The sequence below is a fragment of the Symphodus melops genome (genome assembly GCF_947650265.1).
Source record: "Symphodus melops genome assembly, chromosome: 23".
NCBI lineage: Eukaryota > Metazoa > Chordata > Actinopteri > Labriformes > Labridae > Symphodus > Symphodus melops.
In genome coordinates, this window is record NC_136713.1 from 4,371,013 (window position 1) to 4,608,512 (window position 237,500).

At 42.5% G+C, this 237,500-nt stretch overlaps 14 protein-coding genes and 5 long non-coding RNA genes across 31 annotated transcripts; 8 read left to right on the forward strand and 11 right to left on the reverse strand.

The window, feature by feature from the left end:
- Positions 1-13,990: 13,990 nt before the first annotated feature.
- Positions 13,991-14,260, reverse strand: LOC306818835. The gene is made up of 2 exons (XR_013778365.1): positions 14,160-14,260; positions 13,991-14,121 (listed from the first exon to the last, which is right to left on the reverse strand). It is a non-coding gene; the product is annotated as an uncharacterized lncRNA (long non-coding RNA).
- Positions 14,261-14,655: 395 nt separating this feature from the next.
- LOC306818393 lies at positions 14,656-19,020 on the forward strand. Of its 2 annotated transcripts, none has more exons than XR_013778187.1 (6): positions 14,656-14,972; positions 15,576-15,617; positions 15,979-16,127; positions 16,313-16,450; positions 16,609-16,648; positions 18,787-19,020. It is a non-coding gene; the product is annotated as an uncharacterized lncRNA (long non-coding RNA). The 2 variants fall into 2 exon arrangements; XR_013778188.1 differs by lacking the exon at positions 18,787-19,020 and adding an exon at positions 18,042-18,133.
- Positions 19,021-20,854: 1,834 nt separating this feature from the next.
- On the reverse strand, positions 20,855-25,420 carry LOC306818668 (grancalcin-like). Its single transcript, XM_079336353.1, has 8 exons — positions 25,272-25,420; positions 24,116-24,343; positions 23,395-23,464; positions 23,161-23,204; positions 22,844-22,991; positions 22,639-22,752; positions 22,425-22,483; positions 20,855-21,706 (listed from the first exon to the last, which is right to left on the reverse strand). Exons 1-8 carry the CDS (start codon positions 25,293-25,295, stop codon positions 21,680-21,682), a joined length of 714 nt encoding a protein of 237 aa, XP_079192479.1. The 5' UTR covers positions 25,296-25,420; the 3' UTR covers positions 20,855-21,679.
- A 2,080-nt stretch (positions 25,421-27,500) lies between these two features.
- LOC306818395 lies at positions 27,501-29,719 on the reverse strand. Its single transcript, XR_013778189.1, has 3 exons — positions 29,555-29,719; positions 28,089-28,141; positions 27,501-28,000 (listed from the first exon to the last, which is right to left on the reverse strand). It is a non-coding gene; the product is annotated as an uncharacterized lncRNA (long non-coding RNA).
- On the forward strand, positions 29,358-36,732 carry LOC306818372 (dipeptidyl peptidase 4-like). Its single transcript, XM_079335930.1, has 26 exons — positions 29,358-29,528; positions 29,628-29,715; positions 30,150-30,242; positions 30,724-30,815; positions 30,976-31,050; positions 31,124-31,176; positions 31,268-31,340; positions 31,524-31,644; positions 32,028-32,182; positions 32,270-32,367; positions 32,443-32,572; positions 33,151-33,189; positions 33,341-33,439; positions 33,532-33,602; positions 34,097-34,150; positions 34,256-34,365; positions 34,487-34,528; positions 34,620-34,718; positions 34,823-34,892; positions 34,982-35,176; positions 35,370-35,424; positions 35,586-35,685; positions 35,762-35,820; positions 35,903-35,975; positions 36,127-36,200; positions 36,308-36,732. The coding sequence occupies exons 1-26, from the start codon at positions 29,526-29,528 to the stop codon at positions 36,398-36,400; spliced, it is 2,214 nt and encodes a 737-aa protein (XP_079192056.1). The 5' UTR covers positions 29,358-29,525; the 3' UTR covers positions 36,401-36,732.
- Positions 36,733-37,241: 509 nt separating this feature from the next.
- LOC306818385 (glucagon-1-like) lies at positions 37,242-39,765 on the forward strand. Its single transcript, XM_079335948.1, has 6 exons — positions 37,242-37,733; positions 37,859-37,970; positions 38,334-38,489; positions 38,616-38,732; positions 39,150-39,293; positions 39,374-39,765. Exons 2-6 carry the CDS (start codon positions 37,867-37,869, stop codon positions 39,396-39,398), a joined length of 546 nt encoding a protein of 181 aa, XP_079192074.1. The 5' UTR covers positions 37,242-37,733; positions 37,859-37,866; the 3' UTR covers positions 39,399-39,765.
- Positions 39,766-40,672: 907 nt separating this feature from the next.
- Positions 40,673-74,045, reverse strand: LOC306818369 (sodium-driven chloride bicarbonate exchanger-like). The gene is given in 29 exon segments (XM_079335927.1): positions 40,673-42,403; positions 42,865-42,902; positions 43,183-43,296; positions 43,578-43,642; positions 43,765-43,887; positions 43,982-44,223; positions 44,226-44,307; positions 44,434-44,685; positions 44,797-44,958; positions 45,117-45,230; positions 45,953-46,114; positions 46,722-46,827; positions 48,784-49,029; positions 49,200-49,333; positions 49,450-49,624; positions 50,819-50,919; positions 51,475-51,621; positions 52,990-53,077; positions 53,193-53,350; positions 53,668-53,756; positions 55,185-55,373; positions 56,072-56,232; positions 56,464-56,605; positions 56,764-56,907; positions 60,095-60,176; positions 70,626-70,655; positions 72,637-72,747; positions 73,377-73,546; positions 73,913-74,045. Coding segments are annotated over 26 exon segments (3,369 nt in total). The 5' UTR covers positions 72,685-72,747; positions 73,377-73,546; positions 73,913-74,045; the 3' UTR covers positions 40,673-42,403; positions 42,865-42,889.
- Positions 74,046-74,587: 542 nt separating this feature from the next.
- On the forward strand, positions 74,588-84,088 carry stk24b (serine/threonine kinase 24b). The gene is made up of 11 exons (XM_079335942.1): positions 74,588-74,728; positions 77,168-77,398; positions 77,749-77,805; positions 78,772-78,880; positions 79,175-79,332; positions 80,643-80,828; positions 80,913-81,061; positions 81,270-81,393; positions 81,590-81,658; positions 81,971-82,107; positions 82,205-84,088. Exons 1-11 carry the CDS (start codon positions 74,687-74,689, stop codon positions 82,239-82,241), a joined length of 1,299 nt encoding a protein of 432 aa, XP_079192068.1. The 5' UTR covers positions 74,588-74,686; the 3' UTR covers positions 82,242-84,088.
- On the reverse strand, positions 79,339-82,019 carry LOC306818391. 2 transcript variants are annotated; one of them, XR_013778184.1, is made up of 5 exons: positions 81,934-82,019; positions 81,560-81,676; positions 81,222-81,354; positions 80,979-81,097; positions 79,339-79,915 (listed from the first exon to the last, which is right to left on the reverse strand). It is a non-coding gene; the product is annotated as an uncharacterized lncRNA (long non-coding RNA). The 2 variants fall into 2 exon arrangements; XR_013778185.1 differs by lacking the exon at positions 81,934-82,019 and having other exon boundaries at positions 81,222-81,432; positions 81,560-81,572.
- Positions 84,089-84,674: 586 nt separating the features above from the next.
- On the reverse strand, positions 84,675-93,967 carry LOC306818813 (solute carrier family 15 member 1-like). The gene is made up of 24 exons (XM_079336532.1): positions 93,472-93,967; positions 91,579-91,623; positions 91,270-91,304; positions 91,004-91,088; positions 90,748-90,889; positions 90,523-90,642; positions 90,320-90,419; positions 89,812-89,902; positions 89,616-89,699; positions 89,047-89,129; positions 88,842-88,928; positions 88,657-88,746; positions 88,529-88,573; positions 88,419-88,451; positions 88,229-88,317; positions 87,856-87,937; positions 87,662-87,778; positions 87,427-87,558; positions 87,117-87,163; positions 86,671-86,778; positions 86,470-86,584; positions 86,235-86,372; positions 85,972-86,079; positions 84,675-85,543 (listed from the first exon to the last, which is right to left on the reverse strand). The coding sequence occupies exons 1-24, from the start codon at positions 93,473-93,475 to the stop codon at positions 85,292-85,294; spliced, it is 2,232 nt and encodes a 743-aa protein (XP_079192658.1). The 5' UTR covers positions 93,476-93,967; the 3' UTR covers positions 84,675-85,291.
- Positions 93,968-94,097: 130 nt separating this feature from the next.
- On the reverse strand, positions 94,098-149,465 carry LOC306818364 (dedicator of cytokinesis protein 9-like). Of its 4 annotated transcripts, XM_079335919.1 has the most exons (53): positions 149,389-149,465; positions 125,016-125,126; positions 122,917-123,033; positions 119,774-119,863; positions 118,585-118,667; positions 117,271-117,340; positions 116,600-116,695; positions 116,102-116,236; positions 115,810-115,984; positions 115,413-115,468; positions 114,547-114,621; positions 114,321-114,461; positions 113,378-113,722; positions 113,204-113,286; positions 112,434-112,556; positions 112,256-112,335; positions 111,984-112,171; positions 111,415-111,480; positions 110,805-110,897; positions 110,389-110,500; positions 110,039-110,157; positions 109,300-109,386; positions 109,084-109,173; positions 108,792-108,907; positions 108,349-108,418; positions 108,118-108,243; positions 107,959-108,030; positions 107,717-107,863; positions 107,520-107,603; positions 107,316-107,427; positions 107,029-107,207; positions 106,777-106,884; positions 106,484-106,595; positions 106,021-106,151; positions 104,676-104,790; positions 104,512-104,578; positions 104,087-104,134; positions 103,507-103,643; positions 103,004-103,119; positions 102,782-102,919; positions 102,498-102,680; positions 102,295-102,408; positions 101,776-101,991; positions 101,627-101,684; positions 100,070-100,176; positions 99,254-99,376; positions 98,696-98,809; positions 97,640-97,786; positions 97,054-97,264; positions 96,477-96,667; positions 96,277-96,377; positions 95,654-95,792; positions 94,098-95,137 (listed from the first exon to the last, which is right to left on the reverse strand). In XM_079335919.1, exons 1-53 carry the CDS (start codon positions 149,398-149,400, stop codon positions 95,021-95,023), a joined length of 6,246 nt encoding a protein of 2,081 aa, XP_079192045.1. In that variant the 5' UTR covers positions 149,401-149,465; the 3' UTR covers positions 94,098-95,020. The 4 variants fall into 4 exon arrangements, with proteins under 4 accessions (XP_079192045.1, XP_079192047.1, XP_079192046.1 ...); XM_079335921.1 differs by lacking the exons at positions 125,016-125,126; positions 149,389-149,465 and adding an exon at positions 137,805-138,894 and having other exon boundaries at positions 103,507-103,574; XM_079335920.1 differs by lacking the exons at positions 125,016-125,126; positions 149,389-149,465 and adding an exon at positions 137,805-138,894.
- On the forward strand, positions 138,908-164,435 carry bmpr2b (bone morphogenetic protein receptor, type II b (serine/threonine kinase)). The gene is made up of 13 exons (XM_079335928.1): positions 138,908-140,164; positions 148,440-148,625; positions 149,375-149,554; positions 152,969-153,076; positions 153,411-153,502; positions 155,032-155,262; positions 156,921-157,035; positions 158,183-158,343; positions 159,021-159,168; positions 159,430-159,566; positions 160,211-160,383; positions 160,906-162,245; positions 162,576-164,435. The coding sequence occupies exons 1-13, from the start codon at positions 140,074-140,076 to the stop codon at positions 162,827-162,829; spliced, it is 3,216 nt and encodes a 1,071-aa protein (XP_079192054.1). The 5' UTR covers positions 138,908-140,073; the 3' UTR covers positions 162,830-164,435.
- LOC306818390 lies at positions 161,488-165,534 on the reverse strand. 2 transcript variants are annotated; one of them, XR_013778182.1, is made up of 3 exons: positions 165,448-165,534; positions 165,045-165,096; positions 161,488-161,581 (listed from the first exon to the last, which is right to left on the reverse strand). It is a non-coding gene; the product is annotated as an uncharacterized lncRNA (long non-coding RNA). The 2 variants fall into 2 exon arrangements; XR_013778183.1 differs by having other exon boundaries at positions 165,436-165,509.
- Positions 165,535-166,252: 718 nt separating this feature from the next.
- fam117ba (family with sequence similarity 117 member Ba) lies at positions 166,253-174,465 on the forward strand. Its single transcript, XM_079335944.1, has 9 exons — positions 166,253-166,594; positions 166,696-166,761; positions 168,889-169,117; positions 169,914-169,997; positions 170,121-170,231; positions 170,706-170,849; positions 171,231-171,438; positions 171,545-171,665; positions 171,781-174,465. The coding sequence occupies exons 3-9, from the start codon at positions 169,097-169,099 to the stop codon at positions 172,004-172,006; spliced, it is 915 nt and encodes a 304-aa protein (XP_079192070.1). The 5' UTR covers positions 166,253-166,594; positions 166,696-166,761; positions 168,889-169,096; the 3' UTR covers positions 172,007-174,465.
- Positions 174,466-175,028: 563 nt separating this feature from the next.
- On the reverse strand, positions 175,029-182,182 carry LOC306818374 (islet cell autoantigen 1-like protein; the record flags this gene model as incomplete). Of its 3 annotated transcripts, XM_079335932.1 has the most annotated exons (15): positions 182,056-182,182; positions 181,360-181,388; positions 181,076-181,250; positions 179,661-179,733; positions 179,444-179,567; positions 179,165-179,363; positions 178,963-179,088; positions 178,753-178,851; positions 178,552-178,634; positions 178,011-178,060; positions 177,776-177,820; positions 177,448-177,663; positions 176,647-176,931; positions 176,457-176,552; positions 175,029-176,222 (listed from the first exon to the last, which is right to left on the reverse strand). In XM_079335932.1, exons 2-15 carry the CDS (start codon positions 181,368-181,370, stop codon positions 176,107-176,109), a joined length of 1,698 nt encoding a protein of 565 aa, XP_079192058.1. In that variant the 5' UTR covers positions 181,371-181,388; positions 182,056-182,182. The 3 variants fall into 3 exon arrangements, with proteins under 3 accessions (XP_079192058.1, XP_079192059.1, XP_079192060.1); XM_079335933.1 differs by lacking the exon at positions 177,448-177,663 and having other exon boundaries at positions 182,056-182,181; XM_079335934.1 differs by lacking the exons at positions 175,029-176,222; positions 176,457-176,552; positions 176,647-176,931; ... (4 more) ...; positions 178,753-178,851; positions 178,963-179,088 and having other exon boundaries at positions 179,159-179,363; positions 182,056-182,181.
- A 462-nt stretch (positions 182,183-182,644) lies between these two features.
- Positions 182,645-186,170, reverse strand: wdr12 (WD repeat domain 12). Of its 2 annotated transcripts, none has more exons than XM_079336634.1 (13): positions 185,933-186,170; positions 185,646-185,740; positions 185,382-185,476; positions 185,188-185,294; positions 184,979-185,094; positions 184,737-184,891; positions 184,600-184,645; positions 184,432-184,517; positions 184,221-184,361; positions 183,844-183,949; positions 183,634-183,766; positions 183,281-183,353; positions 182,645-183,127 (listed from the first exon to the last, which is right to left on the reverse strand). In XM_079336634.1, the coding sequence occupies exons 1-13, from the start codon at positions 185,971-185,973 to the stop codon at positions 183,050-183,052; spliced, it is 1,272 nt and encodes a 423-aa protein (XP_079192760.1). In that variant the 5' UTR covers positions 185,974-186,170; the 3' UTR covers positions 182,645-183,049. The 2 variants fall into 2 exon arrangements, with proteins under 2 accessions (XP_079192760.1, XP_079192759.1); XM_079336633.1 differs by having other exon boundaries at positions 185,382-185,479.
- Positions 186,171-186,942: 772 nt separating this feature from the next.
- Positions 186,943-191,336, reverse strand: nop58 (NOP58 ribonucleoprotein homolog (yeast)). Of its 2 annotated transcripts, none has more exons than XM_079335936.1 (15): positions 191,176-191,336; positions 190,659-190,735; positions 190,522-190,574; positions 190,195-190,319; positions 189,970-190,106; positions 189,702-189,766; positions 189,420-189,554; positions 189,100-189,245; positions 188,770-188,896; positions 188,422-188,585; positions 188,190-188,324; positions 187,932-187,993; positions 187,676-187,839; positions 187,470-187,576; positions 186,943-187,350 (listed from the first exon to the last, which is right to left on the reverse strand). In XM_079335936.1, exons 1-15 carry the CDS (start codon positions 191,218-191,220, stop codon positions 187,291-187,293), a joined length of 1,602 nt encoding a protein of 533 aa, XP_079192062.1. In that variant the 5' UTR covers positions 191,221-191,336; the 3' UTR covers positions 186,943-187,290. The 2 variants fall into 2 exon arrangements, with proteins under 2 accessions (XP_079192062.1, XP_079192061.1); XM_079335935.1 differs by having other exon boundaries at positions 187,470-187,579.
- A 326-nt stretch (positions 191,337-191,662) lies between these two features.
- nufip1 (nuclear FMR1 interacting protein 1) lies at positions 191,663-195,948 on the forward strand. 2 transcript variants are annotated; one of them, XM_079336767.1, is made up of 10 exons: positions 191,663-192,169; positions 192,581-192,669; positions 192,754-192,858; positions 192,955-193,017; positions 193,100-193,176; positions 193,304-193,396; positions 193,514-193,695; positions 194,300-194,440; positions 194,636-194,895; positions 194,989-195,948. In XM_079336767.1, the coding sequence occupies exons 1-10, from the start codon at positions 191,935-191,937 to the stop codon at positions 195,442-195,444; spliced, it is 1,701 nt and encodes a 566-aa protein (XP_079192893.1). In that variant the 5' UTR covers positions 191,663-191,934; the 3' UTR covers positions 195,445-195,948. The 2 variants fall into 2 exon arrangements, with proteins under 2 accessions (XP_079192893.1, XP_079192894.1); XM_079336768.1 differs by having other exon boundaries at positions 192,757-192,858.
- A 158-nt stretch (positions 195,949-196,106) lies between these two features.
- LOC306818362 (cilia and flagella-associated protein 47-like) lies at positions 196,107-233,764 on the forward strand. Of its 2 annotated transcripts, none has more exons than XM_079335915.1 (67): positions 196,107-196,444; positions 196,605-196,762; positions 196,891-197,006; positions 197,204-197,342; positions 198,100-198,184; positions 198,338-198,478; positions 198,854-199,023; positions 199,188-199,294; positions 199,423-199,649; positions 199,741-199,948; positions 200,308-200,539; positions 200,783-200,935; positions 201,022-201,220; positions 201,306-201,402; positions 201,585-201,801; positions 201,875-202,119; positions 202,241-202,371; positions 203,631-203,753; positions 203,858-203,989; positions 204,081-204,158; positions 205,529-205,676; positions 205,787-205,869; positions 206,426-206,615; positions 206,805-206,881; positions 207,118-207,340; positions 208,506-208,731; positions 209,628-209,745; positions 210,308-210,441; positions 210,888-210,988; positions 211,080-211,202; positions 211,319-211,544; positions 211,628-211,699; positions 212,139-212,276; positions 212,846-212,927; positions 213,120-213,215; positions 213,589-213,775; positions 214,520-214,617; positions 215,098-215,214; positions 215,789-215,923; positions 216,457-216,569; positions 217,388-217,538; positions 217,710-217,798; positions 218,000-218,086; positions 218,640-218,704; positions 218,823-218,959; positions 219,085-219,190; positions 219,448-219,674; positions 219,773-219,914; positions 220,305-220,432; positions 220,537-220,602; positions 220,881-221,024; positions 222,926-223,099; positions 223,892-224,003; positions 224,349-224,402; positions 224,564-224,661; positions 225,747-225,922; positions 226,274-226,381; positions 227,279-227,390; positions 227,922-228,026; positions 228,472-228,628; positions 228,706-228,789; positions 228,886-229,027; positions 229,431-229,615; positions 229,966-230,140; positions 232,147-232,308; positions 232,891-233,056; positions 233,256-233,764. In XM_079335915.1, the coding sequence occupies exons 1-67, from the start codon at positions 196,301-196,303 to the stop codon at positions 233,472-233,474; spliced, it is 9,360 nt and encodes a 3,119-aa protein (XP_079192041.1). In that variant the 5' UTR covers positions 196,107-196,300; the 3' UTR covers positions 233,475-233,764. The 2 variants fall into 2 exon arrangements, with proteins under 2 accessions (XP_079192041.1, XP_079192042.1); XM_079335916.1 differs by having other exon boundaries at positions 205,790-205,869.
- Positions 233,765-237,500: the final 3,736 nt, after the last annotated feature.

Consider the following 237,500-nt stretch of genomic DNA (forward strand, 5'->3'; position numbering starts at 1 on the left):
ATAGTAAAAGGTTGTGAGGCAGGGGAGGGTGCAGAGGGGGGGTGTGAGTGTGAGTGTCCGTGCACGGTGAGCGTGCACGTTACAGCTCTGCCACCAGCGCACAGCGGCTAATAAATATCCTCTTTTGTGCTTATAAATTATCCAGTTTAATTAACAACATGGATTATGATTGGACTATGATTTAATTAAACCTTTCCTGCATGCAGGCCCCGCTCTGCCATCATCCATTAGGGGGGGGGGGGGGGGGGGTTATGGGGGTGGAGGGCTCTAAATGAAGCTTCCTCTAATAGGAGCTGCTTACCTGCAAAGATCATCAACAAGCTGTGATAATAGGCCTCCAAATGGCTGCAGAGCGTTTACTGAAATAAACCGGGACGCCACCAACTGCCCCCCCCACCCATTCCCCCCCCCCCCCACCCACCCATTCCCCCCCCCCCTTCCATTTGTTTAAATCTAAAGCTAAATGGCACAATCGGAGAGTTTGCTGATATTACCTCCTCGTGTTTCAGAGTGGAGGGGAAGTGGTGGGAAAAGTAATTATGAAACACTGCAGCTGGGGGGGGGGGGGGGGTACCAACACACGGATAGAGGGTGGGGGTGGGGGGGGGGGGGGGGTGGAGGGGAAGTCGCCCCGGGCAACAACGCCGCTCGAAACAGTTCAGTCAGAGCGGAGCAGCATGGAGGTATCAACCTTTTCATCAGCCTCTAAATGCCAGGCCAAATACACACACACACACACACACACACACACTGTAACACACACACACACTGTAACACACACACACACTGTAACACAAACACTAACGCACACACACTAACACACACACACAGACATTCACACACACACACACACACACTAACACACACACACAGACATTCACACACTGTAACACACACACACACACACTGTAACACACACACACTAACTAACACACACACTGTAACACACACACACAGACATTCTCACACACACACTGTAACACACACACACAGTAACACACACACACAGTAACACACACACACACACACACACACACTAACACACACATACACACAGACATTCACACACACACACACACTGTAACACACACTGTAACGCACGCACACACTAACACACACACAGACATTCACACACACACACACACACACTGTAACACACACACACGCACACACACACACTGTAACACACACACAGACATTCACACACACTGTAACACACACACACATACTCTGTAACACACACACTCACTCACTCACACACGCACACTGTAACACACACACTAACACACACACACACAGACATTCTCACACACACACACACACACACACACACACTGTAACACACACACACACTGTAACGCACGCACACACTAACACACACACAGACATTCACACACACACACACACACACACACACACACACACTGTAACACACACAGACATTCACACACACACACACACACACAGTAACACACTCACTCACGCACACACACACACACACTCTCACACACACGCACACATACACACACACTGTAACACACACAGACACACACATGCACGCACACACAGTAACACATACACACACTAACACACACACTCACTCACTCACACACGCACACATACACACACACTGTAACACACACACTAACGCACACACTAACATACACACACACACACACACACACACTGTAACACACACACACAGACATTCACACACACAGTAACACACTCACTCACGCACACACACACACTCTCACACACACGCACACATACACACACTGTAACACACAGACACACACATGCACGCACACACAGTAACACACACACACATACTCTGTAACACACACTGTAACACACACAGACACACACATGCACGCACACACAGTAACACACACACACACTAACACACACATGCACGCACACACAGTAACACACACACACTAACACACACATGCACGCACACACAGTAACACACACACTGTAACACACACTGTAACACACACTGTAACACACACTGTAACACACACTCTCACACACGGTAACACACTCACTCACGCACACACACACACATGCACGCACACACAGTAACACACACACACTGTAACACACACTGTAACACACACTCTCACACACTGTAACACACACATACACACACTAACACACACACTCACTCACTCACACACGCACACATACACACACACTCTCACACACATACACTGTAACACAGACACACACATGCATGCACACAGAAAGGATTATGGGAGATGTTGTTTATTTTGAATGGTGTTTTCTCTTCTTGTTTTTATTCCAGAGAAGAAGAAGAAGAAGAAGAAGAAGAAGAAGAAGAGCGCTCCTCTCCTGGTGTGTCCAGCAGCTGTGCACGAGGACGTTTGGTGAGTTAAAGTGGATTAGTGTGTTCTGGTGTCAGAGGAGGGCGCCCCCTGCTGGCGGGGTCAGACATGACAGCATATTTAAAGAGTCATTTAAGAAGAGTTCCCTCAGAGCCGCTCGAGTCCCTGAGCACAGATCAATTAACATTCACAGCACTGATTGGATTTTTGATCATCAGAGCTGAAAGCCACTCCATTGATTGGCCGCTGAGGTGGCCCCGGCTCTGACGGAGGGCGGTCCAATGAGGGAGGAGGCTGATGGGCATCGAGTTTGTTAAGTATGTTCTGGCAGCGAGCAGGGGGGGTATTGATTGTTACACTGCAGAGAACAAGTCGTTTAATCTTTGCACACATCACGTTTACTGAACGCCAGAGACCGCAGGAAGTGGCGCCTTGCTACGCTGAATGTACTTAGACGACATGTTTGTGATCATCAGAAGTATTGACCCCTCACAGTCAGTGAACGCAGCGGGAAGCGGGATCATGACTGAGGAAGAGAATAAAATGGACGCTCAGGTGTTCATCGGAATGATGTGCCCTCAGGAGGCCCCGCCCCCTCCTGTCTCCTGCAGGTGTCAGGAGGATCCCAGGATGTGTGCGGCGGTGAGCCGGATGCTTGACCTGTGACTGCACTCCCCCGTCACATGAGGACCAATAAAAGAAGAGTCAAACTCCTGAGCATGAATCTGTCTGCTTGTTGGAGTTTAACGAGCATCTCCGCGTGTGTCGGACTTCCACACTCGTTAAAGTCACTCGACTGTAAATCCAGCAGAATAAAAGAAGGACAACACGGAGACAGAGAGCGTTTAAAGATGGATTTAATGTGAAGCACCGGCCCTGCTCTATTTATCATCCAGTAAAAAGTGAATCTGCTCACAGTCCTCAGCGTGCTCCGAAATCAGGTTAAGGCACAGCGCCCCCTGTGGGCCGAGTCAAGCTGTGCAGTGTTTGCTGGAGGTTCAAAGTGATATCAGCTCTGAGAGGAGGCGAGGAGACGAGGAGGCGAGGAGGCGAGGAGGCGAGGAGCAGTCCAGCCTGCAGGTCTGATCCACTCGGCGCCTTCACGAGAACCTCTTAGAGGACCAGGTGGCAAACACCACATGTTACGAGCAGGAACGCTCAAACACACAGCGCTGGAATAATGAAACGCTGAGAAACACGACACGCCGCCAGACGTGAAAACGTGCAGCGAGGAAGAATGAAGGAGGGAGGAGTCAAACAGACTGAAAGAATCTCTCAGCTCTCAGAATCCCATATCGAGCCATCGGCCGCCGTGCTGTTGAAGGAGCTAACTCTAAATGTTGATGAATGCATCGAAGTGAACACGTGGATTTCCCAGCATGCTTTGCACACACAGAGCAGAGTGAAAGCTGGCAGCTGGTGCGGGGAGTTAGAGATGTTTAAAAACAGAAAGGTGTGTCAGCGTTCAGACATCCATCACAGAGCAGCTGTTCCTGCCGCCGCTAATCACCGCTGTTACCCTCCCTCCCTCCTCCTTAGAGCTGACCTTTGACCTCTGCACATGACAACATGATGCTGCCTGCTCAGGCCCTTCTTCGCTCATTAACAGGAAGATAAGATGAAATGAAGTTAGACGGCAGTCGTGGTCGTCCCGCCGGCTTCCTCCCGATGTTCTCCGTCTACTTCACTAACGACATCACAGACTGGTCACATGATCAAACGTTCAAAGGTTTTCTCACACCAAACATCCAAAGAGACCAATGATTGAGTTAGTGTCGCTCATCAGACGTGTTTCCTGACCAGACGGAGCGCCTGGCAGACGACGCTCAGGGTCTCTGCAGCCATGTGGGAAACATGCAGAAGACTGTATCTGCTCCTCCTCATTTCAATCAGTCGCCGTGGGAATCCAGTCAGTCTGAGATGATTAGCCTGTTAGCTCACTGTTAGCCTCATCAGCTGATCAGCAACAAACTGCAGACATCCCTCTCTCTCTCTCTCTATCTGTCTACCTCTCTCTCTCTCCCTCTCTCTCCCTGTCTCTCTATCTCTACCTCTCTCTCCCTTTCTCTCTCTCTCTTTACCTCTCTCTCTCTCTCTCTCTACCTCTCTCTCCCTGTCTCTCTATCTCTACCTCTCTCTCCCTGTCTCTCTACCTCTCTCTCTTTACCTCTCTCTCTCTGTCTCTCTCTATCTCTACCTCTCTCTCCCTGTCTCTCTCTCCGTCTCTCTCTCTCCCTGTCTCCCTCTCTGTCCCCCCCTCCTCTCTCTGTCTCCCCCCCTCTCTCTCTCTGTCTCTCTCTCTCTTTACCTCTCTCTCTCTCTCCCTGTCTCTCTCTCTCTCTCTCCCTGTCCCCCCCCCCCTCTCCCTGTCTCCCTCTCTGTCCCCCCCTCCTCTCTCTGTCTCCCCCCCCTCTCTCTCTCTGTCTCTCTCTCTCTTTACCTCTCTCTCTCTGTCTCTCTCTCTCTCTACCTCTCTCTCCCTGTCTCTCTCTCTCCCTGTCTCCCTCTCTGTCCCCCCCTCCTCTCTCTGTCTCCCCCCTCTCTCTCTCTCTGTCTCTCTCTCTCTTTACCTCTCTCTCTCTGTCTCTCTCTACCCCTCTCTCCCTGTCTCTCTCTCTCTCTCTCTCTCTCTCTCTCCCTGTCTCCCTCTCTGTCTCTCCCCCCCCCCTCTCCCTGTCTCCCTCTCTGTCTCCCCCCCCCTCTCTCTGTCTCCCCCCTCTCTCTCTCTCTTTGGAGTCGCCCCCTGCTGGAGCACTTTGAGTGAGATTTAGTTGTTTTGAAATAAACGTTGAGGTGTCGGTGCGATGAGTCGTGTCTGTAGCGAGCGGTTCTGATTGGATGTTAACGAGGCCGCTCTGGTTCAGAGACGGACAGAGTCAACAGCCACGTTAACCTCCGAACACTCGCACGTTTGATGAAGCGGCGAGCAGCAGAGGATCCAACATCATTATCCAGGAGAGAGACAGTATGTTTCAGCTCGCACCGCCGCTAATGAGCCCTCGCCCGTCATCCCTCATGGCATAATTAGCGGCGGGCCCGCCACTCGGGCCCCCTGCTCGCCGCTAATGGAGTGAACAAGGCAGAAAACGAGCGCCATTAAGGCTGGACATGAATTCCAGCTCGCCGTGTGAAACCCTCCAAACATAATGGTGTTCATCATTCAGCGCTCAGACTGCGGCCTCCTCTGGGCCGCCGCCACGTCTCACGGATCAAAGCAGGACGGATGGACGACCTGATGACATCACACCTGACTGTGTGAGGAAAGATTGAAAATGTGAACAGGAAGCAGGAACATCAACATGTGATCAGTGAAGAGGTCAAAGGTCAAAGCCGAGACATGAATGTGTGTGTGTTTGATGACGCCTGTGTGTGGGGAGTGATAGGGGGCGGGGCCATGGTCTGGGTGCGAGGTCAGGGAGGTGATTGGTCGTATGATCAGAAGGCGGTGACGGTGGGCGGGGTCAAGGCCGAGCAGATGATTGATGGTCCTGTTAAACAGCGTCGTCTTCTTCTTCTATGGTTTGAAACAGTGATGTGGGCGCTCGCTCTGTCGATGCAACAATGATTCATGTGTGTGTGTGTGTGTGTGTGTGTGTGTGTGCGCGTGTGGGTTTCTTGTTTGGGGTTGTTGCTGCAATTTTGTCCCTGTGAGCCACCGTATCTGAGACGCAGTCAAACTGGATCAATGTGTCAACACACACACACTGTGACACACACACACACACACACAGTGACACACACACACACACTGTAACACACACACACACTCATTGTAACACACAGTGACACACACACACACACACACAGTCAGTCAGTCAGAGCTGATTGGAGGATGAGTGAGCGTGCGGCGGCGGCGATCACAGAGCGATTAGCCAGCTGTGTGTTAATCAGTGTGATTCTATAACGACTCTTTAACATCTGGACCACATGTGGCTCACACTGATGACATCACTCACTCTGATGGCCTCCACCTCCCTCATATTCACCAATCACTGAAGTGTATCCACTCCTGGACTCACCTGTTGTGCCCTCATTGGCTGGAGGAAGCTCCACCCACAAACGTCCAGAGTCAACCAGTAAACAGTAAAGTCCAGTCAGAAGTTTGTACTGTAACACACACACAGACACACACACACACACACACACACACACACACACACACACACACACACAGTGACATACACACAGACACACACAGTGACATACACACAGACAGACACACACACACACACACACACACAGTGGCACACACACACACAGTGACATACACACCCTCACACACACACACAGTGACACACACACCCTCACACACACACACACACACACACACACACACAGACTAAGGTCCTGTATTGTGAAGTGCATGGACACTGTGGACTCTGTGGACACTGTGGACACTATGGACACTGTGGACACTATGGACACTGTGGACACTATGGACACTGTGGACGCTATGGACTCTGTGGACGCTGTGGACTCTGTGGACGCTGTGGACTCTGGAGACTTTGTGGACTCTGTGGACACTATGGACACTGTGGACACTATGGACTCTGTGGACGCTGTGGACACTGTGGACTCTGTGGACGCTGTGGACTCTGTGGACGCTGTGGACACTATGGACTCTGTGGACGCTGTGGACACTGTGGACGCTGTGGACACTGTGGACTCTGTGGACGCTGTGGACGCTGTGGACACTGTGGACACTATGGACTCTGTGGACGCTGTGGACTCTGTGGACGCTGTGGACTCTGTGGACGCTGTGGACTCTGTGGACGCTGTGGACGCTGGAGACTTTGTGTTCCCGTGAGCGACGGTCCGTCTTGAAATCGCAGCGTGAAGCGTCTTGAAGGTGAAATAGTTGAGATGAGTGAGTCCTGCAGAAACAGGTGAAGGCCTCATTAAAAATCAGCTGTTGTCCCGTGCTGTGATTGGCTGTGGGCCACTGAAGGTCAGGGCTGCGGCGGGGCAGCGAGGGGTTAATCACAGAGTGGAGAGAGAGAGGGAGGCTGTGAAAACAGAAGGAGGGCTCGTTACTCACGCCAAACGTGACATTAAGTCTGCTTGTCACAGTGTTTGGACTGAACATTTGACCTTTGACCTTTGTTGGTCCTGAGCTGCAGTGTTTGTATGAGAGGAACGAGAGGTGTTGGTGGTTAAACTGGGTCGTCCCTGAAGTGAAGGCTGCGGCGTGCGTCCATCTCTCAGCCTGTGCTGCGCTCACACAGAGCAGATTTACTGCAGGCTCCTCCTCCCAGCTGAGAATATGTAATCACAGAGGCTCCTCCGAGGACTGTCACTCCCCGACCCCCGGGAACCTAAATGAGCCTGTGAGACGAAGCTGAGGGCAGCAGCATAAACACGAGTCACCCCCACAGGCCACGGAGATAATGAGTGTGAGACAGGAGCTGCCCGAGGACGACACAGGGAATCTATAATCCTCCCATTTTAAAATTCATACCTTTAACCTCCCGGTGTTGAAGAGCGGCGTCCCCGAGGAGGACGCGTGCGTGGGATGTGATGCTTGATGAGGTCACACTGAGAGAACAGGAGCGACGGTTCGTCCAGGTCGCATGAAAAGTTTTCAGCGTGGACAGACTAAAGAGAAAATGGGTGGATTAAAGGCACAGGGTGTAAATCCCTCCTCCACCAGGGGGCGCTCAATGAAAAGACAAAGGAAAGGTTTGTTTTCCTCTCCCAGCTCTTCACTCCCTGACATGACAGTGAAAGATCCAAACAGGCCTGCAGGCTGCCATCATGAATACAGTAAATATATAGAAGTACAGTAGAGAGAAGACGTGAGGCCCGGGGCAGAGACACACTCATTATCACTTTGTGTGTGTGTGTGTGTGTGTGTGTGTGTGTGTGTGTGTGTGTGTGTGTGTGTGTGTGTGTGTGTGTGTGTGTGTCCCCGGAGAGAACAACTGGATGAAGCCAGAAGTGAGCGTCTTGTTAGCATACCTTTGAATCAGGTTGCGTCTTGGAGGGAGGCGGTGGCGCGGACACTTTCAGAATAATTCGATTAACAGCAGAGAGCAGAAAAAGGTGACTGGCTGGCTGAGCCCACCTGGAGCACACACACACACACACACACACACACACACACACACACACACACACAGGAGGTGATGGATGTAGGAGAGTTGAGTACTTTGATGGTTTGTTAAAAGTGACACAAAGCTTGCAGTGTGTTTAGCAGCGAGCTCCCACACGCCGTGGTCAGGTGACGTCCTGAAAAACAGTGTGTGCGTGCGTGTGTGTGTGTGTGTGTGTGTGTGTGTGTGTGTGTGTGTGGGAGGGTCCTCAGGGACTTCCTTTGGGAAGTGGGTCAACCGCTTGGCAAGGCAGGCCAGCTCGTTAGCGTTGAACACACACACACACACACACACACACACACACACACACACAGCTGTAGCTGTATTTACACACAGACTAATTAGCAGCTCCTTGGCACAGAGGTGTGTGTGTGTGTGTGTGTGTGTGTCATTGTCTTGGTGCACTCATGTTCATGTAATATTGAAAGTGGGACATCTTCAGACACAAACAGGTGACACAGCGCCACCGTGAGGTCACCCTTTGAAGTGTGTGACATCACACAGACGTTACCTGACTGTGTCATGTCGGCTGGTAAATATTGTGGCGTATCCAAAGGAGGAGCGTGCACCGACGGTCACCACGTGGTGAGGTGAGACGAACAATGACTCCATGTGAAAGAGCGTGTTGGACAGTGATGACACGCAGGCCGTGGTCGTAGAGAGGACACGGTCCAGGCTGGCTGTCAGGGACGTCAGGTGGTCGCCGTGCCTGATGATGTCGTGTGGTTAATGAGCTCAGGTCCGCTGTACTGAAGGATGTGTGCACTGTGCACATCTGGACTGAGAAACATATGCACGGTCAGAGCGCCCTCTGGTGGAGAGAGAAAGCAGCTGCATACAAACACGCTCTTGAGCAGATGATGCACTGACACAGAAACACCAACACACCTGTATACAAATATATTTATTATGATGTTTGATGTGAGCCAGCTCCTGTTTAAGTTCACATTATGTAAGGAATGCAAATGAACCACAGTGATGAAATATGTGTTATATTCTACCCCAGTGCCCTGTGACAGACGTATGTCAGCGTTCACATTTATAACTTTAGATCTGTTCAACACTTTCATACTTTAATGTGTGTTTACTGTGAGAGGGCCGTTAAACAGGAGCTCCCTTTACTGTGTCAAATCATGTCTCAGAATACAAGTGCTAAAAGTATCATCACATTGAGCTGGTGCTACACCTGAGCACCAGTATACACCTGAGCACCAGTCTACACCTGAGCACCAGTATACACCTGAGCACCAGTCTATACCTGAGCACCAGTCTACACCTGAGCACCAGTCTACACCTGAGCACCAGTCTACACTTGAGCACCAGTCTACTCCTGAGTACCAGTCCACACCTGAGCACCAGTATACACCTGAGCACCAGTCTACTCCTGAGTACCAGTCCACACCTGAGCACCAGTCCACACCTGAGCACCAGTATACACCTGAGCACCAGTCCACACCTGAGCACCAGTCTACACCTGAACATCAGTCCACACCTGAGCACCAGTCTACTCCTGAGCACCAGTCTACACCTGAGCACCAGTCTACACCTGAGCACCAGTCTACACCTGAACATCAGTCCACACCTGAGCACCAGTCTACACCTGAGCACCAGTCTACACCTGAGCACCAGTCTACACCTGAACATCAGTCCACACCTGAGCACCAGTCCACACCTGAGCACCAGTATACACCTGAGCACCAGTATACACCTGAGCACCAGTCTACACCTGAGCACCAGTATACACCTGAGCACCAGTCCACACCTGAGCACCAGTATACACCTGAGCACCAGTCCACACCTGAGCACCAGTCCACACCTGAGCACCAGTATACACCTGAGCACCAGTATACACCTGAGCACCAGTCTACACCTGAGCACCAGTCCACACCTGAGCACCAGTATACACCTGAGCACCAGTCCACACCTGAGCACCAGTATACACCTGAGCACCAGTCTACACCTGAGCACCAGTACGAAGCAGGTCTGACACTGGACCTGGTCAGCGTCTGAGGTGAGGCGTGTCCATGGTTTTTAATGAGTTTGAGAACATAGAATCAGAATATGTAGACACTGTTGAATATTGACAGCGTAAAGTCGAAAGGGATATTTTGTTGAGTTGTACATGATGAACGTGATGCTTTTCTTGTTGGTGGACAGCAGAGGGCGCTGGTGACGTGATCACTGTATCCATGGTAACCGTGACAGCGACGGCGACACATCGAGAAGCAAAGTTCAGGTAAATGAATTACTTATAACATAAAACGTGTTTGTCAGTATGAATTCACGATTTTATCCTTGGTAAAATAAATACATGTATTGATTTGTGTCGATGAGCCGTTTACCTGAGAATGACACGCAAGCGGAAGTACGTCAGAGCGTCACTTCTCATGCCAACGCAGGTGTTTGGAAGAGGAAAAAAATGGAGATGCGAACACGTTGTTTTTGTTGTCGTTGTTTTTGTTGTCGTCGTCGTCGAGTAAAGGTGTTAAACATCTGGAAATATGAGAAAAGAAGACGTGGGATTGTGTTGCGATACAGGTGTGACGTGTGCACAGGTGTCTGCAGGTGCACAGGTGTCTGCAGGTGCACGGACTGCGAGCGGACTGTGGAGGATCTCTGAGGTTAGTCCACCCGGCGTTTGTGTCTTTGATTTATTCCGGTAAACCTGTAAAGATGTAAAAAATGGTATGTTGTAAAGATCGTACGTTAAAATGAAGCTGCTCGTTTGTAAGGATGACGTTGAAAAGATGACGTTGTCCCAAAGTGCACATGTGAAATGTTTGACGGCTTCTGTCAATCAAAACACCTTCTGATCTTTAATGGTGATCAGCTGGAGGGTTTGTTTATGTGCACAGGCTCTAAAGATCAGTGAATGCATTTAGTGAAGAGTTAATTGCAGCCTGATTAATGACAATGATGCATGACAACATTTTATCAACATGATAAAGAGTGAACAGTTTGAGTAGCTGTGGACTTCAGTTCTGCTGGTCAACCTGCTGCAACACACACACACACACACCTGGATTTGTTGATGAAGTTTGCAGTTTTGGAGTTTCACTGTGTGTGTGTGTGTGTGTGTGTGTGTTGGGACGGTTGCAGTGTGTCGTTCGATGTGTTGGAGCTGAAGGAGGACGTCTTGTTCATCAGGGAGGTGAGACACACTCAGCTCGGTCCTCCTCCTGCTGTGCATCAACACGTCACACAGGTGAGGAGTTAGGGGCTGTGATACGCAGCAGGTACGTGTGTGTGTTTCTTTGTGTGTCTGCTGCAGAGGCCTGAGACGGAGCAGATGAGCTTTGAGATGCTGAGGAGATGATTGTGAAGTGATGCAGGAACATGTGAGGTGTGTAATGACAACAATAGACAGACAGTAGAGTTGTCGGGGGCCACAGTGGCTGCTCAGAGTCCTGCCGTGTGTTTATGTAGTGGAGGAATGTTTCCTGCACCTTGGTGAACGGATGCCTTGAAGGATGAAGTGCTGAAGTGAAAGTATGAGTGATGACATGGCCGAGTGTAAACACACGTGTCTGTTTTTATGTTTTTCAGACACGCTGAACGTGCGGGGCTCCATGGAGACGCTGAGCTGCAGCTGGAAGTGTGGAGAGTGAAGGGTGAGTGCAGACTCTGAATGTGTTAACAGTGAGAGAAAAGTTGGGCATGATTGAGTGTTTACTGGTGGAAGGATGGTGGTTTGTGCTGCTTTGAATGAGCTGTGGACATCATACAAGTTAAAGGTATCCTGTGTTACCTGCCTGTTTAGCTACTGAGGTTGAGCTTGGTTTTATCGACAGAGGTATGTATGTTGTTTTATTCGACATGGGTATGTTTGTTGTTTTTATCGACAGAGGTATGTTTGTTGTTTTTATCGACATGGCTCTTGCGAAGGTTTTATACTGAAGAGGATCGCCGTCAAATGCTGGGATGTCTCCAGAAGGCAAAGACATTAGGTGCTCTTGACGAACCAGAGCCGCTGTGATTTCATTTTGTTGGTGCATTATGGTGCACAGGTCTCCTTGTACTGGTACAGAATATAGATGCTGTTGTTCCACTGGTGCGGGCTGCATAGTGACTAGTGTTGAATATCGCCATACTGCATTGTGTTGCAAGCTGCTCTCTTTTTCTTCTCAGCTCCTCTTCCTGGGCCTCAAGAGCGCATGCTTTCCCTTTACAGCTCGAGTGAGAAGTGCTTTCTGCTTCCACTTTAAGGCGGGATAAAGCTGTGGTTTTACTGCTTCTTAGTGCTTTTACCACTACATGTGCTTTTTCAGTGAGAATGTCTCCTGGCATTTGATGTGCTGTCATCGGGGTGAACGTCATCACCTTCTCCACCATGATCATGTACCATCCATTTTTCTATCTCTGAAATGAAACGATTCACAACAGTCAATGAAGAAGATGCAGTTTTCTTCACCAGCTCCAATATTCCCACATGTATGATGTGAGAGAACAGCAGTACCCACAGTTCATTCATTTGTGAACATTCAAGGTTGTTCTCTTTCTGCCCTTGGTTCACTGTGAAGTATTTCAGGATGGTTTTTCTTGAACACATCAAACATCAGTGGAGTCTTGCAGTCCTAGGTCATGTGTCCTGTTTTCAAACACTCAAAACAGATTCTCTTTCCCTTTTAGAAGTCTATTTTTTCTCTGTGCATTTTCTTCATCTGTAGAGACTGTGCCAATGTGTGACCACTCCTATTACAAAACAAAACATTGGTTCTTTTCAAAAGGTTCTTTGAGAAGATATTTTGGTCCTTGATAGTCTTGTGCTGGAGGCAGATGTTGGCACCTGTGGACTAAGCGTTTTTTATTCCCTCTTGTTTATTGCCCAAGGAAATGTAAGCAGTCACTGTGGTCTTCAGTCTTTTGTTCCACTCCAATGTCATACATAACTGTCGAAAAAATTTAAAAAAGACAATGTCATTGCACTGGTGGATGGAGGATTTTCCTCCCTGTGAAAAGAAGTACAGGCCATGAAATAAATAGATAATTAGACTATGTTGATTAGCTTTAAAGAGTGTGTGAGGCTTAAAGATTAGGACAGATTGGTGTTGATTCGTAAGTGTCAACATTTGTGACTTATCTGTGGTCTTAAATGAATAAGGTGTGACATGTTGTCCCTCCTGTTGACGGGCTACCTGGAGTTTCTGATCCGCCATCACTCCAGCCAAGACCCGGCGTACGCATCATCACGCCCTCTGACCCCGAGCAGAGAGGACGCCAGTTGTCGCTGTGCTTCTCCGTCCCCGTCAGGAAGGTTTTTGGAGAGCTGGAGAGGAGGGGCGTCGCTTTTTGAAATGAAGCAAAATTGCAGTAATAAAGTTTCCTGAGATTGTTGTCATGTTTTGTTTGGAGCGGATCAGGTGTGAGTTTGGTTGAGTGAGTGCTAATCTACTGGGAGTATATGCAGGAAGTGTTTGATGATGTTTGATGTGAATCTAAATCAAATATTAGATTAGTAGGTTGTTTTTTTGCCCGTGTAAATGTTGTAGGAAATGATCTAAAAATAAACATTATTATCCTGCGTGACATTGTGTTTGGTGTGTTTCAGTGTGACATGAGGGAGCCGAGCGTGCTGCGAGTGGCCCCTGTACAACACGTTCATGTACGTGCATCGTTTTGTGGAGACGCTTGGTGCTGCTCTCGAGGAGGAAAAGAAGAGTTAGCGGACGCGTCCCACCCTGGGTGAATTTGTTTTACTGGAAATTGTCTATTTAACAACGACTGAGAATAAAAAGAAATGTACAAGTCAGAGTGAAGAACGGCCCCCTGTCCTCACTGTGACTGTCCCACTCAGGCTCTTGTTTTTTCTTCCTCTTTTGTCTTGACGATGTTGAACTTCATTCACAAACATTCAGAGATAACTCAGCCGAGAAGTGATTTAGAAACAATCTCAGAGCGGGGAAAAGACAAACTTTTATCTTTGCTGAGGGGGCGTGGTCATCCCGGTTGCTAGGTAACGAAGAATCATAACATCTACTCTGCTTCAAGGTCTATTAAAACCTGGGAAATGTGCAAATCTATCAATCATAGAAAAGATCCCTGCATTTGATTATTAATATGCACAAATACAACAGTGTGTACTTAAATAACAAAATAAATGGACTTAATGTGTTTTATTCAAAATTGATAAATAAATATACATAAATATTTTTTCTGCATTTGCTTGAAGAGTTAACGTGTTTCAGGTTGAATGAATAAACGCTTACATTAGGACAAACACATCTTTAGTGTCAGTGAGTACAAAGATGATTCTAGAAAGTGATTACAGATTATTGTTTGCACTTCCTGTGACTTCCTCTCCTTCTGCAGGCAGCCAGAGGAAAATTTCATCTGCTGGATAACATCCATTTAATATTCATTCAACTGCTCGTCACCCATTGGTTGTTTCAGAAATCAATCAGCGCACTTTCGACAGTCCCGGATGTGACGTAGAAGTGTCGCGACGAAGCGGAAGTAAAAGCAGTGGAGCAGAGAGACTCTGTAAACAGAGTTGAACACGTGTGAAACGTCTCGTCCAGGACACGGAGGGGTGAGTTCATTATTCTTTGTAGTTTGTTTTTGAATTTGAAGGGAGAAAGTGAAACTTTTGAATCTAGACGGAAGTGTGTCGGTGAATTTACGGTCATTTGTGAGCAGCTGTGATTTATTTGTCAAGCGGAAAGAACACGTGACTCTTAAACAATTACAAAAAAAAAGAAAAAACCCCAAAGTACAAATCAGGTTTATGTTTCATCCAATCAGATGTAAATGTGTTTAGTGTCACTTTAATGAACTAAACAATGGACTGAGCTTGTTGGTCCTGTTTGTGTGGACAATCCTTAAGACCACATCATCTACACAAATACAAACATGTGTTTCTTATAGGTACATTGATCAGTTCAACACATTTCTAAATGTTGTCTGCTCATGTTCATCAGACATGAACAGATTTGATCTGTTGTGTTGGATGAAGTTAATTCTTCCTCTAAACTGCTGATTCAGAGATGATTTTGTGAGTCTGACAAGAAAAGAAGTGATTGTTATGAGAACATGTTTTCTACATGTACAGGTCTATAAGGCCTGGATAAATTCCAACAAGCTGTCCATGTATGAGGAAGGACTAATCCAACCTGTGATGTCTTCTTTGTTTCAGTATGGGGGTCGCCTCCTCACCGGATGCCTGGAGGGTCAACAGGTAAGTGCTTAACACAACAGTCAAATATATAATGCAGTCTGTGCTAGTTTAAACCAGCTCATACATTTATGTTTTTTATTATCCAATCACCTGCACAGCTGTGGAAGAGTCATCATACCTTAGTATAACATGCAGAATATCAATCATGAATTATTCTTCAGTAAACATCACTTTTCCTTTCAAATACATCTTTAATTATGAACGTGTCCATCATCTCCACTAACTCACACATACAGATAAACTGTCAACATTAGCTGCTTGTGTGTATGAGACTGTACCATTGTGTTCTATTTATTAGATTTCATTGAGTCACTTCAGTTGTTTTATGAACGACCCCCCCCCCCTCTTTGTCTCTTCACAGGTCTGTGGGTTCCTTTTTACCAGCACACTGATGGACATGAAATGTTCTGCTGAGAGTCACACAGGACGGTGAGGAGCCTGATCCAGTCTGGGCTCACTACTTCCTCCCATGATTGATTTTCAAAAGACTCAGTCAAGTGTTGGATGCATGTAAGCTGCATTCATATCAATTCTGAAAGTTGACATCTCACATGCTCTGTTATTGTTAGCAGAACAACTTTGACATGTTAAACGTAGACACAAGCACACAGTATGTGAACACACTTTTATTAAGTTCATCTGTAGGGTCACATGACAACATGTTATACACAAGCTGTCTGCCTCCTTTCTTCCAGAAATCCTTCTCAGCAGGAGGAAGAGGCATCTGGGCCCTGACAATAGATCAACTGTTCTCATTGAGAAGTGTGATATGCTGTTAAAGGCAGCTCATTTCCTCCATAAACCAATCAAGCCTTTAATGTTGGGTCAGCAGAGTAAGTGAAGCTGACTGTGTTTGACAGAACACTCGTCTGCTACCAAGAGGTCTTTTATTTTTCTTACATATTCTGTGATTTTCCTCTGAGCTGTTTAAACAAAGTTTGACACTTTACTGCTGAATAATTAACATTTCCTGCTGTCAATGTGTCTTCAGCTTTTTAAAGTGACTGCTGTGCTGACTCTGTCCTGTTGATGTAAGTATGCTGTTTATCTAATTAAGTGTATGTTTACTTAAACATTAGCAGTGTGATGCTAAAGTGTTTTTCACTTTAAAAATACAGATTAGTGTGCTGAATATTTCCTGCTGTGAATGTCTTCAGCTTATTAAAGTGACTCTGTGTGTCTGTTTACTTAAACATTAGCAGTGTGATGCTAAAGCTAAACTGTCAGGTGTTTTTCACTTTGAAAAATTCTACACAAGAGGTTGAAAATTTTTTAATGTGCACATGTCCTCAGTTTCCAAAGCAGCACACAGACCTGTAAAAGAAACAAGCAAATGGGTAAAGCACATGTTAGCTAGCAGTGATAGCCACATAGCATAAAGAAAAATTGACCAAGTGTTTTCAAAAATACTCACGGTGGTTCTGGGGTGAATCGGGCAGCATAACTGGCCGGCTACGTGTGCGCGGCACAAGTGGCGCAGGACAAGTGGCCTTTCCCCTGCTTTTGCCCTGCCGCGTGCCGCTGCCGCGCCAAGACACGACTGACTCTTTGTACTCTGCTCCCGCAGGTGCTCAGCTCGGACTCGGACAGGTGAACTCCATCGTCCTGATTGCTGCTCGTCCGAGCAGCCAATCAGAGAGGCTCTACAGCGCGAGGGCTAGCGCGCATGCGTCGGCTCAATCAGGATGATGTCGGTCAGCTGCGTGAAGTCGGATGGTGTGTGGGGGCGTGCATCAATCGGGACTTCTTCCTCTGTGATTGGCTGCTGGGCTTGGAGTAATCAGGGACGATGGAGTTCACCTGTCCGAGTCCGAGCTGAGCACCTGCGGGAGCAGAGTACAAAGAGTCAGTCGTGTCTTGGCGCGGCAGCGGCACGCGGCAGGGCAAAAGCAGGGGAAAGGCCACTTGTCCTGCGCCACTTTGCCGCGCACACGTAGCCGGCCAGTTATGCTGCCCGATTCACCCCAGAACCACCGTGAGTACTTTTCAAAACACTTAATTTTTTTTTTTTTTTTTTTTTCTTTAAGCTAATGCTAGCTAACGTGTGCTTTATCTATTTAATCTGAACTGTGTTTCTTTTACAGGTCTGTGTGCTGCTTTGCAAACTGAGGACATGTGCACATTAAAAATCTTTAAACTTCTTGTGTAGAATTTTTCAAAGTGAAAAACACCTGACAGTTTAGCTTTAGCATCACACTGCTAATGTTTAAGTAAACAGACACTCATACTTACATTGACATGAGAGACTTCTTATACAGAGTCAGAACAACAGTCACTTTTAAAACCTGAAGACATTCACAGCAGAAAATGTTAAATCATCACAAGTAACACTGCTAATGTTTAAGTAAACATACTCAAGAGTTCACCATACTTACATTGACAGGAGAGACTTTAAGTATTAAACCTTTGTTTTTCTTTTTACAGGTCTGCATGCTGCTTTGGAAACAGAGGACATCGGCTACTTCACCAATCAAACTGCAGTCATTTCTCAAAGCACAAACTAACATTTACTTCTGACAATAAAACATCTTAAAAACTTTTGATGTCTTATTCTTCAATAACATTGAGGGTATTAACTATAACAGCTCCTCCCAGGACATAAGGGAAGGAAGTCTGATAACTACCTGGTCTATATAAACTTGCCCTACACATTAATCAAGGAAAGCTTTAAACAGTAGTTGAGAAATAACTGCACATGTTGGCTTAGATAAGCAGCACACAGACCTGTAAAAGAAAGAAGAGCAGTGTGGTTAGAGTGAGCATGCTTTCAATAAACACTCAACATGCAGTTTACCTCTGCTGAAGAACAAACTGATAACATGTGGTGTAAATTATCTGCATTGATACCTTTATTTACATGTTGCCCTGCAGGCTATCATTGAATATGTAATGAGTAGAGTCAGAACACATTTATATATTTAATGTAAACATGACTTTATTCTAATTCAACACTTTCTAACAGAGACAAATCATCTTACCACAGAGGTTCAGCAGCTCACCTGAAACACACAAAACAAACACAGGTCAACATCAAGTCTATTTGAAGAGTCAACTGCACATTTAAAGACATTGTTCTCTACTTCATGCTTTTAAAACTCAAGTCCACAGCTGCACAAACTCTTCACAGTCTTTATTATGTTGATAAAATGTTCTTATCTTAAATCTTCAGCAGAGACTCCATCATCACTTCAACGATCCTTCTTCTCAACGCATCGTCCAATCAGGCTGCAGATCTACGATGACGTTGCTGGAGTTCCTGCAGAGGAAGAGAAACACATTTTAGTTCCTGACGTCAAAGAATATGTTTAATAAATACTGAGGATTAACAAGAAGACTACAGAGAGCAACCTGTTTTAATAAAGGACATAAGATCATTCAAAACTGTGATTTAAGTTTTATGATTCACTCATTTATATATTTAGAGTTTGATACAGTATTATCATCTATCATTAAAGATTAAGTGTATATACTTAAGGTGAAGAAGTGTTCATTCAAAAACTTGTCGCTGGAATAAAATGTTTAAATTGTAAATGTTTCCATTAAATCTAAACTTTAAGACGTACTCTTGCATCAAATGTTTAAATCATAGACAGGCAGGACTGATTTTAAATGTTATTTTATTATTCACTAGATTAATAAATATTGTATTAATGACCAGCACTAATAAAGTGTGTCTTGATTAAAAATGTCAAAGACACCAAAAGAAACTTTAAACAAATTGGAGTATTAAAAAAAAAAAAAAAAAACCAAGCAAGACTCAAATAAATAAATCTAAATACTGTATAACTTGATTTATATGAATAATTTATGATACAGGCGTATAAACTCCAATATATAATTACTTTTGAGATTTACACATATGAACTGCTTATACATCACTATTTGTCGTCTCGAAGGACATGCTGTATTCAGAAGTGCATTTTATGGCGGATATTTCATTTTCCATACAAAGAGCGCCATCTGGTGGATATTTGTCAATTCTACAATGAAATTCATACCAGCGACCACCAGATGGCGCTCTTTGTATGGAAAATGAAATATCCGCCATAAAACGTACTTCAGAGAATTAATCTAGATATCAACTTAAACTAAATACACCCATCTGTGTTTATTTAAATCAGCGAAATACATTTAATGTGAGCGAAGGACAGCAACGATTAAATATTAATCTCATATAAAAAAAAGTTTCGTTTAATTCTTTAAGCCGGTGTTTAGTGGAGAAATGTTACCATGGCAACACATCTCGATGGGTAGCACTCCGGAAGTGTTAGCTAAATGCTAATCCACAGTAGCGTGTCAAACAGAAATGAACTAGTTTACAGTATGACGAAAACAAAGCTTTAACTTTATAATATTGTTCACCTTTATCATTTCATTTTTAACGATGTATCCGCTTAGCAAACATTTGTAGTGATAACGTTAGCATGACCTTTAGCCCGCGTGTTAGCAGAAAGGTGCAGCCTCAGCTTTTCTATTTCATCGCTTTTCACACAAAACTACATTTTAATGACTCACTGAGTATCTACACTTCTTCCTGTTTCTTCCGGCTCTTCTTCCACAGTTTTGATCAACAACGATGCTGCCCGTGGTCCTCGCTGCTCACCCTGTTGATCCTGAATCCTGTTTGACACACCTGTGACAATCAGAGGCGCTGCTAATCAGAATGCAAGGCTGGCAGGTGTGAGGGACCCCGGACCAGCTGAGGCCCCCTGAGGCCTTACAAAGTTTAAACCAAAGCAGTGACAGGAGGAAACCTTCCTAAAAAATAGTGCACCCTCTGACAGCACTCACTCAGTGTTCCTGCTGAACATTATTATTATTGCTGTGAAAACAAAAGTTTGTGAATGAAAGTCAACAACTAAATATTAAGAGGGAATGTGCATCCATAGGGGATGAAAATAAATGAATAAAATAAATAAAAGAGGGGAAGAGGAGAAACACAGGTAATGATGAATGTATGAAGGTCCACCTATTCATTCATCTGCTGCAGGTGAGACTGTTGTACAATACTCATTAATGATCTTATTGTGTCTCGATCAGCTGCAGCTCAAAATCAAATCCATTCAATAAAAATGAAAGATTAACCAAACTATTATATTGTGATTTGAAACTTTTCTTGGAATTGTATTTTATACATCCGTAAACGGGTCATTTGAATGTTCGTGTTCTGAACTATATTGTTTCTAAAGACTCGGGTGAAAATGCCCAGTTGACTACATGAATAAACACAAAGCGTATTGATTAAAAAGTCTTTATTGTGAATAACAAAATATGATCTCCATGACAACATTGTGTATGAGCAGGTCGACTCGGCTGTGTTTAAATGGAAAAGCGATGAGTGGCTTTGAAAACTGAAACACAGACCAGGGTGATGAGCTCACAGTCACTTTGGCGTGTTATCATGTTAAACACTAAGCTCACATGTATCCATTATATAATCTACTTAGGCTCAATACAAGTTTTTATAAAACACGAGTGCACATAATATGCTGTAAAAAAATCACCATTACGAACAATGACAGAATGTACTGGCATGAACTGAACTCCTCACTGGATGAAGTTCAGTTTAAAATAAAAGAGAAAATATAAACTCATAAATGGATCTGTTATGACTACACAGTTATATATTCTAATATATTAGACAATGCATTCAGAGATTATAATGGCACATAGTTGTCTCACAGGTCTGTTGATACCGAGTGTTAAATTCATTGTTCCACCGACACTCCCCTCTCAAATGTACTTTGAAGTTGTTAATCGCACAACAATTATACCCTCTATTTATCTGTAATTATATTATCCTACACATAGGGCCTTCAAAGGCAACGAAAGGTACAATATTTCTTTCAAATTTGGATACATAATATGTATGTGTGTACACCTGTTACATCTTCAGCAAGACTAAAGCATTACAGCAAGCATTACAAGCGATTGGTTCTTTCCTATAGCGGCTCAGCTCACTTCCAGATACTGGCCTCTCTTTGTGTTCCTGTGAGGCAGCGGCCCAGAATCCACCACTGGCTGGCTCCTCTTCATGGCGGTGTGGGACACACTGCAGATCTTTATATTGCCATCGTGCACTGGATGAACTGTCGTTTGAAATGATGTGGAAAATGTCAGAAGAACATGAAGTGACGATGGTCGACATGCTGAGACTGTAACGTCTTCAAACCTTCTTCTAATGTTTATCAAATCAGCGTCCACGACAAATAACCCCGACTAGAACAAGCTTTTTTATAAGGGATTGTAACTAAATGATTTTAGAACTTCTTTTAACGCTTATTGTTGGTTTTTTAGTCAAAATGGAAGCAGCAGCTTAAGTTTGTTCAAGAAAAAAAGAATACATGTGCAGCTGATACATTGTTTTAACCGAGCACAAGTTTCCTTTCTTTATTCAGAACAGAGCAGCTGAGGCGGAGCGGAGCGTCATCATTTAGCATGCAGACCATCGTTTACAATCAGTGCATGAGAAGAAACAAGAAACTCTTTACCTGTGCTCTGTTTCTGGTCTATAAGAGAACTACTCACACTGCTTTACTCTGACAGCACAGAGTACACTTCCTCATACTCTTCACTCACATCTTTGTGAATGAAACAGGAAACTATATAAAAAAATAAACCTTACCATTAAATTAGAGATGTTTGAAAAAAAGGGGGTTTGTAAAGCTTAATCTTTCCAATTAAAATCCAACTGTCACTCTTGTTACACCCAAACAACTGTCTGACAGTCCAATAATTTTAATAAGACTAAATAAACGGCACACTGTCAGAAGGAATGAGAGCTTTAAAAAAAAAATCCACACTTACGTCATCATAGCGGAAGGTGACGGCTCCCTGCTGCATGGTGTCTCTCCTCCTGAAGTTATCTGCAAAATGAACAGAAAAAAAAGCTCACAGCACTGAAGGCTAAACATTGACAACAAAAATAAAAATAACATTTATAACATGGTGAAATTAAAGTTCCAGCAGGGTGACTGTTTGCTGAATAATGAAGGTCTCATTATACTTCTGCTGTTCGTACCTGTGAGAGCTCGCAGTTTGACACAACAGGCCACGTAGTCGTCAAAGAAGATCCTTCCTCCTTTGCTGTAGCGCTTGACGATGGCATTAAGAGATTGAGGACTGACATGATAGCCTGGAGGGCAGAAAGGTGACACAAACACGTCACAGTTTGAGGACTTCCTGTGTCTCTGCTTTTCATTCAACATTCATGTCAGGCGTCTCACCCATAGCGCTGATAGCCTGGTTCATCTCGTGAGGTTCAACAGTCCCGCTGCGGTCCCGGTCGAACATCATGAAGTTCTGCTTCCAGCCGTTCAGAGCCTGGAAAAGCTCCTTGAACTCATTGAAACCCATCTTCCCCGTAAAGTCCCTCTGATGGAGGCAAGGTTAAGAGTTCATAACTGCTGACCGACGTCAACGAGGACTTCAAAACTGTGAATGCATGCTGGTTTAGCTGGTTCAGAGAGGAGCCACGCCCACTATACACATATTTCCCCAGTGAGTGAGGAGATGTTAGAGGAGGATGATACAGAAAGGATACATCCAGCATTGCGATCATGATCTTGCACGTCTCCAGGCTGAATGCTGTGTGGATAATAAAACATGTTAACAAGGAGTCATTCTGTGTTTTGATTTGACGTGATCTCAGAGAGATGTGCCAGCAGCTGGAAATCGAGCTTAATAATTAGATTTAACTCAAATGCCTGCTCTGAAACAATCCCAACACTTAGCTGAGTCTTTTGAAATCAATCATGGGAGGAAGCAGTGAACTTACGAGTGTAGCTGCCGGTGAACCCAGACTGGGTCAGACACCTCTGAAGCTCCTCAGCATCGACCTCACCGTCCTGCACAGAACAGAGAAACACAGTCCTGGAACATTTAATGTCCATCAGTGTGCTGGTTAAAAGGAAGAGAAAGCCACAGAGCTGTGGAGGCTACACCTAACAGTAAGGGGGGGGGGGGGGGGGGGGGGGGTCATGCATAATGTGCATCGAAGAATGCAACACTACACTGTCTCATACAAGCTGCACAAACAAACCTCTACAAGGTGATGTTGACAGTGCATCTGTGTTTGTTAGCTTACAAAAAAGACTGGTTAAGTGCACAGGATATGCTAATGTGAACAAACGTCACCAAAGCAGAGATCTAGAGCCGTCCAAAGAGCTCAACGTGAGACGACGTGTTGGGATAAGACACACTCTCAAAGAGACGCATGTTATTTCCTGTTTTAGATGTATTTGTAGTGTCGGCGACTGGATAATGAAAAGCATAAATGTATAAAAAGGTTCAAACAGACTACATTATATATTTGACTTTAAAAGTGGTGTGCCAACTTTAAACCTGACACTGTACAAAGCAGTTTATGATCAAGTGAAGACAGAGCAGAGAGATCGCTCAACCATTAAATATCAAAGATCACCGTCTTATCCTGTAGTGTGAAAGTGAAAGAAACTCTGCCCTGTAAAAACGTGGCTGTGTGTGTAATATGAACTCACCTGGCCTGCTATGGCTGTAAAGTAACCCCACATTGGATCATTGGCAGCTGGAGATGGAGCACCATATGTTCCTGGAAAGCCTCCTCCATACGGGGAATATCCTCCCTGAGGTGGTGCGCCTCCCATCGGCCCTCCCATGTGCCCGGGCATCGGGCCTCCCATGGGTCCTCCAGGCATCCCGTGAGGAGGCATCCCCTGCGCTGGCATACCTGGCATGGGACCCCCATACTGAAACAAAGAAGACATCACAGGTTGGATTAGTCCTTCATCACACAGCTCTGCCTCCTCATACATGGACAGTTGTTGGGAAATATCCAGGCCTTATAGAAAACATGTTCTCATAACAATTACTTTTTGTCAGTCTCTGAATCAGCAGTTTAGTGGACGAGATGGAAGAATTAACTTCATACAACACAACAGATAAACATCAGCTAATAAAATCTATTCATGTCTGTCAACATATCGTCTGATGAATATGAGCAGACAACATTCAGGGATCACTCTGTAACTTTATAAATGTAGTTATCAATGTACCTATGAGAAACACACGTAGGGCCATTATGTTTGTATTTCTGTAGCTGATGTGGTCTAAAGGAATTTACAGGACTCTCCACACAAAAGGATAAAAAATAGAATAAGGTGCGTCCATTGTCAAGGTCATTAATTAACATGACCCAGCTGTGACACTTCACACAATACTGTATTTACATAATGTCTAATTGTATGAAACATAAGCCTGTTTTCTACACATTTTAATACACTTATTCAATGTCAATAGACTGTAATAGAAGTTATTTAAAACATATAAACAGGTAAAGCCTTGTTCTGTGTATTAGCAGACTAATGGAGAGTCCTGTTTCACACTTTCTTTTTTTCTTTTTTTTACAATCCCGGAAGAGTGTTTACAGAGTTGTTATAAGGTGTTTTCGTGATTTTTTTTTGGCTCCTACGTTTCAGAAAACATGCAGAAAAAGTGACATTTACCGGTGAGACAGTTTAGGCTATAAATAGTAAGAACCTGTCAGAGAACAGCTGGTCACAAATTATCGGAAATTAACCGCAACACAACCCTCAGGCTAGACTTCTTCTGCGATCAAGAGTTTCACTTTATCACTTCAAAATCAACACAAATAACACGAACTAATCATTCACTCACCCCGCCGTATCCTGGATAAGCCATTTGTTGAAAAATTCAGTAAACTTTCACAAGTCTTCAATGTTTCTAAAGCGATTCGCGCTACTTCCAGCTTTACTCCGCTCGACTGTTTTCACTTCCGATAAGTCAGAACATTTTCTACGTCATATCCGGGACAAGCAACACATGCCGGAAGTGCGTTGAGTGATTTCTAAGACAGCCAATAAGTGACGAGCAGCAGTGAAAGAAACGCCCACTAGTTTATGTGCTGCTTTCAGGAACTCCTCGGAGAATACAGCTACAATAAAGAGCCGAGTTAAATGTTTATTACTCGATGAAAAGTACAATAAATATTTAGCTACTTTTTATAACGATGTTTTATTTTTGAATAATCAAAGCTGTTGGCATGTCGTTTTACATGTTTGATGGTTGGATGGGTTTTTAACAAGTAAACGTAACCAGTTGTAAAAAGTTTAAGAAGCTCCACTTTCCCGTATTTTTCAACACATCACTGAAGTATTTCCAGTGTTATTTCCTTATCTTATATTTTAAGTCTATGGTTGTTATACATGTTTTACACATTATCCTTTATTAATGGCTTTTATTTATAAAGATCTATAAATCACAATGTTGATATAATTCGTGCTTTTACATGTTGAAGGATCAAATGACCTGCTATCAGAGTTGTCCTGCATTAATTCTTTTTTGCCACTAGATGGTGCTTTTGAGACTTGTTCCTGTGTCACGTCAACGAAACACAAAATAGATTTTTTTATTGAATTTTGGTAGAGAAAGGAGAGTTAATGTGGACATATTCTTTTAGTATTCAATTGGAAACTCAAAGTGCCCTACTTCTGACAAATCATGTCCTCAATGCTTTGGATGAGTAGGAAATGTACTGCACTTTCATGGTAATATCATACTCTGTGTTTCTATTTTAGTTGTCTCCTCAAATAACTGTGAAAACATGATGTGAACATGTGAAATTGTTGTCCAATACAATCATCTTTGTTTGACATGTATCCAAAGATACAAGGTGAGAATCCACAGACCTGAGAGAGATCAGACAAAACCACATCTGCACTGAATTTTTACTCTTCAGTGAAAGTCACAGGAAATATGAACTTAACAGTAAAGCTGCACATTGGGTTGAGAATAGCGTGGGTGGGAATGTGCAAAAGATGCCAAGGCTTCCTGTTGATCTGTGTGTAGTCAAATGGCTCTCGCAAGAGTGAATACATGGAAACTTTTAATGTCCCTCTGGGAATTTGGCTTGCACAGTGACATTAATACAACACAACACAGGTGCTACCTTTTTAACAACTTAGTTTGCTCTTATTGTTAATGTTCACAGACAAACCATCAGGAGGTTTCAGTCCCTTGAATGTTCGAGGAAGTGAGAGGTACGATTGTCCACTACATCTGACAAAACATAGGTCGCAGATGGGCTAGCGGTTCGGTCCAAGCGGACGGTCTTGTCCAAATAAAGGCAGAAAATCTGCCAAAAACATAAATAAACAGGATCCTTTTTAACTGAACTGATTTTACATGGATGCATCAGTGTGCTGAATATTTATCATACATGCATTTGTCTTTTCTATTGGTATATTAATGTTTAAACGGAATCACATGTAAAATATGTTCAAAACTAACAGTGTTAGAGTTGTGCATTAAAATGTCCTTGTGCAGAGAAAGGGACATTGTGAAGCTCAGCTGCTGGACATTAAGGAGACGTCCACTCAGAGAAGCTTCACTGACCCATTTCTAACACCAGCGATTTCCTCACACTTCTCCAAACACAATCCGCCGAACTCCAGCGCTGTTCAACCTCGAGCCAAGAACGCACTAATACCGAAGAGACTTAAACACATCTGTTGGCATGTTTATCATGAAATTAAACACTGGACATTTGCCCATGAAGTACTGGTTGGGGTTAGGGTGGAGAGATTATTAAGGACAAATAACATCTACATTTGATCCAATTTGAATATTTGCTGTCATTGGGTATTTAATATAATGTCAGGTCATATTTTGAATGTTGCTCTGACAGAAATAAAACATTTGAAAGCATCAGATCGGGCCCTGATAGATTTATAAGACATTGTATTTTTAAAATAATGATTAACTCACTTATATAATTTTAAACAAAAAACAACAAAATTACAGGAAACATTTCTATTAACATGATAATTTTACTCTCCCCTCTCTCTCTTTCTCTCAACTCAACAGAACATCCAATCCAATGAGACCAAATGTGTCCACTGCGACACCGATCTACGTTTTTCGGTTGCCCTTAGTGTCAGCTAAATGGAGGCATCCATGAAGTGACGCTCTTCAAACAAACCGTGCTGCATTAGAGGAGACGTCCACTGTCTATTTGTTTGCTGAGGATGTCCGGTGTTAGGGGAACAAGTGAACAATATGATGTCTTTTTCTCATAAAGGCACAGCTTTATATTTGTGAAGCTTTTAACAGGCTTTTAGCATTAAGCATGACTGCTGGGCGTTTACTGTATGTACAGAGAGGAAAACTTCCAAAGTCTGTCACAACATGGGCTAAAAATAGACTCTTATTAAATAGACTCTTATTAAATAGACTCTTATTAAATAGACTCCTGCTACCAAGAACTTCCTTTAAAACACCTGCAGTAAAGTATTTGTATCATTCTACCAGAATAGGAATATTAATGATTTCACCTGTTAAATGTCCATCCTGGAGTGCCACTTTGGCCGCCTTCATTCCCATGCTGCCTGCAGGACATAAACACAGGAAGCATATTAATCAGTAGGTCAATACACTGAACAGCATTTATGACACTTTATTAGCCTTCCTCCTCACCGCACAGCTGCTGATGTCCTCAGACGTCTGACATGTGAAACCATTTGAGGTATCTGTAGACTGTCAGACGTATTATTTCAACGAGACATGAGAAGGAAAATAGACCAATAGGTTATGAATATGAATAAAGAAGTTAATATCTGAAGTTCAAAGACAGCGCTATAGAGTATGTTATTTGCATTAGCATTCACACAGTTATACTTCTTATCCAGCGAAAGCTTAGTTCACTGACATTAACCAAATCTAACCACTGTTCAAACAAGATCATCAAAACCATATTCAAACGAGAGTCGAGAATTGACTTAATGTGAGTTTTATTGTGAAGGGTTGAACTAAGTCATGGTTTGAAAAAAGGCTATAGGTCAGTTTTGATGCCTGGCAGCCTCTGTGGCTATAAGATCATGGTAATGACTAAATGATAGTGCAGCAGTAGTTCCTGCATCATAAGCACAGGTTATAAAAGCTGTAGCAGCTAAACTCTCGTCTGTTTATGATGAGGGTGGGAGGGAGTTATGTTTTATACAATCATCATTTTCACATGTAAAGATGAAGCATACTTAAAATCTTCCATGAGTTACAGGTGTGCTTAAAGTTTTTAAAAGCAGATTACTGTGAATGAGAAATGGAGTCCATCTCAAACATCACCTCCTGCAAACAATCTTTCAAACATTTACAATATTAATTATGTAAAATGAAGTGCTATTGTAATGTTTTGACATTTTTAACACACTTATTTTTTTTCTAATTATTTTTTACATCTCGCTGCAAAGCTTCACTGCATGAGGAAGAAACCCTGCTTTGATAAATTTCCCATTTTTCACATTTTCACAAATGAATTTCTTTTGATTTTATCAACCAAAAAAAAATCCAACATAGGTGCTTCAAACATCATAGAGTGTTAAAATGTGCACACTGACTCTGATAGAGGACCAGAAAAGTATACAGCATTTAGTCAATTATTATCCAATTAATATTTTACTTTAAATTATAATCCAAACAAGTGCTTCAATACTTCAAAACATGTCCCTGTTAAACCATTGTAAAGCTGCAGAGTGTGAAAAAGACTATTTGATATTTCTTTGTGTTTCCAAGTAGAATAAAAATGATCATATTGATAAGAACAGTGTGTATAAAGGTCTTGGAGATTTCCTTTCTATGAATAAATAAATGAGTGTAAACGTCTTGAACAGCGGACAATTTGAGGAAGAGCTGACAAGCAGGAGCAACACTTCCTGAAAACACTGCAACAGCTTCAAACCTCACGAACTTTACTCCGCTGCAGATTTACAGTCCCACCTTTGATACTTCACTGGAGATAATATTTAACAGCAAAGGAAGCGTCTCGCATAACTTTTGTGTCTTCGGCGCGTTGGGATCGATGGAGTTGTGATTTGGGCGGATATTGGTGATTTCACGCTTTAACAACACACAGAAACAATGGTTGGTGTTTGTTTGCTAATACTCACATATCGATATAAAGTTGGGGTTTGCTCCTTATGTAGCTGGGTGTCTGATGTATGTCCATTCATCTGTGAACAGGTTTCTATCGCCAAGGTGCTCCTCGGAGTCTTTGGATTGACAGTCGTCGTGGTCTTGATAGCGGTACCCACAGCTATATTTCTAAAAGGTGAGAATCTGCCGTTGATTGATGATTCATATATGGGCATGAAAGCGGGCATGAAAGCATTTCCCGTGGTTCGACGCACCGTTATCTGAAAGAAAGTTACGCACGCGTCATTACGCACGATCCGTTTGGAACACTTTTACGAGACAACTTCTAAAAATTATTATTACTAATAATAATTACAATTATTTTACTAAGTTTCATTATTGTTACGTCACAGAGGGATCATTACAGTGCCGTTTTCGCCGCCACCACACGTGCATGTCTTTGAATAGTTTCTCACTCACTCGGTTAAACACCATGTCCATTCCCATAATTACCCCCTAACACACTGACGTAAGCATTATTGCACTTGTCATTATCAGCCTTTACAGCACTTACCTTCGTTTATAATGATTATTATCTCTCTAACCTGTGACGTGTAACATGTGTTTCAGAGGACAAGGAGAACAACCAGAAATATTTCACCCTGGAGGATGTCTTCAACAACACACTGAAACCAAAATCCTTCAGCATGAGATGGATCTCAGGTGGGAGACAACTTCTCATCAGATATCAAGTATTAAAAGGGGAGTGATAGGGATTAAGTAGATTACAACAGGGTGTGCACCAGCTCCAAAGCAGGTGCACACCCTTTATAATCTACCATAATCTACCTCTTACAATAACCCCCCCCACACATACGTACACACACACGCACACACACGCCCAGTTCTCTAATTGAAGTGTTTGTGACTTCATGCATGTATGTGTGAGAAGTTCTCCGTTTATCTTCTTTGAAAGTAACACGTGTGTGTTGTCATTTATGTGTGAGGAGTCAGTGGATATCTAATTGGTCATATTTAATTGTAAGAGTTAAAAAAAACAACTTGTGATGACTTCAAACATGAAGGAATTATCTAATCTGACTGTCGACCAGCTCGCACCTTTGGGACAGACTGCACAGGTCATTTAAATGTGTTGCAGACATTCATTGTCCCCACATGAAGTCTTTGTAATCTGTCTTCACAGATAGCGAGTTTCTGTTTAAGACCGACGGCACAGTTTTCATCCAAAACGCCCAAAAAGGAGGAGTGACAGAGTTCTTGAATCAAAACTTGTTTGTAAGTAATATCTACTTATATATTTATGTATCTGTGTGACTTTTGTTTAAGAAACAAAAAGCATGTTATCAGCATTCGGACGAGGTGACCGGCATAACAAATGCAGCCTTGTCTATAAGGTCGGAGAAAAGTCACAACATGTTTTCTGTTTCCTGCACAGAGCAAAGTCAACGCTCATGATTACCAGCTTTCTGCTGACCGCAGATACGTGGCCTTCATGAGCAACTACAGCAAGGTATGATAAGCTTTTATTCATCTGCAGCCTTTTTAAAGTGATCACATGTTAATAGTCTTTTTTGTCCCATTAGCTGTGGAGGCATTCGTTTACTGCTTCGTATTCATTCTATGACCGAGATACAAAGTAAGTGACTTAACAATGCACACTGCTTTTTGTTCACTTGTGGGATTCGATTTGAAAACACGTCTGTTGACGTTTTGTCACTTCATTTCAGCAAATTTCTCACAACCTCTCCTATTCCTGATGAAGTCCAGTACTTCGCCTGGGCTCCAGAAGGACACAAACTGGTAAGCTTGAAGAGGCAGATTATTGGTTACTTGGCTTTGAAGACGGTGATGGACGAGGCCCATTAAGCCCAACCGTTTCCAAACACTTAAGCACAGCAACAAAAAGAAAAAAGGCAGAACATGGGTTTGTGAAGTGTTCTCTTTTCGGACTGATGTGTTTGCATTTTGATTGTTTTTTCTCAGGCCTATGTTTGGAGAAATAACGTGTATGTAAAGACCAGCCCGGAGTCTCCACCAGAGCAGGTCACTTTCAACGGCAAGGAGAATCTGATATTTAACGGGCATCCAGACTGGGTGTATGAGGGTAAGCTAAACACGAGACAGATGTCACTTTTATGGTCCCATTTACAACGGGCAGTTACATGTAGTCTGTATACAGATCCGCCATCTTGATATGGATGTGTACGTGCGCTGTATAACGACATCTGAACAACAAATCTCAATATAAACAAGCTTAATCATCTGAATTCATGCTCTGCAACCATTTATGTGTTTCGACTGCAGTTTAGAGAAGCAGCAACATTTCCTTGCTGGTCTCTGATGACGATAATAAAACCATGCAAACCTTTGTTGTGACCACATAAGTTATACTATCTTACAGGGTTTAAAGGTTGTTTGATTACCTGCAATCTGATTCATACCTTAACGCGACCTTTTTGACCAGATTTAAAATGTCCCTCCCTACAGAGGAGATGTTCTCATCCAATCAGGGCCTCTGGTGGTCGCCTGGAGGGAAGTACGTGGCTTATATTGAGTCCAACGACACAGAGGTCCACACGATAGAGTACACCTGGTACGGGGAGAACCAGTACCCCAGCACTGTTTCGATTCCATATCCAAAGGTATGAAATGTTCCAGGACTTGTTTGACTCTGCTGTGATCCTTCTCCAACGACACACCGCATCACCGTACATTCTTGTCTTGTGCAGCCTGGTACTCCCAACCCCATCGTAAAACTCTTTGTTGTGGACACTGACAACACAACAATCATCACTGAGGTTGTTGTTCCAGCCTCGTTCAGATCAAGGTAATTACACTTCTGTTATAATGCTGCTTACTTTTGGATACATGGGTTAACTGACTCTGTCTTTCTTACCCTCAGCGAGCACTACTTAGCCACTGTCAACTGGGTGACCGATCAACGTATCGCTGTCCAGTGGTTGAAGAGAGTCCAAAACCATCTCATCCTCCAGATCTACAACTTGAGTGGATCCAGTTGGGCACCTTCAGAGGTGAAACATGACGTAATTAATAACTTGCATTATTTAACTGGCGTCAGTCTAAGACGACCCTGAACCCTACAAACCACCAACAGCAGCGCAGGTCACATGAAGAGAGGAAAACCATTATTTCATTTATTCTGCCTCCACGTCAGCGAGCATTAAGCCAATTTTAAAAATGTTTTCATTCACACTTCCAAATTAAGAGTCATTGGTAACTTTTTGAAAGTAATTGTGACACATTACTCAGATATATCAATAGCACATATTCAGAAGGCTTTCTCAGTTTAAGCGAGGGTCAAAGCTCTTCATTTTATTTGATGTGATAATTAAATTATTGCCAGAAAGAAAAGAGGATTTTTTGTCTTTGTCTTCAAACAGAGTGAGAGAAAAGTTTATCTTTCAGCCAAAGCTAAACCTGTTAACATGTAAGTGCAGCTTCATCATATGGAAGTTAGCACCTTAAAATAAGGCTGACTCACTTTAGCTCAGTGTTGCGACATTTATATCTGTTTAAGATGATTCATTGTCTTGTTGTGCAATGTTGCTTAAAAGAGAAGCCATGAAAACTATTTGGAATCTTTTTACAGCAACTGGAGTGTAAAAGTGTCAGCGGATGGATTGGACGGGTAAGTTCAGCACATTTTAAAGGATTTGTTTTTATTTCTATCAGCCAATTACAAGAAAGAAAAAAACTACTGCAATGACCAGATGTTCCACTTTTTCATTATTTGACCCAAACTGTGAGAGAGCGTATCATTCAGACCTTGTTCTTCCTAGTTTTCCCCTCCAGAGCCGGTTTTTGCTGCAGACAAGAACAGCTACTACCTGCTGATGAGCGCCAAAAATGGCTACAAGCACATCCATCATGTGACAAATGTATGTTACAAACTTGTCTTTACAAGCGGTTTTGTGGAAATCTTGCTCTATTTTAAAACCACACATAGAAATGTTTTGTCTCGTTGTTGTAGGGAGTAGCTTCAGCAATCACCACGGGATCATGGGAAGTCCTCAGCATCCTGAAAGTCACGGCAGATAGTGTGTAAGTTCTGCTATCAGCATGACACACCGTGTGTACAGGATGTTACAGCACATTCAGAATATTATCAAGGCTTCTCACTCACCTTTTGTTTGCACATTTCCAAAATGGAGTCTGGCACATTTTGTTTCTCTGGAAAAGTTGTTTTCTCTCCCACGAGCTGGATACTTTTATTTATTACTGTCATGATTTACTTTGAATTTCTGACTTTTGATTTCTTGTTTTAGTTGTGATTTTCCCCTCGTGTTTTCTGATTTACATCATCGTTCTAGCCTTCAGTGTTTCCTGTGTTACTCGTGTTTTTAGCTTCCTAGTTTGGTGTTTTCTTCCCCTCTCTGTCAGTTCGTTGTGCCAGTCTGTTGTCAGATGTTTCCTTGCGTTCCCTGCTCCTGTGCTTTTGTTTGTTTTGGATTAATTTTTGAAGTGTAAGTTTTGTTTTTCCTTTCGTCTTTTTAGTTTAAAATCATTTTTTTGTTGTTCCTGCAATTATTGCACAGATATTATTCAAGTAATGAAGATGGCGGCCAACCCGGAGGAAGGAATGTGTACAGGTGAGGGTCTGTGTTTAAAGTTGAACTCATTTGGTTTGTTATATTTAGACTATAGATAAAAAAGCATTTGTCCTGACTAATAAAATATTTCTTTTTTTATGTTAGGAAAAACTCACAAGGGACCACGTGTCTGACTTGTGCGGTGAATGGTGAATGTCAGTATAACTCGGCGTACTTCAGCCATGATGCCTCCTTCTACCGGATGAGCTGCAGTGGTTAGTTTTGTTTTTGTCTTTCTCCCTCTGAGTTCACAATTATCTTTCACCAAAGTCTTTAAAGGTCATTTATTTTGTGTATAGTGTGGAATTTTTATTTATTTTTTATTTTTTTGCAAAGGTCCAAGAATTCCTTACCATGCTCTCTGGGATAGCACGAAAGGTAATGCACAACAGTATTATACAATCTGAGACGATAAAGAGGGTGGGTCATTATTCTGAAGAGCTTTCTGTATTTCTTTTTCTACTTTCAGAGCTTATGGTTTTGGAGAGCAATGATTATATTACTGATCGGTTCTCTGAAATCCAAATGCCCACCATGCGCCGAGGCACCATCGAACTCGGTGGAAAAAGTAAGTGACTGTAACAATTATAAATGTAAGCACTCATGGAGAGTATTAAAGCACCAATACTCCAGCACTGTAGTTATTTCATACTTCTGTGATATTTTTCACAGAGCTCTGGTACCAGATGTATTTGCCTCCAGGATTTGATGAATCCAAGAAGTACCCATTACTCATAGATGTGTAAGAGGATACACACAAAATATTTTGTATTTTAGTGGAGTTTGTTTTTTCGAAGAATAGAAGTTAACGCTTTCTGTGAACTCTTCCAGATATGCTGGTCCCTGCAGTCAGAAAGTAGACTTTGCCTACAGGGTGGGCTGGTCCACCTACCTGGCCAGTACTGAGAAAATCATCGTCGCCAGCTTTGACGGAAGAGGAAGCGGCTACCAAGGCGACGAGTTAATGCACGCCATCTACAAACGTCTGGGAACCTATGAGGTGGAAGATCAGATAACAGCAGCCAGGTAAGGAAAGAGGGAGTCAGTTCAGACTGGTCAATGAATCTTCAAAACAAACAGCCTCATCTTCTGGTTCAAGCTCCATAAAACTGGATTTGACTTGTTTCTGAAACGCCACAGACGGGAAACAGAACTAGTGTCTCCGATCATCACTTGACCTTTCACCTGTTTACATTAAGTTTCCTTTTTTGTATTTCAGAGAATTCATTAAAATGGGCTTCATTGACAAAGACAGAGTTGCTATTTGGGGCTGGGTAAGTGAACAAAGTGTTTTTTTTGTTCTTAAAGCCATATGCAGTAATTTACAGTTTCACCAGCCTTGAAAACGAGTTAATGTTTGACCTCACAGTCACAGCCATGGTCTTTACTTAAGGTTTAGTGTGAGGATGAGCTGCAGTAATGACATGTTTTTCAGTCTTATGGCGGATATGTGACATCAATGGCCTTAGGAGCTGGAAGTGGAGTTTTCAAATGTGGCATGGCAGTCGCTCCGGTCTCCAAATGGAAATATTACGGTATTTTAACTACAAGTTGTTCAGTGTTCACACTAATAAAGACCCGATGAGCTCACTTTACTATTCTCTATTCCAGACTCAATCTACACGGAGCGCTACATGATGGAGCCTCTGCAGAATTCTCATAACTACGATGTAAGGGACATAAGCTCTCATGTCTTGCACTTGATCATTATTAATCATTTTGCAATAACCCAAAAAACATGTTTGTGTGCAGAACTCTACAGTAACAGAAAGGGCCAAAAATTTCCATTCAGTGAAATATCTTCTGGTACATGGGACAGCTGATGGTAAGTCATTTTTATTTTGAACAGTTCCCCTTTTATCTATTTCAAATTGTGTCTCTACAATTCCTCATTTCGCCAACAAAACATCTTTTTGACCTTTAATCTAGTCCCGAGTGAGTTTTGTTGCTGATGACTGATTTTACTTGTTTTGTAGACAACGTGCATTTCCAGCAGGCAGCCGAGATCTCTGAGGCCTTGGTGGAGGAGCAGGTTGACTTTGAGGCGATGGTGAGTAGTCTGCAGAACAGAAGTCTATTACTAGAGTAAAAGTGATGATGTTAGAATGTGAATGTGGCTTTGACTCAGTAATTCATGTTTTAACCTTTTCCTTACAGTGGTACACGGACAAGGATCACGGCCTCGCTGGCTCTGCCTACCAGCACGTCTATACCCACATGACTCACTTCCTCCTGAGGTGCTTTGAATGAAGTCCTCCAGGATCTGTTTCTATGTAAATAAAGAGAAATTATTTTTGGGGGGAAAGATTGAAATTGTAAATGCTGATTATTTGGGTATTAACATCATAAATGTCTTCAGTCAGTAAATGATAACTTGTTCTAAATGATACATTTAGTCTATGAACATAATCGACTTAAGCAGGCGTTACCTAAGTGATGCCTGGGGGAGATAATGGTGTATTAAATGATAACTATGCTTCGCCATGAAGAGTTTTTGTTTGCTAATAAATTATTCACTGAAACGTGTAAAGTAATTTCATTATGTTGACTTGTAACATTAAAATGTGTAACTGTCTGGAAAATCCTTTTTACTGATCTTTAGTTAACAAACACAACTTACACTGGAAGTGTTTCAACAAAGTTAGGCGCGTTAGCACGCTAACATTTACTCAGAACCAGACAAAAGAACAAAAAGATGATGTTCCTCGACTGTCCACGTGACGCTGGCTTAAAAAAATCCTGGAAGTCGCACACATTAAAAAAACTCAGTTTACTCTGCTTCAAAGCAACACATTTGGTCCGGATAGGATCAGGTCTTGATTGGTCTTGTAGCTGTTAGTCAGGAGGCCTGAGGCCCGCATCAGCTGTCACCAGGGTGACCAGTTAGTTTGAAACAGCATTTTCAATGACTGCAACAGATGGGCTTCAGGAACAAATGGGTTTCGTTACTGAGCTTCAACGATTATATAGTCTATCATCAAACCGCCTAAAATCAGCATCAAATTATGATCAGATGCATCCAAACTGTTAAAGATGGAGACTAAAAATAGAAAAACAAAGCAAATCTTTGGACTAAACCGGACCATTGGGAACATTAATCGTTGAATGGAAATAATGAACTGATGCAAAAACAAATCCCAGTCAATATTTCCCACCTTTTGAAATTGATCGGAAAGAGTCGTCAAACACTGACTCACCTCCAGATATGACAGAACATACAAGCCAATCGCTTCCCATGATGATGACACAGTAGCACATTAAAGCATCTTCCCTACTTTCTGTTTAACAGGATGAGTCGGGCTTGTTTGATCTTGACACCTAAGTACCAGCTGGCATCACGCATGAACAGCACCTTTCCTTTCTCAACTAATGTTCGGCCTGTTGATTCGGCCGATGTGACGCGGCCCGTGTCTAATGGCTTGAGAGTAACAGGTGGACCTGACAAAGTGTTAAAATTGGCCCACCTGAGCAGAGCCATCCTCCTCCCCCTGTAACAGTATATAAGATGAGAAAGGAAGCGAGGGGAGTTAGAAACAACCAGAGGAAGTAAAAGAAACCGTCCTGTGGAGAGAAAGAGGAATAGGTGAGTATTTGATAAAAAGGTGTTTTCTCTTTGTGATTCTGTGAGCAGACTTTATCTTGATGTGTGTGTGTGTGTGTGTGTGTGTGTGTGTGTGTGTGTGTGTGTGTGTGTGTGCTGCTCTGAAGCCAAGGTCATGACCATGAAAAGCATCCACTCCCTGGCTGGTATCCTCCTGGTCCTCTGCTTTGTCAAGAGCAGCTGGCAGGTTCCTCTGCAGGAGGCTGATTACAGCTCAAGGTACAGAAATCCAACCTCAACATGTGATTGTGTCTTTGTATCATGTAACTGCAGTTTTTGCATCTTTCTTTTTCTTTTGGACAGAAAAAGAAAAAGTCATTTTTCTGCCGTCAACCCGCACAGATGTTGAACCAAAATGTGAATTATAAAAAGTGCAGCTCTCAAAGTGATATCTAGTCAAGATTTATAGACGGTTTCATTTTCTGGACAGGACAGTTTTTTGCATCCTAGAGGGATGAAGTCTTTTGCACAGCTTAAATTGAAACATGTTAAGCAAACGAGGAAAAACTCTGTGAACTGGAATTATTCGACATTTTTCCAGCTGAAACTGGATTTCATTCTCAAACGTTTTACCTCTTGTAGTTTTGAGGCAGACGACACGTTAGGTGAAGAGCCGAGAGAGCTGTCGAACATGAAGAGGCACTCAGAGGGAACTTTCTCAAACGACTACAGCAAATACCTGGAGGACAGGAAGGCGCAGGACTTTGTTCGATGGCTGATGAGCAACAAGAGGAGCGGGTCAGTGAGGAATACATTTCACTATTTCTTAACAATGAAGCGTTTGTTACGTGTGTTTTCTTATAGCTTATTTCAATCTTTATGCTCGATAAGAGAAAACATTTTCAGTCTTCTATCCGTTTTCAGTGCTGCAGAAAAGCGTCACGCAGACGGGACCTTCACCAGCGACGTCAGCTCCTACCTCAAGGACCAGGCAATCAAAGACTTTGTCGCCAGTCTCAAGTCTGGACAAGTCCGAAGAGAGTAGGCTGTCCCTCCTTCCTTCTCCTCCTCCTCCTTCTACAGCACCAAAAACCCTACCAGCCTTCCCTTCCTGCATCCTTTAAATGATTCCATGACCTGAGAGAGACTGAGCTAATCAACCGCTTCTCCTGCCACCTGTTTTTGCTTTCTTTGCTTTGTTTTTTCTTGAAGTTCATTGTGGTTGTGCCAAAATAAATCACCTGAACTTTCCAAACTGTGTTGATTAATATTGTTGATTATTTCTGACGCAAAAAAAACAAAACGAAATCAAGCAACAAAGTACCAATCATGAAATTATCAGACCAACTGCATTGCATCCAAGGTAAATATTGAAGGTCAATTTGCAGGTTTATACCGTGTGGGATTAGTAACACTGAGTGGTTAGTGTTTACACTGTGTGCATGTGTACATACTTAGATCTGAAACAGAAGGGCGGGGTGAGGCGCTCAGCAGGAGGCACGTTGATGGAAGCTTTACCAGCGATGTGAACAAGGTGCTGGACTCCATGGCGGCCAAGGAATATTTACTCTGGGTCATGACCTCCAAGCCTTCAGGGGAGAGGTAACAACAAGTCACATGGCTGATATGATAAACTGCAGGAAAACTCAGCTTTGTATGACTGTACTTTCTTTGTTTTGCAGTAAGAAAAGACAAGAGGACCAGTGAGACCCTGCTCGACTCCCTCTGAGTGCTGCACACTAAGCCATATTCAGGAGGAATAGAAAGCCATTCTTACTTTACATGTTGTCATGTCAGCAAAATATTTAAATTTGTAAGACTTTTTTACTCAGTTTGTGATGCAAATATAGAAGAAAATTACGTCTCTTCCATAGATTTTATGGTGCACCACAGAGAAGAAATGAATCTGAGGGCATATTTTTTTACAAAATTAAGTTATTTTCTATATTTATGAGGTGAAAACAAGAACACAAAAAGTGAAATCTCAGGTAGGCCTATTGAAAACACATGTAGTATGGTCGGTTTTCAGTTAAATATATTTATCTGCTCTGCAAAATAAAGTTTTTTCATCGTGTGCTTATAGCATTTTTCTGAGGTGATTTGCTCGCAGACACAAGGTCACAGACAGTATCAGAGATGTGCTGAGTTTCAGTATGAGCATCACCTCACGTCTCTTTAGACAGGACTTCTACAGGTAGCACAGAGTAAAAAAAGTAAACAACACATTCTTCTTTGTTAAATCATTAATTTGGCTCATCGACTAGAAATTGAGTGTTGCCAACAAAGCCACACTTGCTGCTTGTTCAGCTGTACTAGCTGGCTCAAACGAGAGATAACACATCAAAAGACGGTATTCAAAACATATGGGGTGATACACAGAGTCGGGTTGCTGTTGTTCACTTTATCAGCTCTCGAGGAATGCAGCTTGTCCAAACAGATTTGTAAAGAACTAAATGCTCCAGCTTGGGTCTTTTTGGTGGGAGTATGTGGGGCAGCAGGATGGTTGCTCAAAGTCGTACAGTGCATATTACTCTGGGAAATGACCTTACTTTTCTGAGCAGTCGTATCGTGGGATCCAATCTCAGTCTGGAAACAGGGAAAGCAGCAAAACATTTCCAAAACATGCTCGCAGAAAGTGCATCTTTAGAAACTCCTCCTACTGTCTCTGAATCATGCAGTCATGTTAAACACGGATGGGGGTCTCTCTGGGAGCAGCAGGTTCATGGGGCAAAGACACAGGCACAGGCAGGGTATTCTCTGGCTCCCATGAGGACAAAGACGTGAAGCTCCTGAGGTCAGTGACATCCGTCACCTGTGGAAAAGCTCTGGGGAACAGAGGAGGGAATGATATTGACGAAATATAGTCGCACTATGTCAGAAAATAGTTTAAATGTCCTTCAGCAGACCTACCTGACCTTTGACCTCTCTGCGGACAAGAGTAAGTATGAGAGTTGATCAATAACGCACCACACCGCTGCAGCAGAGTTTAACATTTTTTTTATTTATGCTCTCATTCACGCTCTCACGCTCTCACTCCCATGAAACAAACCACAATAGAACAACAGATCTGACCTGATGGATTTCTATACAGGTGAGCTAAATTATCAAACAGAAAGTGTACAGCTATCATCACTACCAAGTTTAAGGCAGAGTTCCACACAGAAGTGGTCAAAATATGTGATATTGATATAATTTTGACCCTTTTATTTGTTTCTCTAAAACTAAGAACCATCAATAAGACAATGGGGAAAAAACATCTACAACAAAAACCTGCCTTCAACACTGAATTCATGTTAGTAATATATTAGTAACATTTTACAGGAATAAAATATACTATTTATTATACATTGTTAAGACTCTTTACCGTTTATTACATGTTGCCCTTCCCAGAAAAAGGGTATTATTGCATCTTTAGAAGTATCCATGGTCCTGCAGCGAGACAGCCAAGTCTGTTTCACCGTCATGCAGGCGTTTTTTAAAAAAAGCAATTAGCTTCTGATGCTAACACCTTTAGGGTAATTTGGAGAGGAGATCATTTGTCCATAGATGACACTTACTGACAAGATGACGAGGAGTATGAAGGTGGAAAACAGAGCTGTCTGTACAGTCACCGTTAGCTTCAGCAATTTGCAAATTGGATGATTTAGTAAAAAGCCACGACTGAAAGTTTTACTGCTGCCATGCTAGCTTAAAATGTATTTTTCAAATAAGCTGCCAACAAATGTGAAGTTTTATGAAATTTGCTGATCCATGTTCTTGTTGAATGGAAAGCAAGAAGACTGATACCTCTGTGCTAAATTTGAAGTTTTAGCTGAAACATTTCCACAAAGCTAATCTGGTCTGCTACTCGCTCAAGCTTCATATTTACGTGGTATCAATCTGCTCATTTTACTCAACAATATCAAATGTTTTTTTTTCTCTCTCTCTTGAAACCATTCCTTCCACTCATTTGTAAAATACACAACCGAAGGAGAGACATTATTGGTAAACAGCAGAGGAAAGGACTCTGGAATGATATGAGTCGTCACTGTCACAAAAAACATTTAGATATACTGAATATATAAAACGTATATTTAATACTTTCAAAAATGACTAGATTCGCTAAAGAGCCAACTTTTAAAGATACCAGTGAACTAGATCAGTATTGGCAATTATCTATTACTTCTGTTTCTATTGTGAGGTGCATCAGGTCAATATTGGCATTAAATCAAAACCCACACATTTGTGGTTTACTGTGGCAGGTTTTTAAAAGGACAACTGGCAATAGTTGTTGTTGAAAAAATACAAAAAACATACAAAATACAAATAAAGTAGATTCAAAAAATTGTTCAAATCTCTGCACAGTTGGCCCATTACTGTAAGTGTGGTACAATTCTTGCCTCCTTTAAATGCTGGTATCACCAAACTTTTGATACACATAGAAAAAGAACACAAGAAGTGTCTTGGTTCTAATGTTAATACTGTTTCTATTCGTCTTTGTTTTACACGACTTGCACACAGACTTACATGACAAAAACACAGTGTAGCACAGTACAAAGGTGGCTGAGTGTGGCACGGTATCGTGTTTGTTTTTTTTTTGTTTTGTGTTTTTTGTTTGAACAATTGATCGACAGCACAGTGGTACCGCCAGTACGTGTCATCACAAACTTGTCTCCCTGTCCAAGCTCTTGTCATGCCTCCGGCGCTTGTGTCGCTTTTCGCCGCCACTTGAACTGCACACACAAAACAAAATTCAAACCAAGAAAATGTATGACGCCAGAAAAGCAGAAAGAAACGTCGCTGAATTTTTTGTTTGATGACCAAATTTTAAAAGATTCAAGATGCAGTGCGAGCATGCAAATATATCTCATAAAGCATTAAACGCCGGCCACTTCAACATCTTGTGACATTGAAACATAGGAAAAGGCAACTTGTGAATATAGAACTGTACAGGACCACTTTTACAACATACAAATGACAACATAAAATAGGTCCTTGAACTAACATGCACACCTCAGCCATGCTGTTTTTTCACTTCTCCCGTATCCACGTGCGTCGGGTTTATCTCTCGATTTACGACGCCAATTTGTAGCATAAACCACCGACGCCGTTTTCCTCATGCAGCATTCAACAGACAGCAGCAGTAAACACAATACACGACTCTTCATGCTTACAGGGAGCGGGAATAACTCACCTTTGGGATTTCAGCTTCTGAGAGGTTAGGTAGGGGAGCTTTAGGAGTGGGATGGAATGAGAGAGGCAGGCAGGAGACACTATGTTAGTCTACTCTGTGGGAAATCTGCAGGGGCAGGGCTGCTCTTAGATTAAACCCCTTTTGTATAAACATACTAGCTCCTCAGTTTCCTGGGAAAACACAGAGTAAATCTTCCATCACTTCTGAATAACAAACACCTGCCACTGCTCACTTTAACACCAAAAGAGACAATTTCCCCCTCGACATTGACAAATTGAGATCTTGATATATGAGAATTAGGTGAGTGAGTAGGCTAACCTTTTAGCGCTTGGCTCCTTCTTTGTGCTCTCAGTAGGGTTGACGCTCTTCCACACATTCCCGAAGGATCCTTTGGACATTTCATCCGTGATGTTCACTGTTGCTGGGTCGCCCCTTTGAAAAAATACAAACCCAGAGATGTAAAAAACATACCTTCACACCTTGCATTCATCATCATTTACATGCCAGTGTCTGTAAATAACCAAATCTTTATGCAGGTGTTTCGACTTTGTCCCACCCTGGAACATATTAATGACTCATCCTGAACTTTGAGGACTTGAGACTTCATTCTCTAAAAGTTTTGCAAACATCATTATTATTATTTCAACGACAAATAAACCATAAAAGAAAGATTTCTCTGATCTGAATTGCTTTGTTGTTAGAGGTTCACTTACTTTAAGTGAACCTCTAGTGGTACTTGTACAATGCCTTCTTCTTCTGCAATAATACTGTGCTCATCCTGCAGAAAGGGTCAAAAGAGAAAAGTCGTGGAAAGATAAAAACTTTGTGCTGCAGGAGTTCAAATTCACAGTGTTCAAAGTGTTTTTTTCAGCTTGTATTAATTAGAGTCGATTATTGCACCTCTTGCTCTGCATCCTCCAGTTTCTTCTTCTTCCACTCTGGCATCAGGTCATCTAGCCAGCTCAGCTCCCTCTTAGTGAACATGAAGTCTAGCAGCTTCCGAATGAAGACCAAAGCCAAGACCTAAGACAGGAAAAGAATCCAAACAGACATCAACCACCCACACTGTACTAATCACACACACACAAACATGCATGCACACATACAGTCTGGTTACCATCATGGGGAAGACGATGGCAGCTTTAGAGGTCTTGATGACCCAGAGGAGGACCAAGCAGCTGAGCTGGATGATGGTGAAGAGATGCACCTTCCTCAGCGGGACGTGACGCAGGTAGATGAAGTCTGGCTGATGTTTGGCCGGCATGCAGAACAGCCTTAGACGGTCAAAGAACTGCAAAAAGACCAACATTGAAGCTGTGTTTCTCGACTCTAAATTCTTCTTTTTGAACACTAGCAGCTGTTATTTGAGCTCACCTGAATGCCTCTGAGAGATGAAGCCCCCATGTAAAGGAAGACCCCATACAGCACAGGCATGGGGATAAACTGGAGACAGACGGATCAAAAATCGGGTTCAGGACCAGAACGTTCTTACTTATGATCATGTTCGGTTGTTATGTCAGCAGGAATGAAAAATAGAACAACACTTTGTGAACGTGGATGTATGCCGACCTTCAGCATAGACGTCATGAAGACAGAGCAGCCCATCAGAGTGAAGATCATGAGGCCAGTGAAGCGCTGCTCTCGAATGCCCAGAAACTTTGGCTGCTCGCCGGGGGCCGAGCACTCCGACTCCAGCTTCAGACTGTTCACGTGGGAGATGGAGAGCACGGTGGCTGCGACAAACCACGGCAGACCCATCACCGAGCACACGCCCAGCATCACCCCCACCACAAACAGGTCCAGGTGGTAGCCGCAGCCTTTCTGCAGGAGCAAGACAATAACACCAGCAAATGAATTAAACTGGTCTTTTATTGTCTAAACAACAGGAGCGCATGAGCGAACAACAACTGTGGTTTTAGAGGTCATAATGACCTTCAGCTTGTGCTCCTTCCTGTTAATGATGACGGCCGTGATCTGCTGGTCCATGAAGATGAGGATTGTGCAGAGCAGAGCAGGGAGGAAAGTGATGATTGTCGTCCACCAGGGGTTCGGTCCAACCGGGTTTATAAGCCAGCCACGATCGTCTCTTGTTGGCTGAGGAGAGAAAAAAAGAATTAAGAAAATGAGAATTAAAAGAAAAAAAAATAGCAGAGACAGATATTGTTTGGATTTTCTATCAAATGCTTAAAAAAGTTTAATAGTTTACTGATTAGATTTGTTAGTTTATGATGGAAACTTTCATGTGCACTTACTTTGAACTTGCTTGGGACCTGCAATTTAGGAGAGGGGATACCAAGAGCATAATCCACAAAGACCATCGTGAGGATGGTGATGAAGACGGCGAAGTCACTGATGATGGCCCGCACCTGCAGGGAACAAAGACGTGCACTCATTTAACAACCAAAAACAAACGGCAGGCTCAATCAAACAAAGGACACTTTTATTTGAATAAGTGAAAGTCTTGCAGGCGTTGTTTTCTTGGTTAGTTATGATGTTATACATTATGTTTTACTTTTTATGCATTAGATTCAATGTAATATGTTTGATCTTATTTGTGTCCTTTCCATAAAGGCCTGTTCTAACAGAGAAATAGGAGTCTGACTGGATGATATATTTAGTTTGATTACAGACAGAGATCTCTGTTCAATAACGCATCAAGCAGCAGTGTAGCGCCGATCGCCTCAAGGTGGCGCTGATGCTCTGCAGAGGACGAGCCAGCCTCACCCCACACATTACGCTCATGAGTGTCATCGCAGTGATAAATCATAGATCATAGAAATAGCACAAATAGAACAGCGACAAAGACTGCAGGATGCCTGCTGTGGATTAGAAGCACCAGTAGATGGCAGCGTAGTCTTTAACGACCAGAGGCAATCGCATGAAAACCACCACACAGTATAATTTCAGTCCCTTGGCAAAATGAGAAGTAAATGAAGGACTCCAAAATTAATGAAGCAGATGTAATTTTGCAGATACCGCACACTTGAGGACGGAACCTTGAAAATGTGTGTACTGCAAAAAGAAGAACTGCAGCAAAAAATGAGCGAGAGGAATCTTGTGATGGATTTGGATTGGATTTTATTTGTACCTTGGTTGGAAAGTAGCGGCTGGTCTTGAACTCCTTGAGGAAGGCCGACATGAAGACGGTGGAGAAGAAGAGGACCACACACCAGAAGAGAACGTCAGGGATGTAGGGGCCATGGGGGCCACAGGCGCTGCCTTCAAACTCGCCATGCAACATCTCGCACTCCTACTGGCACCAGAGGACACGGTGATGATGATGATGATGATGATGATGATGATGATGATGGGACAATAGGCAATGATAGATGCCGGTGATTAATTAGTAAAAACTGAATCATCATTTTAAAGTATTGCAAGCCGTCGTACACAATTCATCAATTTGCATACAATCCCAAAGGCCTCCAGTGACTCTGCCTCACATCCTTTTTGCTGCCATAAGTCTATAAATAAAGCACATGGAGGAGTGACACGACGGGCCAAAACAGGCTGACAGTGAGAGAATCAGCTCTTCTCGCTGGATCTCCAGGCTCATTCTGCACGACTAAATCCTGTGAAATCCAGCCCACACATTCTTAATCCCTGCCTAGACTTATGACGCCTCTCGATAAAGCAAAGTGAGCTAAGTGAGACACAACACGGTGCCAGAGGCTGTTCGAAATATCCCCAAGAATCCCACGTGTTTTGTTTAGTGACTGAGATCATAACTCACGGTGACGGCAGGAAATCAGGATCAATATTTGACCCCCAGACTTTTCTTGGGTTTGAATGTATCCCGGGGAGTCTTTATATTTGTCTTGTCCTGTTATTGACTCTAAATGTCGAGGGATCCTTACCTTGACCTCCAGCATCGTCCAGTTGACCTGAGAGGCTGTGATGTTTCTCTCATCCCAGTACCTCAATGTCTCATTGCTGGGGTTACTGGGCTCCACACATGCACACCTGAGGAGGATATTAGAGTATGATCATTCTGTTCAATAATAACAATGAAAGAGTAGAGTGATTTAACCCATGACAGCCACTCGAGAGTCACATATGTCTAATATGCACAGTTTAATAGTGCTGCATTCAACCCACATCCATCACACCAGAACTCTTCTACTGTTGTGCAACGAAAGAGACAGCAGGATTTTTGTTATGCCAAAAAACAACCAACAGATGGAAGCATATGCTTACATGACACAGAAACCTACAGCGTCATACCCAACAACCTCCACTGAAGGAAGAGAGAACAGACAAGCCAAGAAAAGGAAAAGTCATCCATCCTGTTTGTAACTTTGCTGTTTTGACTGTGCATGATAATAACTGGAGTCTATGCAGAAATCATTTTTGTTCACTCAGATGTTCTCTGACTGTAAAGGGCAGAAGGAGGAGACGCATTGATCAACACCAACGTCTCAGGGTCCCTTTAAGAAACCATCCAATATAGCAGCAATTATGTTTTGTCGTCCAAGACTTTCTAAAGAATACCTGGACAGAGCATACATGTAATATCTCTTCTTATTAAACTACAACGAAGCAATAAGATCGACAGCTGCAATGACTCTGAACGAGCTCTGTTTAATTTTAGCCGGCTCATTAGGTGCAATCGCTGGTTTCTGACGTGCAGCATTCTGCTTATCCGCTGGGTAAGTCATCTTCTTATCCTCTCACTTACAGTGGACATTACTCGAGGACATGTTTTCAGCTCACATCCTCACACAGAATCATTTGCTGGATATAGACAATAATGATGTTTTAATTGATTTTTTATAATGTTCTGACAACTTTATCATGATATGATGGACAGGTTTCTTACAAATAGCTGGACGCCAATGGCCAAGTGGGTAATGTGCAACCCATGTTTGGAGGCTGTAGTCCTTTTGAGTGCATTAATTGTAGTTCTTCAAGCGGGCAGTCGGGTTCAAGTCTGACCTTCGGCTCCTGCATGTCAGTCCCCACTCTCGCTTCCTACTCTCTCCACTGTCCAATCCAAATAACGGCACAAAGGCCCACAAATAAACAAACTAAAAATAATATTTTGTAATGCATTAACACGGCTTAACTCTTCTGTTCGGACTTCACGAGAAAAGACAGATTCTGCTGGCATTCAAACTAAAGTAAATGTCAGCGTCTCCTGCTGTCCACTCCACCAGAATAGAAACCCACAGAAGGAGCTCTTGGCTCCACACACACACACACACACACACACACACACACACACACACTCGCCAGCTTATGCTGTGAGATAATGCTTGATGCTCCTTACACACACTCAACATGAGCTTATTCACTATAAAGCAAAAACCCATTACTGGAAAAAAAACACACAGAAAAAAGAAGTGGACAGTTTGTCTACTGTACAACCATCTGTCGTTTGATGATGCAGCAAAACCCCCCCGAGCACGTGTGTACGAATGTGCTCAGTTGTGAGCGACTGGATGAAAACAACGATGACAACATCAGGACAGAACGCCTGCAAAGAGTTTCTTCGGATAAAAGGAAAATTAAAATGTGTTTATTTGTGACAGTTTCTCCCTTTACTGTTTGTGTTAGCCACAGTGGCTCCTGCAGTGTGTTCATGGATAAACTGAAGAATATGATTTCATTTGAATAAAATATTAAAGCAATAACAGTTTATGTCATTATTATAATTTCTTTGATTTTAAGATTGATTCATGCACTCTGACGAAAGGAGGAGACAAAAGAAAAGTGATTCTCAGGAGCTTTGTTGTTATGAGTCACACGTTGATGATTCCTCTGAAAAGTGGTGCAAATGTTGGTGCATTTCCACTCCTCTTTACTTTTACTCTTCTCCAGCTGAGGAACATGTTGAAATGGCTTTTTTTTTTATAAAACAGTCCAAAAGTATAATTACAATCACATTTGATTAAAAAGGCCTTTCAAAGGAGCACTTACGAGTACATGGTGAGTTTCTGCAGGTTGTTGTTTTTATTGATGGGGTAGTGCACACCCAGGTGGAGCAGCTTCTCCAGAGCCTCATAAATGAAGATGATGCAGATCAGCGCAGCGAAAGCTTCCTCAGTGAAGCGTGTGATGTAACAAACAAGCGAGCTGGCATCTGTGGCCACCAGCAGCAGACAGAAGAAGGCTGTCCACAGGCCAATGCAGGCCCTCAGGGAGAGGTAGGAGAGGCCGTATTCCCTGAGAGAGCCGGGTCACACACACAAATACACATGAGTGAAGAGACGGGCTATTAGATATGGCATCCCCAGTCAAGCAGAAAGCACAGAAATCCACCATTGACACTGAAATATTCATGAAACAAAAACACAGTTTGTACTGCAGAGATAGCGAGAACAAAAAAAACGTACTTGCAGAACTTAAAGAGAATTTTCTCAAAGACGAGAACAGGCCCCGTGCTGCCCAGGATGGTGAGGGGCTGCCCAGCGAAAATAGAGTACGCTATTCCAGTCATGGAGGCCCCAAATAGGGACTCAATTGCACTCTGGAAACACAGGAAACTCACATTTGTTATCCTCGCAGACAGACACAAGCTGCACTGGAGTAAATGAAAAGAAAGCAAGAAATTCTGGAGGGAGTAATTAAGATGTTACTTCTTACCACACGTCCCTCTGTGGCTTCACCCAGGAGTCCTCCGAAGGTGATGACAGGTGACATGCAGGCGCAGTAGAGGAACAGGAAGGAGGCCAGACACTGCAGACTGAGAGCATCTGTGTAGTCGGAAAGGTAGTGAGGAGCTTTGCGCTTGATATCCAGGAGTAACCCACCAAATATCCTGCAGGGAAACAGAGCTGCGTGTAAGTTAAAACTTATCAACTCAAGGGTTCATAATGTGCCTGCACAGAACATAACTAAGATTTCATTTAGTAAGTCTTCTCCATCCCTGGACTTGTGAGCAGTGAGAGTTTTTATTTTAGAGTATTAGTGTTGTAACTAGTGAACATAAAGAGCGTTGTCTTACTCGTTCCTTTTCTGTGCTTCATAAATGAACATCCGTTTATTATTTGTTTATATTGTTTGTTTGTGTGTGAACGTGTGAATATTTGCTAACTCATGCATCTGTCTTTCAACACGTCGCAGCCTCTCATGCAGCAACAAGCCAGAGTTGGTTTCTACGGCAACAGTGGGCAGGACCAAATGCTTATTTCAGTCTGAGCGGTAGGCAGCGATGCCGTGTCCCAGGAGGCGGAGGAGGAGGAGAAAGGAGCTGGTGTGATTGCAGAAACTGGGCTTTCAGCCAGTCGAAGCTGGGATAAGAGCGCCACACCGCCGCCTGCTGCACATCATTCACCAGCGTGTCCTTAAAACTCAGAGATTTACTACTCACCTGACACACTGGGTTTCAAGAAAGCCCAGGTTGTCATCTCTATAATCCCTTCTCTAAATCTCATTATCTGACAAGTGAAATCATGCAGTCTGTTAGCGCAAGAAAATTACATGAAAATGAAATTCTGGAGGTCAGGACGTTTTCTATGCCAGCGTTCATAACAAGGAGTTATGAACAGGAGGAGTTTTTCAGTCCATTGACACGAGGTATTTTCTGAATCATTACACCTGGACTCAAAGGAATGACGAAGCAACAATGCATGGCATGGTCTTTCCTTATGACAGACCAACCTTTTCATGAGCTGAGAACTGAGTGATGGAAACTGCAGTTAAAGGAGGCGTGTGCATGTCATGTTGATACTGCCTCCGTCTCCTGTGTTAGTCAATTAATGTGCACTGTTTCCATGTTGAATCCATGTGTGACTTTATGCGGGGGGTTCCTCAAACTCATAATGAAGTGGGACTAAAACAAAGAGTCTTTGTGGAGTTGAAGTGTGAGGAGTGATAATGGGCCAGTGGGGTGGTCTGCCTCTTCAGAGAGCTAAATTTACAGTTTGGGGACAGCGAGGCAGCTCACAGGCGATGTGCTCGGAGGGCTCCAGCCTGCGCAGCATCATTCATGCTGCTCCTCTCTCACACTCACCTCCCTGTGCGCTGCAGCTCGGGGCCACCGTGACCTCCGTGCTCCTCCGACTCTCCAAGATCTGTCACTCCATTGGGAACAGGGGGAATCTTCCGCTTTTCCTGTGCGGTTAAGATCACTGTCAGTCAACGGTGACTGGACATCATTAAGAGGACAATAACAAATGTCTGCTCCCCTGAGTCCCACAAGATGTTACAACCACACCAACATACTTTGAAGCGTAAAGGAACATCTCATAATATCATTGCACAGTGGTTTGTGATTTATTCCTAATGACTAGAAGGGAAATAGAAAAAAGACTTTTATGTAAATCAAGATCAGCTTTCTGTTAGATAAAATCATTTCCCCTCAAACAAGATAGTGCTTGGCTTTTCAAAGTCGACGAATGGAGGAAAACTAACGCCGGTTTTGGAGAGGATTGAGAGCAGAACCCCGGGGAGCAGCATCAAAGCACAGAGCATGACGTAGCTGAGATTGGAGGAGAATGCAGATGTTTGAAAAATGACGCAGAGACGACTTACAAAGACGCATGAAGATACAACGGTTATATTTACACTCTCAAACACTTTAGGAGTTGAGCTTCTTGAGAGGCATACTTCTGTGTTTCTTGCAAAAGCTGGATGTTTATGTGTGAATACAAGAGTTCAGGAGTTTACCTGAGAGGGCACGTTTTTAGGGGGCTCTATTCTGATGGAGGGGTCCCACTCTCCGGGAGGTAACACCGTCACCTGGTCCAGGAACTCGTCGATGCCTGCAACCAGATCATTCCTGTCTTTGGCCTTGTACGCAACATCATGGAAAATCTGTAGAGCAGACGAGGATGCATTCAAGTACTTGTATGATGCACGTAGGCTGTACACAAGAAGTGAAATAAATTCAACAACAATGCAGAGCATCTTTTAAGTTTGTGGCCAGCTGTGATACCAAGAAGTCCTGACAAAGCAGGAAAGAAAAGGAAAAATGTAAATCCACCATGTCAACTACGTCTGCACTTTAGGGGAGGGGCATCTCCTCATCGTTTCTTTCTAATGGACCGACAAACAGAAAACAATTTCATTTCATTCCTTGTGTCTATGTTTGACAATTGTATGTTTGTTCATGGAAAACTGCAAAATAAAGTTTAAAAAAAAAAGAAAAAAGAAAACAATTTCATAGAAGAATTATTGAGCAGGGGATTATCTGTACAAATCACCCTGCATGAAGTGAAAACAACAACAGCATGAAATATTCAGACATTATCAGAGCAAGTGGAGCTTTAACATCGTTCATTGGTTTCAGTCTATTTATGTGGAATGTAAAAATATCTTGCATGAAATGAAAGTGAATCATTACTATGAGTAACTATTTATTCCCATGTATGACAAAGTCGGCTGAAATCTTTTTTTCATGCGAGTAAGACAACATCTGGCTCTTGTGATGGTCAGTGATATCAGCTCATCGCTGCACTGTGGGAAATCCTGTCAGAGTGTTCACGTCATACTCTGCTGATCCCCAAAGGCTTCTCCTGAGGCCAGATGTCGCTCTGACTTATAAAAAAGTAAGTTTGGTGTTGGTAGCTGCATGCTTTCCCTACAGTACTGCTTGAGCCAAAATCAAGACATGCATTAGCATATAAAACAAGGTACATAAACGTCTCCAATCAATCCTCCACATGTGGAACCCCTCTGATTCTTCTTCTTTGAAATCTTTATAATACAAACATTTAAGTCAACCTACAACCTGCATGTCTGTGGTTCAAGCTTAAAGCAGGAAGCATCACATGAATAAATGACCTGTGTGTCAGACATTTTTACAGGTAGAGGGGGAATAACTGAGCTCCTCATTCATAAATTAATAATAAAGGTTCATTTCTATCAGCTGATGTCATGACTGCCTCCATTTTGTCGTGGTGCCAGTAGCTGGAGCTTAAGCTGCTTCCTGGTTATGTTGTTTATTATTCATGACCGTGTGGCAGAGCTCCAAAAGACAGAACTACGTTCAGTAGTTTTTACATTATTTATGGTGCCACAAAGCCAAGTCGTCATGTCTTTTTTTCTCTCAGCTTTGTCGACTAAGAAGTCCTCATATTCACAACTTTATTCTTCACAAATCTTCCTCGCTTTTTAAGTAGCATTAGAGCCCATCCCTATTCACATCATAGCAAAGGTTAAAGTCTGTACTCAGGCCTTCACCTCATCAGTCATCAAGGTGGCAATAGACCTTCCAATTTCATGATACTGTGGACCTTTTCCCAGCGGGCCAAGCAGGATGAAAAGAAACCTGTGCAACACAGAGAACAACAGCTTCTTTATGTGAAAGTTACATCATGTTCTTGTGAAGCATTCAAGGAAATATCCGCTGATATTTGGGGGGGGTTCATCAGTGTGTGTATAACCTGGTGGTGATGGGAACCTCGGCCAGGCCGTTGAGCAGCACAGCAGGAGACAGACGGACGAAGGCCACCACGGGGCGCTCGAGGAATTCCAGCTCCCCCACCAGGACGTTTGATGCCTCAGCACCAGGGGGGATCTTCTTCATGAAGTGGAGGTCAATCTGAACCCAAAATAACATTACATTAAAAGAAGAAAACACATTCATATATTCCTTTGAAATCGTAATAACACATAGTTTGAGACAGAGCAGCAACACTAAACCATCTAAAGTCAAATCTTAACTACTGGTTGGATATGAGAAAAGAAAACAAGCTCTACTCGTGGTAAATTCCACTCAGGTTCCCAGGGAAAGATCGCACGGTGACCATTTCACCTGTAACCCAATCTTGGTTAAATAATCAGCACTAGTTATGTGTGCAGCTATCAGTGCCCGTGGATAAACAGCAGGACCAGCAGGCCGCAGGTCTGGTGGCTCACCTTGCTAAAGTCGACAGCGCTGTTTTCCCGGCTGACGTCCTGTTTGCCCTCAGTGTTCGCCGGCTGGGACTGAGGCGAGACTGTTTGGCCTGTGAGGCAGAGCCGAAAAAAAAAACACATCAGCTCGATTACAACCCAGCTATAGTCGATCAGAATATTACTGTTCCATTCAATGAAACAAGACCACAGTGAGGGATTAGTGATGGTACAGCTAAATCCTCTAGAAAATATGATACAACACTGGAACTTATTGAAGAAGGTTCTGAACCCCGCTCGACTTTCAAGGTTCAGTCGTTGTAGCTTATTTCAGAGCACGTTAGTTATTGTTATTTGTGTCATCAGAAGGATGTTCAGTGAAGTGGACAAAGTGATGCTAGCTACATCTCCGGTTCTTATTTCAACTGAAGTGAATCAAACTAAATCAGGTCTCATCTTTAACTTAAGACATTTAAGTGAAATAAAATATTTTTTTGTAAAATACTACTCAAAGAGTATTTCACAAAATCTTAATATTTCGACAAACAACAATGAGAAAAACAGCTCAAACTTGAAGTGATGAAGCTACAGCGTTGATCTAAAGTAAAGGGCTACACCAGGCAGTAATGAGTGACTGTTGTTGAGCATGAGTCATACAGCTTATTATTTCTAGACAGCCAACACATTGTTGAAAATGACAAGAAGAGGAGAGCATTATCATGATTGTGGTACACTGTCACGTGCATGAATAGAGTTTACTGAGATGTGAAAGTCCAAAAAAAGCTCCATCTACTTTTCATTTAATTGCGAGCTGGATGAACATTGTGACAAAAAGTTGCACGAGTTACCCAGAGCATCTTTTACTGAGTTATTGCTCATTTCTCATGATAACACTCTCCCCAGTAATGTTGATATTTTAATACTTCTAATCAAAGTTAATCTAACTACTTCTATATATTTGGAGCTGCTGTGGTTGCCTGTGCAGAATTCCTGCTCCTCCTGCGTGATGGGACAGTAGCCTCGTGCGACTGCCTGAAGGAAACTAAGACGTTTGGTCTCAGTTACGCCAAAGTGGGTGTCTGCAGTCACGTCACCGCGGGAGCAGTTTAAAGGTGAAGACGACATAGGGAGACATGACAAGCAACATACACACTGCGGCCATGCCACTAAAGAGAAGGCCTTTCTGGGTGAAGCACTCGTGGAGAGGTTCTTTTCAGGCAAACGATTGGGGGTGCGTATGGTTTCGTAGCAGAGGCCTTTTACTAGTGAGGCGAGGGAGACACATGCACACAAACATGCGACAAGAACACACACATACACAAACACAGAGATACACAAATGTGAGGTTTTTCAGAGCAGTAAAAAGAAAGTCACAGATGGAAACACTCTGGAGCATGCACAGACCAGCTTATACATAAACACATGCTGAAAATGTTGACGTCCAACATTTAAGATCACCAGAGAAAAGAGCAGAACATATACAGAGAAATGTTGCAGAATCTGCACCTGACAGGTGTGTGTATGTGTACATGTGTGTTCACCATTTTTGTCCATGGAATGAGGCTCAGACTGCTTCTTGCCAATATCAGCAAAGGAGCGTACAATAGGAATGCGGTTGGCCAGTTTCTTGTGGTTTTGGTGATGGTGCTGTTTGAGTAGGGCCTCGCGGATCCTCTTCCTGGCATCCTGACCGACAGGGCCCGACACCTCGTGCTGATCCAGAACCATGTCTGAGAAATAAAAAAATAAAAACACACACAGATGGAGTTTTCCATATTTCTGTTTGGTTTTTAAATCACAAAAGCCTCTCCTGATAGTGTCTGTCCCTGCACAGCAGCCAGCAACGCTAAGCTGATTATTTGGACCAAAAAAAACGACCCACTGCTGATTTAATCGCACAAAACCAGGTTAAGTTCACCGGCTCTCTTCTCGAGCAGTTTGTCACACAATCAAACAAACTCAGTCTGCTTTTATCCTTAAAAAAAGAATACACACTTTGCTTGATTCTTTCTAAAGAAGCTCAACTCAATTTGGATCTAAATTTTGACATCATGATTTTAATCTGAAGACCTCAAGTCATATTTGAGTTTGTTCCAGCTAAAAACCTTCAGGACTGAGATGATCTGAGAGGTCTGGATGTTTCTTAATGAAGCCGCACACAGGACATGTATGTTGGCCTTAAAGCAGTGAGGGTTTTAGTCAAAAACAGAAGCAGTCAATGGCAAATCTCTGAGAGCGAGAGCAATGCCTAACTGTTGACAGTTGAGTTGAATTGTGTGTTTTGAGCAGAATTTGACAAGCAAAAGAGCCTGAAGCACTCTATTAGGATACAAAGCTACGAGACAAAGAGGCCGGATAAGAAAGCCTTGGGGGACTCCTCATGGAGCTGAACAACATCGAGGTTCATTTCTCAACTCCTGGCGTTCACCTGCGATCTCCTCCAGCGAGTTGGCCCTCATGTCCAGCATCACGGTGCCGTTCATGATGCAGCTACGGAGCTCAAAGAGACTGTGTAGGGACAGGGTGGCTACGTAAGGTTTACTCCACCGCTCTCCACCATCCTCCACATCCTCCTCAAACTTAAGCCACCTGCAGATGTTAAAAAGACAACTTATTAGATTCATGTATTTGTCCAAAGTAAAGGAGAAACTGATTTCGTAACTTCAGGGTATCATGAGAGGTATGGCACGATAACGGCCCTTTGATAAGAGCTTGCAGTCGATACAAACAGAATCCAACTCTCAGGTGCAACAGAAAATTTAAAAAAAACACAGTGCAGCACGCCAGACACAGCCCACGTGTTCAACTGCATCGGTGTACCTGGCTGTCTCTTTCCATTCGGCGTCCTCGCCCTCCCTGAGGCAGATTTCATCCAGCTCGGTGAACAGGGCGTGGGGGATGTGCTCCTCGTCGCCATCCTCTGTCCCCAACAGGAACTGCACCCTCTGAGCGGGCGTGTCTGCTGCAGCGATTAGCACAGGCGGAAGACAAGTGGAGATAGCGAGAGGAATGGAGAAAAAAAAAGAATCTATATGTGTGTTTTTTTAAACATACACTACAAAGTAAATGGATGAAAACGTCAAGAAATACGACTTGAGTTAGTCCATTGTGAAGACCTACTGTGTGAGGGTGATTCTCTCCCATCATCAGCTGATGAGTCCCTCTCCTTGGACCTCTTCCTGTGTCTGTGTCCGTGATGACGGTGACGTCTGTGTGACCTCCTGCCCAGAGGAACATGAACCCCAATGTAGAGAGTTCGGTGACCTGGACACAAAAGACAGAATACAGCATCTTCTTTAAACCAAAGAATAAATGAGTTTAAGCTCTTTCACTTTAGTTTTTTTTTTTTGTTTTCTTTGACCTGATTTCAGAGTGCTTCTTTATAATTGAACATGCTTCTTGCTTCAGTCTCCTTGCTCTGGGAATAGAAGGATCCTTCTTTGAGCAAGATGAAATCAAGATGTGTCTATAAATCATAGAAGCTGTCGTCGGGCTGGGATCAAGGTGGATATACTTTCAGTGCACAAAGCCACAAGAGCAATGAGAATGGGTGTTTGGCTGTTCGTACCTAAACAAATGAACACTGTGAAACAGCAACTAACCAAGCTAACCAGGTAACTCAAACTGTGTCGTTTCTAAAATGAGAAGCTGTCTTCCAACTTGAGAATAAGATAACATCTACAGAGAACAAATCATGAGTTTGGGATGCTAAAGGGATGTCGTGCAACACGATCACAAGGGCGTTCCTCTGATGTGTGTGTCTGTGCGTGTGTTTGCATCCACAGGGTCAGCGTGAAGATAACGCGAGCTGACTGTTTTCTCGGTTACTGTGGCCTCGCTGCCCGGGCGCAACTTCCTTCTCAAAGGCTCTCAGCTCTCTTGCTGGACAAAGACAAGACACCCTGTTTCTTTTATTTCTGTGCTTCTGCACCATAAGCGGCGCCACAGCGTTGAGGGAATGTGACACCACATGATATAATTTAATACATCATTTAAGGACAAAACTATAACAGATCCCAAAGGAGTCTCCTTTACTCAATGAAACCGTTTGTGCAGGTTCAGAAGTAAAAGAGCTAATTCTGTTTCATCATTGTGTATTTTCATTTAGTCTGAGGAGAAAATGCCTTCAACTGCTTCCACTTGCTGGGAGACGTAAGTAATCACATTATAGCACACTAAATCAGGTTCAAGCAGACGCACAGACACAGCACAGTCACCTCAGAGACGCTGCTCAGAAACTCCCTCCATATCTTCCACCAATAGGAATCCAGGATAGAGGTTAAGCGAGGTCTCAGAGGATGGAATGAGATTCTAACAATCTGTCAAAAAGCATTTGGGGAGGGTCTCTGACTGTCTGTCTGTGATTCATCCAGAGCTCATTGAGTACATTATTAATGTTAGAAGTGCAGGAAAGAGAAGAGACTGACTTTGCACATTCAGCAGAGTTACAATGACGCCACATGCAGGTAGACAGAAACAATAAGGTATGGAAGGAACGGAGGACAGTAGCGCTGGAGCTTTAAAATTCATGAGTCAAAACTCATGAGTGGCGGGCTTGACAAAAATAGCTCTCCTCCCCGAGGCCCGCACTACTGCTGATGTCACAGAATGTCTTTTCTCTTCTCTTCTGCCGCCACGAATCAGTGGCTTTCACTCCGTCGAGCCTTGAATTCATGCAGCGCTGGCTGTGTTTTGCTTAAGTCTGCGTGTGTATTCATGTATGTGCTGCTTTCCGTCGCTATTCTGATTGACTTGAGGGTTGTGAAAGATTTTCTTACAAAACTGTCGCTCGGATGTGGCCGCACGGTGACGGATAAGAAGAGTTCTCCAGGCTACAGTTAGTGCATTCAATTTCTCCCATTTTTGGAATTGTAAAACATATTATAATAAAACATATTATATAGGATGATCCACAGCCAATCAGAGAACACATTACAGTGTCAATGAGATTTTTTTAAATACTTATCCTTTAACTATAACATGCAGAAGAAAAGAATCTGTCATAGGAACTTAAAATAGCTACAGAGTCAGAATCGAAGCATGTCATTCAAACCTGTGATAGTATTTGGGAATGAGGAAGCAGGTGAGTGTTTGAACTGAAAGCAGCTGTGACGTTCGGAGCGAGATAGCTTCAGAGCGTCTCGTCCTCCTGCGTGGTGCTGACGCAGTGTCAGCGTTACCTCAGCTCCAGACAGAGAGCGAGTCATTAGAGCGGCCATCATCCGAGGATGAGGCTCCGTGACATGAAAGCAGCACCTCAGGATCAAAGAGTGACAGCTGTGCTGGCTGCTTAGGTGACTGTCGCATGGCAACAAAAGTAAAAAGGCGGATTCAGACAGAGGAAGCTATTCAGCTTCACTGATGTTATAAACGTTTTGTGCGAGTTGTAAAACACTCAAACATGCTTACATATATCTTGAATGATGTGACTTCCCCATCCTCAGCCCTTATTTTTGAATGTAGTATCCCTTCCCTCAGTTTGCCTGGCCTTCTTCTGTTTCTATTTGTGTCCCCGAGCATCGCTCAACAACACCCGGATGATGCGACTGAACATCAGTTCAGCAGGGTTAGACACGCAGGCGGGGAGATAGTAGCAGCAATAGTAGGTGCAAATGATATGCTTCTATCAGAGAGCATGTTCTAGTGCTGCAGCATCACAAAAACAAACAAACCATTGTAAGGTGGCAGCTTTATGAAGAGGGAAGTTTAAAGATGGATCTGGATAATGCAAGCATTACAATTGGATTTCTTGTGTGTTTTAATGATATACAATCTCCCATGTTAATCCACACAATTAATTTAAATTAATTTTATTGGGGAAATCCACGTCTTTTCATCCTCCTTCAGAAAGAGTCACATTTTCGTTTTAACCAACATAAAAAGGCCAAAGGTACAATGGAAACCATCACTTTATTTATTGTATTTTTTTATGGGGGGGGGGGGGGGGGGGGGGATTTCTTTTGCAATGTTTTACACATAAAGCTTAGCGTTTCCTCAGACGGTGTGTAAGCCTGGGCAGGGTCTTTTGACTCCCTTCTAAAAGTGCTTTATTTAAGTTCAAGCATTAAAGAGTCAAGAGCCTCGTAAAAAAGTTATTTTTCTCTGGGAGAAGATTATATTCTCTCATTTCCAATTTTGAATGGACGGACTAAGACGGTCAAAGGAATTATCAGTTAATCTTTTGGTTTGCTATTTTAAACCTGTGATGGGAACGAGAGATTTACTGTTTGAATATTTAGGAGGCACAGAAGCATTATTAGGAATAATACGGACATGCAATGTCGCAGATATAGAAACAGCCTATTTGTTTGGAGCCTGAGCAGGACTCACTCTGGAAGGGTATTTCCCCCACATCAGTGTGCTTGTTTATTAAATACTTTTAATTTCCATTTCCTGTAAATCTCACCGAAGAATATGGCATTAAATCCAAAGTTTTTAAAGACTTATTTACCTTCGAGTTCTTCCTTCTCAAAGTTGGTGTTGAGCATGGAGCGCGTGCCCCCGCGGTCAACAACTGCCTCCTCATCAGTTCTCTAGAAGAGACACGCACAGACATCCAGGATTAACATTCAACATGTAAAAAAACGTCTCTTTATTTATTTCTCACAAAGATTCACACACACACGTGCCCGAAGCATTGATTCATACAGAAGACATCACGTGTTCTGTGTGTATGTTTCAAACTGAAAGATTTCTGAATCCTTCTCAGGCATCTTTCTGTCCTCACCGAAGCAAAAACAATATTTCATTTAAATGCAACAAGTTGTTACGTAAGAGCACCCTGACAGCGCTCGCCATCGCCAAGTCGGAGGCTGAATCCTGAAAGAAAAACACACACACACACACACACACACACACACACCGACAAAAACTCAGCATTACAACACAAACTTGCACTGACTGTCACCACTCAATCACCATGGCAACAAAGGGCAGCCAATCGCAAAATTGCAAAAGCCACCTTGCTCACCTCCTCAGAGCCAGATTAGGCTGTTTGAGTCATGGTGTTAACAGGGCTGCATCACTGTGTGTTCACCCACAGTGATGTAAACGCTCGGCCTAACACAACCTTTCTCAAGTGTACGGGCGACAGCTGATGCATGATACATGAGACAAAGTGCTTTTTCTGGTAACTCTGTGCCAAAGGTAGATCTGACCTTGAAGCTTTCACACAGGCTCTGGTGAATGCTTACACTGTTTTTTTATTTATGATAAAAACACAAGTGTTTTGTAGATTTTGTTGAGTTTTATCTGTTTCCCCTGGATGGACCCTCAATCATCGAAAAACTGGTACACCAAGTAAAGACCCCCAAGTACAAACAGAAAAGACATGGGATGGGATGCACAATGCAATACAGTACAATAGGACCCGATATGAGACTAGACCATAGCATCAATACAAGTGCAGTCTGATGAGATTGGGTACAATACAATGTGGTTTAGTAACGACGTGAGGCTGCATGCATCCAGTCACACACGACTCGCTCGCTCGGAGAGATTTTTCAGCCATTATCGCTGGAGTCATTTCAGATGAGAGGAAATAAAATGTTGAGAATACTTTCTTACAAAGTCAGATGAACCCTTAACATGTTGTCATTGGACTGTGACGGCATCACATGTGGAGGAAATGGATATAGACTAGTATTTGTTTTCAGACAACAGTTTTGAAGCTGTGAGTTTGTCATCTTTCACAAAGGTAAAAAACCTAAAGATTCAATATGCTAACATTAACAATCAGCTGGTGTCCCTGTATTTCCAAGAGAAGGTTCTTCAACAACACAGAAAATGTGCTAAACTGCATTGTGACACGCAGAAGGGGCCGATGCTTACCATCAATCTCTGATCCTGAGAGATTAAGCAAGAGCAGTGGTGGGAGGACACACACACACACACACACACACACTGAGACACACACACATGGTTTACCATGTGAGAATCTACGCAGTGTGTGGACAGATGCTGAGGGCTGACATGGTGGGCTTACTGTACATGCCGAGGGACATTAACCCAGCAAGTGCTCATGCTGTCATAGACATGCAAACAGACCCAGATGAGTGTTTATTGTGACGTCCCTGCAGACAGATGACAGATGGTTAATGATAATCTGGAAGACTTGACATGTTATTAATGTGTTAATTTTGTCATTATCCCAGCATTTGCACTCTAAATCACTCTTATCCAACCCGTCGCAGACTCAGAACGACCACTGCACGCTATCTACCAAGAGAGAAATCTCTGACTGAATCAGCACTCAACACAGAGTATTTACACTTCAATGACAGAGGGGCCAAAAACAGGCTGTATTTTTGAGCTTTTATGGACCTTGTGGAGGTGCAGGGGGCAGCAACCATGTGAGTGTTTCTGACAGGCATGGGAGAGGAGCAGGGGGTTGAAACTGCTGGTCGGCCCTGCAGGTCCCCGGGGAGACCCTCAGTTTTAGAAACACACTGTGTCTCCCTGTCCCCGGTCCATGAGAGGTAAACAAATATAAATACAGCTTGTACGCAGTTCAAAGCTCTGACATGATGTGACCTGATGGCAACAGGATGAGGACTTTAAAACCACTGTTGCATTAAACTGAATCAGACAAATACAAGTCGAACAGGTGCTGTGATAGCTGTGTCTCAGGTCCCCTTTATCTGTCCTGCATGTCCCCTGCATTGGTGCTGCACCACTCTTTCACTGTAACACATTTATAAGAGGGTAAAAACAGAGCAGCATTGGTAAATGATTTATGAGTGACAAACGTATTGATGTTAATAAGAAGAAAACTGGAAGTGCATGTTAACATTCATCACAGGCAGTATTTTCTCAGAAATAAAAGTGTATCTGGTGACTTTAATGTTCCACTAAATGATCTTTTATATCGCTCTATTATCTAATAATAGTTAGCGTGTCTTTGGAAATAGCATGAAATGGGTGGATTATTGTAATGTCATATAATCCAATTTCACACAGATATCTAATTATGTAAATAGTCGTCTAATTAACATCAAGCTGTGACTCCTTTCCAAGTTCTGATTTACCAACCTGATGCAAGTTTGAGAAGAAGTCTGCAGTATTGTGCATGAAGTATGTTTTTGTGCCTTGTTAAATTTATTTGTTTCTCTACTCTAAGGACTCGGTGCATTTATATAAAGCCTGATTAATTTTCCAAAAAGGTCAATATGTGGTTTTGATATATGTAAATCCAGATGCTATGCCCTTTTCTGCTCCGTACCTAACAAAGCTCTTCCCTGCATGCTGAGTGTGACAGCTGAGCCAGAATCCTCCTGCCTGCAGGTTCCTGCTTCTATTTATAGCCACCAGTTCCTCTACCTCATGATGCTGACCCCAGACCAGCGTTGAGAGTCACATCTCGGCTCACCAATCTGTGTGGAGATTAATCTGCCAGCCTTTATGGCGGGATAAAACCTCGTCTCTGACCATGGGATCAGTGATGGAGGGCCTTGTGTGGCGGAGTGAATTAAATCAGACGTTTCTCTGTTTCAATGATGAAGGCTTCATCGGGGGAATGGTAGCATGGACCACGTGACCAAGACCCCAGGGGGGAGTTGGGAATGTCGAGGGGAGGAGAAGGAGTAGATGCACAGAAACACGTTAATGTATGTTTACATTTAATTTTCACTATAAGCCTCTTTTCTTTGACATTGGGATGTATGAGTGTGTATGAGTCAGACTCAAACAGGCTGAACATGTGGGGACACATAGGGATACAACTGATGTACAGTATAGACCCACTAATGCATACAGCGCTGTGCTGTGGAGTAGAAGAGAGGATGGATAAACAGTGGGGTAAAGGCTTCAGGCATTGACACGGACCGAGGGCCAGAGGATGTTATTAATGTCACACAGTGTGCATGTGTGTTAATGTGTGTGCGCACAGTGGAAGAATTTGTGCAGCGATGCTAAGTAGAGCATCATGACCTTCATGGGAGAGGCTTGACATTGGGCTGCTGCATCTGATTTTAGCTAAATGCACATCGTGTGTAGACATACTGTATGCAGTTACATAATCGACCTGCTCTGCCATTTATAATATTGCTTGAGATCTACATGTAGGTTAATCAGTTTTTACATTCATCTGGTGCTTACTGTTGCTATTTTTAGTTTATAGGAGCAGCATAAGATGGACGCTTTTGGGGTTTGTGTGGAGCTCAGTTTGCAGAGCAGGCAACCCATGAACAGAGGCGAGACGAACTAGACGCAGGTTCGACTCCCGATCTTAAGAAAAGGTAAATGTTTGGCTCGAAGCTGACTGATATGTACTGTTAGCATTAAGTCACTATATAAACTCCTAGCTAAAGCTAATGTTAGCTCATCTGTGAAACGACACCAATATAAAAACCAAACTACTAGACAGTGACACTTGAGGCTGGAGTTACATTCAAGCCTTTGCCATAAAGTTCATAATAATGTGATAATGAGTGTGGGCTCATGCGTGCATGGAGTCGAGAGGCTTGATTGGTTTCATAAAACGTGGTCGAGTGCAGACACTGGTCGGTACAGCTGCTTATTTCTTTTTCAGAGCTCATGACTGATGACTGTCAGGACCTGAAGAAAGTGGACAAAAATACCTACCTTGCCTTTAATCTTTTTTAATACACAACGGTAGTCTGGCAGTGTGCTTTGGTGTCTCTGACCGAAGAAAATCCACCTGAACATTTAGTTCCCAGTTCCAGTCAGAATGTGGGCACTTGGTTATTTGTTTTCCCCAAACATTTATACTAAGAAGACCCAGCTAACAATGACGCTCCAGTTGTTGTTTTCTCTCCTGAGCAGTCACACACACACACACACACACACACACACACACACACACACACACACACACACACACACACACACACACACACACACACACACACACACACACACACACACACACACACACACACACACAATACATTTAGAGAGAAACCAAATCTCCACAATAGCCAGAATCCCCAAATCCCTCAAAGGATTAGCAGCAGTGTTCCCCTCTGAAAACAGGTGTCCCTGGAAGTCCTGGATCTAGAATTACAGGAGTCCAAGTAGTTAAAGCCATGAACAGGTTTCCCACAGGTTGATATATTATCTGTTATCAACATATTAAAGTCCTAAAAAGCCTCATCTCAGCAGGTGTCTTGGTCAATGTTCGCTTTGCGTTGCATTTCCAGGGAAACACTGCAGGCATTCCCGAAACCAATTCATCCACCACCAACTCTCAACACCTGATTTCACACCTCAGGGTGCTACACGTGCACTACTCGTCACAACCACTCTTTCTAATGAGTTTCTTGTCACACAGTGTCGGGGAGGATCGAGTAATTGACCAGAACCGGGCCCACACAAAGCCAGTGTGTCCTTAGAAATCACTGAGCAGTCCCGTCCCTCGCCTGATGATTACCACAGTAAATCTGCTATCGTGGGAGAGCAAAGACTGTGAAAATATCTGAACAGAACAATCTGTCCTTTTCCCTGTGCATCCTCGTGCTGAGTGATAATCCCACTCACTGCATCACTGAACATTCATTCATCATTTTTGACTTAACGTGGATATTAAAGACGTGTCCTCGCCTAAATCCTGTACACGACATCTTGTATTCTATCTGGGACCAATACAACCTTAAAATAAACCGGGCCAGCAGTGACGGTGACCTGATACGAGTCCGCTTGAACGCCTCTCCTCGTCTTACATTTACATCTCTACATCCTCCTCTACAATGTGCTTCACTTTCCTCCTCACGCGGTCCCCTCTGTGTTGATGCAGTTAAAGGTGAAAGCCTCTTCACTGACACTTGTACAAAGTGACAGCCCAGTCAGCGTTTGTTAACATGTCCAGCACCCAGCCTGCACTGTGGAAGACTGTAATTCAGCTTGGCATATCACACTGTACAGCCTGGAGCTACTGTAGGAGCTCACACTGTTGACTAATATTGTTTGGAAGACTCCAGGAATAGTTTCAAGAAACTTTTAATGACCACCAGTGGCCTTTTCGTTTTAAGAAGTACTCCACCGGTTTTGCGTACAGACTGCCTTCTTTGCTACAAGGACTCAAGGGTATTGAAGTATTTACATCTGGCACAAGTGTGACTCTGTACATGGGGCACCTCCTCTACAAGCTGAGCTACAACCCACTTCCTGTTGTTTGAAGGGCATTGTTCAGGTTAAAACTCTTTCTTCATTTTTTAATTTAACAGCAAAACTTAATTGCCATAACGGCCCTCTAAGGATGCCTGGTGACTGCTATAGACTAATATTGAGTTTATATGATTGAAATGTGAAGAGCCCTCAGAATTAAAGGATGTCATAGTTTCAGGGGAGACATTTGCCACGACATTTTGTCTACTTTGATCATTTTTAGTATTCCAGTGAGGGCACAAGCAAACACAGACACATTTGAACTCAATGTTTTACAAAGGCAAAAAGAAACCCTTTTAATCTGGCCAAGTGACGTGAGGATGAAAACGGCTTTCAAGCTAAAACTCCGACTTTCAGTGTAAGAGACAGTCGTGGTGGCATTTGGAATAAAGATTTGTCTGCAGAACAAAAACAAAAGTACATTTTTGTTGTCATAGGCTCGTATTTCTTCCAGCCCATGAGAGGGAAAACACAAGACGTAATGGACTAAAATCACGTCAGTAAATGCAACACTAGCTGAGCATATTAACTATCCAGTGATGTTATTTTGCATGGGGAACTGGTAATAAAACAACACAGAGGACATCTTCAAGTGTCAACACCAGATTTGCCTGAGAGTTTATTTTCCATATTCTTTGCCAGAATAAATCACAGTCCTATTGATTCTCAGCGGCTCCTTTCCAGGAATCTGTGCACATTACCACACGGTCTCGGGGAGGAAGATATGTGACCTCATTTCTCTGTTCTTCAGTGATCTCTCCTGAGGATCTCAAAGCAGCAGGGATGATGAATGTTTACATTACTATACCTTGAGATCCAGGCCATTGGATGTACTAGGAAAGTCACATCAATTGTACTAAATTAAGCGCATACATTCTCCACAGTAAGCCCCTCCCACGTGGCATTTCATGCAAAATCCTTAAGACAGGGTTTTAATATCTATCCGTCTATTTATTTCAATCTATTTGAGTGAGCGCTCTACATGTGCTAAAAGCCAGAGTGACTCTATAGCTGGTAGCAAGCTAAAAGCTACGAGATGGATTATAAGCAGTCGTACAAGCTCGGCGATTCGCTGATGGCTTCTGTTGTCATGGATTTCATCCCTACAGATGGCCATGGTTACCGTGGCAATGACAGCAGGATCAGCATCGGCAGCATCACAGTGAGGAATATGCAAAGCACACCGGGACCATCGTCCCTACATCATCACAACCTCGTCTGACACAAGCTTTGATTTGACATCCTGTGAGCCTGACAAGCAGCGAGACATGAGAAGAAAAAAAAATGATGTGAAACTGTTAAAAAAGATTTGATGTAACTGTTTGTCCCTCAGAGATCACCAGGGTTAGTTCAGCGGGTCTAAGCTCCTCTCACGCCCCAGAACGGCAGCTCCATCTGTCAGCCAACCTCCCCGGGACCTTTCGCATGCACATCAAAATGACCGGCCCTCTCTGCAGCAACTATACGTACATTTAGATCATGCAGGTGAAGGAACAGACTACCTTTCTGTCATTGATGCTGCTAATCTCAATCCCACAACAAGACTGCATCAAAAAAAGTCTAGAGCCTGACTGATCAACAAATCTACATTTATCATTCTCCTCACTGGTGGCTAACTATTTCCAATTCAGAGTGGAGCAGAATCAGACAATGTCTCATCCTCTTACATCCTATTTTTATTTTTGCATGATCAAAGAAACCTACCTGATAAATAAATCCCTTACTGTGGTCCACTGTCAGCATGGTGCTCCTCCTGTAAGGATGCCCGCTATTTCCCCTTGCGGCAATGGTAAGACGAGAGGCTAAGGCTCAGGGCCTGAGCCCCACTTTGACACAGACTGTCTGTTTCTTGTGGTGAAAAAGAGTCAGAGAGAAGAGTAGAAAGTGATAGCTCCACAGTGGGGTTATAAGTTGAACCCTCTCCTTTTCCTCAGCTGCTTTCCTCAGCCGCTCCTCCCATGCTGGAGCATGGCAGCAACCTCACTCTGAAATCTCAACATAAAAACAAAAGCAGAGAGCTCGTCGCAGCTCCGGCTCTGTCTCTGTCTCTCCCTCTCTGCCTCCGACGGCTTTCATCCAGGGTAGCATCAAATGTTTCTGACAAGCGTCCATCCGCCAATCCCCCCAGAGAGATTAGCGCTCTGACATCACTGATGCTGTGCCGTGCACAGTCCAGCTCTGCTGAGCCTCAGATTGCTGTGGCTCTGTTACCTAAGAGGAGCCTGAGGTCGCAGGGAGTCAAGCAACACCATCTAGCATGAGGGGTCTTCACAGAGCCTGGCATCAGCTGCACGTGCTGCACTCACACACAGCTCAACGAGGAGAGGGCTGGCGCTGCAGTCTTACTCTATACAGTACATGCATCTTTAAAGTGTGTGCATCTGTGTGTGAGTCTGCACAACCTACCTTAGGCAAAGAAGCTGCTCTCAGGTTGTGCATTGTCAGCGATACTGTGATCCAAGCACGGTGTGCTAGAAACACATCTGGAAGATTAGGCAGCTATTTTTGGCTTTATGTCATCTAATCTTTTTGGAAGTTTTTATATCATCACTTAATATTCTTGATAATGATAAAGAAACTTCTCATTTAACTACTCTTTTCTTCGTCCCATCTGCCTGTAAGAAAGCTCACTCTCTACCTTTCTCTATGCCCTCCTCATCATCCTCTCCGCTGACACTGCTATAATTAACCATGCAAAGGGAGCACAGCCGTTTCAAGCTCCTAGCTGCGGCTGCAGGGAGGCTTCCTGCCCGCCCGCCTGCCTGCCAGTTTTACACAGTTGGATCACCAAATTAACCAGCGATTTCTCACTGATCCAAGAACACCATGCTCAAAAGAACAAGGCCAGGCAGCTCGGTTAGACTTCCTCCATCTGTTCTTGCTCATCTTCTCCAGTTTAGACAACGACCCAGCCCTAACTGGTCAGCCTGGCAGAGAGCCTGCTGTTATGTCAGGACGACACCAGTCAATCCATCCAGGAACAGGTCCACTTGAGTTCAATTCAACATGAGGTTGAGAGATAGGAGTTTAAGCCGAGCAACTGATCGAGCTCAGTGGACGTCACTCTGCACCACAGTCTGGACTTCATTTTGAATTACGTGCAAAAATAATCATGATGGTCGGCCCAAAGTTTGAAAAACTAAGATTCATCACAGCAAGGCTAACGATGATTAACCAGCTAACTCACAAACAGGCAACACATGGGAAACAGATGCAAAACATAAGGACAGTTTTGTCTTTCACCTATCGACTAAATACTTCAATACCCACAAGTCCTTGTGGCAACACAAGTCACTTACAATATCTCTACTAGTAAGAAATGTAATAAAACAGTAAAGGTAAACATTTATTTAAAAAAAAAAAGAAGCAAGAAGTCAGTCATATCGAATCAAAACGACTCAAAAGTACAAATCCAAGAGGGTAAGAAAAAGTGTTAAAAATTCAAGATTTCTTTATTTTATTCCAAGGAACTTTTCCTCAAAAGTGGAAGATTTTAGGGATTAACACAGCAGTGATCTAAAAACAAATGTGACAAATCTCCCGGCATCCTCACAATATTCTCGGTAGGTAGGAGTTCCAAGTTCAAGTAAGGCAAGGCTCCACAGTTTGGCCACTGGCACACGCTTTGTGCTGAGCCTTGTCCTCACTCTGGCTCTCAGCCCACAGTTGCATAAGCAATATTTTGTCAGAACAGATGACATGCATGCATCTCAACCTCTCTGTACGGCTGGCTTGATTGTCTGTTTACACTTGTTCCCGGTGAGCTCCTCAGAGTCTTCTCACTTAATTCCCATTATCTATTATTTACCCAGCGTGATGTGTCGCTGCCAGATGCATAGTGACATGTGCCCTGATGGTGATTTAAAATAAATGACATCTGCTTCACAAGCCGGCTAATAATAGGTATGAACGAAGGAAAAAAACCAGTGGTGTTATTCTACTGTAGATTACAGATTACTAGATGAACAGGGCAGTATTTGATTGTATGATTCATTACTTTCACTTAGTTAATATACCATTACATCAGTACGAGAAGCACAAGTGAAAGTTTGTTGGGAGGTAGACTATAAATGTTCTTCAAACATTTAAAGTAACAGTCACTTTTCTTTGCATTCATTCCCCCTGTGATAGATTGATGATAACTGTTCATGTATTTTATAGCTGAAGCTTCTTGAATGAAGCCAGTTTTATTTCCTTACGTGCAGTTTGTACAGTGTTTCTCGATCAACAACAACATAAATGAGAGGATCAGACATTAAATGAAGGGAGAGGAGTTACAAGTGTTGCTTCTTCATGTGGTAGAGGGAACTTTACCTCTTCTATCGCCTACACTAATCAAAGAGCTTTCCATCTTTATGACAGAAATGTCTCTCTGTTCCTGGGCATCCAGAAGTTGAAAAGGTTGAGAACCGTTGACAGTGTCATGCATGTCAGAAAGCTATATGAAGAACTTATAAGGAGATACGTATACACATGAAAACGTAAGTACTGCTTGATGCAATTTACAGCTTAATACCACACAATCTGCACTGTAGGTATAGTTTACATATTCTCTTTTCTTTTACTCTTGGTGCTTTAAGTAGCAAACTATTGAATCACTCTATAACAGTGGATTATTAAAATGATTAACTTGCTTCAGTGTAAGTTCAGAGTCATTTCATGTGACCTCTGTGTTATTACTATTGCTGTGCCCTTCAGACTTTTTCTCTTATTGATCTTTTTGTATTGGCCCCCAGTGTTTTAAACCAGTCTTATTGACACGGAGTTACTCACACGGAGTTATCGTTGTTGCTTCTGGGGAATTCGAGGTTATATTTTGCGAGTCAGACAAAGAGTAGAAGAAGAAGAATTGTACTCACCACGTCTTTGCTCTCTTGGGGACTCTGGTCCTGCAAGCCAAAGAACAAGGAGGAAACAGTCAACAGGACAAAAGAAAGGCTGGTGGATATTTGGATATGTGCATGTGGATGCTCTATAAAGAAATCCCTGAACATGTAGTGAACTTGTCTCAGCTCAAAACAATCATCACTAGCCATGATGCGTTCATGGTCAATCCTTCCTGCTGTAAATCAAACATACTCTCATGCTTGACCTTGGGAAGCGTGTGACCTGCTCGGATGAGAGTCAGATGGGTTCGTTGTGTTGCGACATTCTGAGGAATCCCTGAGATCCTCACCATGCTAACACCTCAGATGCACGTAGGCATCCTGGTGAAACTATGGCAACGCATTAGCTTGCTGTGTGGGCGGAAGGACGACGGGGGTACTGTAGCAGCGGCGAGTTACAATAAGAGGAAATCTACCACGCTGCATGGAGACTGCAGGGGAAGCAGAGCAGCCATCCCACGCCACATCAGCCCCCGGCATGCTTCCATGTGAGCTCTGAAAAGTCCTCATGTAACATGTCCGCAAATAGAACAAATAACAAGGGTATTGATTTGAATCAGGAGCAATCGTTGCTGTTTAACATGGTGAGCACAAAGCGATGTGTTTCAGGTTCCTCCTCTGTGAATCGAAGGCACGGAAGGCAGCAGACATTTTTCCCTCCGTCTCCACACAGCCTCACCTGAATGCTAATGAGGGGATGCTGACCGCAGAAGAGGGCTCTGCCTTCCGGAGGACCAATGTGTTATGTTTAAAATCCTGCCAGTGGTTATAAAAGGCTCGTACCATAGGGCGACACGTATATGTCTATTTTTTTGTTTCTTGTCTTTGCCCTGCAGTACAACCAGTTTGAGCCCATTAAAACAAATGTAAATACTGCTTTCCTGTCACATTTGACTGGTTTGTTGTTCTCATCTTTGTTGCATGTTACATCTGATCACTCCGTCCTCTGCACTACTTTTCCAGTTTGGTCCCAATAACATCTGACCTGTTGTTTCCCTGTTCCATCTCTAGTTTTCTTTTAACCTGTTGGTTACAAATGTTTTTCCTCCTCTATTTCACCTGTTGGCATCCTGTTATTTGTCCCCTTTAATTTGTTTTACCTAAATATGTGACCTGATTCTTCCCTGTTATCTTTCACGTCTTTGTTTCCTGTTTGTTCCATGTCGTATTTAGGTCTCTGTTTCATCCTGATCCCACACTGTTGAGAAGTTGTTTTAGAGAAATAACGACTTTGGGATGCTTGCACAGCACCTCTGATTCCACCAGAGGAGAGGGATAATAGCACCCTCATGTAAACTAAAAATTACATTTTTTAATCAAATTTCTGTTTGAATAAAACTTATAGGCCAAATGGGTTGTGAGTAACAGTTCAATGAAACTCAGCACGGAAAGATGGAGAGACAACAAGCTAGTTACATCAAACTGATGAGGCATATTACCTCCCTCACCGCCAGGATCAAACACTTAGGCTAATGTTCTCCTCACCGTGTTACATCTGAGGCAGGCAGATATGTAAGGCAACAGCTTGGCAGCAGGTCTTACAAACTGCACGTTTAAAAACGAGGTCGATGTGATTTGGCTGAAAGGCAACATGTTAAGGAGCCTTTGCGTGTGGTACAAATGAATGACTATAGCTGCGCGGTGTAACACTGTATCAACCTGTATCACAGTATGCCATCTGTGTGAAGGTGCAGGCGTTTATGGAGAAAGAAAAAATCGTTTGCACAGATATGAATTGTGCACACGATGTTGAGTATTCAAGGTGCGCAACATCCATGTTCGTCGTGATATCCATGAGACACGCAACCGGCAAAACAATCAAAATATGGGTCATTTTCAAATATAGATGTAAACCATGAATCATACACTGATGGGATGTTTAATCCAATCTGTTTCCTTCACTACATAAATATCTAAGCCGATGAACAGCAGTGCACATCAAATGCATCATAATCACAACAATAGCGTGTCAATGTGGTCTTACCGTTGGCAATAGCGGCTCCATTTGAGCTCCTTGATCCGTGATGTCCATCTTTTCTTCACCTCAGCTTCACAGTAGACACGTCGTGGTGCGCTGCTCCGCTTCTGTCAAACGCTGGTAGGAGACGAGGTGGAGTGTTGGTGATTAATTTTCTTTTCTTTTTTTCCCACCCCCTTTCACATTCACCGGCCGGGTTTTCTCAAATGGAGGTAGCAGAGCATTCCCGTCCTGCCCTACATAATTTACGCATGAAGGAGGGAGGTAGTGCTTCCCATAACACGCGTGTGCGCAGACTTTAGAAATTATGTGTTTGGTCTAATCCTCTATAAATATGTTTTCATATTAAATGTACTATGTACCCACCTACTTTGTATTTTGGGAATAATATCTTGCAATATGCTGATTATTATTGGGAAATTTGGTTTGTGAATTATGAATTTCAACCTCATTGCATTTGGGTTTCTTTATGCAATTTTCAACCAAGAGGCTGGAATAAATGGTCCCTTACAGAATTTAGATCCCCCTTTCAAGCTGCTATAACAATACAATCATGTTGCCATGACTTCCTACTGTAGACAACGTGCCTTGTTTGAGCTACCCATGTGATTTTTTTTTCTCTGAGCGAAGCCCTAAAAAAAGCCGCAGCCATCATTGTAATCAAAATTTTAACTGGCCACAGCTATAAATGTAGATTTTTATAGTATTATATGTTACAGTGGATAATCCTGGACACACACACACACACTCACACAGAAAAAAACAGCTGCAGCATCGCACAGGCCATCCCATCGTTATTTGTCCCTGCAGCAGCAGCAGCACGCAATGACGCACCGGCATCGGTCTCCAGATTACACCAGGCTGTTGGTGCAGAGATGATTATGCACTGGCGCCCTCTTCTGGTGAAATCTGCGTACTGTCAATAGCAGCTAGAGAATCAATACAATTTGATTTACCCCCAATGATTGTGACTAATTTAAAATCAGTGCTTTGGAGAAGCCTATTGTGATCAGTGTTGCAGAGGGAAAACACTTGCAGCAGTTTGAGTATGTTTAATAAAGCTGGTTGTTTGTAGTAGGTTTATGTTTTTTCATTGCGTCCACAGGATGAGGCAAAGATAATAAATTCACTGTTTATCACCACGGTCAATTTATATTCATAAAAGTGTCTTCTCAAATTATCATAATTAACTTTTCCTCAGTCTGGTGATATAACTACAAGCTGTCAAGAGTCATCTCTTGACTGACTTAAACAACTTTTGGTGTGCCTCGGTAAGTCCCACCTTGCATCAGCACCTGGCTGGAGAGTGGGGGGTCCAGGATGTTGTTGTTGATCCGGATCCGGATCCGCCCCAGTCAGGCGTCACAGCACCGACAAGATGGCCGAGAGGAGGGGACGAAAGTGAGGGAGGAAACAAAAACACTGGAGAGACACATATCTCTCCCGCAGATGCCACACCTGTAGAGGAGCCGAAGACACGTTAACTGCACAGACAGTCAGCTCGATACTCGGGTCGTGCAGGACTCGGATCTGCAGGTGACATTTGCGGGTATGCACGTGAACTGTGCTCCGAGCCAGCGCGCGGACGGATCGTCGGGGTTGTCTGCGTCGGCTAGCTAGCTAGCGCGCTAACCATGCTAGCTAGCTGACAACAGCGTTAGCGAGAAAGAATACGCTGACAGAAAGTGACAGCTTTGACAATTTTATGGACACGTACTCGTCGCTATTTCTTTTTTTTGTTTGCTTCCGAGAGTTAACATTTGGTGGCTGCAGCAAAACGTCACTGAGTGGGGGAAGCTTGGCTAGCTGGTTAGCAAACTAACATTGCGGATTTCTTGTTGGCAGCTTTAGAGCTAGCATTAGCCACGTTAGCTTGCTCAGCTGTTTTGATCGACTTGGGGTTGTTCCGACGAAAGGGAGAAGTGTGGAAGGACCTTTTTTTTCGTGTCTACTTAGGGACGATTCTCTCCAGGACTGGATCATCTTTAAAGCCGGGACTGTAAACATAAGCCAATCCCAGTAGAGCCCGGGGTCGTCGGACGGCAGCATCAGCACCATGGCCCATTCTCCTGTTCAGGGGAACCTGCCGGGGATGCAGGTGAGCCAGGTGTCATCTGAGTATGTAGTGGAGGGGGGGTCACTGTCAGAACAAAATGCACACTCATTGACACCCCCCCCTTTTCTTGCTGCTAAGTCTAAAAATTAAGGGATGTGGGACATCAAGGTACACCGAAATATCGCACAATATCACGAAGCACCAACATCTTGCTTCTGCAGCAGGTGTGGGGGGAGATACAACATCACAAGAACTGAGATGTATCTCCAGGGATGTAAAATTAACTATGAATGTAATAATGATGAGCGTCAGCAGCAGTTGCAGAGCAAGATTTTTAAATGTAGGACGCACCACAGGTGCAGGTGTGGAAACAGTTTTGGCCTCCCCAAGACCTTAAAATGAAAGAGGTGAGGAGGACAAAAACTGTGTGCAAATAGTGCAAGAAAAAGGGGAACGACACAAACAGCATGACCAACATGATGCAGTATTTAATCTACAGCTGGATGAGTACAAACCACACTGACTAGCAGGTTTACAGCCCTGAAATGAGTCTTTTTCAGTCTCATTCTGTAAAGTAAGTCACGAGAGAATCGTATCGTGAGTTTAGTGAATTAATCCCTGCATGCTATTCCTCCTTTTGACTGCATCAAAAATGTGTAAAGCTTGACCAGTAAACACAGGCCTCCAAACAACTGGTAAAGGAACACGTGCTGAGTGAGAGAGATTTTCTTGACTACAGTAAAAGTCTTTTTGTATTTATTGTAAGAGCTCATATTGCACAGCCCTCGCAGAAACGCATCTCTACAAAGTAATCATTGTCACTTATTGTCACGCTGCTAACGCCCGTGAATGCTGCATGTTTTGAACAGCAACATTAATCACAAAATGATTATATTGCAGCCCTGACTTGACAGGAGTGTGCCTCTCTGCCCCCCCCTGTACAAAGACACCATTATGCACACATGAGCCTTGTTCTTGCCTGTGCTGCCTTCTTCAGGATGTTGGCCTGGAGGGGATGAATGTCTTGTGTAGATAACTAGAGGAGATAACTGCTCTTAATGTAAACTGCATCATGCACCAAAAGATGGCTTGTTAGGAGATGCATGCAGATTCATGATCAGGGGTACGGTGCAGGAAATGCACTGCAGGGATATGGGCACCTGTAAAGGCTTATATAATATTTATTATAGTGATAAGTTGGGTGAGGAACGATTCTGTCCAACACCCCTGAATGTAAGTTCTTCACAACACTCAAATCTGCTTACCTAGTGTTTAATTTGTTGTCTAGATATTTCTGTCATGGCAGTACAATGTTTTGCCTCGTTGACATAAGGATGCATCCATCCTTGCGTGAGGTAGCGATTTCATTTTAATCCATCTCGACCCAAAACGGGCATTTTGACCTCTTCTCAGCTCAGAAGAGCTCATAAAAGGAAGTGCTTTTTTGTCAGCTCCTGTTCTTGTGTTTCCCACATACCAGCCTCTGGAGAGTTAAGTCATTTTAGTTCACTTCCTGCAGCATTCAAGAGGTTCCCCCCCCCCCCCCCCCCCAGCTGTCACTCAGATACACACGTTACAGTGTGCTGCTCCACTAAAGGTGTTGAATGATGCTTTTATTCTCGCCACACTTGAAAAGCTCAATTAAGGCTTTAAAGGCTGTAAAGGTAACGGGAGACGTTGCATATCAGCACAAACAGGCTCATTTGCATCAACAGCACCTTATCTTTGCATAACACAGAAACTCAGGAGAGAGGATACCACTAAATGGCAGTGACAGTGGGATTTGAAATACTCTGAATTTGGTTTCCCGCAGCCGAATCTAACTGACTGAAGTTAAATGGACTGAAAATTGTTTCAGAAGACGTATGGAACTGATCTAAATATATAAACCTGCTGATAAATTATGTTTTAAGATTGAATAATGAAAAATACTGAATCTTGTGATGGAAATCAATAATAGAGCAGCAGGAGCAGTATCATGAATCCAAATATAGGCTCTCTATTCTAAACGGCTTTGATTCACTGAAGCCAGAGAAACAATACTATCAGGAACTATTTTTGTATCAATGATTACGTTTGATTTTAGCATACAAAGTAAGCTGGTGGGAGAGAAGTGGGGACCCCATTTTCCAGCCTCTCGTAGATTCATCACTTATTAATGAAACAGTGCTGTGGTGCAGCAGGGAATTGAAAGACAAAGCAGTTACTGTAATGAAATATGTTATTGTATAAATTCCTTTAACCTGCATGTTATTACACTCTTTCCCTTCATTCTCCTGTGTCTTTCTTTCTGTGTACACAAAAACAAGGTGTTGCAATGAGTGAATTAATGTATCCTGTAAGAATGGCACCCTGCTGGTGTTTCCGATTGACTCCCCGACATTCAGTTCTTTTCAAACATTCCTGTGTTGGTTTTTTTTTTTCTTTTAAATCCACCTCCATTTCCTCCCCTTGCTTTGTTCCCCCTTCAATCACCACCAGAATGCCAAAGCTGACCCGGAGGAGCTCTTCACCAAGCTGGAGCGCATTGGCAAGGGCTCGTTTGGCGAGGTGTTCAAAGGTATTGACAATCGCACGCAGAAAGTGGTGGCCATCAAGACTATCGACTTGGAGGAGGCAGAGGACGAGATCGAAGACATTCAGCAGGAGATCACGGTGCTGAGCCAGTGTGACAGCCCCTTTGTCACCAAATACTACGGCTCGTATCTGAAGGTGATGTTTGTCACACATAATGTCGCAGCACGCAGTTAGACTCAAAAGAGTATGCAGGAAGAGTTTCTTTGCATTTGTTTGTGAGTAACACAGGACAAGACAGGAAAGGATTTATCTTCCTCCGCTCACTTTCTCCCTGAATAATCCGAAATTAAAAAGGGATTAGCCTCAGGCGACTTCAGACATCCACCGAGCCCTGACTAATATCATCACCACTTGTTTACCAACACACCTGACTCCCTACTCCTCACAATAAGCCTGCATCAAACTCTCCCAATATCCTTCTCCACAAATGCACCACAGTACTTTTCTAACTGACAGGCTACTCTGTTGTCTTTCTCTGTCTCCAGGACACAAAGCTATGGATCATTATGGAGTATTTAGGGGGAGGCTCAGCGTTGGATTTGGTAAGTTATTTCCTGCTCTATGTTGTTTAGATCTTCTTGGTCACAGGAAAACACGGTAAACTATCAGGGTTTATCCAGGATTATGGGTTAGAACTAGCAATCACTCCAAAATATGAAAACATGTCAAACTAAATTGCATCCTTTAAAATGTCACATTTGTATAAGTCTATATAGGAATGTTTCCTCGTAATGAAAACATGATCTAGTGTAGATACTGGGGTGGGAGCTGAAGAAGTGACGGGGGCCGTGGCTCGACTGATTCTCCTCATAAATTAGCTGTCAGCCAAAACGATGCTGGCTTAAATTAGCGTCAAGCTTTGAGATCATGAAAGACAGCTGCTTACTTTGAACAGACTGCAGATGCAAAGATTGCAGGCAGAATTGTTGTAGACGGCCAGAAGCAGAAGAAGAACAGAGAAACGGTTGCATGGACGTAGCCCACACTCTTGAGTCTTGTCCAATAGATACTGGTTTATTTTTACAGGTTGATCTTTTTTAGCTGCCTGGATAGTTTACAGCAACCACTCATTCAGTTACCTGCAGAGGAGAAATCTCGTCTGTCTCAAAAGATCCTGCTACACATGAAGCCCCTCCCACCATGCTCAAGAAAGCTATTACATTTGAATAATAAAAGTGCAGCAATTATAATAAGGAGGCGCTCTATTTCAGGCATGGCACCTCTGAGGTGGAAGATATCAGGAGATGCTGAATAAGCTTTTCCACTTCTTCCCTGGATGATTATGTGAATAGGGTCGTTTTGGAAATATCACGCCCTGTGCTGCATCGGTAACACTGACAGCTGCTTCTTGTGTCTCAAAGAAACATCCTTATTGTTTTATGTGGAGATATGAACATAGGGTCTATAGGATAAGGCTGGTGTCAAGTTTTGTTTTCAGTTAAGATAAGTCACATGAAGGCCAGGCTTACCTCCACAGCTCACAGGTGTTGTTTGTTTTCCTTCCAAAGATGGAGCCTGGAGCTCTGGACGAGACCCAGATCGCCACGATCCTGAGGGAGATCCTGAAGGGCCTGGAGTACCTGCACTCGGAGAAGAAGATCCACAGGGATATCAAAGGTAGCTGACCCGCTGAGAGAGCCGCTGTTAGAGGACACACACATATCACATAGCACGTTAATGGTATTGATGTCTACTCACGGTTTCATTCATTATATAGTTTGTGTTTCATCGGGGGATTGCAGCAGCTCGCTAAAAGGCTTCTGACAGTTGTTCCCTCTTTCGTAAATAAATTGGTGATGCAGATCAAGGCTGACAGGAGTGTCTAATGGTGCGGTGAAGCTTCTCACTTGATGTGTTGTCTGAGCTCGATCACATCATCATCATCATCATCCTCCTCCTCCTCCTCCACAGCTGCCAACGTGCTGCTGTCCGAGCAGGGAGAAGTGAAGCTGGCGGATTTCGGCGTGGCAGGACAGTTAACGGACACTCAGATCAAACGCAACACTTTTGTTGGGACGCCGTTCTGGATGGCGCCGGAGGTCATCAAACAGTCGGCCTATGACTCCAAGGTAAGATCAGTGACATTGTGTTATGAATTAATGCAACAGAAAGCAGAGAGCAGTACACCTCCTGCTTTCATATCGTATGATTTGTAAAAATACTTGGATGTTTTTTTTTTCTCTGTTTGCAAATAAACAGTTAACACGACGTGACGTGAAGAATTGTCATCTATTTCTATCTTCAATCAAAGACAGCTTGTTTGGTGATATGTTCCTGCAAACTGGAAGGCTCAGGTCTAACCTAGACTAGACTTTAACCACTGCCAGCTTAGCAGTTTACTGTCAAGTTTAAATGACATTTGATAATAGAACTGGAGAGCAAACATTTATTGAAGGGTGTCAAAAGTCTGCGTTGGATTGCTGTCATGCTTATTTCGAATCATCATTTCATGAACATACTGTGTCCTTTATCTCAGTAAAACCTTCAGCTGACCCATACCTTGCAGGTTCCAGCCAATCTCTGTGATAATGACTTCAGTTTTAATCCCTGACCTCCTCCATGTGCATCATTTCCATCACTTTATTAGCTGCTTCAGTGCTCAGCTGGCTAATGAGGGCTGTAATGTCTCTTGAGCTCTCACAAAAGCTCAACCTGAAAAATGTGTGAACCCGTTCTTTAATATAGCACTGTTGGTGTCTGAGCCTTATACATAATGTTTTGACGATTTTGTAGCTTAATGAAACATGTATTACATGTAACAGAAAATAAATGTTGCTGCGGCATTGCACCAGAAAAGCAGGGAAGAAGACTGATAGTAAGCATGGGCTTAAACAAAACAGCCACCAAACACATTAGAGCTCCACGTTTAGAAATGTATTTGACATGATCCTTTTTATGACAAACACTAAAAGTTTGTTTACGAGAAAAGAATCAGCGGGGGAAGCACTGATTCAAAGTCTACATCACTTACAGCTGTCTTTATGGTTTACTCGAGTAGTTGTTCAGAGTCCACTTTTTTTAGCCGCTGTACCCGCTCGTGATGAAAGCTTGTGATGAGATTCATTCGTCGCTCGTGCATCTCGACAGAAAAGGTTTCTGTTTTTAGAACACTAGAATTATAGAGTTGAAGTACGAAGGAAGGTCAAGATGTGCGCAAGTCTTAAAATGATTCAAGTAGAGGTGGAGCACAGGAAAGGGATATTAGCAACTGTTATTGCTGATATGTTTTTGTTGCTATTAGAGGTGGTACTAAATATTGATATATCATATTGTTTAATATCTGAGTGCATCTTATTGTATATTATCGTGTCTTACCCCGCGATTCCAAACTCCACTCGCTATAATGTTAGCAGTCAACATGTCTTTCTTTCATTCGCAGGCTGATATCTGGTCTCTGGGCATCACAGCCATCGAGCTAGCAAAAGGCGAGCCTCCGCACTCAGAGCTCCATCCCATGAAGGTGTTATTCCTAATCCCAAAGAACAACCCGCCCACACTGGAGGGCAACTACAGTAAACCGCTCAAGGAGTTTATAGAGGCCTGTCTCAACAAGGAGCCCAGTTTTGTACGTACTTCTTCATGGTGTTGTTTTTTGTCACTGGGTTTTTCCTGACGGCGTCATCTCATTGGATTCTAATATTTCCCACAGAGGCCGACCGCCAAAGAACTGTTGAAGCATAAGCTGATCGTTCGACACGCAAAAAAGACCTCCTACTTGACTGAGCTGGTGGACAAGTACAAGAGGTGGAAGGCAGAGCAGTCCAGAACCACAGAGTCCAGTTCTGATGAGTCTGACTCGTAAGTCTGATCCTGTCCCTTTTTAAGTTCTTGCTCCTGTTTTTAAGAGGAGATGGGATGAACACATCCTGCTGAAGGAGATAAAAACAGCCTCCGTGCTGCTTTCCTCCCACATTTCTTATGATGAGGTTTAAGCACTTTACACGCGTGACTGCATTACTAGCTCGATTGATGTTTCAAAGCCTCTTTTTCAAATCCGTCCAATCAGAGAGCAGGACGGCCAGGCGTCGGGCGGGAACGATTTTGGCAGTGATGACTGGATCTTCACCATCCGAGAAAAGGACCCTAAGAAGCTGCAGAATGGGGAGGGACAGTCAGGGGCAACAGACCAGGTACAGATCACTGAAAGACACCTCTCAGATATGCAGATTCTGTGCACGGTTACAGGAGAATGAATCCAGGTTATTTGGAGAGGAATGCATGATGTGGTGATTAAAAGTGATCCTCCCAAGCTGAAAAGCCACTAATTTAATTTTCTTTCACTTCCTCTGTTCTCACCTTTCACTCCCTCTCTTTTCCCCCCCTCAGACAAAAGACATTCCAAAGAGGCCTTATTCACAGAGCCTGGCCACAGTCATCTCTCCTGCACTAGCTGAGGTATGTCCACTTCCTGTCCTGCACACAACTCAGGATTTGGTCAAATTGGATTTAGCCTTCATACACAGACTTGACACCCAGCTCTTATGTCAGCTTTGTTTGTTTCATGTTTCACGTTTTAATTTTATAAAAAAAATTTAACCTGTAAGATGCATCCCAGCTGCAGATCATTCACTGTTTTTATTATTGTATATTGTATTATATAGTTATTTGATTAATATAGTTTAATATATATATAGTTATTTGATTTGTGTGTGTGTGTGAGATCATCTTACGAGATCTTTTCCTTCTCTTCTTACTCGTCGCCCCCAGCTGAAGGCGAGGCAGGAGCAGGTGAACGGGAACCCCATGGTCCTGGACGAGCTGAGGGAGGCCATCCTGCTGGCTGAGGAGTCTTACCCTGGCATCTCCGACTCACTGGTTGCCCACATGGTGCACAGGCTCCAGAGGTAACATCACACAGTAGAATCCAATAATGAAATGCAGATTGTTATGATTGTTTTGCTACATATAATGCCAATTATTACCTTTCTGTTTTCCTTGCAGTTTCTCCACAAGCCGGACATCCTCCTCATCCCCTTAGTATCTGGCTCTTAACCCAACCCCTGCTCTCCCAGGCCCCCAATTCCCCCCAACACCACATCCAGCTCAGAGGTCAAGTAAAAAAAATGCCAGCTGACCATGTTTGACCTCCTGTGTGGGTGGGGGAGCTTACCAAGCCTGTAAAAGTAACTGAACTCCAAATGGAGAATAAAAGGAGACTCCGGAGAGCTTCGTTAGCCAGAAGTTTTGGTGGGATGAGACTGAAAGTCGGAGCGGCCCACCGTCGGACTCTGCAAGACTTCTCGGAGGCTTCGCTACATGGACTTTACTCACAGAGAAGCTGAAAATCTCCCCTAAAAAATCCCAGACTTCTTCAGTGCCCCTCTCTTAATGCAGGCGTCATATCCCCAGAACCTCTGAGCGCATGCTTGATGAACCTGCAGGGAAACGAGTGTGCAAGCTGCGTATGTGTGCGTGCTTAAAACAGGCACCTTGTTAGCGTGTTTGCGTGCGTGCTCTCTAGTATGTAAGACTCCCTGTTAAGGCAAATTGCAGCATTCTTAATGAAACCTCAGGTAAAGTGCTTTAAGTGGACTTCAAGGCATTGGACAGAGGTGGAGGAGGTGGAGAGAGGAAGGAGGGGGAGGTCGCCATGCTGTACATGATTTTGAGTTGTGGGAAATGAATCACTGTGTACAAAATGGTCCTGTGCATTTTGTAGATACTGATAATGTTTAAAAAAGAAGTAGATATTTAAAGATTTCAGAAGTAACTCCAACAGACGGAAACAGAAAATGCCTTGCCTTTTTGAGATACACATCTATGTTCTGGCATTTCATCCGATGTTTGTTTTCTTTTACTCGTCTGTGAGTGAGATTCAGTATCCATCAGTGTTTTTTTTTTTTTTTTTTAAATGACTTGAGTTTCAATTTTCCATTTCAATCATCAAATTAACTTGGACACTAAGCTTACGTTGTTTAGAGGTAGAGTTTTCCTTTGTTTTTGTAGGCGGGGAGGGAACTCCTGCCTGTGCTTCTGTTTAGACAATTGACAATGTTTAGGGTAAGAATGAAGGCTCTTAAATTTGACAGTATTGAGTTGGACAATTACAAAAGAGAACAACTGAAGGCAGCTGAATGCTGATATCAAGACAAGTATTATTTCTCCTTGGCTTGTAATTGATCCTTTTAAGCTTAAGTGGAGTCGAGGCAATCACATTACGATTCTTTCTCATGGCCAAACTAGAGCGTTAGATCAGGTCAAAACTAAGCTGCAGAAATCAACGCCATCTTTTTTCCTTTGCTCCAGAAATTTCTTTTCTCACTTCCGAACCAACACTAGAAGTGCCATGTCGTCTTTAACGCTTTCACCACATTTGTAGAATGATTTGCACCTTTTTTTTTTTTTTTCAGATCAGTTGTTTTGCACTTTGAAAGTGTGTCGATTATTTAAAGAGACCCGCAAGAGGAACAAAAAAAAAAAGTTGCTAATAGCCATGTTTTACTATATATGTTTACTCAAGAGTTTCAGATTTTACTACTGTGCTAATGCAGCAATAATGTTGAGAAGTTGCATCAAGACGCACTTGTCAACACAGGGATTGAAAGAAATAAGAAATATCAGATATTTTTATAACTGCAAAGAGTTAAGTATGGAAATATGGAATGCTTTATGGATATGGGCACCTGCCTCTGGCAAAAAATATCTATACCTTACAGAAAAACATATGCTACGGAAATAACTACAAAATGTGTACATTTGGTCTCCTTTATCATAGCTGACAGTTTATAGTACTGTATATAATCTTTGCTTGTGTCATTTGAGAATTCCCAAGTTTAATGTAAGCTTTCAAAGTGACATGAGAAATAAAGATCTAATGCTAACTGAGAGCTTTGTCGTGTGTGTCTCAGTGTTGACTTTCTTTATTATTTTGTTAAACACAGAACGATTAAATACGCTTCACATCAGCCCGAGCTAATCTTTGAGCACGGTGGCAATCATCAGGCGTTGGCAGCCTAACTCCACTCGAGGCTCCTTATCTCATTCACAATCTTAAGATATAAATGCTTCGTGAACAAAAATGTAAAGCGCTCTTATACAAACATGATTGCACTCCTTTTATACAGTTAATGCAGTGAATGTGTGCACTGTTTACCTCTCATCAGCTGCTGCTGCTGTTCTCTCGCTCCCTCTCTCTCTCCCTCTCTCTGTCAATCATCCACTGCTGTCTCTCTGTCTCCTCTCTTTATTTACTATCAGCAGCCGTGCATCTGCCTGAATGGATCACATGAAAGCACTCAGTGATGGTTCCAGAATCAAACAGTTACTCCTACAGTCATGATGAATGTAGGATTCTTAAATTGTAAAGCACATCCCTTGAATATTTAATTTTTTGTCTGGTCTTCCTGCAAACAGATTATTTAAAGAATACTTCAAACAAAAAGGGGGAAAAAAACACGAATCTGTGCCAGTATAAATGTTAAAAGGACGAAGCACCTTAGATGTAGCTTTAATAAAGACTTTAAAGAGAAGCCGTTAACACAGGGTGGAAATCTTTGAGCTCAATATGAAATTGAATGCCACATAATGAAACATGTTCTAATTGAACAGGCAGTCTACAATGTCAGACTGAAGCCTGGTGCAGATGGCAACAATGCGTTTATACAAAACAGTGACAAAATATTACAGTACGTACAAGACTGTGATTGGAAGTCAATACAAAGGCGTGTACTCCAGTACATACGCTTGTGAAACAATAATTACACAGAGAAGTTGCTACACAGTGCAAAATAATTCTTTGTAAAAACACATTTACAGCAGCGAAAGCTCAAATTAAGAACCAATAAGGACGCAGGGATTTTAATTATCGATCTCTGCAGAGATCCTTCAATAACACTGTCCATCGAGAGCTTGATCATCGAAGCCTTTTTTTTCTGTGTTCTTCAAACTTCAGCACCTTTTTTCTTCAGGTCATCAATTCATTGTTAACACTTCTGTCCATCTCCTGACTACCTTCACACAATGACCAGTACACTTGATGGCAGGTGCACTCTCAGACACAGAACTAAGCAGCATTCAAAAAGGCTCCCTTTACATCTTGGTCTGTGCACCTTTCTCCTCATTGTAGTTGGAGTAAGAGCCCTTCCTGTTGTTGTTGCTGTTTCCAACAGAGTCCTTCCTCCCCATCTCCACGCTCTTCCTCTTCTTCTTGTCTTCGGAATCAAACTGGGCAAACTGGGCCTCTATTTTGGCTGGGTCAATGTAGGTGTAGAAATAGGCCATGAAGGCAAAGATGAAGACAACTAGCAGCAGCAGAGAGGCGAAGAGGATGTACTCGGCCCACTGGTGAAAAGTAAAAACACTCAACACATTAACTACAGGGAATAGCTTCACGGTGAGAAGATCAATACCTTGAGTCCAAAGGTCAAAGGGTAAAAGCATTTTTAAAGCTAAAAATGTTTCTTATCAAACTCCTACAAATGCAACACTTGGTTTTATCTTGTGTCATTGTTATCAAAATATCACCTGCATTAATGCATGTCTGAGTTTTGAAAAAATAAATCAATTCTCTGTATGTTTTTCATACAACAGAAAAATCCTCCTTACATGTAAAAATGCTCCTGTTAAAACGTTCCCTTTTTTCTTTTTACAAATGTGTGTTATTATGCTCAATAAAAAAACATTGAGTTTTATTCATAGGAGACATTTTTATCTTGTCAAAGTCAGGGGGATCAAACGTGTCCTCAAACAGTTAAATCAAATCCACCCACCTGATCTGGGAGTGTTGCAGCCTCAGCGACAATGAGCACAATGATGTTACCTACGGCAACAGTCAACAGCCAACCAGCCTGCAGCACAGACTTCATGTTGCTGGGTGCCTGTGGAGAAAACAGAGATTTGAATTCATACCTCGAGACGGTCGATCTGTCTCTGCAGGAGCCATGTTCTGATCATCGTTGACATGTTGTATGTGACTTTTATTTGTATTGTCAGTTGTAGTTGTATTTCCACAGTATAAGATAGCATCCTCTACCTGTGAGTAAGAGAACTCGAGGCCGGTGACGGAGAAGACCACCTCCCCTGCAGTGATGAGGAAGTACTGAGGAATCTGCCAGGCCATGTGGATGGAGTTCGGTCTGATGTCTAAAGCTGCGTTGATGCTGTCTTTACACTACGTGACAAAGACAGGTACGAGGATATGCAGCCTCAGTCAAACAATAATCAATTCAAGCAGCAATGCTGTGACTTTGAACGTTTTGTTTAGTTACATTTGGTCCAAATTTAAAAGTCGACGGGATGAGCAAGGTGTAAGAGCTTCCGAAGCCCAGCGTCAGACTGTAGTCACACTGATATCCAGCATTATCTCTGATGTGAAACATTGCCCTGACATGACAAGAACAAATAGGTTAGATGAATAAAAAAACAAATATATGTAGTTTTAGAGATAAGTCATGAAGTATCTGCCTTACTCTCCCTGTGGTACATCAACATATTCTGACATGTTGTTTCTGACAGTGTTCCCAAATGCCAGGGTCCCTGTGGTCACATTCAGAGTTGAGCTGTAACCGTTGAAAAACCTGTGAAATAAGACACAAACAAATCAGATACCGACAGTATGGTGTAAACTGTTCACCCTTTAATAAATCAGAAGATGAGGAAGAGTCTTGTTTAATTTAAAACACTCAGGGGCGTCTCATATGTTCAGCAGCTTCAACAAGCTATTTAGCTCATGTTTCAGCTTCGGAGTTTTCTGTTTTCTCGAGATCACAAACTTTGATGGTTGGTCCTTTTGGAGTTTAAGTGCTTTAAGAATCAAAGTGAAATGATATTACCCCAAGAGACCATGTTTGTAACTATTTTAAGAGTACACTGTGTTACGACCAATCTTTCAATTTGAAAACATTTGGACACTTGCCTCACAGCATTAGCTCCTTGTTCCGGTTTTGTTGTAATGTCCTCGAGCTAGAGAAAGAAAGAAAATGTAAGTTAATTTCAAAAGAACAGACCCTGTCGCATAGTTCAAATCCAACTTATGATACAAACTACTAATCCTTCTTTTAAAGTTTTTATTGGGGCCTTTTTGTTGGGTAGGACAGCTGAGGAGAGACGGGTAATGTTGGGAGGAGAATCTGGCTTTAGCTTTCTTATAACACTATTTGACTCCAACAAAGCATTCAACAATCACTTGGACTTGCCCCCTTTCACCACATGAGCCTTTACTGTACCAGTAGAGGTGTGAGTCCCTCCTGAGAGAAGACGATGGTATGTCTAGAGCCATTCCTTAATTGGACTATGTAAGCAGAAGTCGAAAGATTCAGAAAAAAAGGTTTGTCAAACGTCAGGTAGTCCTCATCGGCCTGTGGAATAGAGGAAGTAGATGATTCACATATCCGCCAACTGTTAGACATACTTTACAGAGACTACGTTTGGGTAGTTAGTGTCTTATTTCCATGTTAGTACCGTAAAAGCGTTCAAGTTAAGCGTGTTTTTTCCAGCTGTGAAATCCAGCGGTTTGTCCAGCATGTTGATGAACTTGGCCTGGCCTTCAGCGCCTGATGGGAACTTCGGCAGGGTTTGCTGGAAAAATAAATGAAGATGTGAGTCGGAGCACTGAGCGTCACAAGCTGTAGTTACTTTATGTTAGTTACACTCACGTCGATCTGTAGTTGGACGAGCGCCGCGGCGATGAAAGCAAGAGCAGCGAGGAACATCCCCACAGTCATCCTCTTTAAAGGGCTGCAGGACAAACGCACACAAGCAGTCAGCTTTGTTAAAGGGAAACCATATTATTGCTTTTTATTTTGACTCCTGTCAAAAATGTGATTTTCACATTTAGTTGGTAACTGTGGCTCTGTCTGGGATCAATGCTGATTTATACTTTATTAGATTTATAAATTAAAGTCAGAGTGAAGCTGTGCTGAAAAATATAGTGCCGAATAAAGACATAAATTCATAGAGTCTAAAATGTCATTAAATACACCAAACAGTAAAAACAGATGACACAGGAATTAAACACATTAAACTTACGTGAAGTTTAAATTGCACTTGGAAATCAGCGGGTAGATAATACTGTCCATTATCGGCACCAAAACCAGGATCAAGATTGGGTTGACAGTCTGGTGGTGAAGAAGGTCAGTCACTCTTCTGAAGTATTTTCTAGAGGTTTAAGTCAACAGCATCTCACACAAACCAACAGAGTCGAGTGTAATCGTCTCACCTGCATCTGATCAGGCTGGATAGTGAGGAGTCCCTGTTGAAGAAAGAGGACGGTCAGAGTCTCATTTTCCATCTCACTTAAAGGGAGTGATGCTAAAAACCAAAACTTACAAAGTCGCCGTCCATGGTGGTCGCCTGGAGGGTCCACCTTGATCCCTGTGGAGTAGACAGAAGTCTTCTTAAGCATGCCTTTAGAGCAGTTTGATACAGAAAGTAGGAAGGAGAACATGGTGAAATACCTGCTGGTCAAAGAGAGCCCAGAACATTGGCAGAGGGATGTAGAGGAAAAGCACTTTCACCACCATCTTCACCTGAGCGATCAGAAGTTTCTGGAACATTGAAGAGGAGCGGGAGAGATGAGTGAATCTTTTCAGTATTTATCCTTTTCATATCTGCAGCTGTGTGCATCTTTTGCTGCCCTTACGTCATATTTCTCATCAGCCCAGTCCATCCAGTGGGCTCTCTTGGGGTACTGAGGAGAACGATGCCTGAAGCGGTTCTTAACAGCAAACTACGGAGGGCAAAAAAGGACAAATGTGAATCTTCCCCTCATATGTTAAACGTTAGTTTAGGCTCAGAGATGGTTCGTTTCATTTTAAAGGAAGTAAATTCATTTTGCAAACACTTACCCCGATGCATTTGCAGACCTTCACCAAGATGTTTCCTTGAGGAGCCGTCTTATTGTACATGCCGCTTCCAACAATGAACACAACTGCAGACACACAAACACACCAGATAAAATGTAGATTAACATTTGACCACCTGTCAACAACAACAACAATCAGAAACAAACAAGGTCATTAATCTATTTTATAACATCATTTGTTTAGATGAAGGTAATAAAGGCATTATGAGTGGCAACAAACTAATAAATTTTAATATTTAACCATGAAACTATTTATGGCAGTGGTGGAAACAAAAATCTGTCTGTGCAAAAAGCCTTATTTCTTATTTCTGAAAACAAACGAATACAGTTGATTTAAACATTGTGTGATCTTTAAGTTGGGGAGATTTTAATGTCCAACCCTCATGATATCACAATGACATTGCAAGCTACTCCATAAAAAAACAATAGTTTAAAGGCAAAGAAGAACTTGAATGTAGATGTTTATAGGAACATCTGTGGAGCATCGCTTTCAAATATCTGAAACCATTTAACAGCCCATCTCATATGAAGATCTTAAAACCTTGTTCTTACTCAGTGCGACCACCATGAGAGCAGCCGGGACACCGAAGGCCAGTGGGTAGCACTTCTGCTGAGTGTGAATGCCACATTCCTGAGCTGGAGACCACACACACACACACACACACACACACACACACACACGTTTTGTAGTTAAATATATGCATTTTTTTCCTGTGTATTCTGTAACGTATCATCGGCTTGAGCCTACCTCTGAGGATGGGTGTGATGATGGTGGACAGCAGACTGCCAGCATTGATGGACAGGTAGAAGATGGAGAAGAAGGTGCTTCTCTGCTTCTCCTATTCGACACAGAAAGACACTCATTTTAAAAAATGTTCAGGATTAATATGAACAAATGATCTAAACTTGTATGTAAAATCCCATAAAGCTGCATTAATATCAAAGTGTAATCTTTGTCTACCCTTGGACTGTGTAATAAAGTGACCGAGATACATCACGTACTCTGTGCTTATAAGTTAATAAACAGCTCGCAGTAATGTAACAGAGATACAAGAAGTGCTGACAGGACTCCACTGATAGCTCTTGATTATTGCTATGCATGTGTGCATGTGTGACAAGATTGTGTCCTTGACGTGTAAGCATGCATGTTTGCACATAAGAAGTAATTCTTATGAGGGAAAACAAGCTTTTCAAAACAATATTGCCTGCTCACTAAAGTGACAACAACACGAGTTTGTGTTTGAGCATCTTCTGACCTGATGATCTTGAAACTGGTCTCCACCAAAAGCAGCCACGCAGGGTTTGATGCCTCCTGTTCCCAAGGCGATCAGGATCAAACCCACCATAGACAGAGCTCTGGTGATTAAAACGTATCACAGACACACAGTTGAGACACGTGATCTGAATCTGTTTTCCTGCGGTCATTATTGTCACACCGATCCGAGCGTTCTTAACTCACACGTGGAGGGTCATGTTGTCAGGGGTGCCATCCTTGTTTGCATCTGTGATGTCATGGATAGCACTTATAGCCAATACTATCTGTCCAAGCGTGTAAACGATGGACAGGTAAACAATCGTCCTGCACAGAGGGAGGAGGAGGAGAAGTAGGAAGGAGCATTTTTACATGTAAGGAGGATTTTTCTGTTGCAGGTAAAAGATCTTAAAAGGTAAGATGGACACTTACTTGAACTTGCCGAGCCATGAATCAGCAATGATAGCTCCAAGGATCGGCGTCAGGTAGCACAAAGCCACGAAGGTGTGGTAGATGGTGGTGGCAAGGTCATCGTCCCACTTTAAGAAGTATTTGAAGTACAGCACCAGCACGGCTGAAGAGTAAGAAAAAAAGGTTTTTATATCTTCTATCTATCTCATTATAGCTCACAATGCCTGTGTAGTGACAGTGCAACCTAAGAGACACACGACATCAGAAACCTCCTCACCTCGCATGCCATAGTAGGAGAATCGCTCGCAGAACTCATTGACCACAATGAAAAAGATGCTTATTGGATAGCCACAGATTACAGCCTGTGAGGATGAGAATCTGGAGTCACTCAGCGTAAACATTGAGACAGATAAACAACTGGATGCAAAAGTTGCATCTATTCCAGTGCTCATTTTCTTTAAGCAAATATGAGAGTGGTGTCAGAGCAGTAGAAACATGTTCTCATACTAACTCTTCAGAAGGAAAAACTAAAGTTGGACTTACACTTTTTTGCTTGGGCTTCTTCTTCTCTTCTATGTCTGCAAGAAGAATGAGTTGAGAAAGATCACAGCTTCGTGATGTAAAGTTTTATTCTTAACTCGAAATATCAAGCACTTGAATATTGTACAAAATGATGGAGAGAACAGACGCAGGCGGTCGAACACGGGAGAATTACAGGTTTATATGCAAAATGAAAATAATAATAAAAATAGAGTTATTCTAGTTCTCAAATATGCAAGAAACAAATTAACCAATGTAAAGATGTGTTCCTGAGCGTCGAGCTCTCAGGATCCAACCCAGACCAGGACTCACCTGCCATGGCTGCTGTCAACTTCAGGTGCCTTCTCCAACTGAATCCTTCAACAAAAAGATAATCAAGTGAGCCCTCCAAATCCACGACACAAACACAGAGTCAAGGTCTCACTGCTGAACCAAACTCTTATGTAATCTCCCATAAACCTTTGTGTGACGCCCACTGATGATGGACTCTTTCTGGCGACTCCCAACATGTTTGTCACCATTAATTAGCCCAGCTGTTAGTGTTTGTGTTCACAGAGGCTGTGAGGCATCGAGGTTTGAATCCAACCTGTGGCTCCTTTCATGTAATTCACCACTTTCTCTCTCTCTCCCCTCGATTTCTGACTCTACTCACCACCATATCTATCACAACAAGGCTTAAAAACCCCCAAAATATACATAACAAATATATTCTGTAAATAGCATCACAAACAGCAGAATTGCTTTTGATTTATAGTTTCCTGATTTTGCACTGTTGATTAATTGGTATATTACATTCATAAGTTGCTAAGGTACATTGGTAGGTAAAGTTATGTGAATTAAGCTCGTGGTTACAAGCTTGGTAATGTAATCCACATACTGATGCTGCTCGAGGTTTCCGACGGCTAAAAGGGAGACCTTCATCGCCGCTGTTGCCAAGTGGATTAATGTTGAATCTTTACAAAATACAAACCAAAGCGTACAGCCTCGACCTGCTCTTTGTGTCAAGTATCCTGAAAACTTGAATGGTTTATATGACAGTAACAGCAGCCACTTAACAACAACATAAACGCTACAGTAAAGGTCAAATGTACAGTGGTAGAATTCTTGAAACTTTTGTATTTGATGACATAAAGACAAAAACAAACGCAAAGCAGGACTCACGCCAGACACATGATGGTGAGCAGCCCGACTCTCTGAAACAATGCCACAGAGAGGGTGATTGTCCAGTGAGCCAACAGCAACACAACAGCATGTGTGAACGTTAGTTTGTGTGTGTGTGTGGAGATGAGAGGTGGGAGGTGATTGGAGGTGGGATTAGTTGGTCTTTTACATGATTTTACAGGAGTCAGCACCCCAATTTCACTCATCTCTCCTGTTCCTCTTCAATGACTGTGCAGCTTGATACTTGATCAAAGTGCTTTTTATAACAACGTACTCAAACATGGACCCTCAGAACTGATTTAGAAGATCATATAGTTTTTTTTATTTTCAAAATCTAAATAATTGTTAACAAGTTAAGTTTCTTAAATTGCTTCATCCTTACTTCTTTTGTATAGCAATGCTACAGCAGTACAAAGTATATGGAAAAATACCCTTGCTAATGAGTTGATGCATCGATAGACACTTAACTGCAGCTTCAGGCCTTTTGAGATGCACCTGTGTGGTCTCCGTCTCAGAGAGGGGTGAATGTAAATCTGTGATGGCAGGAGCTCCAGTCACAATGAAAAGGCTCATAACTTGCTGAGTCAGTTAAGATATGTGTAATTCCTTATAAAGAGAGTCGCAGTAATCTTTTGGTATACTATATTTATCTTCATAAACTATTTCTCTACATGTGACCTAAAGTCACTGCATCTGTTATCTCACTATGGCAACACCCCTTATTGCATTGAATCAGAGAACCAGGGTTACCTCTGTAACCTAAAGTCCTTTTCGTTGGTTCAGTTCTTTCGTTGCCATTTGCGGAATAAAACCACATTAAAAAACATGTGCAAGTGGTGAAGCAGTACACCTGGACAAAGGCACAGGGCACGTACACGTCAGTATTCAAAGAAAAATATATCCTTTAACTCTCTACATATTTCAACCATTAAAGAGTGCAACAATGAGAGCCATATAAACAATGTGCTCTTTTTTTTTGATTAACTTCTGCAACATTCAACTATCAACAACCAGAACTTAGAGATGTGTTCTTGTTTAACTTACCCATCGTAACATGCAGCCAGAGCAGACGTAATTAACCCCTACACTCGCCATGAAACAGGACTTCCTTTATCTGTGCTGTGTATTCAAAAAGCTTCACAGGCAGTTGCTTCTCTCTGCTCCTGCTTCACAGATAAGAGACGGCTTTGAATGAGAAAAAAAACAGGAAGCCCTACAGGATGACAATGTGTTCAAGCATTTAAGATACATTTACTATTTCAAACCAAAATAATATTATAAGTGCCTTTACATTAAACTAAATCTTTATGTGGTCATATTTTACCCTCCAGCCTCACCTGCAATGGACATGGGAAACATTACCTGTCAAACAGCAACAAGCTAGCATTTTCTTTGTAAGCTTGTGCACTGCTGTACCTCCTGTAAGTAAAGCCTCACTGGCTCGCTGTCATGGATGTAAACTCTTTAAAGGCTCACAATTTTAGCTGAAATCAAACAAAGTGGAAAACATTTTAAAGCAGCAGCAACAGCATGACTGTGACAAACAAAATTAGGCAACGAATAATGAGATTGAGTTGAACAACAGTTCTGCAAAGTCATCACTGGATGAGATATAAGCATTACGAAATCTTTGGATTGTGACATTCAAAAGCAAGGCATGAACAAATGTATTATAAGAGTTTCTTCTTTTATTTATGTCTTAGACGTATTTACATGAGCAGAATAACATAAAAACTTTTGCATTTTACCTCACAGATAATAAAAGGCATTTACATGACAGACCACGAAAAAAAGGGGGGAGATTAAAAATAGTTGCACCCTTGTCTTGCATTGCACAGCATGTTTTCTAATGTCTTTGGCAAGAGTGGCTTTCTGTGCAGTAGGTTGCCTTGACAACAATAGAAAATATTGCACACTTTTCTTTACAGAAAATGGGTTGAAACGTCGTGGTTCACTTGGCTTTAGACTGATTCTTTACACGTCCACTGGCCTAAAATAGAGAGAATAAGTCTTTGTCCAAAGTCACATAAAAATCCACTGTGATGCATCTGCTGTCACAGCGACTCAATGGAAAAGTATAACAAAAATACTGTGCGTCAGCAAAAGGATGTATGTATGCTTTGACTGATCACTTTTTGATGTATTTCTTGTTGAACACTCTCTTACAAACACTGAACAATAATGGGAACCCTGCAGATAGAAAACAGATTAGATGTTGGGTCAGATGTGAATACTGAAGTCCCTCACGTTTGTTGTGACATCCCCTGGGTGGAGCTCTGTTAAAAGTCACAGTATTGAATACACACTTGCTGTGTCATCAAATACACGTATTTAAGAGTATACAATAAAGATATACGACCCAAATCTTTCAATAATCCTGTAGAATCAAGTTGACTACGGTCTCCATAGGAAACAAGATAGATGAGCACAGTGCCTAATGATGACATGTACTGAAAAAATAACAACAAATTAATTCTTCAGGTTGTGTTCAGGAACTTTAAATGTGCTGTAAATGTGTTCCTGTTGACTCTCAGGCAGGTAAATCAGTAACTCGGTGGTGAAAAAGGCATGATTCTGGTGTGAAACCTCTGGATCAGAGGATGGTGGTGGAGCCGTGTGTGTTGGCACTGCTTGGCGTGCCACTGATGGCGTTGAAGATACCCATTGAGTCTGACAGCGCGCTCCTCGTGCCGTCATCCACTGGGTTAATCTGGGGGAAATAAATGTCAAGAGGAAGGTAAGAAATGCATTTTTGAATCCTGTTTGAAAGTGAAATACTTTCATGCACATTCATTTAAGAACATGGTGAGAGGACTTCACCAGGTGTTATTTTTATCCTGAACTGAGGCCTACTAACACTTAGTCCTGATTCTGGAGGGGGTCGTTGTTGTTGTTGTAAAAAACATCACATATAAAGCATAGCACTTTTAATATGCAAGAAATAAAACAACCTCTACATCTCGGTCAATTTGAACTTCCCGTCATCTTCGTGAGTGGAGAACAACACTACTGTTACTTCATCAAATAACCAAAGTAACTTTACCATCCAATCTGCTCAGGCCAGCACGAAGAGAAGAGACAGGAGACACGGTTAGTACACGGTTAGTTTGAGGTAGCTGTACTTCTATTATAACATACTACTTAAACCCACAGACATGATTTCAGTGACATTATCCATTAGTTTGAAGGAGGACATGCTTTCTCCAGCAGTGTTTGATGTTTCTACCTGTTCGTGCATGATGTTTGACAGCTCTCTGGCCAGGTCCCTGTAGTTTGCCTTCATCTCATCATGATACTCCTGCTGGTCCTCTTTGATCAGACGCTCGTTCACTCCCAGCCCCTGACCGCACGCGTCCACAAACTGCCTGTGGACAGATGCAACCGCATGTCAGTAACTTTTCACCTGAAGCAACATGCAGAGTGTGGACAGTGAAGGAACATGTAGTTAGACCTATTTTCATCGATCATTTCCAGTGGTGTTATGAGGAAGAGAGGAATGACACCATCCTACAAAGACGGAGGACATGTTGGCGAAAGAAAGGAACTCCAGCTTGCACACAATCACAACTCATACATGTAGTTTCTTTTTTGAACATGATCATAGAGTGATTTGCATTTCCAGCTGTTTCAGACATTTTCTGCATAATTAAAACTAGAAACACGCTGCAAGTTGTCACACTGGCATTTAAAATGTTTATGGGCCAGTCCGACATATTGTCCATCACGCCATGAACCTCGAGGACACACTTTACTGAGAACACCTGAACAAACTAGGTACTGAGTGTTTTGGTAAAATCGTCATGTCACTTCAAAGATGCAGAGATGCATTTTTCTGTCCTTGAAAAGTACCTGAACACCTCTTTGAGTTGTTTGACCTTGTTGTCCGGATACTTCTTGGCACTGCTGTCGTCCAGGAAGGCTCTGGCGTAAGCAAGAGGACCTGCATTGACCTGGAAAAAAAATGGAGCAACATAAACTCCACTGTATGTCATCGTAAGAAATAACACGACATCCCCTTTTGAACATCAGCGTGAACTGTTAGTTCGGACCTGAACGCTGATGCTGCCTTGCAGTTTGAGCTGCAGTCGGATCATGTCCACCTCAGAGGCCGAGCACAGGAGGCGAAGCTCGGCCACCTTGGAGCTCATCTCATCTATGGCCACCTCGATGGGGCTCAGGTCGGTCTGGTGCTGGTACATGACTGCTATACGCTTCTTCACGTAGGGGAAACAGTGGGTGGCTACATGGGGTTAAAGGGCATAAATAATATCAGCTTCATGAGACAGCGTCTACATACATGTGCTAAAACTAAAGTGCTTAACATCTTTTACTTCCATTTGTTTCTAGGATTTAAAGAGTTACTGAGCAGGAGAGTGAATCAAATGACTGTGTGATCATTAAGACCAGATAACGCCTGAACTTTGGGATTAAGTGGGCAGTGCAGTTACAGTATACCTCGCCCTATCTGACAGATCAGGTGTTATCAACAAGAACAGGTGGCAGGACGACGTCTGTTCTTTGCTTCCTCACATTGCTGCTGCGATAAGACTGGTCATTCTATAAAGTACACGTTATATGATCCAAACAGCGACACTGACAATGACTTGTTTTCCCTGAGTGACCTACTGGTTAGAATAGTCCTCCGTTTACACTGCTCCTCCACTCCGCCCTGCTTCTTTCCCGACACCGTGAACGGCGTTTCGAACACAAAGCGCCGGATGTTGTGGCTCTTCTCAAAGTCGGTTTTCCTGTCCTCCAGCTCCTTGTCATCGTGGTAGGGAGTGACGTGGGTCACTTGGATGTAGGCGTATTTGGAGTCAAGGTCTTTAGGGTTCACCTGTGGGTGCGTAAGAGAGTGAGGTATTTTATTTTAGCTCAAACAAAGAAAACAATAAAATATCTGCGTTCTTAAAAGATTCGTATTTTTTTAGTGACAGACACAATTTCATGTCTGCAATAAATTAGAAAGAAACATCCTGGAGTTGATGAGGTTAGCTTAGCATAAAGACTGCAAAGACATTTAAAAAGCTAACCAGGCTCCCCCTAAAGTTATAAAAGAGAGAGAGTAGTGTTTCAGACATTTTATTAAGTTAGATCGTTTGCATCTGTAGCCTTTTTGAATTCGGTTTGCAGTTGGAAGAATTTCTGTATGGAGTTGCTTTGTAACGATAAACTCTGCACTACAAACCTACATCAGCATGGTCTCACCCACCTTGCCAGAGTCCTGAATGATTTTGACGTTCTCCTGGCCGAACTTGTCGGAGTAGAGCTTCAGCAGCCTCTGGGAGATTTCAGACAGCGGAGTGAACTTTGGCTCCTTGTAGATGTATTCCTTCCCATCTTCATCCTCAAAGAAACCCTTTGAAAGAGAATATAAACATGAATATTATTTAAAGGCCTGCTAAAGAGTTTTTATCAAACCTCGACCTTGAAAAAGAATCACTTCATGTACAAACAAAACGAGCAGGAAAAAGACACACTATTGTCGAGGAGACAATGGCATGCCACGTTTGATTAAAGTACTGCGATCCAAAACTGCTGAAAGGACAATCGAACAAACAAGGGAACAAAAATGACAACTTTAGTCTAAATATAGAACAACTCACATGCTCAAACATAAAAGAAAGTTATCAAGAAAAAAAAGAGGAGAAGGAATGATAAGATCAAACATGCATATTTCAGCTGATCTCCAGAGGAACATGATCTGTTTGGGTGATTTTTAAACATCTATTACTGCTCCTCAGTCGTGTATCTATGGAACAGTACACTAAAGTACATGTGGGTGGAAGCAGGCCCGTATAATGACTCTGGGTTAACAGGGAGGTCAGCTTAAATAAGGCAGCACTGGAGGAGTACGCAGCAGTAAGTATGCAGCTGACACAGATCATTTCTCAGATGATGTTCAGAAATCAGCCACTACTGAGGCTAATCTAGAGGACCTACGGCTACATCGTGACGCTAACTTAGCATCAGCCTTCAAACAATATGATGATGATGATGATGATGATGATGATGCAAGCAGGTGGAGCACACCAGGCTAACAGACTACACCCCTACACACTTACCGCAGCCTTGGAGGGGGAGGACAAAAGAGAGAAAGCTTCATTAAAACAGGAAATGAAGTTGAGAATCATTGTTGAGTGTCTGGATAGGAAGACTGCTTCTATGTTGTTATCTGAACTTTGATTTAATATTTGATTACTATTTAATCACAGCTGTGGTGAAGTTGTTATTCCACTTTTTTTATTTCAAAGGAGCTGCCCCTTACCTGTCCAAAGAAGGCCACCCTGAAGTAAGTACCCAGAAGTCTCTTGCCAGTGTGCATCACCTCCATCACCTTCGTATAGGCGCGGTGGAGGGTGTCATACAGGTGTGTCAGTTTCTGTCCCATAAAAACACAAAAACAGATTTTCAAGCGCAGTAAAAGAGAATTAAACTTTATTGGCAGTCATTTTTAGTTCAAACACGCTGGCCTGATTCATGAAAGGATCGTCTGGCCTTTGTGCCCCCTAAACGAAAAGAACCACAGTCTGGTTAACTAAACACAGGTCAAGGGTTCAATGCTCAATGCTAAACTACGCTGCAGAGTAAAAAGGACTTGGACAAAAAACCTGCTGCTGAGTGTGTGGAACCAAAGTTTTAAGCAAACAATGGATGGAGAGAGAGGAGCTCCATGATCAGATGCAAATCAAGAGCTAGCTGCATGGAGCTGCAAAACTGTGTGTGTATTTGTGGGCTTGAGTATCATTGCCACATTCTGCTTTGTGAATTGGACCTTTAGATGGAGGAAATTACACACAAAGCAAACAGCCCGATCCCTGTTTACCTCGAAGTCTCTGCGCTGCTCATAGATGGGGATGATGAGCCTGTAGACGTCAGCGATGAGTTCGTAACGCTCCGCCTTCCAGAGGCCATCAGCACACTCCTCCAACAGCTCCATCAGCACCTCCTGAACACCCAGAGAAATACATTTTAACTACGTTCAAGGTTTCTCTCCTCATTCGCTGCATTCATTTAAGAGGCTTAACTGAGCACAGTGTTCCTGTAAAGACAGCAGATGTGGGAGGAAATGGGTCCATCATGTCAGCTCTGTTTATTGGGGGAGTCCAGCTCATAAAGAGGAAAGGTGTTCAAAGCAGCCTCCAGAGCTGTTGACCAACTCATAAAAGCTTACACAGAGTAAGGCCATCATTTTCAATTTCAGAGGGTTATCAGCTGGCTAGATCTGAAGCCTCTGTGTCAACAAGTCACTGTGCCTGCTGCAGTGTGCGTTGCTGCAACCCTGACTGAGCTTTCCAAAGACAGTCCGACCTGCCAGATCAGTGATCTTCTACGTAAACAACACACGAACCAAGCCCTGTACAAAGTCGACGATGGATATTTCATATCCATCAGTGATAAGAGCGCTGCTGGAAAATTCTAAAGTGACACGTGTTCATTCATGAGGAAGTTCAACACCTTTAAATGCTCCGTCAACACAGTGTGACGGGAAGATTTTCAAGGATATGAAAACTGTTTTTAGCATGAAGAAAGTCATGATGTTACACGTGTTAGTGATGAGGATCTTCTAAATGCTGTGACAACATTGGCGTGCTGGCAGATATTCAAAGATAGGAACGGCACGTTTGACACCAAGTCGGACCTCATTGAAGTGAACGTCCTGCATCCCCACGTCCTCCATCATGGCCGCCTCCTCGTCGATGTTGGGAGTGGTCACACGGAAAGCTGAGCAGCCCTGCCTGAACATACCTGAAGAAAAAAAAAAAAAACACAACTAAGCTTAAGTGAGACTTTTTACAAGAAACAAGAAAAACACGAGATTACTAATAATAAATCACAGCTGAAATAACGAGACATGCAGAAGAGATTCACGGCTGATTGAAAATGTGTCAAAGGAGCGTTATGAAATATTTGGAACTAATGGTAGTCACAGTGGAGCCCCATAATCCAATCCAAAACAAGTTTTGCCTTGTGGATCTTTGTTTGTTCACACCATAAAACTACGACTCATGTGCAGCGAGTCTACTGAGGGTGAATGTGTGCAGGACTGGAGACCCAGAAACATCATCAAGGGATCAGTAAAGTACGTCAAAACAATTCATATCAAAGGATTTCGTATCAAATCTAAGAAAATAAAATAGTGTCTTTACATTTGGGGCTTATAATGTGTCAGTACTTAAAAGTGTTTTTTTTTCCATATGAAAACACATGACCTGCAATCTTCCTTTAAATGTTTTGTATTCTATAAAGAGAGGAGGATCACACACTGACCTAACAACAAACAGTTCATAAAAGCCTGTAACGTATACAACGGATCCGCTCCGTAGTCTGAACTCAGTGTCAGATCTTATCTCAGGAATGCAGCGTTGGAGCGTTTTTAACGCAGGAACATGCAGTATGACCCTTGGACAGGTGCTCAGGTGGAAGCAGAAGTGTGTTCCTATGTGTGTGTGTGCGACTGAATATGTTCTGACTTTAAAATGTGACAGAACAATGTCGCTGAAAGAGGCAGGACGTATTATGGATCGGCTCTCATCCTTCAATCATGAAGGTTTCTTCGTCTTTATTAATGAGCACACACATTCTTTGTTTTCATTTTTTTAGGTTTAAAGCATTTTTATTACTTTCCCCTCTGCAAAACAATTGTGTCAAATCCATTTTTTTAGAATAATTTTTGAATAATTATTGAGCATTTCTTCCATAATGATCTTCATTCTGTTGTGTTAACCATGACAAGTTACTTATTTTATGGCCCCCTATAAACTGGGATGATTATAATGTTGGCATAGAGTTGAAAGTCAGCAGGTTTTTACAGTCAATCAATCAATCAATCAATCAATCTTTATTTATATAGCGTCAATTCATAACAGGCGTTATCTCAAGACACTTTACAAAAAGCAGGTAAAGGACCTTACTGTTTGTCTGTTAACATTAACAAAAGAGCAGGTAACAAGACCATGCTCATTGTTATGTTTACAAAAAGCAGGTAAAGGACCTTACTTATGGCTATATTACAAGAGCCCAGCTTAATCCGTCATAGCGTGGCAAGAAAAAACTTCCTTTTAACAGGCAGAAATCTTCAGCAGACCCGAGCTCATGACGGAACAGCCATCTGCTAAACTGTGCTGGGCTTGAAAATGGGATGGGGGAGTCAGTCAATAAAGCATACCAATAAAACATCCATTGATCGTGGACTTACCTTTCCTCCACAGATATTCGGCTACCAAAGCGGCAACATGCACATAACACATGGCTGCCTGCAGGTGAGACACAAACACAGGTCAGTACATAAATGCGATGTGCCTTTAGAGGCGTTGTTTTCTGCCACTGAAATGTTTTTTTCAGTACCTCTGATAAATCTCCGTTCTTGTTGTGGATCCGAGCCATGCTGTCCAGCCAGGTCTTGCGGAGCTCAGGCGTGCTGGTGTAGGATTTGGCCAAGCTGTACTGAAGGTCAACCAACATCTCCGGATCGTTTTCGTGCTCCTTCATCTGCTCTGTGGCCATCAGCACCGTCCTGATGCGCTTCGTTAGGTCCTTCACATCTGATGGAAATGCTGTATGCTGGCAGAGGGCAAAACAGAAACATCTGAACTGTTGAATTTTTACGAGTAACTCGTCTCTTCAATCTCGGTAACTCGAATAGAGGAAAACTGACTTATATGAAGTATGAACAGTTTGAAAGTGAAATGGATGAGAAATTACAAATGTTAAAGTCTACTTACAGAGACAAATAAAGAAACAAAGATAAAAACAGGGGTGAATTCTGCCACCATGACAGCAGTTTTTGTGAGGTTAAAATGGGAATTGGAAATAAATCAGGGATGTTTTACATACAGTAACTGTGAGGCTGAATCCCCCCCTTACCTTTATGGATTTGTCACTGTTGGCACAGTTGTTAATGATGGAGAGAGACTGCTGGAAACGTGTACCCCCGATGCCGATGACATCAGCAATCAGCTGACTGACAGCGATCACCACCTGAGTGTAAAGAAAGAACAAACAAAAACAAAATAAGAATATACTTGATCCCATCAGACCGGCTGTTAAAAAGCTATAAACACACGTACCTGCAGGTGTGTTCGTACGAAAGACCTGCGCCCGGTGTAGTCAAAGTTGCTTTTCATGAGGAAATATAGAAGATGTGCTGCATCACTACGGATTGAGCTTAGCTTGGAGTTACAGCACTTGAGGATTTCATAACAAAGAGAGGCACACATGTCGGCCCGGCCGTCAAAGAAGGTGCAGGGGAACTGGTGAGAGAGAGGGATTGATGCAAGTTTTTAAAGGATATTCAAAAGAAATAATGATTTAAAAAAACAGAACACAACAGATTTACAACATGCCCTTTCACCTTGTAGATGAATGTCCTGAGTGAGGTGAAGACCTGTTTGAGGGCGGCCTCTGACTGAGGGATCTGCAGGAAGCACAGATGCACCTGGAAAACTTTCTTCATCAGGGGGTTGTGACCCAGATCTGAATTCAGCTGCGTCTAAGGACACGTTAAAAACAGAATATAAGAACCATACAGTAAGTTGTGAGTTGAAAGAAAAACGTAAAATGATGGGATGTATACCTTGAACCCCATGATAAAGATGCTGAGTGTGTCCAGCACTGTGAGACAGACCTCTGTCGACACATTGGCCTCCAGCAGACACTGGCTGCTCACGTCTGCGTCTGTATGAGAGTACACTGTACAGAAAGCACAAGGTCACTTTATTAAAGCAATAACTAGCAGAGTGCCCACATTTATAATTCTTCTCCTATATTGCATTTTTAAAGGAAAAAGATAAGCTGTCATTTGTGTAATATTCACTTTCTGCCCACAGAGGTCAGTAGAAGACATCAAATACTTATTCAAAGTCCTATTCAACTTTTTAACTTAAAAACGTTTCATTTGAATGTATGTGATAAAAACATGAAACATTTGTGCAGGTTTGTTTAAGTGGACAGGTGCTGCACAAATCCTGCTATCTTAGTCTTTATGTTTCACACACAGCTCTTTTACAGTGTGTAACAAATAAAGTACTACTTTAATGCTTTCCCTCATGACAGTCAGGACAGCTGAGGAAGTCTTACTGTTGTTGAACGTGTGAGCGTTTTCCAGAGTTCCCAGCTGCTGCAGGCGAGCATGAAGGATCCCCGCTCTGTTACGAGACACAGGCAGGGTCAGAGACTTCCTGTCAGGAGCTACAGGCCCGACACTCTCCTGGCTCCTGTTTGGAGAAGAGAAAGACCATTACACTAAGATAAAGTCACAAGATTGACAAATCAATATGTGGAGATGCGTTAAAGGATCAGATGTACAGAGATAAAATCAGAAAATGTCTCAGCAGCAATAGAAACAACAGAAAATAATACAATGTGGTTTTAAAGTTTAAACAAAAGCAGCATCATGCATTTAATGAAGCAGAGTGAGACATAAATACAGCCATTTCTTACCCATGCAGGAGAGGCCAGGGGCCGCGATATAAACCACTAAACAACTCTCCAGCACGAGAGAACAAACCAGAAGCAAGGGATTAAAAGAGTCAGTAAAGATTGGTGTTTGGTGCAGGGCTGTGAGTCATATTATAGCAGAGATCATGACCACAATCATCCAGTTTAAGAATCAGTTCATTGAGTCAAACGACATAAGTGGCATAATTGAAGTCTTCACCTGACAATGAATCTCTTCCCCATGTATTTAAACTGATGGAGGCAGACTCTGCAGGACAAACACAAGAAGAGAAGCTCGCTCAGAGATCATGATCAACACTCATGTACTCGTACATTAAAACATGTTCAATCAATGAAGATTAAACTTTCTAACAGGTTGGTTTGACTTCATTTGGCATGAGAATTTAAATTCATATTTAAATAAATGGATAGATTTTTCAACCTATTTTTGCACCGTTTCTCAAATTCTTTAACAGGAGGCAGACATGTTTTTGTCCCCCAATAGAACAAAATATGATCAATGTTACATTTTGGATAATCATAAATCAAAGTGATCTATTTAAATGCTCAATACCTGTTGTCTGAAGTCTCAATGTGAACTGCTCAGATAGATCTTATGAAACATCCTACTGGTTCTGTACTCACTCTATTAATGTGAAGAAGTCCATTAAGTCTGAGGGGGCTGCTTTGTTCCAGTATGCAAACAGGGCCTCTGAGATGATGAAACAGAAAGAAAATTGGGAGAAAATGCTTGGACCAGTTATTCAAATACACGTGTTTAAATGCAGCACAGTGACAGACTGTCCTACCCTCTGACATGCTCTTGAGGATATGCAGAAAGCCCATGAGCAGGTTTTTGATCTCATCACGGTCCAGTTTGTCACAACGCAGCAACGAGCTGCCCAGAGCGGAAGCACACTGGTTCTGATATGATAGACAGACAACAAATGAGAGGGTACAAGTTTTAGTTAGAGGGCAAAGACGGCACAGTTGCAACAAAATGTACACTTCAAAGAAATAAAGACTTAAACAACCCCAAACTTCAGAGTTGAGAAATGTCAGGGGGTTTTTTTCCTTCAGGGTGGAAAGTAGACGAGAGAGCAGGGAAAAAAATAGCTCATTTGCTGCCGCAGCTCTGTGCTTTGAGATAGCAACATCAATGCAAGTTTGAAGAAACACATTCAGAGGTGCATTACTGCATCAGAGGAAATTCACCAAGAAGTCTGTGAGGTCAGCTAGACTTCTACCTCGGGAAAAGCAAACACACTCCCTAAAGTGGGACATGCAGAGAAGAAGAAATTTGGGAGGATTTTCTACAGATATCTGCAAACCACAGACTGTCTTTTAATCTTAAAGGCACCAAAAGAATCTTGTCTACTGAAGAAATTTGCTGGACTCTGTACAAATGCAACCCAAAGTCTCTCTGCTGTAGAGGTCACACAGGTCACACTGAATACTTGTATGGGTATGTTTTCCTCCTGATTTCCCTCCATCCTCAGGCCTGCAGCTGGTTCGTCATTGTCACTCTCATTTTGCAGAGGCACCGAGAGGAGAGAAAAGTCCATGGTGACGCGCTTTGTGGCGCGGTTAAGACGTTGGACTCTGTCCTCGGAGTCCAGAGGGAGAGGGGGCACGTTGACCGAGTGCCTCCTGGAGCAGTGCTCTTTGGGGAAGGAGTGGCAGGTTGCAGGGTGGGGCGAGGGGGTGTTGGAGGTCTGAAGGAGGGGGTGGTAAGGAGTATGCATGTCCGAGAGTGCAAATAATGTCATTAGGATAAAATGTATGGGTTGTTGCCGTGCAAAAGTTTAACCTTTGACCTTCGTTCTCCTCCTGTTTTTATATCCCTCATTGTGAATCTTTGCAGTGAAAAAGGCTTTTTCCACAGTGACAGTTTATCACCTGCCCAGTCTGACACCTCTCCTGTGACAGCACTTTCAAACATTAAAAACTACGACACAGAAATGATCAATCTGGCCAATGATTGAATGGTTTGATTTCAGTCGTAAAGAGGCATCAGCCATTTTACTGATAAGCTCCACAAACAGCAACGTGATAAAACCAGAATAAATATTGGAGATGCCTTTGAAACTGTGTCAGAGTCACTTATTGCTCCTTTAAGTATTCTTGCCATTTCTCATCTAAGTATTTATTTACCTTTTCCAGGGAGTTGGTTTTGTCACTGCTCTTGTCCAGCAGGCTGTTTCCAGAGTCCGTAGAAACCAGGGAGCCTCTGGAGTCTGCGTGGTGAACCGAGCTGATGTTTGGAGTGGAGCTGTGAGGGGAGGCTGCATGAATCAAGCATCAAACACGTTTTAATGCATACAATACAACTGGATAAATCTACAGTGGGAAAGTTTGCTTGTAGAAGAAAATATATATTTGCTGCCATGTTAAAACTAGCAAAAAAATTACTATTCCAATTGGGATACCAGGGGAAAAAGAGGCGAAGCAAATTAAAGGGAAGTTAGGTTTATGAGCCAGTTTGAGGTTTCATCGTTAAAGATCCTCAGAAATTAATAACTCAGAAAACATTTACCTCATTAGGAGGATTTAAAAGAATTCCTGCCTGCTTTGACTTTGCTCCAAACGATCGTAAGACAGTCTCGGGAGTATTTACCTGTTCCAGAGATGACCCCGAACACATCTTTGTGGAGGGCATTTTCTATGCAGTTGCCAGGTTTCTGAGGAGTCACCATGGAGTTTGGCACCAGAGAGTCTTCCCGGGCATTCTGGGAAAGAGAGTGGTCACAATGAAAGCCAGGCTTTAAATAGAGAAAAAAACAAACATTGTCTTCAATTATTCACGAGGGTAAGACATCAAGACATTAAGCCCTGTACTTAATCTTTTGAAGAGACAGATGAGAGAAATAAGCTGCTATACAGTTTCAAACCACAAGGTGTCAGGCTTACATTGTGGTTGCTTAATGGGGCTGACTCCTTGATGTCAAGTCTGTAGACATTTTCCTGGAGCAGGCCAAAAAGAGGGAGGTAGAGGGTTGCAAGTCTGGCCTGCTGGCTCTGGAATGACACATTAGGCTGTCATGAGACATGCAAACTAAGATGGTAAAGCAAATCAGGAGGAGCAGGAAAGTTCCTTCACAGCTACACAACGGTAAAATGGGTTTTGTGGGAGAAAAAAAAAAACCGAGCTGGAGAACTCACTTTCGCTGCATAGCGCTCGTCGAATGTGTGTTTGATCATCAGCCCTTTCAGCACCTGGACTGCTATCTGACGGATCTCTCTGTACTCCTGAAGAGCCCCGCCCACCTCCCTCAGCAGGAGCCCCACCAGGAAGTGGTTTCTACAGAAGTCATCAGTGAGGGAATAGTCCAGCTGCAGATCTGTAGGAGGCATCAATCAACAGAGATAATAGGAGAGAGAACAAGTTGTGCATAAACTGCAATGTGCTTTGATAAAAGTGACGTTTAGCATGCTTTTGTTCTCTTTACCTTGGAACCTTTGAATTCTTCCTTTTCCAAAGGGCATGGGCAGATTAAGAGGGACGAAGTGCTCATGGTTGCAAACAACCTTCAGGAACTCAAACTTGAACTCATACAAAGTCTGGAAAGAATGCAAGATAAAGTGAGCTTTTACGTTCTTGTTGAATTATCTGGACTCAAACAATAAGCACGGGAACACAGGAGTCCATTAACCTTGGGGTCTCCAGGCATGAAGCAGTTCATGTAGTTGTTGATCTGTTTGAATACAAAGCCTCTGTCCATAAAGGTGAAACAGCGCTGCACGTGAAAAGGTGAGAGAACTCAAGGTCATTGATTGGAATCTTTTGAATCATGTAACAAACTCTTCTACACATTAAAGCAGGATTGCAGGCTTTGGGAGGAGTGCCAACCTTAACAAAAACTGCCAGGCTGTGGTTAGCATTGCGAGCTGCATCCAGGTTGTCCTTGTATTTCTGGGTGATGTGTGGCATCAGCATATTCACCAGAGTCTCCACTGCGTGATAGAATGATGCAGAAAAGCGCTGGTTTCTGGAGAGCTGCATTGACGAGAAAAAAGAAGAGATGAGTGAGACGATTTAGGCCTCGAGGAAGTAGCGTAACAAAAGACAAAAAAGACTAAAACAGGGACTACCTTGACCTTCCCGCTCTCCATGAGATACTGAGCCATGGATTTTACCAGAGCTTCAAAAAAGTACCATGAGTACTGCAACATAAGAACAGAGTCAATACAAAGGCATCAAGTTAAATAGTCATATATGTGATTGAATCTGGCATACACACAGTATGTTACCTTGAGCAGCTTATTGCTCGTCAGGAAGTCTGTGGATGGCTTGAGAATGGCGGTCATGGCTTTCGCCAGCTCCTCGTGAACTGTTCTCACACTGGGAGACGAATAAGGCTCCGGCTTAAACACAAACTGAGGATAGAGGAACAAACTAAATCAGTGCATTTGTTTTCAAAGCATAAACATTGTGTCTCCATATTATCAGCATGAGTATAGTGAGAGAAAAAAAAACTACACCTTGACATAAGATCTCAAGTAATGTTCAAGCCCTTCTTCATGGCACTGTGCAACAACGTGAACCATCACCCTGAAGAGAAACAGATACAGCATGAGAATATAAAGAATTAAAAAGAGTCACACTAGAAGGAACACGCCACTACTTTTTAATAATTCAGACAAAGAATCCTCATTTACACACTTCCTACAGAACTTGAAAGACCAGTCGCACACCCCACTGTGATATAAAGCGTATAGACGGAGCGTGAAAACCATAGGTGAGTGTCTAATGAGAAGAAGGATTCAGGCTATTTCAGAGAAACAGGGGAATGTGCTTCAGAGCGAGAAACAGATGAAAGCGCTGTTGTTATAATTTTCTATGGAGAGGAGTTAAATATATTGCTGTAAGGCACATCTTTCTGCTGCTGTAAACAGGTATTTCCCGTGTGTGTGTTTTGGCTTGCCTTGTCACGTTGACAGCCACGTCCTCGTGTGTAGCTCTGGTTAGAACACAAAAGAGCTGGTTGAGCACGGTGGGCAGAAAGTTGACCATAACGTGACCTTCCATCGCATGCAGACTCTGGGAAGGAGAAGGGGAGGAAGTAGGAAAAGCAAACAAATATTGAAGGAATGTAAACTCTAGCTTGTCATTTTCTCTTCAATGCTAGATTAAATGGGTGTCTTTAATCAGGCATGAAGAAAGGCGTGTTTTTTTCCCCCTTCTTTGGTATATGACATAAAGGAAGACGACGATACCTTCAGGTATTTAACCAGCTCCCCCTCCAAAGCTTGTTCTGACCTCTCCATGCTTTGACAGTGGTGGAAGAAGTTGTGCAAGTGCTGATCCTGAGAAAGGAACAACCATTTCAGTTTATTTACATTCTTAAAAGAGAATTTAGGTTGTTGTTTTTCATGCAAGGACAAAAGTGCGATGATAAAATGAGCATAAGTGGAAGTACACTGTGTAGGTACCTGAGTGTAAACTGTAGAAACAAGATGAGTTGAGAGTTTGAACAACGGTTTCCCTCCATCGACCCATTTGATTTCAGAGCCAGAGTGCTGCAATGACATGAAAGCAACGATGCAGATAACCTGATTTAGTCAACTAATTAGCAATAGTTGCTCCTAAAAAAACAAAGAAAGCTTGTTTGCCATATGTCTGCAGTGTGCTGCAAGATAAACCGAATACAGATGTTTATAGCTGAAGCTCACATGAAGTTCAATTTTAAATCAGCATTAGCATAAAACCCGAAAGCTTATCTGTTGAGCTACTTTGGTATACATTCTGCAGCTTTAATTAAATTTGCTCTAAACCCATTATCCTGGCACCACAAACCAGCACTGAGGGCTCTTAAAAGTGAGATGCCATTGATAGTTTTAATGCAGTAGATTGAACCCTGATCAGATTTCCGAGGCATTTCATGTGAAGGCTTTAACAAGGTCCCAATCCAATCACAAAATAACAAGATGAACATCCGTCTACACCTAATCGCATCTGATCTGATATGGAAATGTGATAAAGCCTATCTAATAAATTGGAAGTCTTTGAGTTCATCACAGGGAGATACTTTAAACCAGAAAGTTGCGAATTACAATCCTGCACTTTAACAAAAGAATTACTTGAACCTCAACAAGAAGAACACCTGCAATTAAAAGCAGTCTAGAATGAGTGAAAAGTATTTTTTTATTTTCAGCATTCCTCATTTTGTACCTTGTTGACTCCATCCTGTGAGCTCAGGTACCCGGCAGGCAGATTTGCAGCGACTGGCAGCAGCTGTTCATTCATGATGACTCTGCCGTCCCTGAGCAGAGGCAGCCAGGCTGAACCCACTGTGGGTGAAGAACAGGTGCAGTCACATGTTAGTTAAATAGTGATAATACTTGAGATTAGCATTTCAAACATTTCCACTTACAGGGAAGCGTCATAAAATCTACAGTCAGTAAGCATGCATGTATCATAATGCGTCTCCCACTTTATGTGCAGCAGTCGTTTACATAAATTGTTCCTAAAACATCTGTTGGTTGTTCCATCAGAGGTGGGAACTGAAATGTGCAGCCTACCAGGAGTCTCCACCAGGTCTTTCTTCTTGCTGTTGCTGTCACAGCTAACGTGATAGAAGGTGAACAGAAGGTGATGCTTTTCATGCAGCTGGGTCGGCAGCTCTATCTTTATCTGGAGGAGAGAAAACACAGAACAAGTTCTTTAATGCAGATGGAGCTTTATTCTGGTAAAAAAAAAAAAAAAAATGTCTGCAGTTGATTTCCAGTGAGGATTGAAAGCGGGGTTGAAACGTTCTCAAAAAAACATGAATGAAGGCGAGAGGGAACTCCTCACTTTAACACACATCGACTCAATAGAAACAACATACAGTATGTACAACTTTTAGACTTGTAGCTCTCACTCCTCGTTTTAAGCAAATAACATTCAAACATATATTAAATTAAGCTAAACATGGGTAGATTAAGCATTTAAATACCTCATCATAGAACTCAGGGTTTTGCTGGTGGTGCAGAACAGCTGCATGTGCCTGCTTAGTAAATAGAGGACCTCCGGGCCGACCATAGATGCACTGTAGTGGATTCAAAGGAAGGAGGTTTTTAAAGCATAAAATGTTTGACAGTTTTTAGATATAAAATCCCAAGTAAAGGAGACCCAAATCAAGATCAACGAGTACAAAATCACATCCCGAGTCAAAAGTCCAATATGGTGTCCAGAGACAAGATCACAGAGGGAAACCAGTCCCGAGCCTTAGACAGTCAAGTCACTAATTCAAGAGCAGGTTTTCAAGTGGAGTCCCAAATCATTAAAGTCATTATTTGGGCTGTGTTGCACAAGGCTGCCACTAGCTTTCTTTGCATTTCAATGTTGCACAATTCCCGTTGTTAAGACTTTATACTGTGACTTTAGACCTATAATTCTTTATGAGTCTCTAAGGAATTCAACTTTGAAGATTTGTAAATCTATATTATCTTTTAAAGTTATAAAATATAAACAGGAATATAACATCTTTTTCAGACACTTCTAGATGCCAGTGTTCATTCTGAGAGGGCGGTGTGCAAAAAGCTGTTTGAAACATTCAAATATACCTTTAATGGTAGGGCCTCCTCCTCATCAGAATCCTTGAATTCAATACAAACAGCAATGTTCCTCGCCTGAAGAGCAAAGAAAAAAGATACAAAACAGAGTGATTAAAAAAGCATGAACGATCTTAAAGATATCCCAGTTGGTCTGGGACCAATTTTTGCCAATTTGTCTTCAGTTCGTCACTTTCAACAAAGACAGAGACGATATTTCAGGGAATGACTTGCTGCTATCATTTAAAACAATGGAGGGCAGAGAGACAGATGGGTGGAGAAATGCAGGCTGGCTTCCTACATGGAGCTGACCTAGTGAAAAGAAAAGTATTAATGTATTAATCAGAAGCTGCAGCTCTGCGTAAGGATAATTCTATCCAGCTCTGCTGCTTGGCTGAACGAGCCCGAGGCGGCTGCCAGTTGTTTTTTAGGCCCGACAGGAACACAAAAATGATGACGATAAAGAAAAGCAAGCCAAACAAAAGCATCACTTCCACGTTAGGATCATATGATGTTGCATAAAGGATAAATACTAACATGTAATAATCCTATTTTCTGCTTAGCATTGACGATGTTTGTACCTTAGCAAAGGACTTCTGTCCGTCATATTTGAGGTGTTTTGGGTAAACATAGAGATGGTTTTTATAGATGGTGAATGGTTGGGAGCATTTAGCGATGCAGGGGACAAACTCCTCCACCTCCAGATGAGCGCTGACGAGTCCGTTGCCTTCAAAGTTCCTCACAGGGATGTAAGAGGAAGTCACACAATCTGCAGACAGGAAAAGGGAGGCGTTCAATAATCAAACAAATTGACATGAATTATGATTTCGTAAATATTTAGCAGGTTATTTACTGGTTACGTCCGGGGCCACACTGTCAATTGTCACATCTAAGTTTCCTAAGAGCACTGGCAGTTTGGCCATTTTCTCAGGCCTGGTGGAAAAAAAAAAAGACAAAGAAACAGAGATTTAAAGAATGAATTGAAACAAGTGCGACTGATAGTTTGAAGAGAGAAGAACAAAAAGGCGTACTTTCTGAAGTCAGTGAGCAGTTTGAACATGTCTTCGTCTGACAGCTTGCTGCTGTCCTGCCTGTAGAGAGCAGAAAAGCGAGTGCTTTTGTCCAAAGTTCCTGATGCATCTTTGAAAACAGGCCTGCAGAGACAGTAAAAAAAACATTGAATCTGGTGGAGAAAGAGCACATTTCAGTTCTACACTGGTGGTTTAAAGATTTGTGCCTCCCAGCAGGCTTTCCTTTGACAGTTTCCACTCAGTTCATATGCAGTGTCCTAAATCTGGATAACTATTTGGTATCACGGCAAAAGAAGAAAAGTTCCCTTCGATTTTTAGAGGCTAAAAGTTTTCCCTTAACGTCATCACTTAAATGAGTTGAAGTAGATGAGTCTATTCATGAGTACAATGCCAGAGAAGTTCACGACCTCTACTGCTCGAAGTCTTTCTTCCTTTAGCATACAAAATTGGGCCTTTGAATGTGTGGGTGTTTGAAATATAAAACGCAAAGTCAATATTTAATGAAAACATCAGTTTGGAAAGATGAACCTATATTTCAGGCTGCAGTGGGATTATTGTTCGTCTGTTGATGTTTCAAAAACAGTTAGATGTGAACAAAGCGAGTCTAAGATTACAGATATACTTTGTCATGATCTTAAATGAGTGTACTTTTTTAAATCTCTACCACAGAGAAAAAAAACCCTTTTACCAAAAATGTCAGCGTACTCCTTTAAGGGGAGATTGAGATGACACATAATGCAAAGAGTAGATGAAATAAATTGTGTTGTCACCTTGCAGCCCAAGCAAAAGGCATCCTGTACTGGCCCAGTCTGCTGCAGGCTGTCTTTGCATTTTTCAGCACCTTTTGAGCCATCTGCAGTTGGTGAGAAAACATGGGATAAACTTTACTTTAAAGACTTAAATTGCATTTGTCATTTTCCTGTCATTTTTGCAAATCTCTGTACCTTAGAGGAGTCTGAGCTCTTCATGTAGGGTTCAGTGCAGTGGGTGATCCCCCCCTGCAGCACCTTCTCAATCCTTGCCACCAGGAATATATCTGGATGGGGGCATGTGACAGAGAAAACCCCCTGTTTGGGGTACTGCAGAGCCCCCTCTGGGAGTCCGCTGGCCTGCCGTTGAGCAGCCAAAGGACCATCTCCGCTGCCATTAATGTGTAAATCCTGCCCGCTACTGGAGCCTGACGTCATTTGTCGAACCAAAGGGTGATTGAGATCCACGTGGAAGTCAGCGGAAATCTTTCTACTGTTCTGGACGTCAAAAAGGGACAGGACCACATAGAACGGCTCGACCTTTGAGGACAGAGGAGGAGGAAATATTTTTGAGGTGGAACACAAAGAACAGGGAGGGAAGAAGCAGTTTAAGGGATGGCTTTACTCCCTAATGCACTTCTCATTTTCCATCAAGTCAAAATGTAATATCGATGTAATTCATCTTCCTTTTTGCTTTTTCCACCATGGGTTTCCACTTTGGAAACACAAACCCATTTTCTGTGTGCGTGTTTTAGTGTGAGCAGCAGAGTTTAAAAGCTGTGGTCTCTAAACTGAGTGCTGAGTGTGGCACCAGCAGTTTTCTCCTCCAAAGAGACAGAGGACTTGGAGAGTGACAGCAGGAAACCAGCGTCAGACTGGTGCTAATGCTTGGTGGGAGGCTGAGGCCTGTTGCCATGGTAACTTTAATTCCTGTTGCCAACAATGCTAGTTTTGACAGGGGCCCGCCAAGCGAGCCATCTGAACTGTCTGTGATCTTCTTAACAGATTTACAGCTCGCTCTGGAATGCATAAAGACATTTCAGGGAATTATACTTCAAACTTTGATGTAATTAGACGGTGCGGTTTATAATTAAAACATTCAGCTGTACTCGAGTGTTTCTTTTTCTTTAAAACGTACATTAGTTGTTGGTCCCTCTTCATTATCTGCAACGCAGCCCTGCAGGTTGAACGACAGGTCATGACAGTTGACGAGGACTCTCTTTCCAAACTTCTCCTCAAACTGCCGAACGTCAGGCTCGATGCCAGAGAAGTCCAGTTTCTGAGGAACAAGGAAACAATATCAAAAGGTTGAAAATGTCTGAAATCAATAAATTATATGAGCTGATCTTTATAATCTTCATCACCTGTGTGTCAGGGTCCAGAGTGAACAGTTTCAGGCGAGCCTCACTCCTCATTTTGGACTCGATATCTCTGGCAGTCTGGACATCACAAAGACAAAAAGTGTTTCAAAGTGTTCATCTCAAAACTTTAATTTAAAGAAAGAATGAGTGCTGCAATAACAAAAGGACAGCGATGTCAGTGTTCAAAAATATTTATACACACTCATACAAATCTTTGTAAAATCCAATTTTGCAACCCTTATCATCAACGTGCTTATCCTCTAAATAAATGCATTTAAAAATCATCAATGTTGGCAACCTCTCATACATTACAACGACGAAGCCAATCAGAGGTACTGAAACAAACTGTATCAGAACAGTTCAGTATTATCCTGGATGTAGTAGCCATGTTAGGGAATAGTGTCCACATCCAGCAGAAACAGAGCAGCAGTAGCATTCATTTTAAACCTTGTTGTTAGTGTCTTAACTTTTATGTAAATCCATTTTCTTTCATTTCTGATTTGGTCCCCAGCAGCTAAAAGATTGACAGGCTGTGCCTTTAAGTGTTTGTTGTAAGAGTGCCACGTTCCAGTGTCGGACTTGGCCTGATCTGGCCTCTTCATTTGGGGACCATACACACTAAACCAGATGTTTGCTGGGTTAGCATCAACAGGGAAATATGGGGTCCTGGTTTTTAGGAAGCACAGCTGTTTCAAAAATCTATCAAAAGCAGAGCTCTTTTTAATTTTCAAACTGCTTCCAAGTGAAGCATGTCAGCACCTCTAGGCCTTTAAAACACCTCCACAGTTTGTAGACACAGGCACATGTTGTTGCCTGTCATGTGGTCAAACAAAGGTGGACAGCATTGTTTTATGTAGGAAACAGACTACCTGAAAGCAGTCTTGAAAACTTCCGGAGGAGATGTCTGTTTTTCCGAGCTCCTCATCTGTTGGAGAGATCAGCATGAGGACTGTAAGCTGAAGCAGCCATATAAAAACATAATGATGTGTTGCTCTTTGCCTCTCTGTGATGAGGAGTGAGGATTACATAAGACAGAAATGTTAATAATAAAAGCACGAGTGGGTTTCGTTTGACACATCCCAGAGATAAATTAATTTATGTGTTACAGGGGAATCGAAGGAGCCCTGCAGGTGCATCAAGAATCAAATGGCCTGAACAAAAACACATGACGACACAACACAGTGAGACAGCAAATGAATACGGGCAAAAATAATTGAGCTGCTCGGCAAAGCATGCAAGACATCAAGTAAAAGCAGGAAAACACACCGTCATGCAGGTCTCCATTCCTCTTCTCCTGCATGGCCTGCTCGAAGCTGCTGTGGAGAATTTTGTTGAGTGTGCCGATCCACTCCTCCATCTCTGCCTCGCTGTCTGCAGCCAGCAGGAACGTGCTCTTATCCTGCATCTTCAGCTCAAAGGCAAAGCGACGCACCTTGCTGTTCTAAAATTACACAAATGCAGACAATGATTCAATGATCTGGTTTTTAAATCCCTTTAAATTTTGAAATAGCTTCAAATTTCCCATTCATTTTTGTGCTTGCATTTAAAGGTGGAATACCTGAACGACCCCCATACACGAGTCAAGAAAGATTGTTCCTTTGGGTTCTTTTGAGGTGTTTTCATCTTTGTAGAAGTTGAGGTTGTAGGATCCATCTCCCAGCTGAGCCAGATGGAAGTACCTCCTCTTGAAGGACTGGAGGATGAAAAAACACACAGTTAACATCCCAAGCGGCCTCTTTCTCTCTATTAATACAACAAGGGTGAGGACAGGGCGTGGGAAAGCTAAAGGGTGAAATGTCCTACAAGTAAAAGGCTACCACTAGCAAGAGCGTACTTTGCATACGAGTAAATACTAACTCTACAACATAATTCTACATCGAAGCCACAAAACCGTTTTTACAACTGACTGAGTACCTGAGCTACGTTTTTATCAGCAGTATCCTTTTAATCCCACTGTCTGAAAAAGTGATACTCCTATAAATATTATAAATAAAGTCCCATACCAGTAACAATATTAAAACTGGTTGTTTAAGCTGTGAGTGGTGTCTGTACCCACCCGCATCGTAACACTGATTGCACTGTTCATGTTGCCTTTGTAGAGCCAGCCATGTTTAGACACTCCTCCCTTTTGTGATCCCAGGGAGGCTGTGTCCTGCAGGAGGAGGTTACAAAAACACATTATTACAAACAAACAAGTATTACGAAATTATAGGGTTACATAGGCCCTCTTCATCGATGGGAAAACACACACACACACAACTGTTAACTTGGTCTTTAAAATCTGCTGAGTGCCCTCGAGGCCAGCGGGAGGACAGAGAGACAAGAGCTGACCAGTGTTTCCTGAGAACAATGCTCTTAATTAGGATGGATCGACATTTACATCGACACCACGCTCCTGTAATCTCAGGAGATTTCAGCCATGACTGTGAGTCAGTTAAAGGTCTTTGGTTAAATCAGTGCCTTAAGCAAGGTAATTATTGAGAAGGGATGTGCTACAAATGTCATGAAAATGTCACAACTATTCTGGACAAATGAGTGTAAGTATTAAATTATGACATGTTACGGTACAAAATTAAAGTTTGTGCTTTCTTGCTCTCGCTGAAAATCAAGTTTGATTGCGTATGTTTTGATTAGGCCGAGAAAACTCATTGTCATCAACACTTAACGAGTTTGCTGATGTGCTATGTTCATGAAGAGGAAAGAAGTGTTTGTGACTGATGGCTTTACCTCGTCTTTTTCCACATCTTCATCCACCTCAAACAGGTGAGCTGCCAGCTTCTCAGGTCTCAACACCTTACTGAAAGTACAGGGACACGATCACTTAAAGCTGTGGAGGGAGCCTACATGCATACATGCTAAATGTAAAGAAAGGGCAAGAAGGCAGGTAAACAGTCTCTGGTCCTCACCAAAATATCGGTATAAGTTTTTCCAACTTTTCCTGTCTGACATGTGCTAACACTCCTCCATAGATAACCTCTGAGTTTGGAAACAAAAGAGTCTGCCACCTGAATTTAAAGTGGGAGCGTATTCCCGAGCTAAAGCAACAAAAGGCTGAATCTCTGAAAGATGAAGGAGAAGGAATTCATGTGAAGCTTTGTAAGACAGAGGGCGGATTCTGAAATCATTCTTGCTAGTATTGGTAGCTATCCAACAATATTACTGCAGGTGTAACAAGATCAGACTTATTCGAATAATTCAGGTGTCAAGCAGGTAGGTTTTGGACTTCAGTAAGGCCCCATGTTCAGATCATAGTAAGGCCAAATAAATAGAAATTAAATGATGTTATATACATGTATAAAAGTATGTAGTTCAAAGGAACACGAGGAAATAGAGTACTAGTCCCCGAACATTTCACACAGTAGCTCTAAGAATATAAAAGTACGTTTCAGAAGCAAACAAAGTGCAAAATGCAAATGGATTTTTCTTATTTCAAGGTCCCTCAGCAAAGCTTCTAGTTTTACAGCTCAAACCCCTGTTGGACAATTTGCCCCTCTGACATGCACAAGACCACGCTTGCTCAGGGGAACCACGAGCATAAACAGTGTCAAGGCTGGGGCTTGTTTAGTGTTCATGCTACAATGTTTTAAACATGACACGCAACATCTGTGAAGCACATTCCTGTCCTTAAGGAAAAGTGGTTTGACCAAGGACGCTGCAGGCACCATGGGATTTCCTTTACACTTAAATGATATCCATCAGCAGCTGTCCCAGAATAGCTTTGCTTATCTTGAGTAGAAAAACATAGGAAGCCTCTATTGTTGTTGTGGAAGAGCTAAGAACCTCGGAGACGCACATTTCCTTCTTTCTACAGATCTGGCCTGAACATTCAGCGGGCTGTAAACAAAGGGGCAATGTCACTAAACACAGTGAGATTGAAAATATCCTTTGAAGGGATTTTGCAGCATGTTTAGCTTTTAACAGGGGATAACACAGGCAATCAGTTGTATAGCACATGCATTTACGGGTGTAAAGAAACATTCTCAATTCGAGTGTCAACAACTGGATAGCAGCAACTCCACCACATCAACCACACACACTTACTTTGGGAGCTGGCGGAAGTCCCCTGAATACTCCTCATACTTGTAAGTGACCACATGCCAGTCAGACTTGTAGGTTTTGATGCACTGCAGAGAGACAGAGAGAAAGGAGAGTGAGGGGAAATTTAAAACCTTTACTTACATTACTGCTCAGGTTTCTTAACCTCCATGTTTTTAACAAACGTGGACATACAGTTATTTCTTTAAGGGCAGAGTTCATGGTTTAAGGGAGCTTTAGCGGATGCAACACGGCACTACATCAAGACGAACTGGCAAAGAAATCTATCTTACTCCACATCAGGAAGGAAAAGAGAGCTGTTCATGTGTTTGAATGATCCTCACACGAATCAAGCATGTAAGAAAGGCACAAGACTTTTATGTTCGACTTACATGAAAACAACTCAACCATTTGGACAGGATTCATGTTGCAGGTTAAGTTTTTCCTTTTAGTCCTCGTATCTTTTAATCACTGTTTGCCAACACACCGACTTGATTTGTAATACACCAATAAATGTTTATTAATTCTGCGAATACATAAACATTCAATTGTCGACTGAGGCCAGTGGTCACTAAAAAGTCCTAAAACAGATTCATAGCAAGAACATCCATCTGTGTGAGGTTGCACAGCTGCTCCAGATGTAGTCATGATGTAATTCCTGGCTTCAGTCATGGGGGACTATCCTCTATCAGGCTCTATCTGGGCCGCACCCCAGCCAAACCGAGCGCACATCTCCCCTGAAACAACACGATGTGAACCACCAGTGAACTGTGGATTCCATCTGCAGCCAATCCCCGGGATTGTCAGGAAACATGTGAGAGTGGAGAATGCAAATTAAGGTTCATTTAAAGGCTGGCTACATTTTTGAAATGCACAGAAACTCTTCTTCTCCGCTCGATCTCTCTGAAATCTAACCCTGCCCCTTAAACAAATCAGAATAAATCTTTGTTTGGATTCATGTCTCAGCTTACTGGCTCCAGTATCTGAAGGGCCTTCAGGTTCTTGAGCCTGTTGCATTATCTGGACAGAGGTGAAGCAACTGAGTTTGGGGGAAAAGGGAGAAAAACATGGCTCTGCTCCAAACTAAAGTTTTGAGCCAGGCTTTGGTCACGACAGAGAGGGTTAAGCTCTCGCCAAGATCCTGGGATAACGAAGGGGCAAAAAGTGCTCACACCCAGGTGTGTATTAGTGTTACCTCTTGGACAAACAGCGACTGAGCTTCTTTTTCTGCAGTCTCCGGCACAGTGGAGAACAGAGTCCTGCCCTGGCGCCTCAGGGTGGAGATCTGAGGAGAGAAAGAGAGAACAGGCATGAAAAACAGACTGGCATGAGAGATTCAAGCTGCTGCTGTTTATACACAACAGAGCAGATTCACTCACCCAATAAAAACATTTGCAGCTTCAGGGGTATGTTCAGGGTTGGTTTGTGATTAGGTGAAATTATATTAATCCCCACAGGCCAGTTCTCTTTGTACTTTCCTTCAAAGCAAGGTCAAAGATCAATGTCAGCTACAGACTCCTGCTGGCACGGGTAAATGCTCTTCTCAAGGACACTTTGGCGGATGGATGCTGCCTGCTATGCCTCTCGGATTTCGCCTCCTTCTTCCAGGTTGAATCAAGTCTGCTGTTAACTCTAATTATTAAGGTGTCATTTAAAGAAATGTTTTGGCATCTGGGGAAACATGCGTGTTTCAGCTTTCTTGACAGGGGTTAGTTAAGTTGATCGTTGCCTTGATTTTGATCCTTTTCACGCTGTCTGTCAGCAACAGACACTAATGTAACCTATGCATCCTTTATGAGACTTGCTGGTCTGCTGCAGGTATGATGGAGCACAGAGCGGGTAGACAAACACAGCATGGCATGTCAGGTATAACATCACTTGAATTTACCCAGAAACTGAACCCATCTTTCAAACAAAATTAAAAATCTAATCTAAGAAGAAATAAAATGAGACCGAACATTTGCTTCTTTAAGTGATGAAAAAAGAGAAGATAAATGACAACAGACATGGTTCTGCATTCTGTATTATTCCAGTCCTAATTCTTCCCCCTGCTCGTCCCACAAATAAGATACAGGCAGGAGGATCCATAGCTGAGGAGCAAAAGGCACCCTGGGGCGTCAAGTCGGTTGAGCTGCTTTGCCTTCAAAGCTTTTGGACGCTGCAGCGACCATTGCGCCCACTTAGTGTTCTGCTCTTCCACTCAACCCACAAAGATGAGTGGGAAACAGTGGCACAATGACCTAGTTTTGTCATATATCTACGACTGTCACACTGAGAAGCACACACAGCGATTGAACCTCTGCCCTCATTTGTCTAGTTTACTCTCACAAAAGCGATCAAAGACATGCCAGAAGCCAAGTTGATTCGATCCTGTATATTGTGTTATAAAAAGCAGTGGTACAAGTGATTTGGTAAAGCAATAGCGGTGAGGGATTATTTGGGTCATTCAGGCTAAAAATTCCACGAAAGGCTTGACTGGATTTTTTTTCTTTTAAAGGGGGGTTGCACATTGTGTTAGCAATTAACGCAGCCTAACTGTCTTACTGAACTCTTCTACCATCGAACACATGCTGCCTGTGTGTGTTTCAGTCGCTCAAGAGAGACTTTGACTAAAGCACACCTCTATCAGTCAACTGTTAGCAGGAACTGCTGGCTGCCAATTAACAGCATTCCTCTCACAGTCATTAAACGTGGGGCTTTGACAGCTTCCACTGGGCCAGAGGAGCATGTTTCCACAAGCAGCGACAGTGCAGGGCAGAGAGGGCGATGCCAGGCAGGAATCCGACCCTCCAGCATGGAGATACTGAGGCAGAGTGGTAAAGAGGGGAGGGGAGAGTAGTCTGAGGTCTTCTTTCTGCGTTGAAAGATGAAAGTCACTGTCCTCTCTATGCATATGTATGATAACATGTGTGCAGGATATAAATATGCATAACATCTGTTCTGATTAGATTCTTGTTGGTGGTGAAATATTTTGACCACATTTAGTCTAACATCCATCCAAGGATCTCTTCGGTGTTAACTCTGCATGCAGGGAAAGATAATCCATGAATTCATGCTTCCTCCTTTTACAACAGTGTTTCCCAACCAATTTCCTTCGCTACAAGCTGCGCCTCCTGAAACCAATGTTTTACACTCTAGCTCTCCATTGCATCCTCAGTTTAAGTTTGCTTCTGTGTGTGTGTGTGTGTGTGTGTGTGTGTGTGTGTGCGTGTGTGTGCAGCACATGCAATTGCAAGACCCAAATGTCTGGCTGCCTCCCCCTTTCGCCCCTCTCAGTCCATTGATGCAAAACATCTGGCAGGTTAGACAGATGGACGGACTGCGGTCGCCCACTCGCTAACAAACACAGTCCTGTGACCTTCTTGTAATGAAACTCACTCATCATCCACTGATGGTGAAAGAGTCTGAAGGCAGACTGTACGTTAAAGATTTCTCACCCAAACTCTGTTATTGCCATGACTCAATACTCTTGTGTGTCTGCTCCCTTGTTTTGTTGCCTAATCTGACTGTTAGGCTGTTGTTGAAGGGAAACCGGGGGGGGGATCCCAAATGGTCTAAATAACAGTTTAATTTGGGGCTTAATGATTGCTTTAAACAGTAGGGCATTCCAGAGTATGTTGTTTCTCACAACGGAGAAAGGAGTGCATCAATACATCCTAATCACTTATGTGAGACTGAGCCAGAATAAACTTCACGTGTTCGTGATAATACATAATAGAACAACGGTTTCTGAACAATATTTAAAGTCTGATTGAGGAGGCTTGAGGTATGACAAACATTCAAGCATGAGTCCATATGTTTGTCTCTCTCTCTCCTGAGCTGGGAGTGGACCAGCTGAGATCCATCCGAGCGCTCCAGTGATGCAATGTTGACACAGTGTTTGAGCTGCTTTGAACACAGGCATGAGATATATGGAGGGTGTAAATGTTTATAAGAACCAGCGCCAGTAATTACACATGGTACATGAAGAGGTCAAATGTCACACATGGGTTCCCCAAAAAATATCATCATTTGCCCATATCCTCATAAACAGATTTGCTAAGCTGTTGCAGGTGGAGTGTTACGAGCAGTGGAGAGGTTCTTTTGTGTAAGTGTGAAAATGTAAGCAAAACTTGCCTCAAGAGAAGGGATTTTAATACTTTTGGTACTTTTTTGTCACTAATCTTCTGGTCTTTACAAAAGTCAAGTTTCAAAAGAAAGACTCTTCTGTTTCTTGTCATGTAAAAATATAAAATGTTCTTCATCTAACAGGATGAGCAAGGTGATAAAACGACAGCATCAAGGCTCAACAAACACAACATGTTGAAGATTTAATGAATAACTCCCTCCTCTTCTTACCTGGAAGTCGTCGGAGGGAAACTGCAGCATGTCTCGCAGAACGTCACTGATGATCTGAGTCTTCCTCTGCAGAACCACATTCTCATAGTCTAGAGGCTCGATGATCTTTGGCTTCACCTAGAAGAGGAAAACCAGCAAAGGATCAACAACCTGCAGCTTGTTTTTGTTCTCTCTCTCTCTAATACTTCTGGTAATATGGTGGATTTTAGGGAATCAGTGAAAGGGCTGTTAGACTGAGAGATCTGGGGGATTTATGCTGACCGGACAACAAGTTGGTATTGTCTTTAGACACACAGGCGGGAGATGGCTGTGGGTTTACAGAAGAGGAGATGCAGCTTGAGAGAAGCGAGGGATGGATGAGCGAGAGTCCGTGTGCGCCATTGTACCATTCAGTGTGTCATGAGCTCACGTTCAAAACTTTCACAAGAATCCAGTGCTGACTGCAGCTCTTGTAATATGTTTTCTGAGACTTTCCAGGAAAAGACATGACCTCCCAATACAACAAGAGCCACTGCAGGAAGACGTTTACTTTATGATATCATAAATCCTGAAGATATGTTTCAACAGAGAGGGGCTTTGTTAGCACCGCTGCTTGGCAGTAGGTAAGATAGTCCAGCCTGGTTCATGATCCAGTCCAGATTAAACTCCCCCGGCGCTTCAGACGTCCGCTCTTAAATTCCACAGAAGAGACCCGAGAGATTTCTCCAGCATGTCCTCCCTCAACCAGCCTGACTGTGACATCAGAAAACAGGGCTCCACATGTGACAAACAGGAAGTAAACAACACTTTGATCTATTTAAAGTTGAACCAAGACAGATTTGACTTTTCTCAATATTCTGCTAATCCCAAATCAAAAAAATCTTTCGATCTTAGAAAAGTACAAATGCTGTCAGTCCAAACTTCAAAAAACAAAAGAAAAAGCAGATTATTCTTCCCTTAAATCCCCCTCGCTTCAGAGCATCAAAGAAAGGAACCACGCTTGTTATTAGGGGCGCCTGTGGTTGAGGTTGAGGGTTCGATCCCCAGCTCCTGCAGCAGGCCTAATGTGTCCTTGACAAGACGCTTAACTCTGAATTGCTCCCACTGCTTCATCGTGGACGTATGAATGCAGAGGACATGTAGTGTAAATGCACTTTGAGTCGGCAGAACACTAGAAAAGTCAGTCCATTTATACAGAAATGAGCGCTTAAAAATCAACCCCAAGACGAAATACTGCTTAAAGTTTTCACTTATCCCTCCTTCATTTTTAATTATTGAAGCCTCCTGGACCTATAGTGTGTCCACTAGGCGTGGCTGCAATCCAGAGTATTTGGATTAGCCTCCTGGTGCACGTCCAATGAACACAGAACAAACTAAGGCCAGTTAAACAGTCGTCTGACCATAGATTTAGATTTTGATTCGTCCAACCAATCCCCCTGATGACGCGATAGAAAACATCCCTCTCCATCTCTCAGCCCTTTGGATGTAAAAGATCATCTGATAAGCAGTAAATCGTCCGCCCCGACGCCCCGCTGGATCATTTCCATCCAGACAGAAGATAACAACAAGCAGCTGTGAACTCTGACTTAACTCTGAAGCAGTAATTATCTCATGAATACATTAGAAAGGCAGAAATGTAACTTTAATACTCATGGAGATGAAGACAGTCTGCTCTTTGTCAGGTCAAATACTGTCATTTAAATCATATTCTTACCTAACTGCAGCTACCATTTTTAATCTTCATTTTGCTTATCAGAATAATCCACATTGAGGGACAATATGGAGGGCATTTTCAAAGGAAAGTGTAAAATATTAGGCTTTTAATAGTGTCTTAGTGCGCGTGCACCTTGTCAAGCTGCCTGGCTCGGATCCACAGTAACAGTTAATGAACAAAGGAAGCTACAAGTGCTCCAATTTCCTAAAAAAAGATCAACATTCAACCCCCTGGAGAGGTGTGCCCTGAAGCTGCTATTTCCCATTTCCTGTCTTTTAAAATATCTTCAAAGCTGCTTTTGAAATGGAATTCAACAATCACATCACATCGGCCCCTTTGAGCAAGAAACTCCCAGAAAGAAATCTTGTAAAAACTTTATGTAAAAGATGGCAGAGTCGACACTTACCGCTGCCACCTGTAACACAGCCTCCACCTCTGCCTCAATCTCAGCCAGGCTCTTGTACTGCTGCGGGGACTCTATCACCATCTCCCGTTTGGGGGCTTTTCCTGCCCGGCCCTGCATGATGCAAAATCCTGCCTGTGTGTGTATCCCTCAGTCAGGTGGAGAGACTCACCGGTCACCACACTGCCATGGCACAAAGTTGCCTGCAGTGTGTGAAAGCCGAGAGAACTTTGCCGACGTCCAGTGAGATTCCCTCTGTACTCAATCACAATAGCCCAGCCTCCCTCTCTCCCGCTCTGTCTCTCATCAGGAGGGTTGAGCCCCTCCCACCCTCACAGCTGTGCAGCTGTGGGAGTGTGTGGATGTATGTGCGTTTGAGTGTGTGTACAGTATGCGGTTTTATTAAAGTGGAGGAGGGGAGAAATCAACCGCTGCCCTATTAAAAACTTGGAAGAAGCCCAGAGATCATGTGTATGCTTCACCTGCCTGGGTGTGTTGAAAATAAAAAGTTGCAAAGGAGGCGCAAAAAAGGAGGAGATGGAGTGGAAAAAAGTTACAAACTGTTTTTTGATGCAGCCTGCACATGACAGTGTAGCGTTTCTTATGCATATGGGGAACCCATGAAATGCTTTTTGTTACAGTATGGGATGGTACCCTTTTCCTCAAACGAAAGGTTAACAAGGGGTGAGTATTCAACAGATGACCTTGTTTCATGGTCCCCAAAGAGGTTAAAAAAAGTGAAAAATAATTTTCTTAAAATAACTGAGAGTTGCACTTTTTAAAACACTCAATCTGTGTTGATAAAGTTCTACTCCCCATTGATATTTTCTCTTCTTTGAACTGTATCCGCTGCAGCAGGCACACACAGCAGGTCAGTGAAAACACACTTTACCTTCATCCGCCTCTTTGACACAACACACACTCGTACACACAAGCACACACACTCTCTCTCCTGCTGCTTGAGGAAGAGTCTGAGTTGCCCCCTTGTTTCTCTATCCAGTCAGTGTTCTCTCAAAGGAGAATCTTTCGCCTTTTATCTTTAAGCAAGGAAGGCGCCTCGGCTCAGCTGTTTTCTATTGGAGAGCGTGTTTCAGAATGATGACATTTAAAAGTTTTCAGCGAGGAATTACTGCGGGTAAATTTATGCAAATCCTGTATTTTGAGAGGTTTTTTTTCTCTCTTTTGCTGCGTTATACAACTGCATCTCTCTGACTCAACAAGCATGATTAACAACTCATCCAATAATGTCTTCAGGATGAGGATTGGGCTCTCTTGTGCTCTAAAAAAAAGGGGTAGTTGGGATGTCAGAGTGGAGATGACTTCAAAGGCTGTCATCTCGGCGCTATAGTTTTTGCGATATCCCCCCGAACAAAACGTAGCAGGCAGGCAGGCGGGCAGACGGGCAGGCGAGTGTGGCTGTATGTGTGACATTCACATTGTACAGCAGGGTCCTCTGATGTGTGAGGCACTGTGCATCATTAGCATAACTTGTTTTAACTGTACACACTTCAAAGGGACTTGCTGAAATTTACCATTCAGAGAAATAACGTCTTTTAAAACCACAGGAAACAGCACAGAGGCTGTAAAATAATGTTTCCCATAGCCAACAGGCCAAACAGTGAAATGGAAAAAGCTTCATGAGCCTCAAGGATTACCATCATGATAGTTTAAAGCGCCAATGCAGCTGTTTTGCTACTGGACACTTGGAGTTTGAGGCTAATGCTGCTTGGATTTTACGTTTCTTTTGTTAGAAGAAGCTGAGAGAATAAAGTACATTTTGAAAATCATTGTGCGTTCCTAAGGATAATTTAAGGTCAAGAATTGAAAGCAAAGCAAATGTAGGTTCCTGGTTTGACTTTCCTGGCCTCACTCTGAAATAGACTGCTGACTGTAACATGTGTCTCCTCCCCCCATCCTCCTGTGGAGGCCTCAGTGACAGCGTCACCAGCTCAGCGTGATAATCAGCCTCTTGTCAGAGACCCTGGCTGCACTGAGGTCATCCTGCTTCATTCACCCACATCTCTGGAGTTCTCTCACACCATCACGCTTCCTGCAGCTTTCACAAGAGCCATGCCAGCAATATCACGAGGACGTGAGTTTGTGTCTGCAAATGGGCACTGTGAACGATGGGAGCGCTAATAAGTTTACAAGACCATCTGCTTAAGAGCTTTACGCAAAGAGTAAAAGTTGTGAGGGAGAAAGTCGGGCGAGGAGGAGGAGGATGGCGTACATTTGTTTTTACACAGCTTGAACCCATTAGGACATGTGAGCCTTCCACACCCTTCCCATGAGGCGTGCACACACACATATGTAGACGTAGAGCGTCACACAAGTCTGCGGAGAATTGCGTAAGCGCAGGTTGACGTAATGTTTGGAAGCTGATCATCGCTACAGGCGCCCAGGAGAGAGAAAGTGTAAGGGTGTTGCCTGAAAAGAGTTGAGACTTCCCCTCCAGACGGATCCCCCTGCACACACGCACGCACACGCACACACACACACACACACACACACAAATCATGTAGTAAGCACATGCAGCTTTCTAAACAAAAGACTCTTCATCTGTCACAAGCTATAGTCTGTCACGCTAAGCACAAGTGCAAAATGTCCTTTAATCAACCAATGACAGAGCAGCTCAGTCGCCTGTCATGTGGTCAGAATTGTTTCACCGTAGCTCCAGGTGAAACACTGAAAAACATGTGGGATTATTTACTATGATACCAGAGAGGGGATTTTCCAAATGTCAGTTTGCTGAGGTGCTGCGAGAAATGAGGCACAGAAAGTCCCAGTTTGGGATTCGTCCAGTGGGTCAAAGATGTGGTCTCGAAACCCAAATTCACTCAGGCTCCTGTGTGTTTGACAAATGGATGATTCACGGACCACACGGGATAAGAATCCACAGAACTGTCTTAACATATCAGAGTGTTTCCGTCCTATCCTGGTGGATTGGTAGATATTAAAAACATGATTTCACAGACAAGCTGACGTGCATTCATCACCAGGTAGCACTCTCACATGCATCTCACTGTGCAGGAGGCCTGTACATTATAGAAGAGCTTGGAGGGATCAACGTAAGATGCATTGCGTTATGAGACCTTGAGGCTCAGTCCTGGACTCTTCCTGTGTTTTCCAGCTTTACTTATAATTTAGAGATTAATGGAAAAATATTTCCGCTGCAACCAAGGATGTAATTGTTGGAAAGGGTTATGGGAGGCCAACCACAGCTTAATGGTTGCAAAGGAAACATCTAAAAGTGATAATGGTTCATCGTGAATGTCCATGACTGTGTGTGCACTAGCAATGCTACTTAACCCCCTCGCTATTGATTGTCCATTAACTCTCTTTGACTTAATGCAGGGCAGGCTGCTGGCTGATGGAGCTAACTTGAGGGGAGTGGTGCATAAATCCAAGACAAACACAACTTCAAGACCTGCATTTTACTTTCCTTGCTAAGAGAGATGCTTAATCATGCTTGCACCGAAATGTTCGGCTTTCGATGCAGCACGAGAAACTGAAAGATATACAGTACTCCATGGCTAAGTGTAGTTCCTCTGGGGAGTCTGTAAGAGAGATTATTAAACAAAATGTGCAGTAACTTATGTCAAACCAACGAGTCCACACTCTTTCTTTAAAATGATTCATTTTTATGCAGTTTCAACCCCTAATTAAGATATGACGCTATAAAAGGTTCAACAAACGACTTCTTGTATGAAACAAATAATAAGGAGAATGAAGTCATTTGGACTTTGACAAGACAGGGGTCATTTTCTGCTGCTTCGTGTAAAGAGTAGGACTGAGATTTTTTGCTTTTTGTTTCAGGTGAAAAATTCTTCTCTTGACACATTTTTTAGCTCATTTTAACGAGAAGTGGTTAACCTGCTTGTGAACTTAGTATTTCATTTAAATAGCAATGCTGACTACAGAGAAGAAAAATATTAGAAATGACCCAATTACAAGACAGCAAAAAGTTACATTATGCAAACATAGTTTGTTTACCAAAGCAGTGGTGGGCATCCAGACCTGCGATCCCCTCAGACTCACTGTTTCCTCCTCCTCCTCGAGACCCCCCAGCTCCACTGCCCCCTTGATGTATCCACAGTTCCTCTCAAGGATGGAGCGCAGCCCCTCCAACAGAACCACGCTGGTGGTGCAGCCCATGGTGCCACCAAACACTCACCCACACCATGCAAGAAAGAATTAACTGGCCAATTTCCTAACTCTCCACCAGGTAGACGCAGCAACTTTATCCTGGTTCAAACGAAGGAAAGACAATCCTCTACAGGTGCACTGAGTGGCAGGCTTTGAAATCCACTCAGGGATCAGTTTATCTTCCACAGCAGTAAAGGATTACCAATTATTCCGCTTGAAACACTATCTCCAAAAACAAATCTCGGTCCCAGTGCTGTCCGCTGAGTCGTATCCTCCTGTGTGCAGCTCAGCGGGGATGGAGGGATGAGCGCGTTATGGGAGGAGAGGAAGCAGAGCTGCTCATTCAGCCAGAGCAGGGCGTCGACTCTCTGACTCCCCTTCTTTTGCTTGCTCCTTCTGCCGGGGGGATGCTGAGACGTTCTCACTCCGCTCTCTCTCCTTCTCTCATTGACTCTTCTTCTTTGAGTGTTTGCTTTCTTTTTTCTTTAACCTTGCTACCCCTCTCCATCGCTCACACCAGCCTGTCACTTTCACTTCTTCCTCACTCTGTCCTTCCTTCTCCGAGCAGTCTCTCTCTCTCCCTCCCTCCCTCCCTCGCCCTTACAGCTTAGTCATTTCTCTGACTCGGCATGCTTTGTCAACAGTAAAAGCTGAATGTTACAAACAAAGACACACACACACAGACTCACCCACGCACATAGATAAACTCAAACTGGCTCATGCAGACAATGTTTTACTCTTTCTCACTCCCTCCTACCCTCTTTCTACCAATTTCAACGAAATTACAAGTGATGCAGTCATCCTTCTGAGGTCATTTACATGTGCTTCAAGACTTAAAAAGGAATGATTTAACTCCACGTGACCTGCAGGACCAGACCCACAGTCATTCACACTTCATTGGACTGATCCATTAAAAATCATGCGTCATAGGACAACCAGGACAAACCTGGCAACCTGCTGCAAATCATCAACAAATTAACATCACAGCTTCCTCCATCTCCACAAGGATAGAGGACTGTTCATGTACGGGTAATTTACAGGCACTTCTCTGAATTTTCAGCATCTTCCCTCTGGTGTCCGGTGTAAATTTTTCATCAGAGGATGACACGCTCACCTACTTTTTAAGTCGATGAATCAGCAACTCGGGCAACATGGAGGATTAAAAAAAAAAAAGCGGAAGAGCATGCAAGCTGAATAATATAAGTATTAGCTCAGGTAACGTGGTTATTTCTGCATTAAATACAAAAAGAGACATAACCTACTTTGAGTTCTCTCCTAACATTTGACCACGGAAAGGTTTAAAGCGAAAGAAATACTGAATGAATCCACTTTTCCTAAAGTAACATCAATGAGCCGTCTCAGCATTGTCTACTGTGATAAGCTGTACAGAGCAATACAAAGCTTTAGTAAGTTTCCTAATTTAGCAGATAAAGAATATATCAATATATCAATATAATATAATCTATAATTATAATTAATAAAACACGCAATGGTGTGTTTTCTTGCATATAAATGCAATTGTATTTAAAAGAGGATCAACTTTGAGTTTTTTCCTCTATTCAACGGGTTGCTTTTTATTGTGTTTCTTTTTGCTTTGAATCTTTGCTTTGCTTTAACTCTTCAGTTAAAACAAAAAAAAAAGGTTGTCTTTGTCAATATATAATCAATTTGTAATTTACAAAGATGCCTCAGAAACTCAGAACACAGCAGAGTCAGTGTTTCAGGCTTGTTCAGTAAGCCTCAGCAGCTTTCTTAGAAGAACGTAATTTAATTAAAGCTGTTGCTCCGAGGATGAATTAATCTTTAGAAATCAAAAGTGCACTCCAAAATACACCCAATAACCTCTTCAGACTGAGATCTGCAAACAAGGGAGCCTTTGCACCAAACTAAAATATTATTTGAGTAATAATCAGCTTTCTGTTATTTTTTAGTGAAAGAAGAGAGACAGGAAATGTTGTAGGGAGAGAGTGGGGAATGACATGCAGAAAAGGGCCGAGGATCAGATTTGAACTGACGGACTCTGCGCTGAGGACAATCCTCCGGCCCCTTCAGAACATCTTCTCTATTCAGACATTTACTCCATTTACTGTTATCATGGTTGCATTGAGAGTATTGAGACCAAAATGTGGCTTTTCAATGTGGTCAACCCTTAAAAACCCAAAGAAAGTAATTTGTTATGAAAGATTAAGTTGTGTTCTCTTTGCAAGAATACACTGTTAGTTTGAAGAAAGTGAACAAGGACAGTTTTGGTGCAGAGCCATCACTTATGCCAATATATGTCAGTGTTTTTCTCATTGCACAAGCAGAAATAAATGTATATGCAGAATGACCAAATGGAACCATTATTTCCATATCCAATGAATACAAAATGTGATCTTTTTACTTTTACTTCAACACATGTCTTTAAATCTGTAAATGCTCACAGTAAGATTATTCCTCCACAATAGCTTTTCTAGAGGACACAGGTAGAAGTCATGCATCACCGCTGCCTCCCACAGGCTGCTCCTAACACTGCAACAACACCATAAAAAGCCAGAAGACGCTTTTATTATCTCATCTTTTCTGACAGGTTTTTGGAAAAGCTTCCGATGCAACCACATGAATCACTGCAACAAGAATGTTGTTCAAACTGCAAGCGAGAACAAAAACTACCGAGGGGCATACAGTTATGAAAGCTCTGCTGTTTCATATTCTAAGAGGGGAACACTTTCCAAAGAAAAATAGTGCAAATTTTGTGCAATTTGTGAATGTTTGTTTAGTGATGTGGACAATGGGAATTCATCAGCAAAGTCGTGAGATAGCTCAATAGTTAAATGCTTAACAAGTCCAGCTTTTTGTTTATAAAGGTAGAATTGTAATGATTGCTGATAAGCACTTAAAACTACGAAGTTTGGGGTAATATTAAGCCAAGATTATTAGGCTTAATATTACCTCAGTATTATTTTGTTGTTTAATAATTGCTCACAAATGTGGCCAAGATCATGTTCCCAATTTCAGCACTTTTAATTATTCAGTGCATGTCATACAGTATCTGTGATTCTCTTCATCTGAGGCAAATGTGCCAATAGTTTCATCAGGGACCTAAATTTAGGCTAACAATAATGAAGGTTACTGTTGAATCTGGGTTACACTCTTTTGATTTGGGAGCTCGAGTCTCTTGAAAGGCCTGCAGGTAATCTGGCAGACTAGGGGAGGAGATTTGCGCACAAAAAAAAAGGAGATTCTGCCAGTTTTGGCTGTGTTCAACAGTCCTCGTGGCTAACAAACCGGTAATGAGAAGTCTTTTGTCCATATTTCATTGTATCTAGGCCACTGGTTTATATGATCTCATTCTACCTCCTTCTGCCTGCCGTTCATATGGAAGGATTCTTTAGCAGCCAAAAGAACCTTGAATGTTTTCCGCACTAAAGTAAAAAAGGCTTTTTTTTTACACATACTACAGAGGACTGGATGTGCTGTGCAATTGTGTCAAATGGGTCAGAGGAATTTTTTATGGTCAGTGCCCAATTTCTGCAGACAAGGCTGGCTGCACAGCTAATCGAAAGAGCAACTGTTTTGTTAATCACGGCTATATTAAAGGCAGACATGCATATTACGGATCAGTGGAGCAGAGTTAAAGGGGCACAGCCGGTTTTACGCATAAAAGTCAATCTATTTGTCACGGGGAGTTATAAAAAGCCTGGTAATTAGTCCTCTGGCTCAGGCGGAGCGATGTAGCCTGTGATGTCATCGTGACAGGATGATGTCATCAGGTTTATTTCTCCACTGGATGGGCAATATGTTTGTTCAATCAAGTCTGTTTTAAAAATTGGAGATGGGGGGTTTGAAACATTGGAGGATTACCTAACCAAATGTTCTATCAGTTGCATTGTGGGAAATGTAGGTTTTATTTTATGTTTTTCATTATTAGCAATTTTAATGCCCAGACCATCTCCACTTGATGGGTCTTTACTCACTGATCAACGACATCTCTCCTCAGGAGTTGTTCTCCCCATTACTTCAGTTAAATACTAAAAAATACAACGCCATTTGAAGATGTTATGCAATAATCACATCGTTCTCTGAGCCTTGTGCTTTATGCCATTAACTGTATAAGCTTCTTAATATGCCATCATAACGTGCATGCAATGATATACTTTGCATCAAAATGCAATATGCATGTTCACATTTACAGATGCATTTAACATTTAAAAGAAATTATGGAGGTTTTTTTTCACATCAGTAAAATTGTACTGCCAATTCTACTCCATAAAAAGACATCATGATTGTATTTTAATTAATTAATGTCTTTTTAGGTGGGATTTGCTCATTTATTTCTTGTGCATTGCATTGTGGTAATTATTCAATCAACAGCATGCTTCAAAATCATTTGTATAAAGTCTGCAAACTGACTGCTGAACAGATGGATACAATTTAAATACAATTACATGCGAGAATAAAGGAAGGTTGGATTTTTCAAACATTGGTGGATTGATTATGTCTGAGTTTCTTAATCTCCCCACCTTGTTAACAGACATTTTTGTAGTCAAGGGACGATAATTAACAAATTAATAAATCTGTCGAAATCAAAGTTCTCTAAAACAGTCTGCTTGCAGTAGTGCGATAGTCTGATCGACTTTAGGCGGATTCCTACAAAAGAAACTTCATAACAAACCTCAAAACACTGAAGATGTTGCAATAACATGACATCACTCCTAAATCAACACTGTGTGCCATGAAGTAGACACAAAAACACGTAGCAACTATCCAATTACAGCTTGAACAAGAACAGACTTCTTCCCTTTGTGCTCCTGTAGGCTCTGCAGAACTTTTTTCTGAAGGCTATGGAAGTTGAAAATGTTTAAAAAAATGTAAAAAGGGGGGATTTCAGTTTGAAGCTCAAAGTATGCAAATTAGAAAGTAGCTATACAAATGCACATGCATGAATGGCTGTGAAAGCAAAAAGACAGCAGGTGTTTATGACAGAGTGTGAAGTAGCCTAAATAAAGATGTGGAAGCCACATGGCCACAAAAGCCTGAGCATCAGCCATCAGAAGCAGCAACTCAGGACTTCACCACAAACCGCAGCAGCAGACCAAAAGCAGCACTCACTGCTCCTGTATATGAAACTGATATAGGTCAGCAGTGCTAAAGCATCGGCAAATCTGCAGATAATCTCTGCCAGATTTTTTATGCTCTTATAAAACCAAATCCTCTGGACAGGAGTTTACTATTAAGTGAAACTCAACAGTTTGAAATGCTGGTGTGGAGCACCTGTAACAGGGAGGTTGTATTGTATAGGAAGAGGGCACTGCATTTCATTAAACTAGTTCTTTTCTGCCTTGCTGGAAGTTTAACTACATTCATGTTTGCATGACTCCTATAGTAAGGGCACAGGCATCACCAGAAACCCTGACGGGTCTGCAGGGCCTCTGACAAGGGCGCAGGTCACCAGTACCGCCGATAGGGCTGCAGGAGTTGCCAGAACCTCAGATGAGGTCACAGTTGTCACCAGAACCTCCAACAACGGTGCAGGCATCACCTGAACCTCCAACGAGGGCGCAGGAGACACTAGAAACTCAGACAAGGGCTCAGGAGTCTGCAGTGCCTCCCAAGGAGACAGAGGAGTGGGAAGGATCTGCAACCAGGAAACAGGAATTGGAAGGACTCCCCACAGAGACACAGGAGAGAGCAGGTCCTCTGAAGATGGCGTAGGAGTCAGCAGAGTCTCAGACAAAGGCATGGGAGTTAGTAGGACCTCCGACGAGGGCGCAGGAGTCACCAGAATGTCAGATGAGGGCACAGGCATTACCAGAACCTCTGACAAGGGTGCAGGAGTTGCCAGAACCTCCAACGAGGGCGCAGTTGTCATGAGAACCTCCAAAAATGGTGCAGGAGTCACCAGAGCCTCCAAAGAGGGTACAGGAGACACTAGAACCTCAGACGAGGGCTCAGGAGTCTGCAGGGCCTCTGACAAGGGTGCAGGAGTCGCCAAAAACTCTGACGGGGGCGCAGGAGTTACCAGAAGCTCAGTAAGCACATTGGGCTAGTGGTGCTCAGCACACAAAGGCACAGGAGACAGATGGGACTGGTTGCAGATGGCGCAGACAGGGACTGCACTCCACTGGAACTGGTGGCAGCTAGCACTCTGCTGGAACTAACATTTTTAAGCACAGCATAGTACGCAACTTCTTACATCTTCTTTGAAGAAATTGATATCTTGCAAAGCTCTCAAAGTAGCTTCTCAATGCTGAAGTGGGAGAAGGCTGTAAAGATGCACATTTTAGTACCTGAATAGAAGGCTGACTGAGTGTAATGGTGAAGAAAATAAAAGTATGGAAAGAGAACATTTAAGTGTTTGTATGCATTTTTTATGACGCGTGATTAGAGTATATGAAGAAATTTCAGCAAGGCAGAGAAAAGGCAGAACATATAAAAACCTCAAAGTTAGCATTTCCCACAGTTGGAAGTGATTATTAAACCAGCAGGAGCCGTCTTTACCGCTCCACCACTTGGCCTCTGCTTTGTTTACGAAGGTAGAGCTGAGCTGAGCCACGCCTATACTTGCTATGCATAATGTGAGTGTGAGCAAGTCCAACTAAGATCTGCTCCAGCCTCAGACTTGAATCTAAATTGATTTATTACATATGCAGCTATTTATAATTGATGGTCCCATGGGTGCTTTGTGTGACACCGACTTACAGAGGAGAAAGAGGGCACGTTTAAAAATAGTCAGGACACCTACCATCATCTCATCCATTATTAAACACAGCCAGGAGATCTGATCTGACATCCATTATGCCACTCCACACACTGTTGGCTAAAGCTGAATTAATAGGCTGCTATATGACATAACTGCCATGTGTGGGGATGAAGATTAAGACTGAATAGCGGTTTATATTCCACCAGGAAGAAGAGTATCTTCAATTTAAGACTCTTTTTATGCAATCTACTGTCCTTCATTTACATTTCAAACTTAAAAAAAACAGTAACAGCATCACACTGCAGTCTAACCTTCGTCTGGCTGGGTGAAATCTGAGTGGCTGAGGAAATACCTTGATGTTGAGTATTCTATATATGTTTGTGTTTGCCATACCAGCATGTCAGTCTCTGCGTCAAAGAGCAGGGGAAGCAGCTGCGCCATAAATATATGGTCAAAAATAGAGTGGCAGCAGAAGTTTATTTTACACACATGAACTATTGGAGGAACATAATGGGACCCAGATGCATACCATGTGGTCCACCTTACAGGTGCTGAGTAGTTTGTGCAACCTTCAAGTAACGTTTGTTTAAGGGAAACTTTTATTCCTTTAGGGGGATTTATGTTCATGTCATAGGTAGAGCTGTATCAGGATTCTGTCAGCTTGGGCTTGGAGGCTGCAAAGATGTATACATAAAAACATGTGTATCAAATGGCTGCATAACAAGATACATACGTTTCTAAACTAACTAAAGATGTTTGTGTAGGTTTTACTACTACACCATTTTTTTCCTCACTGTACTGTGAGACAAGGGTGCTAAGTATGCATGTGTAACATAATGACGCAGGACCAACTACATTACAAACTCATTAGCACTGAGATGATGTCATGGTCACTGATCAGGGCCTGGACTACTGAGCTCCTCCTATCATGACACCATTAACATAAAAATGTGTTTGTCTTAGAAAATAACAAAAAATATACCTTCTAGTTTATTCTGTATTGATGATTTAAATGAAAGTGTTTTTGTTCCATGCCTTTGTTCTGTGAAACTAAAGATCCCTCTGTTTTCCAGCCTTAAAATAACTAAAGCTAAACTGTGATTGAAAGCTAAATGACTTTAGATGACGTTATTATAAGATCAGTAGGCCACTGGGACCATAGAGATTGGTATGATTGATAGCAAAATCCATTAGTTGCAGAAAAGTAGCATATATTGATCTGTATTATGCAACAAGACACAGTCACAAGGTAAGTCAGGTCAGAGCTTTGGATCAGTCCCTTAGGATGCAGACTGCAGACAAGGATGTTCATCCAGAACTTGGATTGATAAAACAATATAACCCTGATTTCACAGTCTCCAACATAAGGTAGTTATCATCCTCATTAAAGCATAAACATACTGACATACATCAGCAACTAGAGACACGCTGTATCTTTGGTAATTTCTCATCTTTGGCATTACTCAGAGGTTTCTGTGCTACAGATCTGGTTGCAAGGTGCATCTGGGGGGGTCAGATATCAGGATGAACTAAAGAAGTGTGCATGTGTTCATGTGAGTTCGGCTGACTTTCTTGCCACTTTGTGTTGGTGGTGTATATTTCAGTTACCTGGCAACCTTTTTGAGAAAGTTGTAACAAAAGACACCATGCAGATGCAGAAATAGGGAATAGATAGATAGATAGATAGATAGATAGATAGATAGATAGATAGATAGATAGATAGATAGATAGATAGATAGATAGATAGATAGATAGATAGATAGATACTTTATTGATCCCGAGGGAAATTCAAGTATGCTGCAGCAAATGCAGCAAATGTCAGAAACACTAAAAGAAATTGTCACAATAAAAAACTATTATACTGTCAACAAAAATAGGTTAGGGAGGGTTTAAATAAGAGGCAAAGACAAGGCAGTGTGTGTTTATGTGCATTCAATCTTCTTGTGAGAGAGAATATCTCTTACCACTAACACTGACGTCCTGACAGCCTCAGACACGCTCTGCCTCAGTTCTGCAGCGGTGCCCGGTTTGTTGAGCCCTCTGGTGAACTTTCTCGCCTCAGGTGGAGCAGAAGCCATCCTGTAGATCTCCTTTCATCGGACGACCAGACACTGACAAGTGGCACACTATGTGAAGGCTTTTCCAGGCTCGAAGGGTGAAATCGCGCGTACGATGTACGTATGTGCGTAAATTGCACAGTGACGCAGTTTTATCTCACCATCCCCTTAAACTTCACATCAGCTACGCAAGAAACAGACATACATGAGTCCTGAAGGCGAGTTCACTGGTCAACAGAAAAGGGAGACCAACATCCATAGGCTGCTACGCTCCAGTCTGTCCCGTCAGTGGCAGCGGAGTTCCGTTGCGCGAACTGACGGACACGCCCCCACCTCTTGGATGGACCCAGAGGACCAGCACTAACAAAGTCATCATAATTGGAGACTTAACGCAGCGACCAAATCGTCCTATATTGAATAAAACGACTGCATTATTTGAATTGTATCAATGGGACACTCAACATTGACTTGAAAGTAGCCAAACTCCACTTCAGGGAAACAATCTATCTGCATTTCTATTATACTTGATGCCATGACAGATAAAAACTATGCACATATCAGAGTCCCAGAAAAAGTTTTGAAAGCAGTAAAAAAAAACAACTCATTTATAATGTATATAAGGAGCACTAAGTAGTATTCTGAGGTTATATAACTTCACCCCTCATACTGTGCAGCCATAAACATAAACACGTGCAAAAGTCGCCACCTGCTGGAATAATTGTGTATTTTCCACGCAATGACTGCTGAGGGCTTTAAACACTTCCTAAAGTTATCTGACCACACAGAGGCAGTAAAGTAACTCAGGGAGTTGAATAATTATTGGACGCATTCAAAGACAATCGGACATTTCATATTCAAGGAGTAAGATATGGAAATGAGGTGACATCTATGGGAAATTTTCATAATAATAATGCAAACCTTTAATAACAATAAACATGTATCATAGGTCTACTATTTCGTTTTCTCAAATAACATGCATTTATTCATTAATTTCCAATAACTAAAAATAAAAAGAAAGCATTTTTGACTTTGTTTATGAAATTAAAAATATTTTTGAAGGGCTCCAACTAGATTTCTTCTCTTACTTTATTATGCATTCTCAAACTGAGTTAATCTTTGCAGTGTTTACAGTGTTTATTAACAACGTGACGGATTTCATTGAGACCATGAATGCAGCATGTGTTTGCAGAGTGTTGTATCCACAGTCTGCGGCACGGCGGCGCTGCATCCCCCCTCATGCCTGTGCAGGATTGTCTTCCACCCCCAACACCAACCCACAGCAACCTGATACCGGAGACGAGCGGTCCAGACAAGCCTGCAAACGAGGCGTTCCCAGCCGCCCTGTCTGTCTGTCTGCCCAGCGGAGCTCGGATACCGTTTAATGCCAAACGCCGACGACTGCCTCCGGGAGGATCAAACCAAGAGACATCCATCCCCTCCACCCTGCCGTCTTCTTGTACAGGAGTAAGGATCTCGTTCAACAGAAAGTCGAAAAAAAGACCTCTATAGGCGCCGTTGACTTGTGAATATTTCCCCCCCTGCATTGGAGATCGCGAAATGAAACGGGACGCGGAGAACTAACTAGTTAGCTCCGATGCTAGCGCTGGTTAGCGTCTTTAGCAATCAGCTCGCTGATTTGCTACGTTTTAAAAGACACGTTTCTGCCAGTTTTCTTGGAAAAGTGGGTGTTATTTCCGAGTTTACAGTTGACGATGCTTTATAATAACACCAATTAGTTGCACGTTGTCCATTTTTTGCGAAATCTACCATCTTTGCCCCCAAGTTTTCCAGCACCAGACAGTATCCCTGGATAGATAGCGAGTTAGCTAGCAGATATGGAGGTTGTTTGTGGGCTGGTTGTACATGGCTGATCCGCCAAACAAGTTATCTGCTAGGTTTGTGTGTCGGGCTGATGCTGGAGTCGACAGCAGGACTAACGTAACTTTTATTGACAGTCAGTGGTAGTTTATAAAACACGTCAACCGACCCCCCCCCCCCCAAACCAAACAGCGTTTCCTTTTGCGCACAGTTTCTCGATGTTCTCCATGACTGAGAGGTCGGTTCAAGTTATTGAGCTGACGTGAGGATTTTAGGGGGGGTGAAAAACAAGTTCAAAAGAATAGAAGAAGAAGTATAAGAACACTTGGAGGAGCTCCAGTTTACGAGACCAAAGCCGATGCACACCGTCATGGCTGGGGGCCGAATCACGATGAAATCACTCGCTAAATTTGGATTTTGCCTGACGATTCTCCTGACTTCTGTGGCTGGTAAGTGTCTTTACACTGGATATTTTTTGTGTGTGAAAGAAGGAAAATGTGCCTTGTGAAATTATTTTATGCTTTTCTTTTGGTTTACCCCTCTGTAAAGCCAGTATTTTGCAAACGTTGCTTACAAAGATCAAGCTGAATCTTGCTTTTTTGGTCTGGGACAGCTTGATTCTTGATCATATTTCTGGGATTATTTAGTCATTTTAACACGGATAATCTGCCTCACAGACAGGCTAAATCAGACATTTCACTAAATCACCACATCGCCCTGGTGTGTTTTCCTGTCTGGCACACCAGCCAGTCTGTCTATTCCCTAATCTATCTTTTCCATCTCCCTGTCTCCCTGGCTCATCTTTGGAGAGATCTGTGTAGCCCATCTCACTGTAGTCAAGCAAACCTTCACAGATACCTCCTTCTGAAAGGAGCAGCGAATGCACCCCTGGCTCCATTTAATCATTCTGTGTACAAAGGCCTGGAAAAACACTGCCAAACATACCGCAGTCCCTGTCTGCCAAGTTGTGCCCCCTGTACAAGACTTTTGGGCTGATGCCAGGCTTCTGTGAGACCTTGAGCATGATAAGATAGTAGCCGGGATGCACAGAGATGGAGGAAGGCTGCATGAGAGGAGGGAGAGAGATAGGAATGTGTGGGAAGGCAGGAAATGCATCTTAAAAGATCGGCAATTTAGGTGTATTGTTGTTGGAAAATCAGTGCTGAGTGTGAATGTGTGTATAAGCAGATTCTTAATAACAATGTTTTACCATTTTTGTCTGCAAGTGTATGTTCTTCTTGAGGCTTGTCTGTTCATTCATTGACAGGGTATTATCAGAAGCTGAGAATAATATGTGCTGTTGCAGAGGGAAGGATGCGAGCACAGGTTGAAATAAAGTGTGTGACTGTTCATTACCTAAAACTGGTCGTGCAAACGGACTCTTTACCCCATTTACATTTAACTGGCAAGTGGCAGTCTGAGTGTTTTTTTAATAAAGATTTAATTGCAAGCGAGTGCAGTAAGTGTAATTTCTGCAAAGCACAGACATCCTCTGATTATTCATACCATACTTAAACAAATAGAGGAGGACATCTTGTTGCTTTAGCTCAATAATAGCAACGCCAGAGTAAATAGATGAGGTACAAAAAAAAAAAAAAGATAGGGATGATTCAGCAGGGACAGCAGGAGCATCTTTTGAAGCGATGAGTTGTCATGTTGTGACGTGGAAACAGTAGGGGGCATTGGGGGTAGAAAATGATGTTTCCATCCTGAGTCTTAATGTTCACCCAGATGTTAAACTGAAATTCATAATTCCCTACACGCACTAAAAGACTTCTCATCACTTCGAAATATTACCGCCCTGATAAGATCTCCTTTATGAGACCTGACATGCAAATTATTATTCCCCCTGACCAGTTTAACGGCTTCAGAGGATTGACAGATTCACTCAGTAATCAGTATAAGGATGATTAATGGATACTTATGTAAGTATATCATGTAAACAGCCAATAAATGGACATTGTTGTGTCATTAATTAGGGCAGCAGTCAGACTTTGTTGGTATAACGGCTGTAAAGAGACGGGAGTCAAACGGCTTGCTCTGTCTGAGCTGCTGTTCGCTTTATGAATGGAAAAATATATATATATCCCCCAGCGCATGTTTCAAGGATGATACCTATGATGGTGATGATGGGAGAAAGCAAAAGGCTTCATCAGCCAGGAGAGCGTGTAAGTCATCTATCTGACCCAACACATTTCCCTTTACTCCCCTTTGTCACACTTCAGCTTCCTATCATCCCTTCCCTCAGACTCGCTGAATACATCTGCTAATTTCTCTTTCACATTCATCTGTTTGCACCTGTTTGCTGCTGAGCTCAGGTCGTTTCTCTGCCTCTTTTCCCTTGTGACTAATCAGTGTGTGGGTGTGTGTACCGGCTGCTCTGAAATCTGGACCAGAAAGAAACGGTCCCAAACAGTTTCTACCTGTGGGGTGACTGCAGGTGTTTAGTAGCAAGCAAGGTTTGAAAGATTTTAGCCCAAATTCTTCTCATTTAAGTCCAACTTGTATCACAAGCGTGCTCATAATGTATGTCGCAACCGACATTCAGGCCCCTTTCTTTCCCATCTATTTATCGTCACAGGTAAGCCAGAGGTTTGAGGGGGTCCCAAAGAGGATTAGTACACAAGTATTGTACTAAAGCATAACAAACGGGCTGCATATTTGCTCCGCTTGTCCGAACTGTGAAACTGTATCTCATGGACTGCATACTGTGGCGTTGACAGGGCCCACTGTTCCCCAACAGGCCCGCGTCGCTCCAGCCTCCTGGGCCGACGGGGGATTCTTAAAGCTGTCGGCTCTGCGGTCACATCAGCAGCTCAACTAAAAGTGAAGTTATTGGCTAAAGATTATAGACTTGCAATAAACGGCTGCTTGTCTGCGAACTAAAATTTGCGCCTAAAAATGTAGTGAGCCAGGTACAGACTGCCGTCAGCCCAGACATTTAATTGATTGTTTTTAACACCAAGGTACATGGGAGGAATCAGAATCCCCTGAAAAAGCCAAGTGCAATATCTCAAGAGTTTTCCTGGTTGCACTGTGGCGTGGACGTCTTTAAAACACGTAAAGAAAAGGACCTTAGCAGCTACTCGCATAACGGTGCGTTTCATTTGATCCTGCAAGTCGGAAATTCAGAGTTGCCGATCTGAGGTGTTAATTTTGCTCGCTAGACTTGTTGCCAACTTGTAATTGGAGCGTGGTCAACTTGGGTGTGACATCATTCCCAGCTCTGACTTCTGAGTCCTGACATCAATTGCATTATGGGTAGTGTGGGCACCATGTTGTGGCAAGAAACAGTATTTTTTTAGAATAAAGATTTTTTTAATCTATATTTTTTCCCTTTTTTTTTTTTATCCTTTATCAGAAAATAGTGAAACAATTTAATGTGGCGGATTCAGGTGTGTTTTGTTACGAGAGTATTTATTTTAAACAGAGATCCAAGAGAGCAGCATGATAATAAGAAAATATTGAGAAAATGATGAATAAAAATCTCTGACGTCAGTTTTAATAAAACAATTAATACATAGATTATGCTTAGAGCCCAGGGGCCCCTTTACTAAACTGCATCCCCACTTACTACAAGCTAGTGTGCTGAATGTGCGTTACAGTCTGCATCCCTCCGGACGTAAACAAAAAGACACTAAATTGGTCAAAGTGGCTTGTAAAATGTTAAAATTGTCTGTTGTGCTGCAAGGCAACCAGTGAGTTGGAGCAAAAATAGATGCAATTTAATAATGTGTACTTACTCCAAGCCAACAACTTGGCGCCGGTGTTTGTGCAACTAGAGCAGTGCAATTTACGGGAAAATAAGAAGGTAGTTGCTGAAGTTGAAAGATATGAAAGCACTGCGTCTGCTTTGATTCTGTAATATTTAGCACTTAGTCAACATCCTTACTTTGTGAGAAGAGATGACACTGACTGCGGCTAGAACAGACCAATGAATGCTGGACTGGAAGAGGGGTGCTGAGAGGCCATTTGGGCTCTAATACAGCTCGCCTTGTACTCTATTAGATGAAGAGAAAAATCAATGTCTCTCCCTCTTAGTACCTTGGTGCTCGTTTTGAGCAGAGGTAAAAGCAAAAAGAGAGATACAATAGAGCAGTGTTCAGCCAACCTTCTGGTTTGGCAAAAAGGAGAAATTAGTGGATGTTTTAGAAAACAAAAGGTGCAGCCTTGAGATGGTAACTCAGAGTGACAACCTATGATTAACACCAGCAGACCATCAGAGACAATAAGTCTAGAGCGCGCAAAAAAATGTTGCTCAGAGTATGGATGAACAGTTTTGGTCCGGATGGGTTGTGTTTTCTATAATAGAAGGGCACTTCACAACTGCAGGGCTTTAAGGTGATATTGATCTTGTATTTATTTTCTCTGGCAGCTGGGATGTCTCATCTGTGGGTATTGCTATGTGTTCTTGTTGTATTCTCCTTTATACCTTGTATATCTCAGGGCTTATGTGATCCTTGTCACAGCAGCTTGTAACAGTAGCACAACCCTTTTTGAAAGGTACTAATTTCAGACAAATTCTGTGTTGCACTGGTAGCTGGTTTTATAATAAAGATAAGTAAGTTTAATATCACACAAAAGAGAGGCAATAACTGACATTTCTTCGGCAACAACTTAAAAATCGATGGTATTTTTGCTTTAAGAATTACTTGAAATGTCACTAAATTTGTTTCTTGCTTACTTATTCTGGCAAATCCTTTTTTTATTGTTGCAATTTTAACAGATATGGAAAGCACCACTTAGCTCTCACAGAACAGGTGAAAACACCGCCATACCAGACAACCACAGCCTGAAGGGATAACGCTGGAGTGGGTGGATGTATAGGATTAATTAGCCTGTCAAGCTCGTATGTAGCATTTAAAACCTGTAGTAGCTGTTTTTTTCTTGGACAAGGAAAATGTGGTTAGAAACAAAGACTAGATTCAGACACAGCCTGAATCTGAATTTTTGCTTGTTCATAAATAATCTGAGATTATACCCCCCATGGAGTGATGGCAAACACCACTTTGGTCATCTGTGTTTTCATCACATATTTGGGAAAGTAAAGGTATAAAAGAAAGGGAGGGAGGTAAAGGGGGGTGAATTTCGGTATAAATTCATTGTGGTCAATAATGGAGGCCTCTAAGCTTTCAGGGTAGCATAAGCTCCAGGATTAGCATAACTGTACCAGACACAGACAGACACAGACTGAGCACTGGTGTTTTTGAGGGAGGGGGGGAACGCAGTCCCGAGGCAACAGATGGGACAGATTAAAGCCCACCACCAACCAACACCCCCCCCCCCCCTTCGCCCACCCAACATCTTTAAACTCAAGATAGGGACTTGTAAAATTGGGGATGTCAGCAAAATACCGCCTGAAAACGAATGCATCCTACCTCAGCAACAAGCATGCACCCAAACAACAGCAGCAGGTAAACCAGAGGGGACACGTGTAAGAAGAACATGGTGCCCTGCTAGCACAGGAGATCTGTTTGTTATTGTACCACAAGGTTGAGGCAGTACAGAGGCCCATACCAATACTAGAATAACTAAAGTTGAAATGCACACATTTTCAACACAGAGTCAGAAAAATGCTCTTCATGCCTTTTCTCTCCATGAAACCCCCCAGCAAGAGAGCACAGCTTGAATACTTCAGTAGATGCGGACAGGGCCTGAATGTCTGCAGAGGAGATAGTGTGTGTGTGTGTGTGTGTGTGTGTGTGTACACACATACATATGTACTAGTGTATAGAGCACATTTAGCCTGTCAAGAGTGTTTTTCTTTCCTTTTACCCTCTATATCTCAAATGTGTACTCACAACCATAATGTGGAGAGAAAACAGCCACAACTTGAGCGGCACTTGGTGACTTTTAATCAAGTCTCAGACTGCCATGTCTTACATCTCTCCAATGGGCCTTGGCAGAAAGGAAGGAGAGAGCAAGATTAGATCGCTGTTGTTTTTTAGCAGAGAGGCTGAGGGGACAGGGGTAGTCCGGGAGTCGGGAGGGGGTGGGAGGGTGCACTGAAGGCCAATTGGGGGAGGAGGGGGGAGAGATTAGCAAATAACTGGGCCATGGGTAAACACTCAGCAGTGCTGGGGATTCATCCAATGAGCAGGCTTGGAGCAGAAAAACTACTCCGAAGCCTTTTGATATGACTACCCTCTCTCTCTTTCACTCCCCCTCTCTCTTTCTCTCATCTGACTCGCTCCAGTGGCCTTGCCTGCATAATCTGACCCACAATCCAATACTGCAGTGGAAAGCCAAGATCACACAGCAAACTCCATAGAGCAGAACCAGGGACATAGTCTGCCATGGCCAATCAGAGATACACTCAGAGATTGGCATCCAACCAGAAATGCTCCGAGAGAAAGACAGAATTCAGTCAGAGAACCAACCACGTCCTTGCAGAGCTGCAGACAAACCAATGAAAATGTGTCTACACGAATGCCCTCATGGCTCAGACTACAAATGAACGAAACCTGCTTTGGTTTCAGCTCCAATAAAAACTACACATAGTTGCTTCTTTATTTCTAATTTTTGTATGATCTGCAGCTTAATCTAATAAATATAGTTTAAATTTATGAGAAACGAAGGATAGGGTTCAGCTATCTACAAAGTAACGGGGCTTTTTGGCTGTGTGTAAGTGCAACACAAACGAGATGAAATAACATTCACAAGTTCAAAAATCTGGTGAATGAGAACCCAAAATCAATTTCTAGATAGAATTCCAGCCTTTTATCTGCCTTCATTTTCCCATGTACCCGGCACTCTCTTAGCCCAAGCATCATTTTGGGAGTTTCGTTTTCAGAGCCTTGAATTATTGTAAAAACGTTAATAATTAATGTTAGAGGTATACAGTATCTATCCAGCTTTGGGAGAAAGATAGAAGATACTCTGCTCTATGGATTTTTCTGTTCCCAATTCTTGTGTACAAGGTCAGTCTGTTTGTTGGACTGACTTAGGGTGTTGTCACCAGGGAGGCACTTCCTTCTATTGTTCCCAAGTGTTTTTACTCTTTTCCCCAAGAGTTTATTCTCTGCAACTCGTGTCTTACCACCAACGCCCACTCCCCTCGATTACTGGACTCAGAATGGGAGCTTTTTCAAGACAGAAAAGATCATTGTTGAATATGTTATTTACATTAGCCTTTAGCCCAGATTTTGTTTTTTGCCATCAAGGGGAAGTGGTCAAATATGAACAAATGTCTGCCCGTTATGTCTCACCTTAAATGTTTCAGTTTAATGTTAGGGCTAGTGAAAATTCCTCGTGCTCTGGGATTTCTAACAGTTTTTGTCTGATTTTGCTCAGGAGTTTAAAGCTTGGTTCCTGGTTTTTGTTTTTATAGCTTTTAGTATGAGAACATGTACAGTATTCCCTCTAACCAGGAGCTTCTTAATGTGCTGAAATAAAAACATGCAAGAAGGGAATTGTCCTCTCTGCCGTTAACCCTGCCAGTGCCATTGTCAGCTCATTAAAATTCAATCGTCAAAATGAAAATCCTCCACATGCTTAGCCCTTGGTTTGAACTCCTTTTCCACTCTGCATCTACACAGCACGTGCCCCCTGTATGCAACGCAGGTCCCACAGAACAGTAGGCAGGAAAGGCCTACAGGTTGAGGGCAGCTGAGGCCCACGGTAGGCCAGCATTGACAGCTTTATCTGCGGATGGGAGCAGAGGAGGGAAGTTGGCGCTGTGCCCAGGAGCGCTACCACTCCATCGCGTCACCCTCTGCCCACACAGGCTAGCTTGACCTTGGGCAGGGCACAGTCACCCTCCTCCCCTCATAACAACCCCCCCCCCGTCTCTCCCCTGGCTGGAGGAAAGGGAGGAGTTGGGAGTAAGGGAAACAAATTGGCACATCATGTTTCTCTTATCTGAAATCATCCACAAAGCAGGCGGAGCGCACAAACGCAGTGGCCCAAACCATTTCTCTCTGGTGTCCAATCTAAAAGTAACTGGAAACATATTCTGCCTTTTCTTTTCTCTGGAAAAAAAAAAGTTGACACTGACTGAAGTTCAACTGAACATAAAGCAAAAGAAAATATTAGCCATTGGCTATAAATCATTTTATGAAGGAAAACATGGGTCTTTTATTTTCTGACATTTAATTTCTTCTCGTGGGCATCTGTAAGTTTTTGTGTTCTTAATGATGGTTGTTTCAAGCACTAATGTCAGCTTTTCGTAATGCGCCTCTGCATGTTTTTGTGTTATGTCCTTCAGGCGAAAGTTTAATTTGGTTTTTCTATTGATCTTTGGCTTGTGAGAGGCAGCAGTCCTTGCAAGCAGACGGCTTATTTCAGCTGTGGATTTTTCTTCCTGTGTAGACCAATTCAGTATCCATTTATCTCTGTAGTGTTTGTAGCAGACAAGAAGTGTCTGCATGGATTTTTCTAAATGTATATAGTGAACACACCTGTTTTGTCCAGGTGGGTTGATGTGAGTGATTTTCCTGTACAAATGCTTATAACATTTTCATCTAAAATGTTAAGCATTAAAAGTGATTAATTGTTAATCAATACAGAGATCCTATGAAATGACAAATTAATGAAGCTGTTGAGCTGTCTGTTTCCCTCTTTCTCCTCCGCACACATCCTCATTAATGCACCGACAGAAACTGCCACCATTTCAGAGTTTTATGTGCATGCCTCCGTTCATCAAACTATCATATTCACTTTGCACAGCTCCATTTTGCTCGATATGGGATTCAACTCAGCCCCATTTCCTCTGTCTTTTCACAGCGGCACAGGGGGAGGAGCGGGAGTGTGCCTTCACAGACCAGCAGCAGCAGTGGGAGGTGGAGCGAGTGGCAGGGGGCGAAGGCCGGGTCTCCCCAGAGAACACCACTATCAGATGTGCCAAGGGCAGCCACTGTTTTGGCCTGTGGGAGAAAAGTCCTCCAGGCGAAGTGCGACTTGTCAAACAAGGTACAACCTGAGAAACACTATACAGTTCGTACAGACAAATTCCACAAATATCTTCATCATAGAGAATTGAGTTTCCCCAGTGACAAAGTCCTCCTTTGAAGTTAAAAAATGTAGCACCTGAAGAGTTTACACTGATGCCACAAGTGACAATAATGGGTAGAGCTGCGTAAATACCAGCAGTGAAAAAGCCTTTCATGACGACCTAAATGTGCGATCTTGAGTCGACGAATAACCAACCTTTGTACTCATCACATCCTTTAAGAAAAACCAACTTGTTTGGCAATGATTCCAAATGACAATGGTTTCCACAGGAAATAGCTGTTTTATAAAAATAGCTGTTTTGTAAAATATCAGCAATTTGATTATAGAAATTCCCCAAGAGAGAACAACAATTTGGGCATGATGCTTTAGTTTTGGTGAAAATACATTTTGTATCACGTTGGACTCAGAGTAGTACTTAGTATTGGCCGATGCGAAAGTTCAGGATTCAGATCTCGATCTAAGAAAGAGAAAATGTGCGCTATCTGAAGTTACCCAGCATTAAGAAAATATATTCTGCTGATTATGTCAGAGTAGGCAAAACTGTAACAGCAAATCTCTTCCCTGTTGTGTTTAATTTCTTCTGAACTCTACGTTAAAGTTTAACCGTTTCATCTTGCGAAAACATGACATAGACTGATAAGTGATGGACCTTTCTTTCTGTTTTCCTCACCTCCTCATCATTCAACCATTTCCCTCCTCCATGTCAGGTTGCTGGACTCACCTGGGTGACCATCAGGGTTGCCGCGAGGACCGCTGCGTGGTTACAAACCTGCCTCCGCAGATCCAGAATGGGACGTACCACTTCTGCTGCTGTGGCAGTGACATGTGCAACGTGAACTTCACAGAGAACTTTCCTCAGCCCAGCCCGACAACGGCACAACCAATCTGTAAGCACACAAAAAGCACAATGTATTTAAGTCCTCACACATTATATGCATACAGTATATAAACAGTAGGAGCTTTTTCAGTGTGAGTTTTGTCATATTTCTTTCAGAGTTATGATGTTCATCCTTTGCTGGTACTCGATGGTTTAGTGTTTGAATGTTGTATGCTGTTAAAGCTCTGTGGTATAAGGTCTGTTCAGCCAAAAGGATAATTGTTCCGTCGAAGAACATCTCTGACTTAAAAACTACTTTGAATGGGCCTGAATTATCACTTTATAATTGTAGTATTTGTCTCTAATAGTTCCATTTACTTTGGAGACCTTTTTTGTCTGTCTAGTTTCAGAGGGAACAAACTTTTCTGCCTTGGTTACAAGCTTCTCTTATACAACCGAGTGCGTAAGGCAAAGGGGAATTAATGAATGAGAAGATGACTAACATGGCAAAGAACGGCACAAAGTAACAAATGCAGGCCCACTCAGTTGTGAAGCACAAAGCTATTAATGGCAGAGAATCAAAGGATGTTTGATACATCAGAGCTGCTGCACCTACACCTACTTGTAGACACTTTTTCTCTCTTCCTCCTCTGCTTCATCATTTCACTCTGAGCTCCCTGATTGCCTTTCATTATGAACCTTGACAACTGTGAATTGCAAAGATGAACTGCTTCACCAACATATACGCTTAGTAGCATTTCCAGTGTCCTCACTCTCGCAGGTATAGATTATGTGCACTAGAGAACCGTGAAAGTGGCTGCTATTGAATTCTTTTTCGATGCTGGTCTGTTGGGGGATTTTTTTAAAGCTGCTTGTGTGTCTTAGTAAGGTGTTGAACAAAGCAAACAGATGTATTGTTATTTGTTCCTTCCTTTAATACACGAGCTGTGAATGAAAGCAAAGTGTGTCGAAGGAGGAGCAGGGGGAAGGGAACTGGGGGGGGGGGGCAGTGGCGGCGTTGGCTCATCTCTCCTGCCCACACATAAACACAAACATACACTCTCCACCATCCATGTCGTCTCTCTGCATTCCATGGATTACAAGGCGTCTGCTCTATCTGTCTGTCTGCGGGCGTGCCGGTGACTGTTGCACTATGCAGACAGATGACGAGACAAAAGCAGAAGCAAAGCAAGAAAAATAATGATTCAGTGTGAGGAGAGTGTTTTGATTGATCAGTGCAGCTCAAGTTCGGCTTGTATTATAACTTGAAATCCTGTTTCTGTTTTTAGCTGGATGGGTCTGACATGTCTGAGCAGATTAATGCCAGGGTTGTAGGAAGTAGGAAATGGTTTGTGTCAGTTAGCTGTCTGAGTAATCTCCAGCCAAGAAGCACAGATGACGACATGTGAGTGGAAAGGTGGCTGAAGTTATACTCTGATCTTCTGGCACAGGTAGTGTTTGCACAATGTCGTTAATATTTGTTGACAAGAGAATCTAAAATGTTACACGAGTTCATCCGTTTTTGTATAAAAATGTTCTTTAAGAAACAAAAGCAAAACTATAATAATGCAGCATTACAAATGATAATCATCAGATTTTAACAGAAAACCTTTATGAAACACATTTAAAAGTAGAGTTTATTCAGACTCATTCATTTTGACTGAGTAACCCTGTCCAAAACAATACAACACTGAATATCAAAAAATCCTCCCAGTACTAAATGTTTTGTATTAATAAACATTATCTGCAAAGTCAATTATGGTTTGTGATTTAAAGATGCCCTGAGGCGTTTAGGTTAACAGACAGAAAATGTTTACATTCAACATTTCCCACTGATGAACATTGTGTGTCTGCAAGGTCTAATAAACATTAAGTGTTTTCCCTTCCTCATTAAACTCACAAAATCAGGTTTAACAAAAGGGGGCGCACTGCAATTAATTCTGCTGCTCAGTCCTTCTATGTTTAGACGTGCTTTAAATTTACAAAATCTTAAACCAAGAACTCTTTAAAAAACAACGTTAATTGGCAACTATCCATTGATAGTCTTTAGTCCTTGTGGAAGAATGACAAACTCTCTTTTTCTGGCTTTCATTGACACTAAAAGCAAACGTGTCATATTTTAGCTATTTAATCTTAATGTGTAACGTAGCTGTAGGAAAAATTATTTTAAAGCTTGAAGTCATCCTTGAAATGCAAAATACATGAAAAGCTCAGCAATATGATGAATATATAAGAGAGGATCTTAGTAGTATAATGAAAGAAAATGCGGGCTGTATTTTGAATATTGTGGACTTTAAGCATCTTCTTCATGTATGTTCACTTGTGTCAGCATGTGTGTCTGTGTTTGTCAGATAGCTTCCTGTGCAGCACCCCCTTGTTGATCATAAACCCGCTGACCCTGGCATTTGCAGGAAGCCGTGTCAACCCCCATGCGTGTTTGTGTTTAAGTGTGCCAGAGTGTGTGAGCATGCATGTTCATGCTAGTATGTCAGTCAAAGCAGCCCTAAGGCTCTCGAAGCCATCAATTATTGATAAAGGTGATGTCTCGTGGCAGCACCAGTGTGTTGACTGACGTAAGAGATGCAGGAACAAGATTGTTGTTTTTGTGTGTGTATTCAGGCTGCTGAGCTGGACTTGTATACTATTCTACAGTGTAGAGTATAGAATAGTTGTATATAGGAGAAGCTAGTGTTGTTATATTTAAGATGTGTGTTTTGTCTCCAGAGGTAGCTCTTAAAGCCGATGCAGCTTCATTAATCACAAACAGCAGACAGCTAAAACTGCAGCTTCCTCGGCTAACTGCTCCTACCTGCCATCTGACCAGCGCTCTCTCTGTGTTTTTACATATTTCCTTTCTCTCTTGCTCTCTCCATTCACTTCCCACACAACCCGTCTCTCTTCTCATTCACTGCTTTTTTCCAGTCTGTTGACCATGCTTCATGGTTGTTTGGCTTAATTGACAGGTTTTTTTTTCTCCCCTCCTCTTCTTTCACGTACTTCACAGCGCGCCTGATTGTCCGTAAACACACTTACGTGCACACCAAATACATCTTTGTTTGTAAGTCAGCCATTGTGTGCAATCATTGATCAGGAAGGAAAACGACAAACATATTGCGTGCCACTTGCCAGTCCATTCAAAATCTTGTTCTTGAGTTGTTAAAATGGTGCCTACATCTCATGACTGTAATCATGTAATCTCCGTCTACTCAAAGTGTCTCTTTGCAAAAGCTTCTTATCTGTATAAAAGACTATAGACGGATGAATCAACACAAGACTGTTTCCTGTCTTTCCGTCCTTATTGCATCAGAATGCAGAGGTGCACCTCATAAAATACAAACTCAGGATGTCAGCTGTGGCCTTCTTCTGACTTCTTGCTCACAAATCAAAGTGTGAGTGAACGACTGCGGACACTTGCTCTTCCCACGAAAAGGTTATACTCTAAATTGTACTTTTTTGTTTTTGATGTCCCCCCCCCTTCTTGTAGACTCTCGCACACTGGGCTACGAAGAGACGGTAATTATCACCCTGGCAACAGTCTCCATGCTGGCCGTGCTCGCTGTTGCAGCCTTCTTTGGTTACCGCAAGCTGCACGGTGAGTTACCATGGCGCCACGCTGTGACGAAGAGCCGAGAAAATTTATTACTCAAGGCCATTCTTTTAAATGTTTTTGGTTGGGTTTCAATTAATTTAGTAAAATTGGAGAGAAGGAGGATCGTTTGTGGTAAATGCATCTGCATGTTCCGAACTGTTCCTGAGGGGTGTGTGTGTGTGTGTGTGTGTGTGTGTGTGTGTGTGTGTGTGTGTGTGTGTGTGTGTGTGTGTGTGTGTGTGTGTGTGTGTGTGTGTGTGTGTGTGTGTGTGTGTGTGTGTGTGTGTGTGTGTGTGTGTGTGTGTGTGTGTGTGTGTGTGTGTGTGTGTGTTAACAGGAGATGGTAAGCTGGGTCTGCACAACCTGAATATGATGGAGGCTGCTGGATCTGAGAGCTCCCTGGACCTGGACAATCTCAAACTGCTGGAGGTCAGTGTCCACAGACGTCCATCTGTCCATAGCTGTCTCTTACTAAACAGGCTTCTGCTTACCAGTTGACTTAATGTATTTTTGGCTCATCAAAGAGCTGAAGTGCCAGAACAACACTGTAGTACTTTCAGGAACTAAAAGAGCCAATAGATCCCGCAGTGGTTGTAAATATTTTATGGTAAATAACACAAATCAACAGCTAGTAGCTCTACGGCCATGAACCCACAGTGGTGGATAGTTAGTTCTTCTATATGACTGCTTAAAAAAAAATCAATCCCTCTCAACAGGATGACTCACAACATCTTTTATACCCAAAATCCTGCAGTCTTCCACTGCCTGTTTCTAGAGCATGAAGGCTTGCATCTTTGGTTTTGACATATTGTGCTCACATAGACTTCAGTGTGGCTACTTACAGCTGGTCTATTTGTGTGTATGTGTGTGTGTTGAAGTAGGGAAGGGAATAACAGTAAAATAAAGAAAATGAGAAACCAGAGGCACAGAGGTCAAAATAAATCCCCAAATACATCTCGGTTTATAGTTACGTTTGTCATTACAATGCGACCTTTATCATCACGGGACGCATTAAGTGACAGGTCAGGATGCACAGAAATAGGATTTTGCTTACACTGACACCAGATCCTGAACACCTGATATGGATATAGGAAGTCAATTCTGTCAGGCTGATATTCGTCCACATTATAAGAAGGATGAAGAGATTATGAGAGGCAGAAAAATATCACAAACCCCAGGGTACAGTTTAAAAATTATTAACGGGACATTATTTCTTCCAATTCAAACATAGTGGCTAAACAAGACAGATAGACAGCCAGCCAATCAAGAGATCCCAAAATGATCCAACGACAGGCGCATCTTTTGACAGCGATTTAGCGTGATTCATACCAGAGTGAGGCAGTGATATCTTTTCAGGCAGGAATTGAATTCATAATGCCGTCCTTGTGTCTTATCAAATGCAGGCACACGTTCTTTCACATCAGGCTAGTTGCAGGCGAGGGGGGAGCAGAGCAGTGAGCGTTACAGACAAAACAGTCCAGCGCCTTCACAGTATGTTTTATAGCTGGAGATAAATATGTTTAGCAGACACAGAGGTGAAAACACACAGAAACAAATGCTCTTTTCTTTTTCATTTCATACTCTCACATGGATGACTTTTAAAGCAGAGTGTCTGGACCTTAATGGCATGCTGTGCTCCGGCTAATTCAGGACACTAATTGAATGATTTGGAAATGACTGAAGGCCATTTCAGTTGTTTGACCCTGCTGTTTGCCTGTTATGTAGTGTGTTTCCTATCTCCATGCTTCCTGCCTGCCTGTGTTTGTGTTTGTTCCACTCTCTGGGAGTTTCTGTTTTTTTTGTATTTTTACAGATATCTTTCTGTTTCTTTGATTTTCATTATTTCCCTGACATTTCAAAGCAGTACGCAAATGCCATTTTTGTGTTTTATTTGACAAGCCGAGACTAGAGATTCATACTTCTATTTTTTTCTATACCTCCACCTTTCTCATTTTCAGCTGATTGGGCGGGGCAGATACGGCACCGTCTACTGTGGCTCTCTGGACGAGCGGCCCGTGGCTGTGAAGGTGTTCTCCGCTACTAACCGACAGAACTTCCTTAATGAATGCTCCATCTACCGGCTACCGCTGCTGGACCATGACAACATTGCACGGTTTGTGGCCGCAGACGAGCGGACAGGCCCAGAGGGACGCACTGAGTTCCTGCTGGTCATGGACTACTACCCTCATGTGAGTGAAGAGGGGATGCATGTAGAATAAATAATATACTTTAAGGGAGAGTAAAGGATAAAAACACCTCTCTATACTGATTGATTTGGCAATAAATGTGGTAGCCATGGTAACAGTAGTGTAATACTAAATGTCTTGTAAAGTGCTCTCGTTGTCTTGCAAACAATTGGACGACAACAATGCAACAAACGAGTCCCAGTTAAATCCCAAAAAACATGTAACTGTCTAATCTTTCATTTCTTAAAATGATGCACTTGAGCGAGCGAGAGAGAGAGAGAGAGAGAGAGAGAGAGAGAGCTCATTCTCAAGTGAGGGCTTGGTGGGTGGGTTTGCCCAGCAGCAAATATAGTCCCTTTTTTTCCTCCTCAGTGTGGATTCTCAGGGTCCTACTGGGTAAAGTCAACTTATAATGAAAGTATCATCTTTTCACCAGCATCAGCTCTTCTTTCCGACCAACGAATAAGCAGCTGATGCAGCAAAATAAAACTTTGACAGAGACTGCTGAAGGTTGCCTCGAGGAACTCTACGATATTAATGTGAATGTTCCTTAAAACACTATCAGCCTCATCATTTCAAGTCAGCTGACACCCAGCCAGCCGATGAACGGAGCCCATTGTGATTCATCACCATTAATCCTATGCACTGTGTCATGGAAACGTGGTTCAAGCCAGGACAGGGAGCTGAAATGCACAATGTTTCCTAGTAAATGATAATATCATTTATTTAAAATGAACAGGTCTAATGTAATTTTGTTGGAAGCGTGAATCGCTCTATGATAGATTCTGATGAGAAAACATTCAGAGTATGTGCGTTTGTTTTTGCGCCAGGGCCAGGCTTGTAATGGATTATGAAGGTTGATAAAGATAACTGAGGAAGGAAATTAATAACATCAACTATAATTGCTAGTAAACAAATTAGGGGAGTTGCTTATTGTCCTCATAAGACTTCATCATTTTTACACCACATTTTTAGACCAGAATGGCATATTGCTGTCCTGCTGCTAACCTCATAACTCCCAGACTTCAGGGCCGTTATTGGGCGGTGATAAAATATTCTGAAAGTCAGTTTTATTGTGAAGCTCTGCTCCTTCTGCAGGAAGGTCACAGCACAAAGTTGGCCTTGTTTGAAGACTGTATAGTCTTTACCTTTTGGGGGGTTTATGAAGAGTTTATGTGCCATGTCATTTAACTTTGGAATATCAAAATCAGATTTTGTGCAGAGGCAAATATGTGTGATGAGTTTCAACATGGTCGCACAATAGACAGAAAATGAGCCTTCCATATGATTGCATTTTTATTAATTGATTTGATTATTCTCCCGATAATCAATATTGATATTTATCATGATAATACCATTTGATAGTACTTAGTTTGAGTACAGCCTGAAGCCTGAATAATACAAACTACAGTAAAGATTAAAACTAAAGTTCAACTTGCGATAAAGAGTTAAATGTCAGAGCTTTAAAACTAAGTGATGCTGATTTTATTCATCTCTCCCCTATCTTTGTGTCTAGATAGATAGATAGATAGATAGATAGATAGATAGATGGATACTTTATTGATCCCGAGGGAAATTCAAGTCTAATCTCCTCCTCTCTGTTTTCATCCCTCTCTTTCTCTCTGCACCTTCTCTCTCTCCTTGCCTTCTCTCCTCCTCAGGGCTCTTTAAATCGCTACCTGAGTGGACAGACCAACGACTGGGTCAGCAGCTGTCGGCTGGCTCACTCCGTCACCCGCGGCCTGGCGTACCTGCACACTGAGCTCTTTAAAGGAGGTGAGCTTGAGGGCACACAAACAAACACACACACTCACTCTCACAGCTAGTTACATCACTGCTCACAGTTCACTGTGGCTGAACTTCCAAGACTGCTGGTTCCATCTGTTTCCAAGACATAAACACAGAATTGTGGAGGAAATGGAAAAACTAGAATGTGTGAAGCCAAGTTTGTTAATATTCATGTTTCAGAAAGTTTGTGATTATATGTAGCTTCAAATGACCCACACACTGTGGCTCCACGTGGGTCTGTTTGGCTTGGAGCGCTTTGCATCCCTGCATTCTGACACACACTGCATGCACGCCCAGCCACGATTATTTATAGACTGGCCTCTAGCTAGCCTCAGAGAATGGGAAAAAAAGGAGACAGGGACAAAGTCAGGGGCGAAGGAAGGAAGTAAGGCTGAGGAAAGATAGGGATTCAGATGACATGTGACTATCCCTGTGGCTCCATAAAATCTGTCTTCAGAGGCTGATGTGACAGCCTTAGCCTCAGTGGTTGCATTCTTTATCAGCCCAGATATACATCAAACGGGCTTAGAAGTTCACATGCAGTGAAAGAATAGAAGTTTTCTGTTTGCATAACACGTGATATAAAGAAGCGGGGGTGTCTTTCTTCCCTCTGTAAGCCTGAAGTGATGGGCAGAGCACGGAAGTGACAGAAGAGAAAGAGAGTTTAGTCGCTAACAGCAGAGTCTCTCAGGCTTTAATACAGTCCCCATCCCCCCCACTCCTGCACATCAACAACAAGCAGCAGATCTCTGTGGTGGCTGCCACAACTTCCTGGGTCCGTCTGCCTCACTGCACCCTCTTCTGGACAGTATCATACTGCAGGAAAAGGCTCCTCTGATATGGTCTTAATCCCATTGTTGTAGATTAGATTAGAGGGTTTAGCTGTCTGTTGACAGTGAAGCTTGCTCTGGTGAACAAAGAGTAATGCGGGGGAATGGTGAGCTATATGAAGGGATTTTCTGCATGTTACCACTCATTAGTAAATGCCACAAAAAGTGTCTGAGTACATTGTATCTAGCAGGCAGAGAATCTTGGGAGTACAGGCTTGTATTTTTACTGAAAGGTAAATGAACACAGTTGTGTTATCTTGTGTCTTCTTTTGATTCTCTCCTTCCTCGTTTTTATCTCCTTACAGACTTGTACAAGCCTGCAGTTTCCCACAGGGATCTGAACAGCCGCAACGTTCTCGTCAAGACTGACGGCACATGTGTTATCATCGATTTTGGCCTCTCTATGAAACTGACAGGAAACAGGCCAGCACGTCATGGCGAGGAGGAAAATGCTGCTATAAGTGAGGTCAGTGTTCAGGAAGAAGCAGGGCTGGTATCAGAGCAATACTAGCTTTCCATAGCTTTCCTCTCGTTAGCACAATCTTTATATGTAATCACAATTCACGGCACTGTTGTGACTATTTGAACTTGGACGCTTTGGTTTGGACTTAGTCTTTGGTCATCTGGCACATTGCTTTGTTAAAAACAAAGATCTTTCATACATGCGACTGTTTGAGTTGCCGCTTCAGCAAATTTATGACTAACGTAAAAAACTTGCAATGAATGCTCTTTTTTATCAGCATCATGTCAACTGAAGCCAAGTGTCTTCTTTTCTGCTTATTTAGTATTTTAATTGTTTTGTGCATATACTGCAAAGCCACGAGTTTGCCTGTGCATTCATTGAACCCATGCTGCACACTCTCAAAGTTTTGTGTACAGGGGGTGAAATGTGTTGTATGTGTGAAGGAATATGATTGGTTAAAGATTCCTTGAGTTGTTTTCCGTACCTTTTTTTTTTTTTCTTCTTGTTTCCAACAATTATTTTTCTCCTTTTTTATAAATCTTATTTGAAATACCAATGACGAATTTTAGAGAATCAATTCTTGGTTAAACAATGTTATGTACAGTTTTTATTTCGCTTCTTTTGTCTTCTGTGCTACTTCCTGTCTCACCTCATTTATCACTGCCTGCCTCGTTTACCAGGTGGGGACGATCCGCTACATGGCTCCTGAGGTTCTGGAGGGAGCGGTGAACCTGAGGGACTGCGAGTCGGCTCTGAAGCAGGTGGATATGTACGCACTGGGCCTGATCTACTGGGAGACCTTCATGAGGTGTACCGACCTTTTCCCTGGTGAGTTTTACAGAAGGAAGACATTTTGAGTTTTTTTGATAAAAGAATACAGACTACTGTTGTAGTATTTAATTATTAATTTAGCATTACCAGCATTATTATAAAACAAAGAACAAGACTCTACACTTCATTACAGCAGAATATATCATATCATAGTTGTAAACAAGGACAGAGATCTGTGCTATTCTTTAAGCACATTTATCAGATAAATTGTTTTTTTCTGAAAATTTTCTAAGTCTCATCTTCCTGTTCTACCTTTAGGAGAGTCGGTGCCAGAGTACCAGATGGCCTTTCAGGCAGAGGCAGGGAACCATCCGACGTTTGAGGACATGCAGGTCCTGGTGTCCAGGGAGAAGCAAAGGCCCAAATTCCCAGAGGCCTGGAAAGAGAACAGTTTGGTATGTTTGTTTGTGTCATAACAGAGCCAGAAATCTAATTATAACCCCGTCATAACAGGATTAGCAACGTCATCAGATTGTGAAAACATGTCACAAGAATTGAAGTTAATTTCAATTACCTGAGATTACTATCCATTTAATTAAAAAATAACTCCAATGTTCTGTACATTTTGCATTGGGTTAGTCACAGAGCATATGCAGCAGCTCTTCTGGCATGAAAATAAAACAACAGCATGTGCTACATGTCCAAAAGCAGACACTGTTTTCATTTGTGGCCTCAGGTTCTAACTGTAGTCTTTTTGGCACATTAATAAAAAATTCATTTCACCAATCTGTTTTGTCACAGGCTTTAAGTCCCAATTTGGGACGACATCATCCACTCTCTATACAGGAAAGAGCCTAACTAGTGCATCAGACAAGCGATATTGTCAGGCTGATAATGGCTTTCCAAATGTGTGATAAAAGACGACGTTTGGTCACGTCCTTTATACCCGACAGCTCTTTGTGTTTGTCTGAAAACAATACTGACACACTCACATTAAAACAGCTGTATGTGACTGTAAGAGAGTTCAGTGTATCTGGCATGTTTGCATTGTGATCAGTGTTTATATCCCAGGCCCATAATTTAAACTTGTCTCATGCAGGCGGTTCGGTCTTTGAAAGAGACGATGGAGGACTGTTGGGACCAGGATGCAGAAGCCCGTCTCACAGCACAGTGTGCCGAGGAGCGACTGGCAGAGCTGCTCCTCATATGGGACCGCTCCAAGTCCGTGAGCCCGACACTAAACCCCATGTCCACGACACTGCACAACGAGAGGTAGACTTTTTACCAATCTGCTTCTAACGTTGACTCATTTTACATGGAGGCCTTTTTCCACTGAAGTTACGATTAGAGCACCACTCACTCAAAAGTACTGCGTTAAATGATGCAAAAGAAAAAGGTGTGAGTTAATTCCATAATTCTGTTACACTATCTGTAAAGTTTTGTCGTCTTCGCAATTGATAAAAAATTATACTTGTGTGGTAAGTCGTAGGGTTAGCTGTGCTAGACACTGATGCTACATTGGCTGTGGTTTAAGATTATCAACTAAATGATATCCTTGTTACACCTTAAATATGGGCCCAATGCCGCTCCAGATTTTCCATCTCAATTGTAGTAGCTGATAATAGAAAAGCAACTGGGTAATGGTTAATCAAATTCCCCGTGTTTATAAAAATTGTACCTTGACAATCTGTACAGCAACATACTATTCATAACAGCAGAGTAAAATAGCCAGCAATTCGACATTCAGCATTGTAGTTGTACCCTAACTCTCTCGGATTTTTTTCTCTGTTACAGAAATCGTATGACGCCAAAGTCTGGCCCGTACACGGACCATCCCTCTACCTACATTGAAGAGCACGAGGGTGTGGCAAAGAATTTGCAGGCTGACACCACCGGTTCTGTGAGCGGGCGAGCTGGGGGTGGGACAGGAGAGAGAAACAGGAACTCCATCAACCAGGAGCGCCAGCAGCAGCAAGCCAACGCCCGCCTGCCTAGCCCTGAGGGCAGCAGCACCAGCATGGGCATGAGAGGCAGCCCCTCAGCCTCCACCACCACCACCACTATTATGTCTGAGTCAGAGGGTCCTGTAGGGGTCGCCACGGTCCCAGTCTGCCTCCATCTGACCCAGGAAGACCTGGAAACCACCAAGCTGGACCCAAAAGAGGTGGACAAGAACCTGAAGGAGAGCTCAGACGAGAACCTAATGGAGCACTCACAGAAGCAGTTCTGCTCTCCAGATCCACTGAGTCCAGGCAGTTCCAGCCTCCTTTATCCTCTCATCAAGATGGCCACTGAGGCCACAGGCGCTTCTGACCAAGCCGCTGCCATGCCCGCCACCATCTTCCCCCTGCCCAAGCAGCAGAACCTGCCCAAGAGGCCGTCCAGTCTCCCCCTGCGCACAAAGCCCACCAAGAAGGAGTCGTCTTCGTCTTCTCTCAGGTTCAAGTTTGGACGCTCGGGGAAGTCCAACCTGCGGCAGGTGGAGGGACAAAAGATGAACATTGGTGTGGTAGCAGGCACAAACACAGCTGTTGAGGCTCATCGGGGCAATGGCACAAACAACACACCCATTCTACGGGACACGCATGTGAATGGAAGCATAAATGGCCCTGTTAACGGTCACGCTGGAGCTGGGATCTCATCCATTACATCGGGTGGAGCCACAGGTTTTGGGGGATCAAGCATAACTCAGAACGGCTCTGTAGCCCTGAGGTCAGACGACAGCCGCTTGAGCCTCGGTGTAATCACAGCCAGTCCAGACGAACACGAGCCGCTTCTGAGCCGTGAACGAGAGCAGCCTGATCCAAGAGACACATCAGCGAGTGTCGCTGCGCTCCGCTCAGCCCGGCCCAACACCAACAACAACAACAGCAACACCGGCCATGGCCAGGGAGACGGGGAGAGCGGAGGTGAGAGTGATGGAGCAGAGGAGGAAGGGAGCGGGGAAGGAGGAAGCAGAGAAACAGGGCCCCAAGGAGAAAGCTCAGGGACGGGATCTGGCAGCGCTGTCTCTCAGGGGAATGCCCCGGTAACCATGAGGGGGGAGGCTCTGCTCAGGCAGCCCAGAGCCCGCCGGCCTGAAAGACCCAACTCCTTGGACCTGTCCTTCACCACACAGGATCTGACATCATTAGGTGACTCTTTACACCCACCCCTCACACAACTCAAGTTTCTGCCCAGGAATTCATCTTAAGGCATCAGTTATTAAATTCTAATACATTATTATTAATTTTTTCATAAATCACCTACTAAATATGCAGGTTTTGTATACTAATTTTACTCTTAACCATCAGTTCACAACTTAAATTTGAAATATAAGTATTACAAAGCGCCCGTTGAAGCCCCCACACTTTATCAAAGTGTAATACAAAAATAGCTTCAGTTGCAAATGATGAAAATGTGACCTCTGTGTACTGTTCTAAAAACATCCCCACGGATACTGATCATCATTTCTTGTTTTTCAGGTGACGGCTTGGTTCAGCCAGATGGAGCCTTTGGGACAGGAGAGAAAATTAAGAAGCGCGTCAAAACGCCTTATTCCCTGAAGAAGTGGCGACCCACCACATGGGTCATCTCAACAGACAGCAAGGGGCCAGAGGTCAACAACAACGGCTCCTCTCGTGGCCAGGGTCACAGTCAGAACAGGCCCAAGTCCAGTTCTGCTATCTTCCTGCGAGGGGGCAGCTTGGCTAGCGAGCCGAGCGACACGCACGTTTGAACTCAGACCCTCCCTCGAGACTGAAAAAAAAAAAAAAAACATTCAGAGAGCGTTTGGTTTCTGTCTGTTAAGATCACTGCTCTGAATCAGCAAGAGGAAGCTATCGAGTGTCTTGTGAACAAACAGTCGAGTCTGATTGTGTACAGTAATTAGGTCTGTCTCGCTCCTGTGTGTCTTTCTGATGATGGCATCGCTTTAAATGGAATCCAGCTATGCAGCATTCTCACCTGCTTCTGTCCTTGTGTTTTATTAATCTCCCTTTGTCGGTTTATTTCACATTTCATCCTCATGAACATAGCAATCTTTTGAATGGATTTTCTTTTTTCCTATGTTGCACTTTGACAAATAAAATCAGTGTTTAGAAGTCCTGTCTGTTGCGACCACAACAAGAAGTGGTCTCTAAACTTAAAAAAAGCGAAGAAAAACAATCAACACTTTGAGTGTTCTCATACTTTGCTGTATCAAGCAACGTTCAAGAGAAAAGCTCTGTAAAAGAATCGACGGTCTTAAAAGACAGAACAAACTACTTTTTTATTTCCTTGATTTGTATGCAATCTATTTTGACTATGTATTCATTTTTGTATCATACTTTTTAATTGTGCAATAGGATGTAGCTTTTAGGTGCTTTTTGTTTTTATCGCTTCCATTATTTTGTTTGTTGTTTTTATCTCATCCTTATTTTGATATGTTAATCTCGGTTGCACTTATGAATAGTCACAATCGTTTTGTAAACAATCCACAAATACACTACTATCACGCCCCGGCTCAAGAGGAGAAGATGGATGACAATCTTCTACTCTTTCCTTCTTCTCTGGACTATTTTTAGAGGCGCACAAACACTAACAATCAATCCCAGTTGACTGGAAAAGTTGTTTTTTGTGGAACTCCTCTGCTTGCACAATTACACCAGGAAAGGCCCAAACTCTGAGGTCTTTGTACACTACAATCACCATAATCTAATATACGGAGGGATCTGTTACAGTGGCTGATGCAATCACTGTACCACTATCACCTGACCTCACTGTGGACTGTGTTTATAGCTGTCTCTATGTTACTGAAAGATCAGTCACAATATCGAAAGGCCAGAGTCTGCTCATTGAACTCTACTGAAAGAAAACTGTCAGAAACAAGTCTAAAAAACATACCAAACCCTGCTGAAGCACGCTGGATATTATTTCTGCTTCTTCTTGGTCATCCCTTGATGTTCAAATGACTAATTCAGTGCATTTGCGTGTGAGAGAGAGAGAGAGAGAAGTGTGCACGTGTTGTGTTTCTTTATGTCAGTATGCATTAGCATTGTTGGGGCCTAGCGCTGTACAGGCGTGCTGAAATGGTATTGTTCTCGTTCTGTATTTTCAGCGTTGCTTAAGGGCATATGAAAAGATCTCATTTATGTTTTTGTAATCTGTAATTTGTATGGAAAAAAAATCACATGTAAGTGTATTGCATTGATATTTGCATCATTTTTATGGAATTCTGTTTCGCATTCAATGGACATGGCCTTTTATTCCATTGCTATGCGTCTGCTCGGTACAGTTTCTGTAAACATTTTCGAGTCAATATGGAAGAAAAAATTCTCAATAAATGTATGAAATAATAATATAAATGGTTTAATCAATTAAGGGCCAAGTATGGCCCTTGAGGGGATTTTTTTTCGGCCCCTGACTTCAAGGGCTGAAAGCGAGGACTGACAGATAAATAGAAAATGTTCAGTACAAACAGCTTTGACTATTTTACACATTTTTTGTTAACTATGAAAATGAACCTTTGCATATTTTGTTTTGCAGACAGTAGTTTAACCATTTAATAACTGGAGCTAACTACAGAAAGCTCATTTAAAAAAAAAAAAACACATTACAGACTTGATTCTGATTAAAAATAAATACTTCAGTATTTTATGTCCTTTAATTGAAGGGTTTCTTTTGCAAAACTTTTGATTCTGATCTAGAAAGCCTTACTTTTTTTTTTTCAAAACAATTAAAACACAAAAGTTTCTCACTGCAATTATTTATTGTGTATTTACGTTATTTTCTAAATATTATTTAAAGTATTTAAAAAATAATTTAAAAAAACCTGTGACGATTCTAACACAATTCTGGCCCGCAAGAAAAATAGTGTAGACAACCCTGGTTTGGGCCCTTTATGTTAAATTATTTAGTATCTCATTAACCTAGCTTTAGGGAAAATACAGAGAAATGCACATTGAACAGCTTACCTGTTTACGAAAAGTGCACAACCTGCCTCCTTATAGTAGTACTTTGTTGAATCTGGAAAAAAACAAACACTCATTAAGGTTGACCTTTTTAGATATTTTCTGCCGGTTTAAACAAGAGCCTTGTGGAAAAATGAGCTTTACATGTTATATTTTTCCGGATAAGGGCAAAATTTTGTATAATTCAATACCGTATGGAAATTAGCTTTTAGCTAGCGTAACATACACCAACCGACGGCTACGTGACGCAGCACTTTTTTATGAAAATATTCTCAAAATAAGAAAAAAGATTTTTGTTAACCTGTCACTTTTCACAAGTCACTTTGGAGTCTTAAAATACAGGAGTAAGTTGCTAAATTCGTCGCAAGAGGGAGACATTTCCTTTTTTTTTTACCGTCTTGTTTACCTCACTCCTCGCCACCGTCTGCTCCACGCGCCCTAGCAACTGCAGCATCAGCACGAGCGGCGCGGCGATGGTACGCTACGTCACAGCGTCAGGTCGACGCGAGGAAGACAAGGCGGCAGCGGAAATGGACAGACTCGCTTTCAATATAAAATGTTAAATCCTTCACAAAATGACAGACAAAGTTGTAGGCTGATCAACACATCAAGATCTGTTTTATAAGGGGCTCCTTGTTAACTTAGCCAGCCCACCTTTCCTCCCCATTTACGTATAACCTTTTATATAATAATAATAATAATAATAATAACACATTTTATTTATGGCTGCCTTTCAAAAAAACAAGGACACCATACAAGCAGGGTTAAAAACTAATATAAAACATAAAAATAGAATCTTAGAAGGAGATAATTAAGAGTTTTACATAACAAAATGAAAAACATGAGTTTTGCAGTTAAATGGACGGAAATCAGAGTGAGAAGGCTATGTTCAAAAACAGCAACCCTATAGTGGCCCAATATGTATTGTGCAGTCATTTGATCAAACGCTTACATTTAAGATTACGCAGCATATAAACACAATATAGAATAATAATAATGATTAGTTTTACAACAAAATGTCTGCAAAATATTTCAAGATAGACTTTCTTTAATGTCATTCAAATGTGAACTTTGCAGGGCAGATAAGAGCAAAATGTCATTGCATTGGCTCTTTGTAGTGCAGGATTAAAAAAAAAAAAAAAAAAAGCAGCAGCAAGTGTTTACATAAGGAGTATTTGTTTTACTTTGAAAATCCCATCCGTAAACTCCAGTTCTAATCCATCCAACTTCACACTGGTCCTCTCCCGTCGTGTCAACCGAGGCTAGCCCAGCATCACCGCCTCCTTCTTTCTATCCCTTCTCTATTTTCTGTCCTTTTTGTTATTTTTTCCCCCCGTCGTTTTCCGACACCTTACAATCCACGCCGGGTGCACGAGTAATTTTCCTCTTTTGATGCTCATTTTTTCCCCGACCAAAAACGCGTTTTGGTGGCTGCTTCAACCCCCCGTGCCGCATCAGCCGGGAGAGAAAAACATCCATCCACGACGACGACGAGGAGGAAGCTGGGGTGCGAATACAGCAACGCCCATTTAGACACCTACGGTCTCTGCACGGTAACCACGAAGACGTTTATTTCTCTTTTATATGCATGGCTCTTGGGATATTTGAGGGGTTTGTCCTGTCAGTAAACCGCCTGTATAATATCCTCCTGCAGCGGCAATATCAACAGGGGTTGGGGGTGCGCCTTTGCATGCAGCGCAGCCAGATCCCATTTCTGCAGGTGAGCGTTTTTTTCTTCCCACACACATCCAGTTAGCGGAGCACTGTTGGCATGTCGGATGCTCATGTGGCTTGTGCAGTTTGTTTTTGGTCTTTGTTTTCATGAAATGTGTTTTTAATGATGATGATGGTGGTATACATGTGTGGGGAGGAGGGGGTGCATGCTATCATTACAGTGAACATCATTGACCTGCATTGTACTTCACAGGCAAATGCATAGACATGTGACAAACAGTGGTAGATTTTTAAAACAAACAAATAAACGATGTTTAGCAACTATGTTTTATGCGATATTCAAATTTAACGCCTGCAATTTTTTTTGTTATATAAAGCACATTCTTAGTTTTCAAAAAAAAAAAATTCTATTACAAAACAGAGCAGTATTCAAGATAAATGTACATATTCACGTTTAAGTGGCTGTAAAGTGTTGCAGTTCTATTCATATTTGTTGCTGTGTAATATAAGTACACAATCAGAGGCTGCTAAGGCAGAAAGAGTGCAACGGAAATTGAGAAAATATTGCCTTTTAAACAACTATTTTTGGAGCATTTTTTAAAGCAAAGGTTCTACTTCCCACAATTTGAATATTTTCGATTTTTCCATCCACTTGCACATATAAGGTCATTTACTCCTAGATCGGCTATCTTTGGGTTTTGCACTGTTGGTTGGATGATGTAAGCAACTTGTAGTTTAAAATGGTGGCTTTTAAAGTTGTGTTTATCAACATTTGCATTTTTTAATAATTTTTACTTAAATTTTTTTGGGGGGGATATCAAAGTACTGTGTTTATTGGATTTGAAGCAACCAGGGTGACCTACTTTTAGGCATTGCCGATCGATCATTTCTGTGTTATTGTATTGACTTATCTTCGTGAAAGTCACATCAGATGGCAACCTGTGTCGATCTTTAAAAAGATACAAGAAATTTTACTTCTAAACCTTATGTTGCAACAGTTAACATGTCAGAATGGCTTTAGACTCCTTTTTGTGAATTGTATTTTAACATGAGATCATGCTGAGCGACTACACTGGTACTACTGTTACTACGAACACTGTTACTATTGCTGTCGGCCTGAAGTGCATCGTCGTGGGTGCTGATTTGTCTGCACAGACTGAGACAGGAAAGGCAGCAGTCAAAATAAAGAAGGATGAGCATTTTGCTAGTTCACTGCTGATGCTCAAACCCCTGTTTACTCATACACACACACACACACACACACACACACACACAGACAAACACACAGGCGGCGGCTGTGTGAAGATCAGTCGGCCTCGTTCCCTAGCAACAGCAATGTGCACTGGTCAAGGCTCCTTCCAAATTTAGCTCCAGGACCGGCACTGTCAATCAGTGCTGTGTGTTCATCTGTATGGATACATGCTGCATGCGCACACTGTGTTGTTATCAGGTCCCTGCGGCTGCACCCGTGCTAAAATATAAATGTCTTCCTTACCTTGCAAGGTTCTCTGCATCCATTATTGTGTATACTGTTGTTATTGTGTGCATGTTTGCATACATTAATGCTGCACTGGGCGTGCAAAGAAATATCAATACACTGACTGGTCTCTCGCACTATTGTACTTTGTGTGTTAAATTTTAAATATATTCATTTTCAATTGCACATCGTTATGCAAAGACTAAAATTCTTTCTAATGTTAGCCAGTGTTAACTCCTTGGCTCAAACTGCACACAAAAAAACAAATTGTTGAATGTGATAAATAAAAACAGATTGTGTAAAAAGGTGAACTTGAACCCTCTGGTATGCTCTCTGAAAGGGCCCATGGGTGTCAGTGGACCCGTGGGCCCATAAAAACATGCCTCCAGAGCTTTGAATCAGGGTCAGTCGGGCAGAAGCGAGCACCTGCCCTCAGTGCCCCCACCCTACAGTACTTAAGCTGTTTTAATGCCATTAACCAGGGGGCCTGTAGGAGACTTAGAGGGGGCACATCCGCTCCGCCCAGAACGGGACGGATTAACATCAATCTGAGGAGCACACACACACACAAACCTAGACAGACAGAGCAAGCCAGCCATTGAGCTAATCCTGCAAGCCAGCTGTGTGTGTTGATTTGTTGATGTGTTTACCATGTGTTGACAAATAACCTGTTTACATCTCTGTCTCCTCCCTCAGACTGAATCAGTGGCCTTAACCTCCCACATCTCTCTCCGTGGTTCTCCTCCACGTTACCCCTTGTCTTCCTGCGAGCACCTGGCTCTTCATTCTCCACGCCGTCTCTCGCCATCGCGTCCAGCTGTGGCCCTCGCAGGGTGCGCTCGCTGGCTCTCACCTGACAGGTCCCTGGCCTCAGGACGACAGCCAGCACCAACACGTTCCCTACATGAGGGACAAAGCCACGCAGGTGAGTGCTGTGTTAGGATGTTTCTACGGGATGTGCATGAATTTGAGAGGTCACACATGTGAGAAAGTCTGTGCAAAGATGGAAAAAATTATAAAAGGACTTATTCTTTATATAAAAAAAATAAGTTGGAAAAGACAATATATATGATTTAAATTTCAAATCTGCACGAGATAAATTAATGTTGATTGCATAAGATAATGTCTACCAGGTTATTCCCTGCATGTTGGCATGCTAACGTTTCTTGCATACTCAATACTCACCAGATGATGTATGTGGGTTTACGAAGCAGGCAACCAATGCACAGACATGACGATTAAGATTGCAGACAGTTGCATCATTGTGCTGCCTATCACTCTGAGACTGATTTTGAAGTACACGGGTCAGATTATAAAATATGTCTTGAAATGCATCCCAGTCTAGAAACTTCTGACTTCTGATTTCTGACTTGCTCAGGTGTCGCCTTTGTTCTTTTTGGATTGTTTTAAAACCATTAGGCAGTGTCTCAAGGTTATTATTATGATGTTGCTTTCAGTGGATGTTTGTTAAAAAAGCACCAATATTTAAATTTTTATAAGTGTAGTTTGACTGGTTTTAGCCTCAGTGATGTAGCGAATCTGAAAATCTTTATCTTCTGACGCCTCCAGAGGAAGGAGATGGCTGCTCTAGAAAGAAGAAAAGTACCAATGATACTCCTTATTTGGCTCTTTTTGTGGTCGTTTATTTGACATGTAGCTCAAACCAGTGTGTGTGTGTGTGTGTGTGTGTGTGTGTGTGTGTGTGTGTGTGTGTGTATCAGACCCCCAGGGCCTGGGCAGATGAGAGGAGGAGGGGCTCTCACAAACGCTCGGCCTCCTGTGGGAGCACCGACCAGCTCAAGGAGGTCAGTAAATATCTCTTTTGTCCCCAAGCTGGAGCCTTTTCTGACTGTTGTGACGACACAGGTCTGTATATTAACACAAGTCTGCATTGTTGTGTGTTTCTGTCTTCATGTGAAACTCTACAGATTGCCAAATTGCGTCAGCAGCTTCAACGCAGCAAACGCAGCAGCCGCCATCGGAGGGATAAAGACCGCAAGTCCCCGTTCAATGGCAGCCACACCATCATCCAGTCACAGGTAATCAATAAAGGAAGGGAGTGTGTGTGTGTGTGTATTCCTGCCAGGTGGCTTCATCTCTGAGAGGAACTAGGTTGGCTGGAGAATTTTCAGGACGTCCCACTTTTCCACATGTCCCTGTTTGGCTTAGTCTTACTAATGTCCCTGGTTAATTTCAAGCAAGAGTTCTTTTTCACAGCCTCTGGTGTAGGAAAAGTCATTTGAAGTAGGTTCCTCTCACGCACACACTTGTTCTTAGTGCCCACTCCTGTCATGTTTCTGTTACGCTCCCTGTGGAGTCTGCTGGATTGCAGCTGTCCTGCTTTCTGGAACCTCCTCTTGAGACAAAAAGAAAGAGAGCGAGCCGCCCAGGAAACTTTGACGAGCTGAATTACAGATGCAAATAGACACCAGACAGCAGGAGCAAACTTGCAAGCCTAAAAGAAAGATGAAGCAGGACCCTAATGGTGTGTTTGTGTCATATGTGATTTGCAGTCACCTATGCCCAAGACCATCCTGATACCCATTCCTATCTCCAAGTCATCCGCCCCTCGTTTCCGAAACAGCGTGGAGGGTCTGAACCAGGAGATCGAACGCATCACCATCCAAGACACTCCAGAAAAGGAAGAGATCATCGTTGTGAGTTACACTGAAGAACTTACAGCATCGAATAAAAAGCCCTGTCACAACTTCTTTTCTTTCTTTTTCTTATGACCTCCTTCGTATGTTTGTGTATTTAATACTTCAATATACACACTTAAGAAATTCAAGTCAAGATACAAGACTGTATCTGCTTCACAGTTGTTTGTTCTCTTATGACGCTGCAGAGTTTGTTTTTTTAAAAGGTAAAATCGGTTTGAATAGACATGAATAGACAGAGGTTATGAAGGTGAGAACATTTGCAAGAATGTCCTTGTAAATAAGTTTTTTTTTAAGACCTCACACGTAACCACTGGTGGGGGGTTTAAGCCCCTGATGCATCGTTGTTTTTGTGACCTCATTTGAGTCTCTATTCGACAGCCACAGGACGTCCCAGATGGGCACCGTGCACCCCCACCCGTCCCCCCGCAGCGCAGCAGCAGCACCCGCAGCATTGACACGCAGACCCCATCCGGAGGCGGCCTGAGCGGTAACCACAGCAACTGCAGCAGCCGCCCCGACTCCATCTCGCCCTCCTACCTCACCGTCCTCAACGACATGAGTGGAGGCAGCCCCTACGAGGACAAAGGTGAGCGACGGACACACGCTACACGATCCCCCCACATGTGTCCTCTCTAAGCCTGATCCTTTGTTTACTCAGATCTTTGACCTGTCTCCCCTCTGTGTTTCCTCAGAGCTGGGCCCTTGCTCCCCTCTGCCAAAATACGCCGCCTCTCCACGACCCAACAACAGCTACATGTTCAAGAGGGAACCTCCAGAGGGCTGTGAGAAGGTCAAAGTGTTCGAGGAGTCAATGTGAGTAAAAATCTGAAATTCCTTTTCCGATCGCTCTTCTCGTCCAGGGGAAACTACCACTTGTATTTGTCTACATTTTTTGTGTGTTAACTGTGTCCCTGTGTGTGTTTTTCAGGCCCAAGGCTCTACAGGAGATCCCTCCCTTCCTGTGTCCCGACCGCAACAAGGTCAACTTCATCCCAAACAGCGGCTCTGCCTTCTGCCTCGTCAGCATCCTTAAGCCCTTACTCCCCGCCCCGGACCTCAACTTCCGCCCCGGGGTGGGGCTCCGAAGCCTGTCCCCGTCCCTCGTGCCTCTGTCCACCCAGCCCTGCCTCCTGGAGGAGCCCGAGAGCTTCTGATGCCCCCCCCCCTCACCCCAGGAAGAACCTCCCCCTACAAAATCTGAAAACACTGGAAACAACCCTTCTGCTCCAAAACAAATGCCTTCAGCATGCCAGCTAAGCTCTCTCTGATGTCTTTCTCTTGTTGAAAAAGCACCTCCCACTGCCTCTCCTCCTCAGACGACCACGACGTGAGAGTCCTGCAGCGCCGCGCGGGTGTTTGCAGCTAACATTTCATCGCTTTCTTCTACCTTTAGTGCTGGTTATGTTCCTGTTTTTTAGGAGGAAAAGGGCGGGGGAAAAAAGAACAGACTCTTTTATTTCATCGTATTATACCATGGCGCCTTTCCACGGACATATCTCTTTTTCTATCTGTAGTTATTTCTCTTGATATAAAATATGCCTTCCATTAAGAAAAAAAAAGGCCGCTGGGTTTTTTTTGGCGACCAAGAGTTTGACCACGGAAGCTAATATTGGTGCTGCCAGATCTATCGTAGCAAAACTTGAACGGTCGTGACAAGGAGAAATAAAAAAAAAATGTGCCTGATATTTTAGACCGATCAGTTTCGCTAAACCGACGTAATGCTTGGATCATGTTTGTTTCGTTAGCATGACTCACATGATTTCTGCACTACGGCGGCCTTAGATACTCACAGAAAGGCAGGGACCTCTTAAGACCACCTGTGAACTAAATCCAGACATCTGTTTTGTACTGTCTCTGAACATTTTCAGTCAAATTTGACTATAATCTGATACAAAGTGATGCCTTTTTACACCAAATGGTAGCAGTGAATCGGTCCCCTGCCAGTCAGTGTGTATCTATGGGAAACACAGGCCAGGGCTATGATGTGTGCAGCGTTTTCAACCCATGTCTGCCGGCCCCTTCTTCCCAAGCGCCAACCTTTTTTAGCTCTAAATGTCCCTTTTTTTACACCACCTCTATCGCTCCCTCCCTACCTTCTGTTTTTCCTGATCTTTCTCTCTAATGTTTTTCCTCCCTCACTGTCACTGTAATGACCATTTTCCTTCTGTCTTGCTCAGTGTTATTGTAAACTGTGTCCAGAGAGGCCTCGTCCTCACAGGACAGGCTCCTTCTGGCTTGCGGGGCCCTGAGCATGGAGAGGTTGTTGAATCTGAATACTACACTGCAGAATAAAAAGGGTCGATCTGGGACCGACCCCGGTTCATTGCTAAGATGTGCGTCTCCTACCCCATAATTGTTGGGATGATCTTCAAAGTGACGACCCTACAAAGACTAATCCCTGACATTGCATTTCCTCGCTGCTCTCTCAACAGGACTTTTTAGCAGATTTTAACCCGTTTGCAGTTTCGATTCATCTCTGTGGCGCTCGTCAAAGTAGCTTTCAACCAAAACATGCAGCTTATAGCAACGCCCAACGCTTTCTCACAGGAGCTACGATTGGTGCACAAACTGAACCTCAGACACGTCAAATGTTACAAAACTACAACAAGTCAAACCCTGAATTGTGTCCTTTATTTCTAGCAGAAGAAAATCTTTTTTTTTCCTTTTTTGAATTGTGAAGGTCTGATAAGCAGTAGTCTGATCCCGCTCAGTGTAGTATGTCGGTTACCTTCTCCTCCATGCCTCGGCTCATCCTCCTGTATATGTCACTACTACTTGACTGTGCCTGCTACGGTGGGATAGGAATGTACTGGATCTGTAAATATAGAGGCACACTGTGTTTGTATTATCGGCTGACAAAGATATGTATCTGAATGAGTTAACAATTGTACCATATGGCTCCTACTCTTCCTCCTCCTATTCCTGCTTTCTCTCCGCTGAGTACTGTGAATTACATGTCTCATTATTGTGAATAATGTTATTTATTTATCAGGAGTGTAATTGGGTGTGCAGAGAATTTTTATCCAGAATAGATTACATCGTCCATCTCAGGTTGTAGTGAATAGGATACAAAGAGAAAACATATACTTACTTCTCAGCGCACACTAACAAGTCTACACTACTTTAAAGAGAGCAAACCAACAGCTGCTATCTATGTAGCCTCCTCACACAAAGGAAAATGTGACTGATGCTAACCTGTAGCAGAGTAGGAGTAGAGAGAAGTGTGGATGTCATTTATCCAGTGACCTGATTTGGCATGTTTCTAAAAACAATCTCTTCCAACATGGGATATCCACTTGCTGAAAAACAATCACACACATAGAGCGACATGTTCTTCTGTCGTTTTTAGATGTCTGTTTACAAGAAGAATACAATAGTTTCAGAGTAGATTCATACATGTGAGAGAATACAGATTTATTTCAGATACCAGTTTCAGTTTTGTTCAAAGTGGATGATTAAAGCGTTTTGGAAAGAGGCTCAAAACAAGACAACATTAATGTTCTTTGTTTGCTTGTCCAGTTTATTGGAAACAGAACTGCCGAGTTTTCATCTGTTAAACCCCTCGAGTGAAATAAAAAGGCATAGTTGAATTAAATAAAGCGTTTGTGATTGACTTCAGAGATACATTCTTGCTTTTTAAAGTTTGTAAATTAAGAATAAACAATATAACACATGGTTTAAGTCTCCCTTGTTACCACTGCACAAGGATCAGAAATTTTCTTTCTTCTGGACGTCACATTAAAATCAAGAAAAAGGTGATAATATTTGCAGCTCACATAAAAAGTGTTTCATGAGTTTTCAGACTCTGGAAAAAAAAAAAAAAATCACAAAAATGTCAAAACTGATGATTTGGTTTCAGTTAGTGCACACGGATGTCGTGGTCACATCATTCAGATAAATGGTTCATAAAAACTCAGTCAAACAGCATTCAGAACTGTCTGTCAGCTGAATTTAAATCCAGTTTGCATCACAGTAACATCTCTCCAGTGTCCATTTAATTCCCTTATAAGAGATTCCCAAAAATTCATCTGGGAATTCTGAAAATACACAAAAATGAAAATAGACAATATTTGACTGTTTATATCATGTAACTTTTTCACTTGTATCTTCATGGAATTTGTGAATAAATACCTCGGTGCTGTTGCTCACACATTCGACATAAATAACCCACCCATCCAGAATATAACCCAACTCCTGTGTCACATTCATTCACAGGGTTTCCTTGGCTTTTGACTTCAGATTGTGAATTCAGAGTAACGGACGGGAGTGAGGACTTCGTCACACCATCTTTTGCACACACTACATTCAGCGAGAAAGATGAAGGGATGAATGTGGAGGGCTCCGTTGGTTACAAACAAACAGTTTGGACAGTCTGTAATCAGACTCAAGGCTTCAGGCAAATATAATGACACCAATCACAGTTCCCTTTAGACTCAACCCCCTGACACAAAGCAGGAGATTTCATGACACATTCAAGATCCAAAGCTGTGCAGAGTCTTATCACAAAGCGGTTTTTATGACCTGCATCCCTCAGCCTAACATCTGTAATCCTAAATGGTACATGTAGTGTAAATACCTATCATGAAGATGGTCTTAATTACAATAAGAAAGATAAAAAGTGTGGTAATCTTAATGCTTAAGAAATAAGAAGGAAGGTAGCCCGCTTGCTTTGTGATCCAGGACACGGTGTCGATCTTTGTGTGTAAATACCGGCTCAGTGTATAATCGTCATGTGACAATCATGTGCATCCATGTATAAACATTGCATCGAATGGATTTGTATTTTTCTGACAACCTGGTTCCCTTCTTAGTAAACACACGGCAAACCAACACACACCCAGACGATGCAGCCGTGATCTAAACAGAAATCTAAACGTTCACGTCCACACGAGAGAATCTGATGTCACGAAAAGAAACAAAAGCCGCAGCAGGTGTTCGGTGTGCATATGAGCCGCTGGCTTCACGTGTAGTGTTAACAGTCTTTTTACAGAGCCGCAGCTGAAAAGGACGGTTCACTATCAACTGACAGTGTTTTCCTTTTCCAGTGTGAATTCATCGATTACAGAGTAAGACAAGTGTGGACGCACATCTCTCCTGCAGACAGGAGTATTTGTGCAGATATTTAACTTTTAAAGCATTACTTGGTCGTCGACATGAACACTTATTGACATCCAGAATCTCAGAAGGAAATCGCACACTGCCGCATTTTCACAAACACACACACACACACACACACACACACACAGATGAAGCTTTAAGCATTGAGCAGCTCGTCCGCAGATCGTCCAATGGCGTCTGGGTTAGAGAGGGGGTCCAGGTCGGCAAAGAGGTTGAACCAGGCCGACATGTCTTTAGAGCCACCTGGAGCAGCTGACACAAACACACAAAAATATCATCAGAGAAAAAATGTTAATGTGTAAAAATGTGGTCCAAATTTAACACATTTCATAAGTTATACTCTTGGTGATATGTCTTTTATTATCTGCAAATGGTTCTGGTAGAGGTGAAATGCATGCTGGGATAAGATCAAATATATGAAAGGAGTTTATATAATAAATTAGAGATGCCACTAATTAAAAAAAGAACCAAGTCAAAATTGTTTACCACTGGCTGCTGAAGTTGGAGCAGGTGGAGCTGATTGGCTCGGCCCGGGAGGAGGCTGCAGGGGCGGGGCTTGGAACATAGGGGGGGTAGACCATCCTGAAAAACAAAGATGGAGCAACAAAAATCTCTTATTTCTCTGTGGATGTCCTGCAGTGAGCTCTTGTGTCCAGCAGAGTGCAGCGGGGCTCACCTGTGGAGCTCAGACTGTGATCCAGCAGATGGGAGGGCAGGAAGCCTGTGGGGCTGGGGGGGTTGGAGGGATGGCGAGCTACCTGTCCGCTACTTGCTGCGCCTGGGATTGACTGAGGAGTGCTGGGTGGATCGAACATCCCAAAAGCATCCTGCCACTCTCGGCTGAACTCGTCGCTGGACCCGGGGCCCGGGCTGAGCAGGTCTTTGAGGAAAGCCATGTCGCCCCGTTCAGCGTCTTCCTCCTCCGTCCTGAGGCTGGTCATGGAGAGGGGGGCTAAACCTCCTGAGAGCCAAAACAAAGGGAGAGCTGCTGCATGAGTCAAGAGGCTTCAGAGTTGGTGCTAAAGAGCAGCAGCTTGTTACAAAGATACTGCTGCTAAACTTACAAGTAGGAAAAAAGGAGCTGATGATCTATTAGTGTTGCGTAGTTCCACTCACAATGCATCTTTGGAATGAAAAGTGAAAAAAGAAATAAAGACCCCCTCCCTAAAGTGAAATACATTTGCTTTGGTAGGTCATAGAGATACATCAGTGTTTCAGTTTTTCATGACCAGGTAAAAACTTGAATATAAAACCCAACACAGTAATGGTCAGTAAAGGCAGCCCAGACTATCAAAGAGGAGAGTCTCAGAGGTGAATGTAAGGAGAAACAAAGCCTCTTTGTATGAGTCAGGTAGACTGCAAAGGGAAGCTGAGCTGAAATCCCAGAGGAGGTGAGTTTGTGCCACAACCAAGCAAAGTAAGACCAGCGAGGAATCGAAAAGGAGGAGAATTAAGAGACAGCCGGCCAGTTGTTTACCAGTATCAGGCCTCTGTGACAGACTGGACAAATCAGTGGGCTGACTGAAGTCTCCACCCTCAAGTGGAGGCAGAAGCTGGGGCTGAAGAGGGGCTGAAGAGGGCCGAGGCTCGGGCAGATCACAGGCCATGAGCAAGAGGTCGTCGTCAGAGTTTGCCGAGAGTCCTCGGAGGTTTTGCAAGGACGGAGTGGTGGGATTGGGAGTGTTTGGGTGCACTGGGATCGAGGATGAGCAAGCCAAGAGGCATATGTTGGAGGGTAAGCTGCAGATGTACTAAAAGAACATGTGTAGAATATACAAAATACACATTTACACACAATAACTTACCAATGTCTCCAGTTTGGCTCTGTCCTTCACTGCTGTGGGCGAGGTCTGCAAGGGAGACAACATCGAAACACACTAAAGAGTTTTAATGACATAAAGGGGCTGTTAAGGGACAAACGTGAACAAATAACAAGACCAACATTTAACATTGTAGATTTTTAATTTAAAAAATGTAGCCAATTAAACCAGAAAATAGTCGAGTAATGTTGCTTTTCATCCTGCAGGGGGCAGCACCTACCCGTGTCAGAGGCACTTCCTAATGGCTTCTCGTCGTCCAAGGACACCAGACTGAGGAGGCAGGAGGAGAAGAGGGAGGGGACAACAAGAGAAAGTGCCTGAGCTGACGACACACGGTTTCACTATTTTTAGCCATGCAGCCGCAGCTCCATTATTTGGAGTCAGCTCCCCCTAAATCCCTGAGCTGCTACAGAGACCACTACCCACCGTCACATGTTACACTTACTTGTAAGTAAACATGGGCATGAGACTGGCCTCGTGTTTGATGAAGACATTGCTGAGGTGGTTGTGTGCAGGAAAAAAAAAAAAAGAAAAAAAAAAGAAGGACAGAGCAGACGGAGAGGTGAAAATGTTAAGATGGAAAATGGGTGACGACAGACTCGGTGTGTTCGAGGAGAGCAGAAAGGACTGGCATGAAATCAGAGACAGATGGAACAGAAGGGCGTCTTGATGTTTATGAACACATGTCACACTATATTTGATTAATAGCTGATCGTTTTGTTTTTTTCCTGTGCTTTCAGTGTGTTAGTTAGTTTTCTTACCTGTCGGTGTTTCTCTGCACCGACTTCTCCTTCTCTTCCCTTTTCTGTGATTCTGTTATTTCCTCCAGTGGGTCCCTCAGGTCCTGTGAGAGGAAGGTAAATGGTTAAATCTGATTTAAAGACACAGCAGGCTGTGATTGGATCATTTTATCTCTCTCATGATTTTGTCTTCGTTCTCGCACACGCCACGATGAGCAGCACCTTGAGTGTGGTGAACTGGTATGTGATGTGTCCCTGGAAGGCCTCGTGGATTTCTGACATGGAGTGGGCCGTCTTCTCCCAGAAGTGCAGCAGAGTTGTCTGCCGCGACAGGAAAGAGAGAAATGAGACGTAGAACACAAACAAAGGGAGAACAGAGAAGATGGCGTACTGTGTGCTGTACATGAGTCAGAGGCGAGCAGGCTCACATACCTGGTAGGTGCAGAGGGAGTGAGACAGCATGTTGCAGCGGCTCGCTCCCAGCATGTCCACCTTCTGACACACGTCATTCTTCAGCTTCTCAAACTGGCCCTTTGTCCCTCTGACCTGGGCTTGGACCTGGCAACAGAAGGACATTCAATGAGAAAAACTGCACACGTACTTCAGACCCTCCACAACATAAAAGTCCTCACACCTTGCGAAATTTCTCCAGCTGTTTGTAGGTGTCTGGGTCGAGCTCTTGGGAGACGTCTTTCATCCAGAGCAGAGCTCCTCTGTACTCTGTGCGAGACTTCTCCATACGACTGACCGTCAGCAGTGTGTCTGCGATGGCACGCCGCCTGAACGTTTCCACTTCCTGATACAAACGGCGGAGTGGAGTGCAAAGTGCCATCCTGTGGAAAAGGGAGCATTCGAATCATGCTTGAAGATCTGAAGAGGTAAACAAATAGAGAAGTGTGACTTGGCTGCTGACCTCTGCTTGGCGGATGTGCAGAGCGCCTTGCTGGTGGCGTCCATCATGTTGCCGGCCTTTGTGCGATCGTGTTCACCCTGGAAGTGCAGGAATAGGCCGAGCTCGTTCTCCTCCTGGGACAAGCCTACAAACGGGATTTCACTGTCTGTTAGTTTAATCGCACATTTCAACGTCTGAAATGCAAAGCTCCCAGTTTGAGGTTCGGACTGTGACTCACGTGTGATCCTGTGCTGGTACTTCTCGATCACCTTCAGCAGCTCCGTGCACGTGGACTGAACCGAGCGGAAAAACTGCAGAGACAAAAACATGTGAACACTTTACACACACACACACACACACACACACACACACAACGCTCCTCTCTCACGTTTGGACACACTTGCGGTCTTTGAGGTTTTAATGTGGCTTGTTTTTCATTTTGCAGCACGCCAACCTTCCAGTCAGTACTTTGAGTTTCTGTCTGTCTGCCAGACAACAACAGTGACGACATGACGAGCATGTTTCGTAGCAACACAGAGTTCAAGGCCGCTCCTGTGAGCACAGCGTGAGGCGAGGCATTAAGGCACATCAGGCTTTTTTTTTTTCTGATATTGTCTCCAACAGAGACACTTCAGGCCAAATTAGGAGTATGATTTTTTGTTGTTACCAAGGTAACCAAGCAAACATTACTGACAAACAGTGCTAACGAGATAGATGTGCTGTATCTGCATCAGCTGAAAAAAATCCCTTACATCCTTTAAAATGTCAGTATTTGAAATGAGCTTGTGTGTTTTTACTGCATGAGCTTAAACGTGAACGCGTGTGCAGCAGGTTTAGCTTCAGATGCTTTAAGGCTGCGTCCTCTCCCTGCACCCGGCCGCTCTTAAGACTGTTACAGAGCGGAGGGAGGTGAATTCAACATGTCTCGTTACTGATTAACTGCAGAACAAACAGTCTGACCGCCTCAGCAGCAGCCCGACACCTGTCAGCGTCACATCTCGGCCTTCCTACACGTCACCGGTCCTCAGCAAGCCGACGCGTTCATCATGTTAATCGAATCAAAACCGCTTCACAATAAGAAGGCAGGAAGCAAACAGACGGATGGAGATAAACATTTATGTCTGCAGGACGACGTCAGTAATCACACCTGGGGAGAAGTCCTGGTGATTTTAGCTGACAGTCACAATTGATTCGTCTTATTTTGTCCGTCAACACACTGCCCTTCTCCCTGACTCCTGTGTCTCCGTGTGGACACAATGAGAGCAGCAGGACAGAACACAAGAGGCCTTATCTTGTTCCAGAGCAAACAGAAGCCTCACAGTGTGTCTCAGTGAAACTCTAGCACTCTCTCACAGTACCGCATCCACAACTGCCTGCTCTCGTTTAGCGCAGAGCTGAGGGGTGATGAGTGAGAAGCACCGAACTTTCTCAACCCAAAGAGCAAGAAAAGTAAAATACTGCCTGATGAATCACGAAAAAGTAACTACAGAAATGATTGAGTGGGAGAGGAAAAAGCCAACATGGATCCCCTGGGAAAGGCAATAATGAGAGAACACTTCCTGCAAGAGAAGAAGGCATTCAGAAATGGCAGAGGGAAGACATCTTTGACATGATAACGCCATGAAACATACAGGTTCATGTCTCCACTCCTACCTCGAGCTTCGCGTCCAGATCGGCGTCTGAGGCCACGACGTACTCGTCCTCCTTCTTCCCCGTGGCCTTGATGAAGACCTGCTTCGTCTTCCAGAACTTCTTCTGCATGCGAGCCATCACCGAGCTGTCCTCGCCAAGCAGAGCCCGGCCGCCGCTCAGCATGTCTCCTGTAAACCTGCGAAACCCACGGGCAACATCTGAGCCACTGACGAGGTTGTGATTTTAACTGTAGAGTTTTAAATGACAAGAACAGCAAAGGCGTCAGATGTGGTTTTTGTACATACCCATCCATCATTGGATTTTTCCCTTTTTCCTTTATTGAAGACAAAAACAAGAAAATGATTAGACAGCAGACAATCAACGAAAGTTCATTTACAGTGGCATAAAAGAATGTACAATTACAGACACTCAAATCCTTCATTGTGCTCCTGCTTTAATGTTTCCCATGAACAGGTTTTTATGGTCTCCCTTTATAAAAGATGTCAACTTTACAGGACGAGTGCATTGAAATAAGAGTGACCAGCTGCTGCCTGGAGTTTTATAATCGAGTTACAAGCTGTAATCACTGACATCTATCTGTGGCTGTGCAAAAACAATCGGTGCTAAAGGCTTAAAAAAGCTAATCTAATATGGTTGTTCTCAGAGCTGGGATCAGACACCTGCAGGAGCCAGCTGGATGGAGAGCAGGTGTACTGTTACAACAAATGATGCATAAACGACACCAAAAACAGAAGCAAACAGAAGTGTCAGTGTTAGTCTGACTAATACTGGGAATACTTTTCAAGATATATCATGATAAAATAGATAAGGATAGTTGAGAAATGCAAGTAAACGTCAGACAAGGAGCTTTGCTGCTAGCAGCAGTGTAGCTCGCAGTATTAGGTCTGAAAGCCAGAACAGAAATAAAGGTTTAACTTTTAACCCAAAGAGTCTGTTTTTGTTTGTTATGGTCAAATACTCACAGGATGAAATCGATTTACCTTGCTTTTGTCTCTCTTTTTTCCCAGCTGTCCGAGCCTCTATGCAGCGTAGCTTCTCCTGATAGCCGTCATCCTCTGACTCACAGAAAACAGGATATGCAAAGCAGCTGTGGTGCCGTTTTTTGGACACAAGAGGGCGCTGTTTTGCAGAGCCACGCCAAAGATCGTCTCCGCAGAAGATGCGTTATTCACATTCGCAAAGCAAAAGCCGACAGCTTCGTCTACACACTTAAAGCTCAGAAAGTCAACTTCAAACAGCCTTTACCCTTCATGTCCTCCTTGCATAGCAGACCGCTTAAATCACGCTACACTTTACTTCATTCATTTTTAATCAGTTTCTATAAACTGTGTAAACCAGCTAGCAGCAGTTAACAATGAGTGTGCCGTTGGAACGATTAAAAAAAAAAGTCAGAGTGACACCTCTTCCTTTTTTCCATCTTCTTTGGGCAAATAGTCTGTTTTTCCTTAAGATAACAGGTTTTTCTGTATTCTGCAAAACACAAGGAAGTAGCTAGGAGTAGTACAATGGTTGAGGAACTACAAACATGAATTATATCGCACCTCGAGAAGCAATGATAAATAATAGAGCTTTCAAATAAACTGATATAATCCTTTTTATTTCAATCAGGAGTTGTTGACCAGTAAAAATCTGTTAAAATACTCTAGTTTCTTTGTTAAACGTTTCCTGTTAACTTTCCCTGTTTCTGACACTTCAGCAAATAATCATAAAGCTACAATCAAGCACTCGTGAATGAGACATCAAATAAAACAGATATTCTAGGAGACAAAATTAATTTATAGTTTTCTTGCAACACCGGAAAACAAAAACAATCCAGAAGTGAATGTGTGTAAAAATAGAGTTCATGTAAAAGTAACCATGAGAACAAGGAAGAAATTGAGAAACACTGTGTTCAGTAAAACGTTCAAACACTGATATTGCGTATTTAAGTCTGTCTGTTCTCTCTGCGGTGATGAATGCTGGATCTCTTGAAGCCTACGCCCCGGCATCCGTCTGACAGGCTGAGTATCTGTAGGTGTACAGTTTGTTATCTGCGCCTCCACTCAACATCAGCTGGAAATAGAAAACAGATAAAAGACAAGAAGATTATTTAAAGATCCCGGATCTTTCGTCTTCGCTGTATCATTTCATGTGTACATGTTGAATGTCTGAAGCAGTAAAAACACATGAACCAGAGATCAGATTTGAAGGGGGAAAAAGTCTTACCCCGCTTTCTGTCCAGTCCACACTAAACACCTTGTCCTCATGTGCTGCCAGGTCATACAGAGGAGCCTTACAGCTGCAACACATGAACGTTATTTATTGACTTTATGCACTTAGCAGCTGGAACACACGTATAAGAAAGATAAAGAAAAAGCTGTTTTTGAAGAAAGAGCTCCTCAACTAATGAGCTCTACTTCTGACAAAGACAGGAACCTCAAGTCTACAATGTTCAAAAGAACAGAAGAACAACCTGATATTGTCTGGCTGGAAGGTGAAATACAAAGCCACAGCTCATTACTGTCCTGTTTAAGGTACTGACTGAACCTATTACATAAAAAAGTATGTGCTCCACAGACCTTCTGGTGTCCCACAGTTTGACCAGGTTGTCAAGAGAACCAGAGATCAGCTGGTGTTCGTGTGACGGCGCCCACTTCACAGCGGTGACCCAGCCAGTGTGGGAGGTCAGAGACAGCAGCACCAGCGAGCCGTCTGGAGAAGAGGGGAGGTTTTCACATGGTGAGGAGAGCGACATGCAGAGCGTATACACATATAGAGCAGAGTGGTACCTTTGGTGCGAGGGTCCCACAGTCGGATGTGTCTGTCGGTGCTCCCTGACGCCAGCCGTCGACACACAGGTGAATAAGATATGCAGTTAAACACTTTACTGCCCGTCTGTGGAAAGAATCAACTCAATTACTTAATTTATAAAACAAATATTGTATCTGAGCATTTTGTTTGGATGATATTCAAATGTCGGATCTTCTTTCTGTACAGACTGCACATGCTGAAATCTGAGAAGCTTAAAATAGTGCCATAACAAACTCCACCCGAGTGAAGGTCAATGAAGTTCGAAACAATCACCCAGTAACAACAAAAATATTCTTCTACTTCAGCAAAATCCCTCAATTCAGTTAAAACATCAGCTTCTGGGCTAACTACTCACCAGCGTGGTCTTCATTGATCCTGTTTCCACATCCCACACACGGATGGTGTGGTCCCACGATGCACTGCAAAGCTCCTCAGTGTCGCACCACAGTACAGAGGACACCGCCTCGTTGTGTCCGGACAACGTCATCAGAGGAGTCTGTGAGAAACTTCTCCATCAGCTTTCAGTCGGAGCATGTTAGATGATGTGATCCTGTTGGAGCACTTACCCGGGTCAGGCCCAGCTGTTGGGTCTTCTGCTTCTTCCTTGGTCTGTCGGCCGGCTCTTCCACCTCGTCTGCCTCCTCTGTGGGTACTGATGGCACGAAATGTTATAAGAACGATTTTTTTGTAATTAAGTATTAGTATGGATTAATTTAATTATTCTGTAAACCTACCAGCTGACCAAATCTTCAACATTTTGTCCCAGGAGCCGCTGCAGAACTGTTAGTGAGCAAAAAATAAATCTTTGCATTTGTCTTATCTTCTTCCACTCATGTCACTTTCTGTGCTTTCACTCATTTCCCTCTTTTACCTTCGAGCCGGTGGGGTCGGTTGCAACTGTGTCAACACTTCCCGTATGCCCCCGACAGCAGTGTCTGGCTTTCACCTTGTTCCTCTCCGAGTTCCACTCCCACAGCAGGACCGTTTGGTCGAGCGAGGCCGTCAGAAGCAGAGAGGTCAGACCGTCTGCACAGTGAGATTGACACAGATTCAGTCAGGAAGGTTGTTGTTTATTCCTGTCAGAGTGGCTGTTTTCCACTCCATGCTGCTCACCTCGTTTGACCCAGGCCACATCTTTGACCACATCTGAGTGTCCAGCTACCGTCATCACCGCCTTGCCCTCCACAGACCAAATCTTGGCCGTCTTGTCATATGAGCCCGTCAGGATCCTGCAAAAGAGAACAAAATAAATCAGAACTATACCAGAAACTTTGAATTGAAAAACTTTTACAGCCTACTACATAAGTTATCCGTCACCTTACCATTCAGTATCTGCATCTATGGAGCTTATCCAGTCATCGTGCATCATACACTCCTCTGGTTCTGGGGCTGTGATCCGCTCTACATACTCTATCTCCACCACATCTTCCTGAAACACACACACGTTAAAGAGCATGCTCCTTAGTAATCCAGTGCCTTACTGTTTTTCAACAGATCAGAGCTGAGTCAGTCCTACCGTGGATATGCCTTCTGTCTCCATGTGAGTGGACAGGGACGTTCGCAGGAACTGACCCCTGACGAGGAAGTCAAACTCCACAGTGGTGTGAGATGCTGCTGAAAACAGTCAAAAGTTATTTGTGATAAAAGACAATTACAACAGTTACAGAACAGATACTGTGGATAAGATAAGGACTGATTTTTTTTTTTTTTTTTACCAGAAATACTCAAGACATAATTGTAATTGCTACAAGTGTGATTCATTTTTTATTTTATTTTTTACCATGTTTTGCCTCCAGTAGCTTGTTAATGACATTGCTGAGGTCCTGCACCTCAGAACCAGCAGGGATGGAGAATGGGACATCATCTATAACATACCTAGAGAGAAGTATACACAGTCATAAATACAGTATAAATGTAAGTATTGAAAAGTAATCAATAATACAAACTGTTCGCATTAGCTCGCTAAAACAACAACTTATTTAAACCTATGTAAACATGCAGAAATCAGACAGTCATTTATTTCTATTTACTTTCTGTTACAGCTAGTTAGCTCGAACGCTAGCTTACTTTTTGTTTTCCGTGAAGAACCGAGCCTGTAACTGCGACATTTTTATTTATATATTTATCCGTTGAAGAGAGTCAGCGATTTTTAAAAAAGACAAGGCTCAATAGTTTGTATATTCCCACCATAGACTGTAAATAGTAAAGGTTCCTACATAACACATTTAACTCTCATGTTACTCGTCTCTCGTGCCATGTGGTACAGAGAAAGACATTTCTGTAGAGCGCAGATGCAGCCAAAAATGATGAGGATTCGTGATCCATTAGTAATGTCTGGCCGTAGGAAAACGTGCTTTTCGCAGTCAATTATTTTAAAACTGTTGTTGGTCAAGGTGGGTTTGCATTTCAACTAAATATAGATGGGGTTTTTTTTAAATCTGATAACACTTCAATGCATTTTATTTCTTGTGTTCGTTTTGAATAGTCTTAAATTGGAATAAACTTATTTGTTCAAGTACAGTGGTTCAGGACAGACAGTCATGTGGAGGGGCCTGAAGAAGAGGGTGTATTTTTAATTCTTACCTTCTTTTTATTCAAGTGTTTGGTCTTTAATACTGTTAATAGACTGTGCAGTGACTAAATAATGCAGCATCCCAGTCAAACACTGATGTGACTGCTCACTTTCCACATGATGGTTGGACTGCTCGATGACTGGGGACTACTTTGAATTTAAACTACAAGCATGCTTGATGCCTCACAACACCCAGGATCACCAGGGCAACTTATCTTTAAATGAGGCGTTGTTTTCCCGTCTCATTAAGGCTTTATAGACGTTTAGGTTTTGAAGCACCTCATCGGGTCAGGTCAGTTCACAGGACCTCTCTATGGATTTATGACACAACTAACTTGTAACTGCTTTTGCTGTCGACAGGAACAGCTCTTCTTGAAAGAAAAGGGTCACTTCCATTTAATTTACTTAGACTTTGCTTTAATGAAATAAAGCTCACACTGTAGTTTCTTGCTTTAAACTGAAATGTATTTTTTTATATTCACAAATCATTAAATGAACAAAAACATTCAGGCAAAAAAAAAAAATCTTTTATTTCACCTGGGCAAATGTTCAGTCTTGGACAGTAAAAAGGGAATCCTTTCTTAACTGAGTTTCATATTCAGATACGTAAACATGTAAAACCATGATTCCAAACTCAATACACATCTTCTCAAATAAATGGAATATAAAATAGATTTTGAAATCACTACTTACTGACAGTTATATAAAGCAGTTTCAATGTTGGGGTTTTGTAAAATTAATTATTGTACAGTCCAAAAACGGGCACTCAATACATCCCTGCCCTTATTCCATATAAATGACAGAAAACTAAAATACCATATAAACTAATACAGAAAATATATACACCACATTTTCACTCATCCTCCCCCTCCTCAGCCTTCTTTTTCTTCTTCTTTTTCTTCTTTTCTGTCGACTGTAAAGACAAAAGGGAGATATTTCAGGTTAGGAAAAAAAAAAAAAAAAGCACTAAAAACATTTCTACTGTGGATCGTCTCCAGACTCAGCGAGAAGCATTTTTACAGAACTTTCTACCTCTGTTACTGCTACTTCTTCCTCCTCCTCCTTTGCTTCCTCCTCCTCAGCCTCTGCTTTCTTGCCCTTCTTTTTCTTCTTCTTTTTGGGAGTCTCCTCTGCAGCTTCTTCTACAGAACATGCAGGAAAAAAAAGAAGATTTGAGTGTCACAAACTCCGTCATGTTTTCTTGGACACATGATCAGCTTCATGGCCGTTTCACCCACCTTCTGTTACTGGCTCCTTTTTGACCTTTTTGGATTTCACCACCGGTGTCTCAGGCTCTTCATCAGCGTCGTCATCCTCCTGCTTCTCGACCTCCTCAAACTTTCTCTTCTTTGACGTGGAGGGAATAGTGGAATCACCAGATGGGTCGTACATTTTCACTTCACTGTGGAGCGGGGGGGAAAAAGACCTTAAACATCTCATTCTTATTTGGGAACATACTTCCTCATGAGAGAAGCATTATTTGTGGCTTTTCACCTCTTGTGTTGATATTTGTCTGCCTTTGCCATTGCTTTGCCCGTTCCACTGATCCTTCGAATCTGATAACAGAAATGTGACAAGATTAGATTGTGAGTAAACAAATCAAAACGTTAAAAAATTAAATACGGGCAAGTATCTAAAAGACAGTCATACATTCCTTATGGTTGGTAAGGTTTAAAAGGTTTAGTGGATATTTAAGCATGTTCTCATTTACAGAGCCTGTGAAGAACCACACAGGTTCTAAGTTGTACTTACTCCCTTCTCCTCCAGCTGTCGCAGCCTGGCCTCCAGCTTGGCACGGTTTTCTACTCCCATTTCTGCGTTGGTGTCCTCTCCCAGGGCGTCATAGCGAATAGCCAGTGCTGCTTTAGCGGCCAGCATTCTGGAGATCTAGTCAGATAAAACAGAAACAATCAGTGTTGAAGTTCTCACCATTCAACTTTGAAGAAACATGTCCTAGACTGCTCAACGCTCCTGCTGATCTTACCTTGCCCTTGTTTTTGGCTGTGGTCTGGCCCACTAAGGAGGCGTGGTAGATGAGACCGTACTTGGGCGTGTCTTTACGGGTCTTCAGGGCTCTAAACAGAGCCTTCTCTGCACCAAGGATTTGCACTGTGGAGGCAGGATGCTTCGCCAAATTCAGGAGGGAACCTTGGGAGCAACGAGAGGGATGAGGAAATGTGCTGCTCTTTTTAAGTGCAATCCTAAAGAGCATTTTAACACAAGCTCAGATGAGGTAGTGACTTAAAAGCATCAGGCATTTTCAGGAAAGAGACATAACGTCGTCATCATCACCGCTTGGATGGTTCTGCAAAGTCCATTCATTTGGATTTACCTGCATGTGAGATGAGTCTGGCACCCACCAACTCGCCCACCATCACCGTCAGATTTGGGGCAATGGCCATCATTCTGTTCTTCAGGTAGTCGTACAGCTGGGTGCGGTATTCTGTGATCTCAATCACCTGAAGAAAAAAAAAATTATTACAACAACAAATGGAAAACATGAACGTACCTTCTGGAGCGAAGGACTGTGACTGTTCAGATGAGGTAGTGACTGAAAGCCCACATGTTTGTTTCAGGAAAAGGACATACGTCATTATCATCACTACTGTCACTCGAGCTCTCCTACACTAAACTCTTCAGCTGATCAGAGGAGGACACACACCTGGTCACACAGGTGCCGGATGTTTCCGATATCCTGTTCTGACACCTCTGTTCCCATGGAGATCTCGGCAGCCAGTTTAACCTCCGCCTCGATTTCCTCAGGGAGGATGTCCGATAGATCAGAGGTGGCCACGTTTGTACGATCACCTGGAGGAACACACACGGGAACATTAAGCTTCTGAAGATCACTGTTGCTACTAGTTTGAATGTAGAGCTCTTTTTGAGGGTCTAGTTAACTCTTCAAATCCGAGGAGATTTCCCAAACAGCCTACAGTTATCAGGAAGGTAATTTACTTGTTAGCATGTCGATATTTTTCTTACCAATTTTGCGGACAGCTTTGCAGTAGGCCAAGTTGTCTGTGATGACCTTTCCCAGCTCAGGAAAGTGCCATCCATACCACTCCCTGCAGCGCATGATGTAGTTGTTTAGCTCCTTATCCAGGTCATCCAAAAGAGCTGAAGAGATGAGGAGGGAAAACATTTATTTCACACTGAATGTTCACACACAGGACATCACTTCATTTCAATTTACACTCATTTTACATGCAATAATGTCAATACAGAGCTCTTCAGAGATGATATAGATTAAACAAAGCTGCTTACAGATGGCTTGCACGATCATCGTGTCCACTTTGTCCGGACTGAACTTCAGCTTGTAACGGGATAAACTGGAGAACACAGAGAAAACATCTTTATTGGTGACCTTAAACCTTCAAACTAGTTTAACTTTCTATATCCTTTGAGAGACTGCTGCCTCAGTGGTAGTGACGAATGCTGAGGAAAATCCACAGGAAGTTTCAGACAGCAAGTGTAATCATAGGCAGCGTTCACTTTAAATATATTTACCACCGTTTTGCGTTTGCTTACTAACCTGTGAGCCAACCCGAGAGACATGGCAGCGATCTCCCTCGGAGGAAGTCCAGTGATCAGGCTCTCCATCTGGCTCCTGATGCATCTCATCAGCTCAGCCACAGCAGGACTGTGGACGCAGCTGAGGTCCAGCTTTTCCTGAAAACCCCAGACAGTTAGACTGATGTACAGCAGCTTACATTTGAAGCTGCGCCTATGATTAATAAGGCTGTAGACGTCGACTTACTTTGATAACTCCACCAAGCTTCACATCGCTGATGGCCAGCTGCTCGTGGGCCTCCTTGGCAACAACTTTCTTCAGCACTTTCTTCAAACTCTTGCCAATTTTTCCCTCCGTGAGGGCAGTGGCAGCTGAGGGACAGAACATTACATTTAATACAAAATCCAAACAGGCTTTAAAACTCTTCTTGCCAACATAAATACTCAGAAGATGACTTCGGATGGTCTCAGTGGTAGTGACGAATACTCAGGGATGCCTCATGTTTTTGTTTAAAATCAGACACAGAAATTCATCACAGACCAAATAACTCAAAACCAGTGCAGAACATATTACCTGCTAGAGCCTCGGTTGTATCCTGAAACTTCTCAAAATGCTTCAGCTTCACACTGAGAGGAAAAACACAAGGTCAGACAAATCAATGACATCGTGATAGTTGACTCAGTTATACCAGCAGCAGCAGCAACACTCACACTTTGTTAGCTTTTTCAGGAGTTTCAAACTCCTTGTGCAGGTCGTCTACCTGCTGCAGTTTGGACTCATCAAGAACCTGAAACACAAATGAAATTTAAGTAAGTTGTCACCAATCAAAAGGCAACAGTGGCATTTAAATGTTTACAGGTCTAAGATAGTGTTGCGTATCATGAGTTAATGATAATCATAAATAATGAGTTTCTGTGCACGTTGAGTGGTCATGCATATAGGTAGTGTAGCCTCAACATGCACACGTGGTTACAAGGCCTTCACACTGCTACGAGTGTTAGCTCGTGCTCGACCAGTTTACTCACGTGCAGACATTTGACATTAAACTTTTAAATGCAGACACAACGTAAGCTATCTATTTTTCAAATTATGTTCACCGTCAGATACTGCAAAACTTAACCCACGTGGGCTTTGGGTAAATGGTTGAGAAGCTAACCTAAGCTAACTCAAACAAGGTAACTCTTCTTTTTTTCTTAAAGTGACAGGACACAAAATCCAAATACATACTTTGAATATCGCATATCCAGCCGCGGTCTCAAATAAGACGAGCATTTTGTACGGTGACTCAGTTAATATTCAGACTTTCTGCTCTCTCTAACAGAGAGACTTCAGGTTTCTCCTCACAGTCACCACGCGTTGCTCCTGTTCTCTGTGAGAGACGCACGCGGTGGGAGCGCTAGAGACCCAGGAAACTCTTGGTTGCCAGGTTCTTTCTAGCGATATCCCCCATCTACAAGACGACGTCTTCTTCTTCTTCAGCCTCAAAGGTTGAATTACCGTCACCCACTGGCTATATTAGTTCATTATGTCCACCAAAGTGTAAATGTCTGCTCTGAAAAGATCTAAATACACTTTGATATGTGTATCAACCTCATGACGTATTTATGTTTTTTAATGTACATTCGGGTGTTTTTACTCAACCTGGCAACCCAAATAAAGACTCCATATTTATCTCGCGAGAAGTTGTCGTAAATGCGCCAGTTTTCAAATTATTTATTTAGTATAATTACATATAATAAATGGTTGTAGATAAAGTCGATGTGCGTAATCTGAAACGAGAACACATGTTTTTAAAATCCCCGCTGTGTTTACTTTCTTATCTTTTACTCTCGTGTCATTTATTTTAGCTTCCGGTTCTGGCGGAAGTGACGAACAACTAAACTAGATCAAAACATGCACATGTGAGAGGTGCGTGCGTGGTGAGAAAATACACTTTTATTTCACGAAGAGTTCACTGTCGACGTGCATAGAGCTTCAGCTTTCGGTATGAATGAGGCTGGACATTATCCTTCGCCGGACTTCGGCTGTCCCCCTACGAACTCTATCCAGCTGGTCCAGCACCACCAGCAGACCCGCACCAGCAGCTTCACCCCCGGCATGTGGAGCTGGTCCGAGGCACCTTCTGAGCCCTGCTGGGACAACGGCGGCCAAGCCGGATGGAGTCACTGGGCAGGGGGCTACCAACCAGTACGGGGGAACTATGGAACCAGCGGTCCATACGGTGAGTGACCTTTAAATGAGTTTATCAATGTTCTTCAAAGCAAAAATCACCCACAAGGGGACAGGCCTGACGTATAGGTTAAAATAATACAACAATATTAGAGGATCATTAAAAACAAGGGAAATTGGAGACCACACAGTTTTTTTAAAATAGTCTTTTAAATACAAATTTATTACAAATCAGTCAAAGAATGTGCAGTCTGTAAATCAGTGGTGGCTTGAGTGTGTGAAGGGTTGACTGACAGAGACTGAGGAGCTTAAATACCAAGGACCAGCCTGCCCAGGTGATGATATATTAACTGCCTCTTTCTGCCTGGAATCCACCTCAGTGAGGCAGTAAGGGAAGAGCACTGAAAGTCAGGTGTCTTCACAGTATGTCTTTATCACATTGCTGTCTAACTCTCGTCTTCAGGTCAAAACCATGGTCATGAATGGCATCAAGGTGGACATAGAGGTGGAAGGCAGAACTATTATGGAGGCCCGAACAATCATGGGAAAAAGGTAATATTAGTTAAACATGTAAGCCTCACTCTTCTTTTTATACTAAAATGACATTAAGTGAACTGATTTTTCTGTCAAACAAAGCAGAAGAGTAAGAAGGAACCAGAGTATTCCCACTTCTGTGACACCTGTGATCGTGGCTTTAAAAACCAGGAAAAGTATGATGAACACGTTTCACAACATGTCAAGGTAATTTTACAGGTGTTTTACTTCGTTTATTTATTTGATACGTTTTGAAATCTGTATGTGATTATTACTCACCGCTCCAATCAATCTCTCCCACAGTGTTCTGTGTCCGACTGCAGCTTCATGGCTCATGAAAAAATTGTCAGCATCCACTGGAAGAATGTAGGTCACACAGTGTGCTCCAGACGATTTCTGCAGGCTACTTTTCTTTGCTCATGTTAGTGTTTACATTTTCTGTCTGTAGAACCATGCACCAGGAGCGAAAAGAATCAAGCTGGACACACCAGATGAGATTGCAAAATGGAGAGAGGAGAGACGCAAGTCAGTATTTACAACCGATTATTGATTTCTGAACTATAAAAAAAATAGTAACACATTAACTATTATATTTTGTCTTTTTCCAATCAGCAAAATGTCATGATGTTTTCAATTTTCAAATGTTTTCAAGAAACTATCCAACGCTTGAGAATATAGACCAGAAGAGAAAAGTGATGGTGGCGCGGGAGGAGACAGGAGCAGTATTAGACACAGCTCAGTTCGGGTAAAATAACACATTTGTGACTGTTTTCTGTCTTCTTTTTTTTCTTAACCAGATATATTTTTCTGTCATTTACTTTGACATCTCATCTTAATCCAGGCTTTAATGTTTTATTCCCAGACGAATGAGAGGACGAGGAAGGGGTCGGGGCCGTGGTCGTGGTTGGGGTAACAGAGATCACTATGGGCGACACAACAGAGGCCCTCACCCATCAGACAGCAGTGCTACAGAAAGACCTCCACCCCTCACCCAGCCTAGCAGGGAAGGGGATCCACTGGGAGCACTGGCCAGTTGTGACCATGGTTAGTGACACATCAATGTCAAGTTTGTGTGAATTATTGACACTTGTATTCTTGGATTTATATGGTCTACACCATTACTGTTTAGTAAAATACACTGAAAGGAATACCGATGTCACTAAAGCTGCATCCACACTGCAAGCCTTAATGCTCAACTCAGGTTTTTTTTGTTTGGCTATTCTTGACATGACTTTTAAAATGTGGCTTATGGAAATCCATATATGATAATGGCCCAAATCTAACTTGAGTCCATGAGAATTTTGATGTTCACATTCTCATTAAAATCACAGTCGCAAAACACTTGCAGTGTGAATGTGACCTATTGAAGCAAACAAGACCGTCAAAGACAAGCCTGATTATTGCTGTTTAGTTATTTTTGATGCCTGAAATTAATGCAGTGTGGTAGGTGTCAGGTGGTGTTATGAACTCATGGTTGTACAACTTTCTAAGGATTTTTTGCAAAATCCTTACTTGTCATAAGTACAACATATACAAGGAACTGTGTTGTCCACAGGGGGGCGCCAAAGTGACACACACTTAACAGTCCTTACAGGAGCGTTAACAAAGATACAATCTCTACTTCTTACATTTGCTCCTGTATGTCCAGATTCTGACAAAGACGACCCAGCTGCTGAGCCGAGGTCTGGCAGTCTGATTGTGGCCCCTAAGCAGATGAGCTCAGCTCTGGGATCCCTGATTGCCAACTACGGTTCCCAGACTGACAGTGAAAGTGATCAAGAACCAGAGGGTGAGTTTGACACCATCCTCAAGTGGCCACATAACACGATGTGTAGCTTAGATGGCTCAACATATACAGTAGTAATGGTACCAGTTATGATTTCTTTATATAAAAATACTGCATTGACATATCACTAGTGGTGAGTATTTATTCCTTCTGTTAATGTCTTTGTGTTTTAATAGTATTCTGTTTGTCGTGTTTCAGCCACCCCTATTCAGAGAGCCAGGGACCTCGTGCACGAAAACAAGGTTCTCCTAAACACAATATCACCGAACTCCCACAACGGAGCACCCTCAAGAGGCCAGGACACCTTTTCACAAGGAATAGAAACTGAATTAGTATCCCAGTCTGACTGTTCTTACACACCTCACAACAGAAGAGGTAGAGGAGGCAGAGGAGGACGGCGTGGTAGAGGAGGACGCCAAGACACACCCCAGATGCGTCGTGCTACTCTGCTTGAGATGGTAAGAAGACTTCTGAGATTATCCAGAAATACATAAATCAAAAGCATAAAACGAGCATGGTGGAATTGATCTTTTTTTCTCCACTCTGTTTAGTTACTGGCCCCAGATATCCGCCATGAAAGGAATGTCCTCCTGCAGTGTGTGCGCTACGTCGTCCGCAATAACTTCTTCGGCCTGGAAAGCAAAAAGAGGCAGGGGGAAATGAATGACAAAGCAGCCACCACTATACCAGATGGCGAACAAAAGCAGAAGAAAGTGAAAGCATCAGAGGAAGTCTTGGTTGCGTCTCCGATTTGTAAAGAGAAAAGTTCAGCAAAAATTAGTCATCAGGAGGATTTAGAAACGAGTAACAAGTGGTCACAAGTATGTACAGAACCATCCGAGGATTATGAAGATACAGCAGCGAGTTCTGAGAGGACTGCTGAGGATCTCATCCAAAATGCTAAAGAGACGACCACAAAAGACTTCCACAGCATTAATGTTTCAACCACAACAACCTCTTATGTTTATGATGATGAGATATGGGAGAGCTCTGCTGCTCTTATGTGAAATTCAAGTATTTGGCTAAAATAGATTTTGTTTTTTATTATTATTATTTGGAATTTTTATTTTGCGTTTATTGGATATGACAGCTGGAGAGTAAGCACAAACATTTGGAGGAGAGAGTGGGGGGGTGACTTGCAGCAAGGGCCAAGGTCAGATTCAAACCGACGGTCGCTGCTGATCAGGACTATAACCTATGTACCGGGGGCGTGCAACATCCAGCGCCCCAGTTTCCTAATTTAGATGATAACCTTTCTCACATTTTTGGAAAGGACTCTTATTTTCTTTGTAATGTTAGTTTGACTTACAATGTCTACCCAGCTCTATCTTTTTGTATCATGTACTGAGGAAAGATATTTTTCTTGTTATATCATATGAACTCTAATGACTGTGATTCAGCATTTGAGGAAATTGTTTATTTTCAACTTGAAGTAATAATGTGGATAATTTCCTGTTATTTTTAAATATGTTATAACAAGTCAGACACAAAATAAATCAATATTAATTTGGTTTTTGATTTTATTGTATATCTGCAATTACACAATGTATTCATTCTCTGTTATGTATAAAATAGAGTCAATAAAATAGACTTATTGACAATGTTTGGAAAAAAATGAGTAGCATGCTAAAACCGCCCGCCTGAACGAACCAGGTCTGTAAAACGAGCGCACCAACGGCTGGCGTTGCCTAGTAACCAACGTTTGGGTAGTAACGGTTAATGTGACTATCGGTATGTGACTCACGCAGCGGACTAAACTTCACGATGAAATGTTTTAAATGTTTTTAAAAGTTAGAGCGACGAAACTGAAATATTTTAAATACCTGCTGCCTGTGAATAAGCTGTAACTTTTAAAGTTATAACATGGCTGACATTTGTGTTCGAGTTGACCCGCCGTTCGTCGAGTTCAGAGACGTTGAAGTCGGAGGAGTTTACAGGACGACAATAAGGGCGACAAATGTTGGGAAAACTTTGAAGAAAATAGTGATTGAAAAGCCTGAATTTAAGGTAATGGGAACACTGAAATGTCAAGTATCAAAAGAAAGTGAAATTAACGAAGAAATGCTTTAGTTTTAGAAAACCTAAAGCATGTATTGTTGGTATTGTTATCTATTTGTCTCTCTGCACTCCCTTGTCATGTTATCTCTTCTTCTTCTTTGACCTGCAGGTGTTCAGCTTCACAGCATCTGGCTCTGCAGAGGTGGTGGCCCCTGGTCTGTCTGTAAGCGGTTTGCTGGAGTTCACTCCCAGAGAAGAGGAGGAGGTCAGAGACAATCTTGTGGTTCATGTAAATGATGTGGAGACCATTACAATCCCAGTGCTGGGGTAAGTATAGGCACTAATGCTGAGATACTGAGGATTAATAAGTTTCACACTTCCTGCGGCACAGACAGTCATGATAAACATCTCCAAACATGTTTAACTCATCAAAACTTTTCCTTGTGTTTCTGCAGGTTTCCAAGGGTTTGTTCCCTTATAATGGACCCATTATTAGACTTTGGCTGTATTGTTGCAAGCAGTGAGGTGATCAGCAAACACCACCTTATAACCAATCAGGGATCAGCACCAGGTAAATCAAGACTATCCAGCTTCTGTCACACATGCAAGGGAAGTTGTTGGAGTGGGTTGAGCCAAGCGAGCAAAATAGTGCATTCTTCGCGAGAGACATTTCTGAGAGACATGTTTGAATAAGCTGGCTTGAAAGGTTACTATGTAATTTCTCCTGTTAAGAACAAGCATATGTATGTGTGCTGTTTTACATTTCAGGGTTCTTCCAGGTTCAGTACAATGGAGACCCTTCACTCAGAATTTCTCCCTGCAGTGGAGTCATTGCAGCTTGTGCCACCCAACGGCTTGAAGTGGAACTGCGAACAGATGAACCCAAGCAGATTGATGAAACAGCTCTGTAAGATCGACTTCATAGAATTCTGAAAAACGGATATCATGCACTGACTGTATTGGCCACTATCGCAAAGTCATCCAGAAATGGCGTGCGCACAAAATAATTCCCATTTATGAATCAGTTCATAAGCACACATGCACACAATGTTCCCTTTATAAATCCCAATCCACCTGGAAATGTGTGCACATACATTAGTCCAATGAGCCGCCCACACTTAACCATAAATGGTCAATGCAAAGCAGCTCGTGGATGGAAATAGAGTCCAAAGAAGACAAGAGATCCCCCGACTTAATTTCCACACTTGAATTATTTCTACAATAAAAACGTGCAGGAGATGAAGACGTGCTGAGTAACGAGAAATGTGTGAAGCCATCACTGTGTCTCTCAGTAATCCTTAATTCATTTGTGTAAGTTTAAATATTGTCATAATGAAATTTGCTGACTGAAAACTGCTCACTGCCTGCACACGTATACCCTAAATAAAACAAAGGCCGGTTTTAAAGATTAGGATATATTATGATGTGGATCTGTCAGTAAAGTTTAACATATAGTGAAATAAAATGTGTCAGATAAATCAATATACATTCTGCAGGTTACAGTTCTGCACTTCGCGTCGCCAATTTTCCATTCCTCCAAAATGTACGTAAGCCTGGGTCAGTGTGCACATTTTAACATCAGGTTTGTTTTACACAAACATCGTTTTCTGTGTATGCAGTGGTTTTAAATGAGAGCCCTGATCCTCACACTCTTTCCTTTCCAGGGTCAAACTCAAGAATCAATCTACTGTTGTTCTCAGAATCCGAGCTGAGGTGGTGGACCAGTGCCTTGAGCTCTTTGACATGCAGGTATGTCAGGAGTTTGTGTACAATTTACACTTTCTTATACAAAATAAAAACTTAACTTCTTTACTTACAACTGAGTTCACATTTTTGCCACATTTAATGGTGGCCATGCAAATACGTTTGTGTGTATTTCTGTAATCCAGTGCTGTTTCACAGGGCGCTCCACTGTCCTGTCTCTGGTTTGGACCTGTGTACTTTGGAACGTCTGGCATGGAGAATGTGGTTCTGAGGAACAATGCACCCCAGGCTTGTAGCTGGGTCTGCCTGCTCCAGACTACTGCTGCTGGGACTGAGGTGGTGAGTAATGCCCTCAGAGAGAGGAGGTGTCTCTGGCTTATCTGCACAGTGGAAATGTAGAAAGATATGTAAGTGTTTTTAGGAATGTACAATGTAAAATATTAACTGGTCTGCACTCTGCATGCTGTGAAACTAGAAGTCACATTTGACCACTGAGACTAAAGCCTAGATCCACCAGATGTGTGTTCAATCCATCTCCACTCCGCTACGGCAGCGGGTGTGTTTGCTTCCACTGGCTCCGCTGTGCTGCTTCCAGCTGCAGCAGTACGGAGCCCTCCGTAGACGAGGGTGCACAGAGCCGTAACGGACCGGAGCGTACTTGCAATGCACACGTATCTGGTGAAAGTTCAGGGTAAGGGTGTGATGACTTTGTAGGGAGCAGACCTCCAGAAGAGCACAGATGCCGTCCTGCTTGAAGGAATGAAGAAGTGCAGCACAGTCAGACGAGATGTCTCTCAGGTCTTGGTGTGTGTCCCTGAACACGGTCAGCTGGGACCGTACGACCAAACCACTGTGACCGTACACTTCAGCCCCATGTGCATGAGGTAAACTGCCTTTGAATGGGTTCTTAATTTGTCTGAAATTCAGTTAAATATCAGGTTTCCAGATATTTTTTTAAAGCCAATATAAGGTGAATATATGGATAAAAAATAATAACTCCCCGTCAGGGAATTGAACCCCGGTCTCCTGCTTTCTGCTTGTATTTCAGTACAACTGAAGAGAAGAAGAAGGATTACTCAGCGAGCCGGCAGGACTACTGCCTTTTCTTGCTGTTTGAGTCAGTGGGAAGCAGGCATGGCTTCACTCACCGTAATGGTAATCCAGTGTTTCCTACGCATAGATGATACCTGAGCGTCTGTTTCAAGTCAGCAGTGATGTTCTTGTCACTTTCAGTGCAGCAGATTTCTTAAAACTCTGCATTTACTTGTTCTCCGTCTCTTTAGCTAACAGCAGTGTGGAGCTGGCAGTGACAGGCTCTGGACTGCCCGTGGCTCTGGTACCAAGTCATCAAAGATTCGATTTTCTCACCTGTGTGATGGGTCGACGTGTTGACCTGATGTGTGTACTGCAGAACCTCTGCCCTCAACTTCCTGTAACTTTCCGCTTCTGCAAGTTAGCACATTTCACTGCCAAGCCCTCCTCTGGCACAATCCCCCCCGGGCAGTGCCAGGTAAGAACGGGGATCGACTCAGTTACGTATTTATAAAGCCAAATGGAGATGTGAATGTTGCTCTAGTTTCTTTCTCTGTTGTGTTTTTTAGGATGTAGTTTTGTCTTTCACTGCACGGCAGCAAGGAAGCTTCCAGGTGTTACAGAAACTTGATGTCTTTGGTCATGTTGTTCAGAGGGGACGTAACAACACTGCAGATGTAACTGGAGTTGAGCTTTGCAGCTTCCACACCATTACCCTACACCTGTCTGCTGTTTGCTGCGCTGAGACAACACATCATGGACCTAAACTTAATCCTGGTAAATATTAACAACTTCCAGTTATGTAGTTTGAAATCCTCCTTTTTTCCATGCTAGCCGGCCACTGTAGTTTTTGCAAATGCTTCTTTCACAGAGGGGGAAAGGTACATTTGTTATGAAGGATTTTATTTTGTTGTTTGCTGTGATGAATCCACATATCCTGCTGAATGAATGTTACTAACTACAGTGTATGCTCGTGGTTACGAAAGCAAGGGCCGACCAGTAAAAACAATGACACACACTGATGTGTTTTTAACTGCAAGATGTTCTTTCATGGGAAATGTTGGAGTAAGACAGATAAGAAATACTTTTCCCTTAATCAGATGATTTGAGAGATCCTCGATTTGGTTGTTTCACAGGCATCACTCCTACAGTAACCAATCCAACCGGATCAATTCCTCGCGTTAGAGCCAGCGAACTGGCTCTCTGCAGAGAAATGGCGCATGCCGCTGTACTCAGCGCTGATAAAACACGACTTCACTTACATCGACCTGAAAAGAAGCAGAGCAGAGAAGTAGAGGAGGAGTTCCTGGCTTTTCCTAATGACAGAGCAACAAGCGTCAGGCCTGCCTCTGCACACAGACAGTACAGGTAGAGGTCATGGATCACTCGTCCACTTGTCCACTTATCTGTGTTTAAAAACAGAGAGTGATTTTCATTTCTTTTGTTTTTTCACAACACTTACTTGCTCATGTAATATATTTATGTCGTACTTGGGGAAGTAAGTATTTAAAAACCAAACTTTGAGCCTGTATTCATGAATAGATTTTATGTCTCAGAGGAGATTTTACACAACGCTCTTACTTAAAGATATCATGTCTTGATTGTTCTCAGGACCATCTTCACTGGTGTACAACGCTATCACTATGTGGACACAGACTATTCTTTTACTGACAAAGAAAAAGAGCAGAGACAGCATCACAGACAGATTTACAAAGACTTCCTCAAACAGTTAAGACAAATGCGCCTGGAGAAGATCAAGGAGAGGTATGCTTCCTTATAGATCATCTGATTCCTGTCCTGACGGCCTTTTTTAGCTCAACTGTAAGTATTGTTGTTTATTTTGATGTTAGACAGCAGGAGAAAGTAAACGATGACGTGGATATTGGGATAGTTCCTGCTCAAGGGCTTGTTCCCCCTACACTCCGCCTCCACAACCTGGAGATGAGTACGATCTCGAAGATTAATATGAAGCATATTTATTCTTCACCAGAGCCCAAAGGCAGCTGCCCAAAAAACACAACATCCAAAGCAGGGCACTCCAACAGCCAGGTCAGACCAAATAATGTCCAAACAGTGATCTTTTTATTCATTTAAATGACAGATAACCCAAATAAAGTTGTGCTTCATCATTTAGGGTTCAGACATAATGCATGTAATTCCCTCTACTGGCCAGGAGGTGGCAGACTGCAACAGGACTCTGACTGCTCAAGAGCTCAACCAGGTTGAGATAGGTAAAGGTTTCATGCAAAGGCTCCACAGACACTGTTTTTACTAAAAGCTTGAGTACAAAGTAGGAGAAAAGTTTCAAGCTGTTTCTACACGGTTTGAATTAACACGATGTTTAACATCAGCTCAGTGCTGCGGCATACTGTAGATTAAAAGTGGTCTTAAAATCTCTCTTGTTCCTCATCAGGGCCGTTGTTGGTGGACTTCAGCGAGGTGTGTGCTCAGTCAGTGTGTGTTGAGGAGCTGAAGCTAATCAATCATCTGTCAGTGTTTGTTTGGATTCAGCTGGAGGTGGACTGCCCTGAGCTGCAGGGCTCCTCACCCCTCTCCCACGTCCTGCCACCCCACTCCCACAACACCTTACCTCTGACCTTTCAAAGCAAAAACCTTGGTCCTTTCTACAGGTTGGTTTGAGAAACAGCTGGACACATTTCAAATGCATAAAAATCAAAATTTAAATAGGCTTCTTTTTTCTAGACCGGTGTCTTACTCTGTGAACAAGAAACACCCCGGTCAGATACTAGTCAAGGCCCAGGTCGTCCCTGTAGCTTTGGAGTTGTCGACCACCCTGCTGGTCCTCCGCCCAACCCCGAATCTTCTTGCTCAATCAGGATACAGGAGCGTGGTTACTCTTCGAAACAAGCGCAACCACCCTGCAGCATTCACATGGAAACCAATAGTCACAGATAGCGGCATCTTGTTCTCCATCAGACCTGCAACAGGTGCAAAAACTGCAGTTTCCCTCTCTGATATGTTTGCTTTCAGCTTCTCTGGTAAAATTTAATAAATGGATTTAACTGTTTGAGTTTGAGCTTATACATCTGATGCCCCTCCCTCCTTCAGGCACAGTGGAGCCATATAGGGAACTGGACTGTGAGGTGGTGTGGCATCCATCCTTCTCCTCCCCTGCTGAAGGAGACTTTGCTTTGTGTGTCCATGACGGCAATACACAACATCTGCACTGTGTCACCAAGGTTAGGTTCAACAAAGATGAAGAGATGAATAGCTGTGGTCGGCTTGGATTTATGGAGGCCAGTAGTGAGAAGATTTACAGCGTAGCCACTTTGAAACTCAGCCCTGTACCTTAAGCCACCTCTACAGAATCTATCTGGATCAAGGGTTTGCAACTTTGGGATGTTGGGCAAAAAAAGCAAGTAAAGACATCAGAAAAAGAAGAGAGGTAGAATACAACACCTTCAGGTCAGCCAGGACATAATATGCATTTATAAACACTCAGGACTCGGCTTCTTTTTTGGGCAGACAGGAGACAACAGATGGGAGTTAGAGCGGTATCGATGACATCTTTTCTTGTGGCTGGAACATATTTGATTTTCGGCAGACAGCACTATCTGATCGCTGGAAAACATTGATTTATGTCCTCAGTATATTCCCAACCTTTATAACATCTCGAGGACGTAAACAATGCTTCAGTTTTCACCCTCCTAACCAGTGTCGCTGTCAGACAGATGATCTTCTTTAAAATAACTGCTTCCCAAATCTAACGAGAGAGTATCAACTCTACAGAATGGTTGATTATTGGATTAATGAAGACTAGACTTGATTTTATTCGAGAGAAATGGAATTCCAGTAACAGCGATGTACTCCCTGTATTCTGGATCCATTGAAATGTTTTATGCTGCGCAATATTCTAATTTCTACACTTCTGAATAACAGCCAAACATAATTGATGCAAAGTTGCTTTGAGATTACTCAGCAAAGCTGTAATAAAGGTTAAAAGCTAACGAGATTTTCAACAGTCTAAAAGGTGATTCACAAAGGAAATGAAATGACTGGTCAAATAGAACGAGGCTGTTCGTTTTCCCCCAAAGTTCAACAATCATATAGGGCAAAATCCATCACACAGGCAGGTATTGATTCCTCCTCTGACAGCAGCCTCAGTTGAGCAGAACACAGCAACAAGCAGTGTTGTGTTAAAAGTTAGCTATGGGACTTTTATGTTTTTTCAATGAAAAATGTCTCCCGCTTACTTGCACTTGTGTGTCATCATCTGTAGATTGTTCTCTTCACTGAGTCATACACATGCAGCAAATACACGCGCTCTGGGGACTGTCAAAAGCTGTTGTGTAAAATGTGGGAAATCAGTGACTAGATTTATCATTAGATAAGGCAGGTTTGGGGAAATGTAGAACAAAATACCATGGATTAAATATACCTGGAGAAAGACATTAAACACCAAGGACATTTGTAGTTTTCATGCCTGTGTTTCTCTCAGGTTGGAAGCACAAGCATCCAGCTGGCTGAGAAAAGGGTCTATTTTGGATCAGTGCCCCTAAACATGTCTTCCATCAGAACTGCAGTCTTCCACAACACAGGACAGAACCATGCGTTCTACCAGGTGTCCACACACAAGCATGCATGCTTTGACCATTGCAACTTGTGCAAACCAAATAAGAAACGTAGTTAACCTCCCTGCTTCTTGCGTTTGTTGGTGCGATGCAGGTGCTGGATGTTTGCCCGCTGCCAGGCATGGTGGTGAGTCCATCAGAGGGCATGGTGCCAAGCGGGGGGCAGACCACACTCAAGATCCACTTCAACCCTGACTCTGTCTTCAAGTTTGACACAAGAGTGGAAGTGAGAGAGAAGGAGATGAGGATTTGTCTTTGTGTTGGTAAAACAGAGGACAGGAATGACCTTAAATACGCTTGTGTTTTGTGTATTACAGATAGCTCTGAGGAACATGAAGTCCATCGAGCTTCGAGTGGGCGGATCAGTGGAGCCTCCAAACGTAGACGTCAGTGTGGTGAGTTTGTGTTATGCACAGTTTTTCGAAACTACAGAAATAAAAATAAAAAGAGATTGCATAAAAAGCTAATGGTTTAGTAGTTTTTAAAGAATGGAGTAAGTCCTTTATTATCAGGCTTCATATATACTTCATATGGAAATGTGCCAGCTTGCTCATGCAGCAAGTGCAATCAGTTTAATCAACAGTTCTGTCTCTGTGTTGGCTGCACTTGTCATAAAAGATCGATTTGAAAATAATGATTGTAATCATAATAAGGAACTGAACTTAAAACACCTTTACTGAACACAAGAACTGATTCATTAAAGAGGATTTTATCATCCAAAAAGGATGAACTGAGATATAAATGTTTTCCTCTTACCGTGATAGGTTTACTTCAGAGGAGGTCAGATGGTGGTTTTAGTAGAAGTAGAAGTGGTAATTAATATTTGGGACAAACTGAAGTCTACTCAGGTTTTTAAGGATAACCCAGTTTAAATTTGGAGAGACAGCAGACTTTAAATAGACCATCTAATCCACACAGGTTTACTGTCACGCTGATCAACCTTTTTTAAGGACGTTTTGTTGGATTCTCCACTACTTCAAATACGGGTCCGTCTCTTTGACATGCAGTATATATGTTGTCTGTGATCTTTAGTTTGTTCCAACTTTATCATATATATCCACAATCCCCCCGAGTCTGTGGCAACAGTGAAATGTTTATATAAATCCTGAACTGTGTGAAGGTGGTCCATGGAACTGTTTCTCTAGATGAAAGAAAGGACGATGACAAGAGAAGGAAATCATTCTCTCAAGACTGAAGGATAGAAAGACAAAAAGAACAAAAAAATATCCAACCACATGACTTCCATTTACTGACATTTAGTAGAAACTAAACAAAACCCCCCACTGTCTAAACAGCAGCTGTTTCTTTATCACTGACATCTGTGCGTCTGTCTTTGGAAACATCAATGGTTGCACGTTTGACAAAAATGGAGTCAAGGATATTCTGCTTTTGTACATTTTTGCTTTTCAAAAGCAGATTAATATTCTTTTTCATTCTCATTTATTCAGCTAAGCTTCCAAGGCAGGAGCTTATTCTACTGATGTGTTCTGAAAGTTCAAAAACAACCCTTGTACATCATTTGTTAAAGTTAATAGAAGCTTTACAGTCTGTAATGTTTGGTCTCTTGATATGGTAAATAATTACATATTTGAATGTCTGGACAGGACGAGTAGAATCTCTTTAGTTAGAAACATACGTCCTTTACAATCAACAATCCTGTTGTCAGCCTTACTGTGTATCACGTGCAATGTTTTGCATCCTGAGTCATTTATCTTTGAGACCTTTGATTCTCTGCTGCTGCTTCTTTCCCCCTCCCTGTTTTCAGTCCCATTTCCAGTTCGGTGGTGTCTATGCTGGTTCTCAGCGAGCGATTCCATTTGCTCTGACAAACCGCTCGTCAGCTGAAGCCCGGGTCACCTTCGACCTGTCAGAATACACAGACTTCTGTTTGTCGCTGTGCCAGCCCTCAGCAGGTATGCGTTTACATCACACACAGCGCAGCATGTCGAACCCTTGGTATTTGGTTAAGATTTAGATTGTTTTGTGTTTGCTGAGTGTTTTTTCTTTGTGTGATTTTTGTCAGCAGATACAGTGCCAGGTGTGACTGTTGTGGAAGTCCAAGGCAACCAGAGAGTGGACTGTTCTCTCAGCTTCTCCCCCACCCACGTGAGAGTTTGACCAATGCGTTACATTCACACCATTTTAGAGACTTCAGATGAAGCCTGAGTGGTGAAAAAAGAAATATCAGGATGTATATGATTCAGGAGGGACATTGTGCAAACACAGTTTTAGACATAAAGTGAGTTATAGCTCATGTACACTTTATCTTTTTTATAATAATAAACAGTAGTTCAGGCCTGTTCATTTTTAAAGGTTGTTGTTGTGAATACGCCTTCTCTTTCAATCTCTTATCTTTTTCCATTTTCTATTTTTCCAAACTTGTAATCAACTAGCTGAAAGCTAACTAATAAACAGTGAAAGTACAGAGGACGGTACAGGTGGCACGTTTGACCTTGTATCTCGAGCAGCTGATAATCACGCAGTAGCAGGTGGTAGAGATGCTGCCGTTAACTTTAATTGTATCTCATACAGTCTTGGCAGAGATTACTAATTTTCCATTTTGATTCAGTTTTATAAAAAACTGAAATGTGTGTTTGTACAAGCAATACTTGAAAATGTCAAAGAAGTATAAAAGGACAATCAAGGAGATTTCTTCCTGCAGGCGGCGAGCTATGACTTTGACCTGCCACTGAAGGTCAACGGAGTGAGAAGGCTTGCTGCCTCTTTTCCTCCATTCCCCACTCCACCCTCCTCCTCCTCGCTGACAGCTGGCAGCAGGCACCATGTCGTCAAATCACCTCTTCGGTCTGTCACCATGGTGACGCAACAGTCACATCACATACAGGCGACAGGTGGGGTCATCAATGTGAAGCCATAGTGGTTGTTGTGATGGATTACTTCTTTAAACACCGTTCAATATATTTCTGTACTCTACTCAAATGCTGTTACACCGTTTGTGCACAGAACACATTTGTTCATTTGGTTTTATTTTTCCTGACATCAATTTATTATTTCCCTACCATTTTTGTGTTCATTTTTAGTGCTGTGTGCCCCACTGGAAATATCCCCTTCTAGTTTACATTTCCATGTTGAACCAGAGTCTGATGCCAACAGGAAGGTATCAGCATGAGTATACCTGCATCATTTTCTTTCCTCCCTCCTTTCCCGTGTTTTTTCCCTCTCTTCATCTTTATAGGCTTTTCCAAAAAAAAATTAAATTCAATCCCTTGCTTCTCTTGCGTCATTTTTGTTGTTTCCTTTATCACTTCCACATGTCACCGAGGTGTTTGTATCTGTGTTTGTGCTGTCTGTTTCTTTCCTTTTCTGCCTCTGACTCTCCCTCTCCCTCTGCAGACGGTGGAGCTGAAAGCAGTGTGTGAAGAGAGTGTGTTTTGGCGTGGAGGTGTCAGGGAGCATGTCAGCTGGTGGTTTGACTGCAGTGCACTAACAGTAGGGACAGACAACGGAAGAGAGGGGGAGCTACATGCATGTGCAGTGTCTCCAACATCTGGCTGCCTGGGGCCCGGACAGTCCGTCTGTTTGGTGGTGAGCATTAGCCCGGAAGCCGTTAGAGCAGGTGAGAAGTGACTGATAAAAATCTACATTTTTATCTTAGTTCATAATTCTTGACCCCTTTCCTCACTTAAAAACACACAAATAAGGTAACTTCTGATACTTTAAGCTGACAGAAAACTGCCAGTGGTTCTTCTTCGTTTGTTGTTTTTCAACACTTACTGAATAAATGCTTTACTTTTTGGATGTCCATAAAGCCTGAACATCTACTTTAAGAGGAGGGCGAAAAGTATGCATGAACTTTTAAGTGCATGACTTTTTTGTTGTTGTAATATACATAAATTTTAAACTAATCATCAATGGTTAAAACACAATGGTTGTTCCATAAATGTAATTTCAATTCATTTATAATGCTGTTTGTTTTTAGATTGTGTATTTCTTAGTTTATGAAAGTGTTGTGTTGAATATTTTTCATGCAAAAAGGGAATGTTGTCAACCTTGGAACAAGGTACCTGAAGCTTTCCAGCTCTACATAATTCCGCTTGAAAATCCTCTTGACATATGTTTGTGATCACAACCACCAGTTCACCTGTACAGAGCTCCAGGTCACTCTGTGTCCAGTAAGAGAGTAGGTGCCTTAGTGCATGTTTTTTGATTGGAACACATGAGAGGGACTGTTGGACAGAGCTCAGGGAGACGTTTTAACTGCTCTGCACTTTCCACGGGACTTTGTGTTCTTTCAGCGATGCCCAAACTGACCAGTTTGATGTAGACATAAGCTACACATCTTTTTTTTTTTGCGTGTGATTACATTGCAACAGTCGGGAGATTTTTGCAGAAGACTCAATGAGCCAATTTGTTTTAAATTCATGTTGCTCACATCAGCTTAAGACTACAGATGGAGGAGACACCTGTGACCTTTAAACGCCATCGAGAGAGTCAGCACAGTAAAGCAAAGGCCTTCTGTATAGGCCACTGACTGTGTTATATTACAGTATTACAGTAAGAACCACTTATTTATCTTCTGTCAAGTTGAAATGGAAACCATAATTGGAAAACAACCTTTTTTTTCCCCCTGTGCGATTACATGTCAGATGGATGAAAAAATGTACAATAAAAGTGGAAAGACCAACATCTACTGCGGCTGATATAAGAAGGTGTCGCGTACACTGATCAAATAGCTTTTGATAGCACCAACACAACTTGACTTGTACATTTTCTTCTTCAAGGGTCTGGAAACATGACCAAACTATCGCTCCCTCTTTACCTGGGAGACGAGGGAAGTGAAGAGATTGGAGGACAGGGGGAACATCAACCCTACAGAGAGCTGTCCATCACTATAACTCGCAAGCTTCCTCGTATCTCCATCCAGCCCCCTCGAATCCTCCTGACACCTGTACCCCTGCAAACCAGTGCAAGTGCCACAATCACCCTGCTGGCTTTTGGATATCCTTGGTTGGTTCCCATATGCACACACTCACAAATGTGTTCTGTTTTCCACAGGCCAAAAAACTCATGATTGGCTCACTTTGGATCACAAAGCCTACACAACTGCTTTACGATCACAGTTGTTGTCATCTGTGTTTTGGCTAAGTGTAGCAATAATATTGATGAATTTTTATTGTGTTTACGTTTTTTTGTTTTTTTCAGCCGATGGTAATTTAGCAGCTGTGTCGAGCCATTGGAACTAAATGGGTGCAAAGTAAACACAGGAACATAAACTGATTTATTCATTTCAGTGGGATTTCTATCAATCAAGCCAGGACTCATTTACTGGCAGGCCTGTACTCATGTTAGATTCCACTTACATTGTAAGCCAGAAAGCTAATCCTCACTCCTCTGTGGTTTACATTGTTATTCAGATTTCAGAGTAGACAGCAATCTGGCTGCACCAGTTACAGTTCTGGCAGCATTTTCTGACCCACATTGCTGTGACTGAACAGGGGAGCATTGTCCTTTTTCTCCAAAACACATATCTAAGGCTCTTTTTACACTTTATTGTCTTGAAACATAAAAAAAAATAACATGAAAAGAAAATTGAAAAATAAATTATGTATAATAAGACAGACTTCTTCCAAGTGGAAATTTGGTAATGTTACATGGGAGCATGCAGGTTGATTTAAAGATTTGAGGTCAGATTTATACAGCTGAACGTATTGCATTTCATTTCCCCAAGACAAACATATAAAGCCTCACAGTTTAAACACCAATAGATTGACAGAGTTTTTTGTCTTTTTACTACAAAATTGTCTTCAGTCTATCTAATGGAGAAATTTTTCATCTAAGAAGGTCACCTGCGTCCTTTATACTGTACCAGTGCGACCAATGTACTTGTTAATCCACCTTTGCAGCGGAACGACTGTAACAGCTGAAGTGGACGAGGTGAAACAGGAGGATGGAACAACAGTGCATCCTGTGTCTGTCATATTTCCAGGAGGTTGCAACATCCCTGCCCCAAAACAGCATCAGGTACATTTTCTGAGACCATAGACAGCATAAGTCATGTGATCAGAGATGTGTGTGGTTGTTTATCTCCTCAGTGCAGATGTGTGTCATGTCATCTAAACACTGCTCAGCAGATTTGAAATATTGATTTATAGCAATATATTGAAATATTCAGGTGTGGATGAAAAAACAAACATCCGTACTACTTGCAGTGCGAATGGCTTATAGTTCGCTCACCGTGTTTGTTTCTTTATCCAGTCAAAAATGGGCTCCCTGATGTAAGTCTCAAGTTCTGTCCTGTATCTACAACAGCTATATTTATTTGTGTTTTTATATTCTTCGTTTCTGCAGTAACATTTATTTTGCTGTTCAAAGTGTATTCATAGAAACCATTACGTCTTTATCAATTCCAAAAAACAAGCTGCTGATGTCTCCCCTTTCAGTTTTTGATGCTCTCACATTTGTCACTGGCTCCAGTTGGTGAACACTTGGCACAAACTGTATTAATATGAAATGTTGAACTGATTTTTCAGGCTCTCATATTAATACAGAGACTCTGACATGACCTGATTTCATCTCTATCCAGAAACAGAGACATCCAGTGGGTATTCAGAAGCAGGAGACCAGTGAGACCTCCCTCATCTGCAACGTGTTCTTCTGTTCAGCCACCCCTCTGTCCATCTGCACAACTATCACCTTCGCTGACCATCTGCACAACAAGTAAATGCCCCTGATGTCTGTTCTATCTTTGTTGTTTTTTGCCTACTTTCTTTCTTCATCTCACAAACAAACAAAACAGAATAGTCCTGCCATTATATTTGTTTTTCCTCCTACTTTCTATTCCCCTTCTTTAGCCCTTTTGTCATCAACTGCACAGAACATTTGCTGTAAAAAAAAATGGCTTCAACGTTAGTCCAAGTATAGGCTTTCTTTTTCTGTATTTTCCCTGGCAATGTCAGGGTTAAAATCCTGAAGTTCTCCTCTTCCATATAATACATTTTTACTCTGTTGTTTCATATGGTCAAATAATCAAAACAAAAAATCCACAGCATTTTTATCATAACTAGCCTTCTCATTGAAACACAAACACATTAAAACATTGATTCTAGCCAGCAACTATTTTTCTGCTTTTCTCCTAAATGTGACCTTCCTCCCTTTCTCGATAGATTCAAGGTCAAACTGTGTGCCATTGCTGATAATAGTCAGTTGACAGTCTGGCGTTACATGGGCCTGCACCGATCTGATCAACAGATAGTTCTCAAGACTGGTAGTGTATAACACAAACAAACGCAGCTGTGAAACTGTATCCAATATCTTTCTAAAGGCATCTGATTGGTTTATGTGTCACCGTCATATAGGGGCCACAGCTGTTGAGGCCATCCTGCAGAATTATAACACTCCAAGTCCTGCCCCTGGTCCAAATTCATCCTCCTCCTCATCGTTTGATCACAACAGCTCAACTAACAAGAGCTCAGTGTCAGGTCCGTCAGATTCACTAGATGGTTGTGTCACAGGTTTAAAGATCTGTTATTGTTTGAATGTGTATATCTTTATTTCAGTGTGTTGTTTAAAGCCTCACTGTATCTGTCCTCCTTAGACTCCCTTCCTTGTAGTGGCAGTGTAAGCAGCCAGGGCTGCAGGGATACAGACATCTTTCCAAGCAGAGAAACCCCAACCCATTTTGGCGTCCCAGAATTCCCTGCGGCCAACTCAGAAGAAGGACTATATTACCAGAATGTGTTGATGGCAGTAAAGAGGTGGTTTAGCCTCTTTGGGTGGCCGGGTGGTCCACATCCTATCTCTGTACCACACACACTCAGAAGGTAAAACTCAGTAGTTCAGCTCAGCAGCTGCAACTAGAGGCAGGTGAATTCAGTTTTAATACTTTCCTTCTCTTTTTTACCAGAAATGTGTCTAAAATTCAAACGAATCATTCCAGTGGACGCTCCTTTCGAGTCAGTCAGAACAAAGACTCCAGGTTTGTTTCAGAGTGACTTTTAGAACCCTCAGTCTGAGCACATTTTGGAAGGATGTAGTTAGTAAACTGGGTTGTAAACTGCAGAGTCAAACTTAGATAACATTGTGATAAGATATAACAGAACTGCATGTTTTAAACTATTAAAAAGACTATGATACAAAGACATATAAAAGATTTAAAGTCTGCGCCGAGAAGCAGCTTCTTCCTGCTGAGTCCTACTTTTAAATGGGGGAACTTGAGGATAAACAAGGGCCATCATGTTCAAATAATGTTTTTTTGAAATGGGAATGTTTCTCAGGTTTTTATAGATTATTCATTCTCAGAGAGCTAAAATAGGTCAAGGAAAATAATAGATGGTACCTGGACATTTCCTAACTGAAGCATCATTGATCTGTCTGCGGTTGCAGCAGACATAACTTTATTTTGTTGTTGTGTCTAGGTCTGTAGTAGACATGCTTCATCACTTGACTGGCAAACAGATTCCTGGTGTTTCTCCCTGTCAGGCGTTTTCCAATGATATCGACAAGCGCACCAAGCAGCTGCAACAACAGCATGAAGCTATGCTTGCTTTTCTAAGGTAGGCCTTACACACCTGTTTGACACATCGGTGTCTTACGCTCACAAACAGTATTGTGTATATTTTCCTGTGTGAAGGACGGGGAGAAATTCACACACACAAGTCATAAATGTTCATTACCCAAGGCTTTAACAGCAAAATCCATCACTAAAACAGCCTGTTCTTGAACATATCTTTATTATGCAGATTTCATATGTTGGCAACATCCTACCTCAGATAGCATTGCAAACTGGCTTAGAGAAATGGTTTGAAGTTTTGGTACATGGGACATGTTGCTACTACAGTTTAACACTTACATAATTTCTCTTTCAGGCGTTTTCTTATCATGTCTTAAGCCACATTCACATATGCACAAAAAGGCCTAAAACATACCATGTGTTACCCCATACGACCAACGAAGCTGCTTCATACTCTGTCCTTCTTGCTGATATGCTCATTTCCACTCATTTGTTGATTCTGACAATACGTCAAATTAAACACTTTCAGCATAACATCAGACTCCAATGCTTTGTCCTGCAGTGTCTAGAAATGCTCAGGAGGAATGTTAATGACTCTAGCTCTGTGTCCAGGGTGCAAGGAGCCTGCCTCTGTCACATAAGCCCAGAGTACTTGCTGGACATCCAGGAGTTCAAACACTGGTGTTCTCTACAGGTAAACACACACGCACCCACTCAACTCCGAGACAGACTCCTAAGAAATCTTAGAGCTACATCGTGAGTATTAAATAGTATGTTCTTTAAGTCTAAATTGGGATAATTTACTTTTAGCCGTGAAAAGCTCATCATTGCTTTCTCATACTAAAACTTGTGCATATCGGGAGTGACTCGTGTGTATTTCTCTCAGGCTAACGAGGATGAAAACAGTCTGGACTACGGCAGTGTAGACTACGAGTCTCTGAGCAAACAGTCGTGGACTGATGTGCTGCTGCAAATATACAAGGTGTAAAACTCTTCTGACTCTCCATCATGTTTCCTCTGAAATTAAACAGTGCCATAACACTGGCTTACTCTTTCTTTGATATCCATTTCTGCAATATGATATCATTTTCCTTTGCCGACCCCTTGGCTTTCTCCCTCTCTTCCAGGCAGTGGCCTGTTTAAATAATCGATCCATATTGATGGTCAAATAAAAGTTAAATTCAGGGTTGAGTAAAACCTATTTGACTTGATAGATCCTGACGTCTAGATGGAAGCCGGAGAACATTTTTGTACTGAGAAACAACTTGTAAATGTGTCTCTGTGAGAAACATAGTCATGCTGAGCAGCGGTAACCGGATCTTGTTGAAAATAAGTATAATTTCTTTTTTTCTCAGGTGCTGGTTTTATGTCGCGTGTCACAAAGTGGTCTAAACTCAAACATGAAGCATGAAGACTTTGCAAGAATCCTCCAAATCAGCTCACAGCCACTCAACAGTAACATCTATTCATCGTGGGAGCTCCAGTTACTCTCTTGGCTCAACATACACTACCTGGGCATGAGGGAGAGCGTGTGGGAACAAGGTGGAGCACATAACATGCACACACACACACACACACACACACACACACACACACACACACACACACACACACACACACACACACTGAAAGGTTTCAATGGTTTATTTGGCTCAACACTTTGTGTGGGGAAATTAATAGTTGTCAGACACCAAACACTAAATTCTGATACTCTCCCTCGATGAAAAAAGCAACAGCAATAATGTAAGAGCATCAGCTAAAACGTTTTTCCACTCGAACCATCTCAATGAGGACTTGGGGCTATAAATCCTAGAAGAGAGCAGTTCTGGATCCAGACCGACCCAACAGAGTAGATTATTTTTTTTAGAAACCCAGGAGGATTTTATTGTTTCACTCTGCTTTTTAGGAAGAATAGTTGTAATATATTTTATGAATCCATATCTGAAGCTCTCCCCCTCACCATCTTAAATATTAACTAACATTTGGGATTAATATAGATACATTTCTTGCATATTCTCTCGAACGTCTCTTGAACTTTTGCAGCTTTTTGACAACTTTTTGGGATTGAAGTGGTTCTGTAACTTTACAAACGTTGCTTCTATTTCTTATATGTGAAACAACTACATTTCATACTTCCTGAATTCAGGTCAACCCTGTGAAAGCATTTCCTCACTACTGCAAACACAATTTCATGTTCATGCAATGCTTCAGGCGAGATGTGTCAGTGCCTTCTGATGGCTGTTGTATTATGATCTGCAGTCATTTCTTCCTGATCATGGTTTACAGGTAATGTCCCATTGGCTCGCTGGATCGTGAATTTCGACTTGGACTTGACAGATGGGCTGGTGCTTGCTGCTCTGCTTGCTTCCTACTGCCCGTACCTGGTCAGTGTGTGCGCATGAGTGTGTCTGTTAATTTTTTGTGCAAAAGCCTCTTTAATGTGTGTTTAAGTCAATGAGGTATGGTGGTTAATGTCTGTAAGTGGCACTCTGATTGATGTGATGAGGACGCAATTAGTCCTGAACAAGATGAGTTGAACCTCTTATCATTCTAAGCACTGTTTTGTGTGTGCATGTTAGTGTGTACGGGAGAGAGTGCTCTTCACTCTGTATTTTAGTAGTGGAGTTTCTCCTGCAAGAGTCTGATAGGGAAATGTGTCTCAACCTGAAAATCATCTGTCAAAACATCAACTTGAAACCTTCTGCAAGCCAAAAACTTGATTTACGGAGCATGCAGTGGTACTAAGCCATGGGTTACACGCAGCCAAATGCCAGAGAAAATGGACCCATCATCCAAATGAAACATGTGGGGCTACAGATAGATCGTGTCATTTAATTCCACTTAACCACTGTGTTTCTAATTAGATCTGCAGCCACTTCCGAAGGATGTACACCACGACGAGCAGCCTGGAGCAGATTCTTCACAACAACATCATTGTCGTGCAGGCCTTAACTGCACTTCATCTCAACCTTGATATACAGGTAAATATCAGCTAGGACTGGGTTTTTGTGTTGTACATTTAGATAACAGTTTATGTCAGTTAATAAAAAGACATATCTGACCTTAGTCACCAAAAACACTTATTCAACCAGGTTGCCTTCATTAGCTATAGACATTTACCTTCATTAGGCTATACACAAGGTCTCTCACATTTGAAGTAGTATTTGCATCGGCTGGAACACTCACTGATGAGTTCAATCAGTGCTATTCTTTAGGCTAACATATTCGATCTATAGCTTGAAGCCAAATTCTGAAAGTTTCATATAATTAGAAATACTTCAGTTTAACCAGGAAAGTGGACAGACAGTCTTAATGCGTTTAAACTTCCTCATTGTTTAATATCACCTGACGTTATATTTCAACACTTGACAGACGTAATGGAAAGAAAATTGTCAGCGCAATTATGTCAAATCTACTGGTGTCAAAATGTGGGTTTACAAAAACAGTTTCCCGTAGGCACAAGTGAAGGCGTGAAATATGTCACTGTCATTCTTTTAAAGATTAGGCAACCTTTTATGCTGTCTGCCTCTGTATCTGACTGTGTGACGTGTTCAGCCCACAGACTTGTCAGACCCAAACCCAGTGCAGATGTTAATGCTGTGTGTTCACTTGTATGAGAGGCTGCCTCAGTACCTGCCTCTGCACACCATCACTCTCTCAGGAAGCCTGCACAGCACCTTCAGCAAGCAGGTAACACACACACACACACACACACACACACACACACACACACACACACACACACACACACACAGCATCAACTTTGGTCTTAAAAGTCAGACAAATAAAAATGTAACTACCTGCCTTGTATATCAAATTAATGAGCACATTGAAAGTGAAATGGCTTGGATAATAGCCTCCTGGACAGATAATGACACACATGCAGAACCGCAGAAACACTGCCACTAGGCTGACACACATTAACAGGATTATAGGCACACACACATACATTAATAGGATTATAGACGCAGCCCCGCACACACTAACAGGATTACAAAAACAGACAAATATAGATTTTGGTAATCATGCACAATGTCAGTTTTAAGCCACATTACAAGACAAAAACAGATGTCAGTTTGTCTCTGCTTCGCTAAATGGATTTCATTGTTAAATTGTTTTCTGGAGGCAGCATGTGTCTGTGTTTTTGTGCCTGTGCTCTCCTGTTGTTCTATGTATAAACAAACAGCTACTTCTGTTTGTCTTTGTGTGTTTGTGCACGACAGGTGCGTCTGAAAAGCCCATCCTCTAAACCTGTGAAGTACCAGCTCTTGCTTTTAGGAGAGGATGCCCATCTCTTCTCCCTTCCTGGTGGATCTACTGTCACTATTCCTCCAAAGTATGCCCTTTACCTACAAAATGTAAACCTCAATACTGTAGCATGCAAACGTACAGAACAGAACACTTCTGTATGAAATTTGCGATTTGTTTCATGACATACAAAACGGAAAAAACGAAAGACATCTTTAAAATGTACAAGACCACATCACGTCATGCACATCACTGTATGGGAATTCCACCTGAAGTCTTCCTGCTGAGATTGACTTACTGAAACGTCCGCTTTAATTTAGAACCCAGTTTTGCAGTGCACGCAGGACACTCAAGAAACAAACTATTTACAGGCATGTTTTTTCAGGTTAAAGCATAAATTATCATCTAAAAATTGGATTGTAGTGCAATGAAATCTAATTATGAAACACTGGTGCATGCCTTGTAGTGTGCATCAAGAGCAACCTCTTCTCTAAAACTGGCATCGTTAGTAAAGAAATGCTGTCTTTGCATCTGCACTTCCAAAATAGCTTGTGTCGGGATGACCTGTGCACTGAAAAGAAAGCAAAAAAGTCTCTTCAACTGATTAAGCTCAGTGTCCAAATTCAGTAAATTTAGCTTTGCCTGGAGACTGGTTCATTAAAACCTACCCGATTTGCTCTCAAGTGAAACCTTTCTATAAAAATAAGCCATGTCCTATTTTGAATCCCCAGATTAACTCTCAGCCATATTGTCTTTTATTAAGCACCCTGCCTTCATGCAGAATTAGCATTTAAATTCTGCTAATTCGTCATTGTCATAGTCCTGAAACAGGAGGTTGTTCAGTCAACTATATCCCTTTGGAGTGCATAGAGCATGACATCTTTGCTGTTTGACTGTTGATTTCAGAGCACGCACTGAAGTGACCGTGCAGTACAGCTGCTCCTTCATGCAGCCCAAGGAGGCTGTCCTACTTTTCATCTCCAGCCCTCCTATTGGCCTGTGCAGCACCTCACTCACCTTTAACCTGAGGACCCATGTCAGCCACATTAAACCCACAGTGAGTACAGTATGATTAACTATTGGGATCAACTGTAACATTTCAGTTCTGCTCGCTTTCTGACCAAAACATGAACTTAGTCATAGGCATTTGAAACTTTATAAATATGAAATAGCCTGGTGACGGAAAACTTAGTCGTATGAACTTTTGCTTCCTACCGTGTGTCTTCAGAAAACTGTCCAGTGCAAGTCTCCATGCTACCAGCTGAAAGTGATCGAAGTGCCGATAATCAACCCTTTCAGCAAAGAGGCTATGTTCAGGTAGGTGTCTGAAAGTATACCAGCTGTGACAGTTCATATTAGAAGGTTTAAAACGCTCTGTAAAAATCTAACAAATCACCAAACTTTAAAGGTTTGTATAGAGTTATAGAGACTACAAATCTGAAACTGAGAGAACTTACTAAAATGGAATATATGTAAAAAGAAAATTGAAAATGTGTGTGTGTGTGTGTGTGTGACTAGGGTGGTGCTGGAGGAGTCTCTGTTCAACCCACTGGAGCCTGAAAAGAAAAGAGACAGCCTGGTTCAACAGGCCTCATCCAAGGCCAAGTAAAACATGCTCTGTTGAGACACAAAAGACACACAAGATCGACATTGTACACACAAAGTGAAAGCAATAGACAGACTCTGACAAGTTTGACAGCTTTTGAAGGGAGGGTCGGGAGATTTCTGTTACTTTTTTACAGAACAAAAAAATGGTTCTCTTTTGTTTTTTTAGCCAGCTACAAATGAAAGCAGAACAACACATCAAATTATCTGCATTAAGATGTTTGAGAGGAACAACATTAGAATATTTTTTGTGTGTGAAAAATAAAGGGAGTTTCTCCTTTTCGTCACATCTTCTGAACGTGAGATAAGGTAGAGGCTCCATCCTCAGGAGAGTACTGGCTTGTCATTAAGAGTATCTAGCTAGCTCGCAGCTCTGCCCACTCGAGACTTCTTCAAAGCCGAAGATTCCAGCTCCTCCTCCTAATCAGGAGTCGACTTTATGGATTTGACGTGTATTTTTAGGTCATTTGGGGTGCACCTGAATAAGTGTGTAGTCTGATATCCGTTATCTATGAATGATGATGATTGTCTTTCCTCCGTCTCCCTCTTTCAGCGGAGAGAAGATGACTTCAGACAAAAGCAGTGGGGAGGGAATGGAAGGGAAACCCTCAGATCTCGGTAACCACCAAACGCACACACACACACACAGGAGCTGCCATAATTACTTTTTAAGCTCCTGTGTGTGTCTACTGTCTTCATGTGTGTCTGCTGGCGTCTTGTTTATGTGTGTTCCCAGATGGTGAAGACAGCGAGTTCCTGAGTGCAGCAAGGAGTGTTTATCTGAAGTCAGGCCAAGATGACACTCTGATCATCCACTACCTGCCCTTCTGCACAGGCACCAAATACTGCTCTGTGCTGCTCATTTGCCCACAGGTTAGCGTGTGTGCGTCTGTATCTTTGGGTTGTCTATCAATTCCATTAAATAGACTATAAGATTATTCAATTATCCAATAACACGTAGAATTGATATGAAGACCAAAAACTGTCTCTCTGTGTAGGTGGGAGATATGGTCTATATGATCAAGGCCCAGGCAGAATTGCCTCTTCCTTCCCCTCTCACTGCCAGGCCCAGTTCTAATTCAGTCTCCGTCCTGCAAAACCCTGGTAAGAATGAGTGCAGAACAACTAAAGAAATGGTAGTTTATTATTGAACATTTGGATGCAAATATCTTTCAGAATTGAGCAGTAAGTTTATCCTTAGTGTATTACTTACAGTTAAAGTTATCATGTTGTTCTACTTTAACATGATAGGAGTGTCTTTTAGTTTAGGAAGTAATATTCTCTCTCCATACATGAAGTATAGAAGTATTAAATGTTATCAATGCATATTAACACTGAGGTTTTTTTCTTCCCACTAACAGACCCAGCTATGTGTGTGTCGGCACTGAGCCTCCGCTGCAGGGTGGGCCAGGTGTGTGAGGAGGTCCTGCACGTGCCGCTTGTCAATATGTACTGGGAGCAAGCTCTTGCCATCTGGGGTCGGCACAGCATGAGTGCAGATGAACACAGGAGGCGGATGCTGACACACACTTTGCACAGCAGCACTGTTAGGGCAGCCACAGCTGCTCGCAAGCTTCTCAAATATCAGGTACAAACACACACACACGCACACATGCATCTGGAAGCGTGTCTTTGGAAGAATCTTGAGAATATTAAACTAGCTGTCCATAATATCTTTCCTCTTAGGCCACACAGATGAGAGGTGTTCAAGACAACAAAGAACTAGAATACAGTGTGGAGGTGTCTTTGCCACAATACTTCACTTTACCCAGTGCTGTTATAATACCCATAAAAGAAGACACCAACATACCATGGGAGAATCCTACAGGTACACACATAGAAAGAGACTCTATGATCGTATCATTGAAGAAAATTGAAGAAATTGACTTGGCTGATCCATGCACCTGTATGGGCTTTATTTTTTATCATACAGGCCACTATGGCAAAATACTTAGAGAAAAAGCAAAGTCGGTAGTTCAGCGAAGCAAGAGGTGGGAAGTCCCACAGCTGCTGGTTTTTGGGTGATTACAAAATGTTATTCAGCCACTGACATGTTTGGACCCCTTTGTTGTTCTTCTTGGTCTTAAAGGAACAGCAACAATTCCTGGGTTTCAAAAAAGGTTTGATCATGCTGTATGTATTTAACAGATGTCATTGTCTCCACTGTCTTTAATTTGTCCACTTGCTCTCCTCCCTGCATCTTCTCTCTGTTCACTAGATTGTGGCTGTGTGGACGTCCCATTACGGTTCCAGGCAGACTCTGTGGGGCAATTTACCTGCCTGGTGGTCCTTCAGTCCTTGTGTGATACTAGGGTCTATGTGTTAGAGGCAGATGTTACTCCTCAGGTAGAAGCTTTTATCTTTAAAAACAATGACGTAAATGCTGGATTGTATAGTGGTCCATGTGGTTACTTTCAATGTTAGCTAAACTTTCTCATCTGTTCCTGCAGGGAGGATCTGTCCACCTGGACTTCAGGTCGCCCGCTCACCGTTCAGTCACACAGGACATACCACTGGTGAGAGGGGCAAGAAAATGTTTAAGTCAGTCTGTGTGGGTGAAGTACTTCTCAAGGGATATTAAAAATGCATTTGAACAATTATGATTGGTGATATAAATTATAAACGTAATGAGAATCTTAATTTCTGGGAGAGAGATGATAAGTCTGGCTACAGCAGTAAACGAGCACAGACAAAGTGTGTTTTGGTATACTTAATGTTTGTAATCAGAAAAAGACATGATACAAATGTAGAATAGAGCAATTATTTTATAATTGGACCTTTGCGCCTCTCACAGCACAATGAAAGCCAACAAGACTGGAAAATGCACGCTGAGCTCTGTGGTGAAGGATTCTCTGGCCCAAAGCTCGTCAATGTGCCTGCAGGGACAAAAGCAAACTACCCACTCACCTTCCAGCCGTCTGCACAATGCAAAGTCATGGTAATACCTTTTCAGTTATTCTTTAATGAACTGTTATTATTTCACATCTTGGTTTTGGTCTTTCTTTGTCACACTCTTGCTAGTAACAGTCTTTCAATAGATTTTAATTTAAGTCCTACAAGTTTTCAAAAGCTACATTTGTGCATGTAAGAATGCATGCTGTACTCATATTAGGCACTAAATGATAGTTTTTGCTCCTTCTTTTGTGGCTTTGACGTTTCCTTACACACATGCTGTCTCCCACATTCACAAACGACATAAAAAAGACAAGAAGAAGAAGAAGCTGCCAAGATGGGAAACTGCAAGTTTGAGAAGATTCTCCTTCAAATTAAGTCGTGTACTGTGAATGCTTGGCTTTCCCGTGTGACTTTGACGTTACTTTCAAGATGTGCCTGAAAAATTATTGATCTGGGACAACAGACATTTAAGCAGTTGAGTCCTATTTGAAATCAGAAAAGCACCAGCTCCTTTACCATCACAGACTGCTCATTATGGCCTCTTCTTGCGTCTTTGTTTATGTTTTCATCAATTCAATCTGCAGCCTGAAGAATTTTGAGTTTTGCAAAGAGGACCTGTCCCATGAGTTTTCAGCGCAATGTTTCCTGACTCAGATCATCAAGACGATCCCTTTATGTATCATTATATGTGATCATGATTAAGCCAACAAGTAAGAAACAAGACCGTTGCACTGAGTCCCATCGGTCAGATGGGAAGATGTTTACTGTTTGTTGCTAAACTTGAGCTAATTTGAAATCAGAATGTTTTTAGTATAGGTTATGTGTTTTTGAATGGCACCCATGTTATCATTGTTTCAGTAGCATTAGGGTCTGTACTTCATCATGTGCTGCAATACTAGGTTAGAGCCATGAAATTCAGCCAGAGGTGGGTTATGATTCCTTCATTGCTCAAACATTTGGTAGAAAGACGAGAGAGGAATTATTTAATTAATTAAGTCATCACAACAGTATAAATCAGAATCAGATTTTTTTTTATTGCCAAGTACTTTTACATATATGAGGAATTTGACTTGGTGTATTGGTGCAAAAGAAAAAACAAGGCTAAAATTAGTTTAGTTTATTTGTCAGGGTCCACGAACAAAAATAACATTGATCTCACAGAGAAAAGATTTTGTGTTACTGTTCATCTTTCAATAAACAATCATATCACAAAGTTTCATCTCATGCCCATCTACTGAGACATCCCTTCTGCCTTTGACTTATGTTTAAAAGATTTGTGTTCACATGATACATCTGTAAAGATATACATTACATCTGCAGAAAAAAGTCTTGTCCTCAGGTCAAATCAGGGCAATCAACGCTGTTATTTTCAGGCTCTGGGACTATATTTTTATAGTTTCTTTGCTTCTTAAACGCTTCCTATCATACGTTAAAAAAAAGAGCCATAAGAAATGAAAAAGGTTCAGCAGACTTAACGGGGAAAAAGTATGTTGCATTGGCCGGGAATCGAACCTGGCCCGGCAGGCGAGAATTCTACCAGTGAACCACCAATGCATCCACACGAATAAACATCCAGTGGGCGGGGCTTAGATAGGAGCCAATAGCTTTTTTTTTTGCAATTATTATTTGATGATCATATTGGTTGATTGGTTTTGTCAATCAAAAGTTCGAAGATTTGAAACAAATGATTACTAAATGTATAAATGCAGGAAGTCCATGTATTATAAATGTGTTTCAGGAAAATCCATTATGTGTTAGCAGGAAACTATAGGTAAAAAAAAAAGATAATCATATTAACAGTTAATAGAATCATAGTAGTTCATGATCGTGTCCCATAAGAATGTTAAACTGCATTTGAAGTTCGGTATGCAGTTGCCATCGTTTGTGCTTAGTTAAACGTGAACTACAGATGTGTCTACCTGGACTTTACCCCTTCACCTGCAGGGCAAGCTGTCTTTGCACAATGACTACGACAGCACCGTGCTCGTGTTTACCCTCAGAGGAGATGGAGAGCGCCCCCTGCCTGTGGACCATGTGGTATTACATTGCTCTGTGGGAAACACCACACACACGCAGCTGGATGTCCCCAATTACAGCCGAAAGACCCAAACTCTAAAGGTACAAGGAGCACCCATGCACAAAACAACCACAAATTATGCTCTAAAGAAGTGAGTGCAGGCATGCTTTGAGCTCTTAGAGTTTGTCTTTTGTTTGGCACATTACCAGAATAACATTAGGCACCATTATCCTCAACCACTGTGCCAGTTAAAACAAATATTCCCATCAATGATGTGGAAAGTAGATATTTTAAATGGATGAATGGTTGGACCATTATTCTCTGACAGCTATACTTTAACAAGTCAGTTCATTGTTTCTCTTTAGTATCTACACACAATGTATCTTTGCAAGTTTGGGCTTTTGGGGCCAATTAGAAGTAAGGTACTAAACAGTGGCCAGGAATGGATGTATTATAGTGAGCTAGATTTCTTTAACTTTGAACATGTTGGGCTTACGTCATTCTTAATGTAATATTTAATAAAAAAAACGTAATTTGAAGAAAACACAATGGAGGTAAAGTACTATGAAATACCTTTAAGTCAATTTGTTGTGTATTGACAGCCTAAGTTTGTCCCTTCTAAGATACCGTCACGCCCCCCTTCTGTTGTCATGGTATTCAGTCCTGTGTGAGAAGTTAATACACGTTAAGAGCAACTTCCCTGGTCTCGTGTTCCTTCTTTATTAGTTGTAATACAAAAGTACAACGGGTATACAACACAATTCATTATGTATCTCATGCATTGTAGGCTATTTGTAAATTAATGAGCATCTATTGGAGCGTGTGTGTTTCTTCTTTTCTTCTCCAGCTTTGCTTTTTGTTTGTACCGTTTTTACACACACGCATGAATGCAGGTGGTGACAGACCTCACTGTTGTGAGTGGCCCCTCCACCCTAGAGATCAAGCCTGGTGACAGTGCTCCATACTCGCTGGCTGTGTCGCCATGGAAACGAGGAAAACAGACAGGTAACAGGTAACTGTTCTATTCCTGCTGCATATTTGCGATTGTGGGCTTTTAAGGTGTGTAAATATGTGATGTGGAAGACACCTGCACTCAAATGTCATCTTCATCTGTCTACTCTAGTCCTTTATGTTTGCTTAAACAGATTTAAACAGACAAACAGTGTACATCGCTTTAATGCCTCTTATTTTGATGTGTTTGTGTCAGTACAAAACGCTCACAGTGAATGATTAATTACTTGAACAGAATAAAGTCACACAAAAACACATCTACAAACCTAAATTTAAAAAAAAGACATTTTATGACTATAAATAAAACAACAGAAATTAAGAAATCTAAACTTCTTGCAGGCTGTTTGTCATTCGTAGAAATTGAGGACTTGCAAGACGGTGACAAACATGAAGGTAAGCTTAGTTCATATAGAGATATCTAGGTTATTAAAAGTGCCAAGAGATAATAATGCATCTCGCAAGTATGGTGTTTAGATTATAATTTAAACTACGCCAACCGGTTTTGCATACACAGTTTATTCAAATGTATGGATATGTGTGTGCCTGTAATCCAGCGAATACACTGAGTCACTACAAGGTGCATTTCTCTCTGGAAATAATATGCGAGCCAGCTGCGCCCGTCAAGGTCATAGATGTGCTGTGTGTTGCTCAGGTAAGTTCTGCAAACGTGCATTCACAGTTGCACATTTATTGATACTGTTGCAAATATCTGTTAGTGGAAGAAACATTAGCATGTCAAGTAGAATTTTCCCCAGGACTACAGATGTAAACAAAATTCATCCATCGCTCATCTGATTATGACAGAAGAGACCAGATGGAGGACTGATTTGACACATGTTGCTCATGTCTAGAAAGCAGTGAGCACGCAGCAGTGTATTAATTTCTTAACACGGGGGTTTGATCTGACTAAATATATGCGCTCATGGTGTTAATCCAGCAAAGCGATCATGTGTGGAAGATTAAGCTCTGTTCACAGGATAACAGAATGACAGGCTTCTTTCTTGTCACAATACACTGGATCTGCTGTGGACCTTTAATGTTAAGTTCAATAAACTGAGGCCTGTTAGAGCAACAAAGCCTTTATAATACATACTGAATGAAATGAAACAGAATGTGTCACTTTGGCTTCATTTCATGTGCAGATAACCTCAGTATGATGATGGTTTCAAACACAGGTTGTCAGTTACACACCTGATAAAGTATTTCAAATCTCCTTTGTATTTCCCTCTTTAGGATTCTAGTTTAATTAAGGAAATGTCTGCTCTTTCAAAAAGCACAAATGCACCCTCCAAAGTGCAATGTTGGCTTTTATTTCTTTAAGTTTGTTTATGTATTTTTTAAAATCTGGTAAGGATGTGCACCAAAATACAATTTCAAATCTGATATAGGCGGAGTTCAGATAGGAGGATTTTGTTTTAAAGCAATATGGTAGCCTTAGCCTAATTAACAATCCAAGCTAATTGAGTTGAGGTGGTAAATCCATGTTAAGTAAACCAGGTTCAAAAATCAAGCCAGCTCTCTGAGCATTTTTCTGTAGCTTGTTACTTGATCCATTTTGAAGGAAAGAGCTAAGAGAGGATTCTGTTCAGTATCTTTATAATTATCGCACAAGAAGTGCTTCTGCTGCTGGCTACTGTTACAGGAGAACTTTATCTTCCATCTCCAACACGATCAAAAGACTTATCACAACATCACAGGAGGAAGCAATAACAGGTGTCATCTTTGAAATATTCCCAGAGCTCAGTTGCCATAGAGATCCCTGTCAGAAACCCACGAGGAGAGCTGCTGATGCTGGATGTGTTCCTGGAAGGAGACGACCTGAACGGAGCCAACTGGGTTTCAATTCCCCCACGGGAGACTCTCACCTATAAAGCTACGTTCGCCCCTGTCAGAGTGGGGAAGAGTATAGGCAGGTAAGACTCACCGCACTGCCACTGAACCCACCTGCTTGAAAGGAGGATGTAAAGAATAAATGAGAGTGAGTGGAAGTGAAGCTGTTTGAATGATCCATAAATCATTCTTGGGAATTCAACAATTCTGTATGCAATGCAAACAAGTAAGTCTGTCAAAAGTTCAAAAAAAGGTATTAATGACTTTTCCCATTCCTACATGTTAACATCAAACAATACAATTTACTAGCAGTGGAAAATGGCCGCTGTGTAACTATGGAGCGCATGGCAGGTGATTTATGTGTCTATTTTGAACAATGTTTTAAATCTTTATTATGTCTTCTGGTGTTGGCGTTGGTTTGTGTTTTCTTCCAGTGTGTTGTTCCAGTCAGAGCTGGTGGGGGAGTTCTGGTATCAACTGGAGCTTTATGCTCTTCCTCCTCCAGTCATCAAGCTGCCACAGGCCTGCTGTCATCTGGGCAAGTAGGTGCAGTTAAACCAACAAACAATATCTCACTGCAGGGTTATTGGCTGCGACTGAACGCTGTATAAACAAAATGTGGATTTGTTCCTAGCTGAAAACATATCTGCAGGATTTTCCCCACGAGTCAGTGGTGTGCATTGTTGCTTGGCTGGTTCTGTCTTCCAAAATGAAGGCTTTGGACTCTGAAACATCCCACAACAAAAGTTATGTTTCAAACAAAAAGTGGAATGCTCACTGCTTTATTTGCGAGAAATAAAATGTTGCCCTGATTTTATTTCACCTCAACATGGCAATCTATAATGGTGATGTTTTGAAAAGGTGTCACAAATCTTATCTACAGTAACATATGGCTGTTTGTTTCATTGTCACACCTGCATCTTTCAAAGTGTCATGCTCCACCAAACCTAGTCTTTAGAATTACTTTGTGTGCTGTAACATTTCTGTGCTAGACTGGAGAAACGTTTTTTACAGAAGTCCACTCTGAGTAATGAACAGAGAGATAGTTTACCACACTAATGAATTGCAATTAAAGCTGCATATCAATTGTGCACACTGCTAATTAGCGAAGTAAATGATAAATTCAACATTTAGGTCCTCTCAGGCATTCACCCGTTACCCTCAGGCTTTTCACTTTATGTTTTCCTCCGCGCCTCGATGCCAGATAAGCTTTACGTTTCTTTTTGAATGTGTCACTTCTTTAGAAATGACTTTTGATTATGAGAGAAAACTAGCAAAACGTCACTGTGCTATAAGGCCAGTTAAACCTAAAACACCTTTTCTGATATCTGGAAGTTCCTGGTCTTCTAGTTTGTACAGCTTCTTAATGCTGTCAACTGCTGTTATGTTATTGTGTATTTTTCCCCGTGCTGAAACAAAAGGTGTTTTGTGTGTGACAGGTGGACCAGACAGGCCATTCCCTTGGTAAACCCAACAGCTGAGACTCTGAACATAAGCGTAGCCAACAGTAACCCCAGAAACTACACACTGGAGATGGACTCAACAAGCACAGTATGAACACACTCTCAGACTGGCATCGTTTTTGTTCTTTATATCAGAGCCGTATTCCATCTCCAGTTATGTCAATAATTTGTCACCTTATACATAAAAAATAATTTTTCTGCCTCTAGGGACCTTGATTAACATTTGATTTTTGTTTTTCACTTTGCATTGTATATCTTAAACAAACCATGCATGCACCAAGACACTTGATAACATAGTTGTCGTCAGGATCAAACAAACAGGAGTCTCTGTTCTCCCTGAGAGGAAAAGACTTGATGGATATAAAACTGTGGGTTGCTGAGAAGTGTGATTTCAAGGATTTATCCTCCCTTACTGTCCCCATGAAAGCTACTCTCTGTGTTTGTTTACTTCTATGTGTGTGTGTGTGTGTGTGTGTGTGTGTGTGTGTGTGTGTGTGTGTGTGTGTGTGTGTGTGTGTGTGTGTGTGTGTGTGTGTGTGTGTGTGTGTGTGTGTGTGTGTGTGTGTGTGTGTGTGTGTGTGTGTGTGTGTGTGTGTGTGTGTGTGTGTGTGTGTATCAGATTATTGTGCAGCCCTTCTCCTTCTCCCAGCTTGGCGTCCGTTTTAGTCCTTCATCCATCGGAGAGGGGAACCACACGGCAAAGATCACTTTCATGTGCCCTCAGGTGTATACAGTACACACACACACACACACACACACACACACACACACACACAAGCACACAAAAACGCACAGGGAGAAAATGGATGACATAGATCACAGTCCCCCACCTTCACACACACACACACACACACACACACACACACACACACACACACACACAAATACACAGACACACAAAATGCAGAAAAAGTTGATTCCTTTTCCATCGTATGTGAGTTAAAGCAGGTGCTCTTATCAATCAAACACGTTAAGCTTGGAGCAATCACAATACTAAAGGAAGCTTTTCATGGTCCAGATTGTGGTTTATTAAAGAATACAGGAGGCTGCTGTTTGATGTAAACAAGATAAACATTTATTTCCACACCCTTTTCTTTCATTTTTATGTAACGTCTCTCCCTCTGGCCTCCTGCATATGAGTGAATCTGTCTTTTTTTTTGCCTCTTCAGGTGCAGGAGTGGTGTGTGTTGCTTAGTGGGCGAGGCCTTAGACCACAGAGCCAGGAGCCTCTGAGCATCTCGTCCCCCATCGGCTCCAAATCTTCCATCACCATTCCCTTCACAAACCCCACTGAGCTCCCAGCCGTGCTGAGTATCACACTCACAGGTCACAGAAACTTCTCCTCTTTCTTCCATACACTTTGTCACTGGTACTATCTGTTCCTGATATTTTTTATGCATCAGATGTGGATCCAAGTGGGGGGCCAAACTTCCACCAAGCTGCTACACACAAGGAGGCGTTCTCTCTAGCTTTGAGCCACACTGAAGGTGTTTAACCAATCACTCTCCGCGTTCATTGTCCTTCAGCTTATGGATAACATTTTAACATTATAGCATGACTGTGCATCTGTCCTTCAGCTGCAGGTATACAGATCAGTGAAGGAGCCAGTCTGGATGTGCCTGTGATGTTTGCACCTAACTCAATGGATATACATCAAGTCTGGCTCTACATCACTCTGAACCCCCACGACAGCAACAACATTACCTTGAGTACCGACCACATGAGGTTTGTCTCTTACTATCATTAAAGGAGGCTGAATTGGGTCTGAGCCTGGTCTCAGACAGGTTTCTAGACATAACGCAATGCTCATTAACATGTATGTTCTCATTAAAAATGTACTAGAATGCATGTTTAAGAGGTTTCCTTGCTTCCTGCATGATTCAAATGAAAAAGTTTTCATCTCTTAAGAAGCCTGAAAACATCCATTTGAATGAATCAGGTGAAATATTTTAAAAGGGCAGTGGGTTGGGAATGACAAACATAATGCTACATGACCTTATTTTCTGGCTAAGTATCTAGTGTGTCTCATTGTGCACAACCCTTTTAGCAAACAGCAAAACAAGTACAGGAGTCATTGTTAGCTTTAAGAAAATGTATGAATTAATAATGCACTCCTTTTATTTTTTAGGTCGCAGCAGGAACTGTCCACCATGTGTTGGATTTACCCTCTCCGTGGGATTCCCATCGAAACGCCTGTTGAGAACCGGCCACTTGTCGTGCTTGTATGTGAAGCGGGCTGCCATCTGGAGAGGAAGGTGGATCTACAGCTCACTGGGTGTGTGCCAGGAAATCAAGATCGGAAAGGAGAAGGAGGTGTGGGCCAGTTTTCTGATTTTTACTCCTTTTTCAAATGGAAATTTGAGATCACTTTTTAGACCGTGTTTCAACAATGGAATAATGAGGTTAATGAGTAAATCGGAACATTGTTTACTGGGAAATATTTCTGAACATGAGAAAGCAGAATTGAATTGAATGAGAAAAGAGAAACTGTCATCTCTGATAACAAGATGTGACAGGATCTGTCTGATTCAGCTCAGCATGTGATTGATTAGTGGTCTGATTGTGTGTTGGCGTCACACTAACTAATCAGAGCATCACATTCATTTACACATTAGAAAAGAGAAGCAAACCAGCCAGCCACAGTCTGCTTTTATTCTGGACAGAATCGCAGTTAACCAAAGAAGACTTCCAGTGTGAGGTTCGATCAGACAGTGAGACCGAGCACGCCGAGGTTCAACACTCCCTTTCTGCTTCCATTGAGGTGGTGAGCAGGGACCCGGAGACTGGCATCGTAACACTCACGCTGAATGTAGTCTACACTCCCCTCAGGCCATGCAGGTAACAGCACTACACACACACACACACACATGCTCAAAGAAAACATGACACAGAAACAAGTATGCTGTAAAGTGAAATACACACTGAAGTTTCTTTTCAGTTGCATCCTGTTGTTCTTTCCTTCAAATCCACTCCAATGTTACGGTTAAAGCAAACAAACATCTCGCACACACTCGGGGAAAAGCATCGAACTACAAATAAGCAAGAAGCGTACAGGCAACTTTGAAGGAAGACTAACAACAGAAACATTAAATGGGATGTAGAGAGAGGTGAACACAACACTCGTTATCTGACAGAACAAGACACACACACACACACACACACACACACACACACACTGTGAGAGCATGATGCAGACTCTAAGAGAGCCACACAAACGTGTTAGAAGTGGAAAAAGCACGCACGCAAGAGAAAGAAAAAGAGGCACAAATCTGCTCACTCTCAGAGAAACAAATACGCACACCGCCTCTGTGCAGAAATACAACAAAAGGATGCTAATAACATGTCAGCAGAAACAAAACAAGCACGTTTTCACACACAGACAAACAAACACAATCGGTTTTTCGTCTCTCTGCAGATAACACACTCGAACTGAGCGATGTGTGGAAACACTGCATTCATTAATCATGCCTTCTCCCTCTACACTTCTCTCTTTCTATTTTCTCTCTCAGGTGGGTGTGGTCTCTGCATTCATTTATTACTAACTGTCTACTTGTGCTGAGTCTTAATGTTTGTTTTTAAAGGATGCTGAGTGCTCTTGGAGGTAGAGACGAAGGCCAGCTCATTAGCTGCTCTGCTGCTTTAAAAGTACTTGAAATGTTAGCTCTAATCCCCATAGATGACACGTTAGCTTTGGCGTGTCCAAAAAACACCAGGGGTCTTCCTCCACCTCCTCCTGCTCTTTTTAATCAAAGCACACTCGGGCCTTTGACGTTGAACTTATATCTAAAAAGCATTCAGGGCAGGGAGGTTTCTCAAAAACACTCATCTCACTAATTCTGTATCAACCAAAACCAGAGTAAGTAAGGTGGAATTGGTGACACCACACATGGTCTCACATGAGCTGAACTGCCACACAATCTATTTAACATTTGGCCATCTGCTCCTTCTCTTTATTTAAGATGATTCTGAACGTAGAGCACAACATCTGAGCTCATCAGTTGTCAGCAGGTATCTCAAAGCCTCCGGAGCAAAAGTCGACTTTTTGTGGGTTTGGAAGGAGCCTGCAGTTACTGACAGAGGACATATTTTCCACGAGGGACTTCTTGTTTACGATCAGACTAGCAGCCTGTGAAGTACCCTGACACTTTCCTCAGTTGATCTTAAGAAGACTTCAGTTTCTCCATGGCAACTCATATGGGGTGGAAATATTGCAACTGATCTCAGAGTTAAAAGTCTCACTGCACTTATTCTCTACTGTCCTCCCTACTGTACATTGCATGTGACGTCCTGCTGAGTGAGGAGTGCATTCATTTATCAGCTCCCGTCTTCATCTGTGGAGTCCATTAATGAGGCGTGCCCTGGTAGAATCAATACCTCGGAGAGCTAATGACTTCTCCATGAGGAAATGACGGGGGGTGTGGTGCTGCTAATAGGCTCTTCCATTAGCTACATGTTATTTCTGTGCCGCGGGCAGCCAGACGAGGAGGCCGAGCATCATGAGCTGAGAGGGGGAATATTAAAGACCAGTTTAGAGAATCCTGCTTTCTGTTTAGAGAAATAGGAATGCTTAGATTACAGTTTTCGACATAAATAAGAGAAGGGGAATGAATTTAATAGCTGGTGGAAAGCAGACGTGTTTGTCTGTGTCCAGCTGTAGAAAGGTACAGCAGTGCTAGTCACCGCTCTCCTCCACATTCGTTTTGCTTGTTTTTTTTGCAAGTTTTTATCTATATGTCCATAAACATATCGGTGCTGATTATGTAGCAGAATGAAGCAAACCAGATTCATTGTGTTTCATTGACAGACTCACAATAAAAAGCTTAAGTGTGTATGTGTGTGTTCAGGTGTGCAGCCGTCTTAGCCGTGCAATGCGTGTCTGGCGGGATCTGGGAGTTTCCGATTACTCTCATCACCACGGAGCCTCAGGTCGATGATGTCATCCTCACTGAAGCCACTGAGCTGGAATCGACTTCAGCTGTGGGTTTCCGCCTGACCAGCACTACCAGGTGTGTGTGTGATTATTACCTCTTATTTCATTCACTCCACTGAAAGTTTCTTCGTAAATAAATACAAACTTATAGTGACTACTCCTCAGACATGAAACAATCTTTTAGATTAAAAAAGCTCCAAGATCTTTTGAACCAGCAAATAAGTTCCAGTAGAGATTAAGAAACAATAGCGTCTTTGAAACGTGGATGAAAAGTAAACAGTGATCCTATCCTCATTTGTCTTGTGTAACATTTGAATGGATGTAATTAAAGAATACAATGTGACATGAAAACTGAGAAGTGTCATTCATTGCTTCTCTGTAACAAAAGCACTGTGAAGAAACATCAAATCAAGCTTTCTTCTCTTCGTTACTCGCTTTGTTCTTATTGGCTCCTCTGTTTCTCTCTTTTGCTGGCTTCAGTCAGACTTTCTTTATCAGGTTCAGCTTTGCTTGTAAAGTCAATCAACAGTAGACAGTGCAAGATCTGTCCACATGAGGCCCCTGCTTGATGCCCTCTTTGGAACCAATCATGTTATCTGTTTTCTGCATCGTGGGATTATTTCTTGTCATGCAGTGACTTTGATGTTTTTGGTTCCAGGAGGCCCGAGCCCTTCACGGCAGCGTTCTGGCCTGGCAGCAGCAGTGAGTTCACAGTGACCCCAGCCTCAGGGATGTTACCTCCTGTTGGTTCTGCTGGAGCTCTCATCACTGTGTCCTTCACTCCCAACACACGCAGCAAGCACAGAGCCAGACTGACCATCCAGGTGTTTTTACTTTACAACAATCACAAAGACTTTTTGCTTCACAATGACAATTGGTTGCAGTGTTGTGACTAAATTGAGTCGTAGTGAAGTTATGGTCATTACATTTGTCAGTGTTGTTATTGTTTTTACAGAAATTATACATCTGCTGCATTGAGACCAAATGACTTGCATGACTCGCAGCATGATCGTCTTCTTACAGGCAGCAGACATGCAGTGGACCTATGATGTGAGAGGGAACATCCTTCACGACTCCCCGCCCCGCTGCACCACGTCCACCAATTACAGCTTTTCTGCACCGCATCCGGCTAATGATCAGCGACGCAACTTTGTGGCTGAGAACCTTCGGCTCCCCGCCCTGGCTAACTCGTCGCCTGTCAAACTCTGCAAACGAAGGACATCCTCCCTCGAGCTCAGCTAAGGATCGTCATTTATTTTTTTATTTGTCAACATTTAACGAACAGTGTCACCTTTAATTTCAGAGATAGCTTTTAATTTATAAAATGAACTCTTCTTCAGCCAGTAAGTTGTCACGTGTTTGATGGATTTGTCCCTTTTTCTCTTTAAGTGGCTCATCAGTTTTGCTAGTGTTTTTCATCAGCATTTCGAATGAGCCTCTGCCAATACAAAGAGGTTTTTTTCTTTTAGTTTGTGGCAACATTTTAGGATGATGTTGATGATGATGATGATAAAAACATTATAATGCACAAAGTGTTATTAATTCCCAGAAAACTCCACATGCAGATTTCCCTCCCTGTCCTCCCCCAGTATTAGCATGATAGAATCATTTAGCCAGAATGGCTGTCTCTGGGTTCATATCCGCAGTATACTCCATAAAAAGAGACAGTGTCCCGCAAGTTCTTGCACACTCAGCAGCTTTCAGAAATACCATGAACCATATATGCTCGTAATGGTTATGAAGGCCTTATTATGCCTCAGAGTCCGCTTTAAGTAAGATGTTACCAACTTCGTTTTTATTAATCCCTGCCCTTATGGTTCTTCATTAAGTCGGCAGGCTATAAATTAGGTGCACCTCAAACTGCTGGTCCACGGATATCCCACAATGCAGCATATTGAACTAACCAGGGTAACCTTGAAATACACAGCACAGCAGCTTACTACCTTACATTAAATATATCAAACCACATGAGTGTGAAGAGGCTGTCCGGCATGTGGCCTAGCGTGCATGCTAATCTAGCTCATACAATATCCATGGCTGTTATTCAAAAAAGAGCTTTTAAAGGGGAAGTCTTAAAGGCTGTGCCACATTTCTGTGTGTGTGTGTGTGTGTTATATATATATATATATATATATATATATATATATATATATATATATATATATATATATATATATATATAGTGATTACTATTATTAAGTACTTTCTGTTACCTTAAGATCATAACTTGTGCATCTCATCAACTTCTCAATCATTAGTACTGAGCAGTAATTTTAGGTAATTGAGTGGAAAAGCATGACTCAGCATTTATAATGGCTTTGACAAAAGTCATCTGTGACTAAAACGTATGCTAATAAGCTACTACATGTAGCACTGATGACTGCATTTACTCATAATTTAAAGTGTTACCACATTTTTAATCATTCACAACCGTTTGGATCTGTCAGTCTTTCACTGTTGATGTTATATGTTATATGATACAACAATACATTATCGCCACACTTACAACTTACAAACCATCACCATTCAATTTCTCAAAACATTTTTGTGAAGAACTTTTTTTCTTTTTTTAACACTTTATTTGTTCTAGAAATGAATTTGTAGAAAGTAATGACGCTGTTACAAAGTTTATAGATCATTGGATACAATGTGGATATGTTAGCTGCATACCGTATCGAGTGTGTGCACTTTCTGTCATCCACATATGGAGCTGTCCTATGGCTCACCTTGTGCCTGTGGAATTATTCAGGAGGCAGTTACGCTCAGTTATGCTTCCATTAAGCACCATCTGCAGCCTGCCGGGGCAAGAAAGGAAGGAGTGAGATGGAATAGATAGAAGGTGGGGAGAGAGGAAGAATAAAGGGCATACATGGAAGAAGTAAAGATCTAGTTGTAGTACCAGATAATGGAAGGAGCAGGGGGGTGAGGGAGAGTATGGAGGTGTGTTTCTGCTTCTGTCTGACAGTGTGCCTGCTCTGTGCTAACATTCTCTAATTGTTTTTCAGAGGGGATTTTTGGCGTGTCATAGTTGTGTTTTTGGTTATAGAAGGTTTGAGACTTGGTCGGACTCTCCTCTAGCAGTTACCAAAATATGACCCATCTTTGTAGCGTTGCCTTCATCGCAAATCATTTGCTTTTATTTTCAACCCCATGAGTTATCATCACTGCAAGCTTGAAGTGATCTTATCCCTTATGGTGGATGCTCTCCAGCTGATTAATAGTCTTGTTAAAAGCATACAAATATTGTCTTCACTTATTTTCTCCTCATTCCAACATTCTCCTCTGCGTCCGCCTAACAAAAAACTTTTTTTGTAGCTCGGCACACCAAACTCACAGTGTGTTCCTTCGTGCCTGGGGCAGGAGTGTATCTGGAGTTTTTAGAGACATACGAGTTTCAGAGAGTGAAATGATAACATTTTAGATTTCAAACTTCTTTTGATGTGGTATGACAGGGGAGCCGTATGGCACAGAATTAACTAATCCTCCTCGTTTCTCTGACATTCCTAAATGGATTATCTTCCTTGCTGCTTAATACTATTTCATTTTCATTCTGTCACAGTAAGTCCTATCCCCATACATCACTCACGTTGGGATTCAATTAGCATGGCAGTAATTAAGCAGGGCCTGTGTCTCCCTGAAATGCACACAACATTATTTGACAGCCAGCCCGGAGGAATGGAAGGGGAGAAGTGTGTCTTTCTGACAGACTGGGGGGGGGACACTTTTTCTCAAGTGTTGTCCGTTTGTTTTGCAAGATCCTCATTTGTCACAACAAAAAATAGATAACACAGACATTGGCTGTGAGTTTTCATGTGTGAACTCCACAAATGTGAACGTCTATCGATAAAGGATTGTAGCTCAAGAAAGCAAAATATTTGATCCCATTTCATTTTGTAGTCGAGTTGTTAGCAGTTTGAGATGACATTGATTGTTTCTAAACATTTGAATAAAGGCTTTCAAATAGAAGTCTAGTGTTACCAATGATTGATGAGTGACAAACATGAGGTTTTCTTTTGTCACGGGGGGCACGTGTGAGGCATGTGAGAAAGCTGCTGGCTCATCACACTCACATATATATGCTAGCCCACTTTCCATCCAGCAATATTAGTGTAGGAGAGAAGGGTCCAGTAACATGGAGCACCCACAGTCCCTCACCTGCTAATCTGAGCAGCCAATCATACATCAGCACGCTCTCCCACCGAAACAACTCTGTGCTTCTTTGAAGTGAAATCTAATTATTGCTGCGGCACTTCTCAAGAACACTGCATGTCTGTGTCTACACTTGCGCCTCTGAGCTACTGTGTGTGTGTGTGTGTGTGTGTGTGTGTGTGTGTGTGCGTGTGCGTGTGTGAGCATACACTTATCAAAACTCTGGTGAACATGACAGAGGAGATGTGGATGAACAAGCTGCTCAACTCTGCTTTCATCTTCTTCCCCCTCTTTTTTTGTACATCCTGAAATCTCAGCTCTGACACATAGAAGACCCTCTCATCAGCGTATGTGTGTATGTACACGAGACACATAGTTACATATTTCATGCATGCTGTCATTCTGTCTGAGTGTTTGACAAAGCAGCTCTTGTGTGGTTTGGGTGGATGCTGCTGTGTGACACTTTTAGAAGCAGCTTTTTGATGACGTGACAGATCGTACTCGAGTGTGTGACATGCTTTCATATAAAAGTGTTATGAAGCTCTTACGCTGACTGATGGTTTATGTGTGCGTGTTGTATGTCTTGTTGACTGATGAGCCCGCGTTGTTTGCATGTTTACCACATCGTGTGTTTTTTGTGCGTTCTTCTCGTGAAGCTGTCCTCACACAGCACCTGTGCCTTGTCTCCGCCGCCGATGGAGACAGATAAAGAGATTGAAAAACACTCAGCAGCAGGATATGAAATATGCTAATGAACCGACATATTAATAATAATGCCTCACACACATGGTAGAAAGAAAATGAAAAACCTTCAGTGGATTTTGTCTTTTACCAAATTGAAATCGTCGTCTCCTCACCTTGAGGGAACACTCTGGCTCAGAGAAAGTTAACATAAGGATAGTCAAGCTGTAGACATCAATCACAAGGGAAACAAACAAGCAATATTAACTAAACGTTCCTCCCTGTGGCTACAATGTACCAAGTGCAAATTAAAATCCACCACGCCTGACACAGCAGGAACACATGCAAATCACAACTAATCCAGGTTAAGACTTACGTCCCCTTAGAGGCAATACAGTCTACTTCCAAGCATGAAACACATATAATGTCATCCTCTTC

Excerpts from the sequence above, each read along its gene's own strand:
- bmpr2b (XM_079335928.1), top strand. The coding sequence starts at position 140,074 with ATGCACACCGTCATGGCTGGGGGCCGAATCACGATGAAATCACTCGCT. Across the intron at positions 159,169-159,429 it reads GTGTACCGACCTTTTCCCTG|GAGAGTCGGTGCCAGAGTAC; the intron begins GTGAGTTTTACA and ends TTCTACCTTTAG. Across the intron at positions 160,384-160,905 it reads ACGACACTGCACAACGAGAG|AAATCGTATGACGCCAAAGT; the intron begins GTAGACTTTTTA and ends TCTCTGTTACAG.
- LOC306818813 (XM_079336532.1), bottom strand. Across the intron at positions 90,643-90,747 it reads TCATGGCTCGGCAAGTTCAA|GACGATTGTTTACCTGTCCA; the intron begins GTAAGTGTCCAT and ends CCCTCTGTGCAG. Across the intron at positions 87,779-87,855 it reads TCGTCCAACTACAGATCGAC|CAAACCCTGCCGAAGTTCCC; the intron begins GTGAGTGTAACT and ends TTATTTTTCCAG.
- LOC306818364 (XM_079335918.1), bottom strand. The coding sequence starts at position 129,167 with ATGGGCTGCACCACCAGCGTGGTTCTGTTGGAGGGGCTGCGCTCCATC. Across the intron at positions 107,208-107,315 it reads AAGAATTCAAAGGTTCCAAG|ATCTGCAGCTGGACTATTCC; the intron begins GTAAAGAGAACA and ends TGCCTCCTACAG. Across the intron at positions 102,409-102,497 it reads TCGTACGAACACACCTGCAG|GTGGTGATCGCTGTCAGTCA; the intron begins GTACGTGTGTTT and ends CTTTACACTCAG.
- LOC306818362 (XM_079335915.1), top strand. The coding sequence starts at position 196,301 with ATGGCTGACATTTGTGTTCGAGTTGACCCGCCGTTCGTCGAGTTCAGA. Across the intron at positions 196,763-196,890 it reads ATTACAATCCCAGTGCTGGG|GTTTCCAAGGGTTTGTTCCC; the intron begins GTAAGTATAGGC and ends GTGTTTCTGCAG. Across the intron at positions 224,662-225,746 it reads ATGTGCTGTGTGTTGCTCAG|AGCTCAGTTGCCATAGAGAT; the intron begins GTAAGTTCTGCA and ends AAATATTCCCAG.
- LOC306818385 (XM_079335948.1), top strand. The coding sequence starts at position 37,867 with ATGACCATGAAAAGCATCCACTCCCTGGCTGGTATCCTCCTGGTCCTC. Across the intron at positions 37,971-38,333 it reads GAGGCTGATTACAGCTCAAG|TTTTGAGGCAGACGACACGT; the intron begins GTACAGAAATCC and ends TACCTCTTGTAG. Across the intron at positions 38,490-38,615 it reads ATGAGCAACAAGAGGAGCGG|TGCTGCAGAAAAGCGTCACG; the intron begins GTCAGTGAGGAA and ends ATCCGTTTTCAG.
- nop58 (XM_079335935.1), bottom strand. The coding sequence starts at position 191,220 with ATGCTCGTCTTATTTGAGACCGCGGCTGGATATGCGATATTCAAA. Across the intron at positions 189,555-189,701 it reads GATGATCGTGCAAGCCATCT|CTCTTTTGGATGACCTGGAT; the intron begins GTAAGCAGCTTT and ends TCATCTCTTCAG. Across the intron at positions 188,897-189,099 it reads TCCGGCACCTGTGTGACCAG|GTGATTGAGATCACAGAATA; the intron begins GTGTGTGTCCTC and ends TTTTTTCTTCAG.
- LOC306818668 (XM_079336353.1), bottom strand. The coding sequence starts at position 25,295 with ATGGCTTATCCAGGATACGGCGGG. Across the intron at positions 22,753-22,843 it reads CCAGGCTATCAGCGCTATGG|GCTATCATGTCAGTCCTCAA; the intron begins GTGAGACGCCTG and ends TCTGCCCTCCAG. Across the intron at positions 21,707-22,424 it reads TCACCTTCCGCTATGATGAC|TTCATCCAGTGCACGATGGC; the intron begins GTAAGTGTGGAT and ends TTCAAACGACAG.
- wdr12 (XM_079336633.1), bottom strand. The coding sequence starts at position 185,973 with ATGTCGCAGTTACAGGCTCGGTTCTTCACGGAAAACAAAAA. Across the intron at positions 185,295-185,381 it reads AGACAGAAGGCATATCCACG|GAAGATGTGGTGGAGATAGA; the intron begins GTAGGACTGACT and ends TGTGTGTTTCAG. Across the intron at positions 184,892-184,978 it reads TGTGGCCTGGGTCAAACGAG|ACGGTCTGACCTCTCTGCTT; the intron begins GTGAGCAGCATG and ends CTCACTGTGCAG.
- LOC306818372 (XM_079335930.1), top strand. Across the intron at positions 32,368-32,442 it reads CCAGCCTCGTTCAGATCAAG|CGAGCACTACTTAGCCACTG; the intron begins GTAATTACACTT and ends TCTTACCCTCAG. Across the intron at positions 34,529-34,619 it reads TCTCTGGGATAGCACGAAAG|AGCTTATGGTTTTGGAGAGC; the intron begins GTAATGCACAAC and ends TTCTACTTTCAG.
- stk24b (XM_079335942.1), top strand. The coding sequence starts at position 74,687 with ATGGCCCATTCTCCTGTTCAGGGGAACCTGCCGGGGATGCAG. Across the intron at positions 77,399-77,748 it reads ACTACGGCTCGTATCTGAAG|GACACAAAGCTATGGATCAT; the intron begins GTGATGTTTGTC and ends CTCTGTCTCCAG. Across the intron at positions 82,108-82,204 it reads ATGGTGCACAGGCTCCAGAG|TTTCTCCACAAGCCGGACAT; the intron begins GTAACATCACAC and ends TTTTCCTTGCAG.
- fam117ba (XM_079335944.1), top strand. The coding sequence starts at position 169,097 with ATGAGGGACAAAGCCACGCAG. Across the intron at positions 169,998-170,120 it reads GCACCGACCAGCTCAAGGAG|ATTGCCAAATTGCGTCAGCA; the intron begins GTCAGTAAATAT and ends GAAACTCTACAG. Across the intron at positions 171,439-171,544 it reads CAGCCCCTACGAGGACAAAG|AGCTGGGCCCTTGCTCCCCT; the intron begins GTGAGCGACGGA and ends GTGTTTCCTCAG.
- nufip1 (XM_079336767.1), top strand. The coding sequence starts at position 191,935 with ATGAATGAGGCTGGACATTATCCTTCGCCGGACTTCGGCTGTCCCCCT. Across the intron at positions 192,670-192,753 it reads CGAACAATCATGGGAAAAAG|CAGAAGAGTAAGAAGGAACC; the intron begins GTAATATTAGTT and ends TGTCAAACAAAG. Across the intron at positions 193,177-193,303 it reads TGGAGAGAGGAGAGACGCAA|AAACTATCCAACGCTTGAGA; the intron begins GTCAGTATTTAC and ends AATGTTTTCAAG.